Below are 283,401 nucleotides of genomic sequence, written 5' to 3' on the forward strand. Positions count from 1 at the left end.
GAGCTCAAACTCAGGGCTGGGCCTTTGAGTGCAGATAATTCCCACAACAGAGTTATGTTAAGATAAGAGCATTTATTATTAGTTGTCATTTCTATTGCAGAAGAATCTAGTGACCAGGGCCCTGCTATGCTAACTGCTGTCACATACATAGCATGAGACAGCCCCTGCCCTGAAGAGCTTTATAATCTAAGTAGACAAGACAGGTGAAGGAAGTGGTTTTATCTGCATTTGATAGATAGGTAACTGAGGCCCAGATCTGTAAAGGTATTTAGGCTCCTAACTTCCACAGTAATCAATGGGAGTTAGGAGCCTAAATACCTATGTGGATCTGGGCCAGAGACACTAAAGGCCCCATTTTTAAAGGTATTTAGGAGGTTAATGAAGCAAAGAGATGCATAGCAGGATTCTAAAGTTCCTAGATGCTTAATTCCCATGGGAGGTCCTTTGAAGATCCCACTAGGCACTTATCTGCATCTTTAGGCACCTAGATACCTTCAAAAATCTGGCCCTAACTAACTTGTCCAAAGTTACACAAGGAGCCTGTGATAGAGGCAGAAAATTGAGACCCAGTCCACTGCCTTAGCCAGAAGACCAATCTTCCCTAATGTTTAGCATCCCCCTGGACAAAACCTCTCTAGCTGACTCCCCAGGTAATACTGGTCTTTCTTTTAATGCTACACATTTTTCTGACGTTCTGTCTGAGATGAGGATGATCAGAGCATGAAAAGCACTGACAGCTCCCTTCCCTCTGGGGAAAAGCTAGCCTGGAATTGCATATCACATTCAGGGAGATTTAAAATTCCCTGTCTCTGATCTTTTCTCCCAGCTCCCTAACTGCTGATCATGGATATTTCTGGGGTGTGCCGATTCCCTGATTTCTGTGGGGCTCGGCGCACTCTGGGGGAGCGCAGAATATCAGAGATGAGATTTGTCCTGTTGGCTCAAACAGGAGAATTTCCCCTCAAGGGTTCAGGCTGGAGACCTGATCCTAGCTCCCCATGTGCCAGGGAGAGCTGAGTAAGTGGCTGGCAGGAGCAGCCGCCTCTGGAAATCCCTCCAGCAGATGGCACACACAGGCCTAGTGAAGTTTCGCTTCACTGATAGAGAGAAACCTGACACTGCCAGACACTCCCTTGGAGCTGCCAGGGGCTGAACAGAGAACCAGGAAATACAATCTCTGCTCTCCCTGTGACTTCAGAAAAACATTTTCTGCTTCATGGAAGCAGGAGCGACATGGGCACCTCCTGCAGCTGTGCGGGACGCTGGTGAGTACAGGTTTTGTAGGCGGTGGAGGGATCATGCAGGGAAAAGGAGGTGAGGCTGGGGCGGCTGAGGGCTAAAGTTTTGGCTGACTTTGCCAACTGCATGGGAAAGCTTTCCTGCTCTGAGTTCCCAGGGCTCCCATCTGCCTGGGCAGGGGGCAGGCCTGTACCACAGGCAGAGTGCTAGCTTGTGCAGCCAGCGGAGGGGTTGGAGTGAGCAGTGATTGACACCCACCGGGCAAGGGGGGGTGAAGGCCACAGCAGGTCAACAGAGAGGCAAGGTGGGCGAGGTAATATCGTTTATTGCACCAACTTCTGCTGGCGAGAGGGACACGCTTGCACAGAGAAGGGGAGACTCCTGCTCCCTGGGGAGCGGGGAGGATCTGGGCCTGCTCTGGTGCTGAACCTGGCCTAGGGTGCTGGGGTGGGGAGGTACTTGGGTCACTTTCACCTCTCTCCTGTGCTGAGGTTGATTCCTCTCCAGACACAGTTTACAGCAGCCTCAGGGGCAGGCCTAACCCGGGCCGGCTTTAGGAAGTGTGGGGCTCAATTCGAGTAGTTTCGGCGAGGCCCCGGCATGGGGCTTGTACTCACAGGCGGTGCTCCGAGTCTTCGGCAGCACTGAAGGACCCACTGTCGAAGTGCTGCCGAAGACCCGGAGCGCCGCCGGGTTAGTAAAAATGAAAAAGGCGCCTCTAGCCAGGGAAGGGATTCTCACTGGGTGCGGGGCCCGATTCGGAGGAATTGGTAGAATAGGCCTAAAGCCAGCCCTGGGCCTAACTCATGCCTGGCTGCTGCCATTACACCAGCAGGTCATTCCAGCAGCTGGGAATAGGGTGTAGGAAGGTTCTGGCCACACTCCCTGCAGCTGGACCTGCATAGCCAATGCTGCACCTCCCCGAGTCTCCCTGCACTCAGGGGCCATTCTGCATGAGGGGGCCCTCAGGGTGGATTGGTGGTGCCTTTATTCTGGCAGGGTACTGCGGTTCAGCCCCTCTGACTCCAGCTTTCAGCATCTCTTACCCCTAACTGCAGCAGCCTCCTTCTCTGTCTCCATCCTCCAATCCGCATGGGCTTTATTTCCAGTCAGGAAATCCAGAAAGTGGCCCTGGGCACATTTGTAGATGCTGTTTTTGCTTGATCCCTTCAAGCTCATGTGGGGCCCAGCCCCATCCTGCCTACTGAAAAGGTGTACAATAAACCACCGTTTGATGCCATGTGCAATATTTGGTGGCCTGGGTGTGAGTTCATGACAGTGAAAATCTGGCCAAGGTGAAAGGGAATTATGTGAAGTCAAGCCCCTGGCTTGGTGGGTTGTGGGAGTGGGGGTGTCATAATATATAAATATAAATAGTTTTGTTTTCATTTTGTAATATTACATTTGCTAAAATATTTGAATATTTAAAAGAGACACAGCATCGCTTAGTGACTGGAACTGGGAATCAGGACTCCTGGGTTCATTCCCTGGCTTGGGTTATTGGTCAGAGCGCGTGGGGACTGGGAGTCAGGATGGAATGCAAGAATCTGTACCTGCCTGAGGGATGGGAGCTAGGGGTAGTCTAGGAACCAGGGCGTGTGACTCGGTTACTTATCCTTGCCCAGGTACCCATGGTGGGTGTTGGCTTCTCCCCTTGCCAAGGGCTCATTACAACCCCTCATCTCCATTACAATCTCTCCATCTCCTGCCCTGTGGGTTTCCCGGCCATCCTTTGCTATCTGTTAATGTTCTGGAATTGCCTGAAGAATGAAGGGTCGTGCTCTGCTGTAATCCCTCCCAGGTGAACTGGCAGTCTGCAGGGAGGCCAGGGACTCCGGAGGATAAAGAAGATTGTTATCATTGTAATTTCTGTTAGGAAGCATCACAGGCCCCAGTCGGGGTCAGGCCCCTGTTGTGCCAAGCGTTGTACAAAGAGAAGTAGACACAATCTCTGCCCTCAAAGAGAAACAGAAACCAGAATCTGGAGGCCATGCACCGCTGAAATAGGGGTGAATCTCTGTGCAGGGCTGAGCTAATTGGGAGCTCACCTTTCTAGCCTTCCCCTTCGCAGGAGGGCCTGGGGCAGCCTATCTCCTGAGGGCCCCTCTGCGTAGTAATTGTGCTGGGATAGATGCTGCCAGTTCCCCCTTGACTTTGTATCAAAGATTGCCTGGAAAGTAGGGGGCCAATCTGATATGTCTGCCAGCTGGGTAGCACTAAGAGCCTGATCCTCCAAACGCCAGGGATATTAGGGTCTAATCCTGCAGAGTACTGAGCACCAAAAGACTCAGCAATCTGCAGTATTAGTATGTATTTGTGTTATGGTAGCACCTAGAGCCCCCAGCTGAGATCAAGGCTCCATGTCATAGACGCTGTACATGGTGTTGAGAGATCATTAGCCAGAGCTTTGTGAAAAGGCATTTAAGTTTCCTGAGAATGACAGCAAGGTAGGAATGATCCAGGGAACAAAGAGTCCCAAGCTTCCTTCCTGCTTCACTTCTATATTGGTGCCTTTTGATCTGTCCTAAGCTGATGCTATCCTCTCATTGCTGCTCCCTGGTAAGGTCTTTGTGTAGTGGAGAGGGCTTTGGCTTAAAGACTCCTGGAAGCTGTGACCTGTCTTTTGCCCTCTGCTGCCATGTGTGCATGGCCGTGAATTCAGAGCAAGCACATACCTTAAAGGCTGCATCAGGGAGCAAGAAGCAGAGAAGTGCTCTTCTCCTGAGAGTCTACAAAGAATGGGGGGAAAGACACAGCAAAGGGGAGACCTCCACTTCCAGATTCCGACTGGCCACACTCTGCAGAGAGGTACACGAGGTAATGGGGGCTCTGGAGGGTTCGGCAGAGGAAAGAGCAGGAAAAGAATGGGCTCCATATAATCTCTGCAGCAGTGGGTCAGATGCAGCTTTGACTTAACTGCCAAATAATAATACCTAGTTCTTCTATAGCACTTTTCATCAGTGGCTCTCAAAGCCCTGCACAGTCTTTAATGTAGTTATCTTCTCTGCACCTCTGGAAGCAGGGAAGTATTATTGTACTTGTCTTTATTTTTATAGATAGGGAAAGTGACTTTGGCAAGGCTCACCCAGGAAGTCTGTAGCAGAGCAGGGAATTGAACACAGGTTCTCCCAAGTCCTAGGTTAGTGCTCTAATTACTGTGGACAATCCTTCCTGTCATCCAAGAAGAGATGTGTTTTTATTGCAAGTTATCTAGCTATAAAAAAACTCCACACACTTGTCTTGCCCTGCTAACCATCAGGATCACTTTCTTTGACATTTAAGTATCTTATTTTAGTTTTGCTATTTCAGAGTGTGTAAATTGCTGTTATTCCTACATATTACCTGCCTGGGCAGCCCCCTAGGTGCCTCAGCAGAGAGCAAGGCTTTTTAAATAAAGGCTGAGGTTTTCAAAGGGACCTAAGAGAGTTAGGCACCCAATGCCATTGAAAATCCTAGCCTAAATCATTATTATTAACACAGACTACCTTGGGAATGGAAAGTAGGTGGCAAGAAATTCAAATGGTTTCTGGAGTCTAAGAAATCATTTTTAAAAAGAACCATTAGGGCAAAAATAGTAATAGAAAAAAAAAGTTTTACCTAACATCTGGACACATCTGGACAGTGTTTCCACTGAGACTGTGTCCCCTAAGCCAGTGACTCACAATCTTTTCAGTCTACTGTACCCCTTCCAGGAGTCTGATTTGTCTTGCATATCCCCATGTTTTATCTCACTTAGAAACTAACTTGCTTACAAAATCAGACAGAAAGAAACAGAAGTTTCAACCCACTATTACTGATGAATTGCTGACTTTCTTTTTACCATATTATTGTAAAATAAATCAATTGGAATATAAATATTATACTCACATTTCACTGTATCATATATAAAGTAGAATAAACAAGTCATTGTATGGAATTTGTTTGTACTGACTTCACTAGTGCTTTTTCTGTTGCCTGTTATAAAATAGGCAATTATCTAGCGGAGTTGATGTACCCCCTGGAAGACCTCTATGTACCCCCAGGAGTATGTGTACCCCTGATAGAACCACTGCCCTAGGCCACATATTCCTTAATTTCTCATTGAAGGAAGGAAACATTCAGCATCAGACTATTCTCTGCAAACAAGGATGTACAAAGCCTCTCGGACTTTGCTGTTTTCTCAAGCTCTATTAAATGCAACGAATAGAAAAAAAGGGAATATTGCCATCATAAGGTGTTTGAGCCTGTGATGGGGCAGTGGGGTGTCACACAACAGAGAGAGAGAGTTGATCGGTGGGGTGTGTGATGGGCAGTAAGTGGAGATATGTGATGAGTTTTAGGATGGGGGAGGCTGTATAAACAGATTTGTGTGTGTGAGATAGGATGCAGTGCAGAAATCTGTGTGACCAAGTCTGTGCCTGTGTGATCGGGTGTAGGATCCTGGGTGTTGACGAGGTGGAGTGTAGAAGCAGGTGTGTATCAGTGGGGTACGCGGGGTGTAGGTGTGTGTGCATGCAGGGGGTGCAGGCCCAGATGGGCATGTGATGGAGTGTGATTTGGGCCGAACGTTTATGGTCTCTTTGAATGGAAATGGGAAGAGCTGTGTCCTGTTCTTGCTTCCCTTCCCTTGTCCATTCTGATTACAGCAGATCTGAGATGGGGAGATTGTTAGCCTGCAGACAGCCTCAGAATAACTCCTGCCTGCAGACTGGCTGCTAAACTGTGTCCACAAAGGAGGGCAAGCAAAACAGGTGAAAGCAGCTTGGAAAGCTGATACTGAACCCTGCATCTCAGGGAACTGGCCAGAGACTCTGCTGATTATATTTAAAGTTGAGCTATTTTAATTATACTGCCGACCTTCCTGCATGCTGCAAAGGATCAACCAACTCCAGAGTCCAGAAGCTGGGCAAGGCAACTCATAAGAGTCAGTGCTGGAGCTGCTTCCCTGTTGGGGCTGGTGCCATACATGGGAGGGCATAGGGAGCTGACAGGGCAATGCAGGAACCATTTCAAAATAGAACAGTGTTGCTCAGAGCAGCAGCCCTTTTCCGCAGGATAAACTCCAGCCTTGTCTTGGAAGGAGTTTGGTCTCTTCTTGCTTGTGTTAACAGCGTCTTCAGTGATCTCAGCATAGCTCTTGCAACAAGGTACAGCTCCTGCTGTGTTGGTCACATACACAGGGCGTGGCCGGAGGAGGGTGGTGAACTGAAGGGCATCAGTGACAGTAGCAGGGCTGGGTATTCATAATAATAACCCATCTCATTTTCATATAGCCTTTCAGCTCACATGGCGCCTGAGCTGTTTGCAGACGGTGGGCCAAACTCAGCAGCGTCACTGGCTGCAAGCCCACCGATTTCAGTGGGAACTGCCCTTCATCCACCTAGGCTGATTTTGCCTCCCTATACTGCAGCAGGACAATGGTTGATCACTACTGCCCATTATTAAAACCTCTCAGTGCATAATTCGCTTCCTTCCTTCACATGGTTGGTACAAAACCAAAGGCTATTAACGCCCTTCCATCTGGGTCTTTAAAGCTAGAAAGCACAGAGCTCCTTCAGGTACTGCACTGCCCCTGGGCATGGCTGGGGTGGGTAATGCAAACCCTGTGGGACACACAAAGCCACATGCTCCTGGGATACTCTCCAGTGATTTTCTTCCATTCTTTAAAAGCTGTAGCCCCATGTGTGCAGCCCAGCCCCTGTGCTGCAGCAAAGACACAGCCCAGCTCTGGGAGCCTCCAAGGCCTAGCGTGCTGGACAGAGTCCAGGGCTGGATGTACATGCTAGCATGTTACTAGCCATATAAGGATTGGCACCTGCTTTCTTCTGGTCCTTCTAGCTTTACGGAATGATAACATTTGCTTCATGCATCTGGCTCAGAACGTGACACATATCTGCACAGAGAGACAGCGTGTGCTCCTAGGGCCATATTCAGACCTGTGTAACTCTGCTAACGTCAGTGATGTTCCTCTAGGGATGAATTTCACACTTGTTCAGTGCACTACTGGGATGTCTCTATGTTTGACCTGTCTCTCTCTGGTCCTAATGAGGGAGCTGAGACCAGGATTTGGCTCAGCTCTGTGGAGCGCACAGTTTTGTTTGCTCTGGTTCTGTTTAGTCCAAAGACTTGCAGTAAGGGTAAAATTACCTGGGATCCTTAAGAAGCGTATGTTCCATATGCGCCTGTTTCTTGAATCAGGGAGGAGCTGCAAGGTTTGGAGCTTTCGGGGCGGCAAACTGGCCCCTGGCCCCAGGAGAAAATGTTTTGTGACAATCCTAGACTATCCTCAGCACCCAGAGCCTTTGATCTCATAGCAGTCCAATCTAAATGGTTCTCGCTCGTTTTTGGGAGTATGTGCATATTGGACTGTCCAAGTAGCTGCGGGAGGTGGGTACATGTTTGACGTCATCTGTAGGGTACAGATGATATGGCACCAGGCTCCACCAAAGATCTCTCCCCCCGCAAAGGCAGAACACAGGTTTGAGGTGCACAAATTTCCCCCGAGGGCCAGTCTGGCCCACTGTGTCTGTACTCCAAGTTCTGCTTTGGGGCGGTGAGCAAGCCCCCTTGGCTAGACCCTGCTTCTTTGTCTGTGACTGCTGTGCCTCTCCCCGGCTGCCAGGGCTTCCTGGGGAAAGCAGGGTATATGCACAGCACGTCACGGAGCTGCTAACTCTGGAAGGGTACCCAGCAGGCCCCGGCATTTCCAATCCTTCCACAGAAATGGAGTTGTTAGACTCAGGTATCTTAGCAACAGGGACTCCTTGTCATTCTCCTCTCTCTGTTTCTCTGGTTGCAGCTCTCAACAGTGTTACTATGGTATCATTACAGCTCATAAAGGCATTATCACAGCACAGTGTCACTCCAGCTCATGGGGGCATCCCCACAGTATTGTCCCGTCTCTGGGCCATGTTGCCATGGCGTCAGGCCAGTTCTGGGCCATATCATTGTGGTATCTCTTGAGCTCTGGGCTCTGTCGCTATGGTGTTGTGGTGGCTTTGGGCTGTGTTGCCACAGTGTCACTCCATCTCTGGGCTGTGTTGTTGTGGTGTTGCTAAGGTGTTACTGAAGTGTTTGGGCTCTTTTCCGTAGAATGTAGTTGTAATTTTTAAATAGCAGAACCTAATCAGTGTCTCCAGCTCCTATGGCCAGTCAGGAACCAGCTTCTCCACACAAGTAGAGATGTTATGATCTCCGCAGAAGCTCCTTTCTGAGTGGCTGTCATTGAAATTGAGACTTCACCTGCCATTCCATTTGGGCCACCCAGAGATGGCACGTCTTTGCCCATTTGGGGTGATAGTCCCATAGATCTGTTTGCGTTAGAGCTATCCTAACAAGAGACAATTCCTGGCCCTTGGAAATGGGAGAGAGTGCAGCAAAGGCAGAGATGGCTGGTCACACAGGCAAACTACAGAGCTAGGTGTTTGGCTTGACAAGTTAATCACCATCAGTGCTTTAATTCAGTTCCATGGATCTGTGTGGATTAGACAGTTGTGAGGCTCAAATCTTGCCTCCCTGTTCTGTGCGGGGACAGAGAGTCAGGTGGCCAAGGGACAATACACAAGAGTGACCAGCACCTACCCTTGACACATGAACCCAAAAATCTCAGATCCACATCTGGTGTCCCCTGGAGGAGCCCCAGGGACAGTGGGATTCTGTGTCATCACTTCATGCAGGCATTTCCCATCCAGGGAAAGCTGCTTCTCCAAGGTCTTATTGGGGGGCACAGCCCAGTGAGTTCCTGCACCTCCTGGAGAACCTCAAGCCCATCAGCTAGTGGGAGATGTGTGCACAGAATCCGAGGGACCATTGTGTTCACACTGACCACTGCAGGCATTGCAGGATCTCCAGAATGTGATTCCCTGAGTCAGGAGAACTGGCAGAGATGCCTCATCAGAACCACTCTCAAGAGAGCTGGGGCCAAATCCTTATTGGATCACAATAGAGAAGGAATTTGGTGGGTCTCAAACAACCTAAGGGAACACTAGGAAGCAGAATTAATTTACCTTTACAGACTCAGCCGTTTTTGAAATCCTCCTATCTTGCAGGGTGATTTCCACTGAGTACTATTAAGTTTCTGTAAAAAACAAAACAATTCTTCTTCTGTACAGGGAAGTTAGAGTCAAGACTAAAACTCAAACTCCAGTCTGGGCTTCTCCCATGGCTGCCTCAGGTGAGCAATTTTAAACAGAAGTCCTACAGTGAGAGGGCTGTCTCAGACCCTGCAGTCTTGTGGGTTAATTCAGTAACACTTTCCACAGGACAGCTCCTAGGTAATTGCAACTGGGAGAGTCTTGCTTGGGCTAATGGCTCTTGGGGTGTGTCTACACAGCTACAGGGGTAGTTAGTGTACAACAAGCTGGGGTATCCTCCTGCACGCTTGCTGTACACCAAGTGGCCATGTGGACCCTGCTGCTGCGCACTGAAAGTTCCCTAGTGCCCATTGACATACTTTCAGGGAGCTTTTAGGTTTCTTTCACGTTATTCCCAAATGCGGTGTCTGGGCGACATGCGTGTGTTTTTACATGTACATGCAATGATAGGAGAGACTCAGGCCTTGCAGTGTTAACCGTCTTCTCTCTCTGATTTCAGGAGATGTCCTTCACCTTTTAAAAGAAAAAAAGAAAAGCAAGGTAAGGGTTTGTGAAACATCTGTGGAGAACAGTCCCACAGGCTTGTGGCTTCCACTCAGAACAGCTACAAATCTGGATTCTAATTCAAACTCCAGAGGCCCCATCCCCTCCAATCGTCTGTATGCCAAGTTTCACTCCCTATGAAGCCATGCTGAGACTGGACACAAGTCAACTCTGAGACTTGATGGAACCACCTGATCAATGGAATACAGGTTTCATAGAATGTATTGGAAATTTCCTTGTCTGGTGCACCCTCCTAAAGCAGGGAAGTGTATGTGCTATGAGGTTTGCACATGGTGGGAATGGGCATATGAGGAAGGAGAATGACATGGGGACAGACAGCAGTGCCAAACTCTGGCCTTGAGGCAGCAGAGTTCCCATGGCCCCTGACAGATGCATTCTCTCTTGGGTTTTTTTTCTTCAGCAGGCCTCCGGAGTTGCTACCTGTTGTGGTGCCTAAACTGGTAACACGGCAAACACCAGGAAAGTATGACAAACACCAAGAATAAAACATAATGCCCAATGCAGCTAAGTAACCTTTGAACGCCAGGCAGGGCATGATCCTGCCCTATTAAAATCAATGGGAGCTTTACCATTGACTTCAGTGGGTGCAGGATTCAGTCCCCAGTGCACTGTTTTTCCTTATTATCATTACTCCCTCCTAGACAGAGTTAATGCACTTTCTAACAGGATGCATACCTGAACAAAGTTCTCAAGGGAGAGGGTGTGTCCATGCTGGTGTAGATACCATACCAAAGGGGTGTGTGTATTATAAATATGATTCACAGACAGACACCGCTTTTGGGTTTGGGAATTTGTTATTGTGCATTTTGGTAAATAGCCACATTTGTGCTAAATTATCCACAAAACAATTCCAGCTGGACAATGACAGCACAATGTTAGGGCTGTGTGAAGCTGGTCGTAAGGGATTCGTGTGTCACTCCTAGTCTTTCACCTAAAGTGCCTTAGGAATGTTTTAGGATTTTGTGAGGGAGCTTCTGAAAATTCTAAACATGTTTAAAATGGCTAAATCTCATGCCAAAAAGGACTTAAATTGCCGTTTTGCTGCAAACCAAAGGGTGTGTGAGCACCCTCAGTTGGCTGTGCAGCATCCGCAGCTTAGCACTCTTCCTAGAGCTGCAAACAACAGCTAGGAACACAGAGAAATAAACCAACAGCCCTAGAACCAGACCCTGCAAAACACATTTGCCAAATAGCAAAGGACAAAATGGGTATAGACAAACCGTGGATCTGAGATGCTCAGAAGGCCTGACGCTGTCTGTGGTGTGTACCTCCTACTAGGCACTTTATGGTCCACAGCACGTTGTCCTCTCTGGAAAGCTCATTTTCCAAAAAGAACAGGCCTGGGCTTTCTTGTGTGAGGCATGCTGTGAAGACATGATTCAGTGGGGACTTAACTGGGCTGGAAATTTGAAAAGGGCCCAGTGGAGAGAGCCTGTGTACTGGACACCATTGCTGTGATATGCATAAGAAGGAGCAATACCCGCCAGTTAAATCACCCTGATTGTCTGGTGTTTCTTTTGCAGGCACTAGAGCAAAACAGATGAGCCAACCGCACCAGGATGACAGGAAGGTAAATGGCCCCTAAAGACATTTTACTAAACAGACAAGCTGAAAATACAGTATTCAGCCTTTCAGGGTACATCTGCATTGGAACTGGGACAGCAAGGGTAGACTCACACAAGGTAGTTTTGATTGAGCTAGCTTAATAAAAATAGCCATGTAGCGTCAATGGCACAAGCGAGCTGCTCAAGTACATACCTAGGATCCTGGGAAATATTGTACTTGAGTGGCTGAATTGCTTTTTAGCGAGCTAGCTCAAGTGGCTGAATTGCTTTTTAGCGAGCTAGCTCAATCGAAGCGAGCTTGGGTCTGCCTGCACATGCTGCAGTTATGCTTCCTGATTGCTGTATAGACACACCCTTACTTTCTGGGCTAGCGGGGCTGGGAAAGCTTTGGGAGCTGCATGCTCAACCCCTAGGGTAGTTCCCATTGCCAGGCTGGCAGGGACTGAGAATGGTTTGGAGGCAGCATGTTGCAGTCTATGGAGAGCTGGCATAGCCTTTTGGTTGACGCCAGGTTCAAGAAGGGAGTAGTGTTGAGCCCTCCTGTGAGCCCACAGTGTGGGATGGGGGGAAAGAATGGGGAGCTGATTCTCTAGCACTCTTTTTCCAGAAGGGCCTGGAGGCTGCTCACACGTACGATGACGTCTCGGAGTTTCCAGTATATGCTACTGTGAACAAGCCCAGGAATGTGAAGCGTGATGACAGTGTGCACTATGCAGATATCCAGGTGTTCACCAGGGCCCGGGAGCGCTCAGCCCAAGAGGTGAAGAACTTGCAAATACAGAATGCAACGGAGTATGCCACCCTTAACTTCCCCTATCCCAGAGTGAAATACGACAGCAGAAATGGGACCCTGGTGTAAGAGGTGCAGCAGCCTCCTTCAGCAAAAGTGTTTCACAGACTGAGATGCCGTAGATTCAAGCCTGTACCATGGATGCATGGGTCTCTCTGAGAATGTGCAGAGAACCTGGATCCTCCAGTTGTATTTGGTTTTGAAGGACTCTAATATTTGTCGTAACTGAATAAAACTTTTCGTTGGGTTTTGCTGAGAAAATCCAACTTACCCCTTTAGAAACGTCAGGGATGTTTCTGAGGCTGGAAGGATGTCTCTTTGGGCCCCTCTAGAAAGTAAAGCTGCTCCCTGTCTAATGAAATCATAGCCCAATGCCATGGGAAGGTGGTTCATGGTATGGCAGGAGGATTAGCCCAGCACCATAATAAGGCAGATCTGGAAACCCAGAACAAAGGATTAGATAAGTTAGAACAAGTGAAATGTTTGCCACTGGATTTTGTTTCAACATTAAGAAAACCCTGCAGCTGTTACAGAAAATGACAGGTGGGTGATACTGTGAGGAAATTGCATGGACCGTGTCGCTCTGTGCATGCTGCAAACACTAGCCCTTCCACTTGGCATGCTTCAGACACTAACTCCATACCATTTCCCCAATGAAGCAGTGTGTTCCCACCATGCACAGTACTCTGCAATGCTAAGAGCAGGAATGCAGGGTCTAGACATGGCTATAAAGCAGCCCTTTCAGCAGTACGATGGTTACAGATGTAGATCCTTGACCCTGAAAGGGAATGAGAAGCTCTTAGCTATGGGGATGAATCATAGCCAACCTCAGATAGGGTTTAGGACCCTTTCTTCTTCCTTCCTGTGTCATGGTAGCAGATGGCGTCATAATCTCCCGTAGCACAGGGCTCATGCTAGACACCCCCTCACCAATATACATTTGAGATTTTGTTTATAGATTAATAATATTGATTCTTAATAATGTCGTTTAGCAATAATCCAGTAGGTTCCTGCATCCCTCCATGGCAGGGGTTAAATTATGGGCTGAATTTCCAACGTTGTCGCCTAAACAGGGTTTCCAAACTTAAACCAGAACTTTACACTGTTAAATGAAACTTTGTGCACCTATGTGCTGATCTGAGTGGCTCACTGCAGGATTTGGGACATCCTGGTCAAATACCAGTATTTGAAAATGAGGAGTTTCGTAAAGTTTATAATCAAATTCCATTTTGCCTACAACAACTTTATTAACTAAAGACCTGAGTGTGGTCAGTATGAGTTACTGTACAGTAAAAAAAGAAGAGAGGTACTGATATCTGTATGTTACCATGGAGATATTTTGGGGACCAGTCTTGCAATCTTTTCGCCTGAATGGCTTTTGTTCACCTATGAAGTCCCAAAGACTTCAATGGAAGTGCTATGCCTATAGTCAGGTTTGCCGGATAAAGCCCCATATTACTGTGAGGGTTAGTTCTTCTGACTCCCTCCTAAAGCTCCAAGGATTCTCCCTTTTCTCCCCCATATCCCCGCACTCTCCAGGCCCTGCATGATCACCCATCCTTCTGACCAAGGGGGAATGGATGGCCTTTGGCCAGTGCGACTTTGTGGCACCGGGCACTCCCTCATTACAAGAGACAGGCTGAGTGCTTTGCCCCTGCTGGCCCAGTATTCAAGGATGGAAATGGGATCTCAAACCCAAATCTTGTGCATGCTAGACTGTGGGAGTAGCAAGCAACTACATCTTTCCATAGAATCACCAATATTAGAACTAGAAAGAGCCATTAGTTCACCATTATCTAATTCAACCTCCCTCAGCCAGTGCAGGATGAAATAATTTTATTATAAAGGTTTTATATAAACCTTATTAAATATAGATTATCACTTAGTGAGGAGCCTTCCTTTGCAACCATAACCTCCTTGATATAGGAACACATGGCATAGGACACTTCCCATCTGCTCGTCTACTAATGGCAGAAATGGGTGGTCTCTTTTGACACCATGCACCCTTGGTGCCAAGTCCACCTAAAGGCTAGTGGGTAGCCATGCAGAATGCTGGCAGCTCGGTAGTTTGTCATTTAGTGGTGAAACTGGGCATGTACCTGCATATCCATCCAAAAATGAATGGGGCTCATTTGAGAACAAATTATGCTCTAGTTCTGAGTGAAGCAACCAGCTGTCGCAAAATGTTCTGCAAAGAATCTGTTTCTGATCTGAAGTTCTCCCCCCTGGAATGCAGAGCTGGGAATGGGAAAGTGAGCCATACAAATAGAGCATAGGACAAACAGTAAGGGCCAGATTCTGATTTCAGTTACACTGGGGGAAATCCACAAGTCAATAGAGTTGGTCCAGGTTGTAGTTGGTGTAAATAAGAACAGAGTCTGGCCCTAAGGAACTTGTTTGCTGGGCATGTCAGTTGATTCTATTGATCTGTGGATTAATTGTACCTCTGGCTCTTTTGTATTCTGTATTAGTTTCTGTTGCTGTTACCACTATCTTTTAATGAGCTCCTCAACACGTGGACTGGTATTTTATCTCAGATTTCCTGGGGAATTCTAGCTTTCATGCTTAGCTGGTACTCCATGTTGTTTCTAGAGGTACAGTGTATCTTAGAGATAATAAAATGCGCTCTATAGAAACAGAAATAATACAGTAATTTTGCCTGTTCAACAGTCCTCAAATAGATAAAATGTGAACGTACATGTTTAGAAATGATTTCTCTGAAGGACTTGTTTTTGCACTGAATGTTAACATATTTTGCAAACATCTTTTGTTTTCTGGGCTTGTTCAGTTTGAGTTAAATGAGTGTGAAATCAAATGTTCCTTTCATGTTTGAGGCTTAATTGTACTTTTAACTAATGAAACTGCACTTTTAAAATGGTCATTATGGTGATATGCACCTCGTTCCTGTACTTATGCACAACACATGTATAAAGCTATTCACATGCATACATGGCAGATACAGGTTCATCAGTGCCACCAGTGATGAGAAGGAGATTTCCGACACTTTGTTATTAAAATAAATAGTGTGAAGGAAAATTATTCTTGTGTACTTTCAGAAAATGTGAAGCCAATACTCATTTACAGTGAAATCTGTTTGTATGCTGAATCACTCTTATTTAGAAATGCTGATGTATATAATAAACATACAATGACATGATTTACTAAAACATTAAAACAACATTTCTAAAATGTTGTCTTTAGGCACATTAAACAGACTATCTCTGTAGCATAGCAAGAGAATTTCTGCCCAATATCTGACTGAATTAAGTGTGATATTATTAATTGCTGAGTTTGGGTCAGAAATGGCTAATGAAGAATTTGTACAGTCCCCCTCTGCCTTGCTGTCTGGCTCTGCTGCATAACTGCTGGGTATCAGAAGCAGGGACTGCTGATTTTACAATTGGAAAATAAATATTTTTATAGCTAAGCTGGAAGTTGTGTTGTTGCTGGATCCTCACCATTTGCGATGAGATATTTCTGTCCCATCTACTATCATTTTGGCACCCATCACCCTGATACCCCAGCACCACCACCTGTATCCTCCCCAGATGACCACCCCAGCTGGGTTGCTGGGTGCCCAGAGCAGTGGGCCCCCTGGTACTCAGTACACCGATCCTCTCTTTTTGGGGAACCGGGATCCCCCCTTCCCTCCATCCTTCCCCCTAGGCGACCTGCCCCACCCCAGGACCCTGGCCCCCAAGGGTCCCTACCCCATCACTTAGGAGATCCCGCCCCCCGGAGCTGGGGAACGGGCCCTGCCCTGCGCTTCCGCTCAGCACCGCCAGGGGGCGGTGGCGCCCGGCTCTGGGAGAGGGGCGGGGCGGTCGCTGCGGCCTCCCTGTTCCGCCCCCCGGTCTCCATGGCAGCGGGGACGCGCTGCCGCCGCCGCCGGGAGCTGCAGGGCCTGGGCCGGGCCCGGGCTGCAGGTACGGGCCGGGGCGGGGGGAGAAACGAGCCCGCGGGGCCCGGCCGCCGCTGCCCCAGGCCGGCTACCGGCTGCGGCGGCCCCGAAGGGCAGAGACCCCAGTGACCCCGCACCCCAGTTACCCCCCCGACCCCCCCGCGACTTCCTGTGAGCCCGCCCCCCCCTCAGCCAGCCCCCACCACTATACCCCCAGTGACCCCCCATAGCCCCCACCCACTATACCCCCAGTGACCCCGCACCCCAGTTACCCCCCCGAGACTTCCTGTGAGCCCGCCCCCCTCAGCCAGCCCCCACCCACTATAACCCAGTGACCCCCCCATAGCCCCCACCCCACATACACCCCCAGTGACCCCCCATAGCCCCCACCCACATACACCCCCAGTGACCCCCCAATAGCCCCCACCCCACATAAACCCCCAGTGACCCCCCCAATAGCCCCCACCCACTATACCCCCAGTGACCCCCCAATAGCCCCGACCCCACATACACCCCCAGTGACTTCCTGTGAGCCCGCCCCCCCCAGCCAGCCCCCACCCACTATACCCCCAGTGACCCCCCCAATAGCCCCCACCCCACATACATCCCCCGCGACTTCCTGTGAGCCCGCCCCCCCAGCCAGCCCCCACCCACATACACCCCCAGTGACCCCGCACCCCAGTTACCCCCCCGACCCCCCCGCGACTTCCTGTGAGCCCGCCCCCCCCCAGCCAGCCCCCACCCACATACACCCCCAGTGACCCCCCAATAGCCCCCACCCACTATACCCCCAGTGACCCCCCCATAGCCCCCACCCCACATACACCCCCAGTGACCCCCCAATAGCCCCCACCCACTATACCCCCAGTGACCCCCCCATAGCCCCCACCCCACATACACCCCCAGTGACCCCCCAATAGCCCCCACCCACTATACCCCCAGTGACCCCCCAATAGCCCCCACCCCACATACACCCCCAGTGACCCCCCATAGCCCCGACCCCACATACACCCCCAGTGACCCCCCATAGCCCCGACCCCACATACACCCCCAGTGACTTCCTGTGACCCAGCCCCCCACTCACCCCACCCCCACCCACATACATCCCCAGTGACCCCCCAATAGCCCCCACCCACATACACCCCCAGTGACTTCCTGTGACCCAGCCCCCCACTCACCCCAGCCCCCACCCACTATACCCCCAGTGACCCCCCAGCCAGCCCCTACCCACATACACCCCCAGTGACCCCCCATAGCCCCCACCCACATACACCCCCAGTGACTTCCTGTGACCCAGCCCCCCACTCACCCCAGCCCCCACCCACTATACCCCCAGTGACCCCCCATAGCCCCCACCCACATACATCCCCAGTGACTTCCTGTGAGCCCGCCCCCCCTCAGCCAGCCCCCACCCACTACACCCCCAGTGACCCCCCATAGCCCCCACCCCACATACATCCCCAGTGACCCCCCCAATAGCCCCCACCCCACATACACCCCCAGCGACTTCCTGTGAGCCTGCCCCCCACTCACCCCAGCCCCCATCCACTACACCCCCAGTGACTTCCTGTGAGCCCGCCCCCCCAGCCAGCCCCCACCACTATACCCCCAGTGACCCCCCAGCCAGCCCCCACCCCACATACACCTCCAGTGACCCCCCCATAGCCCCCACCCCACATACATCCCCAGTGACCCCCAATAGCCCCCACCCACATACATCCTCAGTGACTTCCTGTGAGCCCGCCCCCCCCTCAGCCAGCCCCCACCCACTATACCCCCAGTGACTCCCCAATAGCCCTCATCCCCCACCCACATACATCCCCAGTGACCCCCAATAGCCCCCACCCACATACACCCCCAGTGACTTCCTGTGAGCCCGCCCCCCCCTCAGCCAGCCCCCACCCACTATACCCCCAGTGACCCCCCAGCCAGCCCCCACCACTATACCCCCAGTGACCCCCCATAGCCCCCACCCCACATACACCCCAGTGACTTCCTGTGACCCAGCCCCCCACTCACCCCAGCCCCCACCCACTATACCCCCAGTGACCCCCCAGCCAGCCCCCACCCCACATACACCTCCAGTGACCCCCCATAGCCCCCACCCCACATACACCCCCAGTGACTTCCTGTGACCCAGCCCCCCCTCAGCCAGCCCCCGCCACTATACCCCCAGTTACCCCTCCACCCCCCCATTGACTTCCTGTGAGCCCGCCCCCCCTCAGCCAGCCCCCACCACTATACCCCCAGTGACCCCCCAGCCAGCCCCCACCCCACATACCCCTCCAGTGACCCCCCATAGCCCCCACCCCACATACACCCCAGTGACCCCCCAATAGCCCCCACTCACATACATCCTCAGTGACTTCCTGTGACCCAGCCCCCCCTCAGCCAGCCCCCGCCACTATACCCCCAGTTACCCCTCCACCCCCCATTGACTTCCTGTGAGCCCGCCCCCCCAGCCAGCCCCCACCCACTACACCCCCAGTGATCCCCCATAGCCCCCACCCCACATACATCCCCAGTGACTTCCTGTGAGCCCGCCCCCCACTCACCCCAGCCCCCACCCACTATACCCCCAGTGACCCCCCATAGCCCCGACCCCACATACATCCCAAGTGACCCCCCATAGCCCCCACCCCACATACACCCCCAGTGACCCCCCATAGCCCCCACCCATATACATCCTCAGTGACCCCCCAATAGCCCCCACCCACATACACCCCCAGTGACCCCCCATAGCCCCCACCCACATACATCCTCAGTGACCCCCCAATAGCCCCCACCCACATACACCCCCAGTGACCCCCCATAGCCCCGACCCCACATACACCCCCAGTGACCCCCCCATAGCCCCCACCCCACATACACCCCCAGTGACCCCCCAATAGCCCCCACCCACATACACCCCCAGTGACCCCCCCATAGCCCCCACCCCACATACACCCCCAGTGACCCCCCATAGCCCCCACCCACATACATCCTCAGTGACTTCCTGTGAGCCCGCCCCCCCCAGCCAGCCCCCACCCACTATACCCCCAGTGACCCCCCAGCCAGCCCCCACCCCACATACACCCCCAGTGACCCCCCATAGCTCCCACCCACATACACCCCCAGTGACCCCCCAATAGCCCCCACCCCACATACACCCCCAGTGACCCCCCATAGCCCCCACCCACATACATCCTCAGTGACTTCCTGTGAGCCCGCCCCCCCCAGCCAGCCCCCACCCACTATACCTCCAGTGACCCCCCAGCCAGCCCCCACCCCACATACACCTCCAGTGACCCCCCCATAGCCCCCACCCACATACACCCCCAGTGACCCCCCCATAGCCCCCACCCACATACACCCCCAGTGACCCCGCACCCCAGTTACCCCCGACCCCCCCGCGACTTCCTGTGAGCCCGCCCCCCCCTCAGCCAGCCCCCACTATACCCCCAGTGACCCCCCCATAGCCCCCACCCACATACACCCCCAGTGACCCCCCAATAGCCCCCACCCCACATACATCCCCAGTGACCCCCCATAGCCCCCACCCACATACATCCCCAGTGACTTCCTGTGACCCAGCCCCCCCTCAGCCAGCCCCCACCACTATACCCCCAGTGACCCCCCATAGCCCCCACCCACATACACCCCCAGTGACCCCCCATAGCCCCCACCCACATACACCCCCAGTGACTTCCTGTGACCCAGCCCCCCACTCACCCCAGCCCCCACCCACTATACCCCCAGTGAACCCCCCATGGCCCCCACCCCACATACACCCCCAGCGACTTCCTGTGACCCAGCCCCCCCACTCACCCCAGCCCCCACCCACTATACCCCCAGTGACCCCCTCGACCCCCCCAGTGACTTCCTGTGAGCCCGCCCCCCCCCTCAGCCAGCCCCCACCCACTATACCCCCAGTGACCCCCCATAGCCCCCACCCACATACATCCCCAGTGACCCCCCATAGCCCCCACCCCACATACATCCCCAGTGACTTCCTGTGAGCCCGCCCCCCACTCAGCCAGCCCCCACCCACTATACCCCCAGTGACCCCCCATAGCCCCCACCCCACATACACCCCCAGTGACTTCCTGTGACCCAGCCCCCCACTCACCCCAGCCCCCACCCACTATACCCCCAGTGACCCCCTCGACCCCCCCAGTGACTTCCTGTGAGCCCGCCCCCCCCTCAGCCAGCCCCCACCCACTATACCCCCAGTGACCCCCCATAGCCCCCACCCACATACATCCCCAGTGACCCCCCATAGCCCCCACCCCACATACACCCCCAGTGACTTCCTGTGAGCCCGCCCCCCCCTCAGCCAGCCCCCACCCACTATACCCCCAGTGACCCCCCATAGCCCCCACCCCACATACACCCCCAGTGACTTCCTGTGACCCAGCCCCCCCACTCACCCCAGCCCCCACCCACTATACCCCCAGTGGCCCCCCATAGCCCCCACCCCACATACATCCCCAGTGACCCCCAATAGCCCCCACCCACATACATCCCCAGTGACTTCCTGTGACCCAGCCCCCCACTCACCCCAGCCCCCACCCACTATACCCCCAGTGACCCCCTCGACCCCCCCAGCAACTTCCTGTGAGCCCGCCCCCCCACTCAGCCAGCCCCCCACCCACATACATCCCCAGTGACCTCCCCATAGCCCCCACCCACATACATCCCCAGCGACTTCCTGTGACCCAGCCCCCCACTCAGCCAGCCCCCACCCACTATACCCCCAGTGAACCCCCATGGCCCCCACCCACATACATCCCCAGTGAACCCCAATAGCCCCCACCCCCACGTACACCCCCAGTGACCCCCCCAGTGACTTCCTGTGAGCCCATCCTCCAATCACCACAGTCCCCACCCACTATACCCCCAGTGACCCCTCAATAGCCCCCACCCATATACATCCCCAGTGACCCTCCCAATAGCCCCCACCCCACATACACCCCCAGTGACTTCCTGTGACCCAGCCCCCGACTCACCCCAGCCCCCACCCACTATACCCCCAGTGACCCCTCAATAGCCCCCACCCACATACATCCCCAGTGACCCCCCAATAGATCCCACCCCCACATACACCCCCAGTGACTTCCTGTGAGCCCATCCTCCACTCACCGCAGTCCCTACCCACTATACCCCCAGTGACCCCCGAATAGCCCCCACCCACATACATCCCCAGTGACCCCCCCAATAGCCCCCACCCCACATACACCCCCAGTGACTTCCTGTGAACCAGCCCCCGACTCACCCCAGCACCCACCCACTATACCCCCAGTGACCCCTCAATAGCCCCCACCTACATACATCCCCAGTGACCCCCCCAATAGCCCGCACCCCCACATACACCCCCAGTGACTTCCTGTGAGCCCATCCTCCACTCACCGCAGTCCCCACCCACTATACCCCCAGTGACCCCCCAATAGCCCCCACCCACATACATCCCCAGTGACCCCCCAATAGCCCCCACCCCACATACACCCCCAGTGACTTCCTGTGAACCAGCCCTCGACTCACCCCAGCCCCCACCCACTATACCCCCAGTGACCCCCCAATAGCCCCCACCCACATACATCCCCAGTGACCCCCCCAATAGCCCGCACCCCCACATACACCCCCAGTGACTTCCTGTGAGCCCATCCTCCACTCACCACAGTCCCCACCCACTATACCCCCAGTGACCCCCCCATAGCCCCCACCCACATACATCCGCAGTGACCCCCAATAGCCCCCACCCCCACATACACCCCCAGTGACTCCCCCAGTAACTTCCTGTGAGCCCGTCCTCCACTCACCGCAGTCCACACCCACTATACACCCAGTGACCCCCCAATAGCCCTCATCCCCCACCCACATACATCCCCAGTGACCCCTCAGTACCACCAGCCTCACATACACCCCTAGTGACTTCCTGTGACCCAGCCCTCCACCCACTATACCCCCAGTGACCCCCAATAGCCCTCAGCCCTCACATACACCCCCAGTGACCTTCCACACCCCACGAGACCCTTTGACCCCACCAGACCCCCAATGATCCCCCTAGCCCCATCCGCTGTGCCTCCTAACCTTGTACCAGACAGCCAGTGACACCCCAACCCCCAATACACCCAAGTAACCTCCCCAGCCCTTCACCATACTCCCAGTGATCTCCCCACCCCCTGCACCTCCTGCTATGCACCCAGTGACCTCCCCACCACACACTAAGTACATACCTAGTGAGCCCCCAACCCTTTTGCACTGCCCAATACACACCCAGTGACACCCCACCTATCCCCCGTATACCTATTGCTTTCCCATCTCCATGTCCCCCATACACACCCAGTGACACTTCAATTTCCTGCCATACACCCAGTGATCTCCCATCCCCATGCCTCCCAATATACACAGTGACACCCCTATCACACAACCAGGAACACCTCTTTCCTCCCACCTCAAATTGTTACACCACTTTACCACATACACAGACACACACGCCCCCTTGCACACCCAGTGACATACCCATATCACCACCTACAGTGGGATATGCCTATCCTCCCATCACTCACCCAGTGTCACCCCTTAACACACACTCCACACGCACACCCAGTGACAGCTGACCACATATCCAGGGACACCTTCCAGCATGCATACTGCCAGTGACACCGTCCCGTCCTCCCCCACACATCCATATGACACACCCAGCGATACCCTCATCCCCCACCACACACCCAGTGTCATCCCCATCCCCTCACCACACACCGAAGGATATTCCACTGTGCCCCAGGTTGCTAGGGAGATGATACCCCAGGGACAACAATATCTGCAACCCTCAGGGACATTCTCCTCCATTCCTCTGAATAATACTTCCCCAGTGAAACCTCCTATACCTCCATTGTGGTCTAATTATGGATAGAGTATTCCCCACTCCTCCTCCTTTCTGCTGTGCAGGCTAAGCCTGAACCTTTGCAGCCACCTCTCATATCTACAACCTGCTCCAACCTCTCACCAATCTCATTTTCTGTCTCAGCTCTGTCTGCCTGAAAGGAGGCAACTCATACTGAACACCAATCCAGACCTGGGCATAGCACATCTGCACATAGCACTGTGATGTTATTGCCATCAAATTGGCTGTCATGAATCAGGCCCCCGCAGTGGCAAGTGCGTTTGGAATGTTATTCCCCTAGAGGCCTGGGAGAAACCAAAGGGAAGGAAAGCACGTTTTAAAAAAGTACCGTAGGCATGCCAGCACATAGATACTCTATGGTGGTGGGTGCTAGAGGTGGGTGGGACTGGTAGGTTTCCTTGACCCAAAAGCCATGGACAATGTGTATTTTGAACTGTGTTTTAAGAAGTAAAGGGAACAGCATTAGAATTAATGGAGGAAACTATGGGCTGGTCTGCACTTAAAGTTTAGGTTGATCTAGCTATGTCACTCAGGGGTATGAAAAATCCCCACCCCTGAGCGCCGTAGCTATACCAACCTAATCCCCGTATAGATGCAGCTGGGTCAACAGAAGAATGCGGCCTAGCTATTTTCACTTGGGGAGATGGCGTGGGTCACATCTACACTGCAGAGTTATCCTGGCATAGCTACAGTGCCATAATGATGCTGGTGTAGTCCCGGTAGTGTATACATACCCTAAACAAATGAAAACGTACGCTGAATATCAGGAAACATTCTTTAACAGGTAGTGGAATAGTTTCCTAATAGAAGTGGTGGAAACCTCATTGCTTGGGTCATTTATAACTAGATCAGACAATGCCCTGGAGAATAGAGTATATGGAGTGGTCCTGCTTTGGCTCCCACAGTCAGACTTCCTACTGCTTGGCATATATAGCTTCCACTGAAGTTGAATGGCATTTCCTGCATGAACATGAAGGCTAATTGATTCTTTGTGAAATCTATATAGTATGAGCCGTGTGACCAGTAGTCTCTATGTTACACATGTTTCGGAAGCATTCAATTCACTATATATACTTTACAAATAGTGGACAGAATACAAGCCCAATATGTTCCAAACTCAAGCAGCCCCCAACCTATGAGGGCAATTTCCTTCACTCTGGTCCCACAAAACCTTGCTGTCAACTCACTGTTCATTTCTGTACATCACTGTCACTAGAAATACTAAATACTGAAGCTGAAGTGTTGAAACCTGTATATTTGGAAGTATTGAGGCATCAGAGTATAAAGGGCTTATAGCAATCACAATGCATCAGTGCTTTGATTACTCTAATCTAGACAATTCTGGAAGGACCCACCACTTGCAGGATACATATTCATAAATGCTTTGGTTTTGCCTGTGAGGCGGACAGTTTGTTAGTTTTCCATTACCTGAATCCCTAGCCCCGCACAGGTGCTTGCTGCAGGGGATGAGAGAAGAGGGTTGCTTTCCCCTAAAGCATTAGAGATAGAATTGTTTTTCCTAAAGTGTTTCCTTGCCATGTGTTTAATACATTTCCTTCTTCACCTCAGGTTTCCAAGGGGAGGATCTTCTGGTCCATTCCAATGTGTTCTGATCCAGCTTCGTGGAGGCTGACATGGGAACTCCTATGGACATGGTGCCTAGCAGTGCATCTCGGCATGCCGAGCCTTCGGTAAATTTCCAATACTCTTTATTTTGCCCAGGGAGAAAATCTCTCTGTTGGATGCCAGGACGGCTAATCAATGTAATGATGGGGCACTACAGGCCTGTATGTACTATGGTAGGGGCTGTGATGGCCTCAGATACTTTCAGCATCAGATTCACTTGCATTCATTTCCCCTTTTTATGAAAGTTCCAAGAGTACCTCTGACTTTGTTTTGTTTAATTTTATTAAGTATGGAGGGAATGTGATCTAGCAGTTAGAGCGAGGGCACTAGAAGTCAGGAGATTTGGGTTCTCTTTCTGTTTCAGCTACTGACTCATTGTGTACAGTTCTGGTCACCCATAGTAGAGAAAGATTAATTTAAACTGGAACAGGTGAAGAGAAAGGCTACTACTATGATCAAGGGAATGGAGGACCTGTCTTACGACAGGAAACTGAAAGAACTTGACTTGTTTAGCTTAGCAAAAATAAGGCTGAGAGGGGATATAATTGCTCTCTATAAATGCATTATGGGGGTAAATACCAGGGGAGGGTGAGGAGCTATTTATGCTAAGGGACAATGTTGGCAAACAAAAAATGGCTATAAATTGGCCAAATTCAGGATGGAAATTGGAAGAAGGTTTCTAACCCTCAGAGGGGTGAAGTTCTGAACGGTCTCCCAATAGGAGTTGTGTGGGCAAGCAACTAAATTAGTTTTAAGAGAGAGCTGGACAAATGTAAGAGTACGATTGTATGATGGAGTTGCTTATGATGGTAAGGGGTGGGGCTCAGTAGCCCTGGGGCTCATTTCTGGTTTATGTCTTATGTTCCTAAAAGCTCATGCTTCAGAGTTTCAGCCAGCCACCTGCAGGGGTCAGGAAATAATTTTTTTCATCAGTGTAGTCTGTGTTTTTTTAATTTCCTTTTTCTGAAACGTCAAGGATGGCCATTGCTGGAGATGGCATATTGGGCAGGGAGGGCCAGGGATCTGAGGTGGCATCAAGTATTATCTCACTGGTGCACCTTGGTCCTTCCAGTGATACTTTTCTACCTCCCAAGGGTAGACATGAGGCATAATTAATTAATGTTTGTTAAGTGCTTTGAAATCTTTGTTTGCAATATAGTTGTAGCCGTATTGTTCCCAGGATATTAGAGAGAGGAGGTGGGTGAGGTAATATGTTTTATTGGACCAACTTGGTGAAAGAGACAAGCTTGTGAGTTACACAGAGCAGAAGAAGAGCTCTGTGCAGTTTGAAAACTTGTTGCTTTCATCATCATCAGTTGGTCCAATAAAGCACTGGTTTTCAACGCTGGTCGGCCGCTTGTTCAGGGAAAGCCCCTGGCGGGCCGGGCTGGTTTGTTTACCTGCCGCATCTGCAGGTTCGGCCGATCATGGCTCCCACTGACTGCAGTTCACTGCTCAAGGCCAATGGGGGCTGTGGGAAGGGCGGCCAGCACATCCTTTGGCCAGTGCCACCTCCCGCAGCCCCCATTGGCCTGGAACGGCAAACTGCAGACAGTGGGAGCCACGATTGTCTGAACCTGCGGACACAACAGGTAAACAAACCAGCCCGGCCTGCCAGGGGCTTTCCCTGAACAAGCAGTGGACTGCGGACCGGCTTTGCGAACCACTGCAATAAAGGCTGTTACTTCACCTACCTTGTCTCTCTTTGAAATTTTTGGATAGGCAGGGCAAGGGAAGGGCAAAGTGTTTGCAATTATTATTATTATTGTTATTACATTTTAATTGTTAAATTATCATAATCACATCTCAAATAGAGGAAATACAGAAGCAAGACAATGGGATTTAACAATTGTATTTTCATGCTTGTGACAGTGGGTATGGGAGCGCAAGGGTTATATTGGAACTGGCCACCAGAGGTCACTGTAACCAACAAATCTCTTACGTTCCACATGTCTGCCCTGAAGGTCGTTCGAGAGACAAGGTGGGTGAGGTAATATCTTTAATTGGACCAACTTCTTTTAGTGAAAGAGACAAGCTTTCCAGCTACACATATCTCTTCTTCAGGTCTGGGAAAGGTACTCACAGTGTCACAGCTAAATACAAAGTGGCACAGGTTGTTTACCATAAGTAGTTGGCATGTATTCTAAGGGATCATGACAAAAAAGGGGGCTAGGTGTGTTACATATTTTTTTTATAGGTTTGTACTGCACCCAGACCATTGTGCTAGGTGCAGTGCAAACCTATATGAAGATGCAGTTCTTACCCCCAAGAGGTTTACAGTCTGAAAGGACAGTGACCCACGAGGTGTGGGATCAGGAAGATACAATCACAGATATGGTATTTTTAATATGGACTTATATCTGCCCTGTTTAAATTATCATTGTAAACAGATGAAGGGCCAACTATCCTCCACTGCGTCTCAATTCAGCCATCATAATTTGGTTGCTTTTTTCTTTCTGGTATTCAGATTGTCACAACTGGGTCGTTTTGGGGTCAAAGTCCCAGTGAAGAAGGAAGTGTTTGACACCAAAACCAGTTGACAGAACGGAAGCCACAGATGGCTCCATCTCTGATTCCCGATAACCATAATGCGAACAGCCTGCACTTTGGTCTATCAGTTTTCTAGACTGGATGGGGCTGTCTTATTGCTCTTCTAGACGCTCCCTCCTCCCTGCACATCTGGTAACAGGCAGAAGATCTATAATCTTCATGATCTTTTCAAGCCAATATACCGTTTTACAGGTTGATCCAACAAGGTAGACAGATAAGAGCTCATCGCCCAGATGGTCTGTAGTATCTGGAAGCGTATTGATTGAGCTCAGGGCCAGCCCAGTCTCTCCACGCTTCTCCCAAAGAGTATCTGAACAGGATCTTCTGTCTTGTTCAGGGATGGCCACATAATGAGAGGACTAAAAGGGATCTCTTCAATATTATGGGTGACACCTCTGGGTTCAGGTTCCCTGGATCATGCCAGGAAAATGCCAAATTTAGGCTTACACATTCCTAGTAGGCGTGGAGAGGTGTCTGTGTGGGGGGAGAGTAGGAGAGATGCTTCTCAGGCTTAATAGTTACTTGGTTTAGTAACATGCAGTGTTTTGCTGGTTTAACAAAATGCCATTTCTCCAGACTGCACTGGACTCTGCTCCTGCAAGACACAGCCACCCCATGAATATCAAGGCTTCTCCCTCCAATTCAGTGATTCTGCCACAAGACTTTCCAAAGGAAGTACAGGGACTCTGCTGTTGGTCACTATGTGAAAACAGCTGCTCAATTCATGAGGCTCTCAACTGTGTGTAACATCCAATCTGTTAACCGTGTCAGCAATCACTATTTGCAGTGAACTGGGTGTGCCTTGTGTAGTGCAGTGTGCTGTGCATGGTGTTCCATGAATGGCGTGATGTGCCCCGTCAGTGTTGGTACTCACTCCAGGGTGCCCTGGAAGGTGTACTATGTACAGTATACTGTATGTATTGGGCCAGGCTAGTGATTATCCCTTATTGCAGGCCCCGATTGTTACATTTTTCCAGGTGTTGGCGCCATACAGAGCCCACACTAAAACCTAGGATTGTTGTTTATACTCTCGATTTTGGTATAATCACACCTACTTCTGGAGAAAGTGAATCTGCATCCCAGACAAGCTGGAATAGTCTCTCCCATGATCTCATTTATGGCTTCTGTAGCTGAATGAAAGGTTAGAAACTGTCTGCAATAACTTAACAGCAGAGTTAACTCCCTAAAGCAGCTGGCAGCATCTCAATTTGTTGCCAAAATGTTTTCCAGTCTCTGGACTCTGAGGTGAAAGCACTAATAAAGGTGCTTCATCATTACCTAATATTAATAGAGCAAGCCACCCACTAAATTCTCCTTGCGACCAAGAAAAATGGAAAATTCTTCTCAGTGAATTTGGTTTGGCATTATTTGAACAATATATTTTACAGATTAAATACTGTTGGATGCCCCACATTTCCAAGCTGTTCAAGAAGATCATCTCTCTATGTTTTGTCATTTAAAAAAAAAATCCGGAGTTGGGGGCTGCCTGCCTTCCCTGTGGCTGAAAAATATCTCTTGACTGTAGGGATTATGAGCAGATCATATTTAATCTGCTATAAAACTCATAAACCAAATTGTAAAAAAATCAAAGACCACTTGAGGCATCTGTTACCTTTCTATGCAGATGAATGTTTTGCACTTGCATGCATTTGATTTTGCTTAACTACATTTCTGTCTCATTTTTTATGCCTTAAACTCCATTAATGCAGAGAGATGACCATAATATCCTCACTTGTTAATGCTCAGATATCTGCTACAAATATGTTTTTACTATATAGCACTTTCTGCATTAAAAAGTAGATCATAAATGTGGCCTGGTTTTGTGATTAATAGCTGAGGGTTTGATTATAATGTCTTTTGCAAAAGCTGAGAACATTTCTGTCCCAGGAGGACCTTTTATCTAGTTTTTGCTTGAAAACCTAAAGGCACAATCTATTTTATTTATTAAAAATTGTGATTGAATCTTAACTGCATTCACTGTGCTGGCCATTTTGTGTTCCAAAAGCAGGACAAGTCCAAGGATTCATGAGGGACGGGCTTGAGTGCAGATAAGCAATGTTGCCAGCCCTCATGATTTTATTGTGAGTCACACAATAGTTGACATTTACCTTTAAACCCCAGCCCTTGCAATCATGTGGTTACACAAGAATCTCAGCTTTTATTAAATAGTTGAAAATAATGTAAGTTTTGAGCCATTGTGGTTGGAAAAAAGCTTGAAAACGTTGATAAGCTAGGAAAGTACAATTTAGATGGGGCTACTATAAGGTGGGTGCATAACTGGCTGGATAACCGTACTCAGAGAGTAGTTGTTAATGGCTCCCAATCCTGCTGGAAAGGTATAACAAGTGGGGTTCCACAGGGTTCTGTTTTGGGACCGGTTCTGTTCAATATCTTCATCAACGATTTAGATGTTGGCATAGAAAGTACGCTTATTAAGTTTGCGGACGATACCAAACTGGGAGGGATTGCAACTGCTTTGGAGGACAGGGTGAAAATTCAAAATGATCTGGACAAGTTGGAGAAATGGTCTGAGGTAAACAGGATGAAGTTCAATAAAGATAAATGCAAAGTGCTCCACTTAGGAAGGAATAATCAGTTTCACACATACAGAATGGGAAGAGACTGTCTAGGAAGGAGTATGGCAGAAAGAGATCTAGGGGTCATAGTGGACCACAAGCTTAATATGAGTCAACAGTGTGATACTGTTGCAAAAAAAGCAAACGTGATTCTGGGATGCATTAACAGGTGTGTTGTAAACAAGACACGAGAAGTCATTCTTCCGCTTTACTCTGCGCTGGTTAGGCCTCAACTGGAGTATTGTGTCCAGTTCTGGGCACTGCATTTCAAGAAAGATGTGGAGAAATTGGAGAGGGTCCAGAGAAGAGCAACAAGAATGATTAAAGGTCTTGAGAACATGACCTATGAAGGAAGGCTGAAGGAATTGGGTTTGTTTAGTTTGGAAAAGAGAAGACTGAGAGGGGACATGATAGCTGTTTTCAGGTATCTAAAAGGGTGTCATCAGGAGGAGGGAGAAAACTTGTTCACCTTAGCCTCCAATGATAGAACAAGAAGCAATGGGCTTAAACTGCAGCAAGGGAGATTTAGGTTGGACATTAGGAAAAAGTTCCTAACTGTCAGGGTAGTTAAACACTGGAATAGATTGCCTAGGGAAGTTGTGGAATCTCCATCTCTGGAGATATTTAAGAGTAGGTTAGATAAATGTCTATCAGGGATGGTCTAGACAGTATTTGGTCCTGCCATGAGGGCAGGGGACTGGACTCGATGACCTCTCGAGGTCTCTTCCAGTCCTAGAGTCTATGAGTCTATAACCGGAAGGCAAATAAAAAGAACCTAACATGTATTATTATTATTTTTTTAAATCATATGATTGTTAAGCCACTCTCGTGATTTTTGGGGCCCAACTCATTTTTTAAAGCTTGGGGTTGGCAATGTTGGTGGATGACCTATAGCCTGAGTTTCTGAATTTTTGCAGGCAATAATGCATACTCTTTGGTCCCATGATTTTGTTCCACCCAGTTGTATTAAAGAGAACACTAGCAAAACATAATACTGTATATCTGTGCATTGATAACTGCTCCAAAGCCTTCTGCTTTTTTATATTTGGGCAGGAAACAATAGTGTGTTTTAAATATATCATCTTGCTCAGAAATGCACGGCCAAAACCACATGATGAAATCCTAAGGAGCAGCTTGAGTTTCACTGGTGATTTCTGCATATCTTTGCAGAAAGAGCCTGGATCTGCTAATCTTCTGGCCACACTGCAAGACTCCTCATTTTTTTTCCTGGGTATTTGACGAGGTGGGCTGAAGTTTGATAAGTTGCTCACTAATCATTCGCCAAGCCTGCAATGCTTGTCAGACATTGGGTGAAAGTAGAAAGGCCAGACTTTGCTGGAGCAACCCATTGTTTTATGGACCTAGCTAGAGATACATCTAGGTGGCATTCGCTCAGGAGGCTACATCCTTTTTGGGATGTGCCCCTTGACAATGGTGATGGGTTGAAGTCTGATGGATCAGCTAGAGTTGCGCTGTAATTTTTTTCTGCAGAATTCTTTGTGTTAAATTGTTTGTTGGAAGTTGCTTCCCTTTTACCTCTTTACTTTATCCCACAGCACGTAGAGCCCTGCTTCGGTGCTGTATAAATATAACTAATTATCGAAGGGCCTGGTTGCAGCTTCCTGCCGCGGTACTGGAGCTGGGTTTGCTAAGCGCTCTGCTTTTTCTCCATGGCTTCACAGCAACAATGAAAGTTACAGCTAGCAGTGGTTCCAGCCTTTCCTCTAACTTTTCTTTCTTAAGTAAGCCAGGAATCTGCTATCTGCTAACCTCTACCCTGCACGCTCTCCCCACCCCCACACAGCACAAGGCGTGCTGTGTTTGGTAGGTTTGAAAGTCTCTTGTACCAGCAGGCGCTGTGTGAGACCCAGGGCCGCTGGCTGGAAATAGGTTTCAGATGTTCATCCCCTGGTTCCTGGGCCTGCATCCTGTGAGCTGAGTCGTTTCTATAGGAACCGTGTGACATCTTGCCTGCTACTCCCTCAGTGGCTCCCTCACGAGCATGCTCAGTACAGCCTTGACTTTGGCTCAAGTATCCTGTTTGCAGTACCGGGCTGCACATATGAGACTATGAATAAGGTCCCCGATGAGCTCCAACTCTTTGTCTTTGAAAGGAGGAGGAGGAGGAGAAGGAGGTCGTGCCCTGAGCTGGAGGATCTGCACTGTGTGCTCTGAGAACGTGGCTCGTGAAGAATGCTTGCCTGTTTGGCCAGGGGGAATTTACTGGATATTCCGCAAGAGGGCTTCTCAGAGGTAAATGCATGTCCCAGGTCTCATACAGACCCTTACAGTGCAATGCAGCTTTCTGTTACATAGCATCTCTCATAAAGCTGTGTCCCTCCCAGTGCTTCACAGAACTAAATGAGAAACTGGGAGAGAGAAATTATCTTGGAAAGGGAGAAAGAGATTCTTGGTGATAGAAGGGCATACTGGGCAGCCCAGCTGGCATTCTGCAAATGTGCAGTAGTTTAGAAGAGTTTGTGGGTCATTAACTGCTAGTAGTTTCTATGCAAAATGCTGCAGAAGCATTTTGGGATCAAAACGTAATATAAAGTGCAGCGAGGTCAAGAGGCTGCTCCTCTTGTGTTCTGTAGATCTCTGTATTTGAATTGCTGTTTGAAAAGGCTGTAAGTCTGTTTTAAGGGCTTGCAGAATTATTGAGAGTGAGTGGCATGTTGTGGTCTGTGTGGTTCATTTTTCATCCTGATTTGTAGGTTAAATAGCCAGGGATTGAAACTCAGCTTGGATGGGAGGAAACTATCATTTTTAAAGTGTGTCTAAGTTCCTTGTTTTGATCGCAGGGAGCCGGGTGAGTTTTGAATCACTGGGTGAGACCTGCCAAGAAGTCACTGAGATACAACTCCTGAGACTACCTCGAGAAGTGGATAGTTTCATACCTCCCCCTTCAGGATCCACAGAAAGTTAGTTTAAATGAACTTTGTCTAGTTGCCATTTGCCTTTGTGTGGCCCCAGTAAAAAATGCCAGGGCAGCCCCTGCTGGGCTGGTTCTGTGGGCAAAGTGTTCTGCACCCTGTACACCACAACAAGGAGGCGTTTCCTGTCTGTAAGATGAGAAGGAAGGAGAATAGGGAGTTGTGCTGGAATTAAGGATTTCCTTCTCTTTCCTTCCTCACACGGAAGTGATGGAATCTTGTTATATTTTATTCCTTCCTAGATAGTATGGCTTGTTTTGTTTGTAGTTAGTGCTTCTTCATCCACTCCAAGCCCCATCATCACATGACTTTTCTTTGTCACCGTCCTCAGCCACAAACACAGGTCCCTTCTGGGCTTGGTAGGCCAGACAGAAAACGGGGGGACAAGAAGGGTCTGAGACATCAGCTTCATGGCAGGCCACATTTATCTCTTTTAATACTCTACTAATTTTGAAATCCCTCCTGCTTAACAGTATAAATATTCTTCCCCCTCCTCAATACAGCATCCTTGTACCAGGCCCTCTTGCCTGACTTGTACCAAAAAGTCCATCCCTATATCAAACACATGCAGTTTTAGGATAATCCACCGGTGAGTGTGTGTTATCTCTACTGTGCCCATTACAAAGGATGTCAGTCTGTTATAGCTCTGAGCTAGAGAGCCGGGTTCTTTAGCTTAAGCTGTAAGAAACTCCTGCTTTGAGCCCTGTTCAGTTCCTGGTATCAGCCAAAATGGTGGCCATGAAACAAGCGTTCTCCATGTGGGAGCAGAAATCAGACTTTGCAATGTCTGCTCCCACATTCCACCCAAACTGTCTGGTGTCATCCAAGGGCTGTCCTGGTAGCCATGAGGGAAAAAACAGAAACCCTTTCCTCTCCCAGTTTAACAGTAGCAACTCGAATATTCCCACTTTGGTCTAGCCGTGGGGCAGAGAAACAAGACTGGGATTCCCCCTTAAATCTCCTGCATGGCAGCTGAGTGCATGAGGTTAGCCCATGCACTCCAAGTTAAAACTAAAGGCAAGTTAGTAAAGTGGGACAGTATCATTAAGCCCATTTTACAGTATGTAGTTGAATAGCTGAGAATGGAACTAAAAGTCCCCATTCCTTATCCTCTTCTCTGACACACTCCCTCCACAGTACTTCCTTATGCCTTAAAAGGGTTATTTATAGACCTCCCACAGCTTTGAAACAGTGTCCCCCAATGTCTGTGCAGCCCTTATGTGTAGGCAAAAACCGTGGTGACGGATGCCAACCCAGCATGCTGATGTCAGGAGCGCGGAGAGTGAGAAACTTCTCAGCATTGGGGTGGAGTATAAAACCAGGTCCAAGCTAAAAAGTTTTGGACCTGATTTCACACAATAGGCCAGTTGTGGTACTGAAGGAGCCACCATACCTGCTTAACTGCTGTTGTGCCCCTTGTAGCGGATCTCTCCCGGGAACCGGTGGCTGTTCCTGGAATTATGTACCTTGCAGAATGTGGGCTCCATTTCCAAACCTGTCCATGGAAGATAAACACGCACATACAGTATGCACAAACACACAACTCATTAGTATGCATACAAATACACGCACAGGGCTCAGATGCACCCCCTGTACAGTCAGTCCTTCAGAGCAGGTGTGGTTCCAGCTTAAGCAGGAATCAATTTGCACATGGGAATTTGCATGTAGCCTGTAAACTGAGTTGGGTAGGTTCCTTTGTTTCTTTCCCTCCCTATCCATCCTGCTGGCTAAGGATCAGGCTCATTAACCCAGGAGAAGGGATTGAAATGTGCCATTATTGCCCCTTCTGCAGCTGGTGCCTGTTCTGCTTCACAGATCACCTGTCAGAAGGTGCTGTCTTAGTGGCTAACGTAATCCCTGATTGCTGAGGGGACCTTCAAACTGCAATTCAGGGTTGTTTTCCTTCCCTTTCAAAGTCCCTAGGTCAAAAGAGGCCGCAAGTATGTCATCTGGACACATCTGAAGCAGAGTGAGTTTTGTTTAATGTTGAAATGCAGAAAGCTCTCCCATGGGCATCATACAACTCCTGTTCCTTTTTCATTAATGGAATATTCTGCTGTGAAGGTGCTTCCCTGCTGTTTGTAAAGGCAGCTTTTGCTGCTTTGAGGCTGTTAAATAATTCAGACCCGCAGCTGGACGGCAGCACGGGAATGCATGGTGGCTGTAAGTGGCAGGTTATAACAGAGTACCCTAGAGGACAGGATCTACTTTGTGATGATACAATCTATGTGGTCTCAACTCAGCACCTCTCTCACTGAGGAAATGCAGCTTATTTAGGACACGAGCACAGACTTCTGTCAGTTGTTTCAGACTGATGGGGAATTCAGAGCTTCAGTAAACATGTCAGAAAAGGCCCTGACAGCTACAGACAGTTAACGCTCCTGAAGTTCAACAATTATTCCCCTATCCGTACTTTCCTTTGGCAGTAGGAGGATCATTTCCTTTGACAGACTCATGGTTGAGCAATGTGTTGCCTAAAGTGGCTGTTTGCTCCTTCCAGGCTTATGTTTGAGGAACACGCATGATCTTTGCGTAGGGCTGGCTCCTCCTTGGAGGATGAAACATTGAGGACTCTTTCAGGACCCCTATGTGAATCTTGTCTGAATCAGAGTGCCACTGCCTGACAGCAGCAAAGAGTCTCAGAATTGCCACTTAGTTGTGGGAAATAATAATAGTCCCAGCGCTGCAGGGTTTTAGCTGAGTGATTGCTGTGATGGGAACTTTTATGCATGTAAAGTCTGTCTTATTGCATTAACAGGGTTTGTTATATCTATTTTTATACATAGGTTCTTAAATAGTACCCATCTCCGTGAGATCCAAGTGCCAGTGAAAGAGCCTATTTTTTTTAAGTTAGAGTAATTCTCTAGCATTGAAGAGTCTCTCTCCAATGTGGTTCTCTCAGCTCTTCTGTTCCTCTTGGTCCATGATAGATCTCTCTCTCTCAACTGTTGAGATCTTAGCAGAAAAAAATTCTGCCTTAGGTATCCCTTTGTAATGAATACTGTTTATGGCTAATAAGATTCACCATGGAGAGCTGTTTTTTACTTTTTCCTGTCTCCCTGCCTGTAGTAGCTCAGATTATTAGGGTCACTCCTATCCCTGTATACTTGCTATAGGACCATGACACTTGATATGCAGTGGCTCAGCTGAGGCTGGATTCCAATGACTAGGCTATATGTGACTCCTTAGAGGCTTTGATATTTTCCACATAATGGGATTGGGCTTGATTCTGGTCTCACACCAGTTTTACTCTAGCATAACTCCATGGACTTTGGAATTCCTGTTTTACACTGTTGTAAGTAAGTGGAGAATCAGGTTCAAGATGCTTAAGGGTTGTTCAGATCAAGAAAGGCAGGGAGATGAAAGAACTGCTAATGCCACATGGCCCTGCCAGGTTGCCCATCTGCTCTGTGAGATGCCAGGCAGCTGCTGCTTGGTAATTCTGCTGTACCACAAGTACCAAGGATCAGAAAACACAGCCGGGGTTTACCAGACGTTGATTTACACTGAGAGATTCTTTTGTTCCTACAAGGTACTGTGATCCCTCAGGGCTTGGCCAAGTAGGGTTTCTTATCACTTTGACAGAAGAAGCCCCTGTGCCTGGCCAGCAGCAGGGCTATTAACAGAGGAAAGATGCCTTGTGGTTAAGGTACAGGATTAGGAGTCAAGCAGTTAGGGTTCTTTTCCCAGCTCTGACAGACTCACTCAATGACCTTGGGCTAGATTATGCATTGATTCCTCGGCAGCAGCTTTGCCATCCTTTTGCAGGATTTATTAATAATAATATCAACAGTTAAGTAGTTATTGTTATTTCCATAGACCTTAAAGTGCTTTACGGAGAAAGGTAAAAATTGTTATCCCCCTTTACAAACAGGAAACTGAGGCAGAAAGAGGAGAAGTCAGTTGCCCAAGTTTACAGTGAGTCTCTGGCTAGGAATACAATCTAGGTCTTCTGACTCCCAGTCCAGTGTCCTGTATACTAGATCATGCTGCTTCCCTAGCTATTTCCTCTCCTTGGAGGGTACATGTTTTTGTCTTGACATAGCATCACCAACAGCACTCTTCAGCCACATTGTGCCCAGCCTTTTCCCAAGGACACAAGGTTCCTGACTCTCTTTCTCCTACATTGTATGCAGAGCTGGCCACTGTCTAACCCTGAATATAAAGGGCCAATGTTCCTTTTCTTCCTTGAAGTGTTGGATAATATTTCAAACAGATTTGATCTGACAGACTTTAAACTAAGTCTTTGGTATGTTTGAATTGGTGCAGTGGAACCACTTGAGATTCTGGGTGAAAGAAGCATCTACGTATTCCAAGATACTAGCAACAACCATTCAATGATCTCTGACTGTTAAGGGCAAAGCCTATTACATGCGGGCTTGAATAGAAACATTATGTTTATTTAAAGAAAAAAGGCTTTGAAAAACCAGCCTGGAGAGGAGGCGGTGGCACAAAAACACTTTCTGCAAGGTGCCAGAAACTATTCTTGAGGCAACAGCTTGGGAAGGGAATGACGTGTTGTGTGGGGAGTTCAGCAGTCAATTTAAAATGAAAAAACTCTGGCATCTTGTCTTTTAGTGACTTTCCTTCTTGTTGGACTTCAGAGGTAATTATATCCTGCAGAAGTGCTGAGACGTGTTTAACCAGATGGATGCCAACTGTAGATTTCAGGCATAGCATCAATGCACAGAGTTGCCTGTCTAGGATGTAGTCAGCACTTGCAGGGCCTTTAGAAACAGTTTGAGGGGCTAAAGGTACGTGCATAGGAAAATAGCATAATCACAGGGTCTGCCCATCGTGTTATGGAAGTGACATGCAAAGTTCCCAGTTGGGGAAAGCAGGATCAGGTGCCACTTACAAAAACACCCCACCGCAGGCAGGAACAGAGTGAGAATTCTGGTATCACAGTTACCATATGTGTCGGTACGGTCTTTTACCAGATGTTCGTGAGGCAACCATTTGGGCAGAGCCAAAGGAAGATAGAGGTTACTTACATTGAAGGAAACAAAGGAATTCACAGGGACATTTCTCCCACATGTGTCCTGCAAAAGTTTAAATACCTGTTAGTCTATAGTGATAACAATGATTGATACTCAGATGTTTGTTACAGATCATTCTTCTCTGCGGTCTCCTCACTTAAGTGTGGTTTCATCGGAGGAGATTTAAGGGGAGTTGTTATTACATTGCAGCAAACTAACTGAAATGAAGTTGTGGTCAGTAGAGTGTGAGTGGTGGTGCTGGCTTCTGTGTCAAGTGTGATTTAAAGAAACTGTAGTAAAAGTGGTCAAGGAGTTAAATGGGTTACAGTGAGTATTATGGATGGGAGCCATGCTCCACTCCTTCCTTACTTCTTAGTTGCTTAGTGCCTGTTTCACCACACTCTGTTATGTAGTTGAATAAAGCAGCTTGTTCCCAGCCAGCAGTACTGTAAGTAGAGTTTGTTTCTTGTGCACTTAGCAGTCCCTTTACAAATAATAAATAGAAATATACGTTTTTATTTATCTATAGCACCTTTTCCAAATGGATCCCAAAGTGCATCACTGATTGTACAAAATATCTATATACATATGCACATGCAAGAATTACTCCACCCAGCACTGAAATGTAATAATCTCTAGGATGGAACAGGACAGCTATTTAGAACATGGCTGTACAAGAGTTTAGGATAGGAAGTAAAGAATTAAAATGGGGGGGGAGGTAAAGGGAGGCAGAATATGAATACTTGAGGTAGAAATTGTTCAGGACACGGCAATTTTCCAATTCTTGCAAAAAATGGGTTGTAATAAATGATGACAAATGTTCAAGATCTCAGTTTTATATCTCAGGGAAAAGATGGCACATCCAGCAGCATATCTAATGACAGTTTTAAGTATTAGCTCCCAGTCTCCTAAAGAATCAGAACTGAGGTAGGTAGCTGAGGTTTTGGGCGAGGCCCAATTTCATTTGATGCACAGTGGTGCCAAAGTGGTTAAATTGTGAATTTGACAGCCCCCTCTCCTGGCTGTGAGCCACTTCATCTCTGCTTGGAAACAGACTAAAATATAAGGGAAATGTTCCAGCTATTTTTAAACGTACAGAACCTGTTGCTAAGCACTAGCGCTGTGTGCTCTCAGCTCAAGGTGTCATTATCCCTATAGCAGCAACAGCCCAGAGTGCAGGGAACATGTTGAGGAGAGGGGCTGAAATGGATTCATTCTCAGATTTATTGGCCTCATCACACTGCTCCTGATTCTCTCTTTCTCATCTCCTGGCCTAAATGTACAAGAGTGTGTGTGTGTGTTTGTGTGTGTGTAAGTAATAGGTTGTGGTGTGGCCTGCCTAACCATTGTGTACAGTACAGCAGCCTCAGGACTCTAACTTACTCTTGAGTGCCCATTCCCCGAGAGGGTACTGCATTTCAGTCACCCTGCACCTCCTTTCTCTGGGAGGCCCCTGCCCTGAGGCTTGTGTGGGGAAGGTTGGTGTAGAGCTCTTCTACAGGCTCTGTGCCAAGTGGGGCCCCTTACACATATAAGGGGGGTAATTCCGTGGAGGTCAGTTCCACGGCTGTACAGCCCTTTATGCTTCTAGAGTGGTGTAAAGGGGCCACACAGCTGAGCCAAGAATTTAGCCCACAACGTTTGGGGTTTCACACTGTACTCAGGTCCAGATTAAAGAATTTTGGCACCCTGTGCACTATGGAAATTGGGGGCTTCCCCTCCTTTCTTAAAGCACCCCTCCCTTATGTATCCCATCCCAGAATGCCACATTTTCACCACCCCATACACAGACCCTCAAATGCCTTGTCCCTCCCACTCTATACACAGACCCCCCAATGCCCATCCCAGATATACCTCAACAACCCTCTCCAAGCCCTCACCTATCCTGATATTCTAGTAGTCCTGACATGCATCCCATTCATTGCAGCCCCACTGTCCACAGACCTCAGTGTCCTGGACCCCAACAACCCCCATTCATCCACAGCCCCTCTACTCTCCACCCTCACTCGCATAGCTCGCCAGCAATTCACTTCCAGCTCCTTACCCACTGCCCCTGGGATCTTCCTGGGCACTCACCAGCATCCCCCTGGCTCAGCGCTCTGCTTCTGTCCTGGTTTAGGATACCCTCCTGTTCCTGGCCACCCTGCTCTGCTCACTTCCCCTGCACGACCTGTACTCATATAGCCCCATCAAGATGGAAGGGCAGCTGGGCCAAATTTGTGTGAGTAGCTGCACCACTCAGTTTTGTTTTTGTTTTTGTTTCTGGGTGGTCAGGCGGCCCCCTGAGATAGGGGCCCTGTGCATGTGCACCGAGTGCTCATTGATTAATCTGGGCCTGACTTTATCATAACAAAAATAGGGTCTGTAATTCCCAATTACTCTTCTTTAGCTCTAGAAATGGTATTTCTGAAAATAACATATTTGAAAATTTACCAACAGTTTCAGACTCGCTGGCTGCGTGGGCTGTACCCAGCACTGCTAAGTCCTGAGTCTGCATGGACAGAAGAGAGAGTGTAGAGTTTGCAGTATCACTAAAAGTCAGTGTGGTCATAAACAGCTCTTGAGTGACAGAAGTTGTTAAAATTACATTTCAGGCATGATTTTCTGATCAAAACCCGAGAGACTCCAAATGGTTAATTCTCAGAGCTCTGGGGGCTGAATGAAGAGGATTATTAGCCGGTGCCTTTGGGTATTATATGCTGCCACACGAGGGTTGGACCTGGAATGGGCAACAACTCTGTTGTTATCACATTGGCCCTGCCCCTTCTGTTGGCTGGAGTCTGATTTTCTTGTGGGAAATACGGGGATACCCCCGTTGGAAACTCAAGATTCCCATTATTAAGAGAGACCTTGGTTGTGACTGAAAGAAAGGGGGAAATGGGGAAATCTCAGAGAGAAATTGTCATAGACAAATGCTATGCTGGGTGGTTGGGAACTCTGGAAATTCTTGCTCTTGTCCTCTTTTGGCTAATGTGTGAAATGCACTTTTAGCCAATCACCTCGTCCTTCACATACCTCTTGGAGCTTGAGTTGGCATTTGAAGCTCTGCCAACAAGCTGCTCCCTCGTAGACCAAACAATTTTCACAGGGCAGTAACTTAGTCCCCTCCCTGGGGCAAATGACAGCCTAGCTGGGATTCCGATGGTGGCTGTCATTCCCACCCAACCATTACCGCCAGCACTTGAGCAAGTGATTTCAGAAGTAAAGATTTCAGCTCCTCTGTTCTTGGAGCCAGACATACTGTTCTGCCAAACTAGGAGTTTTTAATGGAGGGTTAGAGATGTTACTGTGTGAGATCTGTATTTAGAAAGGTAAGTTTAGACAGCTGAGTTTAGAACTCTGCTTAGTCAATTACACACATCCTGACCACACAGAGCTGACTGGAATATCCCTTCAACATTTTCAGAGACCTGGTCAATGGCTTTCTACAGCATTGAGCACAGCCAGTCCAAAGTCTTTGGGCTAAATTCTGCTGTTGGTCATGGCCACACACCCCCAATAATTTCAGAGGGGCTACATGGTATAAAGGAGGGCAGAAGTGGACCCAGTGCTTCAATTTTTTTTAAAATCCAGCTAATTAAACTGGGGACCATTGTTTGAGATTAGTTTACTGATCTGAAGCAACAATTTAGCTGAAGACCGTAAAAACTAGAAGGCAGGCATGAAAATCCTGTTGAGTATGCCCTGTGTTCAGTGTTCAAGCATAAAAAGGGAAGGAGCCAAGGCTAGGTCAACATTCAGGCTTTATTCCTTCCTTCGCATGTATTGTTTTCTCTCATCAAGTCTTTCCTGAAAGTAGAGTTCTGTAAGTTCATAGATAGACTCGTTCTATAGCATTCCCTATTGGGAAGCTATTATCATCACACTCTGGAAATAGTGTGGTATATGGGGTTGGCCAAGTCGCTTCTCCCAGTGGTTTGAACCTTTTGGGTCTTCAAAACTGGGCTAGAAATCACATGGAGAACAGTTTTTCCAGTCCTGGCTAGAATTCCAGCAGAACCGCCGTAGGATATTTCTCTCCATATCTCAGCAGGTCCGTGAAAAGCACTTCTCCAAACACTCCAGAATTTTAAAATGCTCATGTTCAATTCCAAATATGGGTGAAGGTTCAGGTAGTTCTTTTTTATTCTGATCTGATTCACCACCTCCCTGGATGCTATGTCAGGAATTTTGATGCACCGTTGTCTTTTACAGCTCATGTACTATCTCTGCCTCCTTGTCTGTGCAAAATTGCACTGCTGCCTCCTTTCCAGACAGTGCAGCCATGACTGAGGAATTCTGAGTGCTTGGGACAGGCCTCATACTGAATAAGGAAGAATTTACACTGGCCCAAATGTTGTTCTGAAAGAAATTGAATGTCAGGCTTTGAAATGAACGTTTTATGAATGAGCAGCCTTGGCTGTAACGTAACCCGACATAGACATTCTGGACTCACTCAGGCCCACAGTCCTGAGTTTCATTACATGGAGGCCAGATCCTGGCTGCTCCTGTGTATTTGGCAGCCTGAATCAGACCCAGGCATCTCTTTCCTGGATGAATCATTTTATGCTGGTCTGGAGGGTAACATCGTTCTATTTGTTTATGGGGTTTTATTCTCTGCTTCTACAAAGACCTAATCAAAACAAAACCAACAGAAACTCAAAGTGGAAGAACATGGGAGATTACAGAGATCATCTAATTAAGATAATGTCAGAGAGTTTAGAAACCATGCAAGGCCTTAAACACATTACGTCCTGATGCAATTAGGCTGGTCTTTGAGCTTCATTGCTGCAGACACTTGGCTCAGTGCTCTGAACATCCAGGATACTGAATGCCTTTAATACTGAAACCAGCCCCACAGCATGAGGGCAGTGGGCACAGAAAGCTTCTTACTGATCTCACTAGACTTGTTCTGTGAGCAGTGTTCAAAAGATGTAATGGAAAAGCAGAGGAAAGACTGCGAGACCTGTTACCATCCTAGATTGAACCCCCAATCCAGCCATGGGGAAAGATTCAGACTCTTGAGACCTTTTCTATCACCAGATAAATTTGGAAATAAGGGAGAGGTGCCTCTTCCCTGAAGCAGTTGAAGATGGCAGTGAGAGTCCATGGGGAAGAGGTAGCAAGAAGTTCAGAACCCAAGAAAAGTCAGGGATCTGTTATTTCAACTATGCTGCCTTCTGAAAGCAGAAGAAGCTGGATGAACTTCAAAACAAGCAGCCCCCAAACCTCTGAGAGAGTTTTGAAAGTTTCAGGGCAGTTATCCCCACACTGTCCCATGCAAGTGGGACTCTAAAAAGGGGTAAAATAAAGGGCAGACTAGTACACGAAGGCACAGTAACCTGCCTTTAAAACATGATGTTTTGTTTACTGCCAGGCAGACATGACTGACTCCCCACTGATACTGTGCTAGAAAGGAGAGTGAATCGAGCCCTAAGTGGCAGATGGTAAGTTACACCGGGCTGATGAGAATGCCTAGAGTTTATTCTGGTTTTCTAAGCAGGAAGTTTTGAAGATCATAGCATCATGTCTGATTGCAGCAAAGGTGGTAAGAGTTTGGGAAAGGGGGGTGCTAAGCACCATTGCAAGGTGCTCCGTGATAACATTCAAAGTATCACAATGCCGGCTATTCGTCGTTTGTCACACTGTGGTGGTGTAAAGCGTTTTTCCGGATTGATTTATGAAGAAACCCAAGGAGTGCTGAAAGTGTTTTTAGAGAACATCATCCGTGATGCTGTCACTTACACTGAACATGCCAAGTGAAAGACTGTGACTGTCATGGACATAGTCTATACTCTGAAGCGCCAGGATCACACTCTCGACAGATTCGGGGGCTAAGTTTCCATCTTGCTTTAAAGTTGAAACATCCTCAAAAACGCAACTAAGGCTCATGTGAGATGTCACACTTGAAGTGCTAGTTATTTCTCTTCTCTCTCTTCTGGGGAAAGGGGGAAACCAGCCAGTTAAGTGCCAGATACACTACAAGCTAATTCACTACAAGCCCTATATAACTTATGTACTTCATTTTGACACAGAGATGGGAGAAGCAGAAGGGGAATATTAATGCTGCTGATGCTGTTATGCTTTCCTTCTTTCCACCTGCAGGCTGACTATGGTGACATTGGGAAGAGATGGTGGTGGGTGGACTGCAGGCCGAGAGCTCCTGGCTTCTCTTGCCCTCACTGTCTCTCTGGTCCGTGTGTAGAGGGAAAGCTGTGAGCTGCTGCTCTAACACTGATCTCCATATTATCTGCAGTCTTTTAGTACAGAATTACATATTAACTTTTACTATAACAACTCCAGTAGTACTTTCCCCTTCTATGACACCCTCCTTTCCAGGATGTCGACACATTTTAGCGTGGTGGGGATTAATATCCCTCTTTTACAGACAGGGAAAACAAAATGGACAGAGAGTAAGTGACATGCGCAAAGTCACACATCATTTCCGTAACAAGGAATAGAATCCAGGAGTCTTGACTCCACAAGTTGACACACTCATATATATCTAAACTGTGTTATGTAAATATTAACAAATGATGGGGCATGTGGTTTTTGAGAGAGCCACTTGCTCATCAAGTTTGAAGTCCAGAAAGGAAGTAAACAACACATCTGTTGTGAGTTCTCCCTGACATGCCTTAGCTATTCCTACCAATCTCTTGTAACTTATCTACTCTTTACCTTCCTCTCCATATTTGTCACTGGTGACAAACAGTATCATCCGGATAACATCTGTTACTTCTTGCAAGCTCTTCCCCTGCACATCTAGCCGATATCCAAATCTTGCTGCTTCCTTGATAATATGTCCATGATCCAGCTCTTTCTCTTTATCTAGACAGCTGAAACGCTTGTCCAAGTCCTCTTCATCTCCCACCTTGGTTACTGTTACCTTCTGTCTCCTGCTTCCTTAGCACACACACTATCCTCCATCCCCACAGTCTACTGAGAGTGAAGATACAAATATCATTTTCCTTGCTTGTCTCTCTGATCTTGTCACTCCTCTCTTTGAATCCTTCTTGGATCTCCTCCTGCTTCACTGCATCAAGTTCACATTTCTGGTCCTCACTTTCAAGATCCTTCCCAGCTCTACTCCTTCTTGCTTGTTTGCCTGTGAGTTCTACCATGTCAACCCTGCTATCTCCGCTCTGCCAGCAGTGCCAGCCTCATCTACTTCTTTATCAGCTTCTCATAAAACAGTCTCTGCACCTTCATCCACACTGCTACTTATACACGGAAGACCCTCTCTGAACCAGTCTGTAAGGCTGCTCTACTGTCAGCTCTCTCCTCAAGACATACTTCTGCTGTGACTTTCCCAAAATATATCAGCCAGTTACTGACAGCTTGAGGGGCAGAGGGGGATAGTTGACCCTTACTTCATCTATTTATAATGAAAAAAGCAAATATGCATACAATTATATATATCCTATTGCATTCCTCTCCCCTCACCCTTTGTATGTCACTTGTCTCCTTAAATTATAAATGATATTGTCTTCCTGTGTGTTTGTACAGTGCCTAGCACAATGGGGCCCCAATCTTGACTGCACTCTCCAGACTCTACTGCAACATAAGTATTAGGTAATACTAATTAACCGTTAAGTGCCTCCAGTGCCTGAGAAGAGGCGCTCACCCTAAAGGGGTGTTTTTTGCACTGAAAAATTGTTATAGCTCCCTGTTACTGGAAGCAAAATAGTTCCTGGGGTGAGTAGTCCTGAGCCCTGCAAAAGCTGTCCCAATATCAGTTGGGTGTGAGCCACTTCCTCAGTCTTGGGTACTTTGTAATTAAAATAGCAAAAATGCACACCTAGAAATATTGTACAGTTATGATCCTGCCCCTATCAGTGCTGTGCTTAGTGGAGAACTTTGAGAGTTCCAAGCTGTGATTCACCCGCAGAAGGAGCTACATGTGTCCACAACAGCAGATGGCCCCAGGGTCCATTCCTTCAAACTCTGGCCCTGCCCTGAAAGATCTTTTAGGGACATCCATAGTGATCTGAATATAAGAGAAAAAAGCTGCCTGGGAGCGTCAGCAATCTTGGCCCCAGGCAGCTCCAGGTAAGGCAGTTACTTTCCCATTCACAGAGCTCAGGTAAAGCAGGCCCCCTTTTGGAACATAAAGCTGTGTTAATTTAAATAGGATTAATCTTAATCCCTCTGCAATCCTAATAATCTGTGCTCTGTATAGTAAATCTTTGGGCTGAGGATGATATGTTATTCCTAAAAGAAATTCTCACTTCTGAGAGAAATTCAGATTGAGGTGTGGGACCAGAACCTATTCCTGCCCCACAGAGCCCAGGATATGGCTGGACCAAAACTCAGATTAAACAGACTGTTAGTGACAGAGGTTGGGTACGCTATTGAGCAGTACACCTCTACCCGGATATAACGCGACCTGATATAACACGAATTCGGATGTAACGCGGTAAAGCAGTGCTTTGTGGGGGGGGAGTTGCACACTCCGGTGGATCAAAGCAAATTCGATATAACACGGTTTCACCTATAACGCGGTAAGGTTTTTTGTCTCCTGAGTACAGAGTTATATCGGGGTAGCAGTGTAACTAGTTCAAGGGTGAGTTCTTCAGGAAAACAAGGAGGCTGGGGTGGCTAGATCAATAGCTGTTACCTCTCAGAACAGTGTGGGATGCAGCCATGAGCCAGACCTGATTATAAGACAGCAAGGGGAAGCTCCAGGGATTTGTTAAATCTTGTGCTGTTTGGAAGCATCTGTAGTTGGCAGGAGCCAGCAAGGTACAGAGCCAGTGTAATAGACCCTGTGGGAGCTTCCTCTTCCACTCAAAGAGCAAAGGTTCAACATTAGAATAGGTTAGGGTCTGAGCAGCTGTCAGGGCTATGGACCTGAGCGGGCAGGGAAGCATATGGGTTTCCCCAGTCCAGGCCTGAGCCCTTCTTTCTACCTTCTCTACCAGACCTGGAGCTTCTTTCCGTGTCCGTGGCCTGGGCTCCTCTCTCTGTCTGTTCTGCTCCCATGCTTAGGACACCTTGTTATTATTTACTTGTATTGAAGTAGCACATACAGGGCCCTGGTCAGGATCAGGCCCCCATTGTGATAGGTACTGCACAAATACAGAGTAAAAGATGATCCCTGTCCCAGAATTTTTACTGTCTAATAAAGACAAGACACCACAAGTGGATGTAACAAACAATCACAAAGTATGGGGAAAGCGGGATGAGGGAAAAGATAATGACTGCTCTATTCTTTCCATCTTCTCTCTCTCTCCCCCACCAGGCATGGCTGTCTTTTGCTGCATCAATCACTCCTCTTTCAGGCTCATCAGTTCTTCTCACTCAGATTTGTGGTCTGTCAGAAAGTGAAGTCTAGGAGGAGTGGGGTGGAAAGATGGTTTAATACTACCTTGTGCTGCCTGGATTCTGAGCTGCTTTGGGGGCCAGTGGGGCCCCATTGTAAATTCGAGCAGCCCCAGAGGCAGCACAGAATGCTTTGACCACTCCCCATCTCATGCCCAACATGCCCCCATACTGGGACTGCAGGAGGACACTGTGGAGTAGAATGTACGTTGGTCCTACACTGCTCCTGCACTTTGAGAATTCCTCTGGGCTACTGTGGCTCCTTCATGCCACCAGAACAATTTAAAGAAGTTGTATTTAGGTTCAAAATCTTGTCCAGTGTCAGCAGCGTAAGTGCCTGAGAAATGCTGGTCAGGGACTGACAACCAGTGTGGAAGAGACAGCAGCTCTTGAGTAATGGAAGAAGGGAGGGTAAGAGAGGGGAGCCCTGGATGCTGTTCAGCAAGCAAAAGACTGAAGCAGAAGAGAGAACACCCTGACTCGGGTGATATTAATTTAAAGAAGCTAAATGTAACACGAGTAATTTTGACAGCATTGGCTTAATGAGGCTGCTAGACCCTGATGCCCACTATGCTAGTGAGGTCTGTTGAGTGATTGTGATTCTCCAGAGTAAAAGAATAGTGGGTAATTTTTAGACCTTAAATAGAGGAGAACTCATGATTAGCACTATGGAAAAATATTCCCTAGGGAGAGAGAGAGGCTGGGAAAAGGGACAGACTACAGATTCCAGCTTCCCTTTTTTATTGCCCATGGCTGGATCCAGACTTCAAATATTGTTACTAATCTTGGCTAATTATCCAAAGATGAAACTTTTCAGTGTCTTTTGCAGGAATTTCCATACAGACCGAAAACAAGTAGGGGAAAATGTGGACTGGAAGAAGGAACAAGGAAATATGACTAGTTACATTCCCAGATAGGTTGAATTCTATAAATAATCAGAAGGAGGAAGTATTACATCTGTGGGAAGAATTATAAAGCACACATTGTCTTTCCAATGAGTACAGACATTTTTTATATTGAGTATCATTTCATACCTAGTACATACCTGTATCACATTGTGAGAAATCTGCCTGTTATGACTTTACAAACTGGACACTAATATTTTCAAAAGTAGCCACTGATTTGGGGTAACTTATTTTTACAGTGCCTAACATGCTTGGGTCTGATTTTCAAAAGTGCTAAGCACCCACCATTCCATTGGAATTTAATGGGATCTGTTGGTGATTTTCAGCACCACTGAAAATCAGGCCCAATGTCTCTCAAGCTGGGTCTATTAGAACTGAGGTGCATGATCAGAGTCCTTGTTTGAAAAATTTGGCCAGTTGTTATATATAATATGTGATTTATCTAAAATTAATAAAATAATGATCAGATTGAAAATGTCTTTTCTGCTAATTAAAATTAGTAGTGTAGCGTTATGGATAGAATTATTCTCCAGAGAAAATTCTTTTTATGTGATTGTCAATTGATGCATGATGCTAACAGAAGCTTACCAAACAAATTCCTGAGCAGTTAACTCTTGGAAGAACCTTAGACAGACAAAGAGACTCCAAGTTATCCCCAACCCGTTTTTCAGATTTTGGGTACAGAAGAATGCAGAGAGAATGTCAAAGTTGTGCAGTGAATTTCATGACCTGTTTCTGATTTTGGAACAAGTGTAACTCTTCGTACCTTCAAGAATTGAATGGAGACAAATAAAGAAGTGGGATCTGATCTCATTGATAGACACGGTGCAGGAAGTGTTTCTTTTGTCCTGAAGGATGAAATCTGCTGTGTAGAAATGCTTGTTTCCATTTGCAGAATACATCCTCACAAAATTTGCTCTCCTTTTTTCATTTACTGGAATATGGACACGTGGAGTTCTCTGTCTGGAATAAAGGGCTGGTGGTTTTGTCCCTTAGTGCATTTAACACCACTCTACAATATTTAGGTCATTAAATTTTCATGTCTATTCTTTTTTTGGAAAATTCAGTCACCTGTTCATCTCAGCTGCCAGAAATAAAGAGGCTGCTGCTTGGGATTTTAGCTTTGCAGAAATCAGAGTATCTCTGGAGTCCTGCACTAAACTAATTAGCTAGTAGAGTTTTCTGGATACATAATAAGCTATTGATGAACAAACCAACAGTCGAACTGCTCCAGGAAAATCTTATGCTCTGAATGGAAAAAAAATACTAAACATGCTAATTAAATGGAAGTCTGCGGTATTGTAGCAGTAACTACTGTGAAATCCTTCCCTTTGTAATAGCGACATCACTATTGCACAGCCACAGAAAGTTGTCTTTTTGGAGAGGATCATTTAAAATATAAATTTACAGGGTTTTAGAAGTGATTTTCTAATAATGATACTAATTACTGCATACCGGTAAAAATTCCTACCCAAAAATAGTGATCTTTATTTTGTGTGCAAAGAATTGGAGAAAACAAAGGGGAAAGTATTAAATTGTTAATTATAAGGCTGTATTTTTATATAACTTATTTCTTTTGTGTGAAAAAGGAGTTGCTTATAGGGAAAAGACGCACAGAATCTAATAGAATATGGCTTTCTATAGTATTTTGGACCATCCTATAGAATATAGTAGAGAATTATACCCCTAATGTAGATTCCTATAGGATGGTTAATAAAAAAAAGTGTAAAAAGGAGATCATTCTTTTTCATTATATAGGTTTTTGAAATAGTTTCTATGTAACCCTGTTCAATCTCTGTGGAACCTTATTGAATTGTGTAGGACTTTTCCATAAGGGTAAAAGCTGTTTCAGTGGGTAACAGTTGGCTCTGTAAGTAAACATCTCTCTCTTCCACTGATAGTTACTTGAATAAATTAAAGCTTCACTGAATCTTTGTGTAATAGAAGGTTTGAGTTCTGGTTTGTCCTTGAAATTAAATTGTGATGTGTGGCTGGATTCTGGTGTAAAGTCTCAGGCCCCTCCTTTCTTGGGCCCAGGTGCTTCTGTCCAGCTTAGGTCACATAAGAACTCAACTCCTCCTTGCACTTTATCATGGGCAGTTATTACTATCGACCTGAAAATCAAAGCGGGATCATCCTCTTGTACCTGTTGTATGAGTGGGAGAGAAGCCAGGACTATGCTTGTTGTATTTATGCTTCATGGTTCGTGTTCCCATTCAGTGGAAGCAAAACTGGCAAAATTGACACCTACTGGCACCTTCAGAACTAATTTACACTAAATGAGTTAGAGCCGTGACTATACTGGACTCAAAGCAGGGGAGGCAAAATCCACTCCAGCAAGCCTGCATTAGTCTCATGTGTCTCCCAAAGTCTAGACTTCCCACTCAGCGCTACCACTTTCGTTTTTTACAACAAATTGAGCAATCGCCCAAGTGTGCCTCTCATACCATGCTCCACACTTATCCGCTGAGTGAGCAGAACCAATTGAACACAAGTGTCCGGGCACCTTTCTGAGCAGACAGATAGAGCTGTGTTGTGTTTAAAGTTGGATTTCCCTTGTCAGGACAATTACAAGTGGTGTTGTGAACAGAATGTGACTTTGTGGCAGGCTGTAGAAGCATAAACGATGGCTGATATTGCTGAGATAACGTGGAATGGAGACTTAAAACCTGCCACAGCTGCAGAATAATGGGAAGCTTAGTGAAAGGGAGGTAATCCCATAAAGGGATAAATCTGATTGCACTCCACATGCTGCACAAGCCCTTGTCCCAAAGGAATTCCAGTTTCACCAGGGCTTCTACTAGCCACTGAAGTCTCATGTAAGCTATAGGAATGAAAAGGTGAACCCCTTACACATGCACATGGGACTGCTTTTGCCTGTCAGCCCCTGACACCAGATGACTACTTGGGGAGATCGAGAACCAGGTTCTTTATTATCTGTCGCCTCCTGCTATCGCTTACACCTGTGCAAAGAGAGTGTAAAAGACTACCCAGTTAGAGTGGTAGTTTTCTTCACAGTTTGCACTCTTGTCATAACATTTCTTCCCAGATCTGGACCTTAGCGTCCAAAATATGGGTGTTAGCAAGAAAACCTCCAAGCTTAGTTACCAGCTTGGACCTGGTAATTGCTGCCACCAGCCAGGAATTATACAGTGCCTAGCTCACTGTGGTCTCCCCAAAACCTTCCTTGGGGGACCCCAAGACTCAGATTCCTTGAGTCTCACAACAAAGGGGAATAAACCATTTCCCTTCCCCCTCCTCCCCTCCTGGTGTTCCCTCCCTGAGTTCCTGGAGAGATATACAGAAGCAAGCTCCGTGAATCTAAACAAAGGGATTCCACCCTCCCTGCTTCAAGTCCTTGAAACACAAGCACCGAGAGATCTAACCTCTCTCCCCCCTCACCCAGAGGGTATGCCAAATCAGGCTTAGTAAATCTAACACAAAGAGATTTTTCCCCTGACTTCTTCCTCCCACCAATTCCCTGGTGAGCTGCAGACTCAATTCCCTGGAGTCCCCACTAAAGAAAAACTCCAACAGGTCTTAAAAAGAAAGCTTTATATAAAAAGAAAGAAAAAAGACATTAAAATAGTCTCTGTATTAAGGTGACAATATACAGGGTCAGTTGCTTAAAAGAAAAATGAATAAACAGCCTTATCCAAAAAGAATACACTCCAGCAACTACACACATGTAAATACAAAAAAACAATATAAACCTATTGTCTTACTATCCTTGTGCTTACAACTTGGAAACAGAAGATTAGAAAGCTTGGAGATTCCTGTGGTCACTCTCAGAGCCGAGAAAAAAACAGACCAAGAACAAAGGACTCACACCCAAAATTTCCCTCCACCCAGATTTGAAAAAGTCTTATTTCCTGATTGGTCCTCTGGTCCGGTGTTTGGTTCCCTGTGTTAACCCTTTAAAGGTAAAAGGGGAGATCGAGAACCAGGTTCTTTATTATCTGTCGCCCCCTGCTGTCGCTTACACCTGTGCAAAGAGAGTGTAAAAGACTACCCAGTTAGAGTGGCAGTTTTCTTCACAGTTTGCACTCTCTTGCACTGATGTAAATGATGACACAAGGTGCAAGGCTGGCGAAAGTTGGGCTCAAGAGTGTCAGTACCATATACCACAGTGAAATTGGCCCATTATAAAATCTGGTCATTTCCTTAACAATTAGTGTAATTAACTGAAAATTACACTGGTTATTTTAACTGTTAACTAAGCTATATATATATTTTTTAAATATCTGAAAGTAATTAATTTTGGGTTTTTAACATTTTATGAATGAATTAATGCTGGGAATAAAAGTGAGAGACTGGCAGTGGTTGCTTTGAACCAGATATACTGCAGGCAGGTTCAGTGCAAGCTTCCTTCTCAGCTGCGCTGATGCCTCTCAATCCTGACTTGCAATTCTTCTTGCTGTTCCAGTTCTGGCTTGTACCGAGTTACTCCAAACAGAACATTGGTTTTGTTTTGTGAACCAGTGTTACGTAGGTGGTGGGATGAATCCCATTTGTACTTGTGATCTAAGCGAACATATGGTTGAGTGAAAGGTGAGAATTGTGCAACTATTTCCTAAAACAACAGTGACTTGCAAAATTTTGTTTTCTTTTCTGTTTACAGCAGCAACTACAGGCGTACATCGCCTGGGTGAATTCTCAGCTGAAGAAGAAGGCAGCAATAAAGCCAGTGCAGGACCTGAGGCAGGATCTCCGAGATGGGGTCATCCTGGCCACTCTCATTGAACTTGTAGGTCAGTAGCACCAAGTGGCACTATTGCTCCTGTGGGGGCTGTGGGATACTGCATGGAGGAAGCTCGTTTTGGTGAGGCACTGCTAGCAGAATGTTTGGACCTGTGTGAGGCTGGCCAGCAGGTACTACAGTATCGGAGCAGGGTGGTCATTTTAAGAGAGAAGAAAATTGTGGGTCATAAAAGCCAATCTTCCCCTGAAGTCCTTATGTGTTAGCTCAGTATCACTTGTTAACCTTTGGCTATTGGCCAAGTTCCAGGCCCTTTGAGAACTGCATTGGCCATGATAACTGCCACAAGAGGAGCTGAGCTGTTTTAAGGGAGCCATGAAAGGATTTCCCATTTTGATGAATGGCATTAGGGACCCAGAGGGGTGTATGGGCTAAGGTGGGACTAGTATGTGGCTTCTTAACTTCATTTGTATATGACCTGAGTCCTGTAGTTCTGTATCTCTGCCTAACCCTGGCAGCCCTGCGTGGAGTTTTCTTGTATGTGTTAATGGATGGGATTCCTGTCTGTCGGTGTTAATCTCTTTGCGAAAACACAAATATTTACAAGAAAGAAATAATAGGACTGAGCAAAAATGATTCTAGAAGCTGATGCTGTCCCTTGCTGAGACTGTGCCATGCGGTATAGTGTATCTGCACGGCAGGGACATATGCTGACTCAAAAAAATACAAGGAATAATGAATTACCCACAAAAAGCTCCTTCACAGATAGTGCTATGGGTTTATTTTGCCATTAGACACCTCATGAGCAGGGAGAATTCACACATATGGCTCCCTTACTCTTCCCAACATAACAGCTGCTGAATCCTACACCTGTAACTGTTCCAGAGCCAGTCAGCACCAAGCAGGTCCATTACTCTCTGTAATTAGGCCATTTGATTTTCCCAGCCGGTGAGAAGCTGAATGGCATTCAAGTCAGTCCCACCAGCCAGCAAGAAATGAGAGAAAATGTAGAGAAAGTCCTGCAGTTCGTGGCATCGAAAAAGATCCGTATGCACCAAACTTCAGCAAAAGGTAAGTGCTCCCTGATGACAGTGTCACCATGATCCTCAGCTATCTATGTGCGAACTGGATCCTTTGTTGTGTTGTGCCCTACAGATAATTTATTTCCAGGCTGGAAATTTCTCTTGTTGCTACAATCCAGAAATATGTTTAGTTCTTGGTTGAATGGCATTAAATTCTTGGTTGCTTTGGTAACAGTAGCAAACAGGAGACGCGAGCAGTCCAGGGTGGGAAATAAATAATAGTATTAAGATGAAGAAGAAATGCCCCCTCTCCTCTGAGTGGTCAGAGGACCACACAAATGGTATAATTGAGAACACAGACTTGGAAACCTTAAGTGAATGGACATAAATAAATTGTTATTGGGCTGTTGCCTTCTGTGGTGGGAACAAGACCATTCCAGACCACTGGAAATCAGTGGTATTGTTTCCCATGCTTTGCAAACTCTGTTTGCCAGCATTTCCTGTCATAAGAAGAACAGAACATGTGGTGGGAAAGAGACACAAGGAGCAAAAACATGCACTTTCTTCCTCTTACTGTGGCATCATTTAGTCACAGACAGCACATGGATGGAGGAAAACAGTCCCCTATTCTTGCTGGTTGCTGAGTGTACTGTTTGCTCCTCCCAGGGCACTGGGTGAGGTGCAGTGCCCAATGGCTTAAACTGGAATCATGGAGCACATGACCTTTCATGTTGTTATCAGGAAGAGAGGAGCACAGCCCTGGGGTTACAAGCCTCAGCTGGGTAGCCTTTGTGTATTCAGAGTACACAGTAAGTGCTCCATGCCAGCAGCATGGCTACCAGCAGCCTGGAGGCTGTGCTATTTTTTCCCATTCAGTGAGGCATTACATGCCAGTTCGCACCATTTCACTGACTCTATAAGCTGTTGTTAATACTGATAAAACTTGTCTATACTGTAAACAAATATAACATTAGGCCCAGCCCAGGCAGCTCTCTCCAGGCCACTTAACTCAGTGATCTGAATTTGCTTTCTTAGTTTCTTGTATCTAGGTTGGTAGCAGGGAAGTAAAACATGAGCATCCAGAGTTTCGTAGAGCACAAATGAGAGCAGAGTAAGCTCTAAAGATTGAAACCCAGGGCTGGTGCTCTGCATCCCTTCTGGTTTTCCTAGAAAAAATGTCACATGCCATGTCTGGCCTGTTCTAGTCTCCTTTCACCATTCCCAGTGACAGGACATTGTTGAACTTTGTGTCAGGGCTCTGAGGTTGGACATGTTATGAAGTGATCAGAGAAATGTAGGGCTGGAAGGGACCTCAAGAGGTCATTTAGTCCATCCCCCCAGATTGAGGCAGGATTAATGTATCAAAGTTACTGCACAGAGTGAGGTGTGGGCACAGGACTCTGGACACAGAAACCCCTGAGTTCTAATCATAGCTCTGACACTGACTCGCTCTGTGACTTTGGGCAAGTCATTTCCCCTCTCTGTCTCAGAGTCTCTGTGAGTGACATGGATTAATTACCTGTATGATCTATTTTAACAGTGTTTATTTGGGCCCCATCCCACACTACAAAAGTAAAAATTAACCAGAGACTGCAGGCATCCAGTCCTTCCCCAAAAGTCTGGGGCTGGGATTTTCAAAGCTGCCTATGGGATTTGGATGCCCAGCTCCCATTAGATTTAATGGCCACTGCATGCCTAAATCCCTTGGGTGGCTTTGAAAAACACCCCTCCCCCTCCCCCCAAGAAAAAGATGGATGGTCTTTGGAGTAAGCCCTGAAGGTCATCAAATTTGGGCTGTTTTGTACACTGAAGGAAAGTGCATAGTGATGAGGATTGATTAGTTAATGATTACTAGACATTGCAGAACTCCATTCTTGCCCAGCTCCCTCCTCTTTCCTATTAAAAATGGTAATAGAAGTTCCATGGGCCAATTGGAGCCATCACTGGTACAGTGATCTTCAATGACTGTGACATCTTTGTAGTGATCCTTCAGTAACACTGTCACACACAGGCTGGACTATTTGTTGAAAATAATCCCACAGAAGTCCCAAATGTGCCCGGAGCAATAAAAATTCTGTCCTGTAGGTGGCAGTAACTGATTTTACTTCAGGCTGCTTCATACAAAACAAATACTATGGCACACTGGAATGATAACTCAGTCCTAATGGTTTGGTCCCTTTTTTTTTGCATGCTCCTGTAGAGTTTAATTACATTCACAAGTGTTGGTCAGACAAGAACCTGCTGAGCCTCATTGCCCTGCGGTTTGATTGCATTTTGCAGATATCGTTGATGGGAACCTGAAATCCATCATGAGGCTGATCCTTGCCTTAGCTGCTCATTTTAAACCTGGCTCTGGTAGAACAGCCATTCAAAGCTCAGCCAGCATGGTGGGGAAGAGCCTTTCAGCATCATCAGCCAGTCACAGGCCCCATTCAGCGGCCGCAGTGGCCCAGGGTGCCGTGGCTGCTCTGGCAGATGTTCGTCAGGATGTCTCACGCTCAGGACGTGATGTTTTCCGGCACAGACAGAGGTACTGGGTGCTCCCATCTAGTCTCATTGGAATGAGTGTGAATCTTGGTGCTAAGTCTTAGTCCTTATGGGGCAGGTAAAGGGGGCATCTCCCTACAGGACAGATAAAGAGGTCTCTGCCTCTCTGCTATGAATTCATACATTGCCTGTTGACCTGAACCCAGACCACCTTTTGCTGTAATCTCACTGGAGGTCACAAACAATCCAGAGTAGGACTGAGTTAGCACCTGGATGGGATACCTTTAAGGCTATGTCTTCACTGGCAAAAAGGTATGTTTCTACCATGAGATAACTAACGTGCGTGTAAAAACAGTGGAGGTAAGGCACTGTAGTTTTACCATAAGGTAAACCAGAAGAGGCCAGCCACAGACAGGTGGTATAGTGCTGACCTCGCTGAGCCACCTTGCAGTATACACGACCGCACCTTGCCTTCACCTAAGATTGTACAGCACGATAACTATCACACATTTATTATCTCACTTGAAAAGAAAACAAAACACCTTTGTGTCACTGAGGACAAAGCCTAAGAGTTCTATTACATCCTTCCCTTTGCATCAGTAGTGAGCACAATGCCACTGCATGGCAAAAGGAGGTGCTGTCTTTCACGTGAGACATAAAACTAACGCCCTGACCGTTTGTGGAATTTAGAGATCCTGGGTGCACTTTTTGTAAGAGTCAGGGTGCTAACCCTGGTGTCCAATTCCATTATGCCTCTCTAAATTCCTCTTGCCTTCTCGTATTATGCCAAGCAGTGGAAATTGTTGTAGTGTTGCTGAGTGCTGTTTATCAGCCGCTGTGTCCCACAATGCTATAGGGTTTGGCGTTTTATTATTCTTCCGAAGGACATAGGCACGTGTTCCTCTTTAGGATGGCCAGCCCTTATAGTATTAGCAGAAGCTAGCCTTTCCCCACTCCCTCCTTCCCTCCCTCTCCAAAGCCCTGCTGCTACTCATAGGAGTTTTGAGGCATTTAACAGGTAACACACTGTTTCCCTCCCCTGCCATATCACAGGTAGATGGGAAAGGGTTTCCTGTCTCACACTTTCTAGATCAGAAATTAGATTTTCTCATTCATAAGAAGTCCAGAGGATTGCTGCCTGCACCTCCTTCCCTTTATTTCATTAGCCCCTGTTCTCCCCTTCCCCGCCACCAAGAACGTCTATCATTAGGTTCAGACAATAAATTAAAAAACAAAAAACAAAAAAAACCCCAAGGATTTCTGCCCCTGCTCTGTGAGGTTGTTATTCATTATGTCATTTTTATCTTCAGAAACAGCAGTGTCGACGAAGAGATTGAGAATCCCTACTGGAGTGTCCGAGCACTAGTGCAGCAGTACGAGGGACAGCAGAGCGTGCCCTCAGAGTCTTGCTCCTCCAGGTAACAGACATGCCCATTGCAGAGCTGTATCCCCTCACAGCCTGGCAGAGTCCGTCTCCTGCCCACCCTACATCTGGCCTCCTTGCAGCCCAGTCCCCTGCCTACCCTATGGATGTGCTTCCCTCACACACAGCCCAGTCTCTGACTAGTTTTAGGAATAAGGAAAATTTCATGCGCTGAGATTTCCCAGCTGAGCTGGAACATGAAACACCGGGTCTCAGTGAGTGACTTTTCATTGACTTCCTTGATCTTGCATACTCTCCCACAGAGAAGATTCGTCTCATCCATGAGACAGTGTGACAAGGTGGTATGAGCACAAGGCTAGGAGCTGGGAACTCCTGAGCTGTAGTCCTGGCTCTGACCTTAATCCTGGCTCTGTGGCCTCCCCCAGTGAGAACAGAGGGAATAGGAGTAGAAACACCAAACCAGAGGGTTTGCTGCGAGATTGAGAGAAACTGAGAGGATGAATCACAATGGTTCCTTCGGGGCTTGGAATCTATGACTCCATGAATGAGACGGAGGTTATCACTACAATACAGTTTACATCGGAGTTATGATGCTTAGGGGTTTGAATAAGTCACCCTCCGAGCTATGTAAATTATGCCGACCTAAGTGCCAGCATAGACAGTGCTATGTCAGTGGAAGAGCTTCTCCTGCCAACATAGCTACCATTTCTCGTGGAGGCTGAAATAATTAAGTTGACAGGAGAGCTTGCTCCTCTCGCCATAGAGTGTCTGCACTAGCAGTGCGACAGCAGTGCAGCTGTGCCACTGTGAGCTCTGTAGTGAAGCCATCACCTGAGAGTAGTGGAGGAGCAGAATGATCCCAAGGCTGAAGAGAGGGGAACTCTGCTCCAGTAAATGACCAAGGAGCTGTCCAGGCCTGCCCCTCAGCAAGGAAAGGAAGGGGCACAGCAACCAGGAGTGGATATTCTGCAAGCTGATACCATCTATCTGTTACTTCTGGGGGAATTCTGCGCCACTGCGTGTGCACAGAATTCGTATTCCGCACAGATTTCATTGCTTACCCACAGAAGAATGACTTTCTGACAGGGAAGCAAAGGGAAGCTGCACGAGCTGTCATGCACGCCTCCCTGGCAGCACAGGTACACCATTTCAGGCACCCAGAGCTATCATCAGAGAGGTAAATCACTGCAGGGCTCGGGACACCCCAGCTGGTGGCTCCTATCCTTTGCCAGAATCAGCTGCTAAACCCGGCTGAGCTGGAGGCAGGAAAGGATGAGGCTTCCTCTTCTCCTGCAAGGAGTGGCTGGGGCTGTGTCAGACCGACCCCTAAAAACCTCCCCAACCTGCAGGAAGCTCAGCATCCTCCCCTGTTTCCTGTCCCTAACGCTCCTCAGCCGCGGTGGGAGGGGTCACTGTATGAGGAGCTGCTCCCCTATCTGCCCAGCTCCTGTGCATCCAGACCTGCTATATCCGGACACCCCACCGCCACCAAATGTCACTCTGTACACCCAGACATCCCCCCAGACTTCCATACCTGTACCCCACCCCACTGAACCTCAATCCCTGCATCTGGAGCCCCCCTGCAACCAAACCCTCTGCCTCCAGACCCCCATCTCTGCACCCAAACCACCTCCCACCAAGCTCCCTGCACTAAAACCCCCATCCTGATGAGCCCCACCCCCTGATCCCCCACATCCAGACCCCCACCACACTGACCCCCAACTAAGTGCACCCAGACCCCCCTGAAACCCCACTCCCCCAGCACTCAGACCCCCCGGTTAAGCCTCAACCACCTTCACCTGGAAACCCCTTGATCCTGCCTGGTTGAGCCTACCTGCCCCAAACCTGGTGCACATGACACAGAGGAGCACGGCCCCAGGGTATTTTGAGGGCAGGCCCAGCCCTTGTGCTGTGTCAAGATTGAATGCAGCCTCACCATTGAGTCCATGTCCCAGAGCAGGGGAGGGGTTGCAGGGTGATCTCTCACCTTCATGCAGGCAGTGGCCTGGGCTCCCACTGCCATGCTGGAGCCTCCGTATTTATTTATTGACAAATAAAATTTGCAGAATTTTGCAGAATTTTAAAATATTATGTGCAGAATTTTTTATTTTTTGGCACAGAATTCTCTCAGGAGTTATCTGTATAAGAGACATGAAAGAGAAATGATCTGAGACTTCCAAACCAAGCAAGCCTGATGCCCTGCACCCAGACCTCGGGGGAAGGAGAAGTGGGGATTTCAGCAGCAGGCTCAGTTTCAGGAATGCATTATTTTGGGATTCAGACCCAGAGTCTCTGAAGTGGGTGCCGCAGCTGTTCCCACTGCCGTTGTGCCCTCATCCATCACCTTTAACTGCTTTTAGCTTTATAGTTATTTCATTATCCAGCCATCCCCCAACTCCCCTGGACCTTCATGTTCAATCAAGTTCAGTGTTTAATTGATTTCTGAAAAGTCCCCTGTAACCTGCTATAGAGCATTAAAGTCAGAGTTTACCCCCTCTACACAGCAGGAATTTTTGCCATGTAAAGTGGGACATGAGAAATACACATTCTATGCTATACCTGCAGCATTGCCTGGGGACTCGTCAGATCTCACTAGCTAAGCAAAGTTGACCTGAGGCAACACTTGACTGGGAGGTGTCTAAGGAAAGGGGTTTTGCAGGAAGTGGTATTGGTTAGAACTACAACATGTTTCACCTGGGGCTGAACTGGATGCCGCTCACAGCAGTGAGCCTCAGCAGCAAGTGCTGAGAGAACATATCCCTTTGGTTCTTCACATGCTCCACTGACTCTCAGTTGCTCCAGAGCAGATGTCAAAGCCCTAGTCTATGGAGCCCTTAATAGAATGGGACCTGGCTGTGTCAGAGACCCACTCACCCATAGGCCAGCACCTTCTATGGCAACTACACTGCACAGAAACTAGGTAGCCAATGAGGAGCTGGGGGTAGAACTGTGCCACTGGTTGGAGAGATCTGACCAAGCCTGGCTGTGTTTAGGTCAGAGTATAGGGATATACATTTTGGAAAGAGCCTTTCCCCACTAATTAGGCTTGAAAGTAAAGATGTATCTCTTTGAACATGTAAGTTCCCTCTTCTCCCCCTAAGCTTGAGTCTCTGCTCCTTCTGAGCTCCATTGGAATGTCCTGGTGGAGCTTGTTTAGCTCCCTGCTTCACAGCTGTCTGGCCCCAGTGCAAGTCAGAGGTGCACACAGGCAGCCCTGACTTACACCACTGATGTAAGGTGAGTCAGGGACCTTATGCCAGTGGAGGATTGGGCATCGTGGAGCTCCGCTCCATTATATCCCCTTCTTTCCTGTCCTATCCATGTCCCGCCCTTGAACACACAGAACAAATTCTATTTGTGGCAGTGCTGGAGGATACACTTTATGTTGGGGTTTGGGGGATGGCTGACACATGAGGTAATGGATTTTCTTCTGCCAGATCTCCACCAGCAGAGAGTATCCCTGGTACAGGGAGATTTCTCCACTGGACTTCTCTGGCCACTTTAAGGCTACTTTGCACCTCCATAGCACAAAGTGGCCTCCCTGCCCCGCACAAGGTGGCCTTAGCATGCCTGAGAATTCAACCCCTTGGGACCCAGGTGAAGAGTGAGAGGAAACACGATGGTTCTGGACCCTTTTGCTTCTTCCGAATGTTGATGGTTAGATGCCCACGTGACATGTGCCGTATAAATATCTAAGATAGATCAGTTTAGTATGGGTTTTTTTTTTCTCTCTGAGTCAATACTGACTCACTTCCCCAGTGTGGTGCTAGAGGATACTGTGCTGCTGGAGGTGCTACTTATCAGATGAGAAATAAAACCATGGTCCTGACCACATGCACTGGTTAAAGATTTCACAGTATTTTTCACGAGTTGAAGAGTGTTAACCCCTTCTATTCGGGGCAGATGCCAGTTTAGGTAAATACATTTCGCCTTTTTCCATTCTCTCTGTAGTTTGAATTGGCAACAGTATTTTTCACATCATGTCCTATTGTGTAGCATTGTTGTGCACTGCTAAATAGCTGTGGAGTGCCCCATGGTGGCTGCATTTCCATGAGGAGTGAAATAATACTTGCATGTATACTTTGCAAAGTGCTTTGGGTTTTTTCATAGTGCAAGGAGTTCACTAAGTGTAAGATGATATTTATTATAATTGCTAACAGAAAGTGATGTCACTGGGTAGCTTGTATATTATATAAAATCAGCAAATATTTTCCTGAACAACCTATATGATCAGAAGAGGGAATTTTACAGAACTGAAGATAAAAACATAAAATTAATTGTGCTGCTTTTGAACTAAAATCATTGCTTTGTTAATAAAATGTTTGTTTGGAACTTTTGAAATTATGTTGGAGTAGAACAATAGGGGGTGCTGTGGATCAGTACTGAGGTGCATCAGCTGATCTCCTTGGGGGCCCATGGCTGGAATAGCAGGGGTGCTGTGGATCTGGTTTGGCATGCATTGGCTGGTCTGTTTTGAGGGACCAGGGCTGGAATGGCAGGTGGTGCTGTGGATCAGGTTTGGGGTGCACTTTCTGATCTGTTTTGGGGGACCAGGGCTGGAATAGCAGGGGGTGTTGTGGATAAAGTTTGAGCTGCATCAGCTGATGGGAGGCAGGGCTGGAATAGTAGAGGGTATATTCGGTCAGCATTGAGTGCCAATGGCACAGTCTGTACCTTCAAAAGTAAAACTCTTCACATTGGTTACTGTCTTTAATAATCACTTTTCTCTGGTTGAGTTAAAGATCTCTAAACTGCCCAGGGCTCTTCTGGGTTTTGTTTTCTCTGTCTTGCTCCCTACACAGCTGTGCATACAGATCAGTGGTAGAGGGACCCCAAATATTTTTCAGGTTACCTTGTGTGTGTATTTCCTAGAGTTCTGCTACTCCTGCGCTACTGAGATGCTGACAGAGCTACTGACAACTCAATAGGAAATTATCAGAGATTGTATCAAGCTGGAGCTAAAACACTTTTTAAGTAAAGCTGGGAATATGGTCTGATGTGTCATTAGATTTCAATCATAACGTCTTGAGAATGGAATATTCTTTGTCCATTACTGTGGATTTGTTCCCTGGCTTTGTACATACAAAGATGTTGGACAGAGACTGTGCTATATGCATCAGCAGTGAGAAACAAAAGACAGGCTGAGAGGGAGTTAGGAGGCAGGGTTCTGTCAGTGTTGTCAAAGGGCAAAACCACGGAGGGATGCAAAGGAGAGCAAACATGGAAATGCTACTGAGTTTTGCATGCAAGGCCCTGCTGGGGAATGGATCCAAGCAGCCAGGCTGAGGGCTGTTTTGTGTATCCTCCAGCAGTGCCAGAAATAGAACTTGTTTTATGTATTCAAGGAGGGGGAGCAGATTATGGCTATTGTAGAAAAGGGCATCTGATGCCGCTAGCCAAAGGCACAGCGATTGCTGACACAGAGGCTGGCTGTTTAATTGCAACAGTAACTGCCAAGTGAGGAAAGCTTTATTCATATCAAGCCCCACCAAAAATCAGGAGGATGTTGTTCCTGTGATAAGACACCAGGCAGAGGCTGGTGCCTGAGGAGAGAAAAACTGACAGTAGCCAAACTCGGTATGTTTCATTTAGAATCGCAGATCTATGAGAAAAGGGTGTTAGATTATAGGCATGGTGCAGACTTAGCTATGTGTGAATGTTGAGTAGGAAGTGTCATGTTGGCCTGGTATTGTTGCTAATTTATGAATCACCTCAAGAGCTACTAATATTCTGTTGCTGGAGCTTGGGGCCCTACTGTGATGGGTCTTGACTCTTATGACCGAGTTCTGCCTTTTCTGATTCTCCCGGGTTCTGCATCCCACCTGAGGCAGGGGGCAGGTCCCCTGCTCTGCTCCTTCACCCAGTAAGCTACCTCCATGAGGGATTGTGTATGTCCATGAGGGATTTTGCATTGCATAATTTACATGAGGGTTTCCAGAAGCCATCACATATGCCCTAGGACCCGGCGGGGCTGTTTGGTAAAAAAGATGAGATGGAAGAGAGAACCTGTCAAACTCATTAGCAATTAATCCCCTCACTGAGGAGCCACAAGAAGGAGCAAGGGATGTACTTGTTAGCCCTACCCTTTGGCCATCCTCCCATATACATCTTCCCCCTTGGCCCTCCTCCCAATTCACCCTCCCGCTCCTTACGGTCACTTAAGGTGATACCCTTCCTCGTAACTCTGTGAATAGTCTTGTTGGCTTCAGTAGGATTTCAAGTGGAGTAAGATGCTACTCACTGCGAATCTGCCATGTGGCCTGTAGTCAGGATTCCATTTTGTTGAGAATAAGCCCTGCCTGCATTCATTCCCGAGCAAATTTGAGTATAGGCAGCATTGTCTAGAGCATGGAGACTTGGGTTCCTGGGTTCTCTTTTGGGTCTGGAAGGAAGGGTATGTGGTCAACCAGTTAGATCAGGGGACTGAGGCTCATGAGATCAGCGTTGTTTTTCTGCCTGTGACTCTGACTCACTGTGTGACCTTGGGAAACTCATGTCCCCTCTTCGTGTCTGTTTCCCCATCTCTAAACAAGAGAATGATTCTGACTTGCCTCACAAGGGCTGCGTTGCTGAACTCATCCATCCATGTTTGTAAAGCACTTTGAGATCCTCAGGCGGAAGGTGTTAGAGACAGGCAGAGCATTATTGTTATTATCAATCTGTTTTCCTTGTACTCATTCTGACCCTGAATGTCACCCCATTTCATCTTATTGCTCTGGTGACGTGCTGCATATTTGTACCCTGGGGCTCTTCACTGTCAGTCTCTTTAGTTTTAAAATAAATTATTTTGAAAAACTATGAGCAGTCTCAGGAGAAGCCTGCACCCCTGACTGCAGGTGACGTCTCCTGGGATGTGGTGGCACCAGTCTCCTGGATGGAAACTCCGGAGGAAAATAAGATGCTCGCTTTCTCTTCCCTATTCGGAGAAAGGAATAAGCCAGTTGGAGCATGGGATCCCCACAGTTGCCTGGCAAGAACAAACCACATTTCTTATTAATGAACTGACTATATTTTTGTAATCACAACACTACTCCATCCCATCTCATCCCACTGCACAGTTCCAGTGCAGTGTCCCAGCCTAATATCAGCACATTTCTGGATTTATTTCCTATGGGGCATGCACATGTTCTTGATATCAGAATTTCAAGGAAGGAATGTTATGATAAGAAGAGACAACAGAAATTATTCCTGGAGAACTTGCCAAAATCCCTCCCTTCCCTTTCCCTCCCACCCACCGACCTTCCCTCCCCCACCCTGAGCGAGACATCTTCTCAGAGAATACACTCTGCCTTGCACACTGTGACAGCCAGAGGGAGAGGGAGCTGGAGATAGCGAGGAAGGAAGCTACTCATAGGACTGGGAAATGCTGCACACTGCTTAGAGGCTGGTAGAGCAAAGAACCTACTTTTAACAGAGCATTTTTCCCTCACTGAATCCTGGGTCTCTGCAGCAGGAGCTGTATAGCTGAAGTAGGCAGAATGGGATGAGAAACGCAACTCGCAATCCAGGCCGAGATTCTCATGATGAAAACAACCAGGGCATACGGTGGACCAAAATGCAGCAGCAAGAGAGAAATAATCTGCAAGGAAAACCAGCAGAATCAAAACCTGGACTGCAGAATATTCTGACTCTGTAATAAACTCTGTGTGTGAGGGGGTTGCCAATTTATCACCAAACATCTCCTTGCAAATACCGTGAACCGTTTTGCTGTGAGTCTCGGCTCATGTGAGGAAATCCGACCGGCAGATATTTCTTCGTTAGTTTGACAGGAACTGGCATCCTCGGCATCGAATTCCAAGCCTGTGAATGGACAAGGCATGTCTGCAGCCAGGACCTGCAGATTCCTGAGGCTCCACAGGAAACGGACTCTGTGAGGCGAGAGGTTAAAGTGGGATCATGGGAGGGAAGCAGGTCAAATGGTGAGCAATTGTTGTCATTGTCATTTGGAACAGCAGGGTTGGGGTGTTTATTAAAATCTCCAGAGAATTCAGGCTTGTTACTGAAACTGTTTCCATAAGCCCTGATTGTGTGTAAGATCCCAAAGCATTGACAGTCCAGGGCTTTGACTAGGCAAGGATTTTAGCTAAGAAACTAAGCAAGGCTAGAAGGAATAATACAGAGTGTTTTCCTGTGACATAAATCCTGCCTCAGTTGATTTAATTTCCCAGCACTCATTTCTGCGTGCTTCAATGATGAATAGTTATGTATCTTTTAAATAAGAAATCAAATTTGAATGCATCTTTGGATATCTCTCACTCGAATAATTTTGGGAATTGATATGAAAAACTATGGGAATTTGGCCAGCTTTAACCAGTTGGCAGAATGATAAATAGGGGTGACCTTTGGCCTGTGCTGCTGCTTCAGGAGCAATCAGCATGCATGTAAATGTGTTCCTGCCCAAATGGCCATGTTTCTGTCATGTGCAGGGAAACTGCCTGGAGATGGAGCTGTGTCTGTAAGAAAAACTAAAGGATTATATTAAAATCCTGTTGTAGATGTGGTGTGAAATATCTGATCCTCAGTTGCGTTAACCCCCAAATCTATCACAAAAAATGTTCACTTTGGGCAGTGGATCTAGTTCTGAAAACAGCACATTGGGGAGAAATGTTACTTCCCTGTGCTGTGTCCTGTTCCCTGCCACATGGCGCACACGTCCCATATCCTGCACCTCCCTAGAGCACCCTCTGCCACCCTTTGCCTTCCGGCCTTCTAGATTGATCTTTCCCCTGTATGCCTAGGTAGCCTTCTTCACATGCACCAAAGGTTGATCTTGTTTTCTTGGGCTGCTTCCTCATGGTTTTCCTGCTTGTGGAGGGACAACCCACAAATACACCTCTCAATGCTCATATAGGCCTGATGGCTCCTCAGGGGTCTGAGGTGAACATGTGCAGAGGGAACATTAGTGACTGCACCTTAAAGGATGGCAAAGACCATGCAATATTCCTGGGCATGTCTCTGTGTCAGTCCGTCTCTGTGACTTCTGTGTATCTGTGCTGATTTAAAGTTTGATCATTTGTCTTTAATAATCAGTTACCTCCTCAGAACACAAACATCACATTCCTGGGCCCCTGGGCAATGATTTCAGTTTTAAACATCATCTGTTAGGGAACGAGGCATTGGGATTCGCTTTCTTTAAGGTAAAACTTTAGGCACACCCAACATCCTTTAGCAAGTCTGCACACTGTGGATATGTCTCCACTGCAAAGAAAAACCTGCAGTGCCTTAGTCCCAGAGCCTGGGTCAATTGATTTGGGCTTGCATGGCTCAGGGTGTGGGGCTGAAAATAGCATTGGAGCCTGGGCTCTGAAACTGGCGATGGGGAAGGGTCTTGGAGCCCAAGCTCCAGCCCGAGTGGGAAGGTCTGCACTGCAATTTTTAGCCCTGCAGCCTGAACCCTGTGAGTCTGAGTCAGTTAACCTGGGCTCTGAGGGTACAGCTTCACTGTGATACACAGAGCCATGGTTGGCCCAAGTCAGCTGACTCGGGTTCACGGGGCTTGGGCTGCCAAGCTATAAAATTACAATGTAGATATTGGGGCTTGGGCTGGAACCCTGGCTCTGGGAACCCAGGAGTGGGGAGGGTCCCAAAGCCTGGACTCCAGCCTGAGCCTGAATGTCTAAACTGCAGTTTTATAGACCTGCAGCCCAAATTCCACAAGTTTGAGTCAGCTGACTTGGGCCAGCTGCAGGTTTTTTATTGTAGTGTGGCTATACCCGAGACTGTGTGCTGTGGGTGTTTCTTTGCACGGTAGACATACACTGTATGAGCAACGGGGTCTGAGCAAACACTGTTGCTGCTTTTTGTATCTAGCCCAAAATGGTTACTCTCTCTTCGCTTAGTGACTCACACTCATTTGTTCTTTCACTGCAGTGGAAGCTGACTTAGTTGAATCATTTAAAATTAGATTAGTCAAAGGCCTGGAAAATAGACTAGGAACTGTCTCTTGGGGGTGACTCCTGGGAGTGGACTATATGGGAGCTGCTAACAGATCATTTCCTCTCTAATTTCTAAAATTCTCTGATTTTATTAGAGAGATGTGTTTGTTCCTGAGCTGGGGGACCTATATCAGAAGTGCTGGGAAGATTGGGAAGGCAAGCTATATAAGTGCATTTTATTTCTCTAAATCTATTCTGTTACTTTCACCATGTTTTCTTTTTATTCTTTCTGGCTTTTGTGTCTGTCTTGAGGAGAATGAAACATTAACTCCTCCTTGCACTTGCAAGGATTAGTTCCTGGAGACTTTGAGGGCACATTAAATGGATCACTGAGCTTTGGATGCCTTTGCTGTTGTCCCGGTGATGGATATGGGAAGAACGTCTGAAAGAGCTTGAGAGTCTGGACTTCACAACCAGCTGAGATTGTTGTAGAAAAATGTGGCTGCTTTCAAGAAGCTTTCTCATTTTAAAGCTAGATCATGCGTTGGTGTCTTTGTGTTCCCGAGGGCTCCTTAACATGGGAATTCTAGGTTGGTTCCCTGTACTGTAATTGTCCCTTTAAATACAGATGAGAAATCAAGAGAGCTGGGATACTGTGAATGACTTTTGGTAGCAGTTTGCAACTGTAGGCCAAGCCTTGCAATACATTATGTTGTAAGCAGAACTGCAGTCTGAAGGATAGTCTAGAATTAGCTCCTGACTTTGGGATCTGTGTTAATCCTGCAGCGGTTGTCTCTCCTATTTAAATCTTCTTGAGCCACAGGAAAAATGAAAAGAGTAATTACTGCTGCAGCACTTCCGTCAGCTACTGGCCTGAAAAGTTACAGGCATTGTCTGGCCTGCTAATGAATTCATTGCATGTGGGCAGCGCTCAGTGTAACCAGACTTCTTGCATATTAGCTTTTTATTTTAGACAGAGATGAAACTTCTCTTTTCTCCCTGCTATGTTTGCAGCTCATAATGGAAATAATTGTATCTCCTCTTCTCCTCTGCAGTCTCACATCACCCAGTCCCATACACAGCACAAAGAGTGAGTCCATTGCAACCCAGTCGGAGGAGAAGGCAGACTTTGTGATCATCCGAGCTGAAGAAACAGAAACCAAAACAGGTAGAGCACAGATGATGCGATTCATCTTTCCCACTTCCAGGACTTCCCACGTGAGAGCTATGGCAGAGACTTGCTGGATGGATTCCCAGAGACCATATGAGTGTAGAATTTTGTGAGCTGGTACATCAGTTTGTATAAAATTAAATCCCCAAGCTCACTGTTTAGTAGTGCTAAGGTTGTGCCACTGTTTGGCAAAGTCCAGGAAACTCACTAGCGTGCTTCAAAAATTAAAAGCCTTACAGAACGGATGGAGTTCAGTGTCATTTATTAGTTACAGTATATGGTGGTTGCTTTGTCCTTACTTCAAGCTATTGTGAAGAAAAATCCAATCCCACAGAAAGATTGAGTCTGTTTGAACTTGGAGGCTGGAGCTGAGCCTGTTTAATGGGGTTCTACCGTTCTGGATTTATGCTACAGCTGCACAAAATCACCTGACTAACTTGCAGTGGCACTTTGCAAGGTTGAGGATTGTTGTACGCTTATTGCCTGGTTTTACTGACACAGCATTAACTTTTTACCATGACACTCTCCACTCCTCCCAGCGATAAACCTGATTTTTGTTTCATTTCAAGTGAGCAAAAAGAATTAGCCAAAATGACCTGCTCCTGGCTTAGTTTCTGTTTTAAATCTATTAACAGTCCACAGAGTGCAAAGGAAAGGTTTTTTATGAAGTTTCTGACATCATCTTCCTCTCATGAACGTAGTGTAGAAACAGTGCTTTCTGATGAGCCTCCTCCCCAGGCTGAATCACAAGGAGTCTCTCCAATGAAATGCTTTGTCACCCCAGCCAATAAAGCCCCCTGTTTACTACTCTTTAGTCTACAATATTTGATTGTAAAATATTTTTGAGGTTGAAATATTTGGTGGGCTGTAACGTTTCACTGGTGTTTTCAACATCAGCATGCCCATCCACATATTGCACAGTGGAATATTTTTGTCACTTGGCTAGAGACTGTAGCTGCCTGCAGTGATCAGTCACAACTCTGGTTAATTAGCCGATGTGCCCCACTAGGATTTTTATCTCCAAGTTTTGCGTCACACCTTGGGTACAATGTCTAAATCCCTGCAACCTCCAGAGCTGTGGCATTAGCCAGCACAGACCATCTTGTCTTATGGAGATTACAAAAGGTTGCAGAGTTTATAAAATATTTTTATGTTCTTCTCTTAAAAAAAGATCCCATTGATCTCTTGATCTAAAATCAAGGCCAGTGATGAGCAGCAGTGATGATACTGAATATAAATGCAAAAAGTCAGAAAAGCAAGGACAGGCATTTTGGGATCAGGCTTTGATTCAAATGTTTATTAATCTGTAAAACATGGGCTAATAGCTTTCTGAAATTTGCTTTAATTCTTGCTCAGATGTTTTTGAGGATATGTAGCAGGAGACTAGTGCCTAGGTACCACAGCAGTGAAAGGTATGAGTAGATAGATCAGGCAGGAATAATGAACTGACTCATTACAAATGTCTCTGTTGGAAAAGGTCTCACACAGCAAATTACTATGGACTCAATTGTTCCAACCTTCTGCTGAATAGGAACTGGCTCCCCAAGTAGCCCCATTAATTTCGTGAGGTAAATTGCTATTCAGTATGAGTAAGCTTGACAGAACCAGGCCTAGAGTACATTGGTAATCAGGGTTCTGCCTTGAAAACCTTGGCTTATTCAGGAATGGGACACAGAGGCTCATAGTGAACGTGCCTGGCATGCATTTCATTCCCAAGCACAGCAACTGGAGCAAGACATTCATTCAGTTAAAAGTGGCATGCTCTCCCTCCCAGCACCTATAATGCTTCAGTACGTGGAGCAAAACCTGGCAGGGCTTCAAGAATTCTGGCTTTGCCCACCAGGGTTTTCACTCATGGCTTAGCAACCAGTTGTGGAGTATCTTAATAGCAAGAAATACTGAAACAATGGAAAATCTTGATCACAAGTGTTTAGGGCCTGATCTAAAGTTCATTAAAGTCAGTGTGGTCTTTGCACTGACTTTAGTAGGCTTTACATCTGTCCATTAGTGCTTATTGGAGTAGCCAGGGAGGGGGTGCCTCCTGCAACACTGAGAGATCCCCTCCTTCCCACTCCCCTTCATCCTTTCCTTCAGCTCCAACAGTGAGATATAAACACCCTCACACTGCATCCTCCTCTCCAACTTGCCTAGAACTCTCTAACGCCAGGAGACCTTGTACATCAGTACTAATGAAGGATTCAGGTCACCTTTTGCTCACAGGTATGCACACATAGAGAAGGTAATGTTTCTTTTGGAGGGTGAATGAGGCATAAATCCCCAAGTTGAGGGAAGAGGCTTCATCCTAGCTGTTACCTTGACATCAGCTGGAAGACATTCCAGTTCCTGCCACTGAGAACCAAGTGCAGAGAGCTGGAGACCTCTGTATGCTGTGCCTCGCTTTTCAGAATTTCTCTGTTGTTGTTCATCTCCATTTCATGTAGATTTTTCCTCTTGCAGAAGAGTCAGACTCTCCATTTCTCCCAGAGTGGCAGGCCAGAAGCCCTGGGACATACCTAGAGACCTCCTGGGAGGAGCAGCTGCTGGAACAACAAGACCATTTAGAAAAGGAAATGGAGGAAGCAAAGAAGATGATTTCAGGCCTGCAGGTATTCGCTTTGCTTTTAAGCCAGCAGTTTCTCTTATCTTCCCATCATACTCTTGTTTTTCATTGAACTCCAGCTGAGAGCCCCAGCACTAGTGTGGGTTTTCTTTCTCTTATCTTCATGGGCTTGTGCTTTGTTGCTATCCATCTTTCCTTCTTTGCAGGGCTTTTGAATGAGGTGATAGGAAGCAAAGAATGGCTTTTCCAAGCTCCCAGACGTAGTTCAGAGAGATATTTTTAGATAGTGTCAATCAATTTGGACATTTTTTTTTTATTCGAGACTCTCAGAAAACATATTTTTTACCTGGTTTCCCAGGCTGTCTTTTCTGTGGGGAAGATGTGACGAGAGGCTGGTGTGAGGGGTGGAAAAGGCTGAGGCAGTGCATGGAAGCGTGTGTGATGCTGGTGCAAGGATGCAGGTTTTATTCATTTCCAGTGCATGCCCTTAAAGGGGCTGACTGCGTATATAGTAATGAAGAGACTGAAGTCTAGTGAGCGACATCATTGGTTACAGTAATGATGACTGGGACAGACTGGGAAAGTGCAGAGGGAACGTTGTGAGCACCCAGAAAGGGATCTCCTTCAGGGGGTGCTGAAAAGTCTGCGTTTAGTAAATGATCATCTCCCCAGTCAATGTCTTTTGGTTACAGTCCAGTATTTCGTTGGATTCATTAGGTGGGTGCCCTATACCCTGATTACATGGTAACACTTGAACGTGCTGTCACCAGGAAAAATATGTATGTTACTACCCAAAGTAGCAAGATGCAACAGCTTTTTCCCATGTGCCGGGACTCCCATTCCTTGTCAAGACTCTTGGAAGCCCACGGTTTTTGTTAGCAGCCAAGGCGAATAAAACAGACTTTGTGTGATTTGTGATTGGAAGTAATGCAAAGAGACAAGGAATGCAGGAAAATCAGTAGAGATTCATAGAACTGATCAAGAGACATAAAGAGTCAGATCTGTCTCCTTTTAGTAAGACTGGTTGGGCTGTAAAATTTGGCACTTTCCCTAATGATCATTTGAATCAATTTTCTGTATCGGACCTTGTTATAGCTGCCCTGCTCCAGTCCTTCCCTGACCAAATGACCCTTGCCTCTGTGCTTTTGTGCGACTCTGCTCAGCCAGCAGACTCCCTGCTCCATATGGCAGAGACCCTGAACTCTCCCAGGAATATCCCTTTCTGTTTGTGCTGGGAACCGCACTTATTTTGAATTGTAAATATTTATGTACAAGTAAACAAAGCTCGCATTGTGCGAGCAGCACACAGCCGTGCTCCCAGCTGACAATGGGCAAGGGACACAAAAGATTCCAAAAGAAAATAGATGGTTGGTGCAATCCGCTTGCATAATGCACCCTCTGGGAGCAGAGGAAGGCAACACTGGGGAGACTGGCATTGCCCCCCCAACACACCTCGGGAGCAAGGGAAGGCAGCTGGCATGCTGCCTCCCTCACTCTTCAGAAGCAGGAGGTGGCAGCTGACACAGCTGTCTAAGAAATTGGATTTGATTCATTGATTTTCCCTTCTTGCTCAATATTTAAAAGCCTCTGGACCACAAGGGTTTGATTGAAATTCTGAGGCCCTGTGCAGCTTTTGGTGTTCCTGTGTGAGTCCTGCCTAGATGTCCTGCTGGGCAAATTTTGGGACCATACTCAGAGAAGCGTTATTCCAGGAGGATTTGCATTAAATGAATACAAATGGCTGTCTGTTTGGCATTCAGCAAGGTTTGCATCTCTCCAGTGAGAAAATTGGATTCGACCCTTTAGCCTTGGCATTTCTGCGTCCAAGATGGAACATCCCTGCAAATGAGATTTTTAATTGGCAGCAATGAGATTGGAGTTGAACTCAAATAGAAAGCTATCTGAAAGGAAGGGATGCCACTGTCCTAGCACCCTCTGTGCTAACTCTCATCAGCCTCCCAGTTCTGCCTTGTATTGTTGGCCTATCTACCTCTATGCTACTCTCCAGCATAAAGTAATTGGCTCTTGAAACCTAGAAGCAGAAAAGAGAAAAAGTAGATCTCTGGCTGGTGTAAATCAAGATAGTGAGCTACGCTTATTTACATCTGCTGACTATCTGCCCATATTAGGTCCCCCCAATAGCACTTCCTGTACCCACAAGCCAGTGGAGAATTGATCCCTCTTCTTCAGGGCTCTGTCCAGTTTAGTTTTAAAGTTCTCATGGTCTTCCTTGTTTGTGGACACACAGGTTCACTTTGGGTGTGCTGAAAGGGTTTATCTTGTGCTGCTTCTGAATTCCTCCCTGTCTTCTCCACGCTCGATGGAATTGCTTAAAATGCTTCAGATTTTCCTTCTGTCTCTGTGGCGGAGGGACTCCTCTCACTTTACAACTTGGGCTGCAGTTTTGCAGACCTCTCTCCATCTCGCCCTGAGTGGTGCAGAATTGTAGTCTGCTCCTAAATATCCTGCTTCTGAGTCCCAGCAGTAAACATGTGGCCCAGGTCAGTCTACACTAGGACAGTGACTTGTTGCTGGCAGTGGTCCCTCAAGTCTCTGTAGTGCTTTCCCAAAGGATATTGAAAACAGAGGTGTCACAGTTACTCTCACATTTGAAGTGCTTTCAGTACCAGCTCAGGGGGATCTGCTGCTGAATGCCATTGTCAGCCATGGTTCTGTTTCCTAGTGTGAAGAGACTACTTAGCAGGTCTTAAGAGTGGAAAATGTTCCTAACAAACACATCCAGGCTTTGCTATATTTGTTCAATCCAGATGTCCCCTCCTTCCAATAACTTTGACATCTTTGTAATGTCCATTGACTGAAAGACTAGCTTGTTTTTTAAATTAAATTTTTATTGGTGCCTTGGACATGTTCCAAACTAGTCTGAAAAAACCTCTCTTGCTGCAAATCTCTGCCTAACTTTCAGCTTCTTTCCTTCAGTTTTTGTATATGCTGTCTGTCTGTAAAGGGTGATTTTATGCAGCTCAGATTAAAACCCAGTGCAAACATTACTCATAAAAAGGGCTGAGTTGATACCTTAGTTTGGTGCAGTATTCTCCTTCACCTTGATGGGAGTTGCGTACGTCTGTCACCAACAGACTTCTCTGCTGAGGAGCCTTTCTTGGGGACATTCTGATGTCTTACGGTTGTGTCAAAACAAGCCCCCTTTTTTGTGCAGTAAGATGTCAGCAGAAATGATAGAGAAAATTGTTTAGAGGCTGATTGGGTCTAGATTGCTGTGAAATGCTGCTGGCTAAAGCTGTGGAGATAGACTCATAGACTCTAGGACTGGAAGGGACCTCGAGAGGTCATCGAGTCCAGTCCCCTGCCCTCATGGCAGGACCAAATACTGTCTAGACCATCCCTAATAGACATTTATCTAACCTACTCTTAAATATCTCCGGAGATGGAGATTCCACAACTTCCCTAGGCAATCTATTCCAGTGTTTAATTACCCTGACAGTTAGGAACTTTTTCCTAATGTCCAACCTAAATCTCCCTGGCTGCAGTTTAAGCCCATTGCTGCTTGTTCTATCATTGGAGGCTAAGGTGAACAAGTTTTCTCCCTCCTCCTGATGACACCCTTTTAGATACCTGAAAACTGCTATCATGATGGGATTGAGTTTCCCCTTATGGCTTTTTTGGATGGATTCTTTTTGCCTTTGCTGTTGCCCAGGCATTGCTGCTCAATGGGTCATTACCTGAGGACGAGCAAGAGGGATCATTTGTCCTTTGTGAACATGGAGCCTGTCCAGAAGAGCAGCTGGTGAGCATGTTCTTTTCCCTTAAAATCTAGTTTCAGTCAACTTTGTGCACCGTTCAGACAGAGGATGGGTAATAACTGCAGTGTATTTGCATTCAGGTCATAATCCGAAGTCGTCTGGACCAGAGCATGGACGAAAATCAGGACCTAAAGGTTAGAAGAGGACAGATAAAGACAAAGAATGGTTATCGGGATTGGGATCTTCGGGGCTCCTTTCTATGTGCACTATATAGCTCTTTAATTTAAGCAGAGGGAGGGAATGTTGTTGCACAGAATGACTGAGAGTCAGCAGCTCTGCTGCTGTCATGCGATGTGAACTTAGTTAAGTCACTGCACTTCTTTATGCCTCAATTTTTAAAATGGATTAATAATTGCCTCCCAAATGGGCCGTGAGAATGATAGAACTGAATTTGGAAAGTGCTTTGAGATTCTCACATGGGAGGTGCTTTATGAGTGTTGTTGTTATTACGCTTGCATGAGTAGTTTCATGATCATCTGTGTTGTAAGCTAGTGTAGGGTAGAATCTGGGGAAATGCCCTCTTTTCATCCAGTTTGCCTCTAAATAATGCTGTCAATGCAGCTGTCCTTTAAAACAAAACACCAACCAATTATTTGAATTAAGTCCAGCCCTGAATAGACTTCTCTGCACGTTCTTGAAGCTGGAGCCTTTCTCGAGAGATGCATATTGTGCTGCATTTAGAAACCTTTATCCAGGACAATTGTTAAATTTCTAGCCATGTCTGGGTGTAAACAAGCTTTCATGTGGAAGATAAAAGCAGCTTAGAAAAACCCTCCTGTCAAGCCTGTCTCTCTCGTGCTCTGTGCTGAAGTTGGCAGTAGCCCAGCACTAAAGCTGGAAGTAAAGTGCTCTGCATTGCTCCAAAGGGTAGATTTGGTGGATTCGCAATCTTTATCTCTGCAACTTAATATAAAGTGTTTAGGAAGCTACAGCTGCTCAGAAGGTGTTTCATGGAGAGAGAGTGATTTCTGTTGCTGGGTTTGTAAACTGTGGTCTGACATATTTTTTGGTCTGTGAGAGGAGGTGGGGTTTGTTTTATTTGAGAGGGTCTCCAGAGACCAGGTGTTGGGAGGGATGGAGATATTTCTGGGATGACATGAAACGACCATTTAAACAAATTGTGTTGGATTTACAGAAGGAATTACTGAAATACAAGCAAGAAGCGCGAAACTTACAAGGAATAAAGGTGAGAAGAGAGAGAATTTAATTAAATAATTAACAGTAACCCTTGGGAACCTATCAGCGGGGTCAGTGGCAACATGATACCTCTCAGTTTACCCCAAGGAATGGAGTGGGGCCTGTTAGAGCAGGGAATTGGCAGTCAGGGCTCACAGCTTTATAGATTCCAAGGCCAGAAGGGACCACCGGTAAGTGGAGACAAGCCCTAAATTTGTCTAACTTCAGCTTCCATCCATTGGATTGTGTTAAACCTTTCTTTGCTAGATTAAAGATCACATTGTTAAATATCTGTTCCCCATATAGATATTTATAGACTGTAATGAGATCACCCCTTAACCTTCTCTTTGTTAAGCTAAATAGATTGACTCCTTCAGTCTATCACTGTAAGGTATGTTTTCTAATCCTTAATTGTTTTTGTGGCTCTTTTCCTGGGTTCTATTCCTGGCACTGGGAAATGAATATGGTCAAAGCAGGGAACTGGGAATTAGGACATCTGGGTTCTATTCCTGACTCTTGTACTGTCTTTGTGACCTTAGCCAAATCACATTGCTTCTTTGGGCTTCAGTTTCCCAAAGGGATGGGTGGAACAGGGTATGTGTATGGTGGTTCTCATGGCCTGTTAGCCCTGTTATCCTGGGAATAAACACTTTAGTGTGGTGGATTGGTTTATTCCTAGCAGCAGAGAGGGAACCATGGCATGTGCAGATGCCCTCCTTAGCTGGGGCAGTTGTTTGGCTGTGTGTGTTCTTGTTTGCCCAGCGCCTCCCTTTGGAGTACAGGCCTTTTACAATCTGCTCCTGAGTTTGAGATAGTTTTGGAGCTCTGTCACATTGCGTTGTGGAGGAAGCACACTGCTGTCCAAGGTGGAGCTGTTTGCTTCACAGTAATATGAATGGAAAAGTGCAAGGTTGAGCCCTGATTCAGCCGTGGATCCTGGCTCCCCGGAGACACATTTAGAGGATGTTTCTCCCCTGTGAGTGGTGCAGGCAATAGATGGGGGTCACTGGCTCTGTGCCACCAAAAGGAGCCTCCAAATATAGAGCTGCTTCTCCCCACTGGAGCAGGAAGTTCAAACAGAAGCACAGAAATTCCTCAGTGAGTTTGACAGCTAGCTAAAGGCAGAGAATTCAGCAGCAGGGAGCATCCCAGTGTAAGGCCTGAGAGCTTGTTCAGGCAGATGCCTTCACATCTCCTGCTGTGGGTGCCAGGGCTCACCCTTTTCCATGGGCCGCAGTCTGGCACTCTGCATGTCCCTTTCTTTCTCCTGGGCCTGTTGTAATTTTCACTGTGTTATCTATCAAATTTAGACCATCAGCTCCTCATGGCAGGGCACCTGCCTACTCCATGCACACCAGTGGCACTGTGCTAACAGTAATATGTGTATTTTCCCAGGATGCATTGCAGCAGAGGTTGGCTCAGCAGGACGCTTCAGTTCTTCAGCTAAAGCAGGAGCTGCTGAGAGCAAATATGGACAAGGAGGAATTGCACAACCTGAATGTGAGTCATTTGTGCTGCTAACTCAGACAATGTCGCAGGTATTGGGGAGGATGGCTGGGGATTGCAGGGTCTGAGACTACAGGGTAGAGAGCCCAGCGGTCACAGTGTGGGGCTGGTGGGCACCGTGTAGGTCCATGTGTTGTCGGATAGCAGTGATCACTGGGCTATGCAGAGGAACCAATGCAGTGCAACCCAGTGGCCTATAGTCAGACTTACTAGAATCTCCTGCTTCACCCCACACTTATGGGGGTCCCTCTTCTTTTTCCCCCATCCTCCAAAGGCCCTCCTCATTGGTTGAAACTGAGGAAAGCTTTGCTTTATTTTTTCATTATAACTGGGCTGAAACTGCAGTGTGCCCATCATCTCTGTTCCATGTGTTAAAGGCAAGTGACATTCAGCAGACAGAGCATTTGCGTGTAGAATCAGCACTGAGGAGGCAGCAGTGGTCAAAGATGGGACAGGATACTGCACCGAATCTGTGCATTTAACTTCATTGCTGCTAACTTCAGGCTCTGTTACTCTGTGCACATACGCCCCACAACAGCCTTTATCACACAAGGGTGAGGAGAGGGCTGTGTCGATGGATGCACTGGATCTCCTGAGATACAAACCTCCCTTTTGTTTCTGCAGGTTGATCTGCAGAGGAAGGTTGAAGAGCGGAACAGACTTCTGGGAGAATACAAAGTAAGAGACTCTCCTAGCCCAGTCACGTGGAGATTGGGAGAGCCCTGGAAACATTCTTCCTGTAGGGCTGTTGCCCTCTCTGTGCTTCGTGCTCTGTCACTGTGAATAAATAGCAATAACAAGAGATCTCTGTGACGTCCTTTGGAACATGGCTGCTCAGGTTAAGAAGGACTGTGCCATAGCCCAGAGTGTTTTTCACAGTGGTCATTGGGTTACTTTGGCATCAGGTGTGTGCACTTGAGTGCACCGCGCTCACCCACAAACCTACTGCCCATCGCATCTGTGTCATTAAATTATCCTCAGGGCCCTACATGAATCCTGGGCCTATAGATCAGCTGTGCTTCTGGCCTCCGTGCTGAGCCTGTGGCATGTCTGTAGCCCAGGGCAGCGTGGGCCTGAGTGACTCTTTCAGACAAGGCCTTAAAGTACAGTTAGAACATGGGGTTTAAGGCAGATAGGGTGTGCCAGCTTTAACCCTTCCCTGCTCCTGAGAAAGGTGAAGGTGAGCCTTCATCACCTGCTCATACACTGATGCCGTAATCCCTCTGGGTTGCAGAAGGAGCTGGGCCAGAAGGATCGGCACGTACAGCAGCAGCAGGCCAAGCTAGATGAAATGCTCCGTCAGCTCTCCGAGGCCAGCTACCAGCAGGTACAGAGCCTGCCAACATGCCCTGCTCTTGAGAAGCTGGTGCCAGCCTGGTCAGCTCAGTTCATACTGACTTGTCTGTTCCCTTTGCAGGCAAATTTGGAGCGGGAGCTGGAGCACAAGGAGGCCCTGCTGGCTCAGTGCATGAAGAGAGAGACAGAAGAGGTGAGTGGGGCATTAGTACTTGGAACACATCAGGCTCTTGGAATGCAGTTCTCTGCCTGACATTATGTAATGTGCAGCTAGAGTCCAGTGCCAAGCTCCCCTGGGCTCCCTCTCTATCCCAGAGAGGCCAGGCTCCATGGAACGTCACAGCTGGAACTTCTGGGAGGGACTGCTCTCTGCTGCAGGTCAGCTGGAAAAATTCAGACCTATTCAACTTCCCCCATCAACCTGACAAGGGGTGAAGTCGAGTGATCTGAGCACAGGATGGGGAAACAGGAATTCCTGAGTTCTAATTCCAGCCCTGACGCTGACTCCCTCATTCACTGCCCATCTCTGCCTCAGTTTCCCCACCTGCAAAATGAGAATCCTTACACTTGCCTAGGTTCCAGGGCTGTGTGGGTTCTTAAGTGAATTTATGTACCTTGCAGAATGCTGCTGGCAATGGGACTGTATTGTTGGTGCAGTTGCTTTCCGTGCCCTCTCACAAATCTGAAGTTGGCACCTTGGAATCTTCTTCTGGGAAATTCAGAAACTTGCTGTACCCTCTGTTAAAGCGTCTTCTCCTTGCAACAGGTGATGGGCTACAGCAATCACAGCACTCAGAGCAATGGCTTCCTCCAGACAGCAGGAAAAGGAGCTGCTCCCACAGCCCACAGAGTGGTAGGTACCCTGCTCCTTAGTCAGAGCCAGCTCAGGACTCCAGTCAGCATCTGGAATGGGTTACCTAGGGAGGTGGTGGATTCTCCTTCCTTAGCGATTTTTAAGGTCAGGCTTGACAAAGCCCTGACTGGGATGATTTAGTTGGGGATTGGTCCTGCTTTGCGCAGGGGGTTGGACTAGATGACCTCCTGAGGTCCCTTCCAACCCTGATATTCTATGATTCTGTGATCCTTCCCTCTGAAGCTGCCAGCCTGTAAGGGAAAGTGCAGGCCTCTGAGGGTCCCTTGGGCCTGGGAGAAGTGCAGCGCCAGGAGGGAGGGAGGTTACACCGAGGCTCTGAATCCCTGCATTGGCTGATTTCTCCTGGTCTCTTGGGCAGACGAACGACCTGCAGTTGGTGCGTGATGCCCTCCGCAGCTTGCGGAACAGTTTCAGCGGCCACGACCCGCAGCACCACACCATCGACAGCCTGGAACAAGGCATCTCCAGCCTAATGGAGAGATTGCACCGCATGGAGACACAGAAGAGGCAAGAGAGAAGGGTAAACATTCCCCACTGGGCTTGCTTCATACCTCCACCTCCTCTTACTGACCAGAGCTAGCAACCAGGGAATGCTCCATCCCTTCACATTCCTCCCTGCAGTGTGCTGATCATGTGGTCACTCTGCTCACTGAATCCTAAAGGCTAGATTGTGGCAGATGGAGGGCCCCTGAGGACCCCAGCCAGCCCTGGAGGAACCCCTGGGGTGTAGCAGATGGTGTTTCATTACTGTACCTCACATCTCTGCTCTCACTGCCTCTCACTGGAAGCCTAATGTTAAGATGTGCTGCTTATATCACTGAGAAGCAGTCATCTAGTCCAGTGGTTCTCAACCAGGGGTAAGCATACACCTGGGGTACCCAGAGGTCTTCCAGGCGGTGCATCAACTCACCTAGATATTTGCCTAGTTTTACAACAGGCTACAGAAGAAGCACTAGCAAAGTCAGTACAAACTAAAATTTCATACATACAATGACTTGTTTGTACTGCTCTATATACTATACACTGAAATGTAAGTACAATATTTGTATTCCAATTGATTAATTTTTTAATTGTATACTAAACATGAGAATGTACGCAAATAATAGTGCACTGTGACTCTTTTGTATTTTTTATCTCTGATTTTATAAGCAAGTAGTTTTTAAGTGCAGTGTAACTTCGGGGTACACAAGACAAATCAGACTCCTCTAAGGGGTACAGTAGTCAGGAAAGGTTGAGAGCCACTGATCTAGTCAAGTAGTTGGAACAGGGGCCTGTAAGTCAGGACTCTTGAGTTCTGTTCCTGGTTCTGTCCCTGTTCCCTCCCACTGGGGGCTGTAAGGATTAATTGGTTAACATTTGCAGAGTGCTGTGAAGCTTGTGTGGGCAAAGAGCTGTTACTACACCACCATGGGCTGTCATTGCTGCTGCCTGGGCTCTGTTGTGCTGCCCGTTAGGCCTGATGGTGGTATTTGGAAGCAGACACTTGCTGACCTTATAACTACACAGGGTTAAGTATGTCTCTGTCTGGGAGCAGGGCCATGTTAGTGGTTTTAATCAGTCCAACCCATCTGTTGTTTCTTTGTTGGGGTCTATTTCATGCTTGATAAGTATATGGAGGGGATGTTATGATAGGATCGTTAATTTGGGCAATTGATCTTGAATTACCACCAGACAGGTCTGCTCAATGGTCTGCGGGGAGATGTTGCATGCGATGGGTACTGAGTTGCTGCGGAGAATTCCTTCTTGGGTGCTAGCTGGTGACTCTTGCCCACATGCTCAGGGTTTAGCTGATCGCCATATTTGGAGTCGGGAAGGAATTTTCCTCCAGGGCGGATTGGCAGGTGCCCTGGAGGTTTTTCGCCTTCCCCTGCAGCGTGGGGCACGGGTCGCTTGCTGGTGGTTTCTCTGCAGCTTGAGGTCTTCAAACCATTTTGAGGATTTCAATAACTCGGTCCTGGGATAGGGGTTGTTATAAAATTGGATGGGTGGGGTTCTGTGGCCTGCCTTGTGCAGGAGGTCAGACTAGATGATCAGATCGGTCCCTTCTGACCTATGAGTCTATGAGTCTATGTCTGCAAAAAGTGTGGCAGAGTGAAAAAGTAAACAATGACATTCAAAGTCCAGGCGAACCTAACTCCAGAGTCTGTGCTCTCTAAGGCTGTCCATCCCTACAGGCCATGCTGACCCTCAGTAGGGGTTGTAGATTGTGCCATTTTGCACCTCTGGACTGTGGGAAATCTGAGCTCCTAGTATCTTGGGAGAAAATAGTCATTCACGTTGGTTAAATTTAAATGCCATCTCCTACAGCAGGGGTCTGGGTGAAAATCTGTGTGTATTGGGAGTCTCTGTGTGTTTGTGTTGGGGGGGGTCTTGTATGTAGATCTGGTTGTGTGTGTCTGGGTAGGTCTTGTGGCTAGACGTGTGTGTGTGTGGAAGAAGATGATCCTCTTAAAGTGTTTCATGACATTTTCCTTCCCTGGTTAGTTTGCTTGCACCACTGGAGGCCTGTGGAACTGACCCTTTGCCCTCAATCTCTTGGCTTTCCCCATAGGTTCAAGGGAAGTCGCCCGCAAGCCGAGCAGCGAATGAGTATCGAGACTCCTGGCCTCCCAACTCCAGTGAGTGCATTTCAGCTCTATTGCTCCAAAAACTGGCTTCACGGCTCAGAGGTTTCCTGGACAAAGTCCACTGCACAGTGTCCCTCCTGGGAAGCAGAACAGGCTGACCTCTCACTCCATTGCTCATTGCTGTAGCATTTCTCCTGGGCCATTTGCTTCATAGACTAAGCTTCAGTGCAAGGGGTAGGCAGAATAGGAGCTTGATCCTCACTGAAATTTCTCACTACCACAATATAAATAATAAAAGCAGCAAAGAATCCTGTGGCACCTTGTAGACTAACAGACGTTTTGGAGCATGAGCTTTCGTGGGTGAATACCCACTTCGTCAGATGCATGTAGTGGAAATTTCCAGGGGCAGGTATATATATGCAAGCAAGCTAAAGGTAATGAGGTTAGTTCAATCAGGGAGGATGAGGCCTTGTTCTAGCAGTTGAGGTGTGAAAACCAAGGGAGGAGAAACTGGTTTTGTAGTTGGCAAGCCATTCACAGTCTTTGTTTAATCCTGAGCTGATGGTGTCAAATTTGCAGATGAACCGAAGCTCAACAGTTTTTCTTTGAAGTCTGGTCCTGAAGTTTTTTTGCTGCAGTGATCCCACACTTTCACAGGCCTTGGGTGGCAGGCCAGTCCTCGCCCACAGACAACCTGCCAACCTGAAACATATTCTCACCAGTAACTGCACACCACACCCTAGTAACTCTAGCTCAGGAACCAATCCATGCAACAAACCTCAATGCCAACTCTGCCCACATATTTACACCAGCGACACCATCAGAGGACCTAACCAGATCAGCCACACCATGACCGGTTCATTCACCTGCACGTCCACCAATGTAATATATGCCAGCAATGCCCCTCTGCTATGTACATCGGCCAAACTGGACAGTCTCTATGGAAAAGGATAAATGGACACAAATAAGATATTAGGAATGGCAATATACAGAAACCTGTAGGAAAACACTTCAACCTTCCTGACCACACTATAGCAGACCTTAAGGTGGCCATCCTGCAGCAAAAAAACTTCAGGACCAGACTTCAAAGAGAAACTGCTGAGCTTCAGTTCATCTGCAAATTTGACACCATCAGCTCAAGATTAAACAAAGACTGTGAATGGCTTGCCAACTACAAAACCAGTTTCTTCTCCCTTGGTTTTCACTCCTCAACTGCTAGAACAGGGCCTCATCCTCCCTGATTGAACTAACCTAGTTATCTCTAGCTTGCCTGCATATATATACCTGCCCCTGGAAATTTCCACTACATGCATCTGACGAAGTGGGTAATCACCTACGAAAGCTCATGCTCCAAAACGTCTGTTAGTCTATAAGGTGCCACAGGATTCTTTGCTGCTTTTACAGATCCAGACTAACACGACTACCCCTTTGATACCTGAATATAAATAATAGTAATTACTCCTTGGATTCAGGGGGAAATGCCATGTTCTCTCAGACTCCTTAAGGATTATTGTTAGCTGCATTGGGTGTTTGCACCACCTAGTGGCCATGAGTACTATCTCTTAGGCCAGGGTTTAATGTGTACACTGTAGCATAGGATTCCCCTCACTGCATTTGCCTGACTTTAGAGCAGCGATAGTTTCCTCTCCATCATGGGAACTGCTTTTCTGGGGTCAGTTGTAAATATAACCTGAAAAATCCATTGGTTTGTAAAGACTGAATTCTCAAAGGAGCAGTGAGGAGTCGGCCTGTTGGTGTTGGGGACAAATAGAGAGCCCTACTTTTTAACTACATTGCAGTGCTCAGCACCAGGAGGATTTTAGGGAGATATTAGCAAAGGAATTATGGACACTTAGTATCTGGAGGAAAAGCCCAACGTGGGTTCTGCTGAGAAGTCGCCTGGGTTGCCTTTTCTTTCTTGTCTAAAGCTGCAATTTGTGCAGCAGCCTCCATGTAACCAGCCTAATGGAAGCAAAACATGCCTCACCTGCCACCTCCCAAAGCCCCTGCAGGCAGCTTCCCTCCACTGCAGAAGTCCATTTATTCAGGCTCTAGCAGATCACAAACCCAGATCTGCCTGGGTGTAAAGAGCTCCAAGTGATGGCTCTAGATTCATTAAGCCAGAAAGCCCTCATGACTGATATCCAGATCTGCAGTTCACTTCCTTTGTGTACATGTTGTGAAGGTCAAAAACCAGAGAGGGTCTCACTGTGTACACCTTCCCCTGCCTAAGCCTTTGGCATAGACACACCTGTATTGCAGCAATGGGGAGGGTAAGGGTGCAGTCAGAAAGAGAGATGCACATATTAACAAAGAGAAACCCATCACGCGCACAGACACCTCCCTAGTCTATGTAATATGGGCAGAAGGGCAGGTGACTGGGTCTGTTGCGCCTTTCTGAGTTAGTCGGTCTGAGCTGACACGTGACCTCTTGTCCTGTAGGTTTCAGTCAATTATTGCTCCCTCTTTTCTGTCAGTGAAGACAAGCAGAATGATAATCACTTATATTGAACTGCTAGAAGGGGTGTGCCACTCACGGAATGATTGTCCGAGAATGGGCTGGAATTCTCCGGTCACTACAAAGACAGCAGGCAAAGTCTCTGTAGTGCAGGGGGTGTGCTGTATGCACCGTGTGCACTGGGCTGTGTCTCATCATCCCCTGGGGCGGCGCTAGGGTGGCCCTTCAGGCTAACATTGTAATACCTTGCAGTGCACTGTCTTCCTGTAAGGGGGCAAGATCCTGCCCTTGTCAGGGGATGGACTTCATCATCTAAGAGGTCTTTCCCATCTCTGGGTCTCTGCTCCTGTGCTGAAATGATGCTGAGAATGCCTCTAGAGGAACAGGATGGGAAAGAAAACTGCTCTCCCTTGGCTGCAGTGACAGTACTTTGTGTTTCTCTCTTTGCAGAATTGCCTCATTCTCACAGCACACCCACTATGAGCAGCAGCGCCTGCACCAAAGTGCTCTACTTCACTGACCGTTCACTCACACCTTTCATGGTCAATATACCAAAGAGGTGAGACCTGGCTTTGCCACACTAATAGAGTTTGCTTCACTGAAAGCGCTGATCTAATCCATGGTATTTCTCCTCTCCAAAACATGCTGTCCATCCCTTAAATCTGGCTTTTGACTGTATTTCATTGCAAAGAGGAAGTGGTGACAAGAAAACAGACCCACGATATGTGTGTTTGTCACTTTAGGCCTGACCGGATTTCCCAGCTGATGCATATGTAATTAGTTTATTTATTTAAAGCCCCAGAAGATTGATCTCTGGTTTGTATGATAATTCATCTCTGGTTTTATGAGTGGGCAGCAGCCAGACAGATTTACTCTTACTCCAGCACAACACAAACCATTTAGTGCAAGACTCTCCATCTACAATAGCAGCTATCGCAGTCAGTGCAAAAAAGAAACATGGAAGAGTTGGTTTGGATTTGTTTTCAGTAAATAACAGACACTATTCTCTCTGTGATCAGATGCTTTGGTTTGTACCAGGTATTTTCCAGGCACTCTGGCTCACCTTGGTGTGCTGCTGTTCATTGTGCCATGCTGGTGCTAATGTTCAGTGTGCCATATTACAAGCTGTGTCCAAGCACTTGATCTCAGTCCCATGGCAGAATCTGCCAGAGAGGATAGCTCTTAACTCCTGTTTTGCAGGTTAGGTGAGGTGACGCTGAAGGACTTCAAGGCAGCTATCGATCGGGAAGGAACCCACCGGTACCATTTCAAAGCCCTGGATCCAGAATTTGGCACAGTCAAGGAGGAGGTATGTTTGTCCTCTTTAGTAGCAGCTCTCTCCTAATCTAAGTTTGTGTGTGGTGTCACCAGCAACAGCCTGGACATGTCTGCCACATTCACTTTCCATGTGAATGAAATCTGTAACTTGCTACAGAGCTACAGTTTTCAGAGCTACAGTTTAAGGGACGACAGCCCCCAAGTAAGGAGCCAAAAAGGGACATCTTCAGTCCCACCCAGAGCACTGACTTTAGTGTGATCACAAAGGTGCACAAGTGGTGGATGGGGATTTGCAGGGTCCCTCCTTCACTGTGCCAGCTGCACCCGGAGGCATTTCCTATGACAGCACCATTCGGGAGATGCAGATTCCAAGCCAGACCTCTAAAACAGGGGTGGGGAACCTTTTTTCTATCGGGGCCATTGACCCACAGGAAAAAACAGTCACGGGCCACACACAGCCCTGCAGGGAGAGAACAGAGGCTCAAGGCTTCCCTCGCAGCACAGCAAGCCAGCACTTGCGGCTCCAGCCCTGCGGGGAGGCACGGGGCTTCCCCTAGGCTCTGAGGTGGGACCAGAAATGAGGGGTTAAGGGTGCAGGAGGGGGCAGGGGGTTCGAGTGTGGGAGGGAGTGAGGGTTCTGGCTGGGGGTGCAGGCTCTGGGGTGGGGCTGGGGATGAGGAGTTTGGGGTGCATGAGGGGGCTCAATGCTGGGGCAAGGGGTTGGGGTGGGGGTGCAGGGTCTGGGAGGGAATTAGGGTGCGGGAGGGAGTTCCGACCTGGGGCAGGGAGTTGGGGTAGGGGTGCGGGCTGTGGGAGGAAGTTAGGGTGCGGGGGAGGGAGTTTGAACTGCAGCAGGGGGGTTGGAGTGTGGGCTGTGGGAGGGAGTTTGGGTGCAGGAAGTGGATCAGGCCTGGGGGTTGGTGTGCCGGTGGGGGTGCAGGCTCTCTGAGGGAGTTAGGGTGCGGGAAGGGGCTCAGGGTGTGGATAAGGGTGTGGGGTCTCAGAGGGAGTTAGGGTGCAAAAGGGGTTGCTGGGTGCAGGCTCCGGCTGGGTGGCGCTTAGCTGAGGTGGCTCCCGGTCGGTGGCACAGTGGGGCTAAGGCAGGTGTTATATCAGAGAGGTTTCTTGAATGGGGCAAGTCAGCAGGATTCGGGCCATTTCTACATCTAAATCAGTGCAGAGTTTGCTCCATTTGTGGCTCTGTGGCCCATGGGTGTGAGCCAAGCTGGTGGAGATGTGCTTTCGCTAAAGTATCCTAAATACTTGGGGCCAGAGTCAGCTCTGGCATAAGCAGTGCAACCCCAGTTGAGGTCAATGAGCCTACTTATGCCACAGCTGAATGTGGTTCTTGGTTTTTAATTAGCTATTTTATATAGCAAAGAATCCTCTTCCTTCTCCCCCAGTAACCCTAAATGATGCCCTTCCCCCAAAAAACTTTTGTTAAGACACATCAGTGCCAGCTTCTCCAGAGATGGTCTAATGTTCGGAGGACTGAAGTTCCCAAGCTTTAATCCCAGTTCTGATACTGCCTCCCTGTGTGTCCTTGGGCAAATCATGACCCTTCTCTGTATCTCACTTTGCCTGTCAGAAAAATGGGGATAATAATCCTTATTTTTTCTCTATGGGGGAGGAATAGGCAGCCATACTGCTGTTTTCAAAGCATGGTGGGAACTTAACATGCTATGTAAGTGCCAGTTATTTTTATTATTTGGTTTAATTCCTCCATCTCTCATGCCATTCAGATGTAACAAAGCAGTGTCCATCCTCCAGAAGTGACCTGATTCTCTCTCTGCCTTTTTATAGGTCTTCCATGATGATGACATCATTCCTGGTTGGGAGGGGAAAATTGTAGCCTGGATGGAAGAGGATCATGAGGAAAATTAATCAGACTCTTGGGTGTTGTTATTGTGGGGACCTGTAACTGGCTGGAATGCTCAGAGATAATGACCAAAAAGAGTGTGAGCTGGGACATGTCCAATTCAAGCTGCCAAAAGAGAGGACTTCTCTGCAACCAACGGGTAAAACACTTGTGTGTGCGAGGATGCCTGGCATTTAACTTTCCATGGCCAAATGCAGACAGTGTTGTGAGACTGAAATTGCAGATTGGTGGGAAAGAATCATCTTGCTTTGTCCTGTCAACACAACCCTGGAGGCCTTATTGATGTGTTTCTCCATTCTCCTGGTTCCCCCACCCCCTGGAATGCCTGCTGCTGTTTGTAAACTGCATATAGTATTTGGTCCTGCCATGAGGGCAGGGGACTGGACTCGATGACCTCTCGAGGTTCCTTCCAGTCCTAGAGTCTATGAGTCTATGCACATTTCAACTCTGATTTGACACATTCAGTATTAGATGAACCTGCAACCATAAGTTCTGCCCTCATGGACCAGAAGATGCTGCTAGATTCTTCTTTTACCAGAAGATCTGACCAACCAAAATCCATGCCCAGAGGATTTGTGCTGAAGAGGCAGAGCTCCCTCCCCTGAACTTTGCAAGCTCTTGATACAAAGAGCACCAGGAACCTGACAGTGAAAGAAGCTTGTGGATTGTGCTAGGCACTACCAAAGCAAAGACCACCAGGTTGGCAACGTTGTCTTTCTTCCCAAGTGCAGGCTTCCATTTCCTCGACTTGCTTCTGCTGTTTGCCCTCCAACTTGCAATCAGGTCTGAGCTCTTTTGCCCTGGGAAGTTGGAACTCTTTGGTAACCAGGTGCTTACTTAACTGCCAATGGATTTTTGTTTTGGGGAAGGGAGCAGGAACCTTCCTAGCTTCCCCACAGGGGTGATAAGGTACTTTTGCTTCTCCTTTTGCCAGTCCTTTCTCTACAGCCATTACCATCCCTGCCCTTTACATACATCCAGTAAGGCCAACCGAAAATCTAATCTGCTCTCCCAGGAAACAAGCAGGGATGTTTCTTCAGGGATGAAGTGACAGAGTCTGTTCGATTGGTGTATCTGTATTCCTTCTTCTCACTTTCTCTGTGCAGGCATCACCATGTGCTTGATCTTCACTGACTGACAAGGCCGTTAAGCAAATAACCAAACTTCTAGGATAGATATTGTGAGCAGCAGTACCCCAATTCCCAGCATGCTTTCATCTCTGGCACCTAATGGAGTAGGAAATGGTCAGCTGGGAGAGCATGTGCTATGAGATCCATTAGGGTGTGTCTGCACTGCAATAAAACATCCATGGCTGGCCCATGTCAGCTGAGTCCGGCTCATGAGGCTATAAATTTGCAGGATAGATGTTCAAGTTGGGCTGGAGCTTTGGGACCCTGCAAAGCAAGAGGGTCCTAGAATCTAGGCACCAGCTCTAGCCCAAACATCTACACTGCAATTTTATAGCCCTGCAACCCGAGCTCAAGTCAGCTGATACAAGCCAACCATGTGGTTTTTTCTTGCAGTATAGACATACACTTAGGGACCCAGGTTATCTCACTGCAGTGCCAGGCCCTGCTCTCATTGTCAGGCAGCCTGACTTCTGCAAAGCTGGCCACAGTCTGCAGCAGACAGGCACTGTTGATTGAAAAGATCAAACAGCCTCTGTCTGTTCATCTTTGAACATGCCCCATCACTGAACTGCCTGCTTGTCTGAGTTGTGCGGGTGAGGCTGGGAGAACTTGGTTTTATTATTTTATATTAATGTGACCTTTTGTAAACTTGTTCCTGTTTTTTGGAATTATTTTGTACCGGTTTACATCATTGTCTGAGGTGTATATTTTTATACCAGTGCGAGTGCTTTCTGTATATTTCCACAATACTGTGCTGTAGTTTACTCATTTTCTAGAGAATGTCAATATGTTTTATACAGTCTCCTGTTAACACCACGCAAAGTGGGGTCCATGGCTAGCTTTATTTCACTACAAAGTACAACTAGTTCGTACTGTTTTTATATTTTGCCAGCTGTTTCTCATATAGACAGGAATTACGTGTAGTTGTCTTATCACCCCCACTATTGCAGGAGGAGCTCAAATACCTTTCTGACCCCATTCCTGCACTGGTAGAACACGTGTTGGCTGTTAAGCCATCATTGATCAGTTCTATTTCATTGGCTGATTTACACACACTCTTTCTCATCATAAACAGCCATCGAAATGTCAGCATTTGGGAAAGTTCTTCAATGGGAGAAAATCAGTATCGGTACTGAAAAGAAACAGGTTTTCTTCCTCCCTGGAAATCACTGGTTTCTCTGTTGCATGTGTTTTAGTGCATTGCTATAAGACAGCATGGGGTTATCATACTAAAATGCATTATTGTATTTGAGTTGCAATTTATCTTGAATGTCTTTTAATTAAAGTTTTACTAGTCTGCTTAATTTCAGTCAGAGTTGTGCGCTTTAGGTAGGACTTATCCATTTTATGGAAACAATTAAAACAGTAATTTTTCAAAGGCCTCCATGTATCCATCCTGTATCCCTCTCTCCTTTTAAGAGATGAGCAGTGTTTAAGAGTTGTCTTTGGTGACTCAGTGGCTGAGGTAATTGCTAATGCGATAGAACTTCTCACCTGTAGGTCATAGGTTTCAGTCCAGTCTCACTCAGTAGTGACCCTGGTCACCACCTCAGCAATGGCTGGTTGATGGCCTAGGTGGAATGAGTTGGGGATCTGTCCTGTTCCTAGTGGTTCCCCATCCCCATAACCACTGTCACCACTGAAATGCCTGTTGGCAATCTCAGCAGAGGGACCAAGGACTGAATCAGCCCTGGAGCCACTTACTGTCTTGTGTTCCCTTCAGGGCTGGAGCAAAGTACATTTGGAGGCACAGAGAAGGAAACTTGCATTGCCACTGCCCATGCTTATTCTGGGGATAAAGATTTCATTCTGTAGCACTATCAGCCAAGCACCCTTCATCAGTGCTAAAACCACATACAAACTAGAACAGAAACCTTGTTCCCTCTGTGATAATTACTGTTCTGAGTTCAAATCCTTGAAAAGTACTGGCAACACTCTGCCCTCAGATATGCACATCCAACGCCCACAGAAGTCACTGGGACTTGTGTGAAAGAACCTGAGGACAGAACTATTAGTACTTCTAACATTAAAATTGAAGGCCATGGCCACGCCTTGTTCTCCTCCCGGGATTGCTCCCCTAGGCTCTAACACATGCACAACTCAGGTTCAGCTTTGTTCCTGCAATGACATGGCAGTTTTCTCTTGGCTTCCTGTCATTGTATGAATGAGCAGAAGGGAGTATGGGTTAGGTCAGGGAAAGTTATTCACAAAATAAAAGGGGACAAGACAATCCTGGAAAAGAGTAGGTACACGCGGGGCCAGATTCTCCTTTCATTTATACCAGTTTTACTCTAGTGTATCACCATTGGTTTAAATGGACTTACTCCTGATTTAGAGCAGGGCATATGGGATCAGAATCCGGCCTTGGACTTGGTTTACATGTTTTCCTTTGATTCTATACATGTCTATTTCTGCCCTATTTTCTGCAAAGCTACTTTTTGGTTTCCTTATAATTGTAACTTGATTATTTAACACACATGCTATATGTAAAGTTATATTTTCCTAGAAACTCTAAAGTTTGCATTCATCACTTTTTAAAAGGACAATTACTTTCAATCTGCAGGTCCTCCAACAGAGTGAGAAATGAGGTTTATGTGTACATCTAAGAGCTGTATATATCTGACTGGATGTACTTTGGATTTATGGACTAAAAATCATTTAAATAAACTGTAGTTTGCAAATGGAGTCTGATCAATCCATTTGGGTGGGGAGGGAGGTTCCTTTGAACTGAAGCTTCTAATATGTTGACAGGCATGCAATGCTCATGTATATGGGTGTGTTGGCGAGGTAGCAGGAACAGAATACACAGCAGAGGACACCATCTTGCACTGGAACTGAGTAAAGGGACTGTTCCATGTGGCTTCCAAAATCTTTAAAGACAGCAGGAAAGCTCAGAGACTGAACCTCACTTTGAAGAGAAGATTTGGATCCATGCACATTAAACAGCAAACAGCTCTGGGCTGGTCAACTGCTTGCAAGATTTGTATTTATTTTTAAGTGAGATATTTTAAAACTATGACTAACCTCTGACTCAGACCATACTGCTCATATAATTTAAAATGAAATGCAATAGCTTTTGGGCTCAGTTAACTCATAGATTTATGAGCAAATATCACTGCAGCCAGTCCTGTTTACGCATGCAGGTGCAGTGGCTAGGTTTGCTGACGGTAATGGCACAGTAGAGGCAAGTCCTGTGTGCTGAAAAATGCGCTTGCTAAATCATTTAAAAACCTTGAAGCAGTAGTGATAAAGACAAGAATACTTTGCGTATATATATATAGTACCTGCCAACCAAGGATTTCAAAGCACTTTATAGATGTTAATGAAGCCTCTCAATCCTCATGGGGAAATGTCAGTATTGCTAAGGATAGCTGATGGGTTGGAACATTTTACCAATGGGGAAACTGAGGCAAAGAACCACCCTAAACTGGACAAATTAAGACCCTGATGCTGAAACATCCGTGTGAGCACCACTGAAGTCAGTCATACTCTGTATGGTTTTGGGAGTTCAGATGCAGAAATTGGGGCCTATAGCTCAATTAATTTTGGGACCCGGATGTATGTTATGGGAGAGTCAAACCTGGCACTATTTCTGGGGTGGAGAGGCCTGCGACTGTGGGCCTAACTGGAATTGACATGCAGGTTTGGCTGTGCTCTAAAAGCTCTTTTCCCCACTGGGGAACAGCCTCATACCTCCCCTAGAAGGTGAGGACAAGGCTCCGCTTTTGTACTACGTAACTCCCACCTAGGGCGTTCTCTGGGTCTGCATGAGTTCAAATCAGTGTGGCATTTCCCCTTCATCGATTCATACAAGAACCACAGCATCTGCCTGTGTGCCATCATAAAGGGAGTTCCGTTCCCTTGACGGACAGCACAGTGGGTACCTTCGAGGCGCTGGGGTGACAGCTGCAGGAGGATGCACTGAACGTAATCTGGGTTCGATATCTACCTGCCTGTGTTAAACCTTCCACTTCCCTGGTGCCCAGCTGTGGAGCCATCTTGGCACCAGGGCCTCTAATAGGTATGGGAGTGAACAGCACAGAAGAGGGTGCAGGGCTGGAGACCCTCAAGTCCCTGTGATTCCTCCCTGCCCCTAATCCCCCCACCCAATCCTTTGTTCTTCTATCCCAGGTGCCCTATTCCCCTCCTCTCCTCTATCCACTTACACCCCCAATCCGCACCTAATGCCCCCACTCCCCTATAATACAACCCCAGACTCTCATGCTCCACAGACCCAGTGGTTCCCCATCCACTCCCCATCCTGCCCCCAGACCTCCCCTATCTGTCTCCACCCTACCCCTAGGGACCCCTGCTCCCCCATCCATCCCCACCCTACCCCTAGGAACCCCTGCTCCCCCTTCCTGCCCCCAGACCTCCCCTGCTCCCCCATCCATCCCCACCCTACCCCTAGGGATCCCTGCTCCCCCTTCCTGCCCCCAGACCTCCCCTGCTCCCCCATCCATCCCCGCACTACCCCTAGGGACCCCCGCTCCCCCTTCCTGCCCCCAGACCTCCCCTGCTCCCCATCCATCCCCACCCAACCCCTAGGGACCCCTGCTCCCCCTTCCTGCCCCCAGACCTCCCCTGCTCCTCATCCATCCCCACCCTTCCCCTAGGGACCCCTGCTCCCCCTTCCTGCCCCCAGACCTCCCCTGCTCCTCATCCATCCCCACACTACCCCTAGGGACCCCTGCTCCCCCTTCCTGCCCCCAGACCTCCCCTGCTCCCCCATCCATCCCCACACTACCCCTAGGAACCCCTGCTCCCCCTTCCTGCCCCCAGACCTCCCCTGCTCCCTCATCCATCCCCACCCTTCCCCTAGGGACCCCTGCTCCCCCTTCCTGCCCCCAGACCTCCCCTGCTCCCCCATCCATCCCCACACTACCCTAGGAACCCCTGCTCCCCCTTCCTGCCCCCAGACCTCCCCTGCTCCCCATCCATCCCCACCCTACCCCTAGGGACCCCTGCTCCCCCTTCCTGCCCCCAAACCTCCCCTGCTCCTCATCCATCCCCACCCTTCCCCTAGGGACCCCTGCTCCCCCTTCCTGCCCCCCAGACCTCCCCTGCTCCCCACCCGTCCCCACCCAACCCCTAGGGACCCCTGCTCCCCCTTCCTGCCCCCAGACCTCCCCTGCTCCCCCATCCATCCCCACCCTACCCCTAGGGACCCCTGCTCCCCCTTCCTGCCCCCAGACCTCCCCTGCTCCCCCACCCTCCCCACACTACCCCTAGGGACCCCTGCTCCCCCTTCCTGCCCCCAGACCTCCCCTGCTCCTCATCCATCCCCACCCTTCCCCTAGGGACCCCTGCTCCCCCTTCCTGCCCCCAGACCTCCCCTGCTCCCCATCCATCCCCACACTACCCCTAGGAACCCCTGCTCCCCCTTCCTGCCCCCAGACCTCCCCTGCTCCCCCACCCTCCCCACACTACCCCTAGGAACCCCTGCTCCCCCATCCTGCCCCCAGACCTCCCCTGCTCCTCATCCATCCCCACCCTACCCCTAGGGACCCCTGCTCCCCCTTCCTGCCCCCAGACCTCCCCTGCTCCCCCATCCATCCCCACACTACCCCTAGGGATCCCTGCTCCCCCTTCCTGCCCCCAGACCTCCCCTGCTCCCCCATCCATCCCCACACTACCCCTAGGGACCCCCGCTCCCCCTTCCTGCCCCCAGACCTCCCCTGCTCCCCCATCCATCCCCACCCTACCCCTAGGGACCCCTGCTCCCCCTTCCTGCCCCCAGACCTCCCCTGCTCCTCATCCATCCCCACCCTTCCCCTAGGGACCCCTGCTCCCCCTTCCTGCCCCCAGACCTCCCCTGCTCCTCATCCATCCCCACACTACCCTAGGGACCCCTGCTCCCCCTTCCTGCCCCCAGACCTCCCCTGCTCCCCCATCCATCCCCACACTACCCCTAGGAACCCCTGCTCCCCCTTCCTGCCCCCAGACCTCCCCTGCTCCCCCATCCATCCCCACCCTACCCCTAGGGACCCCTGCTCCCCCTTCCTGCCCCCAGACCTCCCCTGCTCCTCATCCATCCCCACCCTTCCCCTAGGGACCCCTGCTCCCCCTTCCTGCCCCCAGACCTCCCCTGCTCCCCCATCCATCCCCACACTACCCCTAGGAACCCCTGCTCCCCCTTCCTGCCCCCAGACCTCCCCTGCTCCCCATCCATCCCCACCCTACCCCTAGGGACCCCTGCTCCCCCTTCCTGCCCCCAAACCTCCCCTGCTCCTCATCCATCCCCACCCTTCCCCTAGGGACCCCTGCTCCCCCTTCCTGCCCCCAGACCTCCCCTGCTCCCCCACCCGTCCCCACCCAACCCCTAGGGACCCCTGCTCCCCCTTCCTGCCCCCAGACCTCCCCTGCTCCTCATCCATCCCCACCCTTCCCCTAGGGACCCCTGCTCCCCCTTCCTGCCCCCAGACCTCCCCTGCTCCCCCATCCATCCCCACCCTACCCCTAGGGACCCCTGCTCCCCCTTCCTGCTCCCATGTCCGCACCCAGACCTCTCGCCCTGCCTCCTGGCCGCTGACCTCCCAGCCAGCCCCTCACTCCGGCTGCTGCCCCGCCCCCGCCCCCCGCTTTCCCTCTTTGCTTTGCGGCTCTTCACGACACTATCGCAGCCGCTGCTGCCGTAAAGCGCGGTGGGCGCCCGCAGTCCGGAGGGGAGCGAGGTCATTGCCGGAGCGGCCGGCGGGTCCCGGCTTCACAGCAGCATGTGGCGCGTGTTCGCGCGGCGCCTCGCCCCGTGCGCGGCCCCGCGGCGAGTGCCCGGCGCGGCGGGAGCGAGCCCGGGCCGGCGGGGCCGCGCCCTGAGTGGAGGGAGCTGGAGCTGGAGCCGGAGCCGGAGCGGCCCGGGCCCCCGGCCCGTGGGGCGGCTGCTGCTGCCGAGGGAGCCCTGGCCCCGCCTCCCCCCCCGGCGCTGGTGCAGCCTCCCGCCGCACCAGAAGGTGAGGGGCTGGGGGGCGCCCGGACCCCCAGGGCCGGAGCTGCCCCAGCCGCAGGGTCACCCCCTTTCTCTGCCCCCACCCCCACTCCACAGCCGCGGGGGGGCCCCCGTGAGACGGGAACAGCCCCAGCCCAGCCGCCCCCTGGATCCCCTCCGACTCGCCGGCCGGGCCCTACGAACGGGGTTCCTAGGCCCAAAGCCGCAGGATGTGACCCCGGATCCCACTGGCCGATAGCCCAGTCATCTGCGGCCGGGCTGGGATTTGCCCTTGTCCCCCTGCCCCTTCCCCAGCTTTGGAGCGCACGGGGGTGAGCAGTCCCCCGCGTCAGTCCGAGTTACGAAGGGCTCTGAATAAACGTGAGACCGTTGTCGCGTTAGCATTATGGCCGTTTTATTGTTGACACCTTGGCAGTGTCTGGATTGAAGAGCGTTGACTGGCCTCTCGCCTCACTTGGTGGAAGGTGTTCTAGGATCCTTCGCGCTATGGCTGGATTGTTCTTGTGCAGGTGCCTTTGCCGGCTCTTTCGCCTACAATGCAGATGGGGACTATCGCTCGGTGGGAGAAGAAGGAAGGGGAGAAGATCAGTGAGGGAGATCTGATTGCAGAGGTATCATGGAGAGATTGCTCCTAACCAGGATGTCCACAGTTATGGGGCAGCAAGGACCAGTTCTTATTGGGGGGCCTCTATTTAGGCCTCTCACTTTCTGGTGGGGTGAGAGGCAGCTCCATAGCTAGAGGACAAGTCAGGTTGTGGTTTCTAAAATTGTTCCCGTACTAAGTGCATGCCCTGGATTTTGTTACAAGTCACCCCAAATGGACATAAATGTTCTTTCCTCACTCTTACCCATTATCTCTGATTCAGCTTTGGAAGGTTGACTCCTGCCTCTGATCAGCCCATAATGTCAGCTTCCATTACCCACTTGTTAAATTTTCAAACAAGCACCTCATTGTTTCCTTGTACTCGCCTGTCAGTCTGTCTATCCATCTGGCCCCTCTCATGCTTAGATTGTAAATTATCGGGGGCAAGGATCCTCTTTGTGTTTTGTGTGTGTACAGCACCTAGCACAGTGGTGTCCTGATCAATGTCTGGGGCTCCTAGGTATTGTGAAATACAGATAATAAAAATTAATACTAATCTTCTGAAGGCACTTTATTGAAGGGATTAAAAACAGCCACTACCCCTCAGAGTTGCCTGCCATTTCCTAGCTACTTGTGAGAGGGATTGAACCTCATTTGTTCTACAGTCTCTCTTCCTTTTCAGCCAAGTTGTTGCTGTCAGCTGAGACAATTCTCACCATGGCTTTATATGCCAGGGAGCTTCACCCACAAACATCAGACTGGAGGATTCTGAGCTGAGGTGAAGCCTTTTTTGGTTTTTTTTTGGCTATAACGATTGTTCTCTTTTTGCAAAGGTGGAAACAGACAAAGCGACAGTGGGATTTGAGAGTCTGGAAGAATGTTATTTGGCCAAGATCCTGGTAGCAGAAGGGACAAGAGATGTTCCCATTGGGTCTGTAATATGTATCACAGTTGAAAAGTAAGTACATTGATAAAATCTCAGTACAGTGATGTATTGGGAACCTGGTGGGTTGGATGCCCAGACTGAAGCATTAGGCACATTATCTTCCATGTTGTCTTCGTGGCTCTTTTCGCTCCTCTTCCAGGCCTGAGTTTATTGATGCCTTTAAGAATTTTACCTTGGATTCTGCAGCATCTGCTGCTCCAGCAGCCTCAGTGCCTCCTCCTCCAACGGCAGCTCCCCCACCACCAGCTCAGCCCTCTGTGCAGGCTCCAGGCAGCTCCTACCCTCCTCACATGCAGGTAAGGCATGTACATACCCTCAGTGAATTCTTCTTCAGTGTCTGTCTTCTGTCAAACACTATTAGCTCCTAGGCACTGTGATGTAGATATAAGCCATGGGCCTTATTAGCTCTAGCTGCAGGAGTGTGTCAGCTGATCGATCCTGCAGATTTAAAATGGGCTTTGGGGGTGGGCGGGACCCCAATCAGTTAAGCTTTGAAAATTGTTTTAGGGTCCCTGCTATCAGTCGAAGAAGACTCTCTGCTCCCTCTAGGATTCCAGTTCCCTCAGACTATAAAAAGCTCCTGTATGCACATTATTCTCTTCTTATTAGGAGGTAATGATATTGCTTGGGTAATATGGCTAGTAGATGGCCTAGCCACACAGACTGGAGTAAAGGATGAAGGCACCGGCAAGCCACAAAGTAGCACCCTGTCTCTGGTCCCCTGAGGATAAATACTTAGTCACTGGGCTAGAAAGAGACTGTAATCCAGTGCTTAGGGCACCCTCTGGGAGAGGGGAGACCCTGGGTCCAGTCCCCCTGCTCGAATCTCCTGTTCGTTATTTATCCACAGTGGAACAGCTTCAACAGGTGAGACTGAGGGAGCCCCACATGAGAATATCCCATTGCTCAGTGGTTAGTGTTCTCCTGAGAGGTGGGAGACCCCTATTCAAATCCTTTCTTGCCCTCTAGCCCGAGTGAAGGGAGGATTGAATCTGGGTGTCCCACATCCTAGGTGAATGCTCTAACCTCTGGGCTAAAAGTTATAAGGTGGGTGGCACCATCACCTCCTCCTCCAGCAGTTTTTGTGTGGAGCGAGGCAGGTGCTGAACTCATTCCCACAAGAAGTGGCCTAGGCGGTTGGTTCCCTGTCATGATCACTAACAGAGCTAGGTGCCTCCCTGCAGCCCAGACTTGAGTGCCACCAGTGAGAGTGGGACAGGGTTTCGTACACACCCCTGCAGGCATTGGTAGTTCCTCACCTAGCGTGCTGGCTTTTGTGGCTCATGTTTAAGGCACCTCTCTCTCCCCGTTCATTGTATAGGAAGCCTGGGCCTCTAGCTTGGCTTTGTAGGTTGCAGAGTTGTTCATGGGATTTCTCTAGGCCACTGAAAGTTAGGGACCATGACACTCAGCGTTAAAGGAACTTAGGAGCTGCTTCACACCCTCTGTTACTCTGCTGGGGCCCAGTTATGTGGGAAGAATTTCTTTTAAGTTTGCATAGCAGGGAGTAGACCATTTGTGCTTGGTTAGTTCTAATGTGGTTAGATGCTGAGGTATCTCTGTGACTGCCTAGTACTGCTACAGTACCCTGTGTTTGTCTATCTTAAGTACTTATATGGCCCCTTTACCATTGCAGCCGAGCATCTCACAACCTTTAATGAGCTTAGCCTTGCAATACCCTGTGAAGTAGGGAGTTGCTGTAATCCCAATTCTACAGGTGGGGAGCTGAGGTACAGTGAGACTGTGACTTGCCCAGGGTGTGTCAGGAAGTATATGGCAGTACAGGGAATTTAACCCAATCGCTGGAATCCCAGACTAGTGCCTTGCCCAGTGGACCATGCTTCCTTTCTACTTCTCCTTTCTTGTTCAAGGGTGGTCGAATGTTGATTCTCTAACAAGTCCTGCAGTGACGCAGGAGAAGCGATACTAGTGTCTTGCACAGTTGTGCACGTCCTCATTATTGAATGCATAGCTACAGTGCCTGTCACTGTAGTACCTGAGTGACAGGGTGTGTCACTCTTAGCATAGCTCTTCCCATCTGCCCCTTTGTTTTTCATAGCATTGTGTTCAGGAGTCAGATTCCAAATGGAGTGGGGGGAACCTCACCTGTTCTGGAATTGAGAGTTTTATTTCCATTTCTGCCACTGACTTGCTGTGTGACCTCAGACAAAGCACTCCACGTATCTGTGTCTCAATATCCCCGTCTGTGCACTTGGGCTCTTTGGTTAAAAAGTGTTACATAAGTGCTAGGTGATGGTTATTTACTAGCACTAAACAGGCAAAGCAGAATCCTAACAGGAAAATCCCTCAGTTTTTGCTTCTCAATTTTCTTCCTTAATTTGCCTTGTTTAAAGATGCTAAACCAGAGATTTGGCAGCAGCAGCATTGCACCCTGCTCGGTTGGGTTAGGCAGGCCCAGGAACATATTGGTGCTGGCTCATTCTCAAGGGTAACACGCTTGTCAGGGTTTGAAGTCATGCTCCTGTTCCTGTTGGCTTTCAGCTATCTGTTATGATACGCTCGCATTCTTTTGACTCCATAGATTCTTCTCCCTGCTCTCTCGCCTACGATGACAATGGGCACGGTTCAGAGGTGGGAGAAGAAGGTTGGTGAGAAACTGAGTGAAGGAGACTTATTGGCAGAAATTGAAACAGACAAAGCCACGATAGGTGAGCAATTTCTAACCCTGAGAGGGACCATAGATTGTTCTGTAACCTCTGGGGAGAGAGCAATCCACAGTAGAGTTTCAAACCAGCCTTTTCTCTTCCAGCTGCAAAGGGCAGCAGGCCTTGGTGCAATGTAAAAGAAGCAATTTAAAGCTATTTCCTGTCCTCTTGTAGTCCTACGTGATGGAGCTGCTAATAGCAGCTCCCAAGCTTTGCACCAGCCCTGTTGTGTTAGACCTGCGGTACGTGGAGACTTCTCCCCATTCAGTGTTGTTTTAAAGATCTGTTAAAAAGTGGCAGGGATTTAGTTACTGAGGGGAGACTGAAAGCATCATCCAGAGGAACTCTTCATTGTACCAGTGTGTTGAGATTGTGAGACATCAGTGCCAACCTTCGGTTATTTGATCTTCCCCAGCATTCATCAGTCATTTTCTTTTAAGGCTTTGAAGTGCAGGAAGAAGGTTATCTGGCAAAAATTCTGGTGTCTGAAGGAACAAGGGATGTGCCATTAGGAACCCCACTCTGTATCATTGTGGAGAAGGAGTCTGATATTCCAGCATTTGCTGACTACAGGGAGACTGGAGTAGCTGACATCAAACCACAAGCACCACCACCCAGTCCTCCCCCTCCGGTAAAGACTATCTCTGATGGGGAAGAGAAGTGGGGGGACCATTAGCAGTTGGTAATCTGACCTGAATAATCCTGCTGGTGTGGACCTTGTGAAGCTTGAACTCCAATAATGTGTTTGTGGTTTCATGAGTCAAAGGATAACGTGAGATGGCTACCACCTGTTAGCACAAGCTAGTCTGTCCTCTGGGAACTGATGGAGGTTGTTCCCTATGTCTGTAATCCAGGCTGCTGCCTGTTCCAGTTTTAAATGCCCCAAATGATGGGGATACAAGTCACTTACTGCTCCTTCCTCTGGGAGATGATTCCACAACCTAATCAGTTGCACTCCCATAAAGGCTTTCTGATGGAAGACATTATGAGAAAATTTAGTTTATTTCTCTGTACCTTCCTAAATAATTCTCCTCCTCCATACCTGTAGTGTTATGTTCCCCATCTCTGATGCTCACTTTAGCCACAGTTCTGCTGATTTAGCTCTCATTCTCTTCCTTAATCTCCTAAATGAGCCTCTGATCACTTTTGTTGCTGATCTGTGAACATTCTCTAGTTGGTTTCTGGCAACCAGATGTCCATGTTCTCTTTGCATGTTAAATCTCCTTATACTTATGAACTGAAACTTGAAGACTTTAGCTGAATGTCTGTGCAGCTAATGACTGTGTCTAACCCATTCTCTTAAGGCGGCAGCACCTCCACCCCAGCCCACTGCTCCTTCAGCTCCAGCAGTCACATCACCCGGGGCTCCCGCACATAAAGGAAGGGTAATAATTAGCCCCCTGGCGAAGAAATTGGCAGCAGAAAGAGGAATTGACATTGCGCAGGTGAAAGGTCAGTTGCCATTTCTGTTCTTATCCAAGTCTCTGCTGCCCTTAGATATGTGCTTAGCTGTCCATTCCCTCACAGTCCATCGAAAATGTTTTCCGGTCATGGATTACAGCCGAATGTCCAATTGCTGTGCTAAGTGACTGGGTTAGAAAGGGAGTGGGTTTCATTTTAACTTGCATTTTCCCCATATGGCATTGCATGAAATCATCTTAAATTTTACATGTCCCTCCACCAGGTACTGGACCAGATGGCAGAATCACAAAGAAAGATATTGAGTCATTTGTGCCTCCAAAGGTTGTCCCTGTGAGTAGGACTGAATTCTGTGAGATCTTGTACTACTGCATTAGTAGTTGTTATGACATAAGTGTAGAGCTACCTGCTGTTCTTTGGAAGCAGCTGAAGACTGCAACCAGCAGGTGAAGTGTGGGCATTCTGATGACTGACAAGTTGTGCTGGTGATTGGACAGTGTGGAATGTTGTATCTGAAAGTGTTGGGGAGTCAGCATGTGTAGGACTTCAGAAATGTGAGACAAGATGTTCTCCTTTTTTATTTGTCACTTTAGAATTTTGCTGCAGAAGCACATCCTGCCTCTCCAGGTGTTTATATGGTCCCCATTACCATAGTAACAGAACAGCTGATGGAGTGGGGGAGCGTTGAGGAATGCAGTTTAGGAGGGGAAAATCAAAGAAAATCCAATATTAAAAACTGAAAGTCTTCTGCAGTCATCCTTACTTTCCAATTGTCTGATGGAGTTCTGCTTTGTAGTTGTAACCTTATAGGCTGGTACCTATCACTAATATTTATTACCAGTCCTTAATTAGAATATAGTAGCTATAGATATCAATACCATGTGTTTCATATACCCACAAACACCACATTATTATTAAGGCCTTAACATCTGGGTTTGTGAATCACTTAAAATGCATTAGGATAGGAAGCTATAGGAAGAGAGTGCCTTCTGCTTATTAAAGAAGGTTACCTGGAAATGGGGAGAGTAGTCGTGTTTCAGCCATCTGTTTTCCACCACAGCCTTATTCATAGGAGTTATCCCAAAGCTTGTCTCCGTAATACTTACAAACCCCAGCTCACATTTGAACAATGACTGGAAACCCAGCTACCTGTGTCTCTCTTTGCATACAGCCCCAGGCAGCTCCTGTTGCACCTGCAGCTCCAACAGCAGCACCACCTCCTTCAGGCGTCTTCACAGATATCCCCATCAGTAATATTCGGAGGGTAAGAGGTTTTCCTTCTTTCTCTCCCTTTAAAGAGGAGATTGTATTTACACATAGGAGTCTTTCCAGAAACATTAAACATTTAACCACTGTTGACTAAGGTCCCTTTTAATCAGGAGGGCCAATTGATGCTGAAGGGTAGGGAACTTGGTGGAAGAAGTGATTTAATAGCGCTGGTTTGAGCATGGCATAGAACTGGCAGGTGTTGAGCAAGCTTCCCCCATGCAGCTTTGCTAATGCACCTCCATTCTGACCTGTGAGGTCTCTCCCTGTCCACAGCTTTGTCAATGCACCTCCGCCCTAATCTGCAGCAACTTTTCTATCCCAGTTTGCACCTCGAGCAGAGACAGCCAATTGTGCTAAATCATGTCGTGGTGGTTGATGTACCCAAAAAAGGGGACTAGGGTGAAATCCACCCACGTCTCGAGAAATGAAAATTGAAGCAAAATCCCACTCTCATTTTTACTGCTATTAGTGATTTATAGTAGGGTGACGTGTTTCTAGGTGTCTGGTGCCTTATGATGGACAACCATTCCTCTTAGCCAAATCTCTCTTTTCTGATGTAATGAACTTCATTTGAAGGTGAGGGCGAGATCTTCTTCTTGTGGAGGTGCCTTTTATATACAGCAGCTGCTTTATTGTGTTTATAAAAATGCATCCATCCAATGTTTCTGGCCTTGTACAATCTCTCTCTCTCTCTAAAATACAAGTAACAGGACCAATTTCCCCAAAACTAAGATGCTTCCCAAATCACCATAACAAAGTTTTCCTCTGTCCCAGCCCATCTGTTCATCTCTCTACTCCATTTAGCAAAAGCCTAGGAGAACACAATGAGAGAAGGTGTATAAATTCTAGCTGTTTTAAAAATGCAAAATCCGTATATTGTGTTTTGGCTATTGTCTGCTGCTCAGTAGTCTTTATGTAGCAACTCCAAAGACACTTGGATCAAACTCAATTGTGCTGCAGTGTGTGCATCTAAGACAGTGGTGTGCATTGTCAGCCCTACTTTTAGCTTGGATGGAAACCCATTTTGCAAAGTGTGTTGTGTTCTGATGACCTGCTCTGTTTGCCTTCAGGTCATTGCTCAGCGTTTGATGCAGTCTAAACAAACAATACCTCACTACTATCTGTCTATTGATATAAATGTGGGAGAAATACTGGAGCTCAGGAAAGAACTTAATAAGGTAACACTATTGAAGGGTTGTGGTGTGGGTCTGAGCGACAGGTAGATAACCAGTATGGTGAGCCTCCTGTGTCTGTTCTTCAGTGTTGAGCCAGCTGGACTTGGGAAGAACGGGTTCCTTCGCATCCAAAGTTTGCTGCCTCCTGCTAGTCAGGTGGAGAAGTCTTCTTCATCCAAACACTGTCCATTGTGTGCTCAGAGTTCCCCAACCTGATCACATTGAATCCTAGACAAGCTGCGCAGCTTTCTTTTACTATTGTTGCCTCAGCTAGAAAATAGGATAAAGAGCAGGATCAAACCATAAACAAGATAGTGCTTCTGAGCTGAGTTTTTTCTTTTGAAGAAATGAAGATAACACCCATCCCAAAACGGAATGCTGCTTCTCAGACTATAAGGGGGGAGATGCAAATGTTAAATGGGCTTAAGACACTTTCAAATGTTGTTTCCTCGTAGAGATGTTCTAGATTGACTGTGATAGGGTCACACAGTAAGTGTGAACAGGTAGTATAGTCTCGTGTTTATGCAAACTAATTCCGTTTTTGTGGTGACAATAAGGAGTGAGTAAATCACTGACATTTCAAACCTCTGTCTTCTCTTTACAGGAGGTGTCAGAGAACATTAAGCTTTCTGTCAATGATTTCATCATTAAAGCTTCAGCTCTGGCATGTGTGAAGGTGCCTGAAGCCAATTCCTCATGGTTGGACACTGTTATCAGGCAGTAAGTATATGGTCCAAAAGTAGCTAGTAACTTTATTCAGTGTTGTGTTAATAGCAAAAATGGAGCAATTCTACCACACTTTTGGCAGGATCTCATAAAGGCTGGGGCAGGAATGGGAGCAGCTGCAGTGTAAAACTCAGGGGATTCTCAATACTTCATATACTTTGCTTCACAGCCCTTGTGAGTGAGGTCTGGGCACTAGACTTAATAGACATGACAGTACCTACTCACTTATATAAGATGGCTTTAATGCTTTAAAAAAATCTGTGTGTCCTACTCAGGTAATGTGGGTTGTGTCTCTGTGTCTTACAGAAATCATGTAGTGGATGTTAGCATTGCAGTGAGTACTCCTGCAGGGCTTATAACGCCCATCGTGTTCAATGCGCACATAAAGGGACTGGCTTCCATTAGTAAAGACGTTGCCTCTTTGGCAGCCAAAGCACGAGAAGGTAAACTTCAGCCCCACGAATTCCAGGTGAGGCGCTTGATGTGTTAGTAATTCCTGCAGCTGTGATTGTCACCAACTTAAAAAAAAAATTGAACTATTTCATGACATATCGGTCAAATGACCTCTTCAGAACAGGCACTTTCAAGTCCATGATCTAGTTTTGCCATGTTAATTAACATGTTGTGTGAAGTGACTTTTGTGAAGTTCCATATATTTATCTGTGTTTATTTCCTGTAGGGAGGCACTTTTACGGTTTCTAATTTAGGAATGTATGGGATTAAGAATTTCTCTGCCATAATCAATCCCCCTCAGGCATGTATTCTGGCAGTTGGTACTTCAGAAAACAGGCTGGTACCAGCAAATAATGAGAAGGGGTAAGTATTAAATAGAGCATTATCCAGATTCAGTTAACTCTTCAAACAGGTGACATTTACTTTGGAATAATGGCTGATTTCCCCATCAGAAGATCAGTATTTTGCAATATTGCACAGTGCAACTATTGCTTTTCATGAGCTGCTTTTGATACATCAATTTTAAATACATTGTGTAGGCAAATCTTATCAATCTGTTTCCAATTTAATTACGTTAGGTACTTATGTGGCTCCCGTGGCCATATTATCCAACCATCTCGCAATAGTTAATGTATTTCTCCGCACAATGCCCCTGTGAGATAGGGAAGTCCTGTTGTTCCCAAGGCACAGAGAGGAAATAATTTGTTCAAGGTCGCACAGGAACTGTGTGGCAGAGGAAGGAATTGAGCCTTTGTCTCCTAAATCCTAGATTAGTGCCTTTCTCACGGGACCATATTTTGTTGGTAAATTTTGACTGGCACAGTGCAGACTTTTGAATCTGGTGAGCATACGAATGACATGTCGTATAGATAAAAAGCCATCATACTGCCTGAAAACTCACCCTGAGGTAGACAGGCCCAGAGTGTGACTTAGCATGGAGGTGGAGTGAAGTTGTACCACAAATGTATTTGCATTTTATTAAATAAAATGATCTGCATATTCCAAAGGGATCACCTAATTTCAGAAAATGGATACGATCTACTTTGTCATGTACATCTTCACCATGAACATTTGTGGAGATAGAAAAGTAGATCTGAGTACTACAGGACTAACCCCCTTTGGTGTTTATCTTTTATAAAAGTCCTGGGTGGTGTGTGAATATCACTAGCTGACAAATCTCTGCTAACTAACTTGCAGAGTGCTAAATATGGGATTTTGTTTCTCTTCCCAGGTTTGATGTGGCCAGCATGATGTCAGTTACTCTCAGTTGTGACCATCGAGTTGTGGATGGAGCAGTTGGAGCCCAGTGGCTTGCTGAGTTCAAAAAGTTCCTTGAAAAGCCAACAACCATGCTGCTATAATCGAACCAAACAACCAAGACTTTCCTAGGTCACATTGTTCTGTTCTAATCAAGCTATTTATATTTCAGTGATTAGACTCTATTAAACAAATTTTCCTTAATTTTAAATATGTATATTAACTGGTAATTTTTACCAGTCTGTACAGATAAATAGTTTGCAGAAGGCTTTACAGAGCAATATAGTTATACTGTATTTTATACAGTTAATTTGCCAATGGTTTTTTTTTTTTTTGAGAAAGTCAAGCGTTTTGGATTTAAAATCATGTGAGAACTCCTTAAAGGTCGGGGGGTGGGGGGGAGAGCATACACAGATATATAATCCCTTGTGTTCTCAGAAATAAGAGAACCAGATTGTAAACATCTGTGCAAAAGCATTTGTAAGGATTGGTAGCTCAAATTTACAAGCTAGTTCGCTTTTTTTAAAAAAGTGAACCCTAAGTGGTCTGTTCTCCTGCTAGTATTAGTGAGAGTGACAGGCACATATTGAGAGGAGGAATATTTTTTCATAGGACAAAGGGTTCACATTCCAATTCCTCCTTGAAATTCAACACTAGCTCAGATTTTCACAGCTAAGTGAACCCTTTTAGAGGACTTTAAAAAATAATTAAAAAAAAATAAATAAGAGGCAAGAGAGAAGTTGCACTAATCAGGCTATCAAAACAGTAAATCAAATCTCTTCTAAATGCCACAGAGAATGTGCCCCATCCTTGTGGATTTTTACGTGTGTGTATTTTTGTATGAAATTATCTTAAATGGCTGCTTTCCCTCTTGCAGTGTTAACAATACACCCTGTTGCAATGGAAATAGTTGTTCTGCAGAACAGTCAGGAGAATTTCTTGCTATGTGTGTTGATACCCATTATCAGCATGTGTCATTTGGCCATTGGAATCCCATCCCTGGGAATCATTTCTGTGATGACTTGGATGTTTGAAAATTGATTTTTCAGACATTCTTGACATAGGAATCTCTGACATGAGTTGAGGTCATTGATACCACAATTCTTAGATGAAATGTCTTTACTGTCCCAGCCTTAGTAAACTGCGAATGTGCTGTTCCATGTATATAATGTATGTAATATGCTTTAAATGGTTTTCTATTGGACTTGTACCCAAATACACTAATAATTGTGTCCTACAGTGGGGGGACACATTGTGGCCACTCCCAATATTCCACTTTCCAAAGGGAAATGTTAACTTTAAAATGATCATATAGTTGATCAGTGATCAGGAGAGCTTGGTAGGAACAAAAGGTTAAATAAATTCTATATAGAAACTTATTCTGTACCCTATACATTACATTAAGTATTGTCTCTTGTAAAGCTGTGCTACAGAATCCACTAAAGGTAATACTGAAAACATATACTGTGGAGATGAAATATTTTTGTGAGAACTATTTAACGTTTTACTTGATTGGTTGCAGTTATGCCTAACTTTAATGGTTGGGTAAGAAGAAAAGTTGTTGCAGTTAAGTTTAAAAATGTTCTAATTCTCTCAATTCCAGATTCTCTAGTGAGTCCATGTGTTCTATTAAATCTTTGGAATTGTAAGACAAATAAAAATTGTCCCACTGCTTTTTCTGTTTATTAATGGGTGCTGCTGACCTCACTGCTTGTGCACAGTCTATCCAAGTTGTCAACCCTTTTGGTTGGGCAAATTAACTTACCCTATTAACCTTAAGATTTCCAGCCATAAGTGCTTCAGTTACATCTTTGGTAGGCCACTGTCATGCACCACTGGACTTGGATCATCTATGTTTCTGACTCCACTGGTACACTGTGTACTTAGAATTCTGGTTAAGGAAATCCTAGACATCCCCATAATAACCTGAAAATGAATCATAACAGGAACTACCTTGTGCCAAAGGACCACTGTCCTAGTGAGAGCCTGACTGGGGAACAGGTTGCAGAACAGCAGAATGATCCTTTCAGCTCCGTGTTTGTATTTGGCTTTGTGGTGCTTGCAGTGCCCTGGTGGATGCTACACACTCCAACAAGGGCAGCTTATGTACATGAACACGTTTCAGTCTGACCTATAACTATAGAAATGCAGTCTTTAGATGCAATCCGTGTAACAGTTTCAGAACAGAAGAAGGAGGAAAACTAAGAATTGCTGCTCATGAGTAAATGAGTCTGTTAAAATTAAATACAATTATACATTTCTAACCTGTCTGTTCTAATTTCTGATCTATTGTTTAACATAGTTATTCCTCTGCCATATTGTTATATGCTGTAATGGAGGAGAGTAAGGTAAAGCTAAAGTGGGTACAGCCTGGTATAAAAGGGGTGGGGTGAGTACATTGGGACATCAAATTACTTACCAAAAAGGCATCATGAAACTCATGTTTTATTTCCTCACTTACAGTCTGAAAAATAATTTGATATTAGAATAGAATACGATCATTATTGCCTTTGTAAGACAACTCGACTCCTGACCCACCTTTTCCAATCTCTGAAGTACTCATTTGTAATGTTCTCATCTGCTTTGGCTTGTTTTCTTCGTGAATGCCAGCTGGCACCACAGACATATAGCACTTGGGAAGTGTTTATAGTAGAGAAACTCTTTTGGTAGATGCCGTCATTCACAGGGTTCTTGAGCCTTAATATCCATTATGTAAACAGTCTTTGAATTGGCAGACTAGTGCTAGAGCACTACTGTTATGTTGCCTAGTTCTGCTGAGATTGCAACACCATTGCATGGGTGGGTTAAGGCCAACTCTTAGTAGTGCCCTGAGTAGTGAATTGGCTTGGAGACTGCTTACCTCACTTTTTAAAAGTAACCCCTGCAGATCTAGTTGAAAAAGAAGCCAGGCGTGGGAGAGCTTGCACTGTTACGTATCAAGCATCATCAATGTCACCATCTTTCACCAGCATTAAACCCTCTATTTAAAAAGAAACAGTTTGCTAACACCAGATAAGAGTTTCTTCAGCGGAGTAAAACCAGAAAGGGGAACACTATTTCTTCAGAGTTAATCACCCTTTATTGCTCTACTGATGGACAAACTGAACATGGTAGTAAAGGTTATAATGTAGAATTGCGTTAGAGATAAAATGATCTAAGTAACCCTTAAATGCTTACAACTTTTATTAACAATTCCTTCCTACTCTATATACAGTACACTTCCTCTCTATGTAAACTTCATCACCCCTGTTCTCAAAGGAAATGGTGTATGCATAGACAGCAGAACAGATACTTAGAATAACACAGTGATACTGATTTCTATATATTACTAAGATCTTTACCATTAACCTTCCTTTTAATCTTTAAGAGTGACACATACCCACTAATTTTTTGAGAACCTGTTGTCCCTAACATTTTCTTTAGGGAATTGGCATTATGATAAGCAACACACCTTTTCCTTTGTTAAATGTTGCTGTAGTTGCTTCTTCATCGACCAACTCTGGCAAATCCAGCTGTAATCTGTATTTTTCAGGGACTTCAATGATTACATCATCCTAAAACATAGGCAAATTAAAATACTCCATCAGCAAGTATATGTGTTAAAGTGACTTTCTAAGCCTGTTTGGGTTCAACAGAGAGGAAGCACAGGTTTTCGTTCCTACAAAACTTACCCTTGAAAGGCTCAGTTCACATTCAGAAATGGAACTAACTTTAGGCATTTCTACTTTCAGTTCAATCTTTAGAGGTTTCCTGTTTGCATCCTTTGCAATGGTCAGTTCATAGGTTGGTGTGACTGGCTCCTGTGGCAGCTCCATACTGGCAATTTCTTCTATCAGATGCACTTTAGACTGTGTAACATCCTTGTTCAGCAGCAGTGTAGCATTATTGCGGTCCTCCTCTCTGAGGTTGTTCTTTATCTGGTCCAGTGTCAGTTCTTCCAGAAAAAATAATATTCACACAGGTAGTTAATAAAATATCTTATTAGAAGTAGTTTAGCTGTAGCTTTAACTGATGGATTTATACCAGTTAGCAAAATGTGCCAAAATGTAAGCGTCAGCTTTGTGATTATGAACTCAGCTGCTAAAGCTTGTATACTAATTTCATGGAGCTCTTTCCATCTTCATTCCTCATTTCCACTTTTATTTGTAAGTAGGTACAAGGCTGAAACTCAAGTTTCCAGTGTTCTGTATCTTACAGTGGAACCACACAGGCCTGATTCTACTGGGCAAAGGCCTGCAAGATGTCTTGCAGGGTCAGGGCACAGGTCAGTTTCAATATTCTTTAGATTTCAAGGGGATGGAAAGTAACATTGCAGCCACCCCCCACATAGATGGGACTGGGAGTTTAGCCTTTTCTATTTCCATTACACCATCTCTTGACAGTAATTTAAAAGAAGTGTATGTACCATTCCTCGTGTTCTTGTTGAAAAGTGGAGCTGGTAGTGGCCCTCCTCTCAGACTCTGTTTCATCCTTTTCAGGCTTCCTTTGAGTGTGAATGTTGCAATGTGGTAAGAGTGGGAGAGAGAGAGGTTGTAATGCTCCTCAATGTATTTAAATGTCAGACGGATCAAGTGATCCATTTCTGCTTGGTTCTCTCGCTGAAGAACAGTCGGATTATATGCAATATCTATGATGGAGTAAGTCTCTAGAAAAACAATGTGTCAAACATTATTGCTGTACTGCTACAATCTGTTTTATAGGGGATAGAATACATCTGCCATAGGTACAGTGGAGGTAACCTATATTAAGAATAATTTTGATGCTTTTAATGATTAAATGTTTTGAAGAATCAATAATATGAATAGGAAGTGGCTTGATGTGTGGTTTCCTATGAGGACCTGGTTCCAGAAAACTGACCTGTAGAAAATACCACTCCCATCCAGCAGATCACTTATGGACATGTGTAAAGTTAAGCATGGGAGTAATTTCCCTGCATTTAATGGAACTGAGACTACCATGTGCTTAAAGATGGGTACATGCGCTAAAGCCCTAATCCTGCAAGGCACTTAAGCATTTAGTGTGATCTGCTTTTTCAGAAGGAACAACCAATTTTACTTAGGGTTCAGTCTATGCCTCCTCAACCTTCAAGTTGCAAGCTATATACCGCCAATGGCACTCTAAAAGGGCTGCTCTTTGCCTTTCCAATACAATCCTATAGAAATGAGAGGAAAGTGTCCTAACTGTGGCACGTACAAAGAGTATTTTGGAACCCATTATGTACTTGCCTGCTTTATCGGACACCTCCTCAAGTGGGCCAGCACTTAGAGGTATTGGATCAGTAGGTGACTTAGGAGCTGGGACCCTTTTCCACCTGCAGAGGTTAATGAATAATGATTTTTCCTTAGGATCCTGCAAAGAGAACCCAAAACCACTTAATCACCACAAATGTTTAGGTCTCCTTATAGCCAAAAGTGCAATGGAACCAAATGGTTAACAACAGGTAAAATCATAGGCCACTTTCAAATCCTTAACTACCTATAAACTTCTTAGTTCAACTTTATATAAAACATGTAAAGAGCTATGTTTGTCTTTGTGCCCACCGGGCTTTCATATTGAAGAAAAAATACACAGGTGGAAAAAACAAAGCGAGTCTAAATGATCATATACCAGGAGCAGAATAGGATTTAAATATGGTGTATGAACATTGATTTTAGGGACACAAAGGGGTCTTTTTACCAGACAACAGCAACAACACGTGTTTTGTCATAGTCTGTGCTATGTAGGACATTCAACCACAAACCAGCACTGCTTTAGAGTCTGATGGTGACCTATGGTTGTGCCAGTGTAACTGGGGAGTACTTCCAGGGTGGTCAATGGAGTTACACTGCTGCAATAGTTTGAGAGGAGAATCAGGTTTCTAGTATCTAGGAGCTGCCTATTTCCATAGCACAAGGGGGGAGAGTTGCCTCTCTAAAGACTTGTATTCACTGCCCAGAGGTACTAGTATCCAGCTCAAGTTATGTGGTTCACCCTCTCAAAGTTTACTGTGATCTTAGATGCAGAATATATCCTGGATTTCCATGTTACATTAAGTGATCTGTTATGATCATCAATTCTGGCAGAATCTCAGAGCTAGGAATCAAGCTCTGTCACAATGGGATGCATTCCTGTTTATTAATGAACCTCAGGCCACAAAGTATGCCTGAATTATATGTGATCTCCTCCAGACCCTTACTTTTCCCATGGGCACTGCTTGGTTTAATTAGGAATGGCTTTGCATTTAACACTAGAATTCATATCTGCATCTGCTTTCAGTTCCATGTAAACATGGTGCTTTTGCCACAGGCATATAGACCAGTTGGGTAACCTGGCTCTGACAATGGCTATTGTCCAATGCTTCTGTGAAAATAAAAATCTTCCACAATGCAGCTCTTTGTGCCCTTCATCATAGTGCATTTTGGAAGGAGCACTACCTCCCACCCAGAAGCACAAAGCATGAGAACTTTTATTATTTTTATCCTAACCAATGGCACCGCAGAGGCTATTTTTCCTCACAAAAATCGAATCCTTTTTTAACCTTACTGAGCTGGTAGACAGAATGATATCCTCACTCCATCCCCCATTGGTGTCTCAGTACTCTTGGGTCTCTAGCAGTGAACACGGGTGCACCGAAGGACCTTCACCCACTCCCAAGGGTATTCAGATAGCCTGTGAGGGCTCCCATGACACAACTCAGCTAGCAGTGCTGGTTAGGGCCTTTCTGCAGCTGGAAGCATCTTCCAGGCACTACCATTGCCAGGTGAGATCCTACTGGAATCTCATGGCTCTTTCATAGTATAAGCCCTTGCCCCACGTACCAGTATGTGGGTCTGTAGGCAAAGATGTGGTTCAGGGGGAGTGCAATATTGCTTTGCATCCTCCAGCTGCTGCTGCATGAATCTGTGGTAACTCTCAGGGGTGCTTTCTGCCATCTCATCCAGCATACTCCAGAGTTGGGTCACTTGAGTCAGCATGTCCTTTGAGTGAGCAGGAGCCGCCATCATTAGCACAAATGTCCCCCAGGAAGCAGCAGGGGTTTTACACTTAACCTATCAGAGAATTAGGGAGAGTATTTGCTTTGAACAGCTGCCCTGCACAGCGTCCACGGGGTTTGTATCCGGGACTCCAGGGCAAAATATGTTCTAGTCACAAGAAAAAGGATGGAGGATCTATCTGCCAACCTGTCCCCAGCCCCTTCACCTGCCCCTGGGATCTGAGAGTCATATTAGAGGCCCCTTGGCCCCACCCCGGCGCCCCCTGTGCTGCCCCCTAAGCCTGCATCCCAGCGCCCCCCATGCCGCCCCCTTGGCCCCATCCCGGCGCCCCCCATGCCGCCCCCTTAGCCCCACCCCAGCATTCCCCATGCCACCCCCTTGGCCCGCATCCCAGCGCCCCCCGTGCCGCCCCCTTGGCCCCATCCCGGCGCCCCCCGTGCCGCCCCCTTGGCCCCATCCCGGCGCCCCCCTTGCCGTCCCGTTGGCCAGCATCCCAGCACCCCCCGTGTCGCCCCCTAAGCCCACATCCCAGCGCCCCCCATGCCGCCCCCTTGGTCCCATCCCGGCGCCCCCCGTGCGGCCCCCTTGGCCTCATTCCAGCGCCCCCCCATGTCGCCCCCTTGGCCCGCATCCCAGCGCCCCCGCGCCGCCCCCTTGGCCCCATCCCGGCGCCCCCCGTGCCGCCCCCTTAGCCTCACCCCGGCGCCTCCCGTGCCGTCCCGTTGGCCCGCATCCCAGCGCCCCCCGCGCCGCCCCCTTGGCCCCACCCCGGCGCCCCCCGCGCCGCCGCCTTGGTCCCATCCCGGCGCCCCCTGTGCCGCCCCCACTCTCTCCCCTTCACTCGCCACAGAGATCTTCCCTCCGGGTACACGACGCCGTTTCCATAGCAACGGGCACGGAAGTCACCCGGAAGCGGAAGTGTCGCAACAGCCCCCCCCCCGCTCCCTGAGTTCCGATTCATGACTTGGTCTCCGCGCCGGAGCCGGACAAGAGCCGCGTCTCTCTCCCCCCGGATCGTTCCCCCCGCAGGCAGCCTAGTGCTTCCGTTGGAAGCACTTCCGGGGCACGCACTTCCGGGTGGAGGGAGCGAGCACTTCGCTCCGTGGGTGAGAAGGGCTCCGGGTTAGTGGCGCGGGGGGGGAGCGCTGGGTCGGGGGTTCTGGGGCAGGACGAGTCTCCCCAGGCCTGACTGTATCGCTGTGGGCCTATACCTCGCCCTCGCCCTACCGGGTGGCCGGTGCTGTGGCAGCCACCTGCTGCCCTGCGCTCCCTGCCCGCTGGCGCTGTGTCTGGCTGGCTGCCTGCTGCTGCTGTTGGGTCCCACGCGGGCTGGTGCTTCGGGCTGAGATGAAAGCACATCTCCCCGCTCTCCGGGTGCTCCCTTTATTTTCTGCCCTGATCTGCTGTCAGCTGGGTGATACCACACAGGGAGCTGCGCTTCGGCTGGGGGTGAACGGCTGTATAGGTAGAGCCTGGCTCTCTCTTCAACGTGTCACTTTTACACCAGCATCGCTCCCTGATTTCAGTGCAGTTACTTCTGACTCAGGCTGGGGTCAATGGGAGCAGCAGGCTCAGAGCCACAGCATGTTAAACAATCAACATGGAAGTGTTAGACTGAGAGACAGAATAATGATCAATTATCTTCTCATTGATATGTGGGATATGAGATACAGAGATTTATCAGAGACTGTGGATGTGGGCACCAACTGCTGGATCATCCTTTCTTGCCCCTGTTCATGCACACTGTCTCATAGGAAGCTTAGTTTGGGAGTAATGCAGTGGCTCTTTAGGGAACACATATCTCAGCCTGTGTCAATAGCACATTTACTGTCACACAGATGGAAAAAGACTTGCCTTTATGCCATTCATCTCCCTGTCCTGACAAGAGCATATTGTGCATTACCGAGTCTTATGTGATTTTCTAATAGCCTTATTTTTTGTTACTTCTGTGAAGGTTAAAGAATGTCCCGGGTCCCTTTAGGAAAAGTCCTCTTACGAAATGTCATTCGTCACACTGATGCACACAACAAGGTATGGGACCATGTTCTATTCCTTTGCTTCTCTCTCTCTCCTGTGGTGAAGTGTGATACTATCTCTGATAGCTCTTCTTCTGGTCCGGGCTCTCTGTAAACTCAAAAGCTTGTCTCTTTCACAAACAGAAGTTAGTCCAATCCAAGATATTATTGTATCCCCTTGTCTTGCTGATACAGTCTGGCTTTCCTCATGTATATCAAGATCTGTCTCCTGTTACTTTAGTGTTGCATGTCCAGAGTTATGATATTTACAAGGGAAAGGTCTTTCTTGCTGCCATTGTGTCAAGCGATGCTATTTTCATTTTGTTGTTGCTAAATTATGGTGGCTGAACTTACGTTGTTGCACACAGCAAATCAGTTCCGCATATAAGTATATTTTTGAAGGTAGAAATTTCTGCAGCGCATCAATGAGGGAGAGGTCCATGCTACTTGCACCATGATTAAATTTGTTTCAAACATTTTTCTTCCTACATTTTAAAGATATTATTTACTCATCTTAAAAACTTACACTAATTTTAAATTTAGCAGACAAAGCTTAGGGTGAAGTTAACTCTTGGGCAGAAGACCAGCACAAGGCCTCTAGTCTGGGAGCGTATGTGGGGCTAGAGCTCCATGTTTTTTGCAAATGAGAAATAACACAAAATAAAATGGAAAAACTCACTCTGCAGTGTTGGCTCCTGTTCTGCGGGGCTGGACATAGTTTGCCTCTCCATGCATTGCCACCTGGCACGTGGGTCACAGCGAGCTAGCTCAGATTTGACTCAGCTGCCCCTCCATCATCATGATGGCGGGTTGGCTGGGCCAAACCTGACCAGTGCTGTAACTCCATGCTCCAGGTCTCAGTGCCAGGAGCTGAGCTCAGCGCCGCAGGACAGGAGCCACTAATGCATGGTGAGAGTGGGGAGGGCTTTCTATGCAACCCACCTGTCCCTCCAAGGTCTTTTTCCCCTACCCCAGGGGCAGGACACTACCAGACCAAACCCAACCCACCTCCAGGGCCTGCCTGCCCACCCACCCACCATGATCCAACTCACCTACTGAGCGTAGATAAAATGAATTAACACTACATTGCCAGAAATAAAATGAAAAATATATAAACAAGTAAGCATTTCAGAGGGCTCTGTTTTGGACTTAGGTGGCGCCAAGGCTGTCTGCTAATTTTCCACACAGAAGTGAATTTAATCCTGAATGCACAGGTGAATTAATTTTTAAAGGGGCCCCATTAGTTGAAAAAAAAAAAAAAAAAATCACATTTTGTGCACAAGCACAGCTCCTTGCCTACATTACTAACAATGACTTGTATTTTTACTAATCTAGCTTTTCCCTGTTTAAACTCGTCGTTTTTTGCCTGTCAGCTAGGGCAATGAAAAGTCAGTTTCACTTTCAGATGCTAAGTGCTGCCTTGTTTGATTTGTAGGCATGGCAGGGTAATATTTATTTACAAGTTTCATTTATTTAAAATGAATGGAAGTGTTTCTGTGGCTCTGATGTCTTACAAAAGCTTTTCCCCCGACAACATTTACTTTGAGTTTTGTTGTCTCTTTAAAATAAGAAAGATAATTATTTTAATTTAGCATTTGTTAGGTTTTTGTGCCTCTGTAAAATGGATCCCCACTGGGATTTGAATTTCACTTTAGTGCACAAGGCTGGTATTTCCTGAGAGATTTAGAAATTGGCCCTTCTTTGCTAAGGCATTTAATTCATCAGGATCATTTTCCAAGAGGCATTTATCTCATATGTGCTTAAGATGATGCCACATGCACGACAAGGCTATGTGAACAAAATCTGTGTCAAAGCACTGGGTATGCTGTATTTTCAAGCGTTTAGCATGAATACTCACTTGGGACTCAGCTCTGCAATAGCTGTGTGAGCAGAACTCTGGAGGAGTACAGAGCTCCCATGAATGAGAGATTCTGTATGAACTGAAGGGTCCACCAGCATGGATCAGATTACAGAATAAGGCTCCTCATCTCTAAAACAAAGTTATTTGCTGCTGTAGCTAATTGTCATTATGACGTTTCTCGTTTTAGTTAACTTGATGTAGCTAAAAAGGCTCATTTGTGTCATTGCAGCAGGTCAATTTAGTTTGAAATCCACCAAACTTCAATTATTGACCCAGATGAAGTGAGGTTATAGTGTTTTGTAGATGAAAAGCATCACTTCTTTAGATTACTTAATTTTATTTTATCATTTTCTTCATATTTTTCAGATTCAGGAAGAATCAGAAATGTGGAAAATAAGGGAGTTGGAGAAGCAGACTCAAGAGACTTACCGATGGAAGCAAGGGAGAATGTCACCCAATATCTCCAGGTGGGACTTAGTTATCTGGAGGAAATAATCCTCTGTACCACTCTGTATTGTAGTATTATTTAATGTTTACAAAGTTCTTTAAAGAGAGAGCAAGAGCCTTGTGTAAGGACCAAAACTTTATTAACTATTTTGGTGACCACACAGGAGCATCCCTATATAATCCTGTTGAAATGGGGTTCACTCATCCCTGTGGTGCCTTCTGCTGGCTGTCTTGGGGATTAGCTCTTCATATTAGCACACCTTCTTTGGGTGGTGTCTTGCCACCATCACCTACTCTAGGACCCACCTCTAAGGACCGTGGCATCCTTTTCAGTGACACAGCCCTCTGGCTATGCCACGCACAGTACTACCTTGTTCCAGGGGATCTGCAGTCCACTGTTCAGCCATTTCCCTTTGTGGCTGCTGCAGCAGATTGTCTGGCCAGTTCCTCATGGCCTCATCATCATCTTTGCTCTTGCCTGAGCCTGCAAACCCCAGCAGCCAGCCAGCCAGCCAGGATCTGTCTCTTGCTCCCCGGGTCCCTGCTTGTAGCACTGCTCTGTCCAGGATGCTGGCAGTTCTCTCAGTCCTCCAGAGATACAATCTCCATGACTCCCAGCAGAGAACTACCCTTCTGTGCCCAGCAGCTCACTTTTTATATGGGTCTGCTTGGCCCTAATTGGCTGCTCCCTTTAGCCCTTCTCTGATTGGCTGCCTCTTGTGCAGCCTCCCTAGGGCTCTATTAACTCCTTAGAGCCCAGCGTGGGGCAGGCACCCCATCACACCTGTATACACCACACTTCCTGCTGAAGTTTCACACTGCATCTTTGTGTGGTGATCCAGGTGTGCAGCTTTAAAAATATATAACTTCAGATATGTTGGGACCTCTGAAATAGCAAGATTATAGTTTGGTTAAGAAATGTGATAGTGACATCTGAAAATTCTGCGGTGTCTTTGGTAGATGTACTCAGTGCTGGTGCATTAGTATTTATAGTGTGATGTGGGTTATCACTAAATTAAATTATTCTGACCCGAGGTCTTGCACCATATAAATTTCGCCCAGCTCCTGTCCAGTATTAATGTAGGTAAGAGCCAGGTACCTGTGGGTACTCTCACCATAACAAACTCACAAAGATCTAACACTAACAATAAATTTGTTAGTCTCTAAGGTGCCACAAATATTCCTATTCTTTTTGCGGATACAGACTAACACGGCTACTACTCTGAAACAAAGATCTCACAAGCTAAGCAGGATCAGGTTGGTTTTACGTGAAGACCTTCAAGGAATGAGCAAGTGATGTGAGAAGTGGTTTTGTTAACTCTTGCATTTGAGTCTGTATTGAGCTCAGTGGCCCAGCTTGGTGCTGGGAGAGGCTGTCTTTTAGATGCGATGTAAAAGTGAAGCTGTGATCAGCTGTAATAATTGAAGACCCCATGGCACTTTTTATTAGATTCGGGCTGTTAACCCTGGTACTCTCACCAAATTCCAACTCCAGTAATTGTGTTCCCCCTCCAGTTTGTACTGGATACTGTCATCTTTATTTCCTGCCTTAAATTGTTGTGTCACTGTCCACTGTTAAGCGGAGGTGGTAGCATTTCAGTGGTGCTTGATGCGATGCATACCTGCTTTTTCAGAGTACTGTGAGGCATAAGTAATTACTGTTTACAAAGTGATTTGAGAAACTGATGAAAGGCAACTGTCTGTGCAAGTCATTTATTAATCATTGGGTTGGTCCCATGGAAGCTCTGAGTGACGATCCTGTGGGGATGGAGTGAATCTCTTTGCATGGAGTGACATCCAGAGACTGTCAGATGTGTGCTTTGTCCCAAGTGCCCTCTGTGCCCTAGATTGATTGATTGCCCAAAAAGTCATTTGTTCCTCTGAGTTGACCACTGGAGAACACTCATTTTCTCTCTGCAGTAGTCGTATGCGCAGTGACGGTTTCGATGAGGAGAGCCAAAGGGCTGATTGGAAGGCAAAGAACTTTGTGCATGTTCCTGACGTGACTGAAGATGATCTTCTCCGGGCCCGGACCTGGAATAAGAAGCTCCATGAATGTGAAGCCAACATGCCAGATAGGTTTGTGGGTGAATTACTATCCTAGCATGGTTCCTACAGAAAAAGGATCTGGTACTTTATGGCCCCCACATTTCACAAAAGTTAGTGAATTTATCCTCACAACATTCCTATGCAATAAGGAAGTAGTATCATCCCCATTTTACAGGTGGTAAAGTGAGGTACAGGGAGACTTAAGTAACATGCCCAGTGTCACACATAGCCAGGAACTGAGCCCAGATCTCCTGCTTTTCAGTCCTGTGCCTTAGTCACAAGAGCATTCTTCCTCTCTGGCATGAAATAAATACAGCCCTAAACCCAAGACTTGTTTAGTACTGCCCTCTGTAGAATTTAACCAAACCTACTTATGATATCCAAATAGCTAATCTCCCAGCTTGACAGGGAAATACTAGTCAGTGCTTTTAGGGGTATTTCTAAGAAACAAGAGCTGCATTGTGCCTCCCTGAACTCCTCCTTTACTGTCATTTTAGCTAATTGTTTTCATTCTTCCAGGTGTCTTCTTTTTATTTTTATTAGCACCCAGTCCTAATCTGGCTGTTGGCATTCTTGCTGCCTGAAATTCTTGTACAGCTGTAATTCTGTATTTGGATAGGTTTTAGATATATGTAGATTTTACCACAGTGATAAAGGACCATATACTTGGAGTTTTGTGATCACACAGTTGAATACAAATGAAACCCTCTTACTATGGGGAAATACACAGGGTGAGCAAAGCAAATTACACCCCATGGGTGAAGTCAATGGCAAAACTTCCATTGACTTCAGTGGGGCTAAGATTTCACCCCATGTTTCCTGGGTGTTTATGAGAAGTGTGAACTCCCAAATCATTGGGCTTCTGCTGCACAAGGAGGTACAAGTTCCTTACCAGAAAAAAGCAAAGTGGCCATTAGTCTGCCCAGAATGGTCTGAACAGAACCTAGCAAAGCAAAATGTTAGGACCTTAAACAAGTAAGGAAGATACTAGCTGTTATTGCTCCCGACTCATGTTTTGTATTTTCCCTAAAGCGCTCTCTTTCATTTCACCCTCATTTTGGTTCTCAACATCTTGTGTAATTTTAACATGTTTCCTGCTGTTCTCTTGCAGATGGGGTCACAGTGGCTATAAAGAGTTATATCCAGAGGAATTTGATACTGACAGGTAAGGACAAACAGGCTTACTGAAAAGTCCAACATCTTAATTTCTGTCAAGTTACACAATGAAATATAGAGCTTGTACCTCTCCAATATAGACTGTAAATTGTCCTTTCAAGGCCGAATTGAATTGTTTACCTAGCAGACATGTGGCCTGAAATTCCAGTCCATTAATGTGTTCTCTTACTCAAAACAATTCTGACAATAATGTGAGAGGGCCGGCTTCAGTTCATAAGGCATAAACATTCAGTTAAGGCTTGAATGCTGTCCTTACTTTGCCCATATGTGGCATCATTCCTGCAGTGAAGAGCCCTCCCTGTTCTGAGCCCTGAGAGGTGTTTGTATCTCTTCTAGTAACAGGACATCCAGCTTTAACTCTATATTAAGAGTGACTGAAATGTTACGCAAGTAAGTGTTTGGCTTCTTGGAGTTGGGCTATTTCCTGAAGTGATCCAGCTTTCATGACTAGCTGCAGGCATGTGTGCACCTAGAAATGCAAGTCAGAATGAGAGCTCCAGCAGCATGAGAGCAATTAAGAGTGAAAATGCAAACAAATTAAAAAAAAATGATTGGGACACAGATTTATTTATTTAAAAAACTGTACATAGTAGAATTGCCAGATCTAGCACTTACCTGATTCCTGACAGTCACAGATAAGGAGTTCTTAGTAAGTTTTACAGTATTATGTTATGTTTTCCGTACTCTAGGGTGGTTAAAATGCCTTTGAAATGGCCCCTCATCTCAATTATAAGATATGGACCCAAACTGTTAAGTGGTGAAGTTAAAAATGCATCCAGCTTACCTTGCATAGCATCCATATGTCTGTCCTGAAAGGAGCTCAGGGTAGATGGGCTTGATTGATGCTTTGAAATAGGGAATGCTAATTTAGAATCTGCCCAGGCTCTATTCTGTGTTCCTGTTACAGTGACCAGCAAGAGAAAGATGAACAAAATGCTGTCAATGGAAAGAGGAAGTCTCACCCAGGAAAACAATCTGTGCCTGAGTCACTCAAACGGAAGAGGCCAAAGAAATCACAGAAGAAGAAGCGGAAAAAGAGGTCACACAAAAAGCGAAAGAAGAGGAAAAAGGAGAAGGCGAAGGCATCATCAGATTCTTCCCAGGAAAGCGAGTGTTCAGAGGAGGGGACTTCGGGCACCAGGAGAGGGAAACACAAACACAAGCACAAGAAGAAGACCAGGAAAAGGCTTGCAAAGGAACCTGCCTCTTCCTCTGGGTGGGAAAGTGACTCTTCCAGTGTGAGCAGCTCTGAGGACAGCGAACCTGAGGAGAAAAAGGAAAAGTGGTCTAAGACAAAAAGGAGGAAATGCTCTGTGTCTGCATTAGAGAGGCACAGTGAGATTCAGGAGAAGCAAAGCAAGAGGAAGAACTGGAAAGTGGCAGCTGATGAGAAGTCGGAGGACAGCTCAGATGAGGACTAACAAGAGGCTGTGAGTCTGGGGCCATGGGTGAAATTGCACGTCAGCGAATGGAGGCGGACGTTTTCTCCCGACGCTGCCCAGTGGTACAAACATGGTGCTTGACTGATTTCTGGAGCACAGAACTTTATACCCTGCCAGCCCACGTATGGGCTCTGCACTTTGCTGGCTCGCAGAGGGCACATCTTTGGTTTTTGCTGGTTTACAACCAGGAGAGCTGAAAGGCCTGTGGAGAAGAAGCCTCTCCCCCAGTCACGTCTCCTACCCACCCCAGACTCTTGGTTCTATAATTGGTCTAATTTCCTGGCCATATTCAGTTTTAATTGACAGTTCCTGTGGGCCATCTTAAGAAGGGAAACAGTTGCATCGGCGTTGTCTCTGGGTTTTTTAAAATTGTTCCTCTTTTCATGCATAACCACGTAATGACCAAGACACAATTGCAATAAAGAGCAGAGGCCACAGACTAACAGCACTTCTGCCAACCTGATTACAAAGGATGTGCCATTGGATTTAACAGCAGGGCCCTTCACTGCAGCATTATCCCCATGATGAAAATAAAAGGATGTGGTCCCAGGTGGACAGTCAAAGTAAGGAGGAGGCAATGGTCTGGAACAAGGAAGGGCAAGTGGGGTGTCACAATTCTAGCTGCGGGTGTGGTGACCCCACTGCAGTGGTTTGTTTCAAACTTACCTCAGATCCCCTACCTCTGCCCTTTGTGTGATTGACTTGCCCTCCTTATCAGCAACATGTCCCTCTCGATCCACTTGTGCTGATGGATGGGCCTCTGATAGATTTCCTGTTCTGTCTCTGGCTGGCCCAGTGTGTTTGACACAAAGATTGAGATACAGGGCGGGAATGAACCCTTTCTCCCTGCAATAAACATGAAGACTCCGTTTGTATTTTCCTTTTGAAATCTGATCTCCTTACCACCACTTTAGCGCAAGACCCAGGGACAGAGCATGAATGTGTTCAGGGGTTCTAAAAGTCTGGTCAGGGCTGCTCCTCTCTTTGTACAATATGTTCACCACTGATCAGGTTCCATAGACCTGTGAATATGTTTTATGGAGCCAGTCTGTGTATAGGAGATTGCATCCCTGCTTAATACCCTCCTGTAGAAGATGGCAAAGGAGACTCTTAGCACATACAGTCTCATACTCCATGTTCCTCTGAATTTCCATATGCGACAGTCGGTGGTGTCTACGCTCACGGAATGTGGAGGTCTTGAATCTTTCTAGATCAGAATCGAGGTGTCTGGGCTCCCAGATATCTAAACTGTGGTCTCAAACCTTTCACAAAGCCTATTCTCTGTGTGTGCTTGCATATATGTAAGCCATGGAAATACAGTGAGATTATAAATCTGTGCCCAGATCAAGCGGAAACATCATTCTTATGAGAGTTCAGATCTGTGCATGTCTTGGGATCCTCCTTTGACTTAGCTTTGCTTGAGTGAAGTTCCAGTTGAAAGCTTTTACCACTGAGACTGGACAGTGCTAATGCTTATCTGGTCTGAGCAGTGTAGATTACTGCTCTGACATATTGAGGTTGGGGCATGCTTTTGTATTAAAAACTCTTACCCATCCTCATTCTGCTAATCTATGAACTAATAATGTTCCCAGTTGTGCTTCTGCAGTTCCTTGAAGGCAGGTTGTACACATAGGGGTTTTATAGGTTTCTTCCTCAGAACTTCTTGTTGAGACAGCTCTCGCAGCTCCTGGGGCTGCAGACAAAGTGCCTTGTTCATACCTACCTACCTCTTGCGTCTCTGTGAGTGGAATTAATGTTTGTACAGCCCCTGGCAGATGTAAATTGCCTGAGATTCCAATTCTGAACTCCCCAATCTTATATCACTGTAGCTCTGTTGACTTCTGTGGAGTTATTCCTGATTTACCCTGCGGGGAGAGCAGAATCAGGCCCTGAGGAATTAGAATCAGGGTGGTGGGCCCCAAAGGACTAGTCCTCAGCTGGAGGAATAGTGCATAGAATGGGGAATACCTGGGGCTCAGACAGGTTGAGAGTTCAAAACTAGATAGCAGAAACACAACATCGGGGTAGTTTATCTTCTAGTGAGAATGTCTTACGTGTCAGCCTGGCAAACAAATCTTCCCTGCCTTACTGTCTATAATCTGCTCAATCAGACAACTAGTAGATACTTGGGAGGAAGAGGAGGGAACCTGGATAAATACACCATAGCCCAGATTCTTGGTCTTTGTTTAAATTTGTCATCTCCCTTTCTTCACCTGTAGGTGAAGCTTTTTTAGGTCTCCCTGTGCATATGGGCTGACATTGGTAAAATGGAGAAACATCATTGTATCTTTCATTCTGTGTCCCCCTTCCCCACTGCCACAGTGCTTGGTCTACACTCTGTCATCCACTCCTTCTTCTAGAAGGCCAATATTTGTGACTTCCTTTCCAGGGCATGAATATATGGGTAGCTCCTTCTCTGATGGGGTTAAGCAATGTCTTATTTCTCTAAGGTCCTGTCTCCTGGTGCAGGGATTCCCATGGGCAGGAAGGGGAGCTGCCAATGGTTCTTTTCTAGTTCAGTGTGAGAGCCACTTCTCTACTGCAATCTGCAGAAACGTTCATGCAGTAACAGTGCAGCAGCTTTTCATGCACCACAAAACTCATCCAGGAGATTTTTATTTTTATAAAGAAATCCTCTACAGATTTTAAATTAGGAAATGTGTAACTGCAGAATAGATTCATATATTGCACTGGACCCAATGTGGACTTTATGGGTGGATTTTAGGGCAGGGCTGAATGTTGGGGCTCAAACAGTGATCCTACTATCCTATACAGTCCAGCTCCTAATGCAACCACTGAAAAGAGTGCTTGGTATGTCAGTACTTTTGCTTTGGTGGATTAATGTCTCCAGGCATTTGAACATTGGCTGCCTCATGCTTCTTCATTCTAAGAACATATGCCAGTTGGGCTCCTGCCAGTTAAAGGAATTTACTCAGGATAACGGGCTGGCCAAAATGGGCTTCAGGACCTTTTACCCAGCCCTGGCCACTATTTATTTACCCACGATGATCCTAACTTTGCCTTCTTTCCCCTTAACGCGGCAGTGTCTACAGTACTAAATCTCTGCCTGAGGCTGCTGGAATGGTGCTCCATAATAGTGCTTGTTGAACAGATAAGAAATTCACTTAAGAAATTGCCCTCTTTTTTTCTACCCCTTCCCCAAATCTGTTAGTCTCCAGGACTGTTTGGATAATCTCCTACCCAAGACCAGGTTTCCTGCACCATATGATGTTGTACTACCACCACTGAATATATTTTTGCAGAGAATTCGAAGAGGTTGCCAGAGAAGGCAGGGTAGATTGTATATCCTTTCTATGAAACTTAAGTACAGAATTTTTAATGTGTGTCTATGTGTGAAAGAGACAGTGGTGGATGTTCATGTTATTAGATAACATAAGTTCTAATGGCTCACAGAATAAACCAGACTTTTCAAATATGTGGTCAGTTTATTTACAATCACTGCTCACCAGGTTAGGCTAAATTTGTGTAAAATATCACTATGTAGATCATTAATAAGACTGCATCTATTCCTGTACCTTTAAACATAAGGGGAAATCTAGTTTGGTCTCTCAAGCACTCATCAGATTTCTGTATCATACTCTAACATACTCAGATAACTGGGGTCTTCTGTCATTTGCATGAGTGTACTGCCAAATTAAGCTAAGCTGATATAAGTGAGGGTTGACCCAATGAAAATGCTTCTATAATAGGGCCTTCCACCTGTTTGACTACATTTAGTTAAACCAGTACAACTTTTCTAATACAGACAAAATTTCAGGTACTATATCAATTTACATTGACATTTTGAAGATCATCTTTATAACTGAGGGGCTATCACCAATTTAAAAGAAAAAAAAGCTTGGAGTGTGCAGTAAATTTCACAGCCACAGAACTGCTGTGCAATAGACTAGGCCTTAGCAATAAGCTTTTAATCAGTTTCACTTTTTGGTTTTCATTCATTATCCTACTGTGCAGCTTCTACATTTAGACTTCAAACACTCCAGCAGAACAAGTGTTTTCATTAATTTATTAGTTCATTGAAAACATTTATATTTGTATTACATTTTTAAAGTTTAATTTTGATGCTAAGATACTATGCACATCCCCTGTGTCGGTACGAGCACATCTTTTCTCTACTTTCCTCTAATTAGATAAGACTTAGAAAAGCAGCAATATACACTTTCACATCACAAGACTTGTTTGGATGAGTGTTCCTGATCGTTAATTAAATTGCAGTATGATGATGCATTTGTGAACAGTTCAGTGCAGCTAAAGAATTCACAGGGACAACTGTGCTTTCCGCAGATGATTGTTCAACCACTTCTGCATTTGTGAAAGTGTCAGATAAAATGTAGCTTAGAACATGTGACTATGCTCCACTGACAGCTGATAAGTCTGTCGACCTGAATAGGAAGGATTGGGTTGTCTGGAGTTGGGAAATGCAGTAATCAGTGTCCTCCTTTCTGTACAATCTGAGCAAAGCGGTTAGTGATGGATAACGTGGTATCAATGAATCTCTCCACACAACTGGCTAGACAGCTTTCTGTTCTAGAGTCCAACTTTGAGCCAGGTTTGTCCACACATTTGTCCCAGCAAACGTCCATGAAGTTATGAACCTTGATGTGAACAGAAAACATGTTAGTTACTACTATTTAATCAAATATTTTACAGATGGGAAAGCTAAAATATGAGAGGAGCACAACAATCACTTTTCTAGGAGTCCTGCCAGAACACCATCCTTTCCCCCTGTGCTTTATCCTTGAAGGGCCCATCACCCTCGGAACTGAGAAGTTCAGTCACTGTGGCCGATTCAGTACTTGGCCCTTCTACTGACACACACAAAGGGGTCCATTAATGCCAAAGACAGTGTGATTTCTGTGCTGTATGCATCTACTTATTAGGGACTGAACCAAGTCACTGTCTCACATTACCCCACACACATTCATCTCGCAAAACGAGTGTCAAGGGACATGTACAGGGGGCTGCCTTGCTTTCTCTGGGAGGGTTACAAGCAGGGCTTCATTTGTAACGAAAGAGTTGCTGCGGCTTGAGCAATTTTTTTACATTCCTAACTGACGGAGCAAGCCCAGAGGTGCCAGGGCTGTGAGCTGCCACGCAGCACCGGTTATAAGTATCGAGGGGGAGGAGAAGGAGCCCTTGGGTTGGGGGACGCGGGTGGCACCAGGGGTCCCAGTGACTGAGGCTCTGGACGCCGTTGGGGCCGATGTGGGAGGAGCCCCAGGAAGAGCGTGCAGGGCCCCGTGCAGGGCTGGCTGGGGGCTGTGGCGGGACGCAGGGCGCCTGGCTGCCCGTCGCGGGCCTGGGAGGCCCCTAGGGCCGCGGGACAGGTACCTGGGCGGTGAACTGCGCCCGCTGCTGCTCAGCGGCCACCAGCCGCTGCAGCTCGGAGACCGCGGGGTCCGGGCCGCCAGGCTCCGCCATGGGGAAGGCGAGTCCGGCCGCTGTGACCTTCACCGGCGGAACCGGAAGTGACGGGCCCAACCCGCCTCCCGCGGCTCAAGCCCGGGGCTGTTTCCGCTTCCGGGTGCCCTGGCGCCCTTGGGGCCGTGGGGGCGGGGAAGGGTCAGACACCAAGATGGCGACGCTGCTGGTCCGGGGGGGCCTGAGGCGGTCCCGAGGCGTGGGGCGGGGTGAGTGTTGGGGGCGCGCGGGGCTCAGCCCTCCCCTTCCATGGCGCTGCCCCGGGCCAGGGTCGCGGGCTCTGTTCCCAGCTCTGGCGGTGACTCGCGGTGGGGGCGGGGCAGCGATAGTGACGACCCCGTTTGTGGCGAGGGGCGGATACCCGCCTGCCCGGTGCTGAGCGGGTCTGGCCCCCCCGGTCTTGTCTGCCCACTGAATCCCGTGGTTTGCGCTGCCCAGGGCGGCCTCCCCCATTGCAGGCTGGCCCGGGGGGGTGGCGGGTGGCTGTTGCTTTTTTCCCATCTCCTCCGCTGCTCTTTATATGGCTTGGTGCCCCAAGGCTCGAAGGTGGGTTGGAGCCTCTTGTGCTGGGTGCTGTACAAACGCAGAGCCAGAAATGCTCCTTTCCCCAGAGAGTTTAGAGTCACTAAACCAGTGGTTCACAGCCAGGGGTACGCAGAGGTCTTCCAGGGGGTATAGCAGCTCTTCTAGATATTTGCCTGGTTTTACAACAGGGCTACTTAAAAAGCTTTAGCGAAGTCAGTACAAACTAACATTTCATACAGCTAATGATTTGTTTACACTGCTCTATAGACCATGCATTGAAATGTTACTACAATATTTATATTCCAGTTAATTTATTTGATAATTATATGGTAAAAATGAGAACAATAAGCAATTTGTCATAGTGTGCTGTGACACTTTTGTATTTTTGTGTCTGATTTTGGAAGCGATGTAGTTTTTTAAGTGAGGTGAAACTTGAGGGTACGCAAGACAAATCAGACTCCAGAAAGGCATACAGTAGTCTGGAAAGGTTGAGAGCAACTGCTCCAAACTATCTGTTAATTCACGCTTTGTCAGTTGTAATTGTGCAGCACTCCAGCTGCCTGTGTGAGCTTTAAAGAGGTAGTAAAATAAAGCTCATTTGACGGCCCTTTGTGAAAGGCATAGCGTTATTACTACTTAACTGTAGATGTGCAGAACATTTGAATATGTGTCAGCTATGCCAAGTCATTGAATGAGTCAATGCCACAAAGATCTGGCAGACCCAGAAGAGCTTATTGAGCAGGTCTCTTCTAGTGTAGCCTGTTTAGCTCATGAAATGAAGGCAAGATTTCCCTAATGCTCACAACAATACTGCAAAGTTTGTCATGCCACAGTTGGTGGTTAATGTTCTTGTCTCAGATTCCATGAAGCACTGTTTTGGGTGCAGCTCGCCTCACTTTTGGAAGCATGGGGCTTTGGATATTAAATCCTTAGTAGGGAAACTCTGACACGTGTACACCAGGCTTGTTAGAAGTTTTGCAAATAACACATTTATACACACACACACGCACCAGATGTTATTTGTGGCGTGTAATTTGTATTCCTTATTCTTTGTGCATTCTCTTTTCTGAAGAAACCACTGGCTTTCCTTTTCAGGAAGCCCTCTGGACTCTTATTGCTTATTGATTATGATGCTGGTTGCTGTAGTTTAACTTCCAGGGATTTACTTTTAATTTTTGGGGGTGTAAAAGGCAACTAATCGATCTTTGTTTTGTTGACAGTTCTTCTCAATAAAAGTCTGTTGACCAGACCTGTGGTTGCCTGTACAACGACCTTGGATCAGCCAACTCTGGCACATCAAATCCACATCTCTCCCAGGAGCTATGGTATGTTAGTCTAAGTTGGGATAAAAGTTCTGTTAATAACCACTTGGGAAGCTGCTATTCTTTGTCTATATTATTGTTTTTATTTGATATTTGATCCTGACCCTTTCAACCAGCTCAATCACCCTAGTCATTAGTGTTTTCTTGGCCTCATGGAGTGATTTGTATAGTCCCAGATAAGAAGTTGCCTTATCTACTCACTGCACCTAAATCTGAACAAGTTTTTGATTTAAAATCAATTGACATAATTTAAATTAGGAGTTGGACAAGTAAACATCTACAGTATAATTCAATGCTACAAAAATTTGCAAATTGCTGTGTGGTTTTTCCCTCCTGTTTTGAAGGGCATAGAAATTGGTATTGCCTGAAAATTCTGGCAGTCATCTTTATGGGCAGGAACTAGTGCTGTTATGGGTTATTAGACTTCACTTTGCATTTCATGGTTTCTGCTGAAAACTTCATGATTCTCTCTGTCAACCTAAAGCTAACTTTGCAGTAATCTCACATGCAGTGTCATTTTACTACAGTGTGCAGGAAAAGTGTCATTCTAAATCCAGCGTTTTTTTCCTTAGCATCTCTCTTAAATTGTAGAAATTGACTGAGTTTCAAACAGACATTCTCAGTTTACTAACAAAGATGTTAGTTTAATCAAGTCAATTTCCACAGAAATCCACAAGATAGGAAAAGGGAAGATAGATTAAAGAATGGGTGGTGCTTTTTATGGCCCTGTCATAGATCGATGGTGATTGTTGAAAGCTTGGTGCAGAAATTGTGGCTCTTCTAGTGAACAGGAGCTTCTGGTCCATCTGAGGTCAGGCTAGAAAGAATGAACTGGAGGCAAGGTTCATTGCTGGACAAAATTTCCTTTCTCCACATAGCAGGAATCAGTGGAAAGTGGTGTAAGATAAACAGGCAAAGACCGAAATCTAGGACTGTCATAATGTATGCCATTAAACCTGAGAAATGCTATGACCAGGGATTAATTAGGATTTTATATCCTTTAAACCCAAACTTTTCCTGTCACCACCACCACCAATAATGGAATCTGCCTGTGTCCCCCCTTCCGTTACTGCACAGTTGGCTCAGCAGAGGAGCTTGGGCTGAAGGTGGAACTGGGGATAGAACTGGGGATGAGGGAGAAACTGGGGCGAGAGGTCAGTCTGGCCTGGGGGTGGAGAGGGTATGAAGGCAGAGATGGGCTGGGGCTGAAGCGGGGCTGTGGCTGTGCCTGGATCTGGGCTGGGGGTGGGGTTGGAGCTGACCTGGTGGCAGATAGTGAAAAAGGGCAGAGTGGAGCTGCAGCTGGTGCTGGTGCTGGGGTAGGGGTGGAGTGGAGCTGCAGCTGGGGTTGTATCGGGTCTGGGTGGCTTTCCCCACCTCCTGTGGGGGTTGGCCTGGGCCCTGTCGTGCACCCCCAAACCTTCCTCCGTAGCCCCTGGAGGATCCACTCCATAGTTTGGGGACCTCTGCCCTAACCCATGGCAGAAAATAGAAAGAATGTAGACACCAACTAAACAAACTGATAAAAACGTGACAGCCAAGCTGCCCCCACACCTTGTCCCCTCCAAGTTTTCTACTTTCTCGTACTATGGTAACTACTCACACTATGTTAACAGTTGTTTCCACAGACCATTTTACTTGAAACAACACGGCCTTGGACAGTCTCAATATGTAAACAAGTTCAACTCAAAAAGAAAAAAGTTTGCTACATTTATGTCAAGAAGAAACTTGTTGCATGTTGGAAAGTGTTTCTTGAAGTTCATGGTAGTAGCACATTAGTCCACTACAGTTGTTTTACTGGTGATCTTTTTGTTCCATTGTCACAGCAGTTCTTGTCTAATATCAGTCACCCTGCACAGAGCAGGAGAAATTCCATGTCTTCTTTTTGGTACAGTTCACATTCTCTCTCTTTTCCAGCTCATGATTTCATGTTGATCAAACAGCAGTAAGCATTTAGACAAGTGATTTCATGTGTGTTTAAAATCAGTTCTCTGTAACTTTACGCTGCTAGCACTCTGCTATTAAGTGCCAGTGTATTGTAAGGTATCCTGCTTCCCTCAGTATATGTCAACATCTCTTTGAACCGTATTTCTTCTACTGATGTCCAAAATGTATAGGAAAAGTAGGCAAGGTTACAAGGAACCCAAACTACCACTTCTGTGCTTGTCTGAATCACTTTGTGCAAACAGAACTGTGTATTGGTAGTTGTCTATGGAAGAGGATTGAGAGCATGGGGCCTCTCAGGCCACTTCTGGGCACTGAATTCCTCGGGAAGTCCCAGAGGCTCCAACCCCTACTCTTGTTAAGATAACAGCAATCCTAATTCATGCACTCACCTCTTCATAGAGTTATCACAGAGGTACCAGATACTTAATGGATACAGCACACTCCAGGCAAAGGTCTTAAAACATTTCACAAAGAAATGGGGGGGCGGGTTTCAATATCATTATCCCATATCACAGGTGAAAAACTAAGGCACAGAGAAGGGAGGTGGCTTGCCTTGGGTCACACAGAGTTGATGGGAGAACTGGAAATAGAACCAATGCATCTTGGTGCCCAGGGTTCTTTCCTCTCTATCCTGTTACGCTGCTTCATTGTTCTTCAGCCACTCCTTTCAAACTGTCATGTACTGAGTAGGGCCCTCAGTGACGGCCACAAGGAGGCAGAACTGGCAAGCACTGCATCTGCTGGCAGTTCCTGATACAATTAAGCACTAGGGCAACAACCTTTACTATTGTTTTAAAAAATGCCTGTTCTGTGGTGTTTGTGAAAGGGCCTGTTAATGAACAGCAAGCCATGAAAGTAATAAAGGTGGCATTTCCTTTGGCCTCATCTATCAGTTTTTTCAGTCTATTGTTGACTGTGTCATAATTAAAGGAACTATATTTTTTGAACAGCAGAGGGAGCATTCAGAGAAGAGATATTTAAAACAAGTGTTCAAGGCAGTATTTAAAATAGGAATATTTAACACAAGAACCTGGGGTAACCCAGTGAAATTAGTAGGAAACAGGTATCATGAAACAAGAGGAAGTATTTTTCCACTTGATGCACAGCTAACTTTTGAAACTCATTGCCAGGGGAAGTTGTGAGGAGCAAAAGTATAACAGGGTTCAAAAAAGAATTAGATAAGTTTATGGAGGATAAGTCCATTAATGGCTAGTAGCCAAGATGGCCAGGGATGCAACCCCATGCTCTGTGTCCCCCTAAATCTCTGTAAGAAGCTGGGTCTGGACGACGGGATGGATCACTTGATAATTGCCCTGTTCTGTTCATTCCCTCAGAAGCGTTTGGCACTGGCCGTTGTCAGAAGACAAGGTATTGCGCTAAATAGACCATTGTTCTGACCCAGTATGGCCATTCTTATGTTCTTACGAATATGGTTTGTAGCAATAAGTCAAAGGCAACCTGGTTTTGCCCCGCTAAGGGTTGTGTATCTAGGGCTAAGAAAGCACCTAGCTGCACAAAACTGGTCAGAATAAGTTAACCATTGTTCAGATTGGGTTATTGTGAGAAAAACCTCTGTGTTGAAAATGCTTTTTTTTTGCAGCCGGTTCCAAGGCTGCATCTCTGCACTGGACGAGTGAGCGAGCTGTCAGTGTCCTCTTGCTGGGTCTCCTCCCTGCAGCCTATCTGTACCCGGGACCTGCCATGGACTATTCACTGGCTGCAGCCCTCACACTCCATGGGCACTGGTAAGCGTAGGTGTGAAAAAGTCTGGTAGATATTTCACCAGGACCAGCCAGAGCTACTTTTTGGGCTTATAGTCCTGGATGCAAAAGAAGCTGAGCAGTAAATCTATGCGCATCAGGAAGTTCACATTAGAACACCTAGTAAAACGCAAGAGCAAAACTCTTATACCTTGTGTTATTGTGACTGGCATCTTGGTCTGTTATAGCCTTGACCAGACTAACACCAGGTACGGTCTTTGTCATTTTGTCTCTTCAGTTAGAAGGCAGGGTAGATACTTCTATTAGGGGAGCCTTCCTTCACCTTGTCTCCTGTGTATTTATTCCCTTATCCATATCTCATACTTTGCAGACAGTAGGGAATCTACCTAAGAGGGACTATTGGCTGTCTTTGGCTAGTAGGTTATATATGGCCTTCGGATCTGAATGTTTCAGAGTATACCCCTAAAGCAGCACCAGGACAGATCTGTGCTTAAATAAGACCTCCAAGGGAAACTCAAGGTTTTATTGATGGCTCTTTTTCCTCAGAGCCAGTACAGAGTCTGGGCATCAGCTTAGCATTAGGGGCACTGTATTACTGAAGGTGCCATCTTTTGGGTGAGACAAAAATCAGTCTTGACTACACATGCTTCTTAATTCCCTGGCATTTTTGAGAGAGTCAGGATGTTAGTCTTGAATTCTGGCCAGATATCTTTTTGGGTAACTCCACTTTAGCTCCCTAAATTCCTTTTTCAGTTGGATACATTATTTTTCGCTTCCTGTGGTTATATAGCTGTTAAATTGTTGTAAGTTTTCGACCTGAGGATGTTGCATCCATGAGAGTGTGTTTAACCGTTATCTTTCTAAGGGTATGGCTACACTTGCGGCAGCGCTTTGAAGTTTCAAGTGTGGTCACAGCGCCAGCGCTGGGAGAGAGCTCTCCCAGCGCTGCACGTACTCCACGTCCTCTATGGGTGTAGCTTGCAGCGCTGGGAGCCGCGCTCCCAGCGCTGCGGCACTGTTTACACTGAGGCTTTACAGCACTGTATCTTGCAGCGCTCAGGGGGGTATTTTTTTCACACCCCTGAGCGTGAAAGTTGCAGCGCTGTAAAGCGCCAGTGTAGCCATGGCCTTAATCTATGTAGCCCCCATTGTTCTAGTAAGTGAACATTTTCCAAGTACTTTAAAATGGAAATAGCATCACTCTTACTTTTCAGCCTGTAGGACAAATGGTTTTACACTTTATCAGATTTGTCTTTGTATGTGCAAGTGCATGACTCACTGAAAGGAAGCTAGTCAAATAAACCTTTTTTGGCATTTAGTTCTGATTGTGCTGAGGCTTGTGGTTTCTATCTGATGTAAGAAATTCTAGGTCAAGGTCCTGTGAAAATTCTGTTTTCTGCACTCACAAGCCTCTCCAAACTGGCACAGTCTTCTAATCAGCCACAGATGGAATTGTTGTATGCCATGTTGTTGTAGCTGTGTGGGTCTCAGGGTATTAGAGAAGGAAGGTGCTTGAGGGAATATCTTCTATTGGATCAACTTGTGTTGGTGCGAGAGACAAGCTTTCGAGCTACACAGTTAGCTGTGATACTGTAGTACAGTGGTCCCCAACCTTTTTGTGGCCAATAGCACATTCATGTTTTCAGAAGTGTGTGGTGGGCGCCAACAATTTTTCAAGGCTTATTTTGTATTTGTACATTAAATAATATGAAAAACATCATACTTAATATTATATAATATATGAATCCATAAGATAAAAAAGGTAATTTTTCATGTTAAAGGTATTAAATAAATTATTTGGCAATTACTCCTTCACCTTAACATGTGAATTTGCTCTTTTTTCTACTCGCAAGAAAAATTAAGGCATTTTTACAAAATAAATATCATAACCAGTTTTCATCTTATTTAAAAAAAGTAAAATTATTTTTTGATTGGACAGTTTTTTGGAAAAATGTAGACTAGCTGTAGCAGAAGGTAAGGCTAGTAATATTTCAGTCCTATATATAAAACATTATTGAACTGCTGGTCCAAATATATTTATTATTCTTACTTTAACATACATAGCCAGTTATGGTTAATTAAAAAATCTTTTTGTATTGTTACTTGTATCTGGATTTCAATAAACAAACAAATATGAAAAAAACTTAAACACAAGTTAATCATACACACTCTTCAGCACTTAATGGAAAATAGGTATCATTAATTCACGTGGTTTTTCTAATAAAGTCAGTGTGATTTTTGGCACTGCATTTCTTCAGCTAATTTTTCATAGTTGGGAGAGTAGGATGATAGTCCTGTTCATAAGCAATCATCAAGATGGGCATCTGTAAGCCGAGATCAGTATTTTAATTTTATGATGGTCATTGTTGAAAACAGAACTTCGCATAGATAAGTGGAACTGAAATAAGATTTTATTTTGTATGCTACATATTTTTTTTAAGGCAGGAAACTTTTTTTGGTCAACCACATTCCAAAAGTTTTCATCTGTTGCACAGGATTTTAAAACAATATCATTTTGAAGGTCCAAAATCTCCAGTTCCACGTCTTTTGTTCTTACTTGAATGAGACTCGCAATTGATGTAGCCATTTCTGTTACCTCTATTTGGCAAGTAAAAGGATTCATTAGAAAAACTACAGGCTCAGTGATGGTGAACTGTTGAACTCTCTTTTCAAATTGTTTCACAAGTGTTTGAATGTGGATAACAAATGGTGATGGGTTAAAATCACTGTCAGATACCATTTTCTTCATACTTGGGAAATGTATGAGAGACTTCGTCTTCATATGTGACAGCCACAAGATCAGTTTTGCTTTGAATGATTTTACAGAACCTATCATTTGAGCCACGTGTTTCTTTTCCCTGGAGCTCAAGATTTAAAGTGTTCAATTTGTCAGTGATGTTGGCAAGAAAATCCAAGTCCATTAACCGGCTGGAGTCTTCTAGTTGCTCGAAGTTCTGATTTGTGGACTTCAGCAATTCTTTGATCTCTTCAGTTAGGTTTAAAAAATGTGCAAGAACTTTACCTTTGCTCAGCCATCATACTTCTGTGTGCAAGAAAAGATCAGATAGTTCATCATCAACATCTTCCAACAGGGCCTTAAAAAGTTGGTGTTGCAAAGGTTTCGCTTGAATAGAGTTAATTATTTATTAACGACATTCATTATGTGTTGAAAAGAAAGAACTTTGATGCACAAAGCTTCTTGGTGGATAATGCAGTGATAAGACATGAAGTTCGGAAAGCATTCATTCTTCTTGCAGAGTGCAATGAATCCATTGGCGGTGCTCCATTTGTGGTGATCACAGACAGCTTGTGTAAGTGGCATACTAATTGATGTTGTGCATTATTTGAATAAATTATAGATGTCCTCATTTTGTTCGACCTTTCATAGGCAATACTTTTAGTAACTCTTCTTTTTTGGTGAAGTCACTAAATACCATTCACACCATAACTGCCAACTGTGCTGTATCCGATATATCTGTCAATTCATCGAACTGTAGTGAAAACCGGTCACATATTTCCAAGTCATCCTTTAGCTGAGTTTGCATGTTGCTTGAAATTCCATTTATCTTCCTTGTAACTGTGTTGTCTGATAACTGGAAGTTTCATATGGCCAACAAAATGTCACATTTGTTAGGAAATCCTTGAAATAGGCAATCAGCACCAGTCAAAAATGCTTCATTCAACAATTCACCATTTTTCTTCTTTGCGAGCAGATAAGCAATTTTAAAGGAAGCAATAGTAGCACTTTTAGACTTTACCACTTGTCTAGTGAAAACAGATTGCTGGGCAGATACGTTTGATTTGAGTTGATTCATTTTCTTCTTTCTCAACTCAGATTTAAATGGATGGCTTGTGTCAAAAGAGCCATGATCAGTTTGGAAATGGCGTTCGACGTTTTTTCGGCACTCCAACGGTACCACTGCACAATAAGCAAACACATTTCCCTTTATTTTCAATAAAACAATAGGATTCTTCCCACTCTGTGTTGAAATAATACATACATGGTCTTTTATTTGAACCACTCATTTTGGGGCAAAATATTAAAAAAATAATAAATTACAAAGCACGAGAAAACAGCAGTATCAGTGCAGTGGAAGAATACTAATGTACAGGGCTGGCTCCAGGCACCAGTGGAGCAAACACATGCCTGGGGCAGCACATGCCAAGGGGTGGCATTCCAATCATTCTCGGGGCGGCAGAGTCTGAGCAGGTTTTTTTTTTGCGCTTTGGCAGTTTGGGCAGCGGCAGTCCAAGTTGCTTTTTTTTTTTTTTTTTGGCAGTTCGGAGAGAAGCCTTTGGCACCCACAGCCTGCAACCCCGGAGTTCTCTGTCCCTGGCAGGTGCGGGGCCGCGGCTTGTCTCCCCTGCTGGGCAGTACTTTTCACACTGTGTCACTAGGTGGATGCACATAAATGCCCTGGCAGACACCGTGTTGGTGACCACTGCTCTAGTACCTTTCCCAGACCTGAAGAAGAGCTTTGTGGTAGCTTGAAAGCTTGTCTCTCTCACCAACACAAGTTGGTCCAATAAAAGATATTCCCTCATCCACCTTGTCTCACGGATGGAAGTGGACATTTTCTGGCACAGTTATTTGGGCATCCAAAAGCATTGAGGAGCCCAAAAGTATCCTAAAACAATCTGAGGATAGTTGCCCTCAATAGTGGGAGATTAATCTAATAGAGGCAAGTATTTCAGCATACTTTCCACCAGCCTCAGCCTCACTTGGGTTTAGCTTTAGCCAGCTATTCTTCATCTAGGTACTGGTTTCAACCAAGTATTGAGTAAGCTTGGAGCCATTACTGTTGGCATTTGACATAAAGGAGATATAGAGATGGCTATTTCGGTACTGCTGACACTTCAGCCCAAGTTGTCTCACCAACGCGTGTAACAGCTTCTTATAGATATTATTGATAAAGGAGTGGAGGAAGATAGAGCCTTGTGGAGCTCTCCAGGTGAAGGGTTTTGGAGGCAGAGGAATAGTGTCCCATAGTAATCCTCTGGGTTTGGTTTCAGAGGAAGAATCTGAGTTGTACTAGGAGTGTCACCACAGCTTCTTGGAGATGGGACAGGAATCTTTGGTGAAGAGCCAGTATCAGGGGTGAGGAGCAAAGAAGCAAGGGACAATGACACTGAAACTGCAGTATCAGTCTGCTAGGTTTCTGTGGTGTAGTTCGGGCTTGGCAGCTCATCAGTGGATAGTGAAGGACTTAACTGATCACTCATCTTGAACTTATGAGGCTGAGATCCTGAAGTTTGTAGGTTTGTGTTTTGTTTGGCCCATGTGAGATCTGTTTACTGACTGCAACCGATTGACAGTGGTTGTTTAGTCGTCTTCGTCATAAACTGGAATTTGTTCTGTTCACTTCTTCCTGTTGGGGAGGTCCACAGGTGTGTAGTAGGACTAAATGACAATGTTACCATTCTTATGGTGTGCCAGATGTCTAGAAAGTGGAAGACTGCTCAACTCCCCAGGTTGACTTTTATTGGACTGATACAGTTACAACAACGTGGCATACAACTCCCCAAGGGTCAGAATTAAGGTGAATTGTTAGGTATCGCTTGTATATCGATTGGAAAAAAAACACTTTGGGATTCTCTGGGATAAAAGATGCTCTCTAAATGTAAGAGAAATGTACTGAGAGGTCTCAGTGTTGCCCCTTCATAGCTGTGCCAGACCCCTGTGCTATGCTAAATGGAAGAAGCTCCCCCTGCAGCTGTGGAATCTGGGTCCTTCCTATTTGCTGCTCTTCTGAAACATTACCACTGTTGGGAATTCTTTCACTAAATAAAATTATCAGGGCCGTGGGAAGTCTTGAAATGAAGCCAGAGTTAAGATTTTTCCGGCAGAGAGATCTGCATCCTGTGTGTGTGATCTTTTCACTCTCACAGTGTTTAGCGGACATTACATATGACATGGCATGGTTCTAGGAGGATCCTGAGTTGTACTGTCTGAGTTTCCTCATGAGTAAAAAATATGTGCAAATACTGACATTTCTTCCATGACTATCTTGTGGTGACTCTGCAAGGTTAGTAAATTCTAAACTGGATGTCCACAATAAAAACCCCTTTTTTGTGCAGACAGGGGCTTTTCCAAGCAAAAAACAAGAGCCAGCTTGTTCAGTTTTACATATCTATTGGTCCAGGATTAACACTGTTTCTCTTGGCTTTTCTGTTATAACTCAAGGAGAAAGGCCATAAAATGAAACCCTCCCCTTGCACATGGGGGTTCATAGTTAGAAAATGTTTCTCTGATCGTAAGAAACTCCCCACTTCCAAAGCAAAGGCTGCAAGGGCTTATGCTGTTTAGATGTTTGTAGGGGAGCTGAACTTTCAGTTACGGAGATGGCTAAGAACAGCAGGCTTGTTGTGCCAGTGACCTCTGTGTGTGAGTCATGCCGTCCATCTGGTTCTTCACTCTCAGGAGAATTCTAGGGTCTGCCAACTTCTTGACCTAATATGAGTTTTTGAGATTAGCCAGGCTTCTTGTTTGTGTCCCAATGCCTGTCATCCTTTGTACGTAGGGAGACGAGACTGGGATCTAGCATTCTCCTGACTGTAGAGCAAGCTCTGATTTCTTTGTTTCTCTAATGGAACAGCATCTCTCACTATCCTCTGCCCCAGGGAGTGAAATTTCCTCATTAACCAAAAGCTCTTAGCTGCATGTTTCCTTGATACTGTTAAAAGGGTTAGTAGCCAAGTTTTATTTGGCTCAAAAATCACCAGTCAGCACAAATGTCCTACAGCTGCTTGCTGAGTAGGAAGTGAGTCCTTTTCTCCAGCAAAACCCTCTGAGTAGTGGAGGCACGCTGTTTAGTTTAGGAGATGATGTGCAGACTGAGAAATATGGGTATTACAAGGGTGTTCATTGCAGGAAAAGGCCCCATAGATGATGGGCAGGAGAGCCAGACGGATTTGATTAGGGATTTCTCTGGTCTCTTCTCAGCATATTTCTCTTTCTTTTTTTGTAGGGGTCTTGGGCAGGTTATAACTGACTATGTCCATGGGGAGACATCTATTAAACTGGCCAATACAGGTCTGTACGTACTCTCAGCTGTGACCTTTGCAGGCCTCTGCTACTTCAACTATCATGATGTGGGTATCTGCAAGGCTGTGGCTATGCTGTGGAGCCTCTGAGATGCAACCAAACTGCTGGCAAAACCTGATTGTTCACTGCTGCCTCTGCTTCATCATATTGTAACTAAATCATTCAATGAGAGAAAAACAGTAATTAAGAGTACATAGTGCATGGGTAGAAATCCCAATGCCAAGTCATCTAGAAATCTACAATTTGAGCTGGTTCCTTGTTGCAAAAGCCAGTATCAACAGCAAAAAAATGGGCTGGAAGTGGGGCTCTGCCAGAAGAGAAGAGTTAGGCTGATGTGAACTGGCTTCAGACAAGAGTGAACTAATGAAGCTGCAGTGTAATTGGGGGTGAATTAGTAGTTATTGTATCAGGAACAATCTTGGATGGCTGAAGCCCATTTTTCTCTTTCAGTGGCTGCACTGTTTAGATTGTTGCAGTGTAATTACTGTTTAATTTCCCATTTTGTAAAATGAATTTGGCTGTGGGAAGGTTCAACCTTTGTTTCCAGTGTTACAATTAGTGAATTGTACACAAGGTGCCTCACATAATTTTCTGAGTGGTCCCTGAGAGTCAGTGTGGAAAAGGGGAAGACTTTTTGTTAATCTATACAATAAAGAATTTACAAACGTTGGGGGTGTGTGTGTTCTGACAGTCATTTTTATCCACTATAAACAATTAAAATCTTCTTACCACTCTGTCTTGATGAAGGTATTATTTAAGAAGACATTGTTTATGCAATGTGTTGAATAGATCCAGTGCTGAATAAGTCCTCTGTTTTTAAACCATTCTAGACACAGAAGGAAAGAATGTTTCAGTGCAACTTAATTTCCAGGATTCATGAACTGTATGCGGTTTAACGATTCAAATGGAAATTGTCTGTTTCTGCCAGCAGCATTCTCTCTAATGGAGAAAATACAACCCACCCACCCACCTGCTTTTCCTGAGTGCTGCCTGTGTGATTCCACAGGGGACAGACAGTGTTGAGTTCAAACGGCAAATAATTCATCACTATCTGGTTCTTGGTTAAATCTTTGGTTTCATTCCAAAATTCGTTCTTCAGGAATTTTGTTTTGCAAGTAACCTTGACATTATTCTACATTGGCATGTAATTTAAATGACTACATCTTTGACTTTCTGATGCCAGGAACTGTGAAGGGTGTGATGTCCTGGGCAACAAAACCTTCCCATTTTTTTAGTTACGTTTATGCCTGTTCAATAACTTGTTCAAATTATCCTGTCTGTAAACAGCTGTAAATCTATTCAGAACTTATTATAATTGTAGCTTGTGTAGTTTTCCTCTTTCACAATCATCAAAGCATATTTATTGGATCACTAATAAGTGGTACTCTGGTTTGAGGGTTAACCTCAAACTGGTGCTTCCAGCACCGAATATCTCTGTTTAGCTAAAACTACCAGTAAAAATTATTTCTGCCTTAAGAAACCCAGCAAAGTGAGTTAAAACAAAGATAAAAGTTGGTATGGTTTGGCTTTAAAAAGCCCCTTGAAAACAAAGCATTGCATGTAAAGAAAAATATTTTCCAAAACCTTTGACACAATGTTTTGACGATGGAAATACACCTCTATCCCAATATAACTTGGTCCTCCGGAGCCAAAAAAATCTCACCGCCTTACAGGCGAGACCGCGTTATATCGGGTTTGGTCTGGTACACTGTGCCGGACTGGACCGGCTTCCCCGGCGGTGATTTAAAGGGCCTGGTGCTCCAGCCACTGCAGGGAGCCCCGGGCCTGGAGCCTCTGGCCCTTTAAATCCCTTCGCGAACCTGGCTGACAGAGCCCTGGCCGGGCCCTTTTAAGTCACCGGCGGAGCTCTGGCAGTGCAGCTTGGGCGGTTATTTAAAGGGCCCGGGGTTCCCCACAAATTCGGATATAACACGGTAAAGCAGCAGGGCTCGGGTGGCGCTTTAAAGGGCCCAGGGCTCCCTGCTGCTTTACTGCATTATATCCAAATATGTGTTATATCGGGTCGCATTCTATTGGGGTAGAGGCGTAAATGTCCAGTATCACTCAGCAATGGGAGGTGGGGTGGATTCATCATAATATAATGCTAACATAGCACTTTGTTCTTAATACAATGTAAAAGGGTTTGAGATGGCCACTCCTCTGCTAACACTTCCCTCTGTGATTTCTTGTCTGACTCTTTTTATTAAAAAAAAACCCAGACAACTCCAACCTATGTGAAGAGGGGCCATATTCTGCCACCTTATGTGGATTTCAAACTATGCAAAATCTGACTTATTTGTTTGTTAATAAATAGGAAAGAAAGTCATCTCCTCTGACTTATATGCTCATTGTGGCTGTGTAGAGGTTTCCAAAGCCCAGGTTAATAGAGGGCAGGGGGCACTTATATGGGATTTTTCAAGCAAGAAAATTGGCTACATTTATTTTTACTGTCAGTCTCATTAATAATTGGAAATATGAAGTTGTTACATGTTATCAAAGATGGTTTTAAATTTTTAATTACTTTCTTTACTACTAAGATTAACGCATAAGGTCTAAATCTCATTTGTTTTAGAATCTACTCAGCATTTTAGGGTAGTGTCAGTATCACAGCTGATGTCTGCAGGATAAGAATTCAGATGTGGGTGTTCTTGTGTGAAATAGAGACTGCAGCTGGCTGCCTGTCAGTATAACAACAACAGGGAGTCCAGTGGCACCTTAAAGACTTAACAGATTTATTTGGGCATAAGCTTTCGTGGGCAAAAAAAATCCCTTCTTCAGATGTTACATCTGCAAAAGTGAGAGTTTTTTAACCAGCAAAAGCTTATGCCCAAATAAATCCGTTAGTCCTTAAGGTGCCACCAGACTCCTTGTTGTTTTTGTGAATACAGACTAACAAGGCTATCCCCTGATACTTGTCAGTATAATGGCTTCCTGCTTGGGAGGATGCAATAGACATGGAAACGAGTCTTCTGTGGTCGTTTATGGGATCTTTGCCAACTGTCCAGCACAATAAACATTTGAATGATAATGGGCCCCAGCTGCATTCTTGAGGCTGGTGTGAAAGATAGGGGTGAGAGCCTGATTAATTGACTCATACTCCCTGTCCCCCATACGTGTAGTTTGACGTCTGTATTTGGGGGTGCAGCCCCAGTCACACGAATGGAGCCTTGCATGGCAGGGCAAATTCCATGCCTGCAGTTTTGGGGGGGCAACTCCCCCACTCCATTAGATACAAATTTCTAGCCTTTTATAAAGTGGTGGTTGTCATAAAGGGCTTGTCTACACTGGCACTTTATAACACTGCAACTTTCTTGCTCAAGGGTGTGAAAAAACAGCCCCTTGAGTGGAGCAAGTTTCAGCACTGTACAGCGCCAGTGTAGACAGCACGAGCACTGGGAGCCGCGTCCCTCGTGGAAGTGGGTTTTTTAGAGTTCTCTTCCAGCGATCTGCCGTGACGACACAAGCCCAGTGTAGACTAGCCCTACGTGTGCAGGTGGTGTTGCAGCATAGCCCTGTCTGTCTCCTGTTTGATCACAGATGTGTCATAAGTATACTCCAAACACAATTAGGTCTGGGCTGAGTCTAATCCAAGTTTCTAGCTCTTTGGTTTAGAGTTTACACCCAGCGTCAACCCTCTTGTCTAACCCGTTCCTCAGGATGTGGCACTCTGCAGTCCAGCTACCTCAGACCTCGCACTGTTTTCACATCCTCCCTCCACCCAACTTCTACCTAGCTGTGGGCACTCTACATTCTTGTTTAACCCTTTTGGGGACAGTGTGACAAGAAAGCAAGGAGCACAGGCTTAGCAAAGAAGTTTCTTAACAGTCAATGCTCTTATAAACCACCAGAGAACTAGTAAAATAAAAGTCCTGAGATGCCTCCTCCCCTACTCAGACCTCCACCACCCTTCTGGGAGTCTGAGGTTGGGACAGCATTAAGCTTGGCAGGGTGTCTCCTGCTGCTATATGGTGATGGACAGCCCACCTTTTTCAGGCTCCGTCTAACTGAGTTCGGTAGCTTGATGAGAGTTAGTATGTGTACAAACAGAGTAGCTGGGGTAGCAGGGCTGAGTACATACGTGTGGGTTTCAGGAGTGTTTGTACTCAGCATGGCTAAGACATGCTGCTGCTGCCCCCGATACTGCAGCTACACTACTATTCGTACTTGTGCATTAGCTATCGCAAGTATAGGTAAATGAGCTGGGCAATCCACACATCTAGCTTGTAGGGGAGATGTAGCCTCTGATAACACCCCTTTTTTAAATACAGTTTCTTCCCCTTGACCTATGTGCCTAGGCTGACAAGGTTAGCCATGCAGTTAGCTCCTAGGACAAAATGGAGTCTCTCAGACCCATCCTGTTATGGCACAGATGGATAGAAAGACAGTGAGTCTTTCTCACGGGAGTCTGCAAAATCTACTTCAGTTTTAAATGTTGTGATAGAGGGAGACACAAATGGACACTTGGTTTAAAAAAAAAAATCCAAAGGTTCATTTAATTGTAAATTTAATACTTAATTCAAAAAGTTGGCAATGACAATCTTATGCAAAGACTTGCTTTTTTTGGAGAAAGCATTGTGGTAAATAGCAGCCTTTCCACAGAAGCCCTGTTGTAACGAGCTACAGACACTCATCTCTCTGATTATAGAATTCATAAGCTCCATATCCGCCAGTTTATTTTGTTTCTATATATGCTGTCAGCTGCAGCTAAGAACTGAAAAGTGTCAGTCCTGGAGCCAATAAACTCAGTACAGACCCTGAGGAACATAACTCAGTGCCCGCAGGCTGTGTGTTTGAGTGGTTACAGTGGAGGGTTACACAGTTTAGCATAGAGATAGTTTGACCACTTAAGTAATAAAAGTTGTATAAAAATGGCCTAGAAATTGCTTGTGTATGATACATTGTCAAATCCGTTTATTTAGGGGATAATGATATGTGTGGTTTCATCCACTTGGTCTTCATCACATCGCTTTAAAATCAGTTTGCTGAAGTCCTCTCCTTTCTGAAAGGCCAAGAAGTATCCTCGCATTAGTGAAGATTCAAATTTGAATGCTTGTGTGTCTGTTGGTGAAATTGACTTTTGGATGAAGATGATGTCACTGCTGTTTTCCAGAATTTCTTTGGGAACAACTTCTTCCTGAAATGGAGGAAATATGCAGAGTAACTACCAGTGCAAAAACTTGACACTTGTCTGTAGTTTTCACATCTCTTTCTCAAGAATAGTTTATCATATTCTAGCAGAGGGTTTCTCATAACAAATGTTTTGGTTGCCTCAGAGTGAGGTCACCAATTCTTGCTCGTGTTTGCTCTGACAGTTTTTCCAAGCTGGAGCACTGCTGCCATGAGGCTGGAGCTCACCGCTCAAAGCTGAAGCCCAGTGCTGGGGCCCAGGGGCTGGAGCTGGGGGTGGGGATGGGGAGGCTTAAGCCCAGAGCCCCAGGGAAGGTGGTTTGGGATCTCACCAGATGCCTGCAGTGTTGAAGGTTCCTCCCCAACTGAGCACACACCACAGCCCCATGTGCCTGAAGATGTGCTGCCTGGAGTGCCCAGGAGACTGTGCAGTGCATGGCACCAATTCCCTGTTGGTGGTGTCAGGAAACATCAAGGCAGCGCATCCAAGAGCAACAGCTGGAAGCTACGGGAGGTGGGGCTGCAGTTTTGCCACACACACACTCCCATCACCATCTCCGCCCATGAGGCTGTTGTGGCTGCAGAAAAATCCCCTGTTGGCCACATTTCTGAAATGCTGTCTAGCATGTTTATTTTTTTTCTTAATTTGGGTTCCTGATGTAACTGTTGAGTTAAGGCAAACACTGGACACAGGGGGAGTTACTTACCCTAAATCGAACAATCTTTTCCCCACCTTCATGTGTGCAGTACATACAGTAAGTCTTGTTTTCTACCAGGATGCTGAATGCCACAGACATCCCGTCCTCAAGCCTGTTGTCTCTGTAATAGTGGATGTTGAAATGCACTCCGCATCCTAAACACAAAGTACTTACTATTAGGAGCCTGTGCAGAAAGAGTTTGCGAACAGCTATTTAAAAACAGCCGTAAAGGAGTTTGCACAGTTTTATTATCCAGGCATCTGACTACCGCAAGCAGCCTCGGTCCATGACCCTCCTTACAACTGAATGGAGCTGGGATTTGTTTTGTGTATTGTTCTGTGACTGCTGATGACAAAAATTCAAATGGACTGCTGTGGGCAAAATAGTTAAGGGCTAGAGAGTGTGATGTCAGTGTGCAAATCCCTTGGAGCACATGCATAAGGTGAGGGTTGCATTTCCTTCTTATGTTGGATGTAAATCGGATCGGAAAATCTGGCACTGAATGAATAACTGAAAAAAGTGAGGACACACTTAAGATGGTGCTGATCCACACCAAAAGAGACTGACAAATTGCTCTTCATGCCAGATACATTGCCTTGCTTGTTCAATATAAAATGATGCTTCTCACTGACACTTAGTACAAAATGGAGATTCAGAACCTTGCTTGTGATAGAGGTCCACCAAGCTTGGTGGCTTTAGAAATCTTTGCAGCACCTTCCTAGCCCCTGGGCTTCATTTCAGACTATGGAACCATATGCCTCTCTCATGGTTGTGGTTCAGGACAAGGTTTGCGGGGGTGGAGAGAATTCCCTGATCTTCTGTCTGCCCACAGCTACAATTTCTGATCTTTGGCTTCTGTGATGTGAAGCTGTACTCAGATTGGCCAACCCCCAAAATGTGCAAAATCTTTTTTGGAGGGGATTGGTGTCTTTTATCTGAGCTTGGCTCTATTCTTAGCTGGCATTAAGGACAAACTACAATTACTAGAAACTGTTGCTAAAATCAGGTCTAGCTGAGGTAATCGAAGAGCTACATGGGGCAAAAGTGTACCGGAAATGAAGAGCTGAGGCAATGGTTATAAGACATGTAGAAGCAAAAAAAATATCATACCAGCTATCATCTCTTGATCTGTCATAGACTCAAATACGCTCATGACATTATTCTCTGGTCCGAGCCGTACCACGAGTACCTGATTAGATACGTTTCGAAAGATCTGGTGCTGTAGGGGGAAGACTTCCTTCCAGTAGTCGCACTCCAGACCTTTTAATATATACATTAATCAATTAATTAATACAATTAACTCCACTCTTCCCACAAACAACTAGGGACTTTGGCATAGTCCAAAGAGTGCCAGAAAGCCCTGTTAGCCTGTCTCCTGACCTAGTTACATACAAAATGGTGGGTGATGCCCACCTTATAACTTCTAGCTCAGTGGTTGGAGCACTCAGCTGGAATGTGGGAGGCCCAGATTCAGTTCCCCCCCCTCCCTGACAGAGGGGAGGAAAGGATTTGAACGGGGTATCCCACCTCTCAGGAGAGTGCGCTAACCACTGAAGTATGGGATATTCATTCTGATGTGGTGTTCCCTCCATCTCTCTTGTTGAAGCTGTTCCACTGTGGATAAATAATGAAAGAGTGATTGGAGCAGGTGGGCGCTAGCCTCATTCTCTTGCTCTCTCACCAAATGACTCTTTCATTATAGAAATTATAGAGTGGGCAGAGGCAGCACCGCCGCCACTTCCTCCCCTTCCCCCTCCCCCTCCCTTGGATTTTGAATGGGGCCGATTCAGTAGGGATGCTCAGAAGGCACCTGCCGGCTTGGGCCTCTTGGGTGAGGCATTCATCCACCTATTGTCTCCCAGTTTGTGAATCACTCTGGGGCTTAGATGGGAGATAGGTATCTGGACGCCTAGTGTGAGGCAGCAGTGTGGGCCCTAGAGGTATAACTTAGGCATCTAGGGAATCTTCTACTCTGAAAAACTTAGGAACCAAGTGAGTTTAGGTGCTTACTGGGTTTGGTGGATTGCAGCAGAGACTTTTAAGTTGATTAGTGGATTACAGCTTTACTCTTGTCCCCAAACTGCCCACCAACCAGTTTGTGCTCAGGGAGCAGCCTCCATGTGATAGACTGAAGCACCCTGCTCTCCATGTTCCATCATTGGAAGATGGCCCAGGATGTGCATTTGCTCTTCCAGTTTAGACTTCAGAAGAGACGGCTGAATACAGGTAAGGACAGTGGGTGGAGTACCCTATAGGTGGGCTTTCCCCAGTCCTCACAGCTACCTGGGTGCCAGCTGAGCTGCTCCAGCTGCAGAACATCTTTGACTTAGAGTCACTTAATGAACTCAGGAAGGAGGGAGTTTTTCCCATGCCCACCATTCATGTGTTAAGGTCACCACCAAACACTGATGAACATCATGTTGGGGGGCAGATTAGACAATGGTGTTGGGAATGGCAAGCAGCGCTAGCTGACTACAGTCATAAATGTCAAGCAGATTTAAACTTTACCTTCATCATCTGTGTTCCAAGCAAGCGACGAAAGGGGAGAAGAGAAACAACCCGTTAAACTGTATACAAACAACAAATAATTTTCTAACCAGTTTCATTCCCAGTGTCAGCTGGAAAGTCCACCTCCACCACAACTATCACCCCTTCCCATTATCCTTTCTCTGGAGATGTCATATAAGCAGCAAGTGGCCCATAAACAGGTACTGAGTCTGCAATGCGCCCGATGGATGCTTATGAGGATACTGAAGTGAAATCAGAACAACCATGATTTAAAAACAATACAGCATTTTAATAGCTGAAATTATAGAAGGCTCAAGCCAGGTCTACACGACAGCCTATATCAAAATAACGACATCGCTCAGGGATGTGGATGAACTATGCCGATGGGAGAAGCCCTCCTGTCAGCGTAGTAGTGGCTTCACTAAAGCCCTATAGTGGTGCAGCTGTGCTGTGGCACTGTATATGAAGACAAGCCCTTATAGAGTGTTCACTTGAATCTCCAGAAATAGACTGGGCTCCATTATCTTCTTAAAGAGCATGCTGGGAAGGCTGGCTCAGAGACCCAGAACGCTGTCCAAGCAGAAAGCCTAGCTTCACTTGCCAAATTGTCATTTGCCAAGCTGTAGGGATCAGCATTGCCCTGAAGGATTCACAGGTTATGGAGAAGCAAAGTGGGAGGCTACAGAAGTACATAAGTCAACCCGAGCAATGGATTGAATTGCCTGGCAAGTGCTGGTCAGCTGCACAGAAATCCCAAAATGCACACCCCATCCAGATATAAAAGACGAGAGTTACCTGCAAAATAGAGGTCAAAATCTTGCCCAAATTTCACTGCAAACACACGGATCTCTTCACAACTCATCTTCACTCTGAACAGAGCGAAGGGAAAGAGTTCAGAGATGGGAACAATACTTCTCAAAACTCCAGATCTAGAGGGCTAACTTGGGCCAATTCTCTGCTCTCAGCTGGTGCACAGTAATGCCCACAACAGGGCTTGAAGGGAGACTGAAGTGTTTCACTACACATCAGTGGGTGGGCTGACATTACCACTTAGTACAGGGCAAAGGGCAGACTGATTTTTATTTTATTTCACTTTTTGTAGTGCCCGTCATAGACTCTTGAGTATCTATCTGTTTCTCCATTACCTCGTACCTTGTCATTTAAACCAGTTTATACTGGATGTAAAATACTAGAATTATGGTTTGATGCTGTTTTACACCTTTTACACTCTTGCAGTGGTGTAAATGATGTCACAAGATGTAGGGCAACAAAGAATAAGGCCCAGAGTGCTTTATGCTAATTAAACAATAGTTCATACAAATTTGTAAATGTCACTCACTTAATGAATTGCTCATAAGAAACCTAAAATGGTGATAGCTCAGCAAAACGTCATGTCACCATTTAATCTTCCCAACTGTGCCTGCAAAAAGTTATGTTATCTTGTGTGTATTTGGTTTACTGTTTCCAATTCAGGATCCTGTGGGATGTTAGTGTGACCTATAAAGTTTTAGGGACTGGGCTGCTGCAGTGCTCCCAGCAGGGATGGGGGATGTAATTTATTTGGCAATGGCAGAGACTTACACATGGGCAGGTTTTTAACCATATTTTTAGTCCAGGTTGAATTCTGGCTCTGTGACCTTGATGCAACATCTTTAAAGAGAGCCAGCAGACATCTAGAAGAGGAGGCCAAATGTTTCACCGGGAGGATAACAAACTTTGTTTACCAAAAGACTTACATCTTAAAACCTGGAGATTATCTCCACAAACCTGCTTGTAGTTCCGACCCCCTGCCTTCATGGCTAACTTGAAACTACTGAGGTGCGCTTAGATTGTTCATGTTCTTACAGGTTCATGTTGTGCAACAGCCTCTTCAAGTGACATTGTATGGCAGTCAGACAAGTAGACTTTGTCCCCTCCTATCTAAAGGCAAGGTGAGTGAGAGCTGCTGCTGACACATGTGCCCAGACCAGTAATGGCCATAAAACTGTCAGGCCTGTTCAGTTTACATACCGCTACCCACCGTCTTGTTTTGTTTGACTTCAGATTTTATAGGTTGATTTGAGGAGACTCCATGCAGGTCACAAACATCCCTGTCTTCAATGCTAACACCATGTCAGGAAAGGCATATGGGATGTGGTCACCTGTCTTGCCTGGGATTTAACTCATGGGTTTCAGGATTCCAAATCAGCAATTCCATTGCTGTTAGTACTATTAGTTGTCAGTGGTGGCAACTCAAATACTCTGGTGACCAGAAGAGAGAGACCAATCCACATAGGCGCCTATGCATGGGGACATTTCTTGGTTGCACAGTGCAATAGACCAGGTCTGACAAGAGGCTGGGATATTATAGAAAAGCTAAAGTCCCAAAAAAAATAAAATAAACTACTGTACAGTTTAAGAAGTGATCTGCTAATTTACAGCAAAAGTGAGCCTTAAAACTCTTGCCCAATAGAGTACTGCTACATTTAACCTTTTCCTGCTTGCTCTCCTGCTAATCCAGTAGTGACTAAACTCTACCAGAGTGAGTTTCAGACACGCCCAGTTTCAGATGTCCTTAATTAAATCTCCAGTGTTTGTTCTTCCTCTTGACAACTGATATTGCTGCTCCTATTGCTTGAGACTCCTCACGTAAGTAAATATATTGAAAACTAGGTAGATCTGATCCCCAAATCACCATGAACTGTAGCGTGACAGACATCCTCAATGAGATCGCTTCACTAGATGGTTAACTGTCTAGCTAACTAGAAACAAGACACAGTTTTCTGTAATGGATTGCAAATAAGTGTCTACAGACAAATCAATTACTAAATTATAGTATCCAAAGGCCACAGGCCTAAAGTTCATATTCCCCTCTCCAGTGTCAGAGGTGTTGGTCACACTTTAATCATAGTGAGTAGTAAGCATATAGGGAGGGTAAGAATTAGCTTCTTAGCTCTCTGGCTATATTGCTGTAGAAGTAAACCCACAATCTGTAATCACCAAGATGAGGTACCTCACTATGTATTGGTATATGCTGAATTCTTCACAGGTATATGCAGTTTTTCACATTTCTCTGAAATGTAACCTTCTCTGAAATGGTTGTTCTCCTATAAAAATGTACTAAGCATTTCCCTTGTTCCTGTTAACACTAATGATGTGAGATGGCTCTAGTTTGTTTGTTGGGGAACGCTGTAGTAACGCCCAACTCATGCATGCTTCCAAATGTATATCTCATAATCTAACTCGCTTTCACTGAGGTTTCAGATGGAGTTAACTAATTCTCCACTCAAGGGCAAACTAAACTTGGTATAAGTGTTAGAAAGATTTTCTATGAGAAGTGCTCAGCTAACTTGGTATGGCTGTAGGAGAGGAGTTGAAATGGGCCCAGTTTCAAGAATACTCCCTGTACGGGAACTTTCTTTCCAAGATGCCAGCTAGCTTTGTAAATTTTCACAGAGTAGAGCTTCCATGGGGATATAGGTTTGTATTCTGTATCCCCACTTTTCACCATCACCGATTGAAAAGAGGATATCTGCAAGAAGGAAATACCAACACTTCTCTTCCTCTGTGCCCCAGTTACAAGTGGTACAGTGAAGGATACTTATGGAAGGGTGTTAAATAATTTGCCTAAATGGAGAATTATTTCAGAGTGGCTTGAGAGACTGCAGATGGCTTGGTATTCTCTCTCAATGAGGAGCAGTAGGCAGTTATGAGTTTCCCTGAATGTATTATTTCCTTCTGAAATAGGCTTGTTCATTGCTCTTTTTTTCTGTATCTTCCATTTTACTCTTACTTGGCTCTTATATCTTGAGTGTTTGGAAATGGCCTTTTTTGATTACTCTTAATAATAATTTGTAAAGAGATTATAACCAAATGGTTTATATCCTAATATTGAACTATCCTCAACTTGCTGCTTTTACATCTAACACAGAAAAAAGAGGAAAACAAATTGGCACCCAGAGTAACTATACAAACAAATTTGAGAGTTTGATGGTAGAATAAATCTAAATGGCTTTCTGGAGAACACAAAACCCTCATTATGGCTAGCCTTGAATAGCAGCACACTCTGACAGTGAGTGTTCAACTCAGGTAGAAAGAGAGAAAGTCTAGCCCAAAGCACTGTGGATTTACTGGGATTTTGGATTCCCTGCTGCTTTGCCACAGGGAAACCTCCATCTGCATGCTTAATAGCTTTGCTAACCATTGAAGATACTGCTGTTTTTGTGAAACACAATCATGCTCTTTGGTTTGTATTCTAATGAAACTCTGCCAGTTTTCTGAACTATATTTTGGAATTAACTGTGCTTGGTTGCTCTATTTAAATTTACAGAAGTAAAACCCCTCTGAAAACTGACTCAGGCAACAGCTAGGTCTATTTTCTCGGCTTTGTGAAATGCTGCAAGACATTTCATCACTGGTCTGACGCAGGCCTCTCTGTAAACTGGTAAGAGCATGAGCAAAACTGTAGGTTAACAAAGCTGCCCTGTGGGTTTGACGCTTCAGAGGTGACAAACCTGGCACCTCCAAATTGAGATTCAGATGCCTTTCAGCTACACCACAGGTTTCAGTGGTAGCCGTGTTAGTCTGTATCAGCAAAAAAACTGAGGAGTCCTTGTGGCACCTTAGAGACTAACTTAGTCTTTAAGGTGCCACAAGGACTCCTAGTTTTTGTTTGTTTTTTTCGCTAAACCACAGTAATGTTTTCTTGGTAAATCTAGTCATACCAGCAAACACCAGATCTGGAGACAGAAAGTGCTTTTGTGTGTGGCTAATTCATTATTTGTATGTGTTAGGTGGCCACTATTTGCAACTGTAAGTCTAATTGCTGGAGTCAGTGCCTACAGGAATGGTCTAGATAATACTTGGTCCTGCCCCAGTGCAGGGGACTGGATTATATGACCTATGCATGTCCCTTCCAGTCTCATATTTCTATGAATCAATATTTTATCAGCATCCTTTATTATTCAAATATAAATAAATTAAAGCACACAGAATTTATTTTAAAAGTCAGCTAACTAGGGGCATCTTTTTAAGGGTGAGAACTTCTACACAAACTAGCTTTCTGCACATTGCTCTCATGTTATTAAATGTCACTATCTTCCATGGAACTAACCATCCTCAGACACTAGACTGCCACATTTCCTGCCAACTTCCTCCAAAACCACAGCAGCATTACTGGCAGATGAAACAAAATGCTGCAATTGTACAGCGGTTGGTCTTTTGTTAAAATACACATTCACATTACTTCTCTGGTGAACAGCTCAGAGCACATGGAGTGCCTCCTTCAACCCTATTCCACTCAGCCAGGCCTTTATCCGCCTCCCCACCCTACTCACCATATCAGTGCAGACTGAAATTACTAATAAACCTGGGCATATTTGTTACATGCAGGTGCTTAGGTGAAGGCTCTGTGAGGAGGACAGTATTTGCCTCTTACTGTATAAGCCAGGGATGGCCAAACTGCTGCTCTCTTACAGTTAAAGTGTGGCTCGCGGAGCCCCCCCCAGGAATCCCCCATTCTCCGCCCACCAGATGGGGGATGGAGCTTGGGGCTTGTGCCAGAGAGAGGATGGTTGCCTGTTGAGAGTGGGGGGGCACAATGTAAAGGTTCCCCCTCCCAACAGCTTGAGTTATGCCCCTCCCAGGTACACCCTCCCCCTTACCCTCAGCAGTTCTCCCTGCAGCTCCCAGCTGTTTGCTGCTGCTGCTTCTCCCCACAGCCTAGCTTGCCAGCTCCAGCAGCTGCTGTGCAGGGAGGGGACCTGGTGCCATCTTGTGACTGAGGGGGGCCTAAAAATCTTGGCAAAAATCGGGGGGGAGGACATATGGCCCTATGCCTCTTCCCCCCCCCACCCAGTCACCTCAGGCTTCTGCCCAGCAGGGAAGGAGGTGTCAAGGTTTCAGCCCTGCAGGGCACTCCTGCCGGGGCTCAGGGCTTCAGCAGGAGCAGGGCTGAAGCCCCAAGTCCAGACAGACACCTCCTGTGGGACCACAGCCCCAAGATCCACCCTCCCCGCAGGGCTGAAGCCCTCAGCTGCACCACCCCAGCAGTCCGGTTCTTGAACTTTTGAAGATTGTCATATGCGGCTTGGAGGGTCAGTAAGTTTGGCCACCCCTGGTATAAGCAAACATTTATTTTGCAAGGTTTTTTTACACTCAAAACAACACAAAACAAAAAACAACCCTTCTACAAAAGGTGATTGAGCCAATGTAAACCTCAAAACAAACTCCCGGCCTCAGCTTTAGAGGAATGGGATGCTGTGCTCAGCTTATTGCTACAGGAGTCCCTTTAGGCATGTACTTGGGAGGCTCTGCTATGAAAGCAGAATCATCTCCATCCCACTTTTGCTTATGATCTATATAGTTTGTCAATGTGTGTGACTCCAAAATTTATAGAGAGGAATTGATTCTCAATTCCATACATTGCCCTAATCTGTGTGGCTTTTGTGGGCTCTACACTTCCGGTGAGCTTCATCTTGAGATGTTCTTAAGTGTCTAGAGTGCCTTTCCTTCTAAAATGAACTGATAGACAAGCTCACCCGCCCCAGAGCTTCTGGGCAGTGGATCCTGTCCCTAGGGTGACCAGATGAGAGGGAGAAAATATTGGGACACATGGGGCGGAGGGCGAAGGGGGAGTCTGCTGGTGGAGGGGGGGGGGAAGCAAGTGCTGCCAAAAATTGGTTGGGACACAGGACGGACAACTGAAGATCGGGACGGTACCGATTTTATCAGGACATCTGGTCACCCTACCTGCCCCAACGAGCCCCATGCAAGCCCCAGTGAAGTAGGTCAGTAACTCAGGACAAGAAGTGCACAACACTTCATGGGTTTCAAGATTCCCCTGTGCAGACTGTGGGAGTCAGAATCAAAGTAGTAGGGGATCGCTGATCAGGGCCAGAGTTTTCTGACTGGAAGTCTATATCTGGGCACTTCTACTCTGATATCTCTGTGCCCAAAAGAGCTCTCTTCCCCCATCCTGCTCTTTAATAAAAACGTGTTCGCCACCCTCCCTGAACTGGATGAGTAGGTTTTCAATCGTTTTTCATTGGCAGACACCTAAACCATTTCGAATAGAGGTGTGGACCCCTTTGGAAATCTACTGTCTGGATATATAGTTGAATTCAGTTTTCAGTCTCTTTTCCCAGACAGGCTGAGAACCGCTGGAGTGGACAGGTTCCAGAGATGTGTTTTAAAAGCGAAGGTCGATGTTGAGGGAAGACGGGCGAGGCTGCTCCAGGCACTGCCGGCTGCTGGCTTGCCAAAGATGCAGCGCCGCCGCGCCTCCCACCAGCCAGCTGAGCAGCGGGATGAGGGCAGAGCGAGCCCGGGCTGTTTCGGGAGCAGCCTGCTGTGCGCTCCACGCAGAAGCGGCGAGGCTGGGTGAAAGGTGGGCTCCTCCCCAGTGTCCCAGCCTAGAGGCACCCGCGCAGGGAGTATCCCTCCCTGGAAGAGCCGGAGAGGGCCCGGGCGGGCGCGGGGAGAGCGGCCGGACCACTGGCTCCCGATCCCCCTTGGCAGGGCTCCCCTCTGGCGCCAGCGCCCCAGCTTTGCTCCCCCAACCCCCGAAGCCGGGCAGCGGTCCGGTCCCTACCTGCCTCCTGCAGCCGAGTCCGGAGCGCAGTGTGCCGCGAAAGGCGGGGAGGGAAGCGCAGCCCGGCTGGAGGCGGGGAGAGCGGAGCGCATGCTGACTGCTGGCGGTGGGGAGGAGGCTGCCCGGCTCCCAGCCCCGGGAGTTCGCCCCATGCCCTGCAGAGCCCCTGACTCGCTCTTGGGTTGTTTAGCTGCAGCGATGCTCGAAGCCAGTCCCGCCCTTAGCTCTCCTGCCCTGTTTCTACTGCTAGGGAGCTGCATTTTTCTCCATTCCGGAAGGATCCCAAAGCGCTTTGCAAACCAGACCCAGGAACCGCTTCACCCAGGATTGAAGTGCAGCCTCCTCTGGGGTGGAACACAGCAGCTAACAGCTCAGAGCTACATAGTGAGTGGAGTAATCCCCATCAAACTGGAACTTCAGAGGGAATGAATGAAATCACCCAAATCAGAAGTGAGCCAGGACACCAGAAGTAACCTCTTAACAGTTGTTTTCTCCTGTACCATGGGCACTGTAATGACCATACATCTTCCAGACTTTCGTTTTATATATTGTCCAAAAGAAGGCACTTCCAACAAGAAGCTTGGCCCAGCATCATGCTGAGGTATTGGTTAGATGTCGAGGCATGCTCCCTCAACATCGATGATAGGGCTTTATATCTGGTGACCTGAGCTGTTGCATTTTACTCTAGATTCTTGTAATATTGCTATGAGAAAAATCAAGCCAACTAGACAATCTGAAGTGTAAATCAGGATGTTGCCAATAGACCTATGTACACACAGGCCCATAACACTTCCCCTTCTGTCACCACAATCATGAAACAAAATATATCAGGTTGTGCAGCTTTCAGAGTGGGACCCACTGGCACATGCAATGCTAGGACCTTAATGTCATCCCAACAGAAGGCACATCCTGTTTTCTTACCCAGCTTGTTACAATCAGCTGTCTTGCACTGTAACTGATAGTCACAGATGGAAGTTGCAGTTTTGAAACAGATGTCAGAAACAACGTCAGTGCATTCTCTCCTCTCCCCCCGCCCAACTTGTGTAAAACATCCCATAAGTGTCTCTCCCTTGCATTGGGAAGGGGCCACTTTAGGTGTGAATATTCAATCTTTGGGTTATAATGAAATTGCCAAGAAATATACTAATTGTGAGAATGTTTCTTTAGTCCAGTAGGATGGAGGAATGAGATCACCAACTCATTTTCTATGTCACCAAACATCCCCCAGATGACATCACGTTTCTGTTTTATACTGTCCCAGACTGGAGATAAACTAATGACAAAGAAATAAAAACCTCTGTGTCCCATTACCAGTCCTCCAAAACCTTCCAGTCCCACAATGTGATGCTAATTTGACAGTCCTTCGGGGACTGTCTTTTATATTTGTATACCATGTATCATAATGGGGCCCTGATCTTGGCACTACTGTAATACAAATAATAATAATAATAATGAATAATAATAGTCCTTTTTATAATCCCAATAGCAAAACACCAAGGGAGTGACTGTCCCGTCCACCCACTAACTTTGACAAACTCAAGGTTTATGACTAAGCTAATAAATATCCTTATACTGCAGTTAGAAGGCAATTATTACTTGATTGACGAGCTTTTGTTACAAAACCTGTGTTGCTGGGGATGTGTTTTCACTTGCCTATTTTCAGGGGCCTTGGGAATTGGTGCATTTTGGTCCCTCCTGTCTTTGCCTGTGGCACACAATAGTGTAGTCTGCTAAGGGCTGTAATAGTCTGGTTTAATTCTGTTTGTTGGGTGTACTGTGTGGATGGGTGGCTATTGTTGGTGGCCTGTGATGTACAGAAGGTCAGACTAGAGGATCTGGTGACCCCTTCTGGCCTTAAACTCTATGACTAGGAAAAGGCTGGGGAGATCAGCCAAATACTCTAGGGGCCAAAATATGTGAACATGAAGCATTACAGTAAAGGAGAGTTTTAGGGAGGGGTTTGAAAGAGGATAATGAGTTAGCTTTGTGGAAGATTATGGGGAATTTCTCCAAAATTGGGGGGGCATCATGAGAGAAAGCACAGAGATGCTTGTTCGAAAATTTAGCAAATAGACAATGGAGGCTGACATCCTGGGCCAATCAGAGGCAAAATTTGACTTTTTGATGCTGAATGAAAGATGAGAGGTAGGGTGGGGATAGGTCATTTAAAGGGCTTGCAAGTGAAGACAAGTAGTTTATGTTTGATATGATAAAGAAAAGGATTCAAATAGTCTGGATAGAAGGAGACAACTCTGGAGTAGAGAGGATGATTCACATAGAGATGGTAGTTTAATTTGCGTTTGTGGATGAGATTACCCAGCGATAAGGTGGAGAGAGAGAAGCGAAGGGGACCAAGGACAGAGGCCTCTGGAATCCCTACAACAAGCTGGAGGAGGAATGAGGAGACTCCTCCGAAGGACACCTTGAGCGATTAGAGATGTAGGAGGGGAACCAGGAGAGGATGGAATCATTGAAACCAAAGGAGGACAGACAAGACTGCAAGAAGAGCATGGTTGACTGTGTTGAAAGTAACTGACAGGTCCAGGGGAAGAGGATGAAGTACTGGTTTGGAGATTTTCTAAGAAGAGGTTATTGGAGTCTTTGGTGAGAGTGATTTCAGTTGAACGTAAGGAGTGGAAGCAGATTGGAGAGGGCCTGAGATGGAAGTGGTGAGATTAATTCCAGACAGCAATTGTAAACTATGTGTTCAATTAATTGAAAAATGAAGTTAGATGGGGAGGTAGTTGGAAAGATAAGTAGGGTCAAGTGTGTGTGTTGTGGTTTTTTTTGTTTTTGTTTTTAAATGGGAGAGATTAAAGCCGGTCTTTCAATCAACTGATGTTTGCCTCCCTTCAGCCAGCGTTGCGGTAGCTAGCTTTCTCTCATATCTCTTTTTTAAGAACCCCCAAAAGGAGTAATGGCTGGAATAGCCCATCATCTCATTATGTTGTGCACCAATTAAACCCAGTTTCTGACACATCAATGTTGGTCCATTGATACCTAGTTCCATACTCTTCTTGGTTACCAAGCATGATCTTAACACAGTCTTTTGAGTTATATCTGTAAGCCTTTTTGTTTTGACTACTTCAGTCTTTCGATCTCACTTTTGTACCTTTTCCCATAAACATGTATTATTATAGGTTATTGCGACACTTTATAACATTTCACTGTCTTCTCACAGTTGACCTCATAATTAGGGTAAATTTGTAGCAATTATTACAACATCTGTTGGACCATCTCAGATGTTAGTATTCATAACATAAAACTAACTCTCCAATAAGAGCAGATGACTAATTCCTGATAATTTCACTACAGTTCACAGCTGCAGTACATTGAATATGAGCCATAATTTTAGGGAAGTATTTTGTCCTTTATCTGTCTTATAAGCAGTTTCATTTCTTGTCTGGATTTTTTACTTTTTCCTCCAAGAAATAAAGGGAAATGAAAACTGATTTATACTGTATCTTTGGTTGTTCTAATGTTTCTTCTTTTCTACACCGTATCAATTTAGGGTTTCAGAAAATAATAACTTTTAAATGCTGTTTAGTATTTGTGTTTTTACTTAATAACATACATTTATTTTCATGAAAAAACAACATACAATAAAACAAGGTGTAGTTAAAGACTGTTTGGCTTGAAAGCTGTCTAATTTTTTAATGAGATGCTGCAATCTATGATAAGTCATTAATCCATGGCCATATTTATCTGATTAGATTGATTCAGGTTTCCAGTTTGACTTTGCATTGTCAGCCCAAGGTGTTCTAGCAATAGGAAATTTATGATTTTCAGAGTTCTTGCACATTCCAGAAGACAAATTTAATCCAGATTCTGTTTCCACAACACAACTTCACCACCAGTGAAGGTACTTGTTATAAATGCATAAAATAGATGTCACTTTTTCTTATTTATAGTTATTCCATTTTTTATTTACTATCTAATTTTAGAAATGACATCATATAACTATGGTGAAATAAGACTCCTTTGTATCACTTAAAATTCTTTCTCTTGAAATCATTACATATTCTTACTAATACTATTTCCCATTCATCGGTCTCCAAGTTATTGGCTACATTCTTGTTTCCACATGAGGAAGATTGTTTCTGCGCTATAGAGCGGCATGGTGTAAGAGCCTGAACAGAGCAGAGAATGTTCAGAATGTTTTAATCAGAATTAAAGTGTCTGAAACAGGTCTCCAGTCTCTTTTGTTTTCATGTATGGTTACATGTGTGTAGATGGAGAGGTGGCTTAAAGTGACACTCAGCCTTCCATACTGGGATCCCACATTAAATGTTGGTACCTGTAGGATAAATATGAAATTAAAGAATTAGAGTTAGCATAAGTTTGGTTAAGGAAATATTTGTATTGTAAAGAAGCCCTGATGAGCAAGTAGATCTTGAAAAGAATAAGTTTTAAGGCCAGAAGGAATGAAAAAGGGAGGTCTGGTTCAAAGGATAACTAATAAGATATGGGGAAATTTCTAAAAAACCAATAAGAGTGACTGCAAATAGTTTTAAATAAGACAGATGGGATCTGTCTTAAAAGGAGCCTGCCTTCCTGCTCCGCATGCACACATTCTGTGTGATCTTAACAGTGAACCCAGGTGCAATGGAAAAACTGTTGATTAGCAAGAAGAAATAAGGATGAAAGGCCCTGAGGAGAAAGGATGCTGTAACTCTTATCTGGATTCAGACTGAAAATGAGGATAAATTGTTTCAACTCTTTTTTAGCCAAAGTCTCTAATTGTCAATGACGTAATTTGTTAAAGGGTATAAAAAGAGGTATGAATTTGAGGGTTCTTTGTGGGACCCTGCCAATCATTCTGGAGCACAACAAAATGAGACGGTTTCCCCTAGGTCTGGCCTATTTGTCAGCGTACAGATCACATGCTTAAAAATACTTTGTTACTGTATTGCTTATTTTTAGGCAGTCAGGCATGTTTAGAGCAATTGTATAAAATACCATTTGGACCTTATAAAGGAATTTATGATTAAATCAGTGTCTGGTGGGTCTCCCATATTAATATGAAAAAAATTTAATATTATTAATAGTTCCAACAGCACCCCTCTTCCGTAAGTTCTGGGACCTTGTTGCCATCTGGCTATCAAGAAGGAGAAGGTGATTACGACCTTCAGGCTATAAGTATGGACACAAGGAAGAATTCTTCATCTCTGTACTGTTTGGATTCTAACAGGGCAGAATAACTGAATGAGAAGGCAGATCCCCAGAGTTATGCTGGTAGCCTGAGAGACTTGGGGGAAACTGGCAGATTACAAAATCTCTGCTACTGTTTGGAATTATGGACTGTGACTCACCTGTACATATATTTTTACTTGCTCTAACCTCTCAACAAGTTTCATTTCTTTTTCTCAGCCTATAAACTTTTTATTAGTTTACTGTAGAATTGGCTAGCAGTGCTGTCTTTGGTGTGAGATCTAGGATGAAAATTGACCTGAGTAACTGGTCTGTTGGGACTGGGTGTAACCTGGAATATTTTGTGATTTGGGGTGTAAGTGACAATTTATCACTTTATTTGCCTGGATAGCAAGATAGACTGGAGTGTTTAAGGAGACTGTCTGTGAGTGCATTGTAAGACTAGTGTAGTACTTTGGGAGTTCACACTTGGTACTGAGGTGGTGAAATCTAATTATGAAAAATACCACCAGTTTGGGGCATCTACTCTGCTTTTGACAGTCTGCCCTGAAGTAGGCACTCACAGTTGTGAGTCACTCCAGACAGTGTGGTGGGGATTGTGATGTGTAGGTGCGTGTGTGATGTGGGTGTGTATGTGGTGTGTGGACACGTAGGAGTTGTGGGGTTAGGTATAGGGGTGTAGGTGTGAGGTTTCAGGGTGTAGCTGTTTGGAGGTAAATGTGTGGGGGTTGTCTGTAGGTGTGGGGGGGTTGTATGTAGGTCGGGGGTTAGTGTGGGGGACTGGTCTGTAGGTGTAGATGTGGGGGTTGTGTGTGGAGGTGGTGGGTTTAGGGTGTGGTGTGTGTGTAGATATGGTGGTTGTATTGTGTTGGGGCATGCAGCTGTGTGTGTGAGGTCTGTGGGGTGTGGGGGTGTGTGCATGTGAGGTCTGTGGGGTGTGTGTATGTGTGAGGTGTAGGTGTGTGTGTGAGAGGTTTGTGGGGTATAGGGATGTGTGTGGGTGAGGTTTGTAGGGTGTAGGTGTGTGTGTGAGAGGTTTGTGGGGTATGGGCTGTGTGTGTGTAAGGTGCGTGGGGTGTAGGTGTGAGAGGTTTGTGGGGTATAGGGCTGTGTGTGTGTGTGTGAGGTTTGTGGGGTGGAGGTGTGTGTGTGAGAGAGGGGTTTGTGGGGTGAAGGTGTGAGAGGTTTGTGGGGTATGGGGCTGTGTGTGTGTGTGTGAGGTTTGTGGGGTGGAGGTGTGTGTGTGAGAGAGGGGTTTGTGGGGTATAGGGCTGTGTGTGTGTGTGTGTGTGTGTGAGGTTTGTGGGGTGTAGGGCTGTGTGTGAGGTTTGTGGGGTGTAGGGCTGTGTGTGTGTGTGTGAGAGGTTTGTGGGGTGTAGGGCTGTGTGTGTGTGTGTGAGGTTTGTGGGGTGGAGGTGTGTGTGTGTGTGAGGTTTGTGGGGTGAAGGTGTGAGAGGTTTGTGGGGTATAGGGCTGTGTGTGTGTGTGTGAGGTTTGTGGGGTGGAGGTGTGTGTGTGAGAGGGGTTTGTGGGGTGGAGGTGTGAGAGGTTTGTGGGGTATAGGGCTGTGTGTGTGTGTGTGTGAGGTTTGTGAAGTGTAGGGCTGTGTGTGTGTGTGTGTGAGGTTTGTGGGGTGGAGGTGTGTGTGTGAGAGGGGTTTGTGAGGTGTAGGGCTGTGTGTGTGTGAGGGTTGTGGGGTGTAGCGCTCTGTTTGTGGAGTGTAGGGCTGTGTGTGTGAAGTTTGTGGGGTGGAGGTGTGTGTGTGTGTGTGAGAGAGGGGTTTGTGGGGTGTAGGGCTGTGTGTGTGTGTGTGAGGTTTGTGGGGTGGAGGTGTGTGTGTGAGAGAGGGGTTTGTGGGGTGGAGGTGTGAGAGGTTTGTGGGGTATAGGGCTGTGTGTGTGTGTGTGTGTGAGGTTTGTGAAGTGTAGGGCTGTGTGTGTGTGTGAGGTTTGTGGGGTGGAGGTGTGTGTATGAGAGGGGTTTGTGAGGTGTAGGGCTGTGTGTGTGTGTGAGGTTTGTGAGGTGGAGGTGTGAGAGGTTTGTGGAGTGTAGGGCTGTGTGTGGGGGGGGTTGTGGGGTGTAGCGCTCTGTTTGTGGAGTGTAGGGCTGTGTGTGTGAAGTTTGTGGGGTGGAGGTGTGTGTGTGAGAGAGGGGTTTGTGGGGTGGAGGTGTGAGAGGTTTGTGGGGTATAGGGCTGTGTGTGTGTGTGTGTGTGTGAGGTTTGTGAAGTGTAGGGCTGTGTGTGTGTGTGAGGTTTGTGGGGTGGAGGTGTGTGTGTGAGAGAGGGGTTTGTGGGGTGTAGGGCTGTGTGTGTGTGAGGTTTGTGAGGTGTAGGGCTGTGTGTGTGTGAGGGTTGTGGGGTGTAGGGCTCTGTTTGTGGAGTGTAGGGGTGTGTGTGTGTGTGTGTGAGGGTTGTGGGGTGTAGGGCTCTGTTTGTGGAGTGTAGGGGTGTGTGTGTGAGGGTTGTGGGGTGTAGCGCTCTGTTTGTGGAGTGTAGGGCTTTGTGTGTGAAGTTTGTGGGGTGGAGGTGTGTGTGTGTGAGAGAGGGGTTTGTGGGGTGTAGGGCTGTGTGTGTGTGAGGTTTGTGAGGTGTAGGGCTGTGTGTGTGAGGGTTGTGGGGTGTAGGGCTCTGTTTGTGGAGTGTAGGGGTGTGTGTGTGTGTGTGTGAGGGTTGTGGGGTGTAGCGCTCTGTTTGTGGAGTGTAGGTGTGTGTGTGTGTGTGTGTGAGGGTTGTGGGGTGTAGCGCTCTGTTTGTGGGGTGTAGGGCTCTGTGTGTGTGTGTGTGTGTGTGAGGTTTGTGGGGTGGAGGTGTGTGTGTGTGAGAGAGGGGTTTGTGGGGTGGAGGTGTGAGAGGTTTGTGGGGTATAGGGCTGTGTGTGTGTGTGTGTGTGAGGTTTGTGAAGTGTAGGGCTGTGTGTGTGTGTGTGAGGTTTGTGGGGTGGAGGTGTGTGTGTGAGAGAGGGGTTTGTGGGGTGTAGGGCTGTGTGTGTGTGAGGTTTGTGAGGTGTAGGGCTGTGTGTGTGTGAGGGTTGTGGGGTGTAGGGCTCTGTTTGTGGAGTGTAGGGGTGTGTGTGTGTGTGTGTGTGAGGGTTGTGGGGTGTAGGGCTCTGTTTGTGGAGTGTAGGGGTGTGTGTGTGAGGGTTGTGGGGTGTAGCGCTCTGTTTGTGGAGTGTAGGGCTTTGTGTGTGAAGTTTGTGGGGTGGAGGTGTGTGTGTGTGTGAGAGAGGGGTTTGTGGGGTGTAGGGCTGTGTGTGTGTGAGGTTTGTGAGGTGTAGGGCTGTGTGTGTGTGAGGGTTGTGGGGTGTAGGGCTCTGTTTGTGGAGTGTAGGGGTGTGTGTGTGTGTGTGTGAGGGTTGTGGGGTGTAGGGCTCTGTTTGTGGAGTGTAGGTGTGTGTGTGTGTGAGGTTTGTGGAGTGGAGGTGTGTGTGTGAGAGAGGGGTTTGTGGGGTGGAGGTGTGAGAGGTTTGTGGGGTATAGGGCTGTGTGTGTGTGTGTGTGTGTGTGTGTGGTTTGTGAAGTGTAGGGCTGTGTGTGTGTGTGTGAAGTTTGTGGGGTGGAGGTGTGTGTGTGTGTGAGAGAGGGGTTTGTGGGGTGTAGGGCTGTGTGTGTGTGAGGTTTGTGGGGTGGAGGTGTGTGTGTGAGAGAGGGGTTTGTGGGGTGGAGGTGTGAGAGGTTTGTGGGGTATAGGGCTGTGTGTGTGTGTGTGTGTGTGTGAGGTTTGTGAAGTGTAGGGCTGTGTGTGTGTGTGTGAGGTGGAGGTGTGTGTATGAGAGGGGTTTGTGAGGTGTAGGGCTGTGTGTGTGTGTGAGGTTTGTGAGGTGGAGGTGTGAGAGGTTTGTGGAGTGTAGGGCTGTGTGTGGGGGGGGTTGTGGGGTGTAGCGCTCTGTTTGTGGAGTGTAGGGCTGTGTGTGTGAAGTTTGTGGGGTGGAGGTGTGTGTGTGAGAGAGGGGTTTGTGGGGTGGAGGTGTGAGAGGTTTGTGGGGTATAGGGCTGTGTGTGTGTGTGTGTGTGTGTGTGAGGTTTGTGAAGTGTAGGGCTGTGTGTGTGTGTGTGTGAGGTTTGTGGGGTGGAGGTGTGTGTGTGAGAGAGGGGTTTGTGGGGTGTAGGGCTGTGTGTGTGTGTGTGTGTGTGTGAGGGTTGTGGGGTGTAGCGCTCTGTTTGTGCAGTGTAGGGCTGTGTGTGTGAAGTTTGTGGGGTGGAGGTGTGTGTGTGAGAGAGGGGTTTGTGCAGTGTAGGGCTGTGTGTGTGTGTGTACGTGTGTGTCTCATTGCGAACCCCGCCTCCCCGCGCTCCCAGCCCAGCGCACTCCGCTGCTAGGGCTCGGTCAGTGCCCAACTGCCCCCTGGCGGCGGGAGCGGGTAACTCCACCGCTGACTAGGCAGGGCTCGCCGCGGGGGGGCTGAGCTGACCCTCCCCGCCCCCACGCCCGCGCGCGGAGCCGTTAGTGGCCGCTTCCGGCGCGTGCCTTCTTCCCCCCCCTTCCGTCCTCAGGGCGGGGCGCGTGCAGCTTGCGGGGGAGGGGCAGCTTGGTGGGAGGTGTGTGCAAGGGGGGGGTCACTAGGGCTTGAGTGGTTATTGCATAGCAAGCCCCACTGGAGGTAGAGCTGTGGGGTGCACTTTGTGGTGTCGGGGGGGTCACTGGGGCTGCATGCCAAGGCCTCCAGGAAGTGGAGCTGCAGGGGTGTAGGGTAGAAAGGGGGTGTGTGTGAGGGGGGTGCAGCCAGGTGTTTGGGGGGGTTATTAGGATCTGGGTGGGCACTGCTTTCCCTAAAGAGGGGCAATCCCCTCCGAGATGGGGCATTGGGTGGCGTTTGGACCCCTCACAAACCCAGTCCACACCTGTTGCTGCCCACAGGCCGCACAGTCAAGGTAGAGGCTTGCTGGAAGGGGCTTGGAGTGAATAATAACAATCGTTTGCCCCTTCCCAGCGCCTTTGTCCAAAGAGCTCACAAAACTGTGCTGGCACTAACTTGTTCAGTCTCACAGGTCCCTGTGGCTGGGTGGGTGAGTGCCATTCTCATTCGACATACAGAGAGGGGCCCCACAGTGGGTGAAGCTGAAGATAGAACCAAGGAGTCCTGTCTGTCCGTTTCCCACAGCGCTAACCACCAGACCGCTCTTCCAGAGCCAAGAAGAGAGCCTGGGAGTCCTAACTCTTGGCCCTGGCTCTCACCACAAGACCCGGCTGCCTTCGCTGCAGCCCAGAGAGTTCTGCTTTGAGTGCTGGCCGAAAGGATCATGATTTAAATAGTAATGCTGGTTCTGGTACAAATAGCTCCATAGCCAGTATGGTGTCCATCTCAGTGTGGTTCACATCTGAGCTTGAGTATGGAATTGTACTCATGCTGTCTGAATTACTTTATGTAGACTGGCAGGTTGTGGCAGACAATCATTGTGACATATTGTTTCTTCAGTTCCTACTTTATCCAGTTGTGTTACTCTTGCCACCCTTTACTTGGGGCTTTAGCTTCACCTTTCATAAAGTGAGAATCTATGGAGATCACATTATGCTGAAAATTCATGTTACAGTCTTTTATTTTTACTCATCAAATGTGACATTACATTTTTTTGTCAGGTAACAATGACAAGTAACACAGTAAAAGTTGATGAAAATAGAAGTAAGCGTAGAAAGGAGATGGAGGTGAGTGGTTTTCTCTGACTTTGGTAGGGGAGAGGAATGGACAGGGGAACGCTTCTATGGATGAGGGGAGCTCAGTTAAAATACCCATTCAGTCTGTGCTCTCTTCACTGAGACTGCCATGGATAACTGTCCAATAGGAACAGGGTTCAGACCACCATCTCACTCCATGTAAACTACAGAAAAGTTGTATGGTTTTCCTGAGTGCATTAGGAGAACACAGAATAAAGCTTTTGGTTTTCACGACAAACAAAATTTGACTTACTTACAGCTGCACTTTTCTGTAGGGCTTATCCTGATTGAAAGCAAAACTTTAGGTTGCATAGAATCAGGTTGTCTGTTGAACCACTCAAATATCTCAACTCAGTATTGAAAACAGATTTTAATTTCATCCATCCCCATGAATAAGCTTGCTTTCTAGCAGGTGGGAATTTGAAATTTCATTGTTACCTCTTATTCTGATTGGAATAATAGTGCCAGGAATTCAAGTGCCATCTTGAACATGGTAAACTTTATAATCTTTCTGAGCTACTGATAATGCTCGTTTTTTTAAAGTACTCAGGGAAGACAGGGCCAGTCTGTACAGTTAGGTCTCTTGTGTTTTTTCATTTTATTGTGTGTTAATGTAGCATTTTGCAGCACAGCCACCGGCCGGGCCTGTCCAAAACTCAAAACTGTTGGCATTGTGGGAAAATCTGTGCAGCTATCTCATACTGCCTCATCTGTTGGTGCTCAGAGCAGAAGATTGTTGCTTTTTTCATGTGGTACAGTGCACTTTAGAGTGTCCTTTGGCAAGATACCAGGGAGGCAGAACTGACTAGCTGGTTTATGAGTTCTTGTCTATACAGCAGAACCATATTATAACTTGATAATCACATTACCTGTTCAGATTCAGGATGGAGGCATAGTACACTCACATGGTTAAGAACACAAGCTGCATGTGAAGTCAGCAATACTATAACCTTAATTATAAATAAAATCTAAAATGCAGGTCCAAACTGCAAAGTTTCAAATTTCTAAGAACCTGTACTACCATGCATTTTTTCCCATGTGTTTTGTTACTAGAATGAAGCTTCAGAAAGTCCTCAGTTGTCCTCCCTGGAAAGACCAGACTTGGCTCTTTCTGAAAGTTCACAGTCACTTTACAAACCTGAAGCACTGGAAAAGGTTTTAAATGGTGATGTATTAAAAATATTCAGATTTATTCAAACATATAAATGTTGACATGAATCACTCAATTCAAGCCTTTGAAATAAAATAAATATTTGTATTAACAGATATGAACAAGGAAATTAATAACCTGTTGTCAAAATATGCCAATATTTTAAGGCAAGTCAGCTTTAAACTTCTTGTACAATTTTTATATACTTAAAATAACCTGAGATAATTCTTGTTTCTTAAAATATTTTTAGTCAAACTACTTGCCAACCTTGAGATGTGGATAGGATGCAATGTGGTTTGATGGGCTAATGCTTTCTGCTGTATTGGGTGTAATTCTCCCTTTGATGCAAGCTCATAGTTCTGACTAGTGTTAGAGTATTGCCAGATTGACAAAAAGTTTATTTTTAACTTCAGAACAAAATACAAAATCCATCTTTTTGCCCTAGCCTTCCTACATGCTGACATTGGAATACAAATACACTCAGTTCTTTTTATTGAAAAAACAAGATAATAAACCTGCCAGGACAGGAAGACAGAAATATTGTTACTGTTTTTTTTTTAACTGATGGAAAGCATTTGGATATTACAATGATGAGTGCTAATATAAATACCTAGATGATTGGTAGATAAAGGTGGGATATGGTGTGGTGAAGTGTCTGCAGTGTCAAGAAACTGCAGAAGGAAAAAATTAACCCTAAATCCTGAAATAACAAACTCCTCTATTTAGTCTGTGAAACTGAAGAGTTAATTTAGTCATATATTCCACTAACTAATAGACAACTGATTTATAAGCAAAGCATTAAAGCAATTCCAAATATCAGTAGTAGTTGAGAATGTTAATATTTTTAAGTATTTAGTTTAACATTAGGTTTTTTTCCAATTAAGTGAGAGAGCGGCAATGGATGCTTCTTATGTACAAGAACTTGATGGAATCTTGAAAGAAGCGAGGATCATAGAAAATCACTTGAAGCAGAAAAGAGAGAGTCTGAGACACAGATTCACAGTCATTGCAAACTCCTTGCAAAGCTAAAATTGATTTTGTCTGGCAAATAAGCTGAAATGTAGGGCACAGAGTGTTGGTCATGTATGGTGTTGTATACTAGAACATATGCTGTAAGGGAAGATGCAGGGTTTCATACATATTTAGTTTTCTGTATGTACCTTTAACAGTTCAAGCAATTTTTAGCACTTTTGGAAGCAGCATACTTTATTGAAACATAGCAAAAGAAATCAAAACAAAGAGAACAGACAGTAATTAGTGCAATGGTAATTAGTGATACAAAACACTGATCTCCATGATAAAACCCATGCCTTTTAAGTGGTTTTAAAAATCAAGTCATAAGTTTGTCATCTTTACTGACTTGCTTATACTGAGCCCTGGGTTCCCTTCCCTTGAGCATGTTGAAGAGATGGGAAAAACAAACTAAAGGGAGCCTGGAGATCCTAGGGCTTGGAGCTATCACAGGAGAACAGAAGCGGGGGATTTTATCAAACATTGTCAGGATTAAATTTCCCCCTCAGAACTTATGTGACATTCCTTATCAAACTTGGCTAACAGTATAAATGAAAATAGCCTTTAAATTGTTTTTCCACTTACTGATTTCCTGTTGTTGTTTGTTTCTGTACTGCGGATTTGATTCTACAAACAATTCTTACTAGAATAAATATTTTTTTTTTTGGTCTCAGAACATAGAGGAAGGAAGCTTTGGAATGAGGGAGCTATCAAGGATCTTATTCTGTGAAGAGTGTAAAAATAGCTTTTGGCAAGATTTATTTGAAAATACATTTTAGCCCTTCTATTGATTTTAAATGAATCATAGGTATCATTAACAGTAGTTTGGGTCACATTGCCAAATTCCCAGGCAATATGTTGAAAATTAACCCCATACTATGTCAGTATTGTGTGGCGTATATACAACTTACTTAATACTTAAGTAGTATTTGAACAATTTTTCTTCACTGTCTATTGACTGAGTTCAAACGATAATTCATAAAATGTACAGGATATCATTTGTGCAGTTTGCCAAACTAATGTAATAAAGAGAACCACTAGAAAGTCCTGTAGGATGATGCCTAAATATCTTTGAAAATCTGAACCTTAGTCTACTTCTTACTTTGCATCCATTTTATAAGAATATTACTTTAGCTTAACAATTTTACCTATTCTCTTTTAAAATAAATTATTATATTGCTGTTAAGGGGTACTGTAAAAGGTTAACTAGGGAGAATGGGAGAGGTATGTATAAGACAACTAAAGTTTGTAGAATGTCATGGTAGCTGTAGTCATAACCTTCATAATCTTAAATTTACAGATGGCATCACCGTTAACATGTTAATATTTAATGTGTACTACTATGGATTGTATGTTTGTTTTGCCAGACCTTCCACCTTAACTTAGACAAAATCAAAATGTGAAGACACTGGAAGATATTATCAACCTTAATTTAGAAATAATACCAACTAATATAATATTTTTGTTTACTACTCTAAAAGTTTATCTTAGACTAAGAATTTGACTTTAAAAAAAACAGAAAACTTGAAAAATTGTGGTTATTTGTAGTTTCACAAAACTCCATCCAAAATGTTTACTTTATAAAGTATAATGATGATAAAAAAGACAGGTCAGCACTCTTGTTTCTGAATGTTTTTTTGTTTTGCTGCTTGGGGTGGCAGAAAAGCTGGAGCTGACTCTGATTGGTGCCAAGCATCCACAGCTTCCACTAAAGTCAAAGGGAGTTCATTGTAGGTGCCTACATCTATGGTAATTGGGCCACTTATTTAGGCACCTAACTATGGATTTAGGTGTCTAACTTCAGGCATGGAAGTTTGAAAGTTTTTTGGTCATAACATTTATAGTATCAATAAAGAGTAGAGCTCACAAAAGACCCACTGGATTGTCTAGTTAAATTCTTTGCCAGTAAAATTATTTTTTACAGAACGCTGTCCAATACTATTACTTCTGCAGTGCTTTGCAAAATTCTAAAATCTATTTAATAGGACTATAATTTATAGATATAAGTGCATGTCTTTTAAGTATGATTGCACAGTCAGGCATTAAGGTGCAATTAAATGCAAGATGTTCATCTCTGAAGAATCATCCTTGTTTTTGTGTAGTTGTCTTATTCTTTTTGCATCTGAATTGCTTCATGTAAAATATTCATGACTTATGTCACCCAAGGTATAAGCATCGGCAGAAGATGTTACATATGTTGGAACTCCGTTCTAGTGAATGTGCTTTATAGTCCAAAGACACATTGAAAGTAGTCATTTGTCATGTCCATAGTACCTGAACTTAGACAGTAAACTATACACTGCATAGTTAAATGAATTGTCAAAAATAAAAAAAATTCTTATGACATGTTTTGTTTTTTTAATGGGCAGACATGAAGTTTGTCTGACTTTGAAATAGTTACTTATATGCATTTCTAAAGTGCTTATCATCATATTATCTGGGTAGCAAATACATGGAATTAAAGAAGAACAAAACATCCATCTCTTCCCTATGTGTATTTAGGCAACTGCTAAAGGAATGTTATCAACTTGGTTATTTAAAAAAAATCAACTAATTACATAAAGTTTTAGCTTCTGTATAGAACATCCTTTAAAATAGTATGTCCAGAATCTTTAGACCATTTCCTTAGAGAATAAGGTTTCTCCTTCCCTGTTGATTTTATAGAAGTCTTTTCGTCAGTGTAGAAACTGACCGACTGGCTGACTTCATGTTTCAGTTTCTCCCAGTTGAAAAAAGAATCTGCAGGGACCATCTTACTGGCTAAAAGTATCAATGTCCTCCTTCTGCGTGCCTGTTGGCTGCCTGCTAGTGTTCTGCACAGCTTCTATATAGATAGTAGTGTTCATAGCACAGTAGTTTCCTTGCTGATTATTTTAGTTCCTTTCTCTGATATACCAGAGTATCATGTTGCTGTTTTTATTATCTTGTCCACACTGTTGGCGATATTTCTTTACTAATCGCCTTTCTCAAATATCTCAAGATTTACTGGGGAAATAAACAAACAAAACTGTCTTTATCACCTACAATGAATCTAGAAGCTGCTCCACATTGTCACTGAGGAATGAATTACCTATGAACTCCAACTGGCACCTTTCCCATCACAATCCGCTTTCCAGTTTTACTGAGGGATGTTTGAACTTAAAATTAATTGGCTTTAAAGCTGCCAGATCTGATCAGCAAAGCTCAACTGGCAATTACTTTTCCTTTAAGCTTCTCCCCTACTGTTTAAACTGTACTGCCTTAGTAAGATTAAAAAAAAATGTAAAATCTCACATCAATGACAGAATATAAATCTACTTTTAAAAATAGCAAATAGTCCTAGGGTGAAATATTAGCCGTGCTGAAGTAAATGAGAGTTTTGCAGTTGACTGCAGTAGAGGCCCAGATTTTATCTCTGCTCTTTAAAACTTTCTTTTTGGTAGTAGGTGTGGAGAGGCAGAAGGGAAGGGGTGTGGTCACATCCTCTTCTTCTTCTGTGGCATCTCCATTACAGGAGGTTGGCAACCGTAGAATCCATTCTGTAGAGTCCTTTGCTAATGTTTTTGTGGATGAATAGTCCTTTTGATCTACCTAGGATGCCACATCATCCATCCAAATCTCTTTTTCTGCTTCATACTTTTCTGTTATTAACTTTCCCTTCCAGTGCCCGTGAACATGCATCATCTGCTGAACTTCTTAAAAATTGCCCTGTAAATCAAATCTTTCTTTTCATAAGTTCTTTAAATAATGTTTGCTGCGTTCCAATGAACTGCAATACTTTTTCATTGATTATGTGGTCTATCCATGATATTTTCAGAATTACTCCATAAGATCATAATTCTAAGGCTATAGTTTCTTTATTACTGATCATTGGAATGTCCATGTTTCACAGCCATAATTTAATACGGGCCAAATGTAAGATTTAAGAGTTAGAATTTAGTCTCCAAATTTATGTCCCTTCTGATTTGATGTTTATTCTTCCAGAATGTCTTGCTCTTGCTGTTCTGGTGTTGACTTCAATATCCAATCTTCCATCTTCTGTAATGATGCTTACTGAGTAGTGATAATTTCTCACTTGCTGTACAGCTGTGGTGTTCACTGCAATCTTGCATGTTTTCCCAGAATCCTTCCTTTAACTACCTGAGTTTGTGTTCAGGGTTCTGTTTTCCCAGCAATAGGCATGTAAGGTACCGGCTTGTCTCAGCCCACGACAGATCCACTGGCACACCCAGCATCTCTTTTCAGGCAATTTTATTTTCCAAACAAGCAAAAACAACAAAACAGTTACTCGGCCCACCATGGGCGACAAGCTGCCAGGGAATTTTCCCCTTTGCCTTTCTCAGTCCTTTCTTGTGCAATAGGATGTGAAGCAGGAAGGCCCGAGAAAGGCAAAGGAGGAAATTCCCAGGTAGCTGTAGCCCCAGGGTGGGCTGGGGAACTCTTTTGTTGTTTTGGGATATGTCTACATTGCACTTTAATATCTGTGGCAATGAGTTTCAGAACCCGGCTCCATAGACTCAGGCTTGTGGAGCTTGTGCTGTGGAACTAAAAATTGAGCTATGTAGATGTTTGGGCTTTGATGGAGTATGGGCTTTGCAGCCCAGGGATGGGGGTGGGCTCCTGAACCTGAATGTGTGTGTTATGTAAACTTTGTACACAGTAGGTTTTAGGGCTGCTACTTAGCAAGTCAGACTCCTGTACTAGATATGCATTGGCTACAGGGCTTCCTTCTCAGAGAGAGACACTGAATGTGTTGGGTATAAGATCCTTTAATGTACTGCCAGGTATGGCTGAGGATAGCCTAAATAAGGGAAGTTTCATACAGCACCATGTAGTGGCTGAATAGTATAATAAAGTCTAGCATGCCATTACAGTCTACACATCTGTTTTTGGAATCAGCTTGACCGAGACTGTAGTAGTCCCAGGTTCTGAGACTCACTGCTGCAGGTTTTAAAACACAATGTAGACATACCCTGGGGTTTGAAAAATAAAACTGCTTGAAAAGAGCTCTGAGTCTGGTAATGGGTCCTTCATGGGTTGGGTACAAGCCAGCACTTAAAAAGTGTGATAACACAATCTTTTAAAGTAGTGCAGGGAACTGCACCCTATGTTTTGAAAGATTCATTAGTGTTCTCACATGTTGGGTTTTGCATAATTACAAATGGAAACTATGTTTAGATCTGCATTTATGTGCATATGTGGATTGTGGCAATATATGTTCACTCTCTAGGCTGGGGCAAAACACTTTTTGGCCATTAATTACATAAAAACATAAGAGTGGCCGTCCTGGGTCAGACAAAAGCTCTGTCTAGCTCAGTATCCTGTCTTCCGACAGTGGCCAATGCCAGGTGCTTCAGGGGGAATAAACAGGGTTAATCATCAAGTGTTCCATCCCTGTTGCCTAATCACAGCTTCTGGCATCCAGGACGCTATATCCTTATCGAGACAAGCAACTGCAGGGGAATCAAGATGGACGGAAGGGACTATTACAGATGGAAATATAGTGAGGCAGATACATAACCCCACAGTTTTCACTCACTTTTTCAACTGTGTCACAACCTTTAGCTTCAAAAAGACTAGGAGAAGTTAGTATCCAAGTGTACATACATTCAGAACTAGCAATGTATATAATGGGATAATTCTCACTTAATTGTGTAATGAAGATGCAGCACAATTTTAAAACCACTTAATCTATGGTATATCATATTTACAGAGTATATGATAATGCAGTGTAGAAGTTTTACTGTGACAAGAAGTTGGGATGACAGTGGCAACCACAAGTGAATTGTGCATCTCATTCCAAATATGGTCAGAAAAGTTTTTCATACTTCAACATCATATATTTTGTATAGGCACATACTTCACAAGAAGAAAAAATATTTCAGAACAAAAATGTTGAAAGTATCTCTTATATCCCTCCACCAGTGCCTTAATTATTGTGAATCTACCCAGTTAGCACTCTGAGAGAGAAGAAAACAAAAACATAACATCTCTAAAAATGACCTAAAGTAGCTTTTCTACATGAGAAGGTTTTACAGCTTTAATCTTGGAAACTTCGGGGGTTAGAAGCATTGCATAATGGGGAGTCTCTTCATAATGGTGTGAACTCATGGTTTTAGGTTTGAAGGGCCAGGAGGTGTGAGAACATAAACGTGTCACTAGTGCAGGACTGAATATTCCTATCCTGGGCCTTAGGCTATTGTAAATTTTTTGAGGAAAGAACAACTTCCTATGGCTGCATGACATCTTTTTTTAATTATGTCATTTGACGATAAGAAGAGAACCTGTGGGATATGGATTTGTGGGCATAGTGTAGGTGAGGTGGCCAAGGTTTTATGAGAAATTGCATATGACTATTGCCACCACACAGTGTGTATGTAATCTGTATCAGATGCCATGGCAAACTGGTTGAGATGCAAATCTAAAAGAACTGCACCTCCTGCTCTGTCATCTAACTTTCAGTGCACATCATCACAAGTTGCTTATTTTAACTGTACCTTTATGTAGGACTTATATGAATGCAACAAGTATTTATCTCAATAATTCAGCATTACTATATTTATTTCCCCTATTTTAATACACACTTTTTTTAATTTGACATTTTAAAAATATATTGCATATAATAGAAATATTTATGGAGAGGAAAAATTAATTATAAATCAGACAAATGCACTATTATCAGAGTATCACAACTGTGACATTTCACATTTCTTTTTCTGAAGCAACTTCAAGAGTGACTTTACAATTTGTTATAGTTCGCTATCTGCCTATTGTTTAAAAACAATTTAAACCCTTATGCTAGCTCCAGTTCTCTGAACTGCTGCTGTGACCACAGAAGTGCTTTCTAAATGGCCAAGATCTTTAGACAAAATACAATGGGGACATCTTGTCTCCTCTCCAAGGCAAGAGTTACTGTTGTAGTGGTTGAGTCCATTGAAAGCTGCTCAGTAGTGTCAATGCTGAGGGATAATTTGAATGTGCCATTAAAGCACACTGCAATCTCCTTCATTGTTGAATGCAGATCTTTACATGTCTGGTGAATGAGACCTGAATGGTCTCTAATTCATTAAAAAATGTTTTGCACTTTTAAAGAGAGGAATGAGCTCTTTATCTGACAAGCCATTGGTTTCAGTTAACTGTTAAAATGATACTTTGATCTTTCCAGATTTTCTCTGTAAAATAAACTGGAACATAACACATCATTGGTTGACATCAGGTTTTCAAACAAATATACTAATCATATTGTGGTGCAAAGTGATCACTGCTGTCCAGTACAATATAGTGTGTGGAGAAAGGCCCACCTTCTTCTAAAATAGAATATAGGTTACGATCAGTGGCAGGATATCAGATTTGACTATTGGTCTAATGTGATATGGCAAATGGTATGTTCTAAAATTCTGAGATGCTTCAGAGTCTAGATAAAAAAGGTCACCCAGCTCCTAAAATGACTGCTGAGACTAAGTGGAAAGGATTTTTGAAAGAAAAAGATGCCATCCTTTATCAAGGTTGCTTGGAGCCCTGAGTACCTGGGCACATATATTGTTTCTTCCCTCCTTATGTGCATTCCCACATCCCTCAGCACCACTCGCAATAAAGTATCATGGCATCAGTACTACTGCAACCTAACTTATGCACCTGATAACTCCATGCTTCAATTTGTTAATATAAAATAGGAATAGTGCCATATGTGAATGTTTTGAGGTTTGTCTCATGCTTGGAAAGTATTTTTCAGAAACACTTTAAAAAACACTAAGTACTAATAATTCTTCATCAGGATCTGAACAGAACAGTCTCTGCTGGGAGCCCCTGACATTCAGTAGCATGCATCCGACGAAGTGGGTATTGACCCACGAAAGCTCAAGCTCCAAAACGTCTGTTAGTCTATAAGGTGCCACAAGACTTATAGAAAGAAATCTTCTAAAAATGTTAAAATGTATTACTGGCATGTGAAACCTTAAATTAGAGTGAATAAATGAAGACTCGACAGACCATTTTTGAAAAGTTGCTGACCCCTGCTATACATCATTCATATACTCACCTAGCCCAATCTGCATAAGGACATAAGCACCGCTGAGCTGCCTAGAGCAACTGATATCTCCAGAGCAGCAGCTTTGCTTTTGCCTTAGGCTTTATTTCTAAGGGAGACTGGTTCTTAGAATAAAGTCGCCCCCTCATGAACAGCTAGAGCACTGCATGTGCACTTAACCACAATGCGGGTTTAGCTAGCTAGCTAGCTGCACTGTGCAGGCTCATCCCTACCATTGTACAGACAGACATTCAAGGCTTTTATTCTGAAGTGATGGCCTCAGCCAGTCCTACTCAACACATCCATCAGTGCTAGCTGCACAGTACCACTTGAGCACTTGTACCTTTACCAGGTCCCCTTGGCTCTGAGGCTTTCTCCATAGCTGAGGATCTTCCAGATGTTTTCCCAAATCCTTCTGTTTGCCATCAATCTCCTGCCTGCAAATGTAGGACATTTCCTCTGCTGTTTGATAAAATCCATACCAGGTAAGAATCCCCTTCTCTCTCTCCTGCAAAGGGGCTGAGAGATCTCCTGCTCTTAGAACTGCTGCTGGAGACAGGTCAGTAGAGGAATTTTATTTCTAATAGAAATTAGGAATTACATGATTCGAGGAGTTTGCTAGACAGCATGGAGAACCCTAGTTATTTTGCAAGCCAATAAACAGGAGGGGCAAATGCATTGCACAGATTATATCAGATTATAAATGGAAAATGCAGGTTTAGAGCTGGGGAAATCATCAGTAAATAGCAGTGTCTCTGCAGGGAGTCTATTGTATGAGGGAAATATCAGTGAGTTGTGACAGGGATATGGCTGCTGGGGGCAGGAGTCCCCACTGAAGTTTTGATCACCCACCATTGGAACACCTACCACAGGAGGCAGGAAGAAGCCACCATATGGAGTTCTGTGCAGTAGCTCCAAGGGACTCAGCAATGTATGCTACCATGACACAATTTGAAATCTGCTGCTGCTTGCTTAACAGAGACATCTGTCATAACCCATTGAGATCTGGAGGTGAGCTATAAAAGAAAGGAATTAACCAGATTCCCTGTTGAATTTTCTTTGGTAGAAAATTTTTTGATATTTTTCCAAGCCTGTCTTGTGATGATGTTATCCAGTGTGTATCTCAGAATACATATTTAGGAGCAGCCGCAGAGTCTAACTCTTTAATCAAATCTGTTGCTAAATTAGGGAGGAATGACAAGAAATCCAATATCAGTCAGTTCTTTATCAGAATGAAGATGGAAAATATAAAGACGGAATTATCAACACAAAATATCTTAGGAATGTTAGCTCTGAGCTTCAGTGCTATATGTAACAACCTCTGGCCCCACCATTTCAGATCTGGTAAAGTAAAGTGTTTTCCATTGAAAGATCCAATACTGCATGTGTCTATGGCCTTCTTGTGTTATATTTTGATAAAAGAGCTATATTTCTCCACACAAAGCTATCAAGGCAGCGTGTATGTGAAACTTCCACAGTTCTAACTTACAAAGGTCGTGATACATTTGAAGGTGGATTCTTGAATCACTCTATAATTTAGAGTGGGGATCTCTTGGTTAGTCCATCCCTCAGCATCTCCTCCTACCTGCTTTCATTATACCTAAGTCATCGTTAAAGGTGAGCTCTACAGGAGGCACATGGGACTGTGCCCTGTTTTGATTCTTTGAGTTGGGCAAAAAAGGCCCGAGGTTCCCCTCCTACCCCCCTATCCGCTTTGTACCTAATTGGCAATACTAGGTCTTCCCAGTCTTGTTTTTGCTGGTAGTCTGGTTGGAGACCCCATGGAAGTAGAATGAGATTTCTCAACCCCTAGCTGAATACTGAATCTGTAACAAGATATTTTCTTCCTGCTGTTTCTTCAGGCATTTGAGTGAAACAAAATCCCTAAACAGTCTGAATAACAATCCCTTCCTCACTCTAGCTGGTATCACTTCTCTGGAGTCAGCCATAATCCTGCTAGCTCTCCAGTAATCCATAGAGTTTTCCATAAAAAGGATTTTGAGGGATTTCTGATTAAAACAAACGTTTAACAAAGAATACATTAGGCTTTGTTCATCTCGTTAAGATGCAGAGTACAAAGGCCACTTCTTTTCCTTTTGTATGTTGCCTTTTTCTAGTGGTATCTGGGTCTCCATTTTAAGATTATATCACTTTATGGTAGTTTTGCCACCTGCTTGCCTTACTGTTAACTGTTCTAAGGCTATAAATGTAACTATGCTCTCAGCTTAAGCTTCTGTGGACAAACCCAGCTCCTCTTTGAGCCAAACACTGCTTAAAAGAATGCAATGTGATTTGTCCTTGAATTCTGCCCAAATCTGATTTGTGTGAGTTGGGGGGAGGGGCGTTGTGGGGGAGGTTATGTGATTAGAGATGAGCTAGGGAACTCACATTTTGGAGATAGGGAAAAATCTACAGAACAAGGAAACCTAGGCAGTCTACTCAGTTCCCCTTCTGGATCCTAGACCATAACAACTCTGCAGAAATATCTATTTAGTGGAACTAGTGCCTCTCTGTTTAAAATTTTGAAATGAAAATGTTTTACTGCTAGACTATCTAAACCAACTCCTCTCTAAATGCCTCTATCAGTCAGTATTGCCCTCAGATTTCAACTAGTATGAAAAGGCTCCCTCTCTTTCTTTCTAATGGATTTTTATCAGCACTAATGTTGGGATTTGATGAATTACTTAAGAGGTTTAAGAGGGAGAGGCTGCTGTACGCTACAGGATAATTACTTTAGCCCTGCAGCCTGATTTACTTATCTAGCTGCCCTCTCATATTAGAGATCTAATCAGGATTTGAGGATTGGTGAGCCAGATAGCCACATTGTAGGAGGGTAAATTGCCACATCTCTTCAGGGCAACATGCAATCTTACCTATCCTTAGTAGCAGATCTGAACAAGCAAGCTTACAAAAGTTCAGCTTCAGCTTGTCAACCAGTTTCTTTTGAATTGTTCTTCCTCTGTTCTCTTGTACTGATTGCTGAATTTGTCTCCAAAGAAGTAGACATCCGGCTTTGGAGATTTACAGATCATTTGTGCAGCAATTTAATTTAGGGTATGTCTACATCTACAATTTTGCAGCGCTGGTTGTTACAGCTGTATTAGTACAGCTGTATAGGGCCAGCGCTGCAGAGTGGTCACACTTATAGCAACCAGCGCTGCAAGTGGTATTAGATGTGGCCACACTGCAGCGCTGTTGGGCGGCTTCAAGAGGGGTTAGGGGAACGCGAGAGCAAACCGCGGGGAAGCAGGTCTCCTTCCCCGGTTTGCTCCAGTGTTCCCCGAACCCCCCCTGCAAGCAGATCTCCTTCCCCGCGGTTTGCTCCAGTGTTCCCCGAACACCCCCCCCCCAAGCAGGTCTCCTTCCCCGCGGTTTGTTCTCGCGTTCCCCGAACCCCCGTGCAAGCAGGTCTCCTTCCCAGCGGTTTGCTCCGGTGTTTTTTGAACCCCCGTGCAAGCAGATCTCCTTCCCCGCGGTGTGCTGTCGCGTTCCCCGAACCCCCGTGCAAGCAGGTCTCCTTCCCAGCGGTTTGCTCCGGTGTTCCCCGAACCCCCCTGCAAGCAGGTCTCCTTCCCAGCGGTTTGCTCCGGTGTTTTTTGAACCCCCGTGCAAGCAGATCTCCTTCCCCGCGGCGTGCTGTTGCGTTCCCCGAACCCCCCTGCAAACCGCGGGGAAGGAGATCTGCTTGCACGGGGGTTAGGGGAACGCGAGAGCAAACCGCGGGGAAGGAGACCTGCTTCCCCGCGGTTTGCTCTCACGTTCCCCGAACCCCCCTGCAAACCGCGGGGAAGGAGACCTGCTTGCTTACCAGAGAGGCTTCCTCAGGTATGCTGGGATACCTGTTTATTCCACGGAGGTCAAGAAAAACGCTGGTGAGTGTTTACACCTGATGACCAGCGCTGGATCACCAGCGCTGGATCCTCTACACCCGAGTATCAACGGGTGTACGGCCAGCGCTGCAAACAGGGAGTTGCAGCGCTGGTGATGCCCTGCAGATGTGTACACCTCCTAAGTTGCAGCACTATAACTCCCTCACCAGTGCTGCAACTTTGTGGTGTAGACAAGGCCTTAATCTCAAGGATTAAAGGAGGGAGACTGGAAGATACAGTTGAGGTGGTGAAAGTGACCGGTCTGGTCAATAGGAATTGCTTTGTGATGGGAAATGCCACCTCATACTAGATGGAAATTTAATATTGTCTAGAATTTCTTCAGCCTCAGGCCTTGCTTGAACTAGGAAATAGCTCTGTTTCAGGAAGGGGCTTAGCTGTACCATTGCTGGCCACTGTTTGTCCTTGTTACGCTTACAGCTAAACCTTAGTCAGCACAGGTTAATCTAAACGAAATGCTGAACCACATCTGTCTCTCTGTGCTGATGAGGCCTTGCCAGCTGGGCTGCTGAGCCCACAAACTGAATAAGTGTTGGTTTAAGAGAGTTGTCCTCAGTCTGTGCCTGCCATGAGACTGCTGCACCTGTTAACTGGGATGTGTGGCCAACATTTGAACCAGGGAATTCCTCTGAAATGCTTCTCCTCAGTCTGTGATGCACATGATATTCCCTAGGTGAAATCTGCCCATTCATGCTCCAAATGTGGACCTCAGTCCAATCTCAGCAGCTGGTTTATATTGGTCATGTTTTCAGCTCTCTCTGCAAGGCACAGGGTCAGAGACTGAGGTCTAAAGTCCCCTGGGAGCAAAGATTCCCCCTGTAGTGTAGAAGAATTGGGTAGTATCCCTTTAAATAGTTTGTGAACTCTCTAGTAGAACTCACTGTTTCTTATGTTTCAGAAGCCAGAGGATCCCTGTGTGTATGGAGCAAGGCCTAGCATGTTCAATCTTCATAAAGCACCCCCAACTGTGCTCATATAGTTCCTTCATATTACATTTGTTGGGTAAAGAGCAAAAGACACAACACCCCCTTACAGGATAAATAGGTGGCTCAGTTAGCCAGGGGTGTGCCCAACCTCCAAGCCTACTGCAGCCCACCTGGGCTCTCCTGCCAGCGTCCCTTCTGTTGCTCTCCTGACTTCCATTCTCCTGCATCATATCTTTGCTGTTCCTACCTTTCAGGGCTTGGCCCAGCTGCATGTCGAAAGCCCAAGAAAAGTTCTGCATGTCATTTTATTTCTTCAAATAGCCACGTTTCTTCATCTCTTCCTACGTGCTCAGCTCCTTGTGCTTTGCCCAAGTTCCTGGTCTGGCTGCTCCCTTTGTCTGCCTGCTTGCCCCAGCATGCTGGCTCCAGGTTGCCCCTTCACACAGAATAGCCTCCTAGTCAATGTGCACTAAGCAACGTCCCTTTCCTCTTTAAGGGTTCCTTTCCCCATACCTCTTTCTACTGTGTGTAACTGTAAGCTCTGGGGACAGGCACTGTCCCTTCCTGAATGTCAGGAAAGCATCCAGGACATTGTGGGGGTTACCATAGACTTAAAATAATAATACCATGAACCACCTCAGCCCACTCTATCCAGGTCTATATCAGGAAGAATTGCCCATTGCTGACAATGGGTGCCAGCACTGGGCTAACAGCAAAGGTACAGCGATCTAAACTTTTCAGCATGATTCTGGAAACCCTTGGTGAACCCCTGCTTGGTTTAAGTTTTAACCACAGGTGTCTGAAACAAAACTTGTGCTGGACTGAGGAATGTGGGAGCTGCAAACCATCACTTAAAGGTGGGGCTCAAGGTTTCTGATCCTGCTTGCAGTCAGTGCAATTGGTATAAATCTGGAAAGAGCCAGTTTAAAGCAAGATAGGGTGAGCTTTGTCTCACTGCTGTCGAGAGCAGTCTGTTTTTTCTCTCTCTGTTTTGCGGTTCTTGTGTGTTATTGTTCTGAATTCTAAGGAATGAAGTGTTGTTATGTTGCAACCTTTCAGCAAGGGTATTTATGTGCTTATCTAATTATCTGTGTGCTATGAACATAACATCACTGATGTCCATAATTTGACTTGGACTCTGCTAGTTGTTAAACTGTGATGCTGAACTTGTGACTGACATCCATTGTTAGCAGTGAGCAATTTTTGAGTGCAGACCAGATTCACAGATTTCAAGAACATAAGAATGGCCATACTGGGTCAGACCAATGGTCCATCTAGCCCAATAGCCAGTGTTCTGACTGACCAGTGCCAAATGCTTCAGAGTGAATAAACAGAACAGGGAATTTGGAGTGATCCATTCCTTGTGGTCTAGTCCCAGCTTCTGGTAGTTGGAGGTTTAGGGACACAGGGAGCATGGGATTATGTCCCTGACCATCTTGGCTAGGAGCCATTGATGGATCTATCCTCTGTGAACTCAGCTAATTCTGTTTTGAATCCAGTTATACCTTTGACCTTCACTACATCCCATGGCAATGAGTCCAAGTTGACTGTATTTTGTGAAGAAGTACTTCTTTTGTTTGTTTTGAATCTGCTGCCTATTAATTTAATTGGATGACCCCTAGTTCTTGTGTTATATGAAGGGGTAAATAACACTTCCCTATTCACTTTTTCCATACCATACACGCTTTTTTATGTATGCGTATAGATCTCAATCATATCTCTTCAGTCATCTCTTTTCTAAGATGAACAGTCCCAGTCTTTTTAACCTCTCCTAGTATAGAAACTTCCATACTCCTAATAATTTTTATTGCCCTTCTCTGTACTTTTTCCAATTCTAATATATCTTTTTTGAGATGGGATGACAAGAACTGCCCACTGTATTCAAGGTGTGGGCATATATGGATTTATATAGTGGCATTATGATATTTTCTGTTTTATTATCTATCCCTTTTCTAATGGTTCCTAATATCCTGTTAGCTTTGCTTGGCCTTTGCCGCACAGTGAGTGGATGTTTTCAGAGAACTGTCCCCAATGACTCCAAGATATTGTTCTTGAGTTGTAACAGCTAATTTAAACCCCATCGTTTTGTGTATATAGTTCTTAGCCAGAGGAAACCATTGTGATCATCCATTCTGACCTCCTGCATAATGCAGGCTGAAGAATTGTACCCAGCCATTCCTGCATCCAGCACAATACCTTGTGGTTGAAGGGAAGTGGATCTTTTAAAAAGATGTCTGGTCTTGATTTAAAGACTTCAACTGGAGGACAGTCCATCTCATTCCAGGCATCTTTGTTCAGCTTGTTTTCTGTTGCTGTGCATGGCACTAACTGTTGTCTTTACAGCATAAGATGATGTAATCAGGGACTCTTTTAAAAATACTTTACCGGAAAGTGATGAGAGAGGAGAGAGAGAGAGAATTTGGGTCTATGGCAAAACCACCTACATGGATAGGTTTAAAAACTAAGGCTCAGATAGGACAGTGACAGGTATAGTGGAAATACCTTGAAAACAGGATTGTTGCAGCAGGTTTTATTCATTGTTCAGCTCTGATGCTGTAATATGTAGGCATGGGGCTGGCTGATTCCACCTCAGGGATCAGATGCTAATACTGTGCAACCAGGCCCCTTATGGAGAGTTGGTGACTCCCACGCCAAGCTTTTGCACTGCTAGGGATACAGAACAGTTCCAGGATTCTGATGCTCCCATCTGAAGGCCTATGTGGTCTTTGGATAACAAGACTAAAGCCCAGATCCTCAAAGGTACTTAGGAACCTAACTCCCATTAATTTCAGTAGGAGTTAGGGCCTAAATACCTTAGACAATCTGGGTCTAACTCCCTAGTAAGCTCTTCTGGCAGGCAGCAGGATTGCCATGCCAAGAGTTTTGGCTTTATTACCTCTGCACAGATCATGGAGATACAGGTGGGGAACTGAGTCCCAGAGAGACTAACAGTATGTCTACATTGCAACTGGGAGCGAACTTCCCAGTCTAGGTAGACAGACTCACGCTAGTGAGGCCTGAGCTAGTGTGCTAAAAATAGCAGTGTGGACACAGGCTAGCCACCTGAGCTTGGACCCCAGGGACTGGGCAGGATTGGACTCAGATTGTTAGCCCAAGCTGCCACCCATGTCACAAGGTCCACACTGCTACCTTTTAATGCATTAGCTTGAATAGAGCTAGTGTGAATCTGTCTACCTGCTTCCAGCTGCAGCGTAAATACACCCTGTGTGATTTGTCTGAGGTCTCACAGGAATTCTGTGGCAGAGCAGGGAATTGAACTAGAGTCAAGCACACAGGCCAGCATCATAACCACTGGGCCATCCTTCCCCTCTCCGGTCCAGGCATGGAATCAGCATGCTGGGCTTGTAAATGAGATGTCAAAGCCCTTACTGCCTGGGAAGTTATTGACTTTATAGAGCTGTTGTGGGAAGAGGATTTCTCCTGACTTGACCCTACTAATCGTTGCCGACGGTCTCATTGTTCTACACCCATTTTGGGGTCTGCCTTTCTAGTTATGTATTTCTAGGGTACTTATCTTCGTGATATCTCAGCAGCAGCACAGTGCAAATCAATGGAGGAATCAGATGCTGCTGCTGTGAGGGTGTCACTCTAATTTGCATGAAGGCTTCTGATTGGATGCAACTGACAACAAAGGCATGGGAATGAGACCAGCATGGACAATGGAACCAGACTGATTTTTATGGACAAACCCTTGCCCCATAGGGACAATGAGAATGCTCGAAAATGGGATTTTCTTTTCTTTCTAAAATTCCCTCTCATCTGTTTAATGGCCAAGATGGCCCCACTGTATACATCCTTAAACGGGGCCATAGAGCAGCAAGAGAAGTTAGTGGAGATACTGTGAATCGAAGCATTCTTCCAGTAAAGGCCATTCACCTTCTCAGAACTGGCGTGTATGGAGTCACTCTATGTGCTATTGTCATAAACAGATAGCTAAGGGTTAACGTCTCTTTTACCTGGAAAGAAGTATCTGAACCACCTGACCAGAGGACCAATCAGGAAACAGGATTTTTTTCAACTCTGGGTGGAGGGAATTTTGTGTCTGAGTTTTTGTCTGTCTGCCTGCTTTTCTCTCAGCTTTGAGAAGTGATTTCTGTTTTTTAATCTTTTGTTTCCAAGTTGTGAGTACCAAACATGGTTTTGTTGTTTTTGTATTTACATGTCTATAGTTGCTGGAGTGCTTTGATTTGTATTCTTTTTGAATAAGGCTGTTTATTCAATATTCTTTTAAGCAATTGACCCTGTATTTGTCACCTTAATACAGAGAGACCATTTGTATGTATTTTTCTTTCTTTTTTATATAAAGCTTTTTTTTTAAGACCTGTTGGAGTTTTTCTTTAGTGGGGAACTTCAGGGAAATTGAGTCTGTACTCACCAGGGAATTGGTGGGAGGAAGAAATCAGGGGGAGATCTGTGTGTGTTGGATTTGCTAGCCTGATTTTGCATTCCCTCTGGGTGAAGAGGAAAGTGCTTTTGTTTCCAGGACTGGAATTACAGAGGGTGGACTCCCTCTGTTTAGATTCACAGAGCTTGTGTCTGTGTATCTCTCCAGGAGCACCTGGAGGGGGGAAGGGAAAAAGGATTATTTCCCTTTGTTGTGAGACTCAAGGGATTTGGGTCTTGGGGTCCCCAGGGAAGGTTTTTCAGGGGGACCAGAGTGCCCCAAAACACTTTAATTTTTTGGATGGTGGCAGCCGTACCAGGTCCAAGCTGGTAACTAAGCTTGGAGGTTTTCATGCTAACCCCCATATTTTGGACACTAAGGTCCAAATCTGGGACTAAGGTTTGACATGGTGGGCAGTGGTGGGAAAGATAGAATCCAGAAGCCAGTAGGAATATTATATTTTTCTTTTCTCTGCTAAGGGCTTTTTAGCAGAGAGAAACAGTTTGGTTTTAAAAGGGAACCAGAGAGAATTTTTTTTTCTGCTCTCTCTGGCAGTTGTAGCTTGCATATTAAGCAAGAAACCATTAAGCTGTGACAAAGGGTCTTTTGTCACACAATAGCACTCCCATTAGGAGGCAAATACCAGCACTATATACATGCAAATAAAGTGGTTTTTATGGTTTACTTAACATTGAAAAGATTAGCTAAAGGAAAAAAGGGAAAAGGCACTGTTGCTAGGCAGACCCCAGGAGGCAACAGAGCCTGCAGTTCAGAAGATAAACACCGGAGGGCACCCCAACACAAGAAAACGGGAACCATGCCTTCCAATACAAAAATGGAGGCCGAAGAACAAATCAAAGAAGCTGAACACAGGCGACAACTGAAAAAAAGACAAAAAGAGGTGGAGCTGAAAGAAAAGGAAGAGAGCATCAAACTGGCAGCCTACAAAAGAGAACAGGCAGCCAAAGAGGCAGCCCACAAAAGGAAACTAAAAGAAGAAGAGGTGGCCCACAGAAGGAAACAAGAAGAAGAAGAGGCAGCCCACAAAAGACAGATAGAACTCCAGAGGGAAGCCCACCAACAGGCCATGGAATTAGAAAAGGCTAAGCAACAGACTCCAGCCAATCCTAACAACCCATCGCCAATTATGGTTCCACATCCCAGGAAATTTCCCACCTACAAGGCAGGTGATGACACCGAGGCCTTCTTGGAAAATTTTAAAAAAGCCTGTCTTGGGTACGGCATCCCTGAAGACCAGTACATGGTTGAATTAAGGCCACAGCTCAGTGGACCTTTAGCAGAGGTGGCAGCTGAAATGCCTAAGCAGCAAATTAATGACTATAAACTTTTTCAAACCAAGGCCAGATACAGAATGGAGATAACCCCGGATCATGCCCGTCGGCGTTTCAGAACCCAAAAGTGAAAACCAGATGTGTCATTTCCCAAACACGCTGACCATGCTGCACTAAAGTGGCTTCATACTGCCTAGGGGAACAACAAGAAACTTCTTCGTTGCAGTTTAGCTCTCCAAAATTTTGATTTTGAAATTCAGCACATCACAGGAGCTTCTAATAAAGTAGCTGATGCACTCTCCCGTGAGAGTTTCCCAGACTCTAGTAGTTGAAAAGTGTTCTTAAAATGTAGAAGTCTGTTAGTTATATACTTAGTGGTATATGTAAAGGTGCATGTGTTGTATTAATCTGTTTATTTTCAAGTTCTAAAAGGAAATCGCCGCCAGTGAGCTTCCCCACTGTCTGCAATTTGGGGGGCGTGTCATAAACAGATAGCTAAGGGTTAACGTCTCTTTCACCTGGAAAGAAGTATCTGAACCACCTGACCAGAGGACCAATCAGGAAACAGGATTTTTTTCAACTCTGGGTGGAGGGAATTTTGTGTCTGAGTCTTTGTCTGTCTGCCTGCTTTTCTCTCAGCTTTGAGAAGTGATTTCTGTTTTCTAATCTTCTGTTTCCAAGTTGTGAGTACCAAACATGGTTTTGTTGTTTTTGTATTTACATGTTTATAGTGGCTGGAGTGCTTTGATTTGTATTCTTTTTGAATAAGGCTGTTTATTCAATATTCTTTTAAGCAATTGACCCTGTATTTGTCACCTTAATACAGAGAGACCATTTGTATGTATTTTTCTTTCTTTTTTATATAAAGCTTTCTTTTAAGACCTGTTGGAGTTTTTCTTTAGTGGGGAACTTCAGGGAAATTGAGTCTGTACTCACCAGGGAATTGGTGGGAGGAAGAAATCAGGGGGAGATCTGTGTGTGTTGGATTTGCTAGCCTGATTTTGCATTCCCTCTGGGTGAAGAGGAAAGTGCTTTTGTTTCCAGGACTGGAATTACAGAGGGTGGACTCCCTCTGTTTAGATTCACAGAGCTTGTGTCTGTGTATCTCTCCAGGAGCACCTGGAGGGGGGAAGGGAAAAAGGATTATTTCCCTTTGTTGTGAGACTCAAGGGATTTGGGTCTTGGGGTCCCCAGGGAAGGTTTTTCAGGGGGACCAGAGTGCCCCAAAACACTTTAATTTTTTGGGTGGTGGCAGCTGTACCATGTCCAAGCTGGTAACTAAGCTTGGAGGTTTTCATGCTAACCCCCATATTTTGGACGCTAAGGTCCAAATCTGGGACTAAGGTTTGACAGCTATGCCACCAGCCCTGCTTCCTAAGCGAGCTGGAATCCCTAGGTTCATAAAAGCCTAGCATACTTAGAAGCTTAAAAGCTTTTTGGAGCAGGGTCCATCTTTTTGTTACAAGTGTGTACAGTGCCTAGCACAGTGGAGCCTGATATAGGTGCTCCTGCCATACAAATATTAGATACTAACAGTACCTTTTGCATGATGATAAGGAGGGCAGCTGAGAGGCAGCACAGCATTGTCTCCACGGTGGCTGAATGGTGGAAAGATTGCACTTACTGGGCACTGGGAATGTTGCCTCAAGGCAGGTGTGGCTGAGCTGAGGAGAGAGATGCACACATCTGCGGATTGAGAAATGGGGAAGGGAGTGAGCTCTGAGTGTAGGTGAGAAAGACAGAATCTAGACTATGGATAGAGTTAGGTTTACAATAACATTGTCTCAGTAGCTAGCTTACCAGAATGGAGGGCAAGGAAATAGTTTACAGGGTTATAGGGCTCCTTGCTGTAAGTTAAGAGTTGATAAAGTACAAACTAATTGCATTGCCAAAACAGTAATACCTCATACAGCAGTGATATCCCTGGGGCAAGTTCTGCCTTTGGTTACCCACTCAGGGTTAAACAGCTTTGTACATCTAATCCTGTACACTGGCATCACTCACATGGAGGGGAAGCTGTCTGGCTTTCAGAGCTGGTAAGAAACAGGAGCCTTAATAGAGAACAGTGCCACAACAAGGGGAAAGAATGCAATCTAAAATGGAGGAGAAATCTGCTAAGATGCAGTTGACCTTTGTTCTACAGTTATTGCAGCACAGGGGAAATTTTCTGCCTAGCAGGTGATCTGCTGGTGCCACGATTGAAAAGGGGTCTTGCATGACAAATGCATGCCCAGTTTTAGAGAAGCCTGTTTGTTCTAAAGGTGGCTTTTATGGAGGTGACCAATCCCATATGCCAGTCAGCTCCCATACAGAGAGTTTGTTTTATTTTTTACAAACAAAGTTAATCCTTCTTGGTTTTCAACAGCAAGTAGTAGGCATGACTGTTAGGGAACTAAAGTGCTTTTTGCCTAGGGGCTTGGCTACACTTGCAGGTGTGCAGCGCTAGGAATTACGGCTGTCTTCGTACAGCTGTGTAGGGAAAGCGCTGGAGTGTGGCCACACTGACAGCTACCAGCACTGCAGTGTGGCCACTTTTGCAGCATTTGCAGTGGTGTTGGGAGTGGTGCATTATGGGCAGCTATCCCACAGAGCACCTCATCCCGTTTTAGCTCCATGGGTTGTGGGAAGGGGGCGGAGGGTGCGTATCATTCTGCTTCCTGTCCCAATGCCCCGTGATGCATCGCGTCACATCCCAGCAATCCCTGTTTTTCCGTCCACATTTGGCGCCATCTTGACTCTCTCAATGGTTTCTGTGCTGCGCGATTTCTGTGGGAAATGGAGCCCGAGCTGCTGAGGAGTATGCTGACGAGTCTCGCCAGCACATCACGTTTGGCAGTTGAGCTATTCCTTATGATCCAAAGTGATGAGGAGTCCGACGATGATAGCTAGTCGCCTGACGTGTACGACTGTAAATTGCTTCTGGCATTCACGGAAATGCACAGCACTGCGGAACACCGCTTTTGGACTCGGGAAACAAGCACTGAGTGGTGGGATCACATCGTCATGGAAGTTTGGGATGACGAGCAGTGGCTGCAGAACTTTTGGATGAGAAAAGCCACTTTCATGGGACTGTGTGCTGAGCTTGCCCCCACCCTGCGGCGCAAGGACACGAGATTGAGAACTGCCCTGCCGGTGGAGAAGCGGGTGGCTATTGCAGTCTGGAAGCTGGCAACTCTAGACACCTACCGATCGGTCGGGAACCAGTTTGGAGTGGGAAAGTCGACCGTTGGAATAGTTTTGATGCAAGTTTGCAGGGCCATTAATCGCATCCTGCTAAGAAGAACTGTGACTCTGGGGAACGTGCAGACATTGTGGATGGCTTTGCACAAATGGGTTTCCCTAACTGTGGAGGGGCGATAGACTGGACGCATATTCCTGTTCTGGCACCACCCCACCTAGCATCCGAGTACATTAATCGGAAGGGGTATTTCTCTATGGTTCTCCAGGCGCTTGTGGATCACCGTGGGCGTTTCATTGATATTAACACAGGCTGGCCTGGAAAGGTGCACGATGCACGCATCTTTCGGAACACTGGCCTGTTCAGGAAGCTGCAGGCAGGGACTTTTTTCCCAGACCGGAAGATCACAGTAGGGGAAGTCGAAATGCCCATTGTGATCCTTAGAGACCCCGCTTACCCGTTAATGCCTTGGCTCATGAAACCGTATACAGGGAAGCTTGACAGGAGCAAGGACCGGTTCAACTACAGGCTGAGCCGGTGCCGAATGACTGTGGAGTGTGCTTTTGGCCGTTTAAAAGGGTGCTGGCGATCTCTGTATGGGAAGCTAGACTTGGGGGAAAGCAGCATCCCTGCGGTTATATCCGCGTGCTGTACCCTCTATAATATTTGTGAAGGGAAGGGTGAAACATTCAGTCAGGCATGGGCTTCCGAGGTTCAATGCCTGGAGGCTGAATTTGCACAGCCAGAGAGCAGGACTACTAGAGAGGCTCAGCACAGGGCTTCATGGATCAGGGATGCCTTGAGGGAGGAATTTGAGGCTGAAAACCAACAGTAATGTTTGGTGCCTGGCATGGGAGTGAAGTGCAGTGGTTAAAATGTTAGTAGGAATCTGTTTTTCCTAAGCTGATTTGCAGTGCCTGTTTCTTTCCTGGGCTAAGGTATCTTTGACTTTCTGCAATAATAAAGACTGTTTTCAAAGCCAAGAATTCATTTATTGAAAAGAAAATAACTTATTGACAAACACACAACATTTTGGAAACCTAAAAGGGCAGGGGGGTATGGTGGGGAATTGTACAGTCACAGGTTTGAATATGTCCTTTCTGGAGTGCTGTGCAATGACTGCTGCACTTCAGGATGCCTATACTGCATGGTGTTGGGGGCTGAGTGCAGAGGGTAAGGGTTGTAGTTCTCAGGGTTGGTTGGTGAACGTACAGGTGTTGGAGGCAGCTGGTGGAGGTAAGAACCTGGATGCTGGGGAAAGGGGTTTTGAGCTGACATTGGGGCACAAGGGAAAGAGCTTTGGGATGGGGGGGGGGCGGTGCGGTACTGCTCTGCCTGCATGGCTACAAGCACCTGGATAGAGTCTGCTTGGCGAGCCAGGATGCTTATCAGCTGCTTTGTGCTTTTCTTCCTGGCCACTGTGTTTCTCTGGCGGATCCTGCTTTCCCTTTCCCTCCAGTCCTGCACTTTTTGATTCTCTCTGGCAGAGTGATTCATAACTGCTTTCAGCAGGTCGTCTTTGCTTTTTCGTGACTTCTTCCGGAGGTTTTGGAGTCTTTGAGCTGTTGATAACATGGGCAGCCGAGAACTCAAGATTGCTTGTGGAAAGGCAAAAAAGGCAACACATAACAGAGGCAGCGTTGTTTATATCTCAGACAGTTATTCCCACACAGTGAAGGAGTTTACAGTCTTCACTTTAGCATAATTTTCCCATACCAAAGAGAGTGCACATAACCCACAGGAGCCCCGAAATGGTGAGTAAGGAGGACTGATTGCTTCAGGGCTGAACTGGGGTTTCTGTGCGTTGGGGAAAGCAAACAGCTGCAGGGGGCACGTACACTGAACACTCTCCCAACATTTTCCACAGGAGTTGATCCTGGAAGATATCTCGCTGCTGCGGGTCACCTGGGAAGGGCGGGAGGGTCTTCTACAGCAATGCGGATTCCGCCCTGGCCCCTATGCAGCATGCCTGTGTGCAGCAATGGTCCCCCTACCCCTCGCGGCGCAGCGGCGCGGATGCGTTAGCCTGACTGGGACAAGGACCACAGTAGCTCTCCCTATAAACTTGCGCAAGCGCATTGCCCCTGCTCTGGCTGAAACTTTTGAAGAGATTACAGAGGCCGATTACCGCGACATGATAGACCACATCAATGGGCTATTCCGCACCTAGGCATGCATGCATGCAACCCTAATCCCCCCTCCTCTCCCAAAACATTTCCATCCTGAAAATTAAAGCTGCTTACCGGGAACCCGCTCCTCTGCTTGTCCTTCACCAAGTACTGGCTGCTGCGACTGGCTGCCTTCCTCCTGGCTTGAGAAGAGCTCCTGACTGCATGCCTCCTGGGACTCCGGGGCGTCTCCTCCCACCCCAGTACCCTCGCTCTCGGTTTCCTCCTCCTCTCACTCCTGCTCCTCCTCCGCCCCCCCCCCCCGCTCTGAAGTGTCCGTCGTGGTCCTTGGGGTAACCCCCAAGTATCGCGTCCAGCTCTTTGTAAAAATGGCAGGTCGTGGGAGCAGCGCCAAAGCGGCAGTTTCCCTCGCGGGCTTTGCAATAGGCACTCCGCAGCTCCTTCACTTTAACCCTGCTCTGCAGCGCGTCCCAGTCATGGCCCCTTTCCAGCATGGCCCTTGATATCTGCCCATAGGTATCGTAATTCCTACGGCTGGAGCGCAGCTGGGACTGCACAGCTTCCTCCCCCCAAACACTGATGAGGTCCAGCAACTCACCATTGCTCCATGCTGGGGCTCGTTTGATGCGTGGAGGCATGGTCACCTGGAAAGATTCACTGATTGCACTCCGCACCTGGCTGAGCAAACAGGAAGGGGATTTTTTAAATTCCCAGGGCATTTAAAGGGTGGGTCACCTGAGGCCAGGGCAGTAGAGTTTGAACTGATGAGCAGAGTGGCTGAACAGGCATTCTGGGATACCTCCAAATACCTCTGGAGGCCAATAACGGCGCTTTTGGTGGCCACACTGGTGGAGCAGTGCTGGATCACCAGCGCTGCAGTCGTTATTCCCCAGGCAGAGGTGGAGTACAGCCAGCGCTGTAGCCAGGGAGATACAGCGCTGGATGTGCCTTGCAAGTGTGGACGGTGAGTAAGTTACAGTGCTGTAAAGCCATCACCAGCGCTGTAACTCTCCAGTGTAGCCAAGCCCTAGATGTGACTAGGCACATCCCCGGCAGATACTCAGATGTGCCCTTTCCCCACCCACCGAGTCATGTGCGACATCTGACTTGTTGCATCTCTGAGAAGCTGCACGTATCCCCTAGAGCATGAACATTGTGATCTTGCTCTCCTGCTCTTTGTGCCTTTACAGTGTGTGTTCAGAGCCACCCTGGGGCCATGGGAGCCAGTTAACTAAGTAACAAGCTGTACAAAAATGTTCCCCTGTGGCCAGTCCCCTCTGCATTTCTAATGCACCCATTACCAAGGTATCTAGGTGAACAGAGAAACACATTTTATAATGGAGCCTCAACAGCTTGACTGAGAGGTACTGCCCTGCACCGATGCATCATCTCCCATCACTCCTTGGAAACCCCCAGGACTGAGCATGTAGTCTGCACGCTGCTCCCAGGCTGGCTGAGCCTGGGTCTGGTCTGTAGTAGTGCTAAGGCGGCTCCTCTGTATTGCTTTCCTTACCTGCATTGTTCGCAGCCCACCTGGTAGTGCAATGAACCATCACTCAGAGGGAAGACCTAGCTGCCTGCATAGAATCTGTAATAGACCCTCTTGCACTGGTGTTGGTGGAAGAGCGGAGCTTTTGGAGGAGTTCAGCATGAGGTTTGCTGGGGAATCTATAAGCACCACTTTGTGTTTTCTCTATTTAGGTTGCAACCTATTTATTTCTGGGCACATTGTAGTCTCTATCTCTAGGTGGTCGTAACAAATATCTGTATCCCTCACTTGTTGTTGTTACATGTTCAAATCAATTATTTTAGCTGAGTCTTCCTGAAAAGTTCATCTCCTCCCTCTCTGCAACATAAAAAAAGCACCTTGCAGGTGTCTGTGCTGGATTAATCGCAGCAAGATTTAATGCACTGAATTTTCAGCTCTCCATGGCTGACAGACACTTTGAAGCAGAGATTTATTCTGAACATCCATTACATTCTGGTTGTTTGCAGGATGCTTTTGTCATAGAACTCCAAGCCCAAGTTGCAGGTATCTAGGCTGGTGGCTGTCAGGGTCTAGCTTTTAGCACTAAGGGCCTTAGTTGCTTGCTGTTTCCTAACTTCTTGTTTGTTCTTTGTAGTTCTAAAGGATGTTCTGCCGAGCCCACAACAGGAGCCGGTCACCTTCAGCAACCGGAAGGGTTTGCAATGCATCTCCCCACTGATGAGAAGTGTGGAACAGACTCCTCAGCCCATCCTGACAAAGGTCAAAGGGCACATTCCCAAGTGGCTTAATGGTAGCCTGCTAAGGAACGGGCCTGGGAAGTTTGAGTTTGGAAAGGAGAAGTAAGTCCAGATTTGATCGTACTTTCTAATGATTCCAGGCTGGGGTTGCTCAAACCTAGAATGCACCTTCACAAATGCGTCGCAGCCATTAGGGGCCTTCCTTAGCTCTGAAGATGTGTGACCATGAGGAAATGCCTGTAGATCCCATTCTTCTAATGCAAATTCTTCCCTCATCTAGAAGCTTTCAGCACCTTTACTAGCCCCATTCATTAATCCTCGTAGGAAGTAGGAAGGTGTTTTTCCACAGTTTAAAGGTGGGGACACAGAGGCTGTGACCAGCTGAAGGCCACGTCATGAGCTAACAAAGCTGGGGATGACATCCTGACTCTCAGTGCTCTGTCTGTAACAGCCACCTCCCACTCCCACCCTGCAATCCCAGGCATCATTTGCCATCCTGATTACACTAAGCTGTCTGTGTAGCATCTTCACATTGACTGGATGGGAACAAGAGTGGCTGATGGAGATCAGCGTACCTGATGTTCTACCTCTGAAAAACTGGTTGTCTTCAAAAGGCCTGGCAGAGCACCTTCTCTGTGGAGGGCATGGAATTCTGTAAAGTGCTGTAGTTTGGCCCTTTGCTCCCAGATTGTTTCTTGCTCAAGGGGCTTTAAATAACAAAACAGGAGTAGATCAAAGCATACTAGGGAATGGTTAGACATTCAGCACACAGCAGGCTCCTGGGGATAGATTTACACCCCAGCTTGCCATGCACTAAGTGTTAGTGAAGACAAGCCCTAATATGTGTTCTATTTCTGCAGCACCATAAGCATGCAGAGGCTTTGTAGAACAACATTGTTTCAGTCCATGAAAGCTTGTGGGTAATGTTTTTAAAAGCACCAAGGCCCATTTTCAAAAGACACTTAGGCGCTTAGGAGCTTGAGTCATTGAAAGTGAATGGTACTCTGGCATCTAGGTGCCTAAAGTCACTTTTGGAAAGGAGACTTAGGCCTTGGCTACACTGGCGCTTTACAGCGCTGCAACTTTCTCGCTCAGGAGTGTGGAAAAAACACCCCCCTGAGTGCAGCAAGTTACAGCGCTGCAAAGCGCCAGTGTAAACAGTGCCCCAGTGCAGGGAGCGCAGCTCCCACCGCTGCAAGCTAATCCCCACGGGAAGGTGGAGTACATGCAGCGCTGGGAGAGCTCTCTCCCAGCGCTGGCTGCAACCATACTCGCACGTCAAAGCGCTGCCGCGGGAGCACTCCCGCAGCAGCGCTTTGGAGTTTTGAGTGTAGCCAAGCCCTGAGACGCTTAAGCCACTTAGGGTACCTCTACACAGCAATTAAACACCCGTGGCTGGCCCAGGTCAGCTGACTTGGGCTCATTGGGCTTACGCTGTGGGGCTGTAAAATTGCTGCACAGACATTTGGGCTTATGCTGGAGACTGAGCTCCAGGACCCCACATATTAGAAGGGCCACAGAGTCCAGGTTCCAGCCCAGAACCAAAGGTCTACGCAGCAATTTTTAGCCCTGCAGCCCAACTTCTGTGAGCCCTAGTAAGCTGATCCGACAGAGCCATGGCCATGCCGCAGGTTTTTTATTCCAGTATAGACTTTCCCTTGGGATACATCTATACTGCAAGTGGCAGCCTGTGGCAGCAAGTCTCAGAGCCTGGGTCTACAGCCAGACTCATGGGGCTTGTTGTGCTTCATAGAATCATAGGACTGGAAGGGACCTCGAGAAGTCATCTAGTCCAGTCCCCTGCACTCATGGCAGGACACAGTATTACCTAGACCATCCCTGACAGGTGTTTGTCCAACCTGCTCTTAAAAACCTCCAATAAGGGAGATTCAACAACCTCCCTAGTCACTTTATTCCAATGCTTAACCACCCTGACAGGAAGTTTTTCCTAATGTCCAACCTAAACCGCCCTTCCTGCAATTTAAGCCCATTGCTTCTTGTCCTATCCTCAGCAGTTAAAAAGAATATTTTTTCTCCCTCTTTTATGTACTTGAAAACTGTTATCTTGTCCCATCTCGGTCTTCTCTTCTCCAGACTAAACACACCCAATTTTTTCAATCTGCCCTCATAGGTCGTGTTTTCTAGACCTTCCGTCATTTTTGTTGCTCTTCTCTGTACCTTCTCCAATTTGTCCAGTCTTTCCTGAAATGTGGTGCTCAGAACTGGACACTGTACTCCATTTGAGGCCTAATCAGCATGGAGTAAAGCAGAATTACTTCTCATGTCTCGCTTACATCACTAAAAACAGCTGTGCAAATGTTTGGGCTTGGGCTCTGAAGCCTCTCCCCACCTCCAGGCTGTAGAGCAGGGGTGGCCAACCTGAGCCAGAGAAGGAGCCAGAATTTACCAATGTACGTTGCCAAAGAGCCATAGTAATACATCAGCAGCCCCCCATCAGCTCCTCTCCAGCTCCCAGCACCTCCTGCCCACCAGCGCCTCCCACTCCCTCCCCACACCTCCCGATCAGCTGTTTCGTGGTGTGCAGGAGGCTCGGGCAGGGGAGGAGTGAGGGTACAGCAGGATCAGGGGAGGGCGTGGAAAGGGGTGGAGTGGGGGCAGGGCCTAAGGCAGAGCCAGGGGTTGAGCAGTGAGCACCCCCCAGCACATTGGAAAGTTGGTGCCTGTAGCTCCAGCCCCAGCATCGGTGCCTGTACAAGGAGCCGCATGTTAACTTCTGAAGAGCCGCATGTGGCTCCGGAGACACAGGCTGACCACCCCTGTTTTAGAGCCTGAGCTCTAACCTGAGCCCAAATGTCTGCACAGCTATTTTTAGCACCTGGGGTCCAAGACTTGCTATTGGTTGCTGTGTAGACAAACCCTCAGATGCTTTTGAGAATTTTAGCGTGTCTGTAAACTTGGACCCCAAGCCTTCAGACACATGAGTGGCACATGAGTAGCTGCATGTCTGAGTTTTTCCATTGCATTCATGCTCTCTTCCACTTGCACACACAAAAAGTGTTTGTAGGATCCGGTTCTCAGATTATAGCACCGATCATAACAAACACCAGGAATTTAGGGGAAGGCATGGGAGGATGTGGCACCACACTGAGCCTTCTTTCTGTGATTTTGTTTCTCTGTTCTGCTGGAAGATTTAACCATTGGTTTGATGGCATGGCCCTGCTGCATCAGTTCCAACTGGAAAACGGCATCGTGACTTACAGGAGCAAGTTCCTGCAGAGTGATTCCTATGTGACTAACAGCCGGCACAATCGGATCATGGTCTCGGAGTTTGGAACCCTGGCTATGCCGGACCCATGCAAGAGCATCTTTGGGCGCTTCATATCGTGGTTTGAGATGCCACGTAAGTATGTTCCTTAGCTGAAAGCAATGTTCTTGGAGACGGTATGCATCCCAAGTGGGTGATATTTGCCTGGAGGAACAGCTTTTATGTTTGAAGGGAGCTGTGTGGAAGTTGTAGTGGTTTTGCTTTGAGTGGTCATGTTTCTGTGGGGTTCACCTCTCTGAAGAAACAACTCTGAGCCAAACTCATCTGAAATAGACACACTTAACTTGAGATTTTGGCTCCCCTCCCCCCGCATGTTGTTTTCACCCAAAATCAGAAATGTAGCTCACTAAAATGTTTGTGCACCGTGGGTCTGGTCTCCAGAGGTACTAGGGGCACACACAGCTACAGGTGAAATTGATGGGAGCCCTGGGTAGCTCAGCATCTCTCGCCATTGGTCTCTTTGATGCCCTTTACTTAATTTTGGGGTTTGTTATAAAATTTGATTCATCTCGTTCCAAGAGTTGTGTAAATCCTGCATCTCCTCTCATGAGGAACACCCTGTAGGGCGCTGTAATGAGCATTACACAATCCTCCATTCTTTTTGATACAAACCTGTCTTGAAAGCCGCATGCCCTGCTAAGCTTTTAGGGTATGTAGGCTATTCCTTTCCTTCCTATGGTAAGGGGCGGGAGGGTGATATGGGTGAGGAGAGGATGGCACACACAAGTGGAAGTACCATTAGCTGTTGGATGATAGTTAAGGCTAAGAGTACGTCACAGAGGTCATGGAAGTCACAGATTCTGTGACCCCTGTGATATTGGGGCCCTGCAGCAGCCCAGCCGCCACAGCAGTGGAAGACCATCCCAGCTGCCCCCCACACCCCAGCTCTCAGTCCTGGAGGGTGGTGGGGGATTCCCCAGAGCTCCCCAGCCCCCACTGAAGGCAGGGGATTCGCCGGAGCTCCCAAACCCCCATGTGTGGCAGGGGATTCACCGGAGCTCCTGAGCCCCCGTGTGTGGCGGGGGATTCCCCTTAGCTCCCCAGCCCCTGTGGATGGCAAGGGATTCCTCAGAGCTCTCCAGCCCCGGTGGGTGGCAGGGGATTCCCCGGGGCTCCCCAGCCCCCACTGCCAGTGGGGGATTCCATGGAGCTTCCCAGACCCCACTGCCGGCGGGGGATTTCCTGGAACTCCCCAGCCCCACTGCCAGTTAGTTAACATCTCCTGAGTGAATCACAGACTTTCCATTATGAAGCCAGCAAACACAGCTCAGCCTGCCTGCAACCCATCCGTTCCCAGAAAATCAGTGGCACAGTGGCTGCTCCTTTGGCCTGGTCCACACTGGAGAGATTAAATTGATTAAAGCCTCTAGAACATTTGTAGAACACTTGTGTCTCCACCTAGAAATGCCCTAACTGGTCTAATAAATAATTAGACAGGCCATCCGTCAGTGGGTTTAATAACCAGTCAAAGAGCCACTGCTTCATTTTGATAGCCTTCTGCAATCTAGAATGCTTCCAGGAGCTGGGCTAGGAATTGTAGGCAGATACTCAGTGGCCACTGCAGCTGAAATGGTTAGGACAACGCTAGTGTGAGTGCAGGGTGGAACCAATCCGTTTCACATGTTGGTGCTGAAATGTTTGTCTTAAACTGTTTCAGTGCATCCAATTCAGTTACAAACTGATTTCTTCTCTAGTGTAGGCAAGGTTCTGGTGAAGTTGAGGTGGAAAATGCCTCCCAGGTCTCCTCCAATCAGTTCCTCTTGCACCCCCACCCCACCCCTGCCCACCAACTCCTGATAGATGTCAGTGCCAGATAATTCCCTTTTGTACATTTCCTGTTATTTTGTCCAGTCCCATTAATGTCCCAAGTGACTGGCCAATGCCCCTTGCATTCCCTTTGAATTGCATCGTCCCACTATGGGTCCTGCTTCTGCTTTTTACATTGCTGACCTGGCCTCCTATACACAGTGCAGTCTGGGTTCTCTGCTCATACTTTCTGATAAATACTGGCAACTGGTTGTCTGGCCTTATAATAAAGGGTATTTCAGCCCTCGCCAGGGGTTGCCTTTCCCTCAGGTCTGCATGATTCCGTTTGTAATATCATCAGTTTCCTTTAGTTGCGAGAAACTGAAATGAGCCTGCACAATGATTTAGTAGTACCTGAACCAAAAGGGATCAGACTTCTATGGTTTGGCTTAAAAACAAGTCTTTGTTCTTTGGCATGAACTCACCTGCATAGGGAGAGCCCTGTGTGCTGCTGTCAATCACTGAGATGTTTTTAATCTGCCTGTCCTGAAAGGGATTTGCGTCGTTAGGGAAATTGATTTATTTGTTTAAATATGCCTAACTTGCTGTAGTGAGACGTGAGCTTCATGCATCTGCGTTACTCTGGGATTTTGCTTCAGGGCCAACGGATAACTCCAGTGTGAACTACGTGGTGTACAAGGGAGACTATTATGTCAGCACGGAGACCAACTTCATGCACAAAGTGGATCCAGAAACCCTGGAAACCAAGGAGAAGGTAAAGAGTGGGTGGGATGACGGGTTTAGCACCTGGCGTGGGGGAGTCATGTCACACTCTTCCCAGGATGGCCTTGGCAGCTAGTAGGGACAATTCCCAAAGACTCTCTTGGTTTTTGTATCCAACCTGCACTGTTGTTGAGATCCTCTGTACCTCTCTCTCCTGGCAAAAATGGCTTCTGTATGGCAGATACTGGAATTGCCAGGAAATCTGCAGTCACTGCCAGTCACCCCATGGCCTGAAAGGTTCCTCTGTGGTACATGTGCTGGATGGCATTGTAGGATCGAGGTGAATAGTAAAGCAGATGCCATGCTTGAGGTCCAGTCACAGCCATTGGCAGCAGGCAGGGTTAGACTTGAGGACTCCTGAGGTCAGTTATGTTTTCAACCAAGGGTAAAGCAGGGTCCATTGCAACTTGGTCACTGTCCATGAAGTGCAGAGATCTGGTCTTGTCTGGCGATTCCAGTCTACGGAAATGCAAAAATATATACCCAGGTAACATCAAGGTTATAGATGTTAATAGTTTTACAGAACTCCACTCCTGCCTATGCTCTGCCCTACCCGATGGTCCCACCCAGTCTGCTCCCTTCATCTCCTTCAGCCAGTCCCAACTCCAAGCCAGCCCTACTCCGGCACCCTCCTTGAATTCTTGGCAAATCTCACTTCCCCATTGTGTTCATCCTGCACACTAGCCTACACGCAGTTCAACTGCCTATCACCGAATGTGCTACTGCATTTCAGATTAAGCTGTCTGCTGTCTTGTGGCATATACATCAGGTTAAAGCCCTGATCTTGCAAGGTGCTCTGTGCACAGCTGCATTAATTCCAGGGGGCTCTGCAAGAATGCAGGGATCTGCCTGCCTGGAACAGCTTGCAGAATTGTGTGCTCCACTTCTAACATTAAAGCTCCATTCATATAAGATTTAGTTGGCATGTTAATTTCATAGGCTTTTTGAGAAAATAGAAAAGGGGGAAAACACAAGGAATGGAGAGAACAGGAGAAATATATTAAAAACTAATGCTGCTTTTACTGGGACAGTTTACAGCTGCACAAAGCTGGGAGCTAGGCAACTTTGCTTTGTGGTGAAACAGCAGCACAAAGCCACGCCTACCCAGCACTGTTAGAGCTCTGGTGTTTTCGCTGTCTTCCATAGTTGCAAGCCATATGGAAATTCTAAGCTTAGCAGCTACTTTGTGCTGCATGTGTCCAACAAAGTTGGTTTTGGGGGTTGCATAATAGCTATTTCAAACCTAGCCAGGGACTATTACCCATTTAAGAGATGCCATGTGAGTGATTTCAGTGGTAAAGTTCAGCCAAGTGGAGACACCTGAACATAAGAATTCTCATCAGCCATTAGAGAGGTGGACTAATATATTCAAAAGTGGCTGTTAAGTTGGGGGTCTGAATTTTTGAGTGCCTAACTCAAGACACCTTAAAGGGCCTGATTTTCAGAGGGTGAGCACTCAACACTTTCTGAAAATCTGGGCCCTTTAAGGTGTCTCATGTTGGGAAACCAAAAATCACTAGTCACTTTTTAAAATCTTGGCTGAGAAGTGTATTTTTCACGCTTGGACATTTCAGTGCCTGAAGTGATTTCCATCAAATTTTCTCCTTAAGAGACTCACCTTTTGACTAAGTCTAAGCATAGAAAGTTGTAGCCACAAAGGAGAATTCTGAACACTTATGAGCACATGAAGATAGGGTTATAATGAAGCTATGCATGGGACCTTTGGTACAACATTAGCTACCCAGAAAATCTCTAGTTGTAGATAATGATATTAAACTCCTTTGTATCTTTGTATAGCCTGTATTGGTGTTTGAAGAAAACACACCAGTTACCAAATGTGTCTATCTGCTTGCAATAGAACTGATAGATTTGGAACAGAGACTGCTAATTGCATGCCTGGACACACCTAGCACAATGGGGTCATCTCTAGCTTTGGTACTTATATGGCCCCATTTCTGGGGTATTGACGCACCACACATTTGTTAAGGTTTAATCCTCACATCACCCCTCTGAGTGCTTTTATCTTCAATTTACAGATGGGGAACTGAGAGGCTAAGGCAGAGGTTGGCAACATTTGGCACACGGCTTGCCAGGCTAAGCACCCTGAGATTCCCTTGCTTATCTGTACTGTTAGGAGGGGCACCTTCTTAACAACTTGATATTATATTGGTTTGGTATAATTTAGAAGGAATGTGAGGATGTGACTTTCTGCTTCTTGGCTTATGGCTGCTGTTCAGAAGTGATTACTGCTCTGACTCTTAAAATCTTTGAATTTTCAGGTGGACTGGAGCAAATTCGTTGTGGTGAACGGAGCAACAGCCCATCCACATTATGAGCCTGATGGGACAGCATACAACATGGGCAACTCTTATGGGAAACATGGTGAGGCTAGTCAGGGTAACTGCTCTGAGAAGCAGGGTGAGGTGAGGTATGACGGTCCTGCAGCGAGGCTAGGCAGACTACATGCTGCTTCTGTAAGGAGGGGTTTTGATGGACTCTGACAAAGTGAGGAAGCTGCTATTTCTCTGGGGACACGATGACAGCAAAGAAGAATCAGTCGTAAATTGTGGCTCCCATCAATCTCACCATGACATTTGTTCTCTTCATGTTTGGCCTCCTTAGTTAATGTGCTTTGGGTGGCTGCCTCATCCCAATGAGCACAGACCTTTCTGTGAGCAGTAGGGAAGACACGCAGGGCACTGCCCTGGGAGGGATGAGATGTATCATGCACACATGTGGATCAGTTTGGTAGAGAGAAGTTGCTTTTTAAGGAAGTTACATAAAGTGTCAGGGCTGAATCCAAGGCCTTTTGAAATCAGTGAGACTTTTTCCATTGACTTAAATGGGCTTGGGTTGGGGCCTTAAAGTGTTCCTTATGGGAACAGAAAAATTATTGTGCAGGGCTGTAGCTGCAGTAAAGTGAGTGCTTTGATCCTTTCTGGATGCCATAGGGAATCCCTACTCCTTGCTAGTTATTCCCAGTTGTGCCAAATTTTGCACATTCTAGTGTCACCCCCAAATCTGCAGCTCTGTAGCTACTTTCTCTGTAGTTCCCAGTTATGCAACAGTGTGAAACTGATGTAGGACAGCTGTCAGAAACCAATAAAGGTATTTATTGAAAGGACTAAACGCTGGCACAGTTGGATTAATACTTTTTAAAATAATGTCCATTTAGCCTGTGGTACTCCTTCCCAAAAGATGTCTATGTGGCTAAAAGCTTAGCAGAGTTCAGAACAGGACAGGACATTTCTATGGAAAACAAGAAGATTTAGAATAGCCAGGATTAAAGTAACCAAGAGCTCTGAGTGGGAGATAAACCCCAATATTTCAGGGCATGAGCCAATCTCCGACTACTAGGGGACAGAAAGAAGTCTCCCTGGGGGTAGTTTGTCCCCAAACTCCAGAGTTTCTTGAATCTTCCTTTGAAGCAGCCAGTACTGGCCACTGGAATAGTGGACTAGACAGACCACTTGCGTGATCCAATGTGGCAATTCCTAAAGATGGGGGAGTGTGGCGAGAGAAAACCTATTAGTCCATATTCCCTTGTGCCAGGATTGTTCCCCATCCTTTGTCCTACCTGCAGCCAGGGGTTAGTATGGGATCAGTTTCTGTAGTAGATTTCCCAATACTAGGATGATATTGTTGCAAAATCATAACTCTATTTGAGTGGCTCCTCAAAACCAACTTTAATTTCTTTTTGCATAAAGACATTCCTCCCCAGTGTGCCTCAGCCTTCAGAAAGCAGCTAATGCCCTGTGTTGTTGGAGCTGACGCTGCTGGCTTGCACCAATTCAGCAAACAATTCCCTGGCTTTGCTGTTCTTTCATTCTTGCTGTGCTAATTCCTTTGTTTTTCAGCAGCATTTAGCTTCAGATTCCCCCGCAGGGTCATGCACAGCACATCTCTGGCGTTGAGTTACTAAGCAATCAATCCTCCTTGGGCAGGGATCAGATTCAGTAGACAGGCGCCTTTAAATTTCATCTGGGGTCAGAATTCTAGTTTCTCCTTTTGATATAGGAGCTGTGAGCTGGTTTGTGTTCTCATTCCATTGCTGTGGGTGCTCAGATGTTACAGATGCTTAGGTTTCATTCCAGTTCCTCTGACTGAGACCCTGTTGTAAGGAAACTGACTCTTTCACCCACGAAAGCTCATGCTCCAAAATGTCTGTTAGTCTATAAGGTGCCACAGGATTCTTTGCTGCTTTTACAGGTCCAGACTAACATGGCTACCCCTCTGATACTTGACTCTTTGTTATCTGCTGAGCTTAGCTGGTGCTGTGGCTCCAACTTTCTTAATGAGGCAGAGAAAACAACAGAGCCTGACAACAGCTATGTGAAAATGGCCACTAGTGAAACTTGGAACAAGTCAGAAGAAATTGCTGATGTAATGTATGAAGAAATCTGATGGGGCCCCTCTTCTGGGGCTGGAAGCAGTGAGTAGATTTCAGTATGGGGGCAGGTGCCAGGGGCACCAATTAATGAGGATGGGGAGTGTGTATGTGTGTGTAGGGGGGAGCCCCTCCCTGAGCTTCATACAGGAGGTGTGGGAGCTCCCAGGTGGAGCTCTTAACTCCAGCACAGAATTATTGTGAAATGTAAGTTTTGCAGAGGAGAGGTGCCCCTGGGGAAGGGAGTTAGTATTTTGTTTACAAACAGATAAAAGACAAGAAAGGGCTGGTGATTAAATTTACAGGCTGGAAGTCTAGCCTGTAAAACGGGAAGGGTGTGGTGATGGAGTTGTTTTAGAGGGAACGCATGGGGACCAGGGAGTTGCAGCGCTGGCCGTGCTGTGCAAGTGTGTACACATCCTAAGTTGCAGCACTGTAACCCCCTCACCAGCGCTGCAACTCTGTAGTGTAGCCAAGGCCTCAGAGACAATGCAGTCAAGCCCTCTGAGCCAAGGTTGCATTCAGAAAAGGAACGAGGAGTACTTGTGGCACCTTAGAGACTAATAAATTTATTTGAGCATAAGCTTTCGTGAGCGAAAACCCATTTCATTGTATGCATTCAGTGGAAAATAAAGTAGGAAGATATATATACACAGAGAACATGAAAAAAGGGTGAGATTTGGGGGCATAGGTGACAAGGGGTCAAAACCAGGGGCAGGGATAGCAGTGATATAGAGAAGTTCCCACTCTACCCTGTGGTACTTATGTGGCCCCATCACCACAGTATCTGAGCGCCTGACAAGGTCTAACTTATTTCTCCTCACAGCCCTTTGGTGAGCTAGAGCGGGGCTGTTATCCTCATTGTAAACAGATGGGGCACTGAGGCACAGAGACACTAAAAGCCAGATTTTCAAAGATATTTAGGCACCCCTAGTGGGATTTTCAAAAGCGCCTAGAAGGTTAGGTCCTTCATAAACCTAGCTGCATCTTTGGTGCCTAAAAACCTTTGAAACTCTGTCCCTAAGGCACTGGCCTGACGTCATACAGAAGGTCCATGGGGGGAGTACAACCCCGGGCTAGCTCCCTATCCAGAAGACCAGACTACATTAACCTCTCTGCTGCGTGCTGCAAAAAAAGAGGACTCTGATAGATGGGAGCAAAACCAAGACAGCCTGGTCTCTGAAATGCCAGCAAATGGTTCCAAGATGGATGTCATGGTTGACAGCATGAAAAGCAGCACAGAAGTCAGGAAGGCTGGAGAATGAGAGTCAGATGAGAGGAGATCACTTAACTCCCAAGGGGTGTCAGGTTCTGCCCCATGCTGGGTTATAGAGCACTAGCTGCTGTGCAATTTTATATTTTAACTGAAAACCATTTTGTTTTGTCATTTTTTTTGTTCTGAAAAGGAAGGAATCAGAAAGTGTCGTATAAGTATCAGATATATTTATGCCTCAAATTCTTAGGGTTTCAGCTGTATCCAGGCCAATTCCAGAACAAAGAACTGAAATTGCATCCACAGAGATCATGAAGTTGACGATTACTGTCATGATTTGTATTATTTACCAGGCACCATCTGTGTGCTCAGCACTGTTCAGAATATGTCAGAAAATGTATAAGGTGTATAAAATGTGTAGTGCTGGATAAGATGTCTCATATATTTAAGTATGAAGTGTATAGTTATTAAGCACATGTTAATATCTGTGAGTGGAGGCACTGATGGCAATTAAAGTTTTACTGGATTAAGGACTAGAAGATTTGACTCTCCAATTTTCTTTCTAGAGGAAGAGCTGCTGTGCCTGTTTATTTTCCTTTCCTGCCTGCAGGGGGCTTGATGTACCTCAGAAGTCTGTTTTTTTCCTCAACTTTAAAATATAGAATTTTCTTGGTGTTTGGTTTTAAATATTCTCCTGTGAATGTTGTGTTTAAGAGCCTTCTGGAAAGTAACTAGATTTTAAACAGAAGTAAAAGCAGTGTTGCCAATTCTCATGATTTTGTCATTAGTCTCATAATAATAGTTTTCCTTAACGCCTCAGCTCCTGGAGTCAAGTGGATATGTGAAGATTTCAGCCTTCATTCTTAAAGAAAAATGAAGTTTCTAGCCCTCGTGGCTATGGAGAAAGATTCAAAATGTGACTCCAGTGCACCCTGAAGGCTCAAAAAAGCAGAAGGCAAATAAAAAGAACACCAAATCTACTATTTTTACATAATTTCATGATTTTAAAGACAATATCATGATTTTTGGTGAGCCTGATTCAAGATTTTTGAACATTTGGGATTGGCACTACTGTGAAAGTAACTGGAAAGTGTCAGTTTCACTCCTGTTTAAGGTTAGTTTCTAGTCTATTATTTGTAGTGAGGTAACACCCCTAGAGCCTCAGGCAGGTGCAGTATAAACACCTGGGGCCTTGCCCTAGTAAGATGTTTCCAATCTTAAATGATCTATTCCAAGCTTGATGAACAGCAAAATAGTGATAAAAAGTAATCTAGATTTTCCTACAATTGTTTCAATTGTTGTATTCAAGGGTTAGTAACGAAAAATATACATTACAATTTTAAACCTACCCTGGGTGTCCCTTAAGTGACTTGACACAAGATGTGAAAACATATTAGTATTAGAGCTGAATGAGTCTAATATTTATTTAATCCTCTTTTTTATATAGGAATTAGATACAGTGATCCTATCAGCTAATGTCTAAGTTGTTATCAGCAAAAAAACCCTAGAGTTTTCAGGTGCATAAGTAGTCCCTGGAATCCCCGTTAAAGTCCCACCCTTCACCAAAATCTGAAATGGCGCCTCTAGCAGGTGCATAGGAGAAGTGGGGGAGGGTTTGGGTTCTGCTGTGAGCTGAATCTGTATCTTCAGAATTTCAGCATGTGTCAGGGTATGGTCAGGCATTAACACTGCAGTTCCTGTTCCTAAAATGTATTTGTCAACATGGTGTCATCATGGGACAATCAAAGAATTGCCACACTGTGCTGATGTCAAACTGGAGTGCTCTGGCCAGCCTGTATACTGTGACGGAAGGAGTGGGTTTGGGAGAACTTGAGCATATGGCTAGGGTGGAGCTTTCCTTGCCTTGTGCCCAATAAATAAAAGAATTAAGAAGACCTTGTTTGAAAGAAGGCATGAGTGTGGGCCCCACAGGAAGTGGAGATTTGTAGTGCTGGATGAATCTGGCTAAAGATTTAAGAGCTCATTAGCTGGGATTTAGTGTCAGCACCTGATGAGATTCAGGGATGGGTGGCTGAAATATTTAAAGCAGGCTGAGGGATTTATTCTTGTGGGAATTGTGTGGTTAAATCCCTCAGTTGGCTTTGAAAATCTCATCTGGCATGTCTTGTATCTGAAGACTGAGCCATTAAGACTCTGAACATGGAGAGGGCTAATGCACAAACCTATTTGGTGCCTGTCCTGAAGTGCTGACTGTGTCAATCCTGGGTCTCCAGGCTGATGGACATGCTTTCTCCTTCCAGGGTCCAGCTATAACATTATTCGGATTCCTCCGCAGAAGTCAAACTGCGATGACACGTTGCAGGGAGCAAAAGTTTTGTGCTCCATCGCTCCAGCTGAGAAGATGAAACCCTCCTACTATCACAGCTTTGGTGAGGTGCCTCCCATTCTCTACTAGGCCTTCTGTATGCAGATCCAGCACAGCCTACAAGCGACAACTTGCCATACCAGGTTCTAGTACCAGAGGCAGGTTGTTCACTGACCCGTCCTCCTAGCAGTTCTCGTCACCTCATTTGCCTTTTAGAGCAAAATGTTTTGCTTTCCCCCTTCTGTCCATTCAGGAATGAGTGAGAACTACATGGTTTTCACTGAGCAGCCCATCAAGATTAATCTGTGTCGGGTCATCACATCCAAGTTCCTTGGGAAGCCCATTGCTGATGGGATAAACTGGGAGCCGCAGTACAAAACCCGCTTCCACGTGGTGAATAAGCACACGGGAGAGGTAAATTTTCTGCCATTCCAGCAGTTATGCAGGCCTAGATTTCTCCTGTTCAGTCAATATTAGCGCACACAGGAAATGCCCCTGGCTTTTGGCAGCAGCAATCTGGGGTGTATGGGTCAGGCCAGGAACTGCTGCAGTGCAGTATTGACTTGAAAACCAGGGAATGGTTAGGCCTCCTAGATGAGAAGTTATTAGTTGCTGGAGCAGAGGCAAATGCAAGAAATCTCTCTGCTGCCCCTTAAAAGAACGTAGAGTAACAGGCAGTTAGGGCCTCCTGGGAAGCAGTCCTGGAGTTGCAGCTACAAGGGCTGAGATGTACCTGCCAAGTGACATGGGGATCCAGGTGTAGGGTGAGGAGTGTTGAGTTCCCCAGGAGGCCCCATGTGAGTGTTGTGGCCACTGCCTCTACGTCTCTGGGGCGTGAGAAGGGTTCCCTTCCACTGCCCCTCCAGGTGGGGAGTGGTGCATGGTCGGAGGGGCTCTTGTCATGGTGTGCTTTGAGCTCCAGATGGCCTGAATCTGCTTCTGCCCATAACTGGCTGTGAAGCTGTTGTTCTGCTGGGGTCTAAGACAACTGGTGCAAAAAGAGTGATTGGAGAAATGGAAAGGGAAAATGGGACTCTCCAGGGCCCAGGGAGGGGCTGAGATTGCTGGAGGCGGGAAACAAATCTGTCTTTTGTCTCACTGCAGCTGCTTCCGGGGCAGTTTTACAGCAAGCCATTTGCTACTTTCCATCATATCAACGCCTTTGAAGATCAGGGCTGTGTGATCCTTGACCTGTGCTGCCAGGATGATGGAAGGAACCTACAAACTTACCAGCTCCAAAACCTGTGCAAAGCTGGGGAGGGTCTGGATGAGGTAAAGCCCCTGCCTCTGTGTCTGTTGTATGGGGCCTGCTGATCCCAGCCTGGCTGAGCTGAAGGCTGGGAAATGCAGAGGGAGCTTTACGCTCCTTGGAGTTAGTTGGCCTCATTGATTTGTGGGTGACTTTTATTGTGGGCAAAAATGAGAATGTTTCATTGTTTTAGAAGCTGCAAACTTGTGTCTAAGTAACAATGACATTAATCCAAGGAAGGGTGTGGAAAGAAGGGCCAGGGGAATGGCCAGGAGGAAGGAATAGGAAGTGCTGGGCGGGAGGGAGAGGCAGAGTGGATGGGACAGTCGACAGGGAGTCAGGAGACCAAGCTTCTATTCCCGGCTCTGCCACTGACCTGCTGAGTGAACTTGGCACTACCCGTTCTGTGCCGGTTTCCCCTCCCATTCTTTGTGTGTCTTATCTATATAGACTGTGAGATCTCCCGGGCAGGACTGTTTCTCACTATGTCTGTACGGTGCCTGACACAATGGAGCCCTGATCTTGGCGTGGGGTCTCTGGGTGCTATGCTAGTACAAATAATCAGAGAGCAGGGAGCCTTGGAATGGGGGAAAGGGCTAGAGCTCAACAGGTGTTTGCCCCACCCCAGGGACTGAGCTCACCAGCCTGTTCATCTCTCTCTCTCTCCCTGTAACTTCCTGTCTTCCTAACAGGTCTATAACTCGACAGCCAGAGCTTTCCCCCGCCGCTTTGTTCTACCACTGAATGTGGATTCAAGCGTGCCCGTGGGGCAGAACCTCAGCCCATTGTCCTATACGTCAGCGAGTGCTGTGAAAGAGGTAGATGGGACGGTACGTCTTAAAGGCATAAATAACTACACTGAAGGTTGTGTGCGCTTGTATTGTCTTGCGCTGTGATCTTTTTAGTTCTTGCCACCTAAGCAGAGTCAGGCTTGGTCTGTACGAGGATGGAAATCAGTACAAAGCCCTGGCACTGTGTTGCTGGAGATACCATCTTTTAGATGAGATGTGAAGCCAAGACCTGACTACACATGGTCACTAAAGCCCCTGTGGCACTTTTGGCATGAGTTGCAGTGTTAGCCCAGTGTAACTGGCCAAATTCTGTCTTTTGATCCCAAAATTCACCCTGCATTTTCAGTTGGATACAAGATTGCTCTTCGCCTCCTTCCCTAAACTGTTGTGTAGTGCTGCAGTGTGTGGTTAATCAGTTCCCATGTTCCACCCAGAAGCAGAAGGGCTGATTCAGGGCTTTGTGGACACATTAGCACCGTTTGGAGCCTGGGTTTGCAGTGCAGTGTGGATGCTCAAGCACAGACTTGGACACACCAAATCTGCAAGCCCGAGTCCCACAGACCTGAGCTTACTATGCAGTGTAGACATAGCCCCAGAGGAGAAGTCATCTCAGTGGTGGAGGAGCAATCCCTGGATCAGCTTGTTAAGTGCTTTTGGATCCTGCAAGCTGAAAGGTGCTGTTCAATGCACTGGAGTGCTGATGCTGTTACGGAGGCTTTCCCCTTAGCTCCGCCTTATGGGCCCTTTTGAAACCCCAGAATACTGTCAATCTCTTTCTTGGGTGGAGTAGATAAGGGACCCAGCATGGTTCGGAGATGGACTGGCTAGAGGTGTCCAGGAACAAAGCCAAACATTTCATCTTCTCTGTAATAGCTGGGTAGCATGTGGATGAGACCAGTTTGGCGTTGAAGCGCCTGACCCAGGTCAGGGCTCAGTAACACCGCTGTGCTCTGTGGCTTGCCCTAGGTCTGGTGCATGCATGAAAATCTCCATTCTGAGGACCTGGAGGAGGTAGGGGGCCTGGAGTTCCCCCAGATTAACTACTCACGGTGCAACGGCAAGAAGTACCGCTTCTTCTACGGCTGCGGCTTTCGGCACCTGGTGGGGGATTCGCTGATCAAGATGGATACAGAAACCAAGAAAATGAAGGTGAGACAAAGTAGGATTTTCTTCTTTAAGACCCTGGAGTTGTCCCCATTCAACGACTCAGCCTATGAACTGGCTGTTGTGAGTTTTCTGTCATCCTGCAGCCCAGGCAGCTTTGTCACCCATCAGCACTGGGATCTATTTAACGGGGGGGCTAGGATTGGGCCCATACTTCCATTGTCTGCCCTGCACGATTGTGACACCCTAACACAAGAAGCAGACATCTCTTTCGGTCTCTGGACAGACCAGGGCAGGGGAAGAGGGCTTGGGTATGGAGACAGGATCAAGATGATCTTAAAGGGTGTGCCGCCACATTATCACGGTGAACACAGCATGGGAAACGTGTGCACTAAAAGATTGTGTGCAGGTGCTAAGTGGTGCTGGTGGCCTGTGATATACAGGAGGTCAGACTAGCTGATCTGGTGGACCTGTCTGGCCTTAAACTCTGTGACTCTAAAAATACAGTGAAACCTATAATGTGGAGGTGACACTTCCAGGGCACCTGGAATTCAGGCTTTTGGGGTCTGGGGCAATTAACATAAAGTTAGGGTGTTCTGCCCTACCAATGTGCAGTATGTAACTAGGCAGAGCTTATACTGACCCTTACTGGGACAGATTTTAATCTCTAGGCCTGTGGTGTGGGACTTTGAGTGGCATAATGGGTCTGTGTCAGCTACAAGGGTTTCCCTGCTTTGGTGGGTTTAAATCCCAGACCTGAATTTCCTTTTCAACACTAATAGGCTAAGGGGCCAGAGGGAGTTGGGGTTTGTCTGAAATAAATCCTCAATTAGATTTAATTCAATGCAAATTTGTGTGTGGCCTCTTATTTTAGAATAAACTCACCCTGTTTTCATTTAGCTTTAATTGGAATGAATTACCTTATGCTAAATCAGAACAAGGGCGTGTTTATGGTGAAATAAGAATGTCCTCTCACAGAGGCATCGAAATGATGAAAGATATGAATTAAACCCAAAAGAGTTATTCTGTTGCAAGTTTCTATAGACTAGGACTATGTCTACACTACAGAGCCTATGCTAGTGTAGACGCAGTGTATAATCACAGGAGGAGGAGCTCTGCTGATGTAAAAACACCAGCTCCCCAAACGATGTTAGCTGCGTTGACAGAAGTATTCTTTTCTCAGCATAGCTGGGTTTTTGTCTGCATTGCTGGGCTGCTGCTTGTGGTTATTCACATCTCTGACTGACATATATACAAATTTTAAATATAGACTGAGGCCTTATGCGTCCAACTCCTATTGACAGTCGCTAACAGCTAGGACCTTAATTCCTCCTCCAGGCCTCTCTGAAAATCCCAGCGCACCTTTCCAGTGTCTCCCTTTTTATGTAAGATTTCCCCAAGCTTTAAAAACATGAGCAAGTTCTTTATTGAACACTACAGGGATGGTCAAGACTTCTCCCTGAAAATTTGCTCCCTCTCCAAATTGTCATAATCTGGCCAGGAAAAGCCGCTGGAAACTCTAAATATCGCAGGTTTTTGAAAAGGCTCTCTTTGTGGAGGAAGAAACCCGTGTTGGGCTCAGTCTGACCTGGCTTTGCAACAACGGTTCATTAACTAATTATTTGTATTACTGTGGTCTCCAGAGGCCCCACTGAGACCAGGACCCTTTTGTGCTAAGCACTGTACACACAAGCACACTCTCTCTCTCTCTCTCTCTTTCTCTCTGAAAGAGTCACAGCCCTGATGAATAGACAGGACAGAAAAAGGGAGGAGGGATAAATAAGAGGTGAAGAGAATTGTTTGACATCATAGAGCAAATCTGTGGCAGAGCTGGCAAGAGATCAGTGCCCTACCCACCAGAGCACTAACAACTAACGTTTAAGCTGTAATGACTTCGTGATTTTTTAGTACACTCAAGTACATCTCGTACGTTCCTTACTGTTTTTGACAGCTTTCAGAAAAGGAAAGGTGATTTCTCTACTAATTGGTGCTTTTTTTTATTTTGCAACATTTTGTCCCTTTTGTGTTATTGCTGAGAAATCAAAATAGAGGAGTTAATTTCAGTTACCCTCCCTGTACTGCATGGATTGGCAATGTCTTAATGGTTGTAGCAAATTTTACAGGACCTAGAAAAACCTGGTGCAGGCTTGGGCTTGCTTCTGAATTTATAAAGAATTCCTATTTTAAAAGCAAACATCAGATTAGAAACTAGAATCCAGAAGATCCTCCTTCAGATCATAACAGTTTCCATGTTAGGAGTGGCTGGGTGGTTTGTTAGAAGCAGCTGGGTAGTCCGTTGGACTGGGATAGAGAAGATCTGTGTTTTATTGCTGGCTCTACCATTGACCTGGTGTGTAACCTTGGGCAAGTCAGTTCATGACTAAGTTTCCACCCTGTGCCCAGCTTGTCTATTGAGCCTGTCTTTGACGCAGGGCCTGTTTCTCATTGTGCTTGTACAATGCCTCATATGATGGGGCATTGATCTCAGCTGGGAACTTGAGGTGCTACCGGAACAGAAATAATGAACAATAGTGTTCACATTTTTGAAAAGTCTCACAATCTTTTAGTGTTCAGTAAATGACCCTCTCCTGTTTAGGGTAAGTAGTGACACTGCGCATATGAAAGATTGGAGGGAATGTCTCGGTTGTGGTCCTCTCTTTAATGCTAATCTTGTCTTTATCTACCAGCGGGAAAATGTCTGTCTCAGTCCTGCTCTTGATTTATCTAGCTCCAGTAGGTGTGGGGAGAATGGGAAATGCTTGACTTCTTGTTCACCTTGGATGATGGTCAGATGGGGACACTCAGGGCTGCTTTATTGCTAGGCTGTCATTTAAAAACAAAGCAAAATCCATTTGTGAATTAGGCATCTCACTGTGCCCAGAGCTGGTCTACACCCCCTTTGTTCCCTTCTGCATTCCCTCCACTAGTTTGCTATCCCCACTTGATGCATCTTATCTTAATTTAGAGCCAATCCTGCAGGAAGCTCTGTGCAGGCAGCTCCAGTAAGTCAGTGGGGTTCATCATAGGCACAGAGATGTGCCTGAATGCAGCTTTACTGACTTCAGTAGGTCCAGCTATATGGAGCTAGTTGCAGGATCAGGGCCTTAGACTGTACGTTCTTCATGGCACAAGGTGTCTCTGCATTTCTGGACAATAAAAATGGGCCTTGATCCTGACTCAGGTCTCTGGATGTCAGTAGTACCTAAATCATAATAAAGTGCATCTCTTCTGTCTTTTTTGCCTGCTAGATTTGGCAAGAGGATGGATTCTATCCTTCAGAGCCTGTGTTTGTGCCAGTGCCTAAAGCCACTGCAGAAGACAGTGGAGTCATTCTGTCCGTAGTGGTCACACCCTTGCAGGTAATTCATTCTCATGTTTCACAAGTAGCAAGAAACTGTTGTATTTATATGGTGGTTTTTAAATCATAGAATTGGATTTGGTGCCCTGTAGAGGGCAGTCCCAACACTTCATTCCCCATGCTCATCTGCTTTCCAATCCTTGTACGGCTGAGTTTATTTGCAGTCACTACATCCTCGGCAATTCTCAACTGCATTAGAGAATCAGATTCCTAATAGCAGCCTAGTTTCCAGGGTCAAAGCTGCTTTGAGAGTATGTCTGGGTAGGACTGGTTCTAGCTCACTTTCTTGGGTACAGGTTTGAGCTTCTTGCTGTGCAGGCAGACTCTTCCTTGTGGAGTAGGAGATGTGTTGGGGATGGGAAGGCAGAGTGGAACCCAGCACTGCCATTCCTCTTGCTGTCTTTCATTCTGTAGAACCAAAACACTTTCCTGCTTGTCCTGGATGCAGAGACCTTCAGCGAACTGGGCCGCGCAGAAGTCCCAGTGAAAATGCCTTATGGATTCCATGGCATCTTTGTCCCACGTTAATGGAGAAGCCTGCTACCTCGTACAAGAAGCTCCTGGCCTCTTGGAGCTCAGGGCTAGGTGAAGCCAAATGTGAATCTCTGCTTTTCCTTTCCTTTCACTCTTGCATTGTGCCTTTGGTGAAGGAACTGCCTCTGTAGCCCCCAAGCCTGTTCTCTGCTGCTGCAGTATTATTAAAGCTAATACTGTGCAAGGCGATAGCACCTTCTCCAGAAGAGCCCATTGCCTTGGCTCACTCTAATGTCCTGCTCTGCCGGTCTGCTGTAACCCCCAGGCTGCCATGAGCTGAGCAGGCAAGGGAGGCAGCAGGTGCCAAGAGAGCCCACTTCTTCCCAGCACCAATGTGCTCTGAGCGGGAGAGGCCAGTCAGCAGCTCTGCTCAGAGTGGTGGCTTTGGCTGTAGTGCACAAAGCGAAAGACGAGACAGGATCAAGGGAAGGAGGGAAAATTGCCTCTTCCGAGTCCCAAGTGTGCCACTGCTCCTTCAGGAAACTGTCTCAACTCAGCCAGGAAGAGCAGAGAGGGTGCTGCCCCACTTGGCAGCTGGAAAAGGTCAGTTCCAGTTTGTGCAAACATCACACCTCAAAGAAAAAGAATGACACCTTCCTCCGTGCTGCCATTGAAACGCTACATATGTTAAACCATGCCATTGCCACGTACCCCTAGTGAAACCAGTGTGGGTCAAACACCCCTCTATTGTGTCCCTGCCACGCCCCCTAGTGAAACCAGCATGGGGCAAACACACCTTGACATATGCCCACAGCAAAACTACTGTGAGTCAAACATGCCCCTGACACCTTCCTGTCATGTCCCCCAGTGAAACCAGCATGGATCAAACATGCCTCTGACATACTCCTGCTACACCCCCCAGTGCAACCAGCATGAGTCAAATGCCCCTGACATGCCCCCACCCCAGTGAAACCAGCAAGAATCAAATATGCCCCCACACCACATCCTGTCGTGAAATCAGCGTGGGTCAAACACATCCCTGTCACACCCCCGTTATGCCCCTGACAATCCACAGTGAAACCAGCAGGTGACAAACACAGCTATTTTTATTTTTCTGCTTAGGCACACTTAGAAGGCATTGCATCAATTGACCTTCCTCCGGTCAAATATAACTGTCATTCATTCATCTTTCAGATAGATGGGCAAGTCTCTTATGTTCAGATGCTTTAGTTGTGGTGGGAGGGTGAAGAGAAAACAGGTTGGTTGGTTGTGGAGGCCACATACAGCAGCTTATCTGTCTGGCTGTACTAATAAAAGACTGCTCACCATGATTGGTACCTGGGGAATGGGCTCCACCTCTTGCTCAGGGACTTCTCGGGTCATACATTTTAAAAGTCAGAAGGGACCATTATGATCATCTCTTCTGAGCTCCTCCATGATATAGAGGGCCCCACCCAGACATTTCTGCAGTTGTTCATGCTGATGCAGGTGCAAGGGGCAGAAATCCAGTATCCTGGGCATGTATTGCTTCAGAAATACTACACTACCCCCCTTGCCTGAATGAAGAGCCCAGCGTCTGCCCCTGGACTTTGGCGGCTGGAGTTCACTACACACAAGCTAGCCTGCTCTGCTGTGTACCTAGCTCCAAAGCAGCATGTAGGCCGAATAAAGAAACAGATTACCGAATTAGCACAGCAATTCAGATGCAACTCTACCAAAATAACAAGCGCTATCCCGAGGCTGATCCTGCTACTCATCTCCCCCCATGCCCCAGAGAAAGCCAAGGAGGAGAAATGAACTTGAAACTAGGGTTGTGGCAAAGCCGGGGGAGAGTATTCCATAGGCAACGCCCCCTCTCCTTGCAAACACTCTAATCCAGCCCTTTCCAAATTAAACCAGGCCTTAGCTTGGGCCCTCAGAGCCATCTCAACTACTGCAAATAGCACCCACAAATGAATGGGCCACACGGATGGAATAAGTGTACGGGCCTCCAGGACAAGGGAAAGGAGCTGTGACTGGAGGAGGCTGACATCGCCCACGTCCTTGTGCCAGAGATCCTTGGAGCAGGGACAGGCCATGTCAATCCAGCCCCTTAGCCCGGGGCTAACAATGAATCCAACAGGTAACATTAAATGGTGAGGAGACACAAACACCAGGGAGGGCTGAGAAATCCAAAGGCTCTAGGGGTGGGAAACAAAATAAGATTCAACTTAGGCTAACGCATTTGTGGGCAAGTAACCCAACCCCCAGGTGCTTAATGGGAAGGAGAAATCTGGGAGCAAGGATACTGAAGCAGTCCAAGATGTGTCTGTATGTGGGCGGGGGAAAGATGCTTGCAGCCTGCAAAGCAGGCAGCTAATGACATGAGTTTGGTCTCTTCTGCAGACGTCTCCCCTGGCAGAGAGATTCTGAGTGGGGGATTGGAAGGAGAGTGCCCCTCTTTACAAGACACTGCTATCATCACACCTGAAATATATCCCGTTCAGTTCTGGCCATCCCATTACCAGAAAGGTAGCCGTAGAGTGGGAGAGAGCTAAGGGAACAGCAGTGAAAGTGGTTGAGGGGCCAGAGAAGTTGGCTATAAGGAAAGAGCTCAATCAACAGAGCAGGGGCTAAGTACTTACTGTAGGGGGACGTAACCTTCTACTGCTCTTAGCAGGGAGAGAGGGTGAGGAATTAGATCAGACCAGAGATACATGGGGAAATAACTAGGAGCAACAGATGAAATAAAGCAAAGGAAAACTGAGTCCTGTCACCATTTCCCCTGGGAGCTTTTCCTGGTGCAAAACTCTAGTGGCTGAGAAATGAGACTGGACAAAACACTAGCAAAGGGCTGCTATGAGATATTAAGAATTTTCTCATCTCTCATCCTCCTTTGTTCAAGTGTCAGATGCACATGTTAAAGGCACGTAGGCTGGTAGGTTATATAGAGGAGATTGGATCCAGATCCATAGTTGTAACAAAGTCTGGTTCCACATACAGTGAGTGTCAAGCTTCTATCCCCTAGAGAAGAAGGCAGGTGATTGAAACATTTTATTAAAGCTAATGTTATATATAAAATTATATAATACATAGGTTGAGAAAAGAGTGTCTGAACATCTGGGTATAGTGCTTACATTATCCACAAATTCAAAGTTGGTTGGTAAAGTCATTTCATAGTACATAGTCAGCAATAACCTACATTTAGGTGAATAGATTTAACAATTCAGTTTAGATATTAGAATCTGAATACTCGGGTACATCACTCATGAGGAATTGTACAGAGATTTGGTTGAGGGAGATTGTTCCTCAGTAATTGAGAATTAAGTAGTTTGTCCATTTAGAAAATACAGTCCATGAGGAAAGTATTTCAGCTACTTTCCTGACTGCGCTTCTCATCGGCACTCCCAGCTCATCCCTCCTGGTATTGCTGATGTCCAGTGATATGTTCGATGTAGATGTCTCTCAACCACCTGATGGCGTCTGACACCACAAATTGCTCCATCAGCAGTAGTGTAGCGTAGCGTTGACTGATTCTGCACTCTCTCAGCTCTTGCTCTGACGATCAGTGCGTGCGTCTGAACCTGGTAACGCTTAGCTCTCAAGGTTTCGACCAGAGGGGCATATTTCTCTACCTTTTGAGCAGCTAGTCTTGTTGGCTGCCTGGGTTGCAGGCCAAATCAGCCTACACAATCTTGTTTACTAGCCCCTGCAAGTCCTTAGCCTGCTCCCTTCATGGAGACATTATTTCTCAGCTAGTTCTCAGGCATTGCAGATGGTTGGACAGTAGATGGTGCACTACACTGTGCCAGGCTCTGATTCCTAACTGTTGCAAGCTCAGTGCTGTTGCCTCCAGCTAACAGTGTCTGGGCCCTGCTCTCCCCAGCAGTAGCGCAAGTTCACGTTGCCCCTGAACTGCAGCTTCACCTGACTGTGCTCTGTGCACACCGTATCTTACTCTAATAACTCCTTCTGTTGACGCCTCTCCCCCAGGGAGCTCACCAGCTGCAGCCCTGCTCTGTGATGGTCACTATATGTACTCAGTTCCTTAGAGCCAGCAGCTGAAGGAGACACCATGAGGGTGGTCTGCAAAGGCTGTTTATTCACACAATGTTGTCATGAGGAAATGAGAGGGTCCAGAGAAGAGCAACAAGAATGATTAAAGGTCTTGAGAACATGACCTATGAAGGAAGGCTGAAGGAATTGGGTTTGTTTAGTTTGGAAAAGAGAAGACTGAGAGGGGACATGATAGCAGTTTTCAGGTATCTAAAAGGGTGTCATCAGGAGGAGGGAGGAAACTGATTCACCTTAGCTTCCAATGATAGAACAAGAAGCAATGGGCTTAAACTGCAGCAAGGGAGATTTAGGTTGGACATTAGGAAAAAGTTCCTAACTGTCAGGGTAGTTAAACACTGGAATAGATTGCCTAGGGAAGTTGTGGAATCTCCATCTTTGGAGATATTTAAGAGTAGGTTAGATAAATGTCTATTAGGGATGGTCTAGACAATATTTGGTCCTGCCATGAGGGCAGGGGACTGGACTCGATGACCTCTCGAGGTCCCTTCCAGTCCTAGAGTCTATGAATCTATGAATCTATGAATCAGTATTCCTTCTGGTGATAGGGTACACCTGGCCATTCCTAGCCCCCTGCCGAAGGCCCCAGGGTCCTACTACATCCTGCTCCAGGAAAGAAGCAGAAAAGGTAGGTCCTTTGGGCCTGCCTAGAGAAGCCTCAGTGCAGGCAGCGAATCAGAGCTCCACTGGCCCAGATAAAAGTTGCTACAGGGCCCAGGCCACTCAGTCCCTGGCTGGGAGAACCAGAGGGGTGAGTCTGGGAGCTTCTCTCTGGCCACAGGCGCTTGAGGGGTGAACAGAGTTTGGTTCTGGCTGAACTGGCTTAAGCTGGGGGAAAGGCCCTGAGAGCTGAAGCAAGGAGTGAAGATACAGGGGCCAGGTGGGAAAAGGTCCAGGGAAGTAGCAGCAATGAATCAAAGTGAGCAGAGCGTGGCTGCTGTTCATAGGGTCCCTGGGTCAGAACCTGGAGCAGGGAGTGGGCCTGGGTTCCCCCACCGGTGAAGTGGTGTAAGTCCTGATAATGGGACAAGGCTTGCTTGGAAGCCCAAGCAAAGGGCTGAATTTAAAGGGCCCAGAGCAGGGGCTGAGTGAAGACCTGGGTGAGGGCAGACAGACAGTTTTGTTGGACTCTTTGCTACCCCAGAAAGAGCTCATTTTGACTGTGTGACCCAGTTTGAGAGCCGAGCCGGTGAAGACCTGCCAAGTGAAGTCAACAGCCTACAGGAGGTGCCAGGAGTGGGAAAAGGTATACTGCACAGCAGCATCAGGAGGCGCTCAAGAGGTGAGTGTCCTGCTGGTACACAGTTGTCCTGGTCCTTTGTCTCTCTGCCCCTCAGCGGGGAGTAGGGGATGATTTAGTGTCAGCAATTAGCTTGGTTGTTTGTTTCTGTGGGGAAATTAGCTTTAAAATGTTCACTCACAACATGTCAGCAGCAGCCGGGGGGTGGGCTGGAGCAAGAGACCAAGACTGGACATGGTTAGCAAAGCAGGAACAGGCACTACCTGCAGTGCAGTAGATTTTATCTTGATTGCAAAGCTTCATTTCATCTGTAGACAATGCTAGTCTCTGATTACGCCGTGTGCGCTCTGGTCACACATCAAGGCCAGTGGAGCCGTCTCGTCTCCATTGTACACAATGACGTTCTGCTTGGATTCATACACCTTGACCTTTTAAAGAGCCCCTGCAGGCAGATGCTTCTGGAGGTTTTCCCAGGTGTACACTGCCACATTCTCAGTTGTACTGCAGGGAAAACAGGACCCAAGTAAGAGAGGGAGCAGTAAGTGCAGGTTAGATCCAGATCCCAGCTGCAAGGCAATGGGGAGGTATTTGATCACCGTTAGGTAATCAGTTCCTCCAACCTGAGGGTGTTGAACTAGTCACAGATGACATACATAGTGCCAGTTTATGATACGGGGCAGTCCTGGCACCAAATCCAGTTTTACCATGTGACCCCACTACCCACCTCACAACGTCAGCAAAATAAGCCACATCCGGATCCAGTTTCTTGTGGTCAAGCAGCTTCATGATCCTCTCCTATGGAAAGAGAGGGAACATGCTGGCCCCATCAATGGGTTATGACCCAGAAGGCCCAGAGTGTGGCAGGTTCTGACCAATACAGGCTCATTTCTTGGGACCCTGGACTCCCAGGGAAGGCCCTGCCATGCCTGCAAAAGAGTCCCAGTTATTTTAATTCTGGGCCTTTTCCTGAGAAGATGAGACTTTTAGAGCAACGCAGCAGCCAGTGAGAGGAAGCCAAAGGCCTCAGCTTGCATGTCATAGGCCAGCCTGGGGACTGTCAGAGTGGTGTCACTGCAATAGAACACAGGCCTTGTGCTCATGTTTAGGCCTGGTCTGCACTGAAAAGTTACATCGCCATAGCTACTCCCTGAGGGGTGTGAAAAATCTACACCCGAGCGACATAGTTAAGCCGGCCTAACCCCAGATGTAGATAGCACTAGATTGAAGGAAGAATTCTTTGTGGACCTAGCTACTGCCTGTCGGGAAGGCGGATTACCTACAGTGACAGGAGAACCTCTCCCATCGCAATAGTAAATGCCTACACTGAATCACTATACGGTAGACATGGCCTCAGACACTTTGATGTCTTTCTACAGTGAGCGGTTCTCTGTCACAGGTAATAGCACTGCCTACGCTGGAGGTCAGGTCAGTTTAACTATGTCTTTCAGAGGTGTGGATTTTTCACACCACTGAGAGATGTAGTTATGCCAATGTAACTTTTCAGTGTAGACCAGCCCTTAGGCTATGTCTACGCTACAGGTGCTACACTGGCACAGCTACAGCTGTAGCGAGGACACTTCCTACAGCAATGGAAAGGATTTTCCTGTCACTGTACTTTAATCCACCTCTCCGAGAATTCTTTCGTCGACCTCTTGGCTTCTACACTCGGGGTTAGGTTGGCTTAATTACACTGCTCAGAGGTGTGAATTTTTCACACACAAATTTTAACTGTAGGTCTAGTGTATGATCAAATTTGAGTGTTCCTCTGGTCTTTGTATCTCATTTACTCTGACACTTGGCACGTTACTGCTGCTGACCACACAAACTCAGTAACTCGTGCCCTCTCCCTGGAATTTCCCAGCTCTAACAGGGTGATAGCTGTGTTCTTGGGAAGAGTGACAAAACTAAGATTCCCAGGGGACTGGAAGATCCCATAAAGGGAATGTATTGACACATCACCTTCCACACCCTCGCAGCTACTATTCCCCATTTCCCAAAATACTATCCTCTTGCCCCACGCCTCCCCACATCCAAAGCTGCCTATCATCAAAAATCATAATAGATTCCCATGTCTGAGCTCCAGAAGTACCTTGTTATCACCTGCGTGTACTCTTTCCAGTCTGTCAGGTTTATAACCATCCCTGAGCTAAGATCAATCTGCAGGGCAAATCACAGGAAAGGAAAGGAAATCACAGGCACAGTTGACATCTCTTGATAAGTACATGCAATGATGAACCACGGGGGAATAGTTATAGCATCTAAACTGTTCCAATCAAGCACCTGAGCAGGTTGCAGTGTGTTTCCTGGGGTTTAATGATCTACTGGGAGAAGTGGCTGGTTTGGCATAAAGGCCACATGGCATAAAGGCCAAGTCATAGCCAGGCCCCACAACTACACGGAATGGGCAGGAATGATGTCAAGGAGGCCTCATCGACTGGTGCCTTGCTTTCTGACTCAGCACAGGGCCACTTGCCTTTGTACTGCTGTACAATGATCTTTTTCTGTACCGTACCCACGACTCATGCCAGCTCTACCAGTGCAGCAAGATGCCCCTGGCCTGACCCAAATCCATGCCCTGCTGCCCTTAATTCTCTGTGCACAGTCACCACCACGGGAAAAATTAAACAAACAAAACCCAAGTCAAATTATTGGCCCCATGGGCAAGATTCACACAAAACATCTCTAGCATTGCTTATGTGGGATGAATGAAAAGGTGACAGGTACAGCAAGGAAGGAGGAAGTAGAAAATAACTTTAAGCTAGAAATAAGCCTGATGATCAAAGTTTTGGGGAAATAAAATTTGGCTGCTGCTAACAGATCCTAGCTAATAAAGCCACTAGATCGATAATCATGTTGATCAAGCAGATTTTCACCTAACACCACCCTGCATTCTTGAGCTGCAGTATCCTCTGTCATTCTAGTCCTGGATCCCCACATTCAGCTCTGCTGGTGCTCCTTGGGCTCGACCCACAGCATCCCCCTGCTTTTCCAGCCCTGGGTACCCACCCTACTTCTGCCAATGCACTCCACTCATAACCGGAAGTCATTCTCAGCTTTTCTATTGGCCTTCTTGCGGCCCCAAATCACTGGTTCACAAGGTGTCCACAAGGAATTTGGTTGTGCTCCAAACTCATTGTCCCCTCTGCCCTACAGCAGAGTTTTTTGAAGCCAGGTGTGTAGATCAATGAAGAGGATGTACATTAACCCACAGCATCACTCAATACCAACATTCCAGCTGCACGGGCTGAGCCCCTCAGTACTTGACACAATAGAGAGAAGAAAGGCAGCACTGGAAAAGGGGGTGCAAATTTTTATCCTCAGACTCCCATTTCCCTTTCATCTGCTGTATGAGTTGATCCTGACCTGGGACAGGGGAATATGCAGAGCAGCCCTGGCAGGGCTGCCTCTCACCTGTATAGTTGTGCCCCTGACTCTGGTTGCAGATCCCAAAGAGTTTCTTATTTTCTGCATCACTCAGTGATTTGCTGAAAAGAAATTAACACAGAATTTGTGATCCAATAACCAACAGACATAGGAAACCAAGCATTTGCTGCAGCAGATCAAACCGATGAGCCATCATCCGAACCACTGTCTTACCTTTGCAGTTGACAAAATGGCCTGTAGTAGCTTTTTGTTTTCCCTTTAAATCCCCTTCTCTGTATTCTGTACAGGAGACAAACACTAGCCACAGGCAAAGAGCAGCAGCTAAGTGGTAGCTCTGCATTACATGGAGCAGGGACTTTGTATGATCAAGTGTCACATAGGGGGATGGGGCAGCCTTTCTGCCACCAAACATACCCATGCACCCCCTGCAGAAAGAAGGAAAACCACATAGGGTATGGCTACACTCGAAACTTCAAAGCGTTGCCGCGGGAGCACTGCCACGGTAACGCTTTGAAGTGTGAGTGTGGTCGCAGCGCCAGCGCTGGGAGGGAGCTCTCCCAGCACTGCACGTACTCCACATCCTCATGGGGTTTAGCTTGCAGCGCTGGGAGCCGCTCTCCCAGTGCTGCGGCACTGTTTACACTGGCACTTTACAGCCCTGTATCTTGCAGTGCTCAGGGGGGTGTTTTTTTCACACCCCTGAGCGAGAAAGTTGCAGCGCTGTAAAGCGCCAGTGTAGCCATGGCTGTAGAGACTGCTGTCTGTTGCCCATGCAGAATACACTGTTCTGTGCTGCGGCCATTCACTGGCTCATTCACTTGTCCAAGATTCTGACTTCAGACTCTGTGATGCTGCCATGAATTTATTAATATAGTGCCCGCAGTGTGCGTCACATTTTCCAAACCCAGAGGAAGACACTATCTCTGTGCTGAGGAGTGCTCAGTCTGAAAGACAAGAAACACACTGGCAGGGGGAGAAACTTATAACATACAAGCTCAAACCCACCACCAAACTAGATTTTCCTTCCCCCACAATTCATCCTCCTTGTTTTCGTCCAAGGCGGGTCTCCAGTTTCATTTGAAATATCCGTATGCCACACCCCTTTCCTGCCAACACTAGATGCTGCCCCTTGCTTAGATGAGCAGCGTCTTTGGGAGATGCAATAGAGAAGCAGATGACACAGCTAGTTCCTGAAAAAGTGGCTCTTGCAGAGGGACATGACAGCAGAGATGGCAGTGGCCTCAGCCCAGCACAGATAGGGTGTTCCGTGCACAAGTGGCATCCTAGAAGACTTGTGGGAGACGTAGAGAGATGGCATGATAGGCTAGCACAGGGATTCAATAAAAGAGAGACATTAGTGGATGGGGCAGAGTAAGAATGGGCCCCGAAGGGGATGGGCCAGAAGACTGTCTAAGATGAGAAGAAGGGGGGCTGGTGGAGTGATTCAAAGGATGGATGAAGTTATCAGAGTGACAGGTACTCTCACCAATCTTAGCCACCTAGATTTATACTTGGCTCCTTTGGGTCCTGCCCCAGGGCTTTCATCACTGTGGCAGCAAGAAAGACGTGTGCAGACGCCACGTGGGGATATGCCATGTGGCAGAGTGCTGCTGCTGTTCTCCGGCCTTCCTGGCTCCTCTTCCTGCACTCTCCTCCACATCTCTCCGCTCTGTGGTGATGTTAGCCTTTTCTCTTGAACACTCACTGCTTTTAGCTGCTGGGTGTCTCTCTGGCATCTGAAATGCAGTATGGCTAAACCTGGACTCCCAAGTGTCCCACCCTGCTGCCTCTCTCCTCTGTCATTGTAGAACACTGGCTCTCATCCTTTCCAGACTAATTTTTCCCCATTAAATAAATACCAGCCGCCCATCAAGTGGACAACCCATAGTGCAATGTGTTTGTAGGAGCCACAGAACCCGGTAATGGGACAGCGAGGGGAACCAATCAATTGCACTGCTGGGCCAGCAGCCAGGTTGACTGTAATGAGGCATATTTCTGCTTGGGTCTAACCTAGCAACGGGCTGTGGCATGTATAAGTGCACTAAGAGTGCATTTGCCATGATAGATGGATGCTTTAGGCCCATCTGGAACTTCAGAGAGGCTGCAAATGGAAAGATCTGATTCCTGGTGTGAACCCAAAGGAGGCTGTGCAAGTATCGATATGACACGCTGACAAGACATTTACTGTGTGACCAGCTACCACTCCATTACCATGAGCTGCATCGAGCACATGGCTCATAGGCGCCGACTTCTACTTGCACCAGTGGGTGCTCGACCCCCCTCTGCCCCCGGCCCTGCCCGGACTCCACACCTGCCACCCCTGGAGCACCCACACAGCTGGTGCCTGGGGTTCAGAGGAGAACTTTGGGAGGCCATGGGATAAGGATCTGGCATGGAGGTGTAATCCTTTTCCCTGACATCTCAACTCCAGAATGGCTATCATCCCTAACTGTAGCTGTAATTGCTAATAGGAAAAAAGCATAAGGTCTCCTGGTCAAAGTGCTTCTCCACACAAAAAGGGCTTTAATGGGGCACACTGGGATGAAAACCATAACAAAGCGCATAGGGTGGGAGGAATGAAAGGGCCTGCACTCTGTGAGGGCTTGTTTACATAAAACTTTGACCAGAAGCCACGAGTGGACAACAGGGTGGAGTGCTCCATAACTGCCTTGTTCTATGCACTCCCCCCCTGAATAGGCCACTGTCAGAGACAGGATGCTGGACAAGGTGGACTGTGGCCTGACCCAGTCTGGAAGCTCTTATATTCTTATGTTCTTTGAGGCAGGGGCCATCTTTTTGTTCTGTGTTTAGCAGAATGGGATCCTGGACCATGACTGGGGCTCTGAGATGCTACCATAACACAAATAATAAATAATAGTTCTTCCCAGTCCCTCCTCAGAAGACCAAGTGGTACAGATGGTGTTAGTTCTTCTATTGTTGCTGCCGACTCAGGGCATGTTGCAAACATGAAATAAACAATTGACAAGGGTGTATGTTGGATGTCTTTTTTTAACCCATGCTTGAGTACATCCAAGGGTCCTCTTCTCAAATGGCCACCATACTCTGTGTCTTACAGGTCCTATCTCCTTCCATGATCAAGTTTGAGCAGCAACATCACTTTGCACCTTGGGGGTGGGGAAGGAGATGAGACAGAGCAGCAGGGGGGTGGAGTTGGGGAGGAGATGATCCTGGACGCTCTGGGATGAGTGACAACAGCAGGGGGGCATATTTGGGGGGAAACCTTTGTATTTTTCTATGCAATGCCCATTGGTGAGACTTTTCACAATGAAGAAAGATTCAAAATTAATTATGCATAGCCCTTGGCTCCCTCTTGCCGAGGCTTAAAAATGTTATTCTCTAAGGTGCCACAAGAACTCCTATTCTCTTTTCTTTGTAACCATAACAGCGGGGGAGTTTTTTTTTTTTTTTTAAGTGAGATTCTGGAGAACAAGATACCGTAGAACCAGGGCTGGTGCAACCATTTAGGCGAACTAGGTGGTCGCTTAGGGCGCCGGGATTTGGGGGGCACCATTTTCTTCGGTAGCAACTGCGCCGGCTGGATCTTTGGCCACCCCAGTTGCTGCCAGCATTTAGGCGGAGGGAGCTGGGGCAGGGGAGTGCAGGGAGGGCCGCCTGCAGCAAGTAAGGATGGAGGGCGGCACGCAGGGGAACTCCCTGTCCCAGCTCACCCCTGCCCTGCCTCCTCCCTGAGCACGCCATGGCTGCTTCACTTCTCCCACCTCCCAGGCTTGCGGCGCCAATCAGCTTAGGCACCACAAGACGGGAGAAGTGAAGCAGCGACAGGGTGCTCGTGCTCGTGCATGGAGCAGGGGTGAGCTGGGGCAGGGGGGGTAGCTGCCACAGGGGAGTGCACCTCAGGGCGGATGGGGGGCTGCCACGGGGGGGGCGCTTCAGGGCGGGGGGCGCAAGATGGAAGTTTCGCCTAGGATGCAAAACATCCTTGCACCGGCCCTGAGTAGAACCTCAGAGTTACAAACACCAGTGACAAACTGACCAGTCAACCGCACACCTCATGTGGAACTGGAAGTATGCAATCAGGCAGCAGCAGAGACAAAAACAAACAAAAAACCAAAAAGCAAATACAGTACAGAACTGTGTTAAACACACAGGACCAAGGGGGAGAGAAACCTTTACAAATAGGACACTGATGGGAAAGACCCACCCAGACAGGGGCGAGGGGTAGTGGAGTGGGGAAGGCAGAGGATGTAAGGGCTCCTTTTAATGCATGTTTGAAGGTGACAAGTCTCTCTCAAGGCCTGGTGTGTCACAGGAGCTCATGCCCCTGGGGCAGTGGGAAGGGAGATGGGGAGCACTGAGGGATAGGGGTCCCTGAGGGGCAGGAGACAGGGGTCGGGATGGGAGTCCCTGGGGTGAGGACAGGGTCACTTAGGGGCAGGAGAGGGAGGCGAAGGGGGTGTCTGATGTGATGAGCCTGGGGCTAAGGAGGGAGCAGGCACTGAGGGGGGGATTCCCAAGGGGCAGGGCAGGGGGATCACTGGGTGCAGGGCAGGGCCAAAGGAGAGTCCCGGAGGTGCAGGAAGCAGGCGTGCTGGGGGGGGGGGTTGAGGCAAAGGAGGCGGGTCCAGAGGCGGGATGGGGGGGTCCCCGAGAAGCAGAGCAGGAGGTGTGTGTGTGGGTGCCTAAGGACCAGGGGGCGGGGACAGGGCTGGAGGCGGGGGGGGTCCCTCAGGAGCAGGGGGCGGGGCCAGAGGCGTGTGGGGGGGGTCCCCGAGGAGCAGGGGCCAAAGGTAGGGGGGTCCCCGAGGACCAGGGGCCAGGTGGGGGGGTCCCATCTCCCTGAGGCGCAGGGGGCGGGGCCAGAGGCGGGGGGGGTCCCTCAGGCTCAGGGGGCGGGGCCAGAGGCGAGGGGGTCCCCGAGGCGCAGGGGGCGGGGCCAGAGGCGGGGGGGTCCCATCTCCCCGCGGCGCAGGGGGCGGGGCCAGAGGCGGGGGGGGGTCCCTCAGGCTCAGGGGGCGGGGCCAGAGGCGGGGGGGTCCCATCTCCCCGCGGCGCAGGGACACTAACGGCCCCGCGGCGGGCGGGGGGAGGAGGGTGCCCCGGGATGCCCGGATGTAGGGCCCGTCCGCCCTCCCCACGCAGGCGCCGAGCCGGCCGGTCCCCTCCGTCCCCCGCTCCCCGGCCCCGCTGCTGCGATGCCGCCTCCCCCCGCCGGGACCCCGGCCCGCACCGCGCGGGTCTCCCGCTGCCTCAGCTTCAGCGCCTGCCACCGGCTGCACAGGTGAGGGGCCTGGATCGGGGGCCCGGCCCCACCCCCATCGCACTGGGTCAGGGGGGACCCCAGGGTGCCCCCCATCACTCTTGTTCGGGGGAGATCGCAAGGTGCCCCCATCGTGCTGGGTCGGGGGAGGACCCAGGGTGCCCCCATCGTGCTGGGTCGGGGGAGGACCCCAGGGTGTCCCCCCATCGCACTTGGTCGGGGGAGGACCCAGGGTGCCCCCATCGTGCTGGGTCGGGGGAGGACCCCAGGGTGTCCCCCAGTCGCACTTGGTTGGGGTGGTTCAGTCACTGCGAATCTCCCAGCAATGACAGCTCATAGCGACCTGCCAAGAGGAGACCCTGCCCCTCCCCATGGACTCAGGTCAATTCCCAGGTTAGAAATCCCCAGTGTGTTGGGAAGGGAGGGGTTATTCATCCTGGGGGAGCTATCCCTGGTTCTTACCTGGGGCTCCTTAGTTCCTATCCCATTTGGACAGGAGAGCCATTTGCTCTCCGGTCTGGCAACGTGTCCAGCGATATACTGGATCCAGAATCCAGATGGTCCCCGTATCTAAGAGCTCACACTGTACAAGGGGGAGACAGAGAAAATGAACCTCAGCCTGCAGCTGGCTATGCCTCGCTCTCCCAGCTGCTGGGAAGGTGGGGTCGCTCCCTTTTCAACAGCCCATGTGTTTGGGGCTGTTTCTTGTTATTTTTATTACAGTAGCACCTAGAGGCCTCAAAGATTGTGGCTCTGTTGTGCTAGGCACGGTACATACCACTTAGTAAAACAGTCCAGTCCCTGCCCCAAAGAGCTTACAGTCTGGTCATTGTTATTAGAGATGACAAAGGATAGATGAAAGGAAGGTAAATACTGTAATCCATCTGTTTCCCTCACTCCCTCATCATCCTGCACATTTCTTCTGCCCCCTTTTGGGGGCTTTCTCCTGCCTCTCCTTCCCCCTTGCTGTCTTGAGTGCAGCTCTCTCACCTCATTTTTTGGTTCTCTCCTCCCCCTGTACCACTTGCCTGGCTAAAATTTTGTATGCACTTGTGCTCACCACACCAACTCTCCACCAACAAAAGTGAAGTTGATGCAAGTCAGTTCAGATACCAATACCTTGGGAATGGCAGCAGTGAAGTTGGTCAGAGCTTAGAAAATTCTCCTGCGGATGGAGGCTCTGGGAGTGGAGAGTGGGGGGAGAGAAAAAGGAGTGACTCCCCTTTCTTTCTCCAGCCTGCTGTACTAAACAGGAGAATTTTTAAACAACAGCAGAGTGAAATTGGGACAAGACTCCGGTTAGTTTCAAGACTATGCTGCAGGCAAGGCTGATTCTGATCAGAATCTTGTCTATTTCACCCTGAGTAGCATGAGGTTTTTCATGGCTGGTGGATGAGAACAGCAGCACCAAAGGCAGTTTTCAAGCTCTGTCCGTGAGACCAAAAATCTGACTTCTTTGTTCAGTGGACAGCTATGGACTTTGATAGATTTTACTTTACACACTTAAGGTCAAATCACTTATTTCCCCAGCAATTATCTAAGATGCTTCATCTCCTGCTTTTCCTGAAGCAAAGGGGACTTGATGGTAAGTGGTGTCTTCTGTTTTCACGTAAAATGTGAATCACATATTTCAGATGTGTCCTTCTGCCTGGCCTACACTGATCACCACCTATTCATCCCTAGACTGCACATCCTTTGGGAGAGTTGTTGGTACAATGTGAAAGTCAGAAGGGATGACAGTAAACTTAGCGATGGTCCCACTGATCTCTTAAATATTTCCGTGATCCTGGATACTACAGCCTGCAATGTTTGTGTTCAGAAAGTAGGTGGTTCTACCAGGCATCCGGTCCCTTTTGTGAACAGCTGGAACTCTTGTGGTGTTTCAAACTCTGATTGATACACTTTTCACAGTAGGAGTGAATACTTGGCAACAGTACACAGTCCTGTACTGAGAAGTCAGTATGCTACAATGAAACGATCAGCAGCATCCAGACTAATAGACCCCAAATCTCGTAACTGGGCTCCTTCAACTCTCCAATGCCATTTGTTTAGCCAGTAATGCTTTACAGAGTCTGTAGAGAAACACAATACCTGGATGAATGTTCATTATAATAGAGTAAAAAAAAATGTAATCGTACTTCCCCAGTCTAATCCATCTGTTTAAAAAGGAGAAAGTGACTAGAGTACATTATGTTGGATCACTAGTACACACAGTAATGTATTAACTTTTAAAAAACAAATTACATAAAATGTTTAAGGATTCGCCACCCGCTTCTCAGGGCATGTTATAGACAAGGATAGACTATGGGTAATGTCTTGGTCCAATGAACAATGAGACCACAAACTAAAAGGTGAGTGGAGAGCAAATCTTTCATTCACAGGGCCTGGACTAACTCAGGCAGTGGGTGCAGAATCTGAGTAGACAGTCTGTGAATGAGATATTTCTTTGCTGTACCTACTAAGGAGGTCAGGAGGAGCTAAAAACCAGTCCCAGTTGAAATGAAAACCTAAATGTTTGTAATTGGCCCTCAACTTGCAATTTTTAATTTCTTTTACAGTAAGTCACTGAGTGATGAAGAAAACCTGAAACTCTTTGGGAAATGCAACAATCCAAACGGACATGGACACAACTATAAAGGTGAGGGGCTGACTGGCCTGAGTGCTATACTTATTAATCCAGACCCGGAGAGAATTAATTTACATGGTTGTATGAGAGAGACATTTGGATGGGATCGACCCTTATCCATGTTACTGCGAACACTTATGTAACTGAGAGCAGAATCTGGAGCCTTTGTTTTTTTGATGACTGAGGCTGCAAAGAGAAATAAGAGTGATCAACAGGAGACAGTGCAAACTGCAAATCTGCCTTTTAGGCCATTACATAAAGAGTTTTTAAGCAATCGATAAACTCGGGGGTTGTGCCGTACGACTGGAGAATTGCTAACGTAGTTCCTATTTTTAAGAAAGGGAATAAAAGTGATCCGGGTAATTATAGGCCTGTTAGCTTGACGTCTGTAGTATGTAAGGTCTTGGAAAAAATTTTAAGGGAGAAAGTAGTTAAGGACATAGAGGTCAATGGTAATTGGGACGAATTGCAACATGTATTTACTAAAGGTAGATCGTGCCAAACCAATCTGATCTCCTTCTTTGAGAACGTGACGGATTACTTAGATAAAGGAAATGCGGTAGATCTAATTTACCTCGATTTCAGTAAGGCGTTTGACACGGTTCCACATGGGGAACTGTTAGTTAAATTGGAAAAGATGGGGATGAATATGAAAGTTGTAAGGTGGATAAGGAACTGGTTAAAGGGGAGACTCCAGCGGGTCGTATTGAAGGGTGAACTGTCAGGCTGGAAGGAGGTCACTAGTGGAGTCCCTCAAGGATCGGTTTTGGGACCGATCTTATTTAACCTTTTTATTACTGACCTTGGCACAAAGAGCGGGAATGTGCTAATAAAGTTTGCGGATGACACAAAGCTGGGGGGTATTGCTAACATGGAGAAGGACAGGGATACTATTCAGGAAGATCTGGACCGCCTTGTAAACTGGAGTAATAGTAATAGGATGAAATACAGTAGTGAAAAGTGCAAGGTCATGCACTTAGGGATTAATAATAAGAATTTTAGATATACGTAGGGGACGCATCAGTTGGAAGTGACAGAGGAGGAGAAGGACCTTGGGGTATTGGTTGATAGCAGGATGACTATGAGCCACCAATGCGATACGGCTGTTAAAAAAGCAAATGCGATTTTAGGATGCATCAGGCGAGGTATTTCCAGCAAGGGTAAGGAGGTGTTAGTACCGTTATATAAGGCGCTGGTGAGACCTCATCTGGAATACTGTGTGCAGTTCTGGTGTCCCATGTTCAAGAAGGATGAATTCAAACTGGAACAGGTCCAGAGACGGGCTACTAGGATGATCCGAGGAATGGAAAACCTGCCTTATGAAAGGAGACTCAAAGAGCTTGGCTTGTTTAGCCTGGCCAAAAGAAGGCTGCGGGGGGATATGCTTGCTCTATATAAATATATCAGGGGGGTTAACGTTAGGGAGGGAGAGGAATTATTTAAGTTTAGTACTAATGTAGGCACGAGGACGAATGGGTACAAACTGGATATTAGGAAGTTTAAACTTGAAATTAGACGAAGGTTTCTAACCATTAGGGGAGTGAAGTTCTGGAACAGCCTTCCGAGGGAAGTAGTGGGGGCAAAAGACTTATCTGGCTTTAAGACTAAGCTTGATAAGTATATGGAGGGGATGTTATGATAGGATAGTTTAATTTGGGCAATTGATCTTGGATTATCACCAGATAAGTCTGCTCAATGGTCTGCGGGGAGATGTTGGATGGGATGGGAACTGAGTTACTGCAGAGAATTCCTTCTTGGGTGCTGGCTGGTGAGTCTTGCCCACATGCTCAGGGTTTAGCTGATCGCCATATTTGGGGTCGGGAAGGAATTTTCCTCCAGGGCGGATTGGCAGGGGCCCTGGAGGTTTTTCGCCTTCCCCTGCAGCGTGGGGCATGGGTCGCTTGCTGGTGGATTCTCTGCAGCTTGAGGTCTTCAAACCAATTTTGAGGATTTCAATAACTCAGTCCTGGGTTAGGAGTTGTTATAAAAGTGGATGGGTAGGGTTCTGTGGCCTGCCTTGTGCATGAGGTCAGACTAGATGATCATATTGGTCCCTTCTGACCTATGAGTCTATGAGTCTATGAGTCAATCTTATTTAAAAATGTTACTAAATAAACCAAATCTGCTTATACTCAAGATGATAGTAAATCTTAATGGCGGTTTCCACTTGGCAAACAAATGTTATCGAAAACGAACAAACCTTCTTCAAGAGACTGTCCACATGGATTCCATTCTTAGTGTGCATGGGCCCCATGCATGCAAGACTGGATCCTTTTGGTCAGTGTATCTGTCAGGGCCATGCCTGCTCCTAGGTGCCCTGACACCTCCCATCTGAGGGCATAAAGGACAGAGCGGCCCAGGTGTTCCTCAGTGTCTTCTGAGTGCCCTTGAGAGTCAGGCAGTACCCCGCAGCGTCTGCTTACTCTGTATACTGGGTGATTTTCCTTAGCCTTGCATATAATAATTAAATAGTCAAGTTAGTGTGATTAGTGTAATTTTTTCTTTTATGTGCCCAATGGGCAAATATATAATGTTTCCGTGAGCTTAGACCCCCACCGCCCAACTACCCCACAGAGAACTGGCATTACAGCGGAAGCCAAGGCACCAGCATTAACGCCATGAACGATGGACAGTCATGGTGTCTGCTCTCTCTTGTTCAATATAGTCGTTTGAAATTCATACATTTCCATGGGTTCGCATCAGATCCCCCCAGGAAAGTTATGTACAAGCCCAGCCCACAATCAGACAGAACATTTCCATTTAATATAATGGACTCCAAAGATACTTAACCTTAATTCAACACAGTTTTTCCAAGGATACTGCAGGAAATTGCCATATCTATCATAGGCCTTATGCATGTTTTCTCCCCAAGCGCTCTCCCCCTCTGGGGACATTACTGTAGAGTATTAGCAGAGTTGATGGGTCCTCTGGTAGTGTTCCCTGTTCCCTATATCACCTCTGCCTTTCAGATTGCCATGGCAGCAGCTTGAAGGGTTGGGGAGATTCAGGCCCTTCCTATATAGTTATTCATAAGGACAATGTCACTCTTAAGTTTCTGCCCAAGGTTGCCTCAGAGTAACAGCCAGTCCCTTCATCTGCCTGTTTTCTTCCCCAAGCCTGATTCAACCCTGGAGGAAGTCAGACTTCACACACCTGATACAGTAGGGGCACTGTCTTTGTACTTGGAACAGAATTACTAAGGAACATGCCTGACTATCTGTAGCCAGATTTAAGGGGCAAGCTAGATTCTCACAGAGATTATCTAAGTGGATCTCCAACTGTATAAGGACATGCTATGGGATAGTCAGGTTAGATGCACCGAGCCACATTAGAGCTCATTCCACTAGAACTCAGGCAGCCTCTGCTGCTTGTTTGACGAGCGTCTCTGTATCTGACATTTGTTGAGCAGCTACAATCCTCACATTTTCAAGATTCCATTCCTTAGTAGAGGCTTCTGGATCAGATGCCCATTTTGGTAGGACTCCGCTGTGGGATGGTTGAGCCTGTCCCACCCTTTATACCCTCCGGTGCAGGTTGCAGGCACAGTCCCAATGGACACTGCTGTCCTAAAGAATCCAATCTCATGTCCATCTGGAGAACTGCCATTACTGTAGCATCAGTTACCGTTCTTTATACAATGGATATTGTTTTAAACAGTAACACCTCTGATGCCATTTACCCACCTTCTGAGGCTGATTCATGCTGTGTGGGCTCTCTGATCTGCTGCTATTGTGATTTCTTCTTGTGTACATTGGATCACACTTATGACTTGGTGTTTTTCTCCCTCTAGTTGTAGTGACTGTGCGTGGAGAGGTAAGTGCAATCATTATTTCCTTCCTTTTTCCTTCTTGGAGGTATCAGAGTGTGGTTTCCATCTGCAAATTCTGCAGATCTTTTAAAAAAACCCAACCCTCTAGGTGTTTGCCTTTGTAGAATTCCTAAAAATCCTGCATTCCTTGAAAACCCTCTGTTCCATCAATTATAAAGAGGAAGATTTTCTGTAATCACTTGTGTGTGAGAGATGGGTCCAGCGAAGGCAGCTCTTCTTCTCACGCTGTCTTTCCCAAGGACATGCTGGAGGCCACATTTCAGCCCAGTCTTGCAATGAGCTTCATGTGGCTTCAGGGGTCCACCCACACAGAGCTCATTGCAGGATCTCAGCCTTAGCTTCCGCTCTCAGATCCGTCCTGAGTGAAAGCAGGCTGAACTCTGTCCCCTGCAAAATGGTGGGAGGCCACAGTCCTGCGCTTAGCTCTCAGCCAGCTTGTTCCAGAGAGATCTGGGCCACAGAACAATTGCTCTTAATTCTGTGGTTGTTGGTTGTGGGAATTAACATGAGAACGGCCATACTGGGTCGGACGAATGATCCATCTCACCCAGTGTCTTGTCCTCTGACAGTGGCCAGTGCCAGATGCTTCAGAGGCAATGAAAGGAACACGGCAATTTTGAGTGGTCCTTCCCCAGTCATCCAGTCCCAGCTTCTGGTAGCCAGAGGTTCCTGCTAGACAGTCCCAGACTGGGGAAGAAGGGCCATCAGCCTACAGAACAGCAGTTAATTCAGGAGAAAGCCAGATTACCTGTGCATTGTGGTTAGGTCCCACTGGTGCTCATGGTTTGTGCCTGACCCTTACTAGCTAGCAGTTGTGTCTCAGGTTGGTAAAACAACCGATTAAATCCTTGTTCCTGCCTAGTGAGCTGCTTCTCTGTGTGGCTGATGGGCTCTGCCCAAGCACTGCTTAGTAACTATGTGTGCTGGGGAGCTTTCTTCCTGGTGTCGACATTATGAACTTCACTGATCTCTTCAGAGTTGTTGATACTCCATATATAGCCAGTAGGGCGTGTTCTTCATGGTGTTACTGAAGTGGGGCCGAGGCTCAGACAGCGTCTGGCAGCGGAGAGAGAGATTTTCTTATGGGTCAGGATTCCCAGCTGGTCTGGGTTTGTGCCATCTAAAGCTTTTGGTGGGATTGGTAACACAACGGGGTAGTGAGGGTTAGTAGATGTGCTTCTAATCTCCTTTCACTCTTTGCCCTGCAGATTGATCCTACATCAGGAATGGTTATAAACCTGACGGACCTGAAAGAATATATGCAGGTAGTAACACTGTGCTCCTGGAGCTCTCACATGGAAATTAGCGATAGCGTAATGGGCTAGTGAGGGCGTGGGGAAATGGGGAGTAGATATTGTTAGGAGTGGAGAATTAGGGAGTGGTTTATAAGCTAAAAATGCGTCAGCGCAGTGCCCTGTTGAAGTGTAAAGTCCCCAGCTGGCCCCCACACTGGCCTGCGATGTGCAAGGTCTTTGACTTCCTCTCACGAGCAGGAGTGGCACCAGGGTTTTTGGTGCCATAGGCGGTGGTCCTTCCGCGCTCCCGGTCTGCAGCAATTCTGCGGCGGCGGGGGGGGTCCTTCCGCGCTCCCGGTCTTCGGGGCACTTCAACAGCGGGTCCCAGAGCAAGTGAAGGACCCGCTGCAGAATTGCCGCAGAAGACCTGGAGTGCGGAAGGACCCCCTGCGTCCGAATTGCCACCGAGGTCGGCAAAATGCCCCCCCCCCCCCAATCCTGGCGCCCTAGGCGTCCGCCTAGGTCACCTAAATGGAAGCGCCGGCCCTGCTTACCAGCTGCACAAAGTGTTGCTGTCTCTCTCCAATAGTGCTGCCCTGGTACCTTCCTACCAACTCTTGCTACCTAGGACCTCTCCGGAAAAGGCCAGCATCGGCCCCAGTGACGTTTCACTTCCCAGTGTGTGTGTCTGGAATTGCTCGACAGACACACAAGGGCCCTTCCCAAGTCCAAGCAGGATGGTTAGAACCTGCTATTCATTGTGCCCCCTTGACATGCCCTCTTGATGTAGCTACCAGTGTCAGAGAATCATAGAACTGGAAGGGACCTCAAGAGGTCATCGAGTCCAGTCCCCTGCACTCATGGCAGGACTATGTATTATCTAGATCATCCCTGACAGGTGTTTGTCCACCCTGCTCTTAAAAATCCCCAATGATGGAGATTCCACAACCTCCCTAGGCAATTTATTCCAGTGCTTAACCACCCTGACAGTTAGGAAGCTTTTCCTAATGTCTAACCTAAACCTCCCTGGTTGGAATTTAAGGTAATTGCTTCTTGTCCTATCCTCAGCGGTTAAGAAGAACAATTTTTCTCCCTCCTCCTTGTAACAACCTTTTATGTACTTGAAAACTATTATCATGTCCCCTCTCAGTCTTCTCTTTTCTAGACTAAACACACCTGATTTTTTCAATCTTCCCTCATAGCTCATGTTTTCTAGACCTTTCATCATTTTTGTGATGAATTTCTCCAATTTGTCCACATCTTTCTTGAAATGTGGCTCCCAGAATTGGACAGAATACTTTAGATGAGGCCTAATCAGCACGGAGTACAGCGGAAGAATTACTTTTCATGTCTTGCTTACAACACTCCTGCTAATATATCCCAGAATGATGTTTGCTTTTTTTGCAACAGTGTTACACTGTTGACTCATATTTAGCTTGTGGTCCACTATGACCCCCAATCCCTTTCCGCAGTACTCCTTCCTAGGCAGTCATTTCCCATTTTGTATGTGTGCAACTGATTGTTCCTTCCTAAGTGTGGTATATTTTTCATTTGTCCTTCTTGAATTTCATCCTATTCACTTCAGACCATTTCTCCAGTTTGTCCAGATTATTTGGAATTTTAATCCTATTGTCCAAAGCACTTGCAGACCATCCCAGCTTGGTATTGTCTGCAAACTTTATCAGTGTACTCTCTATGCCATTATCTAAATCATTGATGAGGATACTCAACAGAACTGGACCCCAGAACTGATCCTGTGGGACCCCACTTGTTATGCCCTTTCAGCATGACTGTGAACCACTGATAACTACTCTCTGAGAACAGTTTTTCAGCTATGTTTTGCAGTTTTCCGGTTATGCATCCACCTTATAGTAACTCCATCTAGATTGCATGTCCCTGGTTTGTTTATGAGAAGGTCATGCGAGACAGTATCAAAAGCTTTAGTGAAGTCAAGATATACCATGTCTACTGCTTCCCCCCATCCACAAGGCTTGTTACCCTGTCAAAGAAAGCTGTCAGATTGGTCTGACGTGATTTGTTCTTGACAAATCCATTATGACTGTTCCCTATCACCTCATTATCTTCTAGATGTTTGCAAATTGATTTTGCTTAATTATTTGCTCCATTATCTTTCCTAGTACAGAAGTTAAGCTGACTGGTCTGTAATTCCCCGAGTTGTTCTTATTACCCTTTTTATAGATTGGCACTGTATTTGCCCTTTTACAGTCTTCTGGAATCTCTCCCATCTTCCATGACTTTTCAGAGATAATTGCTAGTGGCTCAGATATCTCCTCAGTCAACTCCTTGAGTATTCTAGGATGCATTTCTTGGTGAAAACCAAAACAAGTCATTAAGCACCTCTGCCATTTCCACATATTTTGTTATTGTTTTGTTCCTACAAGTTTTGTTGTTCATGTCCTTCTTCTCTGCCCTCAGGAAGCCATCCTGGAGCCACTTGACCACAAGAACCTGGATAAAGACGTGGCTTACTTTGCTGATGTTGTCAGGTGGGTAGAGCTAGAACTGGTACCAGGGTCCAGCCTGTGTTGTTTTATGGATCATAATGGGTGCCAAGTATCTTCTCTGGCGCCAGTTCAAATGTCATTAATTCTCCAGGTGTCACTTAATTTAAGCTGATCGATTACCTCCCCATCCTCTCTGTCTATCATCCACCATTATATGTGTGTGTTGTCGTATGTAGGAGAGGTGCCTTGACTGCTTCATATCTAATGTCAGCCGTTTCCCCTGCAGTACAACTGAGAATGTGGCAGTGTACATCTGGGAAAACCTCCGGAAACGCCTGCCTGTGGGGACTCTTTATAAAGTCAAAGTGTATGAAACGGACCAGAACATCGTTGTGTACAAGGGGGAAGAGACGACTCTTGAGAAATGAAATTCAACTCAGCTGATCACAGTCTTCTGAGGAATTAATTGAAGCAGTATATCAGTGGAGTATACCATGGTGTATCAATGACATGTAGACCGTGATTTTGTAGAGTGGGTTTTTTTTGTAATATAAGGTCATTTTTAGGTAATTAAAGACAATTATTGTGGCAAGCTAATGAGGTTTTTTATTTAATTTGGAGTTCTCAGAATTTACTGACCTCTTGTTTGCTTTTAATCAAAACAGTCCAGTTCTGCAAACCAAAACCACCAAGGTTATGTGAAATCCTTGGAGTCTTCTGCCTGTGTTGAGTAAGGCACTGCAGCTCTCTCTCAAGAGGAAATGTACAAGTTAAATATGTATCCGTCCTTCTGGAATTTGATTGTGGGTTTTTAATGGCCATGGGTATTTTTTGATGAAGAAGTGGAGACTGAGAAATGACTTTTCCTCCTTTTTGTGCTCCAGGCCTGCTCCTCCCTGTGGCTGGGGTCTCTGTTTTCTCCGTACTACTAGCGGTAGTGGTGAGCGTAACTGTTTTTTGCTTTGTTTCTCCTATGCTGTAGGCTGGTTCTCAGTAACACTTTGATCTAAGACGACTACGGGTTTCATGCAAACTGGCTGCTATAAACCACAAGGTCAGAGAATGCTTTTGTTTGTATAACTGTGCTGCTGATACAGCTTTGCTAGTGAATGCCAGCCTGCAGTCCTGCTGCACGCGACGCTATGGTGAAGCGAGGAGGCAGAGCTGGAGTTCTGGTCCAAGCTGTGTCACAGACCATGGGCCCAATTCATTGTTGCCCTCAGCTAGGGACAAAGAGGTGACAGGGCAGGCGCAAGCTCCCACCTCGCCCCAGAGTTATCCTTGATACAATGAACTTCTATGCTCCACAATAGCCGCCAAAGCAAGGCATGTGCTAAAATGCACCAGACGGACGGTAGGCACGTGTCGGGGTGGACCTGCACCCAGCAATTTTGCACGCTTACAAAGCCTCATGGGGCCTGTTTCAGCAGAGGCACAAGGTAGGGCTACCCTGGGCTGCACTAGCCTGCAGCAATCCCTGAAATGTGGAGGTGCAAACTACCGCCTTGTGTCCCTGCATCAGCACAGAGATGTGTTAGGCCCCATGTGTATAGAGAGGGCTCCTCCCTTTCCTTGTTGCTGGAACTCAACGCAAGTGCTCCAGTTATACAACACCAGGTGATGAACAACTCACTCAGTGGTGATATAGAGAGCAGTGGGAGTAAGACCAGTGCCGAGACGCTTCACTAATGAGTTTGGAAATCAAGGCCTGCTGCCTTTTGTCTGGCATTTATACCGTACCAAACACACCGGTACCTGAGGGCCAGCTATCTGTAACAGTCTGCTGGTGAATTCTGCAGCAGAGTCAGGTAAATGACTTTTTAAATAAGATTTTTATCAAATTAGATAACATAATTTATTTATTTTTAATATCGAATCCAATTGTAGGCTGTCTGCTCTTTTTCAGTGTACACCCGTTTTTTGCTAGTGCAGAGCTGCCTAGGAGGAGGTGGAAGGTTGTGATGGGCTCAGATACATGGCGATGGAGGCCATTCGTACGCTATAGGTAGGGGAAAGTTGGAGGATTTGGCAGCTGGGTGTTGGGGTTTTGAGCACCCAGGAGTCACAGCCTCCGTATAGGCCACTTCACTGATCTTTTAATTCCGTAAGGCGGCTGAATGCCACAGGGATGGGCAGAGCTATGTAAACATAAGGCTGGATGCTCCGTTTCAGCTGAACATGGGGACATCTGCCTGGTCTCCATTGTAAAGAAGGATCTGCTGGCTTTAGAACCAGGATGCGCGGTCAGGTCATGTGTCAGGATTAAATTGGATAGAGAGGAGGCAGCTAATTCTTGTGGATTGTGTTGGAGCTGACTTGAAATAGGATGGGGCCTAAACACCCAGTTCCCCATCACCTCTCCCTACCCACCCCGTTCACCCACAGTGATGAAGAAGGCACTGTAGCCTGATGCTCCTGCTGTGATGATCTGCAATGAGTTGTCATCTTTATCCTCAGGCTTCAGAGTTAACATGGCCTGGTAGAGGAAAGGAGCATGTGGTATGTCTTCGGGCTGTTGCTTCAGGCTGTCTCTGTTGCAGACTCAGAACCAGTGCTGCATTTGGGCACTGCGGTTTGTTGTGGTTTTTAATGCGGCAAGAGTGGTTTTTGCAGCATCACGGAACATGCAGGATAAGTCAAGAAATCAAGGGCATACTGTGAAAACTAAGCAGTAAGACACGACGCATCAGCTGGGGGACAGTTACCATACAGCAGTCGTTTTCAACCTGTGGTCTGCGAGCTATGTCTAAGGGGTCCCCAAAAGATTCAGCCCGAAAACTGACTGAAAAGAATTCAGCTATATACACAGACACTAGATTTCCAAAGAGGCCCATACCTCCATTCGACATGTTTTAGGGGTTCGCAAATGCAAAAAGGTTGAAAACCACGGCCATACAGCTATTGTTTGTTGTTCTGTGGCCTTTGACTATGTCTGTTACCACCCCACAAAGGACGCAGGTTATGCCACTGCATAGCTCTACAGAAAGACAAGATGGGTGAGGTAATATCTTTTATTGAACCAGCTTCTGTCTGTGAGAGAGACAAGCTTTGGAGCTTACACAGAGCTCTTCTTCAGGTCTGGGAAGAGTGTGACAGCTAAATACAAGGTGGAACAGGTTGTTTAGCATAAAGAATTAACACATATTTCAAGGGACCATTCAACTGGCTAACGCCTCTTCAGTCACAGGAAGAAAAACAAAAAGGGGTGGGGCCAGTGGTTTATAGATCATTGTACTAAATCACAAAGCCGGTGTCTCTGCTAAATCCAAGATTTTTAGGCCTGGTCTGCACCAGGCGATTAGGTGGATTTAACTACATCACTCAGGAGTGCGAAAAATCCACACCATGGAGTGGGGCAGTTAAACTGAACTAATCCTGGATGCAGAGAGCACTAGGTGGATGGGAGAATTCTCCCCTCAATCTAGCCCTCACCTCTCGGGAGCCTTCCTGTTGGCGTAGGTCTTCACTGAAGCACCATAGCAGTGATGCTGCTGCATCATTTTAAGTGTAGACAAGCCCTTAGTGTCTAGCAAAGTTATGAATTTAAGCTCCCAGGCACGTGCAGGTTTCCTTGGAGGATGACTGAGAAGTCAGATACGGAGCAATTGTTTTGTGAAAAGTGTTTGCCCGCGGGTGACAAGGTATTTTTGTATTTTATCATTTTAATTTGTGAGTTCATTTGAGAGCGTGGTGATTGTCTGGTTTCACCCACACAGTTGTTACTGGGGCATCTAGTGCTCCGGATAAGGTACACCACATGTTGTGACAGACATGTGTAGGACCTTTGGATTTTGAAAGGTGAGTTGTGGGGAGTATCGATCAGCATAGCAGTTGAGATATGTATACAAGTTTTGCATCTATTGTTATGGCAGGGTCTGGTGCCACTCGGATTTGGTGGGTCCTGGTCTGTTGACAGTTTGAATCTGATGATGAGCTCGGAGAAGCTGGGGGTTGTTTGAAGGCCAGAGAGGGGGTTCAGAAAAGATTTTTTTCAGGATGTGGTCCCCATCGAGTATGAGTTGTAATTGTGTAATGATACCCTGTAGGAGTTCCAGTGTGGAGTGGTAGGGGACAACGAGGGGTGTGTGGTCCGAGGGGGTTTTATTTCTGTATTGAAGCAGGTTTCCTTGGGGTATTTGGGTGGCTTGTTCCGTGATGATCTACTTCTCTGGTGGAATGTCTTTGTTTGAGGAAGACAGTTTTAAAGGGTCTTACGGTGCATTGCTTTGCGACATTTCCTTGATCACGTGAAAATTAGCCTAAATGGCAGCAAGAGTGAGCAGAAGATAAGACCAGGACGAGATTACAGGTAATTCACAAGTACCATTTCAAAATAAGGTGAGACGGGGCAATCGTTTTATAGTCAGACACAGAAATACGTGTACCACAAAGGAATAATAAATCAAAATGAGTTAGAAAGGTTTAATGAGGCTTATCTAATATTTAACCTTGACCTCAGTTTAACACTGGTGGAGGGGGGGGGGCTTTTATGCTCATCAGCTATGCTCATCAGCTATGCTAAACCTTGTATTCATAGCTGTAACAGCTTAAACAGAGCTGTGTGCTATGCCCCTGCCTGAGCTGTCTTTGCCCAGCTTTCCTGCTGGGCCTCCATCAGCTGCAAAGGAGCAGGGGAGAAGGGAATGTTCTCCTCCATTGTTCAATTTTGGCAGAGAGAAAACTCCCATTGTCAGAGCTCCCTTGTGTATTTTGCTCCTAGTACAGCTGCCACATTAGGGTGTAACTGGCTGCAAATTCATGCCAGCACCATGCGGAGGGAGAGCATTCTGCACCCATTGGCCTTATCAGATGAATTGAGTTTTTCTCCAATTTTGTTTCCTTTGAAGTTGCACCTCAGCCAGCGCCTTTCACTATGGGCTGTGGCTAGAAAAGGGGTTTGCAATGCAGCTGCAGTTCTTGCCAGTCTGATGGGGTAGGGTAATGGATTGTTCTCATTCGCTGCCACGGAGGTCACTGTGACATAGCTGGGCAGGATCAGAACAGCCATTAAGCCTTTGATTCACAAAGCCCTTCTGTTTCTCAGAACCCTGCAGAGAGGAATGCAGAACATGGGATACCCTTTTCAGAGCGCTAATGAAGTTGTTGATTTCTCCCACAAATACTTTAAAGGAGATTGGAAATGCCCTGGTCCCCTAGAGATCTACATATGACAAAGCAGGGGTTCCCGTGACCTTGCCATTAAATGAGATCCAGGAAGGGCATACGTAACCTTTTACCTTCGGGTCACCTGTGTGTGTGTGTTTTCTGTCTGCTGTTTTTTGAGTATTGGCTACTGTGCAATGATTCCTGCTCTGGCAACTGATGTTAATACAGCATAGCCCAAGGTGAAATATTTTCAGGATATGTTCCACTCTCTGGGCCAAGACTGCTTCATCATGTGGGATGTAGCTCCAACTCATTGCAAAGCACAATTGATTAAATCAAATGGAGGCATCAAAGCAACACTCTTGCCTGTTAAAGCTGTTCCACTTTAGTTAAGCGCAATATTCCCTCTGTAGTGCACTGGTTGGGTTACATGTCTGGCCTATGAAAATATGGATGCAAATCCCCCCTCTGCCTTTGTTAAGAATAATTTTGGATAGGTAGCCTGGAGGGAAGAGGGGGTTTAGTGAGAGTGAGGGGCCCTCTTTCTTGCCTGTGGTAGCTAGTTCATTTTAATTAAATGCTATTTGGGCCAGCAGCCTAATGCAATTTCTCCTGTAGGCCAGTGGTTAGGTGAGGTCCCTGGAGTACAAGAGATGAGGGTTCCAATGTTCACTGGTATGACCTGGGAGTGTCCTCTCTCTTGCCTGTTGAAGCTGTTCCACTTTAGTTAAATGTGCTCTGGGCCAGCCTCCTAGCAACTCTCACTCTCTAGTCCAGTGGTTAGGATACTCACCTGGGTTGTAGATGATCCTGGTTCAAATCTCCCAGCTGCCTGTTCAGCAGGGATTTGCACAGGGATTTTCTGCCTCCTAGATGACTGTCCTTTAAGGTGGGCCATCCTTGTCTGAACCCCCTCTCTTTCTCAAGAGGCCATTGTCTTCTTGGGATGGAGAGGGGATTTGGACAGGGATTGCTCACCAGTGACTCTCCCCAGGAGGTGGCAGCCCCCAGTTCACACCCCTCAAAAGAGCAGGGGAGTGCCCTGGGGTCTGCCACAACCTGGGCGTGTATCCTGATCATGGTGGACAAGAGAGAGAGGGGGTTTTACTGCTCAGCAGCAAAGCATCTTTAATTAAAAGAGCAAGTGGCCCTGTGATGGGCCTCTGGCTCATCTAGGAGGGGGTCTCCTCTCACCAGAGGCCCTCCTGTCCCACAGAGTAGGGAGTTGAACCAGGGTCACCCACAATCCAAGCAAGCACCCTAACCCCTGCACTACAGAGGGACTGGAGAGCTTCCCTTGCTCCAGTTAATATATAGTTAAAGTGGAATGCTTGAGCGGTAAGAGATTGAGACACCCATCCCATCTCAGGGTAGGGAGTTGAACCAGCACCTCTTTGTTTCTGGGGTAAGTACCCAAACCACAGGACTACAGCAGGAATCACACACAGTTTTTGACCCAATTCTCATGTCATATTTACTGAATGTGGCCCACCTTCAACAGAAAGGACTGAGGGATACTCCACAGCCCACTGCCTCCTAGCCAGGCACTTAGGCCATTTGGTTAAGAGGTAGGCAATCACCCTTCAAATCCCATCTCAGCCAGCATAAAGGGGATTTGAACCCCCATGGTTCTCTTTCAAAGAAGGGGACTCAAACCACTGGACCACAGTGTATGTGTGGCCCAGTGACTGTTTAATGACCTAATGACATTGGCCCACCTTCAATAGGAAACACTGAGGAAGCCAGCCCATTGGAATATCTCCTAGCCCAGCACTTAGAGCATTTACTTGCTAGGTAAGAGATCAAAGTTCAAATTCCATCTCAGGCACCATAAAGGGGATTTAAACCCCCAGCCTCCTATAGGATACGGACACAGCCCAACCACTGGACCACCACACAGGGCTCCTAGTTAAGCTTGTGACACAATGCATATGTAATGAAAGAGGAACAACTGCAGCCTACCACCAGGCCCCAATGAGAACCCCTCTTAGCTCAGCAGCTGTAGGTTCACTTTGGAGAGAGCCCTTTAAGTCCTATCTCAGTAAGCTGAGGAAGGAAGGAGCTAAACCTGCATCATCCACATGCTGGGTAAGGACCCAAGCCACTACACTACAGAGGGATTGACAGTAAACACTTTTCCTAGTTGCTCTTTAATGAAAGGGGCACAGCCTCCATTGCGCTAGCTGTATAACCAGGACACATACCTGTGGTGCTGCAGCAGGTAGCTCTTCGCGCACACCCATTTTGGGGGGGGGGTGGCAGAAAGGGTGATTTGAACCAGCAGCTCTCACAGCCCCCAGGAGAAGCTCGACCACTGGATTAGAGAGGGAGCCTCGCGTTTCACCTCACCTCACCTCAGCCCGGTGCTATTTAAATAAAGTGGAACAGCTTCAACAGACACCATTGAGCAGCCCACGACCCAGTGATGGGGAACTTACTAGGCAGTAGATGAGGCCTCTTCAAATCACTACTTGGCAGGCAAGGAGGAAATTAAGCCCATAAGAACGGCCAGACTCAGGCTGAGCCAATGAGCCTTCCAGCCCAGTCGTCAACAGCAATGACCAGAAGAGGGCAATGAGCCAGTGAGCTGCGCCCACCCTCTGGCAGCCCTGAGGTCTCAGGACGCCCTGGAGCACTGGCCCACGTCCCTGACGCTCTTGGCTAATAGCTTTGGTGGAGCTATTCTCCACAAACTCACTCATTCGTTTCGACCCTCCACTTACAGTTTGGCCTTCACCACATCAACTGGCAACAAGTGCCACAAGCCGACCATGTATTGTGGGAAGACCTTTGGTTGGTTTAATGTTTGGTATTCGTGTCCTCGGCTCACCTCGATTCGTGTGCTACGTGCAGGGGTAACTAACAAGTCCTTAGTCACGTCACACCTTTTATAAAGCTTTGTCACCTCCCTGCTTCGGCATGGCTCGTCCATGCTGAAATGAGAACAGGCCCCCTCCCACAATCAAAGGGGAGGACCCTAACCGCTAGGCTGAAAGTTACATGTTAGGCCTCAGTCTCCTTTCCCCTCGCGCCTCAGCTGTTTTGTGGGGCATTTGCAGGTACCGATAAGCTCAAAAGAAACGGTTTAGTCACCTGAGGGGTTCCTGGCCGTGGTTGGCAAGAATCCTTTGGTACCGGGGAGGGGTAGACGCTGGTTCAATTTCCTTTTCCCTGCCCGATGAGGCGGGATTTCAATAGGGCTCTGCATTGTCGCAAGTGTGAGCCCCAGTAAAGAATAGTCGGAGCTGGGTTGCTCTTTGTAGCAGCTTGAGGCTGGGCCACTTCCATTAAAGAGCAGCTGGAAAAGGGCCCCTATGAATCTCTCTCTAGTCCAGTGGCTTGGGTCCGTGTCCAGTATGTGGATGATGCAGGTTCAACTCCTTCTTCAGCTTGCTGAGGAAAGAGTTGATCAGCTGTCTTCTATCCCCAAGGTGAACATACAGCTACTGGGTTAAGAGGGTTTCTCGGTGTGGTGGTGGCTGCCTCCAATTTTTCTGCTGCAGTTGTTCCATTTTCATTACATATTCACTGGGTCACAAATCTAAGCAGCAAGTCTGTGTGGTGTAGTGGTTTGGGGTTGTGGCTGGCCTGTAGAATGCTGGGGTTTGAATCCTCTTTATGCTGCCAGAGACGGGATTGGAACCTTGATCTCCCTTACCTGGCAAGTAAATGCTCTAAGTGCTGGGCTAGGAGATATTCCAATGGGCTGGCTTCCTCAGTGTTTCCTATTGAAGTTGGCGGGGCCAATGTCATTAGGTAATTAAACAGTCACTGGGCCACATCTACACCACGACTCCCTTTGTAGTCCAGTGGTTTGTATCCCTTTCTTTGGAAGGGGGCCAGTGGGGGTTCAAATCCCCTTTATGCTGGCTGAGATGAGATTTGAAGGGTGATTGCCTACCTCTTAACCGAATGGCCTAAGTGCCTGGCTAGAAGGTAGTGGGTTGTGGGGTCTCCCTCAGTCCTTTCTGTTGCAGGTAGGCCACATTCAGTAAATAGGACATGAAAATTGGCCCAGGCACTCTGCGTGATTCCCACTGTAGTCCTGTGGTTTGGGTACTTACCCAAGAAGCGAAGAGGTGCTGGTTCAAATCCCTTTCCTGAGATGGGAGGGGCACCTTGATCTCTTACCACTCAAGCGTCCCACTTTAACTATATATTACCCGGAGCAAGGGAAGCTCTCAAGTCCCTCTGTGGTGCAGGGGTTAGGGTGCTCGCTTGGATTGTGGGTGACTCTGGTTCAACTCCCTGCTGTGTGGGACAGGAGGGCCTCTGGTGGGCAAGAGGAGACCCATCCTAGCTGAGCAAGAGGCCTGTCACAGGGCCTCTTGCTCTTTTAATTAAAGGGGCTTTGCTGCTGAGCAGTAAAACCCCCTCTCTCTCTTGTCCACCATGATCAGGATACACGCCCAGGTTGTGGCAGACCCCAGGGCACTCCCCTGCTCTTTTGAGGGGTGTGAACTGGGGGCTGCCACCTCCTGGGGAGAGTCACTGGTGAGCGATCCCTGTCCAAATCCCCTCTCCGTCCCAAGAAGACAATGGCCTCTTGAGCAAGAGAGGGGGTTCAGACAAGGATGGCCCACCGCAAAGGACGGTCACCTAGGAGGCAGGAAATCCCTGTGCAAATCCCTGCTGAACAGGCAGCTGGGGGATTTGAACCAGGATCTCCTACAACCCAGGCGAGTATCCTAACCACTGGACTAGAGAGTGAGGGTTGCTGGGAGGCTGGCCCAGAGCACATTTAACTAAAGTGGAACAGCTTCAACAGGCAAGAGGAGAGCAAGAGCAAGCCCATCCCTTCTTCTGAAAATGGAGGGCACAGGCACTTAGGCAGACTTGAACCCCCATCTCCCAGAGGTTAAACCCATAGCCTAACCACTGGGCTACCAAGGAGACCTGAAAGCAGTGTTGACCTAAACAGCATTTAATTAAAGTGGAACAACTTCCACTGGCAAGAAACATGAAGCCCCACAGGGGACGTGCAGCAAGATTACAGCTGACAGCCATCCAAAGTCCGTTTTAACACAGGCCGAGGGGAGTTCTGGACTCCCCTTGGGTAATGAAAGTGCAGCACCTTCACCAGACAAGAGCAAGGGAGCCCACGGAGCAAAATACTGCCTAGCCCAGCACTTGGGCCATTCACTTGCCAGGTAACAGATCAAGCTTTGAATCCCATCTCAGGCAGCATAAAGGGGATTTGAACTCTAGCCTGTCACAAGCTAGGAACACACCCCAACCACTAGACCACCACCCAGGGCTACTTACTGAACTTCTGACCCAATGAATATGTAATGAAAGTGGAACAACTGCAGCAGAAAAACTGGCTGCAGCCAGCAGTGAGAACCCCTCTTAGCCCAGCAGCTGCATGTTCACTTTGGAGGCAGAAGAAGGCTCTTCAAGTCCCTTCTCAGCAAACAGAGGAAGGAGTTGAACCTGTATCATCCACATGCTGGGTAAGGACCCAAGCTACTGCACCACAGAGGGACTGACAGTAAATACTTTTCCCAGTTGCTCCTTAATGAAAGGGGCACAGCCTCCATCGCACTAGCTATATAACCAGGATACAGACACGGGTTGCTGCAGCAGGTCGCTCTTCGCGCACACCCATTTTGGCTGGGGGGGGGGGTGTGTGGCAGAAAGGCTGATTTGAACCAGCAGCTCTCACAGCCCCCAGGAGAAGCCCAACCACTGGATTAGAGAGGGAGCCTCGCGTTTCACCTCACCTCAGCCCGGTGCTATTTAAATAAAGTAGAACAGCTTCAACAGGCACCACTGAGCAGCCCAGGACCCCATGATTAGGGCACTCCCTGTGGGTAACAGACAACAGAGGATGTCTCATCTCTACCATGATGGTGCTGCCAGCGGCTCCAAAAGCCAACTTCCCTTTGTGCAGTGTGGCTGTGAGAGCCCCCGTGCAACAAGGAGATGGGACCGCCTCCGGGAAGATTTGCTGTGCTCCCATGCACGCAGCTGTGACAGGGACAAGTGTACCAGCAGAGTATTGAACATGGTGGAGACTCCGGGGGGGGAGCAGAAATGTTTCAACTCTCTGAAAATTACTGAGACTATGTTTGTGAGTAAATATAGCTCGAAGGGGTGCCGCATTAGGCATTCAATAGCCCATCGTTAGATGTAGGGGTTACATTGACGGCACATGGCTATACTTTGGTATTCACACGACACATTCATACAACACACTCTACAGCCCTTCTACTAAGAGTCATTACTTGTCTGTAAGGAGTTCACATGTATTATTCTTGAAATTATATTTGTACCATGTGTGCTTTAGGCTTATTTCTCTGGTCGAGCAGAGAACGTCATAAATCTCTGTTTTATAATTAGAGGGTGGGGATCTTGTCATCTGTATAACTTAATAAAAATAGCAGACAGAAAAAACATCTCAGAGCAGTCTATTCTACAGATAATGACAAATATTTCGATGCGATATATGGTACAAACAAGCTCTTACTGTCGTGTGACTACAGACTTGCTTTAACCAAAGGTAAAAGAGTACAGGAACTTGCATAAAACTGACCACCTGGGGCTAAATGTTTCCCAAACCTCCCAAACCAGTACGATTTGTGTTTAGAAGACTGACGGTTTTGGTCAAAATTAAACTATGCATATGAGTTCCGGCCCTTTTTGTGATTTTCAGATGTTTACAAATTTGGTGCCTGGTCCTATTTAAACATTGTATGACCTAGAAAAACTGTGCCGCTTCCGGAATCTACCGCCACCGCAATGATGAACTCCACAAAAGTGCTTAACAGGGTAGCAATGAAATTTGTCTAGCTGATAAGTTACCCCGTATTGCCCGAAATGGGTCCGGGCTGGTAGACTACATGTCAGGAGCCAGAGTTTTACAGCACAGCATTTCTCTGGGTAGTGGACGAAGCAGCACCGGCTAGTGCCAAGGAGTTACTCTCCTTTTCTTTTGGAGGCCAAGCTGCATTAAATTGCTACATTTATTGTACAGAAGCTGAGTGGGTGAAGTTTTTTTCCCATTGGCCAGGCCTTTAGGAAGTGCTTTCATAAAGCTAAACTGATTAGAAAAAAGGGTTAAATCCAAATAAGAGTTTGAAGCCTGATTTACTGTGGCTTTCCCAGGAAAAGGTCTACTGCACAGGAGTAAACGCAAGGCTATTTAATTTTCGCAAGGGCCGCTGCTCTCCTCTCTGTGTTCTGGAACAAGGCTCGGATTAAACTCTTTACCTCAGTGGGGGAGAATTCAGCTGCAAGGGGCCCTTTGCCATCCGCCCACCTGGAAGAGAGGAAAAGGCAATCGTTTGCCTGAGCTGTACAATTACAGGTTAATACCAAGACCTATTTCCACCACCGCTCTTCTGACCCCTTTAATGAAACCAATGCTATTCTCCGGATTTTGCTCCCCACAACCAGTCCTACGCTCCTGAATATTTCAATTCTGCTTAGTTTACAAGCACAGTTCTCGCCTGCAGAACTTCCTCTCACTCTAGTGAAGTTTGGGTATTGTTACAACTAATTCTAGGGCCAGGAGCCACTGCCTGCTCCAACAGCTTCAAATATATCTGATTACTGACCTGCTGCCCACCGGTCCACTATTAAAACAGTCATATTTATAAAGCACCCGATGGAACAGCAGGAGCTGCTCTGGGGGGTTTTCACTACAGACAGGGCTCTCTCTGCTTTGCATCTAGCTCAGAAAAAACCCACAGCCTGCTCTGCATGTATTTACTGGGTCTGACCAAGTCAGCATCTCCCGGGACTGCAAGGCCTGGGGTGGAAGCAGAGCATTCCCGAATATCTCCACCTGTTCCGACAGCAGCTGTCAGTAGCTCACAGTGCAGGCTGTGACAGAGCTCTCTGATACAGGGGAGAAGCTGATTTTTCTGTTTGCTCTCCACACGCTTTGGGCCTCTAAGCATATGAGTTCAATAGAAATATTTTCGTTCAAATCAGAGAAATTAGCTGTTTTCATGCCAATTTTGTTTTAAAAACGAAAAAGCTCCCCCGCTCTGTCTTACATTCAAACACTTCAGGGTGTTGCTGCAGTCCTGATATTGACTAGAAACAAACCATGGAAAAAAGAAACTGACTTGACCTCCCTCTGCTCCCATACCGTAAAGACACTTCCAGCAATGAGCTGGTGAGTGAGAGAATAACTTTCACAGGGCCCTGCTGTCAGTTACAACTGATGTACGGAAACTTAGTGGGGGTTTTAGGCATTTTTTTTAAGCTCAGAGTCTCCTCTTAAATCTAATGTCCCCTGTAGCTTCTGTTCCGTGTTCCTCTCCTTCCTGTGCTTTTGTTTTTCTGGGGGAGGGAGGCAGGCTGAGGTCTGAAGACCCCAGGCTGGTTGGAGGCGCACCGGTGTGCTCAGGCTGTGGTGTATGGATGCACTGCAGGTGTTTGTGCTGCAAGATCCCGGCTGTCTCACCTACCTTTCCCACAGGGAGCAGGGCCATCTAGGCCTTTGGGAGTATTTTTCCATCCCTCTGTATTTAGGTGCATGTTGTGCTGCTGATTGCCCTGCCTCTGTGCCTCTCAGCTCTCTGCTGTCCAAAGCAGAGGGAGCCGGCTTGCGTTTCTGATTTTCTGCCTCTGGAAGGGTCTTGCTGCAGAGGACAGAGCTGGTGACTTTCTCCCAGGAGCTGCACTAGATCTAGAATGGCAGGGGTATTTTAAACCCACCTCCGTTCCCATCCCCTATAAAGATTGTCCCAGGGATCAGGAAGGAATGTACCCATTGGGCAGCGATGACCAAAGGGGCAAGTTGGTGGTAGCCAGGATGACAGAGCTGATGAGCCAACACCCTGCTCTGCTCTAGCCTCTCCTTGGAGGTCCACCCAGGCCTTTGTCCATTTGCTCCCATTACCTCGATGATCTGATAAATCCAGTCCTGGAATTCGGCCACCTTGGTGTAAACCCCAGTGTAGTTGGGTTCAGCACATCCCGTGCCCGAGCTCACAATACCTACTAGGCGTCAGGTGAGTTCATCTTGGCAAACCAGCGGCCCCCCACTGTCTCCCTGCAAGACAGAGCGAGTGTGACGGTGGGGCAGGGCTTCCGTGAAGCTAGCAGGTGGGGTTATGCACCGTAGGGCTGCTCCTGCCCTGTGGGCCCTGTCAGTGTTGCGAGAGGCTGAAATGCAGGAAGGGGCAGAGCTGAGCTGCCTGCTGCCGGTATGTCCCCTTGGCATGCAGATTGCTAAACCCCTGCTCTGTTACATTGCTTTAGTGCTCATGATTTTCCTCTCCCTCAGCCAGAGGATCTCAAAGCACTTTACTGGCCATTTTCAATCCATGCACCCCAGTGACACAGCGCCAGATCTTCAAAGGTGTTTGAATAAATGGGAGTTAATCAGCAAAATACCTTTGTGAATCTGGGCCAAATGCTGTACAGAACTTTCTCCGGGGCTCTTCCTCTCTCCTGTTTAGGCAGCCGTGTTGCAGCAGGAAGAGAACTGAACCATGCTGTGTGGGGCCCCTTCATCCTGGGGTCAATGCTGCTAGAAGGTGCTCAAGGAGCAGAAGCTGGGATTTGCAGACAGCTTGCAGGAGGGTCCTGGGCCCCGTGGAAGGTTCTTCCTCTGCACTGCTTCACTGATACCCAGGGGTGCAGTACCGTAGCCCAAGAATGAAACCCAACAGCCTGAGGCTAACTTTGTTGTATGAGGCCTGATACATCCCTAACTACCGGACCAAAGATGCTGCTCTCGAAGGGCCAGGTGAACAAATGGAGTCAGATTCCTAGCTCCAATCCAAACCCACAGGAGTTAGGCGCCTCGCTCCGTCTGTGACTCTGGGTCTAGCTCCCCCCAAGGAGCTGCTGTATAGCTTCACACCAACAGTCTGCTCTGTTCAGTGCCCGTCTCCAGCTGGGACTAGTGGCAGTGCAAAAGACGGGGCTAAATGCCTGTAATCAATAGTAATGCAGTAGCCCATCTTTAGCAACCTTTGCTTCTGACTGCAGAATGATCGGCTTTAGGACAGATGGGCACAGCCTAAGGACTGTAAGTGGTTAAGAGAAAGTAGTTAAGGACATTGAGGTCAATGGTAATTGGGACAAAGTACAACATGGTTTTACTAAAGGTAGATCATGCCAAACCAACCTGATCTCCTTCTTTGAGAAGGTGACAGACTATTTAGACAAAGGAAATGCAGTAGATCTAATTTACTTTGATTTCAGTAAGGCATTTGACACGGTTCCACATGCGGAATTATTAGTTAAATTTGAAAAGATGGGGATCGATATGAAAACTGAAAGGTGGATAAGGAACTGGTTAAAGGGGAGACTACAACGGGTCGTACTGAAGGGTGAACTGTCAGGCTGGAAGGAGGTCACTAGTGGAGTCCCTCAAGGATCAGTTTTGGGACCGATCTTATTTAACCTTTTTATTACTGACCTTGGCACAAAAAGCGGGAATGTGCTAATAAAGTTTGCGGATGACACAAAGCTGGGGGGTATTGCTAACGCAGAGAAGGACCGGGATATCATACAGGAAGATCTGGATGACCTTGTAAACTGGAGTAATAGTAATAGGATGAAATTTAATACTGAAAAGTGCAAGATCATGCACTTAGGGATTAATAATAAGAACTTTAGATATAGATTGGGGACGCATCAGTTGGAAGCAACAGAGGAAGAGAAGGACCTTGGGCTATTGGTAGATCACAGGATGACTATGAGCCGCCAATGTGATAAGGCCGTGGAAAAAGCTAATGCGGTTTTAGGATGCATCAGGCGAGGTTTTTCCAGCAAAGATAAGGAGGTGTTAGTACCGTTATATAAGGCACTGGTGAGACCCCACTTGGAATACTCTGTGCAGTTCCGGTCTCCCATGTTTAAGAAGGATGAATTCAAACTGGAACAGGTTCAGAGACGGGCTACGAGGATGATCCGAGGAATGGAAAACCTGTCAAATGAAAGGAGACTCAAAGAGCTTGGCTTGTTTAGTCTAGCCAAAAGAAGGCTGAGGGGCGATATGCTTGCTCTTTATAAATATATCAGAGGGATTAATATTAGGGAGGGAGAGGAATTATTTAAGCTTAGTACCAATGTAGATACAAGAATGAATGGGTATAAACTGGACACTAGGAAGTTTAGACTTGAAATTAGACGAAAGTTTCTAACCATTAGAGGAGTGAAGTTCTGGAACAGCCTTCCAAGGGGAGTAGTGGGGGCAAAAGACATATCTGGCTTTAAGATTAAGCTTGATAAGTTTATGGAAGGGATGGTATGATGGGAGAGCCTAATTTTGGCAATTGATCTTTGATTATCGCCAGATAAGTATGTCCAGTGGTTGGTGATGGGATGTTGGATGGGATGGGATCTGAGTTACTGCAGAGAATTCTTTTCTGAGTGCTGGCTGGTGAGTCTTGCCCACATGCTCAGGGTTTAGCTGATCGCCATATTTGGGGTCGGGAGGGAATTTTCCTCCAGGGCAGATTGGCAGAGTCCCTGGAGGTTTTTCGCCTTCCCCTGCAGCGTGGGGCATGGAAAACTTGCTGGTGGATTCTCTGCAGCTTGAGGTCTTCAAACCACAATTTGAAGACTTCAATAACTCAGGCATAGGTTAGGGGTTTGTTATAGAAGTGGATGGGTAGGGTTCTGTGGCCTGCTTTGTACAGGGGGTCGGACTAGATGATCACGTTGGTCCCTTCTGACCCTAGAATCTATGAATCTATGAATCTGGAGGATGGACGGCGTGGGGTGGGAATCGATCCTGCATTGTCCATCATTAAGGGCAGCTGCTAAGGAGTGGGATTTATAACTTTTGAGTGAAAGAGAAAAAGCAGGCTCGTTGCAGCTTGTATACTGGTGCAGTGGGGCGGCTGCCCTCTCTGTGGAAAGGAGCATTAACCTAACTCATGGGGGTGGCTGCACTTCTACATTCTAGTGGCCCGCTGTTCCCCAGGATGAAGGGGGCCTGTGCATTAGCTCCAAGCACACCCCTGCCATGCCCCCATCCCCACCTCTGACACCCCCTCCCTGGTTCGATGAAGGGTCTGATCAAACCCCATCATGCCCGACCTGACACCCACAGCCTCTCACTAGTTCTGCACAGGGCACCAGCACACCCCCAACGTGCCCCTGCTCTGCCCCTCAGAGCTTCCCACCTCACCCTTCACACACCTTGTGCTGCACGGGGCCTGAGCATGCTCCTGCCATGCCCTCTCCGGTAAGGGGCTAGAGGGGGACCCCTCTTCATTTAGATGGGAGCGACATTTCCTACCCTCTTCCCCATTTTCATGTATGTGATAGACACCATGTGGGATCCAGCCCACGGTAAGCAGCATCACACTGCTCCTCAGCGAGGGGAAGGAGTCGATCCCTCTCGGCCTATTAACAACAGGGGTTGTTTTCTCCCTGCTCTCACCTGGCAGGCATCTACTTTCCCGTCCAGGTAGCCGGCACACAGCATCCTGGGGGTGAGCTCACCAGAGTACATGCAGGAGCTGTTGCATTTCTTGGTGCTGATTAAGGGAACAATAGCTTCCTTCAGCATCTCAGCAACAGGAACTGGATGTGAGGAAAACAAACAAGAGACAGTTTAACCTGCAGCCCTGGTGGCAAGATGCTGGGGTTTGAACTCAAGGCACAGAGGGACATGGAGCATTACAGAGACCCTCTATCTCCAGGGCTCTGGGTGTTGGGAGGAGGAGAAGGGTCTTTGGAATAGCAGTGGGGATTGGGGGTATGAGCAGAGCTGTGGATGTCTAAGGAGCTCCAGCCTGCAATAGCAGCAGGGGCTGAGGGTTGGGACTGAGGACTGCAGTAGGTTTGCAGATCAGAATTCAATATTCTTCTCTAGCCTCAAACATCCCCTCAGTGAGATGCAGCCTTCACTCGTCTTTGTTTTAAAAGGGAGCTACAAGAGAGCTCCCCGTGCCTGCTGGATCTGCTCACCGTGTTCAGGTGTGGTGTAACCCCAGCCGGAGATCCAGCAGTGGGTGCCGTGGGGGAAATATGTGATGTATAGTAGGCATCTCATTCTTAAGCACCATCTAAAGGATCTTTTCTCTTTACGTTTGTATTAGCTATAATGATCCTCAGAAAAATGTGTAAAACCAGCTATCTGGTTCTGAGGAAGGCTTCATTCCATTATTTTAAAAATCATATTCAGCTTGTTAGTTAGAATATCAGCCCTACGGAAAATGCACTTGAGGGCTACCCAAAGCTTTAAGAAGCAACCATTTCCTGCAGGGGTCACACAAACAACAAAAACAAACCAATCCTCTATAAAAACCAGACTCAGTGTTTTTAAGCTGTTCTCCTTCAACAGCTAGATGGTTTCTTACAAATACGCATTGTAAATTGCGATCTCTAGCACCTTTACAGTATTGTGTATTTCTGAGGTCATCAACTTTCTGGCTGCCACTATCATGTCCTGGCATTTTTTGTTAGCAAAGTGGGAATTGACATTGCGGGCGTATTTCAGTAAGTCCGTGGCATCTCCTTTTAAAAACTCCATGTTCTTCGAGCGTTTTTCAAAGTCCTCAGTGGATTTAATCACCTGAGAAGAGAGTTAAACACAAATAATTTCCACGCTATTATGGACTGTGAGTTATAATAATCAAGAAGCAGGATGAAAAGCAGTTAGACCGGACTAGCTGAATCTATCCATCCTAGCTCACCTATGTTAACTAACTTCTTAGCTCTGAAGAGCTTTTCGAGCCAGGATCATTTCTGTCACCGACCCAAACTAAGATGTTCAGCACCTTTTGACGGAGGAAGCTTCCACAAAACCATTTGCCGCCACTCTTCTCCCAGGTGATAGAGCATGTTCTGGGTCTGCACCGTCAGCTCCGTGCCTAGTGCCTTCAGAACCTTCAGCTCAAAGCCTTTGCGGGATTCTAGCATTTTCAAACTACTTCGTGCCTACCAATAAGAGGAAGACAGTTATGCACAGATCATGGGTACCAGGGACACTGAGCCAATGGCAGGCAAGTGCTAACATCAGGGAATCACGGCATAATTATTGACGATATTTATAAGAGATATAATTACATATACTTGAGAAGCTTGTTACTACCTTTTCCAGATGGCGAGCTGCTGCCACATACTTCTTTTCCAGTAATGCGGTGCTATAGTCTTTCATAGCCCTATCAAACTGAAAGAGTTCAACAGAAGTTAAATAAAACAAATACAAGATACTACACGCAGGAAGGAATAATCAGTTGCACAAATACAAAATGGGATATAACTGCCATCATTCTGGGGTATATTAGGAGTAGTGTTGTAAGCAAGACACGAGAAGTAATTCTTCCGCTCTACTCAGCGCTGATAAGGCCTCAACTGGAGTACTGTGTCCAGTTCAGGGCACTACACCTCAGGAAAGATGTGGACAATTTGGAGAAAACAACAAAAATAATTAAAGATCAATAAAACATGATCAATGAGAAAAGATTGAAAAAAAAACCCAAAACCCTGGGTTTGGTTAGTCTGGAGAAGAGAAGGCCAAGGGGGAACAGGACAAGAAGCAATGGGCTTAAATTGCAGCAAGGGAGATTTAGGTTAGACATTAGGAAAAAGTTCCTAACTTGAAAAAATTACCTAGGAAGATTGTGCAATTTCTGTCATTGGAGCGTTCTTAAGAACAGCTTGGACAAACACCTATCTGGGATGTTCTAGATAACGCTTGGTCCTGCCTCAGTGCAGGGAACTGGATGAGGTGACGTACTGAGGTCCCTTCCAGTCCTACATTTCTATGATTCTATAATCACACACAAATAAGTTTCAGCTCTAAGATTACAGAGCGCTTTTTAAAAACACAATATGAATAGAGATAGAAGAGTCATGATTATTTATTCACTAAGAAGACCCAGGAAGAAGTCAGTGGAAAAAAATACAGAAATATTTTGTGATCTGAAACCATTTTCCCAGCCTCCTTCCTCACCTCTTGTAGCTGTTTCAGCACACTCAAAACGAACGAGTCTCGCTCCAGCTGCTGCTTCAGTTCAGTAAATTCCGCAATGGCCACGTTCAGATCTTGCCGGACCTAGAACAGCAGCACAGACATCAAGCCTTCAGCAGCTCATTTACAGTAACCAAAGGCTACGAGAGCCATTTCTGTTTCAAAAGTAACACCGACATGACAACATCAGCGTGCTGCCTGAAACGTACGTACCTCCCAAAGTTACAAACAACACCTACGGCTATTATAAGTGAAAGAAATTAGAAGGAAAAAAGGTTCTATTTCCCCAGTATATTTACCTAGTGCAGTTGACAGAAATGTGTATATATTCAGTTTCTCTGTATGATCAGACTATTTTAACCTCACTAGAAAGACCCTTTTAAACAGGAGAGAAGAAAAACTCGTAAAAAAAAATTAAAAGAATTATTGTATGGGAATTTTTGAATAAAGTAGAACATGGCGATATCAGATTGCAGATCTTTAAAAAAAAATTATTCAAGTCAAAGGATTCCACAGTCCCTTTAACAGTTCTCTATTTTTCAATGAGATAAATGTCAATTTGACCTTAGCCAAAAGTACAGTTTATCTGTACATTTTAAAAGCTTCCCTAGCCATGCAAGATCAATGGATCTTTTAAAAAAAATCCCCAAACTGTTAAATAAACAAATGAACAATCTCCTGCATTGTTTCTCCTTAAATACTGCAGCACTAGAAACCCAAAGCTGAAATTGACTACAGACAAGTGTAACTGATGTCACTGATTGTTATTGTATATGCTGAGAAACATAAATTAAATACACAGCAACAAATACACAGAGACAAGTGGATGTTTAAGGTTCTTTCACTTTTAACATAGCATAACTGGTATCAGATGTAAAAGTTATTTTCACAGTGTATGATTTTTGAGTTGATCATTCTCCTTTGCGAAGAAAAAAATCCAGATGTATTATCCCATCTGCATTAGAGCCTTTCTTAGATTTCAAAGCCAGAGTGGCAAGGCAGAGGACAGCTAAGAGAATTAGTCCAGGGGTATAGAAAGGACGACACACACAAAAATATAAGCAGGCCACGGGAAGGACAGTCTTGCAATCAATATACTGAAAATCTGGGCTCAGTTCCCAGCTCTGCACAGAATCTCCATGTGACCTTGGCCAAGTCATTCCACTGCTTTGTGCCTCAGTTTCCCCAACAGCAAAACAAGAACGATTCCTCGCTATCTGAATGCAGAGAGGCTTAGAAGATAAATGCTTTAATATACACGAGGGGCTCTGAAACTACTGTGATGTAGGATGAAAGCTGCTAGATACAGACAACGTGAAACCGCTGCCATGTCACCTCATTTTCGATCCTGGATTTCAGTAGGTCGATGTTGCCGGACAGACTGTCCACTTGTGACACCAAGTCCTCAGCGCTCTGCATGCTCGGGAGGAACTCGTTATACTTCTTGTTAATCATGTTGCAGACTTCACCCTAGGTAGAAGGGATGGACTCAGGATCAGAAAAACAAACACCCATAGGGTTGCCAACTCTGTTTGAAGCTATTCCGTCAGATATTTTTTTCCAACATGATGTAATGTCATTTTCTTAAAATATCCTATTAAAATCTCCCAGGTTGCTTTCAATAGTCACCAGGAGATTGATGCCGATTCTGAGAGACTCCAGACCAATCCCGGAGGGTTGCCAACCCTAAACATGCACAGAGAGAAGCCCCAAGGTGTGGCCACAGGGCCAAAGTCTCCCACCCCCAACGCAGCCCTCTCTGCAACCCTACATCGTTGAGATGGGCGGTGTCACCACCACCATGCTCACACCCTGTCCCTTCCCTTCTCTGGAACCCCCCGGCAGCCTAACTGCCCTCTCCCATGATCCCACAATCACTCCCTGCCCCCAGCACTCCCTCTCCCCCTGGAATCCCCCTGTCCAGGGTCCCCATAGGCAGCCCCCTGTGCAGGGTCCCCTTCTCTCCCCCCCCTTCCCAGCACCCCTGCTCTGCCCCTATCAACAGACAAACACACACTGGGGTCCCCTCCATGCTCCAGTCCCTGGATCCTCCCTCTGCCCCCCAGGTCCCCCCCACACCCAGCCCCCCTGGATATCCCCCCTGTACCCCAGATCCTCCCCACACCTAGCCCCCTGGATCCCCCCCTCTGCCCCCCGGGTCCCCCCCACACCCAGCCACCCTGGATATCCCCCCTGTACCCCAGATTCTCCCCACACCTAGCCCCCTGGATCCCCCCCTCTGCCCCCCGGGGGCCCCCCACACCCAGCCCCCCTGTACCCCAGATCCTCCCCACACCCAGCCCCCTGGATCCCCCTCTGCCCCCTGGGTTCCTCCCACACCCAGCCCCCCTGGATATCCCCCCTGTACCCCAGATCCTCCCCACACCCAGACCCCTGGATCCCTCCCTCTGCCCCCCGGGGGCCCCCCACTCCCAGCCCCCCTGGATCCCCCCACTGCCCCCCCACACTCAGCCCCCCTGGAGCCCTCCTCGGATTCCCCCCCCACACCCCGCCCCCCGGATCCCCTCTGCTCCCACAGACCCGCCCCATACCCAGCCCCCCCCCGATCATCAACCAGGCCCCACCCTCAGCTCCCCCACGCGGCGGGAGAGCCGGGCGATCCGGGAGCCCAGATCCTCCTTCTCCAGCCGGCCCGAGTGCGCCAGCACCGCACCCACCAGCGAGGGGGACAGAGCAGCCATGGGGACCCAGCGCCAGGTCACAGACCCGCGGCCACCCCCTCATCAGCGACCCGCCACCGCGCGGCACCACGGGAAAGCGAGTCCGCCCGCCCTCTAGTCCGGGACGCACTTCCCACGAACCTGTCTGAGGCGGCCCAGGCGGGACTACAACTCCCAGAGAGCATCGCGCAGGGCGGGCCTACGAGCTGCGGCCTGGGACAAACCTATTTAGAACGTTTTGCTCTTTCCCCGCCATTCTATTGGTCCGCAGCCGCCCAGCGAGTGAACGAGCTCCCCGTCTGATTGGTCCGCTGCCGCGGGGCGGGGAATATAAACCGGCCCCCGGAACTACTGCCTCTCGGCCGGGGGAAGCCGGGGGCTGGCGCTGGAGCTGGAGCTGGAGCTGGGCCGGGCCGGGCCGCGCAGGCGGTAAGTGGGGCGGACGGGGGAGGGGGCCGGGCCGGGGGAGCCGCGGCCCAGCTGTGGCAAGAGCGGCCCAGAGGCTGCGGGGATGGGGGCTCGGGCAGAAGGATCTGGGGGGGCTCGGGCCGGGGCGCGGGGCTGGGGGGTGGGGGGGGCTCTCTCGGACAGGGGAGGTGGCAGCCGCCAAGGGGAAAGGGCCTTTGGAGGCTTCTGAGAAGCTGCCTGTGAAGGGGAAGCGCTTTGCACCTGCCCTGACCTGCCCCAGAGGCTGGGCCTGGCCGGGTCTGCTCCTGCTCTGTATCTGATACACCCACACTTACCTGTGCTCTTTGCAGTGACCTGGATGTTTGCTTCCTTTCCTCTTGCCTGCAGGGGATTGGCTCTCTGAATGGGTCTGACTTGCTGTGTGACCTTCCAGACAAACTTTGCTTTCCTGTCAATTTCTCACTTTGTTAGAGAAAGCAAAAATAAGGGGAATAAATGGCTCTCAGGGTCTTTGGTTCTCCAATAAAAGCTTCCACTTAATCACGTGTTGGATTTTTCTTTTGGGGAAATGGAGGTGGGACAGAAGCTTGTAGCAAAACTTCAAACTTGCTATAGTGTGGGGGTTCTCCCATTGCTTATAATGTTGAATTCGAGGTTTTGGAGCTTCAATTAAAATTCCTCCCAGCTGCTTGTCCAACCTCCCTGAGAACCCTATCCCCCCTGGTTCTCCAGTGAGGGTAAGGGAAGCCATGTTCTGAGACCAAACTCTAGACCACATATACTCAGACTGCAGCTTGCAAGCAGCTTTTTTGCAGCGCCTATTAAAACACTGATGCTTTTCCTATATTCATTTGCACAAACTGTTATGTTGCTGTAAACATTAAAAGTAAAGATTTCCCGTGTCCTACTGTTGAAATATGAAGCTATAGTAAATGAAACAAAGGATTCGCACTACTGGGGCATGCTTGGGTTAATAGTAGCTAATTTGGCTTCTGAAACACTGAGGTCTGAGTATTGCTGCTCCAGAGCTAAACTTTTGAGGCTATTGGTATACCCTAACAGTGGAGAATGAGGAGTTCTCAACAGGTAACTTTCACTTGCTTGTTGACCTCAGCCTCTCACAGGGATAGCAGTGAACTTAGCCATGGGCTGTGGGGACCCCAGAACAGTGTAGCTTGAGGGACTTGTCAAGGAGTAGTACCATGCTGAGCAAAGAGCAGAGGCCTGCTACCAGTAAATGGATCTTTCCAAAGAGTCAGACTGGACTACACCTAATTAAGTACAAGGGTGCAGGAGTTGGAAGCCTCAGGGTTGAAGTAGGTCTATTTGGTTGCAGAAATCAGATCTACTGCAACTATCTACATGGTGGCAGAGCCCTCTACCAAAGTGATCTCCTAGGGTAGCCAGTAGCTGTTCTCTCTCTCTTGCTGGCTCTGGTGTTCCTGAAATTAAATGTCTGCTCTTCAGTGCAGAAACACTGTGGTTTGTTCCCTACCATTGTGGCAACACAAACACTCCGTTTAGGTGCGGAATAAATGATCCCAACACACATGCCTGGCCTCACCTTTTGCTCCTCCACCCAGTGGGAGAGCTGGGAGATCCAGGTGCCCTGGTTGTTGACCTCCAGCTGGCCCGAGTGCCAACCCCACAGCCAACAGTGAGGGGGATGGGGCAGCTGTGGGGACCTAGTGCATGGTCACTGGCCACTTTCTCAGCAGTGGCCCACCATTGTGTGGCACCATGGGTTTAAAAGGCTAGAGCTTCCCTTGCCCTTCCCCAGCACTGTTCAACTTCACGTACTTCTCCAGCTTCTGGCCCACAGCCCCCTTATCAGGGCCAGCTGGGCCCTAACTGAGCTGACTCCAGCTGTGTACCATCCAGAAACACATGAAAGGAAAAGGTTATTTTCATGTTTTGTCAGCAGAGGAGTTAAGACTGTCATGTCTTTAGCTCATACCCAATCCATCTCATTTTCTGTTAGAATAATAGCTAACAATTGTTGTTCAGAAACCAGAAGGCTAACAGATATGGCCCTTCACAGCTCTCAGAAACTGCTCAGAGTAAGAATTCACTACCTGCAGCAGCAACAGGTGCAACTTTGCTTAAAAAAAGACCATGGGATGTAACTGATTTCTACAGAGGAATTGGCTTCATCACCTTGCAGTGCTACAAGTAGCAGCACATCCCTATAGTTTGTAGTTTCATACACATACATGTGTGTGAAAATGCGTGCTGTAGGACTGCTACCTGCAGCAGGGGAAGGTCAAACTTTGCTAAAAAAAGGTATTTCAAGTAGTCTCACCTGTAAAACCAACCTGATAGTTTTCTTTAACAGTGTAACAAGCCTACAAGCAGTAGATGTGGTACATCCTGCCTTTCGTAAGGTTTTGATACCCTCTCCCATGACATTCCCATAAACTATGGAAATGAAACCTAGATGGGCATAACAAGTGGGGTTCTCCAGGGATCAGTTTGGGATATGTTTATTTTCAAAATCTTAATGATTGAAATTTAACAGTTTTCAAGTATGCACGAAAAAAGTAGCATCTTTTTACAGAAACTGTTTCTTACACTCTATAGGTATCACTGACTGCTACCGCTAGCACACTTCTACAGGGAGCAATTGCACATGGACTCTAGTGCGAGAAACTGCTCGCTGGAGACATTTGCTACATCAGGTAGCAGTTTAATACAGTAGCAGCTTCGAACAATCGATACGTACCGGAAAGTGCTGCGGGTAGCACATTCCTACGAGGAGCCGCGTCCTTCACTACACGTGCAGCCATGCGGACCCAGCGCCCGCTCAGACCCGCGGCCACCTCCTTATCAGCGGCCCGACACCGCGCGGCACCACGGGAAAGCGAGTCCGCCCGCCCCCTACTGTGGGACTCCAATTCCCACGAATGTGTCTGAGGCAGCCCGGGCGAGACTACAACTCCCAGAGTGCATCGCGGAGGGCGGGCCTACGAGCTGCAGCGTGGGACAAACTTGTTTAGAACGTTTTGCTCTTTCCCCGCCATTCTATTGGTCCGCAGGTGCCGAGCGAGTGAACGAGCTCCCCGTCTGATTGGTCCGCTGCCGCGGGGCGGGGAATATAAACCGGCCCCCGGAACTGTTGCCTTTCGGCCAGAGGAGCCAGGGGCTGGCGCTGGGCCGGGCCGGCAGTAAGTGGGGCCCGGGTCGGGGGAGCCGCGGCCCAGCTGTGGCTGGAGCGGCCTGGGGGCTGCGGGCTGGGCTGGTGCGGGGGGCAGGTCTTGGGCCCCGGAGCCTGCTGCGGAGGTGGCAGCTGCCCAGGGGAAAGGGCCTTTGGAGGCTTCTGAGAAGCTGCCTGTGAAGGGGAAGCGCTTTGCACCTGCCCCAGAGGCTGGGCCTGGCCGGGTCTGCTCCTGCTCTGTATCTGATACACCCACACTCACCTGTGCTCTTTGCAGTGACCTGCATGTTTGCTTCCTTTCCTCTTGCCTGGAGGGGATTGGCTCCCCTGGGGGATCTGGTTGGGGAATGGGTCTGACTTACTGCATGACCTTCCAGTAGGGTGAAGGAATGTTCTGATATTTAGAGCTTTTTCTCACATAAACTCTTATTATCCCCCACCCCTGTCATGACTTTTCACACTTGATCTCCGGTCACCCTACCTTCCAAACAACCTTTACTTTCTTGTCAATTTCTCAAGAACAAGGGGAATAAATGGTTTTCAGGGATCTGTGGTTTTCCAATAAAAGCATCTACTTTTAATCAAGTGTTGAATTTTTCTTTTTGGGAAAAAGGAGAACTCTCTGGCTGGGGAGGTGGGCTGGTGCTGGGATGGGGGGGTATGGAGGAGCTCTAATGTGGGGTAGCAGGTGGCAGCTGCACAGGGGAAAGGGCTGTTTGGAGGCTTCTGAAAATTTCTGTGAAGGGGAAGTGCTTTGCACCTGCTCTTACCTGCTCCAGAGGCTGGGCCCAGCCAAGTGGTCGACTGCTTTGTATCAGACACCTACACTCACCTGTTGTCTTTGCAGGAAGGGGCAGTGACCTAAATGTTTACTTCCTTTCCTCTTATGTGGAGGAGATTAGATCTTGGGGGGATCTCATTGGGAAATGGATCTGAGTTAGTGTGACCTTCTAGATAAACTTTACTTTCCTGTCAATTTCTCACTTGGTTAGAAAAAGCAAAAACAAGGGGAATAAATGGTTTTTAAAGCTCTAGTTTTCCAGTAAAAGCTTCCACTTAATCACAGGTGTGTTGGATTTTTCTTTTGGGGAGATGGGGGTGGGAGAGAAACTAGTAGCAAAACTTGGAACCTGCTATTGTGTGGTTTTGGCATTTGATTTAAAATCCCTCACAGTTGCTGGACCAACTTCCCTAAGAACACTATCCCCCTGGTTTTGCAGAAAGGGTGAGGGAAACCAGGTGCTGAGACCTCAACTGGTAGAGCAGATACATGCTGATTACAGCTTGGAAGCTGCAAGTAGCTCTAATCTGGCTCCTGCTGCTCTTTGCAGCACTTATTAAAACACAGATTTAATTGACCACTCCTGATGCCCTTACTATATTCATTTGCACAAAGCCATTGATGTTGCTGTAAACGTAAAAAAAAACTAAAGATTTTCCCATCCCCTACTGTTTAAATATGAAGCTATAGTAAATGAAACAATGAATTCACACCACTGGGGCTTTTTTGGGGTAAGGATTGCTAATTTGGCTCCTGAATCACTGAGATCTGAGTATTGCTGCTGTAGAACTAAGTCTTTGAGGCTATTTGTATACTCTGAAAGTGAAGGATGCAGGATTCTCTGCAGGTAACCTGTACATTCTGGTTGATCTGAGCCTCTCACTGGGAGAGCAGAGAACTGAGCCAGGGGCTGATAGGACCCCAGAGAAGGGGTAGGGGAGACTGGCCAGAGCACTGTAGCCTGAGAGACTTGTCAAGTAGTAGAAGGTTGTTGAGCACAGAGCATGGGCCTGCTGCCCTGCAAGGCCATCAGGATGATAAATGGCTGCTGGCTCCAGTAAATGGACTTTCCCAAAGAGTCAGACTGGACTACACCTAATTAAGTGTGAGGCTGCAGGAATTGGAAGCCTCAGGATTGAACCACCTAAGTGTGCTACTAGAAATCAGATCTACTGCAACTATCTAAACAGCTGCAGGGCCCTCTACCAAAGTGATCTGCTAGGATAACCACTAGCTGTTCTCCCTCTCCCACCAGCTCTGGTGTGCCTGGTATAGCTAAAATTAAGTACCTGCTCTTCAGAGCAGAAACACTGCGGTGTGTCCCTTTCCATTGTGGCAACAACCGAACACCCTGTTGGGCTGCAGTATAAATAATGTGTACTCACCTTCTGGATTTTTCTTGTAAATGGCTAAGCCTGTACTGTGCTCTCTTCTTTCTGCTTGCACAAAACCATCACCATCTAAGGAAACTACACCGCTAGCCTCTAAACTCAAAGGGCTGCTGCCCCATGCTTATTAACACAGCTGCAGAGAAAGATGCCTGAAGTTGGCTCAGCTAGGATTCAGCAGAGCAAGTTGCGAGAGGCCTGTATCTCAGTAATCCAAAACTCTGACATTTTAGAGCCAAAGCCCATGTGAACTGCCAGCACTGGCCTGATCCTCTCTGCAGAACATATTGAAATGGAGAACAAGCCCTGCACCCTTGTGGTAAAGGTAGAAATATAGTTAACATTCACCCTTCTTCAGACTGATTTCTCTTAGGGAGGTGAAGCAACACAGCTGTGGTGGAAAAGATTGTATTATAACCTGCTTCTGTCCTCATCTGCTCACACACACAACAGGAGCTAATCCATCAATCACTGTGAAATAATGTGATGACCATTCCCAGTTGATTTGTTCCTTTGTCTTCTACCATAACTTCAGTGGAGGTGTTGCTTGTAGTAATAATTAGCCCTTCTAAGCCTGGGATTCTATACCTGGATGCAGAAAAGGGCTGAAAAACTGCTTTTCAGAAGTAGGGAGACCTAGCAAGTCTTTAACCTGCATTTTATGTGCTCCCCTACACTTCTATCAGTAAGGCAATAATATGCACCTGGGGGGAGTGTATTTTTTGGGGGGAGTGGGAGCTGAATGAGGGATTAGCTAGAGAGACACAGCTGACCACTGCCTAGACTCTGCCCAGATTGTAGCTGTATCACAGACTGGCAATTCTTTTCCTGCAGACTTCAGTACAATTAAATACTAAAAACAGCTCAAAGGAAACCTGGGATGGGTGAGTGGTAAATGGGGTTCTCTTTGGCTGATTGCATAATATTTGAGCTAATCACAAGGAACATATGACTGAGCTAATACCCTTGGCAATCTCTCAGTTTATGAAATAGCAGCAAAGGAAATAGATTAACCCACTTTCCATGCTCTGTTATGCAACTGCAGGGAACTCTCATGAGAACAGCTGTCAGTTTCCCTCTGCATTTCTGCTTTTGCAATGGATGCAGGAGAGGTATAGAGTTAATCTGGACAGCTGCCTGTGACCCTGCTGCATTTACCAGACAGTGTGCAGAGATGCCAAGTATCTCAGACAGTACAAGCAGTAGCAGGCAAACCCAGCTGCTTTGCCTTCCCACACTGCTTGGATGGGTAAGGCATCAATCTTAATGCTGCAGTCGGCCATCTTTCTCACTTGCTTTGGTCATGTAAGATTGTATCAGCAGGTATCTTTATTGTCTTCCCTGAACTTTCATTAAATAACTGGTAGGAGATGATCTCCCATCCCTGTATTCTATCACCATGAACACTCCCAGCTGAAGAACAGTCTACAGGCCTAGCTGCAAAGAAATAGTGAGTTTCTTGCAGACAAAGTTGGGCATCTGATCACCTTCACTGTTGGCTTTATACATTTGGCCTGAACAACCAGATTGTTCTTAAACAAAATGAAAACTATAACCTCATTCCCACTGATAATATAATATAAGATCAGAGGCTGGTGGCAGATGGAAGGGGCAATACAGATAAATTTGCTCCTTTTTAATTCACTGGAGGGGGAAAATCCTGTTGCTATTAATAGATGGAGGGAAATGCTAGTAGATGTTTCCAATGGGTCTTTGAGTTTGGGAACTGGGGTTGCACACAGAGTTGATCACGAGCAAATTCGCAGTGCTGGTGAAAGGTGTCAGATTGCAGTGCTGGAGCCTAACAGGTTCTGGTTATTCCTAGAATGCTGCACCATGCACAGCAGCTACAGAAGTGCTTCCCATTCTCAGCCCCCTGTAGACTGAGCAGGAACCCCCAGCATATGCAAATACTTACATGCACAGTGCCTATACACACCCACAAAACGCTGCTCTCTATGGGTTTCTCTCTCAAGGGAGAAGTTCAAGGGCGCTGTGAGTTTCATCAGTGCGATGTAATAGTCGTGACTCCTGTCATCATAGCGGGGGTGGTAGATGATTTTCTCCACCGCCGCCCCAGCCTGCTGTGGGACTGACACGTGGGTGATAATCCCAGCAAAGACCAGCCAGCTGGAGACCTGAGGCCGCCTGTAACTGAGCAGAGACATGGCCCACCTGTTCCTCTGGGGCTGCAGTATTGCTGGGGTGGCCAATTCCCCAGTCCCTCCCCTGCTGGGGGAACAGCCGGGCTCGGCACTAGGGCTCGGCACTAGGCCTCCGGCTCTGGCGTTCCCAGACTCACTTGTGCACGCAGTGAGCAGCTGTGATGATCCAGTCATGCACCACCACGGAGCCTCTGCAGACATGTCTGGAGTTGAGGTACAGGCTGACCTGCCACGGCCAGCGTCCCAATGGGGCGTCGCTTCCGCCCACGATCCAGGCTGCCCTGGAGCGCAGGCCACACTCTGCAAAGGGGGAGAAAGGTGAACCCGGTGCCCCCAAACACCACCTGAGAATGGGGAGGGATTGGCAGCAAAGGGTGTCCGAGAAACCTGTCCCTCTCCAGCAGCTGAGCGGAGCTTTTCCTTGGGGCCGAAGGGAGAGAGGGAAGGTCTTTGAGCACCAAGCCTGGGGGAGACAAGCAGGAGAACAAAGAGGCAGGAAATGGGAGGAAAGAAAGGGAAAGCAGGCAGCACAGAGGGAAGCAGCTGACAGGAGTCATTCCCCAGGCGTGCTCCTGCCTCCGGGCTGTGAGCTCCTGCTCTGCCTAAGTCCCTGGCTCACCCCCCACAGAACATCAGGGATTCAGGGTGGCCCCAGCTTTCTCCCTTTCTTTTGCCACCTGTGCTGTTCTCCATGTGAAATAACAGAGAAACCCACTCTAACCCCCTCTGTGTGCTCTGAGCTAGTTCCAGGACCTCTGCCTGCCCATCCAGATACCTAAACGAAGTCTCCTCCCCCAGCCAGCACCACTAAACCAGAGTGGAGAGGCAGCAAGAGAGAACAGCAAGGAATGCAGGAGTCCCACCTCTCCACCTGGGCCTTCTCTGGGCTAGCCGCTTGCCCGGCAATAGCCCTGGGCCTCAAGAGGAGAGTTCTGGGCCACAGCTGCCTTCCCTGACAAACAGGGGCTGCTGAGAGCATAAGGTTTTTAGATACTGCGGGGGGACTGGGGCACTGATTGCACATGCTGTTAATTACACAGTAGCTGTGCCATATGGACAGGAGGGATTTGGGATCTGACGGTCATGTCACTGCTGCCGCTGCAAACAGACCCCAGCTGTGAAATCACACGGACAAAGGGGCTGCTCCGGGGGCTTCAAAACCACCCTTTTTTCTTGCCACTCAGCCAGCTGGGAAGCTAAATCTTCCTCCCACCCAGACCAGCTGGTTTGTGCTGGCTTGTTACTGCAGGGTCGCTCAAGAGGGCTGGAGCTGCCCGACTGAGTAATGCTGCTGCTTGCAGACCATGCAACACTGGGGCTGCTGGATGGGTGAAGAATGACACAGGCTTTGCAAACGAACACCAGGGCCATGCTGAGCACAGGGTGCTCGGGTGTCTAGGTGACCTGGGGCTTGTGCTAAGTAACAGAGGGTCTATAATAGCACAGGGAATGCAAGAGACCCCAGTGCAATATGAGGACAGGGTAAAGCACTTACCGGAGCACTTCAGAGGCACAATTCACCCTGAAACACAGCTGCTCCTGCACAAGAATAAAATCAGGGTTTGAAATAAAGCTCTCCCAGAACTCTGCAGCCAGGAAACACAGCGATGGCCCATCACGGGGTTCTATGGCAGCTCCCCTAGGAATGGCGACCGGCCAGATGCACCCAGGATGCCTAGAAAGTGGATTCTGATAGGAATAATCATCGCACTCACAGAAGGCTTTTCTCCTTCCCAGCACTTTGTAAACATGAGCTGGTGCAGGGCAGAAAGCTCACATGTGCAATGACCCAGGTTGTGTTGCTGCAGCAGCAAAGAAGAGTTGTTCTAAGAGGGCTAGCGGGCCTGCCTGAAGGTCAGGAAGTCAGCTACTCTGTTGGCACTGAGGGTATCTCTGCTCTGCAATCGGAGGTGTGATTGCAGCATGTGTAGACGTACTCCAGTGCCTAGCTCAGGTACCATTAGCCATGAAACACAGACTGTCTGGGACCCAGGATCTTTATTCTGGTGGCTAGGCTATGCTGAAGTCTGCGTCACCAAAGCTTTGCTGCTATAGGTACTGGCACTAGCTAGATCTAAGCTAGCTCGGATATTCCCACACGTGCTGAGTGCAGTGCAGACATCCCCGCTGTGTAAGCATCAAGCTGGCTTAGGTCCTATTTTAGTGGCATGACCGAAGCACCGAACACCGTGACCCTCCTGGCAGTTGTGGCTCCTTCCCATGCAGTCGCTGTGCTATTTCTGTTCCCATTTGGCATCATTTAGTTGCCAGCTCAGATATTCTCCCTCCCTCCATGTTTGCTGATCAGAGTCAATGCCAGCCCTGCAAAGCCTGGCAGTCACCTCCAGAAACATGGAGACTTTTTCCTCAGACAATATAGCAGTGAAGGGACCTTCTCTTTAGTCCCCTCAATGCCGGTCCTGCTCTCTCCAGCTCCATCACCCACCTGACCTGCCACACGTCTTGAATGCTGCTCTTCTGGTTGGGCACAATCTGAACAAACTCTTGCGTATCATTCACTTTGACATCTGTCAGGTTCACTCCTTTGTGATGGGCAAGTCTGCAGAAGCAACAGCAAATGTCATCACCTAAACACAGAGAGAGATCCGAGAGCTCACCCACATGACAGCGTTCTTATGGGCACTTCCTTCCTCTCTTCTGCATAGAATCATTGTACTCTAGTTTATACATGCTAATTCTGGCCACATTCTCACACAGAGATAGGGTTCAATATAATATCCATCACTCACTGAGAGGACTAAACCTTTACCCTGCCATGTTTCATGGAATCACAGTGCTTAACCAGGAGGACTACCAACTACAGACGCACAAAAACAGGCTTCCACGCACGCAACTTGAGTTCCAGTTTTGTCTCTCTCATTTACCAGGGGCAATGCCCTGTCTGGAACTGTACAGCACACAGGGACAGCTAATGGCTAAATAATAATACTGCAAATGAACATACCCAGCCCTTACTTTACACTCTAACCCCAAAATCAGGAAATAGGTTTGCTTGCATCACTAAAGTATCTTTATAGATGCTACCATCCCTTTGCCAGCCTTGCAATGTCGACAGCGTGTGAGTACAACAGGAGAAAGTAACAATACTGTGTCCTTCGCTGACACCTTCCAAGTGAGGATCTCAAAACACGCTCCAAACATGAATGAGTTCATCCTCACCTGGCAAACAGGTGACTATTATGATCCTTGTTTGAAAGATGGGGGAAATGAGGCACAGAGAATAGAGGTCACAAGGGAGTAGAGGAGGTACAGTTAGAACCCAGGGGTCCTGCTTCTCATTTATGCCAGAAAACCATCCTCCTCATCTCTATATGATGTTCACGGGAAATGCACAGCCACAGAACAGCAGTGGAGAGGACAACAGTGACATGATATCTGGGAGTGACTCTATAGACAGGGATGATATAAGGGCTTAACCCAACTTCCGGGGAAGCAGATGGAAAGATAATCCCACAGTCCATGATTCTGTAAGCTTGGGAAGCTGCTATAAAAGTCTCAGGAAATAAACCCAAGCTACAGGACATCTAGCGTGGGTCAAAAAATGCTGATTGTTTTTTCCCCACAGAATTTTTTTCATTTAAAACAATATATCAGGTGAAAAAAATTAAATTTGCAGTGAAAATTCCAACCCCCAAATGGTTTGATTTGGGGGTTTACTCCCTTTTCCAGTGGCAAAATAGAAAAAGGGTGAGAAATGAGACTAGCACAATGGGACCCCATTCTCAGCTGAATCTAGGCCCCAAATAAATATCAGTAACTCTATGGTCCCTGGCTCCCAGTCCTGTGCTCTGATCACATTACTTCTGCACTATCTTCATCAAAATGGCAAATCAAAGACTTGTACCTGAGACTGACTGACTATGTCTATGCTGAGAGGAGCATCACTTACTGGAGGTATCCCAGCTGCTTACAGATCAGAGTCCCCAGGAAGAGATTCCATTGCTGGTGACATGCCAGGAGCCAGCCGGGCCTGCCTTCCACCTGCACTTCCAGCAAGAAGTTTGCTGTGTTTATTCTGAAAGATACTAAAAACATTTTATTAAAAATGTCCTACAAGCTTCCTTGCGACCAGCTCTTTACAAAGGCCAAAGCTAAACACAGTAAAGTCCCAGTGACTAAGGAGGGCTGAACCCATCCCCAAATCTGGCTCTGCAGAGTGCCCCAGAAAACCTTTGGGGCTACCGCAAACCACTCCTGGACCTTCCCATGTGTTCCCCAGGCTCAGGGGGTGGCACTGCTGGGTACTGGCAAAGCATTCTGGGTAGTGCTATGCAGAGGGCTCTAGCAAGCTTCCCCTTTGCTTCAGAATCACTCCAGTGTCACAAAAACAAAGAACTTTGGGGACTGGGTTTAAAGGCAGAAGCTGAGCAGGGTGTGTCTGAGTGAAAGAAAAGCTGCAAAATTAGTTAGAGGCTGAATCTGAGACACTTACTACTCACACAGCACTTCCCAGTTAGAGATCTCTAAGCACTTTAAATAGCACCATTAACACTATCCCCATTGTAGAGGCAGGCCAAGCTTGATGTCACAGAGTGATTGTGGTAGAGGCAAGCATGCAACCCACAGCCTGTCCTACACCCTGTCCAATGAACCACACAATCTCCTGCATTCAACAAGCAATTAGTATCTCAGGGACTTGATTAAAACTCCATTGCTGTAAAGTGGTGGCTTTGTGAGATGCCCCATCCCAAGGGCTAGCTTCCCGTGGGATTAAAACAGTGGCTGTGAGGGTCGGAAAAGGGGGAACCAGTGGAGAACAGGAGGTGTGACATGTTTGGAGCACTGGTGCACCTGCACTGAACACCCGGTGTGTAAGAGGTTGTTGTCACCTCGCCTTCGCTTGCAAGAGGGGAACCCCCAGCCGAATGGGGCCCAGACACACTGTGATCTGTGGCGACCTCAGGAGATGGGTGCGGGGGGCTAACGCTGAGCCCTAGACAGCAGAAGGCGTGGAAATCATTTACACCATCGTTGGCGTCGCTGCTGAATTTGAACCACAGCTCCTAATCTGCTCAGCTCCCACTTTGGGGGGTGTCAGAAAGGAGCAGTCCAGCTCCCTGCTTCTCTGCTCAGAACAGAGACAGAGCTCCCTCTCCGCTCCCTGGCTTGGGTAAACAGCACTTCCCCGCCACCACTCCTCCGCCTCCTGCTTCGCTCCCCTTTAACCACTGGGCTCAGCTGTCAAGTTGCCGCTGTGATGCCACAGCCCCCGAGATTGGACCAGTCCACCCTGAGCTTGTACTGGGACCACCTGGTGCATCCCTGCTTCTCAGCCAAGCTGAATGACGTCCTGCAGGATGAGGGTCCCAATGAGGAACCCCTGGCCAGGCTGGGCATCCCCAACATCACGGAGGAGGAAACGAGTGCTGAGTTCCAGAACCAGATCGGTGTCTGAGCTCCACCCCAGTGCAGTCACTTGTCTGCCCCAAGGACGAGTGCTGCTGCTTTGCATCCGGAGATGGGGAAAGGTGCACTGTTGCTCTCTGGCCAACCTGAACGTGCATTTATGTCCTCACCACTGAGCTCTGTGGTGGAGCCATTGTGCTCTCTCCCTCCAATACAGGCAGTTGATGCTGCCTTCCTATGGAGGAGGTGGTGGGGTTAGAGATCCCTATAGCTCCCTACTCCAGGCTGGGGTAAGGGACCAGGGAAATGTGGAACAAGGGCTTGGGACCCACAGCCAGGAGGCTCATCAGCCATTGACTGTTATGTGGAGGAAATGTCACCTTACCTGTGAGTATAAGGTAATGCCCAGGGGTAGGTCATAAGCAGCAGGGATCCAACTGGAGACCTCTAGATCTTACAGCCTGTGCTAAATGACCAGCTCTGCTAGCTCAAGGGCTGTAGCAGCGAGTGACAGAGAGCCCCACTGTGTAGTGTGGGTCACATGACACAAGAATTAACAATCTCACCTTCAGTCACCCCAGGGAGTGCTGCTTGGAGGGGGGCAGGGAGCCCCTCTCCATAGTCTCTAGTTCCCATTATGTCCACATCAGGCACTTTAGGGTTTGTGCAGCCCTTTTGGTTTCACACTTTTTCCTGCTCCCATGCCATGTCCTTCATGGACTGTAGGTACCCGGAGCTGGTGCTTCCCTCAGCGCAGCTCAGGCACTCATAGGGAAGTGTCTCCTACTGACAGTGCCATATGGATAACTCTCTGTACAGTGTGTCCCTTCCCCCTCCTTCCCTGCATCCTCTGACTGCTGTCCCTAACCTCTCAACACATCCAGTGTCTCCAGATCGAGCTGCAGCTAAGTGGAATTATTTTTGCAAAGACTTTTGTAATAAGGTTATAGAAAAACAAAATTCAGCAGGTGATTAAAATCTCAGAACCCCATACAGAGCAGCATTTTGTGGGTGGTTGTATATAGGCACTGTGCATTTAAGTGTTGGCATATGCAGGGGGCTCCTGCTCAGTCTTCAGGGCCACTGCCTGGTGCAGGGGGCTGAGAATGGGAACAGGAGCCTTTTACCAGTTGGATATTGTTTCAGATCTGAGCCCAGGTCCTCTCAAGTATTAGGCACCTAACTCCCACTGAAATTACCAGGAGTTAGGTGTGTAAATAGCTTGGAGGATCTGGCCCTTGATCCCTCACTCTCATGTTTAGGGGTGAGCAGGCTGGGGCATGGACGAGGCATGCCTGCAAGACTTTGTAGGGGAGAGGAGAAGCCCTTCTGTAGCTGCTGTGCATGATGCAGCATTCTAGGAATAACCAGAACCTGTTAGGCTCCAGCACCCAATCTGACACTTTTCACCAGCATTGCAAATCTGCTTGTGATCAACTCTGTGTGCAACCCCAATTCCCAAACTCAAAGACCCATTGGAAACATCTACTAGCATTTCCCTCCACCTATAAATAGCAACAAGATTTCCTCCCTTCTTCCTGTATTGCTCTTTCCATCTGCCACCAGCCTCAGCAGGTTCTTGATCTTCTCTTATCAGTGGGAAGGAGGTTATATTTTTCATCTTGTTTAACAGCAATCTGGCTGCTCAGGCCAAATGTATAAAGCTGCTATTTCATAACATGAGAGATTACTATGGGTATTATCTCAGTCATATGTTCCTTGTTGTGATTAGCTCAAATATTACTACTCACTGATCCCAGGTTTCCTTTGAGCTGTTTTTAGTATTGAATTGTACTGAAGTCTACAGGAAAAGAATTGCCAGTCTGTGATGCAGCTACAATCTGGGTAGAGTCTAGGCAGTGGTCAGCTGTGTCTCTTTTGCTAATCCCCCATTCAGCTCCTACTCCCCCTGAAAAATACACTCCCACCAGCTGCATATTATTGCTTTACTGATAGAAGTGTGGGGGAGCAGATAAAATGCAGGTTAAAGACAGTCTATCAGCCCTTTTCTGCATCCAAGTATAGAATCCCAGGCTTAGAAGGGCTAATTATTACTATAAGCACCTCCACTGTAGTTATGTAAGGAGAAGACAAAAGGCACAAACTAACTGGGAATGGTCATCACATTATCACACACTGGTTAATGGATTAAGGGTGCAGGGCCTATTCTCCCTTTCAGTATGTTCTACAGAGAGGACCAGGCCTACACTAGCACTTCACAGAGGTCTTAGCTCTAAGCAGTCATAATTTTGGATTACTGAGGTACAGGCCTCTTGCAACTTGCCCCCAAGTCCTAGTTAAGCCAACCTCAGACATCTTTCTCCACAGCTGTGTTAAGCATGTGGCAGCAGCCCTTTGAGTTTAGAGGCTAGCAGTGTAGTTTCCTTAGATGGTGGTGGCTTTGTGCAAGCAGAAAGGAGAGAGCACAGCACAGGCTTAGCCACTTACAAGAAAAATCCAGAACGTGGGTACACATTATTTATACTGCAGCCAAACAGGGTATTTGGTTCTTGCCACAATGGTAGGGGACAAATCACAATGTTTCTGCTTTGAAGAGCAGGTACTTAATTTTAGCTATACGCGGCACACCAGAACTGGTGGGAGAGGGAGAACAGTTAGTGATTATCCTAGGAGATCACTTTGGTAGAGGGCTCTGCAGCTGTTTAGATAGTTGCAGTAAATCTGACTACCACCACCACACACAGAGTTAGTTCAGCCCTGAGGCTTCCCACTCCTGCAGCCTCATACTTAATGAGGTGTAGTCCAGTCTGAGTCTTTGGGAAGGTCCATTTACTGGAGCAAGCAGCCACCTATATTCCTGATGGCCTTGCAAGGTAGGCAGGCCTATGCTCTTGGCTCAATCCACTACTACTTGACAAGTCCCTCAAACTACACTGTTCTAGCAAGTCTCCCTTAACCCTTCCCTGGGGTCCAATCAGCCCATGGCTCAGTTCTCTGCTCTCCCTATGAGAGGCTGAGGTCAACCAGCACATACAGGTTACCTGCAGAGAATCTGGCAATTCTTCACTTTTAGGGTATACCAATAGCCTCATGGGCTCAGCTCACAAGCAGCAATACCCAGGCCTCAGTGGTTCAGGAGCCAAGTCAGCAATTACCCCAAACATGCCCCAGTAGTGTGAATTAATTGTTTCATTTACTATAGTTTCATATGTAAGCAGTAGGACACAGGAAATCTTTAGTTTTTATATGTTCACAGCATCAATGGCTTTGTGCAAAATATAGGAAAAGCATCCTGAGTGACCAAATAAATCAGTGTTTTAATAGGTGCTGCAAAGAGCTTCTTGCAGCATCCAACCTGCAGTCAGAGTATATCTGCGCTAGAGTTTGATATCTCAGAACATGGCTTCCCTGACCCTTGCTGGAGAACCAGGGGGATAGTGTGCTCAGGGAGTTTGGCCAAGCAGCTAGAAGGGATTTTAAATCAAGCTCCAAAACCTCCAACTCAGAACCTCAAAAGGAATGGGAGAAGCCCCACACTGTGGCAGGTTGGAAGTTTGGCTACAAGCTTCTCCCTGCCCCCCCAACACCTCATATCTCCCCAAAAGAAAAACCCAACACACTTGTGATTAAGTGGAAACTTTTATTGGAAAACCAAAGACCTGAAAACCATTTATTCCTCTTTGTTTGAAAAGCAAAAGCGCGTGAGAAACTAACCAGACAAAGTAAAGTTTGTCTGGAACATAGAGTGACCAGACAGCAAGTGTGAAAAATCAGGACAGGGGTGGGGGATAATAGGAGCCTATGCAAGAAAAAGCCCCAAATACTGGGACTGTCCCTATCCAGTCAGGACATGTGGTCACCCTTCTGGAAGGTCATGCAGCAAGTCAGACCCATTTCCCAACCAGATCCCCCAGGAGAGCCAATCCCCTCCAGGCAAGAGGAAAGGAAGCAAACATGCAGGTCACTGCAAAGAGCACAGGTGAGTGTGGGTGTATCAGATACAGAGCAGGAGCAGGAGCAGACCCGGCCAGGCCCAGCCTCTGGGGCAGGAGCAAAGCGCTTCCCCTTCACAGGCAGCTTCTCAGAAGCCTCCAAAGGCCCTTTCCCCTGGGCAGCTGCCACCTCCGCAGCAGGCTCCGGGGCCCGAGACCTTCCCCCCGCCCCTGCCCGAGGCGCCTCCCCGCAGCCTCCAGGCCGTTCCAGTCACAGCTGGCCCACGGCTCCCCCGGTCCGGGCCCCACTTACCGTCTTCGCAGCCTGGCTCGGCTCGGCTCGGCTCGGCTCGGCCCGGCCCGACCCAGTGCCAGCCCCCGGCTCCCCCCGGCCGAGAGGCAGCAGCTCCGGGGGCCGGTTTATATTCCCCGCCTCGCGGCAGCGGACCAATCAGACGGGGACCAATCACGTTCACTCGCTCGGCCGCTGCGGACCAATAGAATGGAGGCGAAGGAGCAAAGCGTTCTAAATAGATTGGTCCCACGCCGCAGCTCGTAGGCCCGCCCTGCGTGATGCACTCTGGGAGTTGTAGTCCCGCCCGGGCTTTCTCAGACGGGTTCATGGGAATTGGCGTCCCGGAGTAGGGGGCGGGCAGACTCACTTTCCCGTGGTGCCGGGCCGCTCATGAGGCGGCGGCGGGGGGGTCTGTGACAGGTGCAGCGTAAGATACTGCTGTGCGTAGGCCCGTGCTACTTGGATGTACTGAGCATGCTCAGTTCATCTGCTGACGCCACTGCCTTGCCCCTGCCCTTGTAACCGTTCCGTTCTGCAGACTGCTTTAGAGAGGGGTTAAAAAGGGGCACGGGGGCGACGCAGAGCCAAGGGGTGCCTAGGATGGGAAACTGACTCGTCCAGGGGTCAAGCAGCTGGAGGCAGGATTAGGAGAGAGGGTAGAATCAGGATGGGGGGGGGCAGGGGAAGAGCAGGAGTTAAACTCATGGTGAGGTCATGGCAGAGGACAAAACCCAACTGGGACACAAGGGGTAGCAGTTACCCCCACAGCAATGAGACACCCTTGTTTGCAAACATGGTGGGGGGGGGCAGAGGGGCTTTTTTATTTCTCCTCTAACAGACAGCACATCGCAGAATGGGCTTCACAGGGCTTGGTTCTTAAAGGCCTGGGCATCCCAAGGTCTAGTCACTGCAGCTTCCTATGTCTGATCTAACCTAGTGAGGCAATGCCTACACTACAAAGTTCAAAGCACTATCCCAGCTGTCTGTGCTCCTAGTAATCTACCTTGGCAAAGGGATTAGCTATGAGCATTGGGAGCCAAGCCTGTCCACACGTGAAGGCTGAAGCATTCAAACTTGCTGCACTTGCACTGTGGGTGTGATATTTTTCACAACCCCAAGCCAGCACATTAGAGCACTTAAATTTGCATGTCACTAATCCCTGAGATTTATAGACACAGACTTTAAGGTCAAAAGTGATCATTACGATCATCTAGTCAGACCCCTTGCACAAGGCAGGCCACACAATCTCACCCACCCATTTCTATAACAATGCCCTAACCTATATCTGAGTTATTAAAGTCCTGAAATTGTGATTTGAAGACCTCAAACTGCAGAGAATCCTCCAGCAAATGACCTGTGCTCCATGCTCCAGAAGAAGGTGAAAAACCTCCAGGGCCTCTGCCAATCTGCTGTGCAGGAAAATTCCTTCCCAACCCCAACTATGGCCATCAGCCAAACCCTGAGCATGTGGGCAAGACTCACCACCCAGCCCCAGGAAAGAATTCGCTGTAGTAACTCAGATCCCATCCCATCTAACATCGGATCACAGACCACTGGGCATACTTACCTGCTGATAATCAAAGATCAATTGCCAAATTAGGCTATCCCATCATATCATCCCCTCCATAAACTTATCAAGCTTAGTCTTAAAGCCAGATACGTCTTTTGCACATGCTGCTTCAGATACAAGATGCCTTTCAGATGTATTGGCACAGCCCTTCCTCCCCCCTCTAAATGTATCAGCTCCCAAAAATATTAATGATAAAGTATTCATTATAAGCAGAGCCGGTCAAACTATTTCAGTTGCAACTTTTGTTCAGTGAAAAATGGCCTTTATTTTTATGGGACATTTTCAATTTTATTTATTTAACACAAAACAATTCAGTGAAACATTTTACATATATCCTCTCAAAAACAAAAAATGCCTTATCACTGTATCTGAATGCATAGAGTCTCAGAGCAATTTCCCAAATGGTCTTATCCACTGCTGGGATTCCCTGAATTCTTAATTCTAATTTTTTCTTCTAATTTTTAGAGCGGATGTTTATTCTGTTGGATCATCTGACTTCCACTCTGACTGAATTTCTGGTCTATGGTCAAAACTTTGTTTTGAGTCAATCCACCAGTGGTATAAATATGGGTGGTCAGACCAACAGTCTGCCGGCTCAGTGGTTTGAGCATTGGCCTTCTAAACCCAGGGTTGTGAGTTCAGTCCTTGACAGGGCGATTTGGGGATTGGTCCTGCTTTGAGCAGGAGGTTGGACTAGATGATCTCTTGAGGTCCCTCCCAACCCTAATAATCTATGATTCTAATCTGGTATCCTGTCTTGTGACTGTGGCCAATGCCAGCTGCTTCTAAGGGAACGATCAGACCAGGCAACAACTCATTGAACCATCCCATTGTCCACTCCCATTATCCGGCAGTCAAAGAACATTTTAGGGACATGCAGAGTATGGGCCTTCATCCCTGATGATCTTGGCTAATTGCTAATCCACTAATCCAATTCTTAGTTCAACCCCCTCATATCTCTCAAAATATAATGAACACATCTATAACCCTAAGATACCTTTACAACCACAAGAATTCTAAAATCATGAGTTATACACTCTTGAGTAAAGAAATTTTAATAAATGATATTTGTGCGCTTTTGTTCCCGAGCCTGTAGGGTGCAGTAAGGCCAGTTCCAATGCCTTGAGACTAAACACCTGACTGAATCTTAGTCTACCCTCATACTCCCAAACATTTAATCAGGGCTGGCTCTAGCAATTTCACTGCCCCAAGCATGGTAGGACACCACGGGGGGTGCTCTGCCGCTCACCGGTCCTGCAGCTCCAGTGGTCCTTCCGCAGTGTGTCATGGTATAACCCCCACTCTGAACCTTAGCATCCAAAAGATCAGGTACCAGCATGAATCCCCCTAAGCTTAATTACCAGCTTACATCTTGTAGTGCTGCCACCAACCAGGACTTGCAGTGCCTGGTACACTCTGGTCCTCCCAAAACCTTCTCAGAGGTCCCCAAGACCCAGACCTCCTGGTTCTTACACAAGGAAAATAAACCCTTTCCCCCACCTTTGCCTCTCCCAGGTTTTCCCTCTCTGGGTTACCCTGGAAGATACTGTGATTCAAACTCCT

The 283,401-nt window shown here is 46.9% G+C and overlaps 10 protein-coding genes across 24 annotated transcripts; 6 read left to right on the forward strand and 4 right to left on the reverse strand.

Moving 5' to 3' along the window:
- Positions 1-1,126: 1,126 nt before the first annotated feature.
- Positions 1,127-15,657, forward strand: C13H11orf52 (chromosome 13 C11orf52 homolog). Of its 2 annotated transcripts, none has more exons than XM_050922039.1 (4): positions 1,127-1,265; positions 9,811-9,851; positions 11,399-11,445; positions 12,048-15,657. In XM_050922039.1, the coding sequence occupies exons 1-4, from the start codon at positions 1,234-1,236 to the stop codon at positions 12,297-12,299; spliced, it is 372 nt and encodes a 123-aa protein (XP_050777996.1). In that variant the 5' UTR covers positions 1,127-1,233; the 3' UTR covers positions 12,300-15,657. The 2 variants fall into 2 exon arrangements, with proteins under 2 accessions (XP_050777996.1, XP_050777998.1); XM_050922041.1 differs by having other exon boundaries at positions 12,051-15,657.
- A 442-nt stretch (positions 15,658-16,099) lies between these two features.
- Positions 16,100-88,241, forward strand: DIXDC1 (DIX domain containing 1). Of its 6 annotated transcripts, XM_050922031.1 has the most exons (22): positions 16,100-16,156; positions 24,587-24,708; positions 31,884-32,022; positions 52,508-52,637; positions 53,531-53,656; positions 55,888-56,137; positions 57,405-57,512; positions 68,409-68,521; positions 70,982-71,130; positions 74,758-74,847; positions 74,944-74,997; positions 75,999-76,049; positions 77,435-77,539; positions 78,170-78,223; positions 78,780-78,872; positions 78,963-79,034; positions 79,608-79,694; positions 80,074-80,235; positions 82,267-82,333; positions 85,191-85,299; positions 85,941-86,049; positions 87,822-88,241. In XM_050922031.1, the coding sequence occupies exons 3-22, from the start codon at positions 31,963-31,965 to the stop codon at positions 87,900-87,902; spliced, it is 2,070 nt and encodes a 689-aa protein (XP_050777988.1). In that variant the 5' UTR covers positions 16,100-16,156; positions 24,587-24,708; positions 31,884-31,962; the 3' UTR covers positions 87,903-88,241. The 6 variants fall into 6 exon arrangements, with proteins under 6 accessions (XP_050777988.1, XP_050777989.1, XP_050777987.1 ...); XM_050922032.1 differs by lacking the exon at positions 31,884-32,022; XM_050922030.1 differs by lacking the exons at positions 16,100-16,156; positions 24,587-24,708 and having other exon boundaries at positions 31,805-32,022.
- A 7,472-nt stretch (positions 88,242-95,713) lies between these two features.
- Positions 95,714-108,141, forward strand: DLAT (dihydrolipoamide S-acetyltransferase). 2 transcript variants are annotated; one of them, XM_050922156.1, is made up of 14 exons: positions 95,714-95,977; positions 96,483-96,584; positions 97,390-97,514; positions 97,642-97,798; positions 100,045-100,171; positions 100,609-100,799; positions 101,473-101,620; positions 101,853-101,920; positions 102,759-102,851; positions 103,927-104,034; positions 104,636-104,751; positions 105,064-105,226; positions 105,437-105,573; positions 106,442-108,141. In XM_050922156.1, exons 1-14 carry the CDS (start codon positions 95,744-95,746, stop codon positions 106,569-106,571), a joined length of 1,899 nt encoding a protein of 632 aa, XP_050778113.1. In that variant the 5' UTR covers positions 95,714-95,743; the 3' UTR covers positions 106,572-108,141. The 2 variants fall into 2 exon arrangements, with proteins under 2 accessions (XP_050778113.1, XP_050778115.1); XM_050922158.1 differs by lacking the exons at positions 100,045-100,171; positions 100,609-100,799.
- On the reverse strand, positions 104,042-113,741 carry PIH1D2 (PIH1 domain containing 2). Its single transcript, XM_050922159.1, has 6 exons — positions 113,265-113,741; positions 111,693-111,816; positions 110,873-111,112; positions 110,139-110,401; positions 109,919-110,021; positions 104,042-104,301 (listed from the first exon to the last, which is right to left on the reverse strand). Exons 1-6 carry the CDS (start codon positions 113,448-113,450, stop codon positions 104,180-104,182), a joined length of 1,038 nt encoding a protein of 345 aa, XP_050778116.1. The 5' UTR covers positions 113,451-113,741; the 3' UTR covers positions 104,042-104,179.
- Positions 113,742-114,249: 508 nt separating this feature from the next.
- NKAPD1 (NKAP domain containing 1) lies at positions 114,250-125,865 on the forward strand. Its single transcript, XM_050921840.1, has 6 exons — positions 114,250-114,547; positions 115,396-115,472; positions 117,684-117,784; positions 119,685-119,843; positions 120,925-120,978; positions 121,897-125,865. Exons 2-6 carry the CDS (start codon positions 115,404-115,406, stop codon positions 122,408-122,410), a joined length of 897 nt encoding a protein of 298 aa, XP_050777797.1. The 5' UTR covers positions 114,250-114,547; positions 115,396-115,403; the 3' UTR covers positions 122,411-125,865.
- Positions 125,866-126,441: 576 nt separating this feature from the next.
- On the reverse strand, positions 126,442-127,876 carry TIMM8B (translocase of inner mitochondrial membrane 8 homolog B). Its single transcript, XM_050921852.1, has 2 exons — positions 127,784-127,876; positions 126,442-127,047 (listed from the first exon to the last, which is right to left on the reverse strand). The coding sequence occupies exons 1-2, from the start codon at positions 127,871-127,873 to the stop codon at positions 126,880-126,882; spliced, it is 258 nt and encodes an 85-aa protein (XP_050777809.1). The 5' UTR covers positions 127,874-127,876; the 3' UTR covers positions 126,442-126,879.
- On the forward strand, positions 127,857-217,400 carry BCO2 (beta-carotene oxygenase 2). 7 transcript variants are annotated; one of them, XM_050921811.1, is made up of 14 exons: positions 165,936-166,023; positions 167,063-167,128; positions 168,191-168,302; positions 195,244-195,448; positions 198,496-198,707; positions 201,038-201,153; positions 203,441-203,543; positions 209,023-209,151; positions 209,341-209,501; positions 210,192-210,359; positions 211,029-211,166; positions 212,094-212,276; positions 215,480-215,590; positions 216,004-217,400. In XM_050921811.1, exons 2-14 carry the CDS (start codon positions 167,069-167,071, stop codon positions 216,115-216,117), a joined length of 1,812 nt encoding a protein of 603 aa, XP_050777768.1. In that variant the 5' UTR covers positions 165,936-166,023; positions 167,063-167,068; the 3' UTR covers positions 216,118-217,400. The 7 variants fall into 7 exon arrangements, with proteins under 7 accessions (XP_050777773.1, XP_050777767.1, XP_050777772.1 ...); XM_050921810.1 differs by lacking the exons at positions 165,936-166,023; positions 167,063-167,128; positions 168,191-168,302 and adding exons at positions 127,967-128,082; positions 129,619-129,723; XM_050921815.1 differs by lacking the exons at positions 165,936-166,023; positions 167,063-167,128; positions 168,191-168,302 and adding exons at positions 128,310-128,419; positions 129,619-129,723.
- IL18 (interleukin 18) lies at positions 144,899-157,398 on the reverse strand. 2 transcript variants are annotated; one of them, XM_050921843.1, is made up of 5 exons: positions 156,337-157,398; positions 149,562-149,635; positions 147,369-147,518; positions 146,268-146,413; positions 144,899-145,567 (listed from the first exon to the last, which is right to left on the reverse strand). In XM_050921843.1, the coding sequence occupies exons 1-5, from the start codon at positions 156,594-156,596 to the stop codon at positions 145,349-145,351; spliced, it is 849 nt and encodes a 282-aa protein (XP_050777800.1). In that variant the 5' UTR covers positions 156,597-157,398; the 3' UTR covers positions 144,899-145,348. The 2 variants fall into 2 exon arrangements, with proteins under 2 accessions (XP_050777800.1, XP_050777798.1); XM_050921841.1 differs by having other exon boundaries at positions 149,553-149,635; positions 156,337-157,155.
- A 12,371-nt stretch (positions 217,401-229,771) lies between the features above and the next one.
- Positions 229,772-240,731, forward strand: PTS (6-pyruvoyltetrahydropterin synthase). Its single transcript, XM_050921850.1, has 6 exons — positions 229,772-230,000; positions 232,538-232,617; positions 236,396-236,418; positions 237,643-237,699; positions 240,106-240,176; positions 240,421-240,731. The coding sequence occupies exons 1-6, from the start codon at positions 229,915-229,917 to the stop codon at positions 240,560-240,562; spliced, it is 459 nt and encodes a 152-aa protein (XP_050777807.1). The 5' UTR covers positions 229,772-229,914; the 3' UTR covers positions 240,563-240,731.
- A 13,471-nt stretch (positions 240,732-254,202) lies between these two features.
- On the reverse strand, positions 254,203-262,885 carry LOC127033576 (centromere/kinetochore protein zw10 homolog). Its single transcript, XM_050921503.1, has 7 exons — positions 262,722-262,885; positions 261,472-261,606; positions 260,119-260,220; positions 259,255-259,332; positions 258,920-259,100; positions 257,599-257,741; positions 254,203-254,247 (listed from the first exon to the last, which is right to left on the reverse strand). Exons 1-7 carry the CDS (start codon positions 262,836-262,838, stop codon positions 254,203-254,205), a joined length of 801 nt encoding a protein of 266 aa, XP_050777460.1. The 5' UTR covers positions 262,839-262,885.
- Between the last annotated feature and the right edge of the window lie 20,516 nt (positions 262,886-283,401).

Source organism: Gopherus flavomarginatus, chromosome 13 (genome assembly GCF_025201925.1).
Source record: "Gopherus flavomarginatus isolate rGopFla2 chromosome 13, rGopFla2.mat.asm, whole genome shotgun sequence".
Lineage (NCBI taxonomy): Eukaryota > Metazoa > Chordata > Testudines > Testudinidae > Gopherus > Gopherus flavomarginatus.

Coding starts and splice junctions, on each gene's coding strand:
- IL18 (XM_050921841.1), bottom strand. CDS start 156,596: ATGCAGCTCCCTAGCAGTAGAAACAGGGCAGGAGAGCTAAGGGCGGGA. Junction 149,636..156,336: donor GACTCGGCTGCAGGAGGCAG/GTAGGGACCGGA, acceptor CGCTCTGTTCAG/AGTGAAGATGAGTTGTGAAG. Junction 146,414..147,368: donor AGATCAAGAGATGATAGCTG/GTATGATATTTT, acceptor CTTTGTGTTTAG/GATGCGGAGTGCATTTCAAC.
- PTS (XM_050921850.1), top strand. CDS start 229,915: ATGCCGCCTCCCCCCGCCGGGACCCCGGCCCGCACCGCGCGGGTCTCC. Junction 237,700..240,105: donor ACCTGAAAGAATATATGCAG/GTAGTAACACTG, acceptor CTCTGCCCTCAG/GAAGCCATCCTGGAGCCACT. Junction 240,177..240,420: donor TACTTTGCTGATGTTGTCAG/GTGGGTAGAGCT, acceptor TTTCCCCTGCAG/TACAACTGAGAATGTGGCAG.
- BCO2 (XM_050921811.1), top strand. CDS start 167,069: ATGACAAGTAACACAGTAAAAGTTGATGAAAATAGAAGTAAGCGTAGA. Junction 167,129..168,190: donor AGCGTAGAAAGGAGATGGAG/GTGAGTGGTTTT, acceptor TTTTGTTACTAG/AATGAAGCTTCAGAAAGTCC. Junction 201,154..203,440: donor CCCTGGAAACCAAGGAGAAG/GTAAAGAGTGGG, acceptor TTGAATTTTCAG/GTGGACTGGAGCAAATTCGT.
- LOC127033576 (XM_050921503.1), bottom strand. CDS start 262,838: ATGGCTGCTCTGTCCCCCTCGCTGGTGGGTGCGGTGCTGGCGCACTCG. Junction 259,333..260,118: donor TGCTGAAACAGCTACAAGAG/GTGAGGAAGGAG, acceptor GAACTCTTTCAG/TTTGATAGGGCTATGAAAGA. Junction 257,742..258,919: donor TGCTGAACATCTTAGTTTGG/GTCGGTGACAGA, acceptor CCTCACATCCAG/TTCCTGTTGCTGAGATGCTG.
- DLAT (XM_050922156.1), top strand. CDS start 95,744: ATGTGGCGCGTGTTCGCGCGGCGCCTCGCCCCGTGCGCGGCCCCGCGG. Junction 101,621..101,852: donor TGACATTGCGCAGGTGAAAG/GTCAGTTGCCAT, acceptor TCCCTCCACCAG/GTACTGGACCAGATGGCAGA. Junction 105,574..106,441: donor CCAGCAAATAATGAGAAGGG/GTAAGTATTAAA, acceptor TTCTCTTCCCAG/GTTTGATGTGGCCAGCATGA.
- DIXDC1 (XM_050922031.1), top strand. CDS start 31,963: ATGCTTGCCTGTTTGGCCAGGGGGAATTTACTGGATATTCCGCAAGAG. Junction 78,873..78,962: donor CCGAGGCCAGCTACCAGCAG/GTACAGAGCCTG, acceptor TTCCCTTTGCAG/GCAAATTTGGAGCGGGAGCT. Junction 82,334..85,190: donor CTCCTGGCCTCCCAACTCCA/GTGAGTGCATTT, acceptor CTCTCTTTGCAG/AATTGCCTCATTCTCACAGC.
- TIMM8B (XM_050921852.1), bottom strand. CDS start 127,873: ATGGCGGAGCCTGGCGGCCCGGACCCCGCGGTCTCCGAGCTGCAGCGG. Junction 127,048..127,783: donor GGGCGCAGTTCACCGCCCAG/GTACCTGTCCCG, acceptor GTTCACATCAAG/GTTCATAACTTCATGGACGT.
- PIH1D2 (XM_050922159.1), bottom strand. CDS start 113,450: ATGATGGCGGCTCCTGCTCACTCAAAGGACATGCTGACTCAAGTGACC. Junction 110,022..110,138: donor GTGAACTGAGCCTTTCAAGG/GTAAGTTTTGTA, acceptor CCTATGTTTTAG/GATGATGTAATCATTGAAGT. Junction 104,302..109,918: donor AACATTTAACAAAGGAAAAG/GTGTGTTGCTTA, acceptor CCTATTTTCTAG/CTGAGGCAACAATAGTAAAA.
- C13H11orf52 (XM_050922039.1), top strand. CDS start 1,234: ATGGGCACCTCCTGCAGCTGTGCGGGACGCTG. Junction 9,852..11,398: donor AAGAAAAAAAGAAAAGCAAG/GTAAGGGTTTGT, acceptor TTTCTTTTGCAG/GCACTAGAGCAAAACAGATG. Junction 11,446..12,047: donor CGCACCAGGATGACAGGAAG/GTAAATGGCCCC, acceptor CTCTTTTTCCAG/AAGGGCCTGGAGGCTGCTCA.
- NKAPD1 (XM_050921840.1), top strand. CDS start 115,404: ATGTCCCGGGTCCCTTTAGGAAAAGTCCTCTTACGAAATGTCATTCGT. Junction 115,473..117,683: donor ACACTGATGCACACAACAAG/GTATGGGACCAT, acceptor CATATTTTTCAG/ATTCAGGAAGAATCAGAAAT. Junction 120,979..121,896: donor GAGGAATTTGATACTGACAG/GTAAGGACAAAC, acceptor TTCCTGTTACAG/TGACCAGCAAGAGAAAGATG.